Source organism: Scomber scombrus, chromosome 3 (genome assembly GCF_963691925.1).
Source record: "Scomber scombrus chromosome 3, fScoSco1.1, whole genome shotgun sequence".
NCBI lineage: Eukaryota > Metazoa > Chordata > Actinopteri > Scombriformes > Scombridae > Scomber > Scomber scombrus.
The window spans coordinates 17,805,830-18,039,006 of NC_084972.1; the positions used below are offsets into that span (position 1 = coordinate 17,805,830).

At 38.8% G+C, this 233,177-nt stretch overlaps 23 protein-coding genes and 1 long non-coding RNA gene across 39 annotated transcripts; 12 read left to right on the forward strand and 12 right to left on the reverse strand.

The window, feature by feature from the left end:
- Positions 1-404: 404 nt before the first annotated feature.
- On the reverse strand, positions 405-5,737 carry LOC133978056 (SUZ domain-containing protein 1-like). Its single transcript, XM_062416398.1, has 4 exons — positions 5,488-5,737; positions 4,289-4,338; positions 3,913-4,182; positions 405-3,771 (listed from the first exon to the last, which is right to left on the reverse strand). Exons 1-4 carry the CDS (start codon positions 5,536-5,538, stop codon positions 3,660-3,662), a joined length of 483 nt encoding a protein of 160 aa, XP_062272382.1. The 5' UTR covers positions 5,539-5,737; the 3' UTR covers positions 405-3,659.
- Positions 5,738-7,252: 1,515 nt separating this feature from the next.
- Positions 7,253-8,777, reverse strand: LOC133978044 (uncharacterized). Its single transcript, XR_009924987.1, has 2 exons — positions 8,521-8,777; positions 7,253-7,420 (listed from the first exon to the last, which is right to left on the reverse strand). It is a non-coding gene; the product is annotated as an uncharacterized LOC133978044 (long non-coding RNA).
- A 6,566-nt stretch (positions 8,778-15,343) lies between these two features.
- fbxo42 (F-box protein 42) lies at positions 15,344-22,241 on the forward strand. The gene is made up of 10 exons (XM_062416601.1): positions 15,344-15,465; positions 16,369-16,648; positions 16,860-16,976; positions 17,193-17,327; positions 19,067-19,220; positions 19,357-19,467; positions 19,839-19,935; positions 20,181-20,237; positions 20,363-20,479; positions 20,587-22,241. Exons 2-10 carry the CDS (start codon positions 16,375-16,377, stop codon positions 21,628-21,630), a joined length of 2,106 nt encoding a protein of 701 aa, XP_062272585.1. The 5' UTR covers positions 15,344-15,465; positions 16,369-16,374; the 3' UTR covers positions 21,631-22,241.
- Positions 22,242-23,865: 1,624 nt separating this feature from the next.
- On the forward strand, positions 23,866-29,949 carry slc25a34 (solute carrier family 25 member 34). 3 transcript variants are annotated; one of them, XM_062416323.1, is made up of 6 exons: positions 23,866-23,932; positions 24,202-24,949; positions 27,933-27,998; positions 28,363-28,515; positions 28,629-28,763; positions 28,906-29,949. In XM_062416323.1, the coding sequence occupies exons 2-6, from the start codon at positions 24,470-24,472 to the stop codon at positions 29,092-29,094; spliced, it is 1,023 nt and encodes a 340-aa protein (XP_062272307.1). In that variant the 5' UTR covers positions 23,866-23,932; positions 24,202-24,469; the 3' UTR covers positions 29,095-29,949. The 3 variants fall into 3 exon arrangements, with proteins under 3 accessions (XP_062272307.1, XP_062272310.1, XP_062272308.1); XM_062416326.1 differs by having other exon boundaries at positions 23,884-24,370; positions 24,456-24,949; XM_062416324.1 differs by having other exon boundaries at positions 23,900-23,932; positions 24,158-24,949.
- Positions 29,305-34,094, forward strand: LOC134005975 (transmembrane protein 82-like). Its single transcript, XM_062445025.1, has 7 exons — positions 29,305-29,312; positions 31,058-31,161; positions 32,592-32,664; positions 32,743-32,935; positions 33,113-33,530; positions 33,634-33,818; positions 34,002-34,094. Exons 1-7 carry the CDS (start codon positions 29,305-29,307, stop codon positions 34,092-34,094), a joined length of 1,074 nt encoding a protein of 357 aa, XP_062301009.1.
- Positions 34,095-36,270: 2,176 nt separating this feature from the next.
- fblim1 (filamin binding LIM protein 1) lies at positions 36,271-42,182 on the forward strand. Of its 2 annotated transcripts, none has more exons than XM_062415610.1 (9): positions 36,271-36,456; positions 36,681-36,920; positions 37,315-37,681; positions 38,583-38,740; positions 39,844-39,937; positions 40,049-40,218; positions 40,886-41,064; positions 41,412-41,532; positions 41,640-42,182. In XM_062415610.1, the coding sequence occupies exons 3-9, from the start codon at positions 37,339-37,341 to the stop codon at positions 41,748-41,750; spliced, it is 1,176 nt and encodes a 391-aa protein (XP_062271594.1). In that variant the 5' UTR covers positions 36,271-36,456; positions 36,681-36,920; positions 37,315-37,338; the 3' UTR covers positions 41,751-42,182. The 2 variants fall into 2 exon arrangements, with proteins under 2 accessions (XP_062271594.1, XP_062271595.1); XM_062415611.1 differs by having other exon boundaries at positions 36,685-36,920.
- Positions 42,183-47,325: 5,143 nt separating this feature from the next.
- si:ch1073-335m2.2 (msx2-interacting protein) lies at positions 47,326-64,568 on the forward strand. Of its 2 annotated transcripts, XM_062416595.1 has the most exons (15): positions 47,326-47,500; positions 49,000-49,314; positions 52,265-52,738; positions 52,874-53,028; positions 53,907-54,107; positions 54,286-54,437; positions 54,530-54,655; positions 54,760-54,873; positions 54,973-55,086; positions 55,181-55,281; positions 55,500-62,820; positions 63,214-63,282; positions 63,397-63,591; positions 63,720-63,878; positions 64,426-64,568. In XM_062416595.1, exons 1-15 carry the CDS (start codon positions 47,418-47,420, stop codon positions 64,555-64,557), a joined length of 9,711 nt encoding a protein of 3,236 aa, XP_062272579.1. In that variant the 5' UTR covers positions 47,326-47,417; the 3' UTR covers positions 64,558-64,568. The 2 variants fall into 2 exon arrangements, with proteins under 2 accessions (XP_062272579.1, XP_062272580.1); XM_062416596.1 differs by lacking the exons at positions 47,326-47,500; positions 49,000-49,314 and adding an exon at positions 50,885-51,037.
- A 1,089-nt stretch (positions 64,569-65,657) lies between these two features.
- prkar2ab (protein kinase, cAMP-dependent, regulatory, type II, alpha, B) lies at positions 65,658-71,655 on the reverse strand. Of its 4 annotated transcripts, none has more exons than XM_062416611.1 (10): positions 71,149-71,655; positions 71,022-71,055; positions 70,880-70,938; positions 70,348-70,451; positions 70,072-70,225; positions 69,819-69,920; positions 69,627-69,701; positions 68,595-68,660; positions 68,363-68,501; positions 65,658-66,860 (listed from the first exon to the last, which is right to left on the reverse strand). In XM_062416611.1, exons 1-10 carry the CDS (start codon positions 71,404-71,406, stop codon positions 66,736-66,738), a joined length of 1,116 nt encoding a protein of 371 aa, XP_062272595.1. In that variant the 5' UTR covers positions 71,407-71,655; the 3' UTR covers positions 65,658-66,735. The 4 variants fall into 4 exon arrangements, with proteins under 4 accessions (XP_062272595.1, XP_062272593.1, XP_062272592.1 ...); XM_062416609.1 differs by having other exon boundaries at positions 70,348-70,454; positions 70,799-70,938; XM_062416608.1 differs by having other exon boundaries at positions 70,348-70,454; positions 70,799-70,938; positions 71,022-71,057; positions 71,145-71,655.
- A 111-nt stretch (positions 71,656-71,766) lies between these two features.
- slc25a20 (solute carrier family 25 member 20) lies at positions 71,767-77,241 on the reverse strand. Of its 4 annotated transcripts, none has more exons than XM_062416614.1 (10): positions 77,177-77,241; positions 76,953-77,072; positions 75,774-75,866; positions 75,562-75,689; positions 75,357-75,447; positions 75,116-75,233; positions 74,154-74,226; positions 73,948-74,057; positions 73,303-73,427; positions 71,767-72,547 (listed from the first exon to the last, which is right to left on the reverse strand). In XM_062416614.1, the coding sequence occupies exons 2-10, from the start codon at positions 77,055-77,057 to the stop codon at positions 72,485-72,487; spliced, it is 906 nt and encodes a 301-aa protein (XP_062272598.1). In that variant the 5' UTR covers positions 77,058-77,072; positions 77,177-77,241; the 3' UTR covers positions 71,767-72,484. The 4 variants fall into 4 exon arrangements, with proteins under 4 accessions (XP_062272598.1, XP_062272599.1, XP_062272597.1 ...); XM_062416615.1 differs by having other exon boundaries at positions 76,953-77,067; positions 77,177-77,240; XM_062416613.1 differs by having other exon boundaries at positions 76,953-77,100; positions 77,177-77,240.
- Positions 77,242-79,041: 1,800 nt separating this feature from the next.
- Positions 79,042-89,501, reverse strand: LOC133978211 (NCK-interacting protein with SH3 domain-like). The gene is made up of 13 exons (XM_062416600.1): positions 89,222-89,501; positions 88,240-88,352; positions 87,934-88,144; positions 86,355-86,430; positions 85,592-86,136; positions 84,177-84,347; positions 83,411-83,497; positions 82,981-83,119; positions 82,774-82,854; positions 81,972-82,100; positions 81,462-81,551; positions 81,195-81,367; positions 79,042-80,744 (listed from the first exon to the last, which is right to left on the reverse strand). The coding sequence occupies exons 1-13, from the start codon at positions 89,390-89,392 to the stop codon at positions 80,520-80,522; spliced, it is 2,211 nt and encodes a 736-aa protein (XP_062272584.1). The 5' UTR covers positions 89,393-89,501; the 3' UTR covers positions 79,042-80,519.
- A 1,105-nt stretch (positions 89,502-90,606) lies between these two features.
- On the forward strand, positions 90,607-93,499 carry ndufaf3 (NADH:ubiquinone oxidoreductase complex assembly factor). Its single transcript, XM_062416179.1, has 5 exons — positions 90,607-90,707; positions 92,326-92,521; positions 92,624-92,690; positions 92,781-92,881; positions 92,981-93,499. Exons 1-5 carry the CDS (start codon positions 90,619-90,621, stop codon positions 93,086-93,088), a joined length of 561 nt encoding a protein of 186 aa, XP_062272163.1. The 5' UTR covers positions 90,607-90,618; the 3' UTR covers positions 93,089-93,499.
- A 981-nt stretch (positions 93,500-94,480) lies between these two features.
- On the reverse strand, positions 94,481-97,921 carry zgc:112334 (uncharacterized protein LOC619199 homolog). Its single transcript, XM_062415425.1, has 11 exons — positions 97,880-97,921; positions 97,119-97,226; positions 96,932-97,028; positions 96,691-96,825; positions 96,399-96,597; positions 95,787-95,918; positions 95,529-95,628; positions 95,260-95,431; positions 94,890-95,034; positions 94,729-94,783; positions 94,481-94,627 (listed from the first exon to the last, which is right to left on the reverse strand). The coding sequence occupies exons 1-11, from the start codon at positions 97,919-97,921 to the stop codon at positions 94,481-94,483; spliced, it is 1,332 nt and encodes a 443-aa protein (XP_062271409.1).
- A 2,503-nt stretch (positions 97,922-100,424) lies between these two features.
- LOC133977520 (transmembrane protein 43) lies at positions 100,425-105,989 on the forward strand. The gene is made up of 12 exons (XM_062415703.1): positions 100,425-100,531; positions 101,397-101,543; positions 101,664-101,798; positions 102,718-102,812; positions 102,900-102,949; positions 103,043-103,112; positions 103,194-103,264; positions 103,355-103,482; positions 103,605-103,679; positions 104,603-104,704; positions 104,823-104,940; positions 105,023-105,989. The coding sequence occupies exons 1-12, from the start codon at positions 100,514-100,516 to the stop codon at positions 105,223-105,225; spliced, it is 1,212 nt and encodes a 403-aa protein (XP_062271687.1). The 5' UTR covers positions 100,425-100,513; the 3' UTR covers positions 105,226-105,989.
- Positions 105,990-106,622: 633 nt separating this feature from the next.
- LOC134004557 (transforming protein RhoA) lies at positions 106,623-110,632 on the reverse strand. 2 transcript variants are annotated; one of them, XM_062443885.1, is made up of 5 exons: positions 110,534-110,632; positions 109,455-109,612; positions 108,023-108,143; positions 107,547-107,677; positions 106,623-107,356 (listed from the first exon to the last, which is right to left on the reverse strand). In XM_062443885.1, exons 2-5 carry the CDS (start codon positions 109,608-109,610, stop codon positions 107,183-107,185), a joined length of 582 nt encoding a protein of 193 aa, XP_062299869.1. In that variant the 5' UTR covers positions 109,611-109,612; positions 110,534-110,632; the 3' UTR covers positions 106,623-107,182. The 2 variants fall into 2 exon arrangements, with proteins under 2 accessions (XP_062299869.1, XP_062299877.1); XM_062443893.1 differs by having other exon boundaries at positions 110,508-110,629.
- Positions 110,633-113,206: 2,574 nt separating this feature from the next.
- On the reverse strand, positions 113,207-115,482 carry LOC133977548 (cytokine-inducible SH2-containing protein-like). Of its 2 annotated transcripts, none has more exons than XM_062415739.1 (3): positions 115,210-115,482; positions 114,577-114,717; positions 113,207-114,314 (listed from the first exon to the last, which is right to left on the reverse strand). In XM_062415739.1, exons 2-3 carry the CDS (start codon positions 114,713-114,715, stop codon positions 113,803-113,805), a joined length of 651 nt encoding a protein of 216 aa, XP_062271723.1. In that variant the 5' UTR covers positions 114,716-114,717; positions 115,210-115,482; the 3' UTR covers positions 113,207-113,802. The 2 variants fall into 2 exon arrangements, with proteins under 2 accessions (XP_062271723.1, XP_062271722.1); XM_062415738.1 differs by having other exon boundaries at positions 114,577-114,733.
- Positions 115,483-117,858: 2,376 nt separating this feature from the next.
- On the reverse strand, positions 117,859-122,812 carry LOC134005908 (twinfilin-2-like). Of its 2 annotated transcripts, none has more exons than XM_062444950.1 (9): positions 122,788-122,812; positions 121,947-122,024; positions 121,669-121,847; positions 120,875-120,970; positions 120,677-120,781; positions 120,176-120,301; positions 119,833-119,983; positions 118,191-118,312; positions 117,859-118,026 (listed from the first exon to the last, which is right to left on the reverse strand). In XM_062444950.1, exons 1-9 carry the CDS (start codon positions 122,810-122,812, stop codon positions 117,859-117,861), a joined length of 1,050 nt encoding a protein of 349 aa, XP_062300934.1. The 2 variants fall into 2 exon arrangements, with proteins under 2 accessions (XP_062300934.1, XP_062300925.1); XM_062444941.1 differs by having other exon boundaries at positions 120,176-120,308; positions 120,669-120,781.
- A 1,520-nt stretch (positions 122,813-124,332) lies between these two features.
- LOC134005898 (WD repeat-containing protein 82-like) lies at positions 124,333-128,362 on the reverse strand. Its single transcript, XM_062444929.1, has 9 exons — positions 127,995-128,362; positions 127,671-127,771; positions 127,034-127,100; positions 125,980-126,079; positions 125,425-125,541; positions 125,145-125,300; positions 124,973-125,042; positions 124,746-124,888; positions 124,333-124,649 (listed from the first exon to the last, which is right to left on the reverse strand). Exons 1-9 carry the CDS (start codon positions 128,153-128,155, stop codon positions 124,617-124,619), a joined length of 948 nt encoding a protein of 315 aa, XP_062300913.1. The 5' UTR covers positions 128,156-128,362; the 3' UTR covers positions 124,333-124,616.
- A 1,113-nt stretch (positions 128,363-129,475) lies between these two features.
- rpusd4 (RNA pseudouridine synthase D4) lies at positions 129,476-132,744 on the forward strand. Its single transcript, XM_062415736.1, has 6 exons — positions 129,476-129,912; positions 130,594-130,801; positions 130,936-131,029; positions 131,412-131,562; positions 131,652-131,749; positions 132,527-132,744. Exons 1-6 carry the CDS (start codon positions 129,492-129,494, stop codon positions 132,728-132,730), a joined length of 1,176 nt encoding a protein of 391 aa, XP_062271720.1. The 5' UTR covers positions 129,476-129,491; the 3' UTR covers positions 132,731-132,744.
- A 1,118-nt stretch (positions 132,745-133,862) lies between these two features.
- Positions 133,863-140,539, reverse strand: LOC133977545 (transcriptional regulator QRICH1-like). 3 transcript variants are annotated; one of them, XM_062415734.1, is made up of 12 exons: positions 140,158-140,539; positions 139,211-139,470; positions 139,037-139,111; positions 137,506-137,595; positions 136,374-137,402; positions 135,791-135,950; positions 135,363-135,517; positions 135,163-135,277; positions 134,978-135,086; positions 134,713-134,864; positions 134,526-134,616; positions 133,863-134,068 (listed from the first exon to the last, which is right to left on the reverse strand). In XM_062415734.1, the coding sequence occupies exons 2-12, from the start codon at positions 139,457-139,459 to the stop codon at positions 133,879-133,881; spliced, it is 2,415 nt and encodes an 804-aa protein (XP_062271718.1). In that variant the 5' UTR covers positions 139,460-139,470; positions 140,158-140,539; the 3' UTR covers positions 133,863-133,878. The 3 variants fall into 3 exon arrangements, with proteins under 3 accessions (XP_062271718.1, XP_062271717.1, XP_062271719.1); XM_062415733.1 differs by having other exon boundaries at positions 139,211-140,539; XM_062415735.1 differs by having other exon boundaries at positions 139,037-139,078; positions 139,211-140,538.
- A 10,634-nt stretch (positions 140,540-151,173) lies between these two features.
- On the forward strand, positions 151,174-165,683 carry tmcc1b (transmembrane and coiled-coil domain family 1b). The gene is made up of 8 exons (XM_062416603.1): positions 151,174-151,223; positions 155,899-156,075; positions 158,083-158,126; positions 158,842-159,629; positions 161,611-162,030; positions 163,526-164,010; positions 164,102-164,237; positions 164,319-165,683. The coding sequence occupies exons 4-8, from the start codon at positions 159,027-159,029 to the stop codon at positions 164,631-164,633; spliced, it is 1,959 nt and encodes a 652-aa protein (XP_062272587.1). The 5' UTR covers positions 151,174-151,223; positions 155,899-156,075; positions 158,083-158,126; positions 158,842-159,026; the 3' UTR covers positions 164,634-165,683.
- A 2,379-nt stretch (positions 165,684-168,062) lies between these two features.
- LOC134005986 (transmembrane and coiled-coil domains protein 1-like) lies at positions 168,063-169,168 on the forward strand. Its single transcript, XM_062445036.1, has 3 exons — positions 168,063-168,562; positions 168,640-168,772; positions 168,860-169,168. The coding sequence occupies exons 1-3, from the start codon at positions 168,063-168,065 to the stop codon at positions 169,166-169,168; spliced, it is 942 nt and encodes a 313-aa protein (XP_062301020.1).
- A 288-nt stretch (positions 169,169-169,456) lies between these two features.
- Positions 169,457-170,983, reverse strand: LOC133978062 (protein B4). The gene is made up of 5 exons (XM_062416403.1): positions 170,860-170,983; positions 170,505-170,761; positions 170,291-170,417; positions 170,154-170,200; positions 169,457-169,711 (listed from the first exon to the last, which is right to left on the reverse strand). The coding sequence occupies exons 1-5, from the start codon at positions 170,972-170,974 to the stop codon at positions 169,457-169,459; spliced, it is 801 nt and encodes a 266-aa protein (XP_062272387.1). The 5' UTR covers positions 170,975-170,983.
- Positions 170,984-172,797: 1,814 nt separating this feature from the next.
- On the forward strand, positions 172,798-180,467 carry LOC134005996 (mucin-2-like). The gene is made up of 15 exons (XM_062445046.1): positions 172,798-172,863; positions 172,948-172,974; positions 173,220-173,516; positions 174,577-174,867; positions 174,980-175,063; positions 175,374-175,427; positions 175,528-175,602; positions 175,694-175,789; positions 176,287-176,397; positions 177,963-177,981; positions 178,364-178,383; positions 179,562-179,605; positions 179,728-179,794; positions 180,242-180,282; positions 180,381-180,467. The coding sequence occupies exons 1-15, from the start codon at positions 172,830-172,832 to the stop codon at positions 180,465-180,467; spliced, it is 1,347 nt and encodes a 448-aa protein (XP_062301030.1). The 5' UTR covers positions 172,798-172,829.
- Positions 180,468-205,051: 24,584 nt separating this feature from the next.
- On the forward strand, positions 205,052-225,427 carry LOC134006004 (mucin-2-like). The gene is made up of 17 exons (XM_062445057.1): positions 205,052-205,178; positions 208,963-208,989; positions 209,137-209,433; positions 210,788-211,084; positions 211,195-211,278; positions 211,618-211,671; positions 211,776-211,850; positions 211,946-212,041; positions 221,664-221,690; positions 221,838-222,134; positions 223,490-223,786; positions 223,897-223,980; positions 224,320-224,373; positions 224,478-224,552; positions 224,648-224,743; positions 224,861-224,871; positions 225,401-225,427. The coding sequence occupies exons 1-17, from the start codon at positions 205,052-205,054 to the stop codon at positions 225,425-225,427; spliced, it is 2,025 nt and encodes a 674-aa protein (XP_062301041.1).
- The last annotated feature ends 7,750 nt before the right edge of the window (positions 225,428-233,177 follow it).

Here is a 233,177-nt window from a genome sequence, read left to right on the forward strand (position 1 = left end):
GCTGCTGCTCATTTTTGTCTGACCAGCTTCCATCTTGAGTCAGACTTCCCTTTTGACAGGAGACATTTGTCACAGGGGTAAAAGGCATAATAAAATGAATAATAGCTGAATTCTATTTAGCTGTCAGTTGTCCCAGTATTGACCCTTTTCACAGCAGACATTTTTATCATGTCAGGGAAAACCCAAATGTGATCAATAAAATCTACCATGACTAAATTCCTTTTATCTGTTCCAGTTTCAGGCTTTGTGAAATCATATTACATGGTGACAGAAGCATGTCTGTAATGTGCAAAGCTCATGTATCAGTTTCGTAAAATCAAGGATTTATTTCTCACTTTCTGGATAAGATCATTTATATTTATCAGTGGGTTGTAGTCAGCAAAAAATGCATGCTGTGTAAATGTCTTTACATAACCTTTAAAAAAACAAACAGTTTCAGATTTCCTCCTCAATACATTTATTACAATGTGCTAAATTGGGGAATATTTCCCTCAAGCAGAGTTTGCAGCATTGCAGATTAAAGTTTTATTACCTTTATATGGGTCACAAAGGGAATTCTGGGATACAATACTTCCAAGATTACATGTAAAGAAAGAAGGCAGAATGAGAACCAGTCCCAAATACATTTGTTAAAACATTGTGTTGCATTTATTGATGACATCTAGACTGATATTTTGACTGAATTTACATTTAGTTTGCATCACTGAAAAAATACATGTGGCCAATACAGAGGTTTTGATCTATAAGAAAATATATGCCTCATATTCAAGGAAGGTTGAATTGAGGGCAATTGAACTCAAGGGTAACTGAACTTGTTGCCCTCAATTCAACCCTCCTTGAATAACCATGACCTGGATGACTGAGAATCCTCACAGATATATGTTTCATACTCATTCAACCTTCTGCTGAAGGACTGAGCTGTTTCACAAAACAAACGTATATCAACTTCTCTTCATTTTAAGTGTCTTTATTAAAGGGTAATCAATTTTCATCTGTGTTTTCAAGTCTCAAAATGACAATGACATCAAGTCAGCCTCAAACTAGACAGATGGCCGTGAAGGACTGAAACAAAGCTTCATGGGTAGATCACACAGCTACAGGATGGTTATTTACCGTAGGTGGTGGTGATGTTTATTTACTGTTAATTATCAGTTTAAAATGATTACATATAAACTTCATCTCAGTAATTGCACCTGATCCTTGAGTACAGTGTATTATGGGCATGTATTCATGATGTTATTGGTCCACTCCTCTTAACAGTGAGTGTTTACATGTGCACAAGTATGCTGGTTATGATGGGTTTGTTTGTTTTTTGAGAATTCAGGTTATGTTTGCACATGTAAACATCATGTCCTGGTTTCAGAGACCTGGATAAGGCCGTATCCCAGTTTTGAGAAACCTGTATACTGTAAATATCTTTTATTCTTCAGATTTCTGAACATTCTCTGTTGGTACAAAATTGTTTTGGCATCAAGATACAACTGCACACAGATGCTCAGAAACCTGATTACTGTTGTCATCATTTATACATTTAAACATCATATCCCAAATAAGATCAAAACCAGAATAGGACTCAAAACTAGGATATTTATGTGCATGTAAAAGTACTCAGTATATGCTACCATAAAATAAAAATACTGAGATATAGTAACTGCAATATACAACTGAACAGCAACAAAAGGGTAATTTCATTTCCCAGAAATCATCAGTGAACGATGTACTCCTCTGAACCTAAAGGTCTTAATTTTCAGCTGTTAGTGAGGTTAAAACAGGCGGTACAGATGAAACCGTAGTTGTAAGTTTTTAATAGAGCGTTTGCTCAAAGCTAGTCGTATAATTTAACGTTTCAATTTTACTGACACAAGAAACTATTTGGACAAACTATGCTGAAAGCAGTCACGGAGCATGTCTCTGAGAAAAACATTACCGCACCCTTATTTTGTCTGGTTTTATATTTGCTAAAACTCTCGCTTGGTGCAGTTATGTAGAGTTGATTCAATGCAATAATGAACCTATCACGAGCGCACAAAACAGCACTAGATAAACGAGCTCTACGCGTTGGAAAGTGAACATATATAACCACAGGGATCATTTATCATTAAGGCATACAAGTGTCAAAAAATGCTGCAGGTATCATTAATTTTGAACCTGTCAGTAACTGTCAGTGCTGCTAAGTCATCGGCATTTGATTAGATTGTTGGTTTTCAAGGTTTGCAAACCTTTATTTTCAATCGGTTGCAAACAAACAAACAATGGTGTAAAATCCTGCTGTGTGAAAAACACTGCTGGAAAGACCAGACAGTGGAATTTGGCTTCATTCTTAAGGACACAGATTAAAAGATGAACTTTTTCTGGTTTTTAGCACAATCTCTACTGACAGACTTTTGTCGTGTGGCTAAGTTATCCTCATTTACTAACCATCATTTTAATAGCTCACAATCAGTCAATATATACTAAAACTGATGCAAAAACCAACCACAGTCTTTGCTGGACAGATGCATTGTCGTTGGCTATGAGAGAAGTTCAACCTTAGCTACGCTAAGCAAGGCAACACAAGCAGGGACATTAATGCATCACTATGCACTTCAGATTTTTCAATTCATGAATAGGTCAGACCTTTCCTATTTTCATAAAATTTTAATGTGACACTATCAATTAAGGATCCTATGCAGGCTACAGCAACTAGTCGCTTTAAACTACTGATCTTCTGACTTAAACATGTCTCAGAAACTACAAAACCCCACAAACTTAAGAAAAAAGAAAACAATACAGATAATTACACAATATGTAAAAAAAACAAAAACAGGGAGTAATTTCATTATTATTGCTTGAATAAGCTTAGATTTAGTGACACTCTGTCCTCTCAATACATAATCTTTGGCCACAGGCTGTGTGCCCACCGGACATTTCTTTTAAAGCCACCAGTGCCAAACAGAGGCCTCTGGACTGTGGAAAGTGCTGGTCTGGGCTGCTCCCATTGCAATGCAACTACAGTATTAAAACACTTCTGAGCACAATGCACTTTTACTGAAAGCACTGTATCAGCATGACTTTCTATCACCTTAAACTCAAGCTGCTGAACCCATAGTTAACTCTCGGCACTGTCAAGCACTTTATTTCCACTGAACCCAGCTTCCCGGTGGACACACAGCCATGACTGACTCCACTTCCCACCGATTCCTTTAGTGGAAAGGCCAGCTCGCTCGTTTGCATGTCTCCGGGGGCATCCCACAGATTCACAAGCTCTCCTTACTCTCCCTGAAGGGACAGACACCTGATGCCCTGGCACTCGGCCGGCCAATGAGAGTAAGAATCATAGGGCACCTCATGGTACGTCAAAGTATCACAGTGTGTAGGGACGTGAGGCAAAAGCCTGTTCACAGTGTGGAACAGAAGGGGTTTTGGATCTTTGGCTGATCTCTGCCAGCCCCTTGCGTTGTTCCACAGGGGGAGAAGACAAGGCGAAAGTCAAAGATCATGCCAGTAAGCAGAGTAGAGAGAGGGTGGAGTAATTCGTCTGACGGTGCGTCTTCATATTTCTAATGTCTGTCAAATTTAGTATTGTCCCACCACTCTGCTCTTCACACCACACACAACCCCAGTAACTGCCACCCCTCATGCCCTCTGAGGAGCCTATTCCTTGCAGCAGCAGCCCCTGTTTATCTGCAGAGTCGGAAGCCTGAGGTGCCGTCTGGGCCGGTCGGCTGGCGGATCACATGATTGTTTGGACGTACTGGTTCTGATGTTTGTTGCACACTCACACGAACTGGCCTGATGATGCGAAGATAAATGAGAATAAATCATAAAAAGTGTTGATTTCTTCACATCTGATTTATCCAACAGTGTATTTTATTTTCAATTATAACAAGTGTGGAGATTTATTTTGTTGTTTTTGCTTTACGAACATCTTACCTGTCCTGGCATGGATTGTCCTGAGGCGTATCATCTGAAGAAGCACTACCCAAAATCCTTTTTCGGGCCTCTGCATACTCTGCCTCCCGCTGCGCCAAAGACTTCATCTGCTGAGAAGGACGGGATGAGGATGCAGGGTTTCCTGCGGTACCGTTATTCGTAGGACGCTTTAAAATTCTGATCTGTGGTGGTGGTGCTGCAGGAAGAGAGTCGTCCTGGATTACAATAGCCGTTCGCACAGGTGAACCACCTGAACTCAAGCTGGATTTCCTGCAAAGGTGCAGAGAACATGTGTGAGGAATGAAACTATTGGAAAAATACTTGTTATATTCTTACCATCTATGATACATTTCCAATGCATTTCTTGTTTACTTACTTGGCCTCTTGATTTATTTTCAGCTTAGCCTCAAATCTTCTCTCTATTTCCTGCAGAGAAATACATATTAATGAGTAGAGTAAAACACACTTTTATTACAGTCCAACAAGTCTCTGTACACATGTCTCACTGACTTGTATTGCACATGTTCTCAAGGTTTGGATCTCTAAATTGCTAATTTGTTGCTAGCATCTAAGACAAGATACATTTGACAGATATGAAAGAATTCAATCATACCAAACCAATAATCTCTTGCTACGGTGAGAGAGATGTTACATTTTAATCTCTGGTCAATATTCAGTAACCATTACACATAGCCTGGCAGGTAAACACGCTGATTGTAGTGCTATCACATAAAACGTGCTGTGTGACACATACTTCAATACATTTGGTCTTTAAGTGTAGATACACTGAACAATAGGCCTATAGACTTGCTTCACTCAGTAGAGCACAGTCTTACAAAGACCAGATTACATGTGTTGAGAAACTGATTTGTCTGTCAAAGCCAGTGCCCTGAAAACATGAAGATTATGAATTATGAATTCACTACATATGTAATGTACTTCTATACACAAAAGTTTAAATCCCATACTGTTTTTAAACCAAATCAACTGTAGACATATCTCAGTATGATGTTTTTTATAGTCAGGATAAGAGGATACCAACAATAATCCATAATTAAGAAATAACCCATACATAATATGTACTCAGACTAACATAACTGTTGAGACACTTTCTCCAATACCACATACAGGCACAACACAGTGCCTCTGTAATATTAAACTGGATCAATAATACGCAGTAGCCATGAACATACTTCACTGTTGTAGTATTATTACTTCAATGCAGCCTGTCGTTTCCGCAATGGGCGGGCCTACACATTGGGGATATTATAGGGCACTCTCGACTTTGTTTAAATAATTCTTGTGATGATGTTACATGGTTTTCCCTTCACATGTAAGACGCTCATATTCGTTCAACAAGTACAATAACATGACGGCAGGCTCAGTCCCACGTCGTGTGGGGACAGCAGGGCCTGCAGAGTCTGTGGCCGCACTTCAACAACAGAAACATGGATTCAAGCACTAGACACATCCGACGCACTACGGATCTTTGCTGGGTGGTTAGATGGCAGTCAAACTCATATCCTGTTAGCTACAGCCTCGATAATCACAGCATGTGAGGTTGGTGTTTCTCACCCCGCTGTCCGCCGCCTCTTCCCAGCTCTCTGCAACCTCTTCATCCTCCATGTTGGACAGCACCGCTAGCTGCTTTCCTCTTCGGCTCCCCCGGCTAACTGTGTCCCGTCCCCGCACACAGAGGCATGGGGCGGTGGGCAGCGTTCACACAGGCCTGTCGGGAGATATTGTTTTCTTTTCAGGCGAATAAAGAGTGAACAGATTAGCAAAGCGTTCCTTGGCCGCGTGTTAGCCTGCTAGCTTAAACCGCCACTGAAGGCAACCTGCCTGTTACTTTAAATATGACGTCACCACGTTCACCTCGGCCTCTGTTGACGTCATCACGCCGCCCAGAAAGAAAATGACTGTGAAATAAGTTTTTACTGAATGTTTAAACACTAACACACTTAGAGTGATTCATGAAGCTCTGTCTTTAAAACCACTAACACTTGTAATGCATTTAACACATGTGCCAAACTGAGTGCACGTTCACTGCTTAACACTCAGTTTGTAATATTATAACACACCTCTAGCAAAACTGTCATTGGTCTCTACATTGCTACACTACTTTGCCAATTGCCTTTCCACATTGTGGCAGTGAAAATCAGTTCACTTACAAATCAGAGCTTTAGCACTATGCTGTGATGTGAATGAAGTCTTATGGCCAGACCCACAAAGAAGACAAGATAAAGCATTTAGTATTGTGTATTTAGTGTATTTGTGTTTAAATGTATGTCAAACTGCTGCCCTGCACACGGAAAAAAGCAAAACCCACAAGTGTTCTTCATTTATACTATCAGTGTGTAGTTGTTGCTTTGTGTGCATATTTAAATGATGGTTTGTGTGTACATCATTTTAAAATCTTTTCTTGCAATTATGTTATGATCTAAGGCCTCTGATTTTTCTTTTCATTTTGTTTTTGTTCTGTTTTGTTTTTGTTTTGTTTTTGGTGCCATGCCTTCATTGATGTTTGCTGTCCTATTTCAATTGTTCAACTGTTTATTTTTTTGTGATGGTTTTCATATATGTGAGTATTATTTGTGTGTATTGTGTATTGTGGACAGTACTCAAGTACAATTTTGAGGTGTTCGTACCTTAATTGAGTATTTCGTTTTCATGCTACTTTATACTTACACTCCACTAGAGGGAAATATTGTACTTTTTACTCTTACATTACTACTTCAGAGCTATGGTTAATAGTTAACTTCATATCAAATTTTTCTTTTTGTCTTAGAACTTTTTTTTATTTATTTATTTATTTTTTCTCATTTATTAATCGGTATCTACAACAGTAACATACTGCTTACACATTGATGCTTCAATATTAATAATCTAATGTCATTTATAGTAAAATATCCGTCTCAGTGATGAAATTAGTATTTTTTGTTTGATATTTTACATTTTGCTGCTAATGCCTTTGTACTTTTACTAGGGTGTTTCATTACTGTAACTTAAGTAAAACATTTGAATACTTGTTCTGCCACTGAGTATTTAAAGAAAATGAAGACAATTTTTTAGGTGACAAAGCTTCACACACACAACAGAGCTCAATGTTTTGTATGTGTCTGTTATCCTTTAAAAAGTATGTTTTATATAATCTTTGTTTCCACTTATAACACTGTAGGTGTAGCATGTGTACACACATGGCCTACCTAAAGAACACAAATAAACTTTGACGATTTAACCAAAGGCAGCCAATACACTGGTCTTTTTAGTATCACAAGATACTCAATATATTATTTCCATGTTAAGTGGATGAAATTAAGCTAATGCTGAGGTAACAAAGCCAAGTCAAATCCATTTTATTTATCACAAAATCAAAATCGTTTATACAATAAACGCTTTCCTGTGACCGTCAGTTCCATCAAGGAAAAACTGGATCTGTGAAGATGATGAGTAGCTTCCATGTTCTACCAAGAGCTGGAAGAATGTCGGCCACCAGACTTACACGTACCTGGAAAAAGGATAGACCATACTCACATACAAGATGCAAAACACAGGTATACCATTTACACATAAGAGAAGAGACAAGACATGTGAAGAGTGGATGCTATAGTTAATTGCATATAACACATGATTCAAGAACATTAATGAACAAGCAAAGAGCAAACACTATGTTTCTCTTATCTTTTGTAAGTGTCTTACAGTCAAATTAAATTTTAAGGAGACATATTATGCACATTTACAGGTCTGCATTTTTGTTTTAAAAGGGTTTTTCGAGCAGATTTAATTTGCTCACACAGTGTGTTTTTATCACGGTCTTTGACATGTGATAGTGTGTTGTAGATATCACTGCCTCTAAACAGCTTTCCCAAGTTGTTATGATCCAGTTTGAAAGGGATGCCCTTGCATTTTTCAATATATGAATGAAAATCACTGCAGGGACATGAGATGGTGGAATAGGTGAGATTTTTAAAATAATTTGGACCACTTAGTCCCCAAAACTTAGTGAATGCCACATCAGTTAAAACTTCATAATTTTCATACCATTCATAAGAATTTGTTGAAACATACAAGGATCAATTTTGTTTTCCCTTTTCAAACATGGGCTATTGTATGTGTATATGTAATTTTTTAAAAATGTGAATACGTTATGGTTCTTTGTGAGAATTTGATGATTTTTGATAGTGTGAAATGACATATTTGAAAGAAATGTAAGAAATATAAAATGAAAATGTTTTGTATGCAATACTAAACGATTGTAAAAATATGCTGAATTGATATAATATAATTGATATAATAATTGAAAATAATTTTAATAAAAATCCTAAATGTGCCAAAAGTAACATTTGTCTCATTGTTTCCTTCATGTTAGTTTTGACTTTAAAGTGATAAAGTTTTTTTAATTTAAAAATGTAAAGTTGATCTCTCACATTCTCACACATGCGCATATCTGATTTACAAACCGTGCATTTTAAAATTCAGCCAAACAGAGCCAAACCAAGAAATAACCTCATCCTACTTTCAAGCAGCTGACACCTTGAAGGTTTCCTGGGGGCAAAGATGTGTGCGCAAAAAGTCCAAAAACATTTGCAGGTAATTGGAATAACTTACCAGAGATGTGAATGGAAAATGTGTTATCCAGTATATTGTTAGTGACTATAACCTGTTTTTTTCTGATGGAGACTAAATGTGCAGAGATTAATTGCAATGAAGGGAAGTGTTGAAAGAAAAGCCTTAAAAAGAAGCAGGGTGGTGCCTGAATCTGTCTACATGAACTTGTGACATTTTCTATCAGATTTTGAGTATCTAACTACTCCCTTCAAAGGAGCATGAGTATGTTGATGCATTTCCTGGATTGTATTTCATTTCTCGTTTCTTCAACAACTCACAGCCCCCGCCCTGCTGCTGCAAAATTAAAAGTTGATCTCTCACATTCTCACACATGCGCATATCTGATTACCCTTACCCCAGCTCCCCGGTGTGCTAAAGAAAAAAAGAAAAAACTACTCTGCACTTTGCACTCTGCAAATTTACAAACCGTGCATTTAAAAATTAAAAGCTGATCTCTTAAAGTCTCTATATATAATTGAAGGAGCTCCATTCAGCCCTTAGATAGTCCTCAATCAATCAATCAATCAATCAATTTTTATTTGTATAGTCCTGGAAGTTTACAGACTACAAATACAATACTTGAAGAAAGAAAAAAAGACTTTCACATTGGTGAAAATCAAGATTCAGAGATTGTTGGACATTCAAAAACCACAAACTACTGTGCCAGTTTTTCAACAACTTTAGATTGTAGGCATATGGACCTGAAAATGATCCATATGTTAAAAGATAGATGGGAACAAACAACAAACTGTTATAACAAAGAAGAAGTGTATAATCGTATAATGGAAGAATGTTGTAATACAGGACATGAAGAGAACACAGTCTGCTTTGACACAGAATGGCAATCATACGTACCATTTTATAATATAGAAAACCTTAAAAGAGACAAGCAGTATGCATTCGCTATTGTTGTCATGAGGAACAAAAACAAAATAATATTTCCAGAAGTTTATCCAGATTTTCAAAGGTTAAACCAAAGTGGAGTGAGTATTAAAACAGCAATACACAGTGAAGAAAATGTAATCAAACAGCTGGACGAGTTTCTACGCCATGATGGAAAAATGGTGCAACATATTAGGATTTACACATACAATAGCCCATGTTTGAAAAGGGAAAACAAAATTGATCCTTGCATGTTTCAACTTTTAGGCAAATCTTATGAATGGTATGAAAATTATGAAGTTTTAACTGATGTGGCATTCACTAAGTTTTGGGGATTAAGTGGTCCAAATTATTTTAAAAATCTCACCTATTCCACCATCTCATGTCCCAGCAGTGATTTTCATTCATATATTGAAAAATGCAAGGGCATCCCTTTCAAACTGGATCAAAACAACTTGGGAAAGCTGTTTAGAGGCAGTGATATCTACAACACACTATCACATGTCAAAGACCGTGATAAAAACACACTGTGTGAGCAAATTAAATCTGCTCGAAAAACCCTTTTAAACCAGGCAGAAAGTTCATTTGGTCTGAAAAAGGAACATTTGGACTGTGGAAAACAGATCATTCATTCTTTCATATTTCTACCAGAAGTACACGATAAAGTCTGTGAACATTTACAGAAAGAGTGGCAGGAAATGGTTGATAACAGTTCAATGACACCCATCAGAAAAAATATCACAGAACAATTTAACAGCGCAGTCGTTCATCACTTCAGAAAATTGTTCAAGTCATTTCTGGGGAAAAGCAGCCCGCTACGACTTTACCATGTTCCTCAGATATCATGTGAGAACTGATGACTTGTGACAGTGTAGAATCAGAAAGAAACATCTGAAGAATTTCAGGAAATATAAAATGAAAATGTTTTGTATGCAATACTAAACGATTGTAAAAATATGCTGAATTGATATAATATAATTGATATAATAATTGAAAATAATTTTAATAAAAATCCTAAATGTGCCAAAAGTAACATTTGTCTCATTGTTTCCTTCATGTTAGTTTTGACTTTAAAGTGATAAAGTTTTTTTAATTTAAAAATGTAAAGTTGATCTCTCACATTCTCACACATGCGCATATCTGATTTACAAACCGTGCATTTTAAAATTCAGCCAAACAGAGCCAAACCAAGAAATAACCTCATCCTACTTTCAAGCAGCTGACACCTTGAAGGTTTCCTGGGGGCAAAGATGTGTGCGCAAAAAGTCCAAAAACATTTGCAGGTAATTGGAATAACTTACCAGAGATGTGAATGGAAAATGTGTTATCCAGTATATTGTTAGTGACTATAGCCTGTTTTTTTCTGATGGAGACTAAATGTGCAGAGATTAATTGCAATGAAGGGAAGTGTTGAAAGAAAAGCCTTAAAAAGAAGCAGGGTGGTGCCTGAATCTGTCTACATGAACTTGTGAAATTTTCTGTCAGATTTTGAGTATTTAACTACTCCCTTCAAAGGAGCATGAGTATGTTGATGCATTTCCTGGATTGTATTTCATTTCTCGTTTCTTCAACAACTCACAGGCCCCGCCCTGCTGCCCTTTTAAGGCTTTTCCGGTACACTGTTACATCACATTACAACAGGGAAGAAGATACTGGTAACTAAAAAATTCAGATGGCTTAAGTCCATTACACTTATGGAAGGAGCTCCATTCAGCACTTAGATAGTCCTGGAAGTTTACAGGCTACAAATACAATACTTGAAGAAAGAAAAAAAGACTTTCACATTGGTGAAAATCAAGATTCAGAGATTGTTGGACATTCAAAAACCACAAAATTAAAAGTTGATCTCTCACATTCTCACACATGCACATATTACATCATATTGTGGCTTTATTTCAGATTAATACAGCACACTTTTCTATTGAAGGTAATTAAAAAGGAGTTTAATATATATAGTAGTTTGTGGTTTTTGAATGTCCAACAATGTCTGAATCTTGATTTTCACCAATGTGAAAGTCTTTCTTTCTTCATGTATTGTATTTGTAGTCTGTAAATGTCCAGGACTATTGAAAGGCTGAATCAAGCTCCTTCTGTCAGTGTAACTGACTTGAGTAATCTGAATTCAGACCGGAAAAGTCTTAAAAGCAGAACAGCATGGGTGTGAGTTGTCGAAGACACGAGACAATGAATCACAATCCAGGAAATGCATCAATATGTTCATGCACCTTTGAAAGGAGAAGTTAAATACTCAGAATTTGACAAAAATGTTCACAAGTTCATATGATTAAATGCAAATAAGTATTTTGACAATTAATTTACAGCAGCTTGTCTTTCTGCCCTTTGACTCTGCTTTGCCAGTCTCAACACAGATGAGTGTTAGAGGACACTAAATAAATATCATATTTTTCTCTCTCTCTCTATCTCTCTCTCTCTCTCTCTCTCTCGCTCTCTCTCTCTCTCCCTCCTCTCTCTCTCTCTCTCTCTCTCTCTCATATCACCATTCAATATAATACACCCTACACCACCATCACCCACTATGAGCTCAATACTAATACTATAATATATTTTATTTGTAACGCACTTTACATTTGAAGCAAATCTCAATGTATTACAAGGTAGAAACATCAATATAAAACACGAATAAAACATAAAATAATAAACAAAGGTTCTGCTAAAAAGAAACGTTATAAATCCTTTAAAAAAAACTCTCAGTAATCTGTGGGGCCCTCAGCTGGTCAGTGAGGGTACTCCATAGACGAGGGGCAGTAGAACAGAAGGCCCATGATGCTGAGTGTAGTCCTGGGGAGGAGGAGGCGATTACAGTTTGTAGAGCAGAGGGATTGTGTTGAAATTAGTGGGTATAATTACAATTTGTCAAATCTTTTGATATTTACCCAAACATTATGGATATCTTAAAAATATATTTTTTTAATTGAATAGTAATTTCTTTTGCTGAAATATAATTAAAGAACAGATGTAGCTAAATTTACGACAAATTTAACTGTTGCATTTTTAGGCATTTATATTGGTATGCTTCATTGAAACAATCACTTTAGTGATATTCAGGGATTTTATTAAGTTAATGGAGCTTTTTATTATTGTTGTGTGAGTGATGCGGAGCCTCCACCACGAACACAGCACCTGAAAAAAACGTACACATATATCCATGCAAAAGAAAACTTATGCCTATATCTATACAATAAAACTAAAAAAGGGATAGCAACAAAGTAGTCCTACTAGCTGAGGTACAGACGTGGAAAGTGTGCGTCTGACCTGCACCAGGGATCCAGCAAGGCTCAACCTGGTAAGCAAGAAAGCAGAGTACTGGTATTGGTCCTATTTCAAACCTATTCACCTGGTCGTCGCTGATGACGTCAAGTAACCAGAAATTGAGATCTGACATCACTATCAGAGAAGACGTCATACAACTGTGGTATAATTGTGACGTCAGTTAACATAAATTAAAGTAAATTTTTTTTGGGGGGGGAATTGATTAATAGAATATTACTCACAACAGGTGGAGTTATGGAGAGCTTAAACCAGGTGGTTTAGTGCAAGTTGACATTTTTTCTAATGCAGGTGTCACTTTTCAGGCTCTATTCATCTGTCTGTCTAAACTGATATACACGTTTATTTGTCGACTGAATGAATGTCAGAGCACCATTATCATGCTGCTGGCAAATCCTAGTTAATACAGCTCACGAAACATTAGATAGCCTATTGTGTATGTGATGACATACACAATAAAACAATTCTAACACTTCTACTGAGAAGAAACATGATCTATTTTGATCACAAAGATACAACCAATTGTTCAAATTGTAGACAATTATACTGAGTCATTTGCCGAAATGTGGTAAAATATTTGCAAATGGTAACATAGAAATGCTCTTTCTGTTTTGCACAAAATGTGGGGAATTTCACATATCGTTTTGACAACTTTAACTATCATTTAAAAAAGCCAAAGCCTGTAAAACAAACTTTCAGATGTACTATGGTTTCAGCTTTGTAGTAGTGTTGCAAAAATGAGCTACATGCTGACTTTGATGATCTCTTGCTTCCTGTACTGTGCCCATGGATATGTTTGAAATCATGATGCTTTCTGATTTATTTAGTCAATCTTGCAATCACTCTCAGATACTCACCTTCTTACTTGGGGATGGACATAGAGGGGATTGCCTGTTCATATTGATGTCACCTATATATTTCAGTGGCTATGTAATTGAAGCAATTATATAACCCCTGTTATGATTGAATGCAAATAAAAATCTAACACATCTTTAATACTTGTTGTTTAACTTTTACATTAAAACATATGTGTGCATTTGGGAGGTAAATAATAAATTGTGTAGATAACATTACTCATGGTGCAATGTGCCTTCTTCCATTATGGTAAACTGTAAACTACTAGAAACATTGTATGGTTAGTGTAAAGAACAGATGTAAAAAACCTTTCTGTATAAAAAGATGGTCTAGGGTCTGTGCTGCCCTCAGATGCTCAAGAAAGCTTTTCCACAAGCGTGGTGCAGCAGTGCAGAAGGGTCAACCCCCTAGTGGTGTGGAGCTTAGTACTGGAGGCCCAGAGGAGCAAGCTGCTGGCAAATCTGAGGGTGCGGGTGGAGGTTTGTGGTGTGATCTATTCCTGTAGGGAGACACATGTCTGTTAATGAATTTGTATGTGAACTTCAGGACTTTGTAGTCAATCCTGAAGGAGACAGAGTCTTCTCCCGCATAAAAAATTAAAATAAAATTAAAATACAATCTATGACTATAGAACTATTTTTCATTTTCAAGCATTATACTACTGCATCATACACACTGAAGATGCAGAGTGAACCATGATTGTGACCCAAAGTAGTTGTGGCATCACAAAATCCTGATTATCCCTACAAATCTTCAATTCCCCCTAGATTCAGAAATAAGTTTTTCTTCTTGTTCCTACAGTTGGATATTTGAGCTTCACTGTGCGGAGTTTGACACTTGAAGACAGTTTTCTCATTCATCTGCTGAAGGAAGAAAGTGTCTCTGAGCTCACCTTAAATTTGGGTTTAAGGTGTGTACCTACGAGCAAGGTGACATCACATCACTAGTTTGGAGTCAGTCAGGGACCACTAGGCAATTTAGTGTGTTGTAAAACCTGCAGTGCACATACACTGAATATGGAGTTTAAAGTGAAGCAGGGGACATCTTGTTCCCAGTAGGTACATTTTTGAAATTAAACATATTGGCATATTCATAGATTTTTGATTTTTGATGAGCAATATTTCAAGCACAGTAGGTTTATATACAATGTTGGGGAGTAACTAGTTGCATGTAATAGCGTTATGTAATTTAATTACAAAATAAATGTAACTGTAATCCGTTACAGTTACTGAGAAAAAAATGTGTAATTAAATTACAGTTACTTGTGAAAATGTTGATTACAAAGGGGGTTACATCTGAAGTCCGACCTTTAAGATTTTTTATTTTTTGTTAATGAATCATGACATGGACCTTATTTTGAACACACATGGGCTAAAATATCTTTATTTATTATATATTTCAAAATCTACATGAACTAATTAACACATTTTCAAATGAGAGATCAATCCTGCCCTATAAGAATTGATCTCCCTTATAATTCATATCAGCATCCATGAAAAACACCTAAACTTAGATTTTAGTGTGCTTAATGGGTTGAAAACATTAGTTAGAAAATGTCCAAAGTAACCTTCTCAACCCTGTTTATATGTATTAAAACATGTCTGGAGGGGATCTTTAAGCTCAGAATTGATGTGAGCCCATATAAACTTTCCCTACTTGAGCTGATAAATGTGTCAGCCTCTGCACATGCCCCACTGTACAGCAGGGGGCGCAGTGTCGGAGGCAGAGGACCCACCCTGCTGCTGCTACAGACTGGCAGCGGCCGCCGGAGCGTCGCTGTGCTGCGGAGGATACGCCGTCCACTCAGCGGAAGATGGCGACTGTTTGGCGGCTGCAGGGAAAGCTCCGGAGCTGATACTGGGGAAGAGGAGAGGAAAGACCCACACTCAGAGCCCACTGCACACCAAGTCTAAAACAACGGTATTAATAACGCTGCCACGGCGAAAGGATTAAATTGTCACCATTTCACGGACAGAGTATCTTGACATTAAAGGAGCTAATTAGTGCTAACGCTAGCAAAGATTATCAGCAACAGACAAGGAAGAGGACACCAGCTCACTAGTTTGTTAGCTGGTAGGGTGTAACTGGGGATGTGGTGCAGGAGGAGTGTCGTGTCAGTAAGCTAGTGGAGGTGGAGGTGTTTTCCCGTGTGTATTTATGTAGATGTGTGTGATATAAAAGGCGTAATCTGCAGCTACACCGTTAGCTAAAATGCTCCTGATAAGTTAGCTAGCTTTAGCCGGTGCTAGCATAATATTCTCTCAGGATCAAACGTGAAATTCATCAACGTGTTAACGCCAATTAGTCCCTCGCATATCGATCTGTATCAAAAAAGGGGGCGTCACATGTTTTAGGGATTTGACTATGTGTTTAGCTGTAGATGATAAAGAGCATCAGCAGCCCAATATTTCATTTTCTATGTGATTGCTAACGACAGCTAGTTAACGATGTGAGTGGGACGTGCTGTGTGGCGGAGCCAGCTGCTCACACTAAAGAAAGGGCACCACCCGGTTCAGACAATGGATGTAACAATAAAGCACTAAATGCCACAGAGGAAGCCGTGCCAGAATTTAAGCTGGTTACGGCTTTTTTTGTGTTGGGGTCATTGGGTTTTTTGGGTAGGACCTGTTTAAAAAGCTTCATCCTTATTAAAATCTGAGTTGTAGTGATCCAGTAAAGAATATGAAGGGTTAGATGTGAAATGTGTGAGTCCAGTGTGATGACTGACCTGTAGTGTTTAGTGTAGCTGGTGGTAAACCTACAGCTGAACATCATGAACTATTAGAGCATACATCACTACCATGTCTCCCCATGTCTCAGCAGAAAATAATGTCCCGATCCCCTGACCATGACGATGGATGCTTTGTTGCCATGGATACAGAGGACGATGGTGCAGAGACTGGTGGAATAACAGAAGAAGTGGAGGCAAAGATGGGTTCCTGCCGGCAAGAGGGGAACATGGACAGCAGTGCCAAAGGAGGGGGGAGAACAATGGTGGAGTTGCCAGAGGAAGTCCTCGAATATATTCTTTCCTTTCTCTCACCTTACCAGGAGCACAAGACCGCTGCACTCGTATGTAAGCAGTGGTACCGCCTCATTAAAGGTATGACTCTCATGTCTGCATAATCGTATGTAAAACTGAATCAGAAGGTAAACTGGGGGTGTGAGTGGGATACCATGAGCAAAGCAGTGAAGGATTGTTTTAAAATACCTGAGATTTAAAGTTTAAAAAAGTAGACATTCATTCAATGTGCTTGTGGTTAACTTTGAAGTTTTTGTGCTCCGGTTGCTTACAAATATTTTCTCTGAACTAGGTGTTGCTTATCAGTGCTACCATGGTTTCTTGAGAGCTGTACAGGAGGGAAATATCCAGTGGGAAAGTCGAACATACCCATATCCAGGAACACCTATCACTCAGCGCTTTTCACACAGTCAGTATCTGCTGCTTTACCATACGTCATGTCAAAATGAGTTACACAAGATATAGTGTTTAATAAAAACACCTTTTCTCCAATAAGTTCATGAAGTTGATTATTTTCTTCAAATAAAGGATGAAATTAATTAATTTTCATTCTGCTGTTCCTGTGTTTCTACTACTGTGTCTTTGCCTCCTATTGATTGTTAAATTGTATTATTTTGGGTTGCAGGTGCATGTTATTATGACTCAAACCAGTCCATGTATGTGTTTGGGGGTTGCACTCAAAGTAGCTGCAATGCTGCCTTCAATGATCTATGGAGACTTGACCTCAACAGCAAGGAGTGGATCCGCCCTTTAGCCTCAGGTATGAGTATATTACAAGCCTTAAAAGCCAGCAGTAAAGAGAAATCATTGTTCTTCTGACAGTCTGTGACTCGGCTAAAAAAGTAACTACGTATTGGCCTTATATAATGGGAACAGTGGGAGAGCCCTTCACACTAGTGAATACTAATGCTGGGTGGTATACTGATTCATTCGACATACCAATTTTAATTTTACTATACAATATGAATTTTTATATACTGCCATACCGGTGCATATCTGAAATAAATAGGTAAACAGGCACCAAAATATGTAATCAGTGCAAATAGCGCTACAGTAGAGACACGTTGTGTAGATTATAGTGAAAGGGGACCCCTATTAACTGCATAACCTTTTTACTCATGCTTATAATTGTATAAGATGACAATTAATAACCTATAGCTAACTCTCTTTAATAGGGTAGAACAGCATGTCACCCAAATTGTTTATTTGTCATAATTTGTGACACATTGTGACATGCTAGGTACAGCTCGGTAGCTAGCCAGGTAGTTATTGAGATTCCAGAGATTCAAATTGAGCTTCGGGTGAACAACGCCTCATGTATATAGTGATGGTTATTGGAGCAGCTTCCTATTGCTTTAGAAATAAACATTTTTTTTGTAATTGCTCTTTTCTTACAGTGTGGAGCTGAACTTTTGGCCCAGCCAGCCTCACTCTTATATGCATACTAGTTACTCAGCTGGAATTGCTCTCATATGTAGTCACTTGTAGATTTTCCGAGTCAGGCAGCAACAAGTTGGATTGCGGAAATAGTTTTCCTCTTCAGTAGACAGTAGAGCAGTGACTGCAGGGACACCAGCAGATTCTCTAAGGCACCATTATTGTACGTCTTAGCTCCTCTCAGTGTACTTCAGCTCAAATGAATATGCTTGGTCATTCAAAGTGAAATGACAAATGATTGTCCTCGTAATAGTACTTGGGACAATCCATCATTGCACTTAGTTTTTTTTAGTTTGCTTACAGTGTAACCGCAGTGAAAGTCAGACTCATTCATGTAAACAAGCCAACGTGCCTGGATCAATAACAGTGTGGTCCTCTTAGCTGACCCGGATATAGATCTCGAAGGAGTTAGCCAAGCAATTAATGTAAACTATGTATTATTGACAGTAGAATGAAACACTGTAAACCTATATAAAGGCCCATTCATGTAAAAAATAAAAGTGATGTACTGTGAAAAGACCCAGATAGAAATTTTAGGTCATACCACCCAGCACTGATGAGTACTGGTCAGATGCTTAACGGCAGTACACGTGAGGAGATGGCAGTAAAAAAATTAAAAACAAAGAAGCACTGATGAAGTGAGATTTTAGTGAAATGATTTGACTGGTGCATTGTATCACTCTAAACTTAAGAGCTTGTTGTCCCTTTTTATGAAATTGCACACTAAGGATTAAGTGGCAGAGAGCTCTGTGTGTCACCTCTATAAAGTGCATTTACTGGGAAAGGATTGGTTTTAGGGCATCATAAATCTAATGTTCCTGTCATGTTTTTGAAGATATTCTTGTCACTTCTCTGTGATCTGAAGTGGAAAAAGCATTGCCTAGTGTTGCTGTTTCATGTTTTCCATTTCCTTTGAGCCATTTCACTTTATAAATGAAATACGAGTCGGCTAAAAAAGTCTTGATTGATCTAATATAGTTTCCTCCATTAAACTTGAGCTATATTTATCAGGTTATAGATGCATATTGGAAATAGTTACAGCTTTGCTCTCTTCTCTCGCAGGCTCTTATCCATCTCCCAAAGCTGGAGCAACTCTAGTAATGCACAAAGATCTGTTAGTGCTGTTTGGGGGATGGACTCGCCCCAGCCCTTATCCACTGCACCAACCAGAAAGATTTTTTGATGAAATCCACACCTACTCTCCTTCAAAGAACTGGTGAGAGAGACTTCAGGAGTTAAAGGATTTAGTTTTGACAAGTGATGAACAAGTTGAAACTCAGTACAGTCTAACTTTTAATTATTATTTACTTTTTCTTTCTTAGCATGATTCATATCTTCTTCTGTTGTCTCAGGTGGAACTGCATAGTAACAACCCAAGGACCTCCACCTATGGCCGGCCACTCTTCGTCTGTTATTGGAAACACCATGGTGGTGTTTGGGGGGTCTTTAGGAGCACGTCAAATGTATGCATGTCTTACTTGTATTTGAATACACGTTATACAACAACCGAATAGAAAATATTAAAGTAAAGCTGACAAGGCATGTAGCGCAGTGTTTCACCTTGTCAGTATGCAGTAAAGTTGTCATTAAATCAGGTGTCAGGTGATTGCGGTTATATCATTTACTAAGGAGATGTAGTTAAAACACAACTGTCCCCTGGAAACATGCAACCTGGCAAAAAATCTATCAAAATGTCTTAATAATGCGCAATCCAGAGACTCTGGGCCACCTGTAGTATTTCACCACAATCCAACAAATAGATGTAATTATATTTAAATTGATCGTATTCGTGAGTTCGGCTCCTCATGTTGTTCTCTCTGTTGCATCTGATCAGGAGTAATGAGGTCTGGGTTCTGGATCTGGAGCAGTGGTCCTGGTCTAAACCACCCATATCTGGACCATCCCCACACCCGCGAGGAGGCCAGTCACAGGTAAGACTGCTTCAACATTTATGTTACACTAAATAATCCACTCTTTTGTGACAATAGATCATTTTATTGCTCATTGAAATGATTTTTTACACAGTCCCATACAGATCTGACAGTAAATGTGTTCTTGTTGAAATTTTAACCCTTTGAGACTTCTTTCCTTTTTCCATGCACCTTCAAATTGAGTAACCTCCACTGAAGTCGAATATTAAATTAAATGGTACCTTTTTTAAATGTTTTCCCATTAGATTGTGATTGACGATCAGACGTTGCTCATCTTGGGAGGCTGTGGAGGCCCCAATGCTGTAAGTTTATCGTTTTATATCATGTCAGTGTCAAAATATATCTGTATCTCTTCCTGTAGCAAAGGTTTCATGTCACCATCATTGATTGCAGTTTTGATTTATCCTGTTTGTCTTGTACTTTAAAGCTCCTCAAGGATGCCTGGCTGCTTCACATGGATGCGCCACCATGGAGGTGGCAGCAGCTGCAGGTGGAAAACGAGGACCATGGAGCTCCGGAGCTTTGGTGTCACCCAGCTTGTAGAGTAAGTTTGTGTCTCATCTGTCGGTCTTATTCTACATCTGTGTGCGTAATTATTAAATTAATGACTAATGTGTCTGTTTTTATCATCTTGTTCAACCCTCCCCCAAGGTGGGCCAATGTGTGGTGGTTTTCTCACAGGCTCCGTCTGGTCGTGCACCACTCAGCCCGAGTCTTAACTCTCGGCCCTCCCCCATAAGTGCCACACCTGCCCCTCTGGGCCCTGAACCGCCTTCCCTGCGCTCTCAGTCTCCTGTTCGGAGCGGGGCCGCCGGTGTTGTCCTAGGAGCTGTTGAAGAGGCTCCGTGTGTGAACGGTCGGTGGGGCACATTGAGACCCCGGCCTTCAGCCAGAGGAAGTGCCAGAGATGGGAGCCCATCGTCATCCCAACAGCCCTCTCCTTCACAAGGCCCTGACAGCCCTCCTCTTCCTCCACTGCCCCCGTTATTAAATGGATCTTCCCCCTCACCCCGGACCAGCCCAGCCCAGGCTGCATCTCCTCCCTCTCGCCCTCACCCGCCTGCCTCCTCAGACTATGGCTGGGAGTCTCCCTCTTCGGCTGCTCACCATCCCGAGGTGCCCAGCACTAATGGCCTCCATACACCTCCTGCAGGCTCCCCGTGCACTCCCCCAGGAGCAGTGTCCCCCGCTGCCTTACGACGAGGTCTGGAGGCAGTGAAAAACAAATCTTCCTCATCTTTACCGTCTCCATCATCATCGTCTTCCCTTCAGACACAGGGAGCCTCTCCTGGAGGAGGAGCAGGTCCTCCTGGTACCCCTCCGTCATCGTCCTCCAGCCCTCCACAGGCTGCTGGAGCTGATGGACATGCTATCCCACCTATTGCACGGCGTCTCGGCCATCACCCCCCTCAGAGCCTGAACGTAGGGAAACCTCTGTACCAGTCTCTCAACTGCAAGCCCATGCAGATGTACGTGTTGGATGTGTCACGGGCCAAATCTGCCGGTGTGGTGTCCTGGAGAGTTTACGGGAACGGGACTCCCGCCGCAGTCACAGGGCCGCCGGAGACCAGCCTTCACACTGTGGTGCAGGGCAGGGGTGAGCTCATCATTTTTGGGGGCCTCATGGACAAAAAACAGAATGTGAAGTACTACCCTAAAACCAACGCCTTGTACTTTGTTCGCGCGAAAAGGTAATGCAGCTCTAGGTGGGATTGGGAAGACAGACGTTGCACCCTGTGACCACACAAGGGAATCGACACACAAGGCCTTTTTCCTATAGGAAGGATTATTGGGAAAGAACATAATCATTGTTAGATGTTCCACTTCAGAACTTCACTTTTCTCCCTTCTGCCTACTGCAAGCATTCAAAATGAAACACTTTAACTACACTTTGATAAAAATATTTGGTCGAATGAGAGTCTTGATTGTGTGTGTGTGTGCGTGTGTTTTATTTTGTTTTGTTTTGGGGTTTTTTGACTTAAGTGATTCAAGAAAACAGGACATTGTTTTGTTGTTCCCAAAAAGTCAATCAATGACAGTAACATTTCAGTTTTTCTGTCATCCTCTTCTGAACTCTTGACAACGGACGCTGTCGACAGAAACGGTTGACGCCTCACTTGCTTTTGGTATCACTCTTTAAGCCTGCAGTGTTTACAGTGGGAGTGAGTGTGTGCGTGTATGTGTGTGTGTGCACGGTGGTGGTTAAAAGTTGTTGACTAATGTGTGTCGGGGGCCATGGTGGGTGAGAGATGTGGCACTGTACTATAAACATAGTTAAACAATAAAGGCCTCCATGTCTCCTCTGTTACAGTCTTAAAATTTCTGTTTTGTTTTCAGTCAAATATTTCTGCTTCTGTTGACAAAACAATCTCACTTCAAGGTCCATTGGTAGCTGTTCTGGGGCTTTCAGTGGACTCACATGAACTTCATCAGCAGATGGAAGTTTAATAAGTTGCTGTGGTAAATTTCCCATCTTGTAAACTTATGTAGATAAGAAGTAAAGAAGAGCTGTAACAATTAAAATTATATAAACCACTGAAAAGATTAAATTTAATCACTACTCAATCCCTAATGTTGATATTTAGATACTGCTGAATTTATAGCCTTAAACAGAGCCATCTATCTGAATTTGTTTGCTTCAAATTCAATTTGAAGCTGTGCAATTTAAAACAAAAAAACATTCCTATTTTTGTTTTCAGAGATTTAAAAAAATTCAACTGTCCAAAAGTCAAAAAATAATGTGCAGATTCTGGACTTTTTGCATCTAAAAATGTAAGTTGGATTGTAAGTTCAGTAAAATTCAGACACCAAAATTCAAGATGAAAAAGTTTTTAGTCACACAACTGAACTCTTTCTTTGATAATGTGACTGACAAGATACAGTGAAAAAAATATTGATAATTATCATTAGTAGATATTAAAATGTTTGTGTCCAAATTTAACCACATTATTATTATTAGTAGTAGTAGTAATTGTAGTCTTGTTTTTTTTTTAAATGGACCCCTTTTAAACAGACAACTTAAAATATGAAATTCTACTATATGAAATGGCCTGGTCACTGTGATCAGTGCTATAAATACTGTGGTAATGACATATTAAATCTTAATTCATGGTTCAGTTTTCACAGTTAGGTGGTCAGTTGCTTATAAGACTCAAACTACCGCAGCCTGTTTGCTTCCATCCAAAACATAGACACGAACGTCAAGATCATGGGATATGATCGAAAGCTCCAGAACAGCTGCTAATACTGTTTTCCAAGTGTAACCCCTCTTTCCAAGTCCTGCCATGAACTTTAAGCCTCAGTCGTTGCATTTGATGTTTACATGGTGAAGCATTTGAAGTAGATGGTATCTGGAGTGGTTGAAGAGCTGTGGAAGAGCACCGTCTAGTGGCTCTCGTGCACATGGCTCAAGAAGAAATGAGCACGTCATCATTGGTGAATCATTTCAACTGCAAGTTCCAAATTTAATTTATAATTTACACATATCAGAACAAATGCTTCCGGTCATTTAAGAATTTAGATAAACCATTTGAATTTGTCTCTGTAAACCAAGTTCACTTTTATGCTCACAAGGCTGAAAATGTTCCTTTCAGATTTTTTCTTTTCAGTATGTGGTGGTAAAGTTAATATATAGCATAGGTTTGTTTGTTTGTTTTGGTTCTAAGATTATCCACACTAATTTTGGATTAGCCTTTTTTCAAAACCTATACCAGTCAGATCCTTGCTCCCTTTTCCCTGAGACACTCCACCCCCCTCTGACCAACAATAACCTTTTACCCAGAGAGATCCTATAGGACCCAAGCTAGGGCAGTTTACAGCAGAGCCATGTGATTGGTGCACAATCAGGGATATGGGGAGGTGGCAGAATGGACTGGATCTGTATTGGCTCTGGCCCGAGGCAGTGGGTGGAGACACTGACAATGAATGTGCTGAGGAAACATGTTTACAATGATGGGGGAGAGAGGAAGAATGGAGCTGAGCAGGGACCCAAAACACTGTGAGTTTCTGAATGAAGTCGACAACTGTGTGAAAGACACATGAGGGAAGTTTTACAGTGTGTTTGTCTGTGGTAGCTGCAATGTGTTGTTGTTGAGTTGGTTTGAACTAATTTGACTGGAGAGGTGTGTGAGACTGCTCACTGAAAAAGCAGGAAATGTTTCCTGACAGTTTTTTAAAATAATGTGTCATGTTAGATAAAATCTGAATGTATCCATTTCAACAGGACTGCACACAGTCTTTCTTCCTGATACTTGAATTGTCCTACAGATGGTGCCTCTTCTGATCAGACTGGCAGTCAATGAAGCTAACGAAAGTGACTACAGAAGGACATCAGAGTGGCGCAGTGACCTGTAGTGACATGTCAGACTGATACAAAGCAGATATTCAATGATTTATCACAGAAGTTGATAGAACTTGTCTCTGACTCCACTGTTCTGTAAGTACAACACACTCCTGTTCCCTAACAAACTTAAACAAGAGGCCCAAAGTTATCTCAAGGACTAACAGGACAAACTGTGAAGATCACTTCTCAGAGATGAACAGCACACAACTGCTGGAAACTTCACCCAAAGAGTCTGTGTTTGGTGCCCAGGCTTCCCACAGGATGCCATCCACTGTGTCCACTGTACATGGCAGTGTTTATGGCCCCTCGCCTCCTCTTGACTTCGCCCTGGGAGCCCTGGCCTGCTGTGCGGCCTGTGTGTTTACCAATCCTTTGGAGGTTGTGAAGACTCGTCTGCAGCTTCAGGGTGAGCTGCAAGCACGAGGTTCCTACCAGAGACACTACCGCGGAGTCCTCCAGGGCTTATGGGTGGTGGGCCGCACAGATGGACTCCGGGGCCTGCAGAAGGGGCTTTCAGTCGGGCTGATGTACCAGGGTGTGATGAACGGTGTAAGGCTGGGCTCTTACTCCTACTGTGAAGCTCTGGGTATCACCTCGTTCCACGGAGGGAGTCTTCTGTCAGGGGCAGGGGCCGGAGCGCTCGGTGCCTTCATTGCTTCTCCTGCTTACCTGGTAAGTGGCTGTTGCACCCAACCTATATATGTTTTGTGCATGACCCCTTAAAACAAAGCAGTCTCTACATGGGATCACAGGTTGCACATCTACGAGTTGAGTAGTTAATTGAAGAAGTGATTTTTACCTTCTCAGACCTTCATTTTAATAGCTTGTTGAGATTTTTTTTTCTTATTTCCTACACTGGTAATTTTTCATCATAGATTCATCTATTGAGGGGTTCCCAGCCCCCAAGTTGGGAACTACTGCTCCAAAGGTCTTTCTGATTTAATCAGTAGGTGTTGGAAGCCTTATATAGGTACATTTATGTATATCATGTTAAAAGATTATAGTCACAAGTATGAGATTTGCGTGTTTTGTGTCATAACTTAATGCTAGATGTCAATGTTTGGGCAGTATGTCAAAAGAAGTATGCTCCTCTAATTCTGCACAAGATGTTGGCCATTATGTCGTGTGTGTGTGTGTGTGTGTGTGTGTGTGTGTGTGTGTGTGTGTGTGTGTGTGTGTGTGTGTGTGTGTGTGTGTGTGTGTGTGTGTGTGTGTGTGTGTGTGTGTGTGTGTGTGTGTGTGTGTGTGTGTGTGTGTGTGTGTGTGTGTGTGTGTGTGTGTGTGTGTGTGTGTGTGTGTGTGTGTGGTAACTGGAACCCTATCATTGAGAGTGAATCACTGTATTGGGTTACATATTCCTTACAGTTACAAAGCCACTTTAATTAATTAACAACCACACAATCAACATCAAAAAGGACAATATCAGCAAAAAGCTATGGTGGAAAGATGATATGGGTAATTGTCTTCTGTGGTAAGCAAACGATATATTATGCAAAAGGTTTCAGCGTGATTTTCTTTTGAGTGGCTGTCAATACAAATACAGTATGAACTGCTGCTTAATCTGTATCCTGGACTGACCAGTTAGGTCACCCTTCCTGAAGTACTAATCTATAGCTACATAATGCAGAAGTCCACTTTGTTGACAGATTAATGACAGGCAGGTTTTAATGTTACATGACATTGTTCATTTAAACAGCAGAGAGTTTGTACAGTAATGAAAAGCACAAAGAGTTCATTCAGATTAATCACTATCAGACTTCCATGTGGTGTTGTTGGACATATCTACAAGAACAATAACATTTTGAACTACTAAAGGAAATAAATAGGTGTCACACTTCAATTAAACTCTGATTCAAACTTAACATTGCATAGGTGTATCTCCTAAAGCTAACAAAACATTAAGCTGCCACCACCGTCATCATTAGGCCTGAGCAGCTGTATTGTAAGTCGGCACAAACAGAGACATGAAGGCACATTAGCTGCGTTTCAAATGTCCTAAATCTATTTTTATCCAGTAGGAGGGCTTTCGAGGTAGCGTAACATTACACGGGTGCGTATGACAGATCAGAAGTGATGATCTTAAACTGGGTCAGTAAAATAGTTGGCAAACATACACCAAAGTCTTTGTAAAGTGCTGGCACTAATAGCAGAATTCAGACAGTGTAAGTAGGAAAAAGTAACGCACACTTGGCTCCATCTTGAATTCTTTTAATCACCAACATTTCAACAAAGTCTTCATCAGGTTGTTTAAAATACCCTGATGAAAAAAATTCCCTCTAATTATTTCCCTGTTGAATTACAGTGGAGGAACAGTCACAACAGTTAAAAACACCCTGATGAAATCTCAGATTAAGAGAACTAAAAATGGAGCCCAGTATGCGGTACATTTTCCTACTTATTCTGTCTTAAACTGGGTCAATCCATGTCTTGTCATTTCCCACTTGAACCCTAGGTGCTCCACATCCAGGTCCCACTCAGCTTTGCTTTTCCAAAATAGATACAGATTTAATGTGCACCCATGAAACCATGCCAGACTTAAATAGTAGGTCCACAATTTTTCAAGTCTGTCTTTTAACAACAGCCAGGTGCCTGTATGAAAGAGGATTTTCTTGCTTGTAATCATTCAGCATGTTCATACTGGACGTTTAATGACCCCTTCCTGATCCGGACAGGATGCAGATGCAAAGTTAATCATTAAGTGCAAAGTTCCCTCTTGTTGTTTCTGTTGAGCTACAGTGCAGCAACAGTAACAAACAGAAAGATGGCATTTTGCACTAAAAAGATAATAACTTTGATATTGATTTGACTTGACTAATTTATACTGCTGAAATCTCATACTGACTTCAGATAAACTGTTCATTTTTTACACAAAATAAGCACAGTGAATTAGTCCCCTCTCACTCACATTGAAAGCACCTTGGGAAAGGATCTTTAAAAGGCCAGTATAGACAGGAGGAATGATTACAAAAAGCAAAAGCTGTTTCAATATTGATTTGGGCACTTGACTGTAGTTTTAAATTTTGTACTGTATATTTTGACATTCACATTAGCCTTAAGGGATGTTGATTTATTGTACATTTTATGAACGTCCTCTGCATGTCCCCTTGTGTATGACCGGAGTAGTGTTGTTATTTTTCGGCCTAAGCTGCCAGTCAATACTTTTAAGCCATCCAACCTTTTGCACCGTGGAAAGATAATATTCTCTGATTACATGTTTGTCACTAAATATACCCTGCATGTTTCTTCAACCTACCCACTGCTACTAAAAAAAGAAAGAATCTTGCAGCTCCTGTCTGTGTGCTGTCGTCAGTGAATGAAGGAAGAGGGGGGTTAAGGTTGTTTTGTTGCTATAGAGAGGTGTGCTAAAATGCTTACAGCACAGATTGATAGTCAAGAAGTGCTGCAAATGAATTGCCAAGGAACTTTTTCAGACCAGTTCCTGGCAGAGCACGTGTTGAGTAACTCATACCTGTTGAACATAAGCAGAGTTACCTGTAATTGTTACATAACACATTTTGGCATCTGACTCAGACATTATCCGATTTAGTATGGTTTTCTCGGTAATGGGATTCATTTGCAGCACAGTGTATCTGGTACAGTCTGGTGTATAAAACTGAATGCACAATTAACATGGTGCGCTGCATTTCCTTCATAGGTGAAGACTCATCTGCAGGCTCAAACTGTGGAAGCCATAGCAGTAGGCCACCAGCACAACCATGTGGTAAGACCATTCATCATCCATGGAGGGTGTCACTTTTACCTAATAAAACAGTGCGTAAATATAAAGGCAGAAAGTGCAGATTATGTGGCCTGATCAATACACATTTATACACTCTAATTAATTTATGAGGACCAAAAATATGTTGTAAGCAGACTACTTTGCACTGGTATTACTTGTGGTTCTATGAATGAAAAAGGCTTTTAATTAATCAGAAGATTACTAACAAATAAGATAAAGATAAATAAATAATACATTTCTATTGCTTTATTCTGTCAATGCCACATAATAGGGAAACATATACAGTATTAAATGCTATTATATGCTGCTTCCAACACACCAATGTCATTGTTTTCTTTCCTTTCAGGGAGTGTTTGATGCCTTTGTTACCATCTATAGAAAGGAGGGTTTAATTGGCCTTTGGAGGGGAGTGAACGGGGCAGTGCCTCGAGTCATGGTAGGATCAGCTGCTCAACTGTCAACCTTCACCTCGGCCAAGGAATGGGTGTCACATTCCCAGGTAGATGTGATAAACAGTCTACATTTTTGTAGCACGTGACTGAACAGCTGCCATCACTCCATCAGCCAAAAGTCAAACTTGAGTTTATCATCAGTGTCTTTCTGCTCTTACAGTGGTTTAGTCCAGGCAGCTGGCTCACGGCTTTGATAGCTGCCATGATCAGCGGAGTCGCTGTGGCAATTGCCATGACACCATTTGACGTCATCAGTACACGGCTCTACAACCAGCCGGTGGATGAGTTACGCAGGGTGAGATAAAGTGGTCAAATTGGTCTTTGCCCTCAATAATGGCACAATAATTGTGTTGTGGGATTAAGTTTTCCCAATAAATGCATACAAAGCTAAGATGAAAACTGTGGAGCCTTACTGTTTTTCTTTATCTGCCCTTTAGGGACGCCTGTACCATGGATTTTTAGATTGCATGCTAAAGGTGTGCCAATCTGAAGGCCCGGTGGGGTTGTATAAAGGCATGGGCCCTGTGTTTTTGCGCTTGGCACCTCACACAATGCTCAGCATGCTGTTCTGGGATGTGATGAGGCAACAGACTGTGAAGGACAGACAGAGCCAGGGAAGGAACTAAAACACTCCAGATACCTGCACATGATTGACTGGACTCTGTTATAGCTGTCTCAGTGATCCATCAATTGATGAAACACTGAATTTAATGCTACGGTTTGACATTTTGGGAAATGCTCATTTTCTTTCTCGCCAAGAGTTAGATGAGAAGATTGAGACCACTCCTCAATAAGAAAGTGACATAGATCTTCTCATCTTACTCTCCACCAGAAAAATGTTGAAGTGAGTCCCAGGGAAAAGTCATGCTCAAAGGACAGACACTTGAGCAGTATACAGACTATTTTTGTTGCAGTGCAGAAGATGGATGAACGTTAAAGTACTTGACAAAAGATGAACATGTGTTGCACAGACTCAAAGAAACATTTTGAGAAGTTTCTATCAAATATATGAAGAAGTATCAGGGTTTACCTTAATACCTCAAATGATGAATTTAAAAGTAATCCGTTGGGCTTTTAAATGTCTTCTTGAAGCTTAGCTGAAATGACAGAAGGGGAACTTTCATGACTTGCAAGCATATCAGTGGAATACTAATGACCTGAAGAACAAGTCTGGATTATTAAAACATAAGCTCTTTATTCCAGGTGTTTAGTCCAGTGTGGCTGCTGTTATGTTTCACAGTGTAATTCATAATTCTAGTTGCCTTGTCTGTTATATGTAAAGAAAGATACCTGATGGGAATGTTTTTACTGACATTTGAACTACTGGTAACTAATGCCAAGCACAGCATTTGATGTGAGGTTTTTATCACAGAAATCCTACGGGTACGTCATGCCTTTGAACAGCAGTCAATAATAATAATATTAATAATAATAAAGACATTTTTGTATTAAATGCAATAAATAAATGTGGGTTTTTTGTATCCTTTGTAGTGAGTTCTTTCCACCTGAGAAATTTTGTCAAAGTACACCCATTTTTAACTCAACAGGATGCTGTGAAATTAATTCATGGTTTTATTACTAGCAGGCTAGACTACTACAATGCACTTTTTTACTGGTCTCCGAAAAACTCTATAAAGAAATTAGAAATCATATAGAATTCTGCAGCAAGACTTTTAACTAAGATCAAAAAGAGAGAGCACATCACTCTTGTTGTAGTGGAATTTCACTGGCTTCCAGTTTCTTTTAGAATTGATTTTAAGGTCCCCTTTTTTTAATTACCTACAAAGCTCTAAATGGCATAGCACTTTCAAACATCTCTGTTTTTTAAAATATCTTGTCAACCACAAAAAGCCCTGAGATCCTCCACAGCTGGTTGTTTGATCGTGTCTGAAGCACTCCACAAAGAAAGTGTGGACACTGCTTTTCATAATCCACGCACCAAAATATGGAACACCTGGTCCATGTATATCAAACAGACAACCTCTTTGAGCATGCCTTTACCACAAATAGTTTAGTTAACCTATTTTTTATCTTGTGCTTTATCCCTTAAACTTGTTTTCATTTTGGGTTTTTTGTTTTTTTTTACATTTGTCTCCTCTAATTTGTTACAATGTATTTTCATCTCTGCTGAATTTACTCACTATTTGTTTGCTCTTGTTTTCATTGTTTCAAACATAAAGCACTTTGAGCTGCATTTTGTGAAAGGTGTGATAGAAATAAAGTTGCTGTTATTATTATTATTATTGAAATATGTAATATCTCCATAATGTGCTAAGCATAGTTATTTTTTTACCCTGGTAAAGGGTATCTGATTGTTGAGTAAGGCTAATCATCGTCTTTGAGAGGACTGTAAGCCTCTTTGATCAAGAAATGATTAGACTGACAACTATCACATTTGACCTTTGGACCTTTAGCATGCAGCATACTTAGTGCTAATCAGTAGGAAGAAACAAAGGAAGGTTCAAATCTTTACTTACGTTTTGGCTCACAGGAATTCTGTATAAACAGACTTGTAGTTAGTAAGTCTCAGATTGATGTAGAGTGAGTGAGAGATCATAGCACTCTTTTTTTGTGAGTATCCTTGTTGAGATATTACAAGGAAAACATAAAAATGTTTCTCCCCTACTCCTGGATCCTGGGAACTTCTGAGTGGATACCTTTTGATTCAAATCCAGTTGACTGCTTTTTTCAAGGTGAGTTTCACATTTTTTCAAGTCTGTCTTAAAACAATTGTCAGGCACCCATGAACACTGACAGAGGTTCTGCTCACTGTAATCATAAAGGCCCATTAGAAGATCCCCTCCACATGCACTTACAATGTAAGGGGTGGGGACAGTCCTCGTTTTGTGCAAAAATTTAATTTAAAAGTCGATCTGAAAATGATTTGAGGCTTCAGTTGTCAAATAAAGTAAACATCTTCCACATATACACTCCTTTTAGTAAGAATTCCCTCTTTGTGTCTTGACGGACAGTGCTTTCCTATTCAGCTGCAGGAAGCATAGTAACAAAAAGGGGATTTTGGCATAAAAAGACATATCTATTTGATTTGACTAATTGGATGGCTGAAGCTTCATATTAGCTTCAGATAAATTTTTAAAGACATTTTTGCACAGAAGGAGGACTGTGCATCTGTGTAACCAAGAACTATTTAAATTCTCTTAAATATAATTTATCCCAATTGCTTGCCCAACTGGCTCAAGACTTCCACTATCAGTCAAAAAAGAAAAACAAAACAATTCATATAGTCCACTGGTCTAAAACCAAACTGATTCACATTTATCCTAGCACTTACCCAAATTGTGATAAATGTCACCTACAGTAGGACCAGCTAATCTCGCCCATATGTTTTGGACCTGCCCTGCCATTTTTTAAAAACATATTTAACTTTTATTCTGGAAATCTGTCTTTGACTCATTCTCAGCCATCACATCTGCTAACATCTACCCCTCACCCTTAGTTGGCCTGTTTGGGGCTTTACCTACTAACCATCCGCTGCCGTCATTCTTCACTGAACATTTTTTTCACATTACTAGCGAGGTGTATTATTCTCATGCACTGGAAGAATCCTGACTCGCTCCCCCTTTCACACACACACACACACACACACACACACACACACAGACACACACACACACACACACACACACACACACACACACACACACACACACACACACACACACACACACACACACACACACACACCTATTGGATAAAGGATGCCCCAATCCTCTGTGAAATTAGAGAAAGTTAAACACTTCCTTCTTGGCTTTAATATAAAATTCCCAGCAATCTTTCTTAGAGCATGTCAAGTCCCTCCAGCTGGATGCTGTCCCTATTGACTGAGCGACCTCCTGTACTGCACCAACTTCCTGCACCTTCTGGCCGAGTTCTAGTTTCTAAACACTAGAAGCATGCGTTACAGTATGTGTAGTATGTTATCATCTCCAAATTGTCTTGTAGTTTGGATTTTTTTAGTCATTTGTGTTTTTTTTCAGTATCTGAATATTGCTTTAAGACAGACTAGATAAATTGCGAACCTTTCCTTTAAACATGTTTTTCTTCACTCAAGTTGTTTCTTTACAATCTTATTTTTGGTTGTGTTGTCATCTGTGTTTTAAAGGTCTTGTAGGTGCATGTGGAGTATCAGTGCTGTGCAATCTGATGAGAGTTTACTTCTTCAGTCAAACATGCAGGTAAGTTTTTTCTCGGAAAATTAAATGTCAGATATGTTCAAGATCAGGACAGAGATTTTTTAAATTCTCTCCAAACAGTGACTCTGAAATTGAAATTGAAAGGAAACAGAGGTCATCGTCACCAAGCAGCCTGCTGAGAGGGAACTGGGGAACCACAGTCCAGTTCTGGTCCCTGGCAGTCCTCCTGTCTCTGGTTGGCTCACGGGTTTCTTCTCTGATAGTGCTGGAGTTTTCCCTCAGAGCTGTTTCTGCCTGGGCGTCAGCAGGACTGGTGAGCTCCTCAAAGATATGAAAAGAGCAGAGGAGAACAAGAAGCATTGATTTTTTGCTTGTTTTACATCTTTATCTGAGAGTACTTTCAGTTTGTTCTTGTGTTCATTGTATATAGATCTTTCTAACACTGAACTGACCCACTTTTATCCACCCTTCTCAATCTATCTTAATTCAGGATCCTAATGGCAGAGGCCTGGATCGGCTCCTGTTTCAGTGCCAGTTTTCCCTGGGTTGTGGCCTCACTTGTACTCTGGTCTTCCTCCATCAGGGGGCTCCACACAGCTCCCTCAGCTTGTTTCTGGCTGCTGCACTCAGCTGGGCACTGGCAAGCTCCTGCAGTAGTCTGTGGAGCCATGTGGCCAGACTCTACCCGCTGCATAGTACAGAGCGTTACTGTGGGAAGTGCATCACCCTCCTGACCTCTGGACACACCATACTGGCTTCACTGCAAAGAGGGGTTGTCTTGGCTTTCACTGTAGCAACTGTGGCCTCCACCACTACGGTTTATGACCACTTCCTCTCCCAGAAGGATGCTATCAAGTTTTGGACTCCACTGACACTCTGCTACACTATGCTGGTAGTCTATGTTCAAGGTGATGATCAGGGCAACTATTTGGGAGAATGAATGCACCTTTAGGATGAAATGTAAAAGCTCTCACTGGTGTCTCCGGTGTAACTTTTTCATATTTTACACAGAGGATCAGAATCGACACACTGGTGCAGAGGCCCTTGTGCATGCTGTAGTGCTGCGGCTGGGATCCTTGCTGGTGCTCATGCTGACAGTGGGTCAGTGGTCTGATGTCCTCCAAGTCCTCATCACTTTCCTAGGAGAAGCTGTCTGCCTGCTGCCCTCTAGGGACCTGCTGCAGGCCGTGTTAAAGGTCTGTTTGAAAATCAAACTTACCAGCATATCTCTACCTGTTTTCCTTTTTTTTTTACGCAAGCAGTTACCATTTCTACAACTCAGCTATTTCTGTATTTATTAACTCACTTCATGTTCACAGTCATGTTGCCAAATGTATAAATGACATGACTGGACTTGAATTGTCATGCTTCATTTTTAGGAAGAAGAAGACACCACCTTAAGCAAACGCGAAGAAAACTGCAGTCACGGAACAAGGAATCACACCCACAAAACATCATCTAACGGCAGCTGATGATAAACCTCAAGTCTATCTTTGACTACCTTGAATGTCAAGATACACTCATATACAATATTACACTTGATGGCATGAATTTTTTACTCATGATTTCTGATGTCTCACAGCTGTTTTAAATGTAATTGCATTTGTGACTTTTCATATCTAATATATAAGCTGCTGTTTTCTTTCAGCAAATTCAAGAGGTCATTTTGCTATAATGGTGCACTGATACGCTTCATTTAATGGAAGACAAATATATGAAAAAAGAAAAAGAAATGGCTTACTATATATTCAATGTTTCATATTATTGATTGTTTCAGTGATACAACATAAATATACCAAGCTGTAGTAGTGGTAATAGAATACAGATGAGACAAAAGTGTAAATAAATCAGGACTCCACCAGCAGAGGCTAAGAGCTTATTAAAATACCATTCTTCAATATGGTCAAGTCGAAAACATGAATTGCAAACACTAACTGGAGTATTAAAGAACATTTTTGATGTACTTTTTGTACATTAATTCTACTTTGGCTTGAACAGATTTTTATTTATTTTACTCAAATATTTTTTGTAAAGGCAAGAATCACTGAGACCTACAATTATTATTACAATTAATTACTACACCTGTCAAATTCACTTGTTTTAACTCATTGGTTATTCATTAGGAAAACCCTCTTCAACAGTCACCGCTTTGACAAACTTTGATGTACTGTGGAAGGATTTTAAAAATGATTATCATCACATTGGTCAACTTATGGAGACCATACCCTATATCACTAATTAAAGGTGCACTCCACCAATTTTACACTCTGTCCTCTGTGGCTGTGCAGGGGGCTGTCCAAAAAAAAGAAAGAAATAGAAAGCCCTGATGACATCAGAGTGATGTCATCAGTTTAGACTTGCGACCTCAAATATTTAACAGAAAGCCTGCGTTACAAACAGGAAGTGTGGGGTTTTAAAGAAGAGGGCATGTTGATGCAGATGGGAGGTCTAATGAAAGACACTATTTGGTTGCATCATTGGAAATCTGGATCCAGTGTTTTTTGGAGTGTAACCCTTAGCAGGGACAACACGTCAGGATAGTTTTCATTTTCTTTTTAGTCTGTCTGCCACAACTTTATTACTCCTGGAGCATTTAACTGTTATTCAAAGCAGTCACTTCACTTCTACATTTACTAGTGTAATTTTCATTTTTTCGTGGGGGAAATTTGGGTAAAGTAACAGTGGTTTCTACTTAAGTGGGACATTCCAGTAGTTGTTCCAGCCCTGAAGATGTTTACAACTAGGAAGTCAGCATCAAAATTGTCATTGTTTTTCCTCTTCCTGTTTCTTTCCCTTAATTTCCCTTCATTCATTTAATTCTCTTTTCATTGTCATCTTGTAGATCCACCAAATACCTTAACACTGTCAGTCAATATTATACTGAATAGTAACATGGTAACTGAGAAGTCATGAAGCAGTGCATGAGGTTCAGAGGGTTTAATGAGGATTTTGGTTTTTTTGGGGGGGCGGAGCGTAGAGGTCTGGGGATTGTGTCATCACTAGGCATGCTCCCTCCTGCAGCCGTGACATCACTGCAGCATTCCTTTCCACAGAGCTGGAACAACAGAGACCCCCATCACTTTTCTCATCTCCGTCTCCTGTTAACCCTCTCTCACACATTCCTGCCTCACTCTTCTTTCACGTTGACCCACATTCATCCTTGCGCAGGAAAGTTTTATCCAACATTTGGTTTCTCGCTCCATCCTCCTCCCCTTTGACTCTTTGGAGGGGGAGTAGACCTCACAAGGTTTGGCTCCAGAAACTAACCACAATATTTGCTGATCAGCAGACCTGATATTGCTCAGGCTCTCTCTGGTGGAGAACAGAAAACACAACAAAGCAGCTTTTTCATAGTTCTCATAGACATCACTCACTGTTCCCCCCTCTCCTCATATACCAACATCTCCTCTTTCACAATGCTCTGATTCATTGCACTGTAATCCTTCTGCTCCTTTACTTTGAACACAAAAAGGTTCATCAGGAGGGTCTGATGAAGTCCACCACAAATAAATGGTGCTCTGGATGTCGGTGAGGCACAAACGGAGGCAATGCCATGTGACACTGATAGTGAGTCAAGGCTAAAGTGATATAATGTAGTGGGGGAAGGGAAGACGGAAAGAGGGAGAAGAAAAAAGGAGGCAGACTCAATGAGGGAGGTAGGGAAAATAAAGCTGATAGAACAATAAGCCAGAGCTGCACAGGAGAGAAAAAGAGGACAGACAGAGCTAGAGAGTTGCTTGGAAAGGCAGGTAGAGTCACATCCAGCTGGTATGCAAAAAGATAAGGAGTTGGGAGGTGGCTGTGTGTCTTACTTAAGGACGAAAACCTTATCAGGTACTTTAAGACTGTATATTGAATTCATAAGAAGTCTGACTGTGCTTTTGGTCTGATTGCACAACTGTTGCATGACTTTTCTTTGTGAGTATGTGACTGTGTGCATGCATGCCAGTGTGTGTGTGTGTGTGTGTGTGTCTGCCAAGTTTTCATAGTGGATGGATGTGTCATGTTTTTTACTGCACTTTGCCCGAGATTAACTGTTCACCTTTTACGGTCGGGAGGGAGGTGGTATTGTCATTCAGCCAGAGCAGGAGGAGGGGTCGACGGAGAGAGTTGGGGAGGGAGGTACAGAAGGAAAAGGAGTGGCCTTCTGTAGATAGTCGCCCTCTCTGCCGGAGTTTAAGTCCTCTCTTCTCAGTGGCAGCTTGCAGGAGGGAAAACAGTGAAACAAACCAGAAGTGTTGAGATACAAAGCAGGGAAGGAGAAAGGAGAGAAGACTTCAGACCACATTTTCTCCCAGGTATGTAGTGTAATGGCAGCTCACAGCCAGTCTGAGTGGGTTTTAAAGGAAACAGATGATTCAGATTTGTGCTTTCTGCCTCCTAAACCTTTCATTATGGGTAATGAGGGCTGTGAGTGTGTGAATTTACTTCTCTAAAGTGAGAGTGAGCGCTCCCACAAAGTTGACTTAGAGGGCGTTTACACTTAAATCAAACATTATTGAGATGGTAGAGATAAAATGTTATGTTCAATGTTTGTATTCTTATATTTCATTGTTGCTTAAAAGGATAAAGTGAAATCTGTGATGTGTGTCCATATTTTTATGATTACCCCTTTAAACAGGATTATAAAACATTAAATGTAAGCAGTCTTGGTAACATAATGCTGACATAATTGTTCTATACTTCTGTTAGACTGTATGTGGGTTTTACACAATCATGGCATCAGCAGCTTCACCAAAAAGGATGGTGTCCTCTGTCTTCATCACTCTGGCGTCTCCTTACCGAGCCACTGTGACACAGCAGCAACCCGCCCTCCAAGCTCACAGTGTCCCAGCTAGAGACGAGCAGCATACTGCTGTACGAGTCAACCCAAGTGACAGCGTCCCTGCCCTCAGACAGAAGAAAGAGGACCACTCGCCTTCTGACATCTACGCCAGAGTAGACAAGAAAGGCCGGACCCCTGCAGGGGCCCCAGCTCGAGCCTCCGAACCTCAGAGCCCCAAAACTGTCCAACCTGGACCCAGCAGAGGAAAGCTGCAAGAGGACAGGGGTGCTGCAGGTATTCATAAAAAACCTCTTTTCTTGTTGGATTCAATGCAAAGTAGTACTTAAGGTGCACTAAACTAAACATTTAAAATTCATAAGAATATATTTAGAATTTCACTCGAAATGTATCATCAGGGCCTAGCTGATGTCATATGTTTGAACATGGTGTTTTGAATCACTTGTTGAGGGGGTTACTGCCCTTTCAGGATCCTCCCTGAGGGAGCAGGTCTACACAGATACTAATGAGATTTTATTGCCTTCCTGACCTTTGTTTTGCAAGAGGTTTGATATTATTTAATTACTTAATGGTTTTTTAAGCTGTTTCATTGTAATTACTGGCAATTGCACATAGGTTCTTTTTTAAGTTCACAGCCTTTCATTTGTTTTTTAACTTTGTGATTAACATTATTTTGTCTTTCCTACCAACTGTGTGTGTATTTGTTCGTCTGGGTGATGAGCTGTTGCATACAATTGCCCTTACAGGGATAAATAAAGTTATATTGAATTGAATAATTGGGAAAATTTGTATCCACCTCATGCTAACTGGATTCAGGATGTATCCAGGATGATGTCTGTTCTAAGGCTGGAAAAGATAACGTTTGTTTTTATTACTTCCTATATCTGAACACATTCGTCATCCTTTTCTGGAACAAGTAGAACAGTTGTCACTTTACTTTTATCATACATGGGCATATGTGTGCCAGGATGAGATAACCCTATCTTCAATTTCTTCCCTTTTTTAAATTACGTGTTAATTCATTATTTTAATTGTATGTTTTTCCCCATAATAATTTCTCTGCCTGTGGAGGAGGGTCACTATATAGTGTATGCATGTGCATGCGCATCATGCATATGTACTGAACATGTTTATTCAGTTTTATACTAATTTTGCAAGTGTTTTTTTTGTTCCACAGACATCTTCCCTCCTCCTCCTCCTCCTCCTCCTGCTGTACTGCCTTCATCTGTGGGACCATCGTTGTCTGAAGATTCAGCACTTCCACCACCTCCATCTGCCCAGATGCCTCCCTCCCATCCTCTAACCCCAGGCCAGCGGCCAGTTTACAACAGAGAAGTATGCAGACTTTTCTTGCAATGCTGCTAAAGAAACATTTGCATCACTCATATCTTCACCTTTACGAACGCTATTTACTGTTTTACTGTTGATTCCCATTTTCAGCATAAATCCCCCTTGAAGTAGACATATCATTTTTTCCCACAGTGAAGGATTACAACGTTCCACTGCTTTTACAAATACTGTATAGTGTTGTGCAGTGGTTACAAAGAATCATCTGCAAAACGCATTATTGAGGGGAAAGCAGCTGTCTTTTAGATACTGGTAAATGATCAAAAACACTTTATAAACTGTGCAGATTTTCCTGTCACAAACAGAGTATTTTCCAAGCTGTTGATATCTTAATAAGAATGTTTTTCTTCCCGTCAATACGACACAGATCAAATGGATTTGGTTGCAGCAGTTGGTCTGAATATGTGTAGACCTTCTTTTTTATTCATCTATTACAAGGTGCCCCATGTTTTAAAGAATTATTGTTATGTTCTCCATTATCTTATATCAAGGAATTTAAAAAAGATGACCTGCATACTTCAAATCTTATATTTAATTTATTAAGAGGCATTTTTTGTGTTTATCTGCAAAGTTTATTTTGCAACTTCTTTCCAGAGCAGATTTAGGTCACCATTTCGTATATATTTTTAATTTAAATGTTGAACACAGAGACTTTGAAGACTGATTTGATGTCAGAGTGTAAGAACAGCTTCAAATTATGATCTCACTCAAAAATTATTCAAACGTGACTTTGCAAAGTTGAAGTGTTTTGAAAAAAAAGCATGACTTTTTAAACCGGTTCTGAATCTGTATCTGCTAGAAAAGGTCTCTTTTAATTAAAAGCAGTAGAAGGATGTTGGTATGTATCGTGGAATGCTTGGAGTAACAATAGCTGCTCTGTCAGTCAGCAACATTTTTAAAATTTTAATGTCGACATACTGGGAGATCCACATACTAGGAGGTCCGCAAATTAGTAACGCCAGTCCAGCATGTAACCTTCACAGCCACCCCTCATCTTTTACCCTAGCATCCTTTAGGGGCCCAACTCAAATGTCCATTTTTAGTTGTTTCAGTTTAAAGTTCCCTTTTAAACAATGTGCTTTACATTCAAGGTGGAAACAAGCACACCATCTAGTGGGTTAAAACAAAATGAACAATCCCGAGGGATCCACAAAAATGACCAAGACACGAGTGAGAAGAATACAGGTAACATGATCTCTTATTGACACATTTACTACTAAGGCTTGTAACTATTCTGCTTTAACAATGCATGTATTATTAACCTACTCTGACATGTGATCTTTTTGTACAATACAGAGGTGTGCGGCTTCTGTCGGAAGCCCGTGGCTCCTTCTGAACCAGTGATAGAGGCCTTAAACAGGAATTACCATGATGGTTGCTTCCAGTGTAGATCTTGTCACATCCCTCTGGCTGGTAAACAGTATTACAACAAGGCGGGAATCCCACTCTGTGAAGACTGCTACCAGGTAGAGCAACATCAACACAGCCTCCACTATAGAGTGTTAACACAGCTTAAAATACATTAGACATCTGCAGCTTTACCACTAAAGTAATGCACATTTTCTGTGACAATGAACATGAAAACCTGTAATAGAAAACAAGTAGAACTTATGTATATTATAAAAGCTGAAAATACAAATGCTAATCTTTTTAAAGGGACACCAATGTTTTTGCATGTTTTAACTAATTTTCTTCAAATCATGCATACTTGACATTACTGCTACCTGTTTTCAAAACTTCAGTAGAGCATGAAAATCACATTGCACAGATTTGAAACTTGCTTGAAATCCACCCTTAATAGTTAATGTCATCTCAGCTGTTTGAGTAAAATGTTATTGTTCATGGTATTGTTGTATGTTAATGCAGTTACAACTGTAGATTGAATACAAGCTTGACTGTAATGTGTAAAGTGTAAAATTGTGAAGTTTCAGGTATCTGCAAGTTCATTTTCCACATTATTCTTTAATTAATGGAAGTCAATGGCTGTTTGGAAAGTGGGAAAATTACAATTAAAAATGCAAACACACATAAGAGGTGTAAGTGCTTTGTAAATGGGTTAAAAAGTAACAAATGTGTGTTGATATGTTAATACAGAAATGCAATGCACTGACCACGTCTTTCTGTGTCCCTCAGGCCAGTCTTGAGCTTTGCTGGGCATGCGGTGAGGTTATCAAAGATCAAGTGATCCGCGCTCTTGAGCGAGTGTACCACCTTTCTTGTTTCACTTGTACAACGTGTAAACAGCAAATTGGAGAGCAAAGCTTTGCTCAGGGAGAAGTTGGAGAAGTTTACTGCCTCCAGGACTATTACAGGTATGAGAATTTAAAATGATGGTAAGAAAAATACAAGAAAAAAACTTTACATACCAAAGACGTTTGAGCTTCAGATAACACAAATAAAAATAAGAAGAGAATACATTGTTAATGGTTGTGCTGGTTTGTAAAACAAATTGATTGATTGGTTTCTCTACTATATGTTTTTTGCTTCATTGATTTTGTGACATTTCATTACTTCACTCTCTTTTAGTGTAGTGCTTTTAAGTGTTGTTCTAATGCATTTCTTCTTGTTTAAAGCACTTTGAATGACCTCTGTGTTTGAAAGGTGCTATTCAAATAAAGTTACATTGCCTAATATTTCCTCTAAAACTGTGTCCATGAAGGAAGTACGCTCCAAAGTGTAACGCCTGCAACCAGCTAATCATTCCCAAAGAAGACGGTACTGACAGCTACACTGTTGAATGCCTGGGAAGTACCTACCATGAGAACTGCTACAGATGTGAGGTAGGCGTTCAGTGTACAGACAGTGTATGAGCACACTCATAAGTAAGCAAACATACAAGATACACATTAATCATCTCCAGTCAACAAGTCTTTCATATTGTCTGCAGGTCTGCGTCATCCAGCTCTCCCCTGAACCAAATGACCATGGCTGCTATCCTTTGGATGGGAGGATGCTTTGCAAATCTTGCCACCTGACCCTGGTTTCTGGCCAGCACTAACGCTGGATTTTTAAACTGCAGCCAAAATGTCACATGTCTTTCCCCAATAGAACAATAACTAAATATGGTTATTCCTACATTATATCATGCTTTCTGAAGAGCCTCTCGTTCTTCTTTTGTACTTGATATTTTTGCACTCAATAAACAAAAAAAATGCACCGAATATATTTATGCAAGACACATTTGGCAAGAATTATTTGAACTTGTGTAAATCTCCATCAGTATACTGTCTCTAAATCATGTTAACCTTTCGCATAAAAATAAACCTTTATATGAAAAACCTTTATATAAAAATAAAATAATATATTTTATCTCCAGCTATATATAACATTTGTTAAATTACACACAAACTATCAGAAATGATCAATATGTGGAAAAATACAATTTCATTCACAAGTATGACTGTGTAACATGTAAAATGCTAACTTTTAGTAAAAATTTAAAATGCACTGTTCAGCACATTTAAGCCCATCATCATCATCATCATCATCATCATCATCATCATCATCATCATCATCATCATCATCATCATCATCATCATCATCATCATCATCATCATCATCATTTTGCTAACCAGCTTGGATAAGGCAGGTAAAGAAAATAACCTCCAGGTCACTCAATACATGTTTTGCTCTCTCACAAAACCACATACCTGAGGTAACTAAACATCTGTGGTGAGGATATGTAAACACCAGATTTTAATACTGTTTGACATCAGACCTTTGATAAAATCAAGTGTAACAGAGCAAAGTAACACAAAGCAAAGCACTCATAATGGACCAAAACTTTAAACAGCTTCTGAATGTGATGCTTACATCTTGATTTATATTACACACAGATCTTCACTTGACTACCAGGCCAAAATTGTAATTAAATTACAATATAAAGTTTCATTCTGACCATATGAATTATGTTGATATTTATGTTGTGTATCTCAAAATTGTTTCTAGAATTTATGTTTATCAAAAACATGTATTAAAACTTTTTTCTGGAAAAATGTTATCATTTATGTTCCTACTCCTTATGCTTCAGATTTCGTTTCTAATGAGATAATGTTGAAATGGTTTGCTTCCCTGCCCTCTTTTTTGTCTGGTCTTTAAGTGATCCAAGATGTAGATGTTTGATTTAAAGAAGAAATCAGTTCAAGCCAAGCTTTAAAAAAGTCTGATTCAGGCAGTTAAAAATCAAATTCACAAGCACTGTTTGCACAAATTGCACACAACAACACCTTGCTGCAAGATGTGCATTTCATTTTAATCAAAGACAGGTTTGCCCAATTTACATTTCCTTCTAATCGATATGAACACTGCGGCTGCCCTGGACATGAATCTTACAGTGTGGTGGCTCCAGGATTATTGAAATATTGAGGCCAACAAAGGTTCAGTATGAGGGTGGGTGTGGCTCCTCTGGTGTAAATGCATGAGGAACATGTTTTGTTTGTTTTGTTTTTTAAAACATCTTTATTTTGCTACCTATACTTTTATAATGAGCTTTGTAAGAACAACTTGCCAGACCACTTGCCAACACCCACCCAGACGTTTTCGGGAGGCCTCTGGGGTAGCCAGTCAAGTTCCAGGTGTGTGTCATGTTTTGTGTTTTAAATGTCTTGTGAATGTGTGTTTGTGTGTGTTGGCCAGTCCTCCAGTGGGTGGGGTGGTTGGGATACTGACTTAGAAATTGTAAATGTTTGCAAACTGAAGGCAAGGCAAGTTCATTTGTATTGCACGTTTCATACACAAAGGCAATTCAAAGTGATTTACATAAAATAGCTAAAAAGAAAACTGCATAGAAAAATAAAACAAACTTAAGATATACTGTATATAAAGGACATAAAAAGGAATAACAGTCACAGTGCATTTTAGAGTCAGAGTGCTGAATACAGCTTCATTAAGTTTTGTTCTAAACCTATAACAGTTATCAGCCTGGTCCCTGATGACCTAAGAGGTCCACTGGGTACATACTGGAGGATGGATGCAAGTCAGAGATGTATTTTACAAATTGTAGGGCTGGTGGGGTCCTGTGGTGGTGTAAGGGTTGAGGGGCTGAAATGTAACGGACTGCTTTAAAGTCTGGATAGAGATTAGTTGCATGTTATTCCCTAATCCTTCTCTTATGTATTTTCTATCATCTCATTAATGTCAGCTGAAGGCAAAGAGGTTTTTTTTTCATTTTTCATTAGTGCAAGAATGATTAGTCAATTAATCAGCTTTGATAATCGATTAACTGTTGTCAACCGTGAAGTCATTATTAAGCAAAACACAGCCACTAGTTTTAACCTCTTAAATGTGATCATTTGCTGCTTTTCTGTCTATATCATGATACATTGAATACATGTGGGTGTTGTCCTGTTAGTTGGACAAAACATGTTTGAAGACTTTGTGACATTTTATAAAAATTAAATGATGGGTTCACTATTTTTCAAGTCTGTCTTAAAACAATGGTCAAGTACCCAAAAGAATACTGACACGTTTTGCTTGCTGTAATCATTCCTTGTGTTTATACCGACCATTCAAAGATCGCCTCCAAATGTGCTTACAATTAAAATCATGGGGACAAAATCCATCATCCTTGTTTCGAGAAAAAATGCATTTGAAAACTTATCTGAGGATTATATGAGGCTTCAACCATCTGTTAGTCAAATGGCATTAGTCTTTTCTATTTAAAAAATTCCTCTTTGTGTCTCGATAGACAATTGTTTTCCTGTTCAGCTGCAGTGGAAAGACTGTAACAAAAACAGAGACTTTGTCATTAAAAACACTGAAATGTTGAAAGATATCTACTGGATTTAACTAATTTGGACTGCTGAAACTTCATATTAGCTTCAGATAAACCTTAAAATACATTTTGCATAGAGGAAGGCTTGTGGACTTCAAACCCCCCCACTTAGCCTATAGTCATTATGAAGGGATTTTCTGCTGGCCAGAAAGAACAGGAGGAAAAATTGCAGCTATTTGTGCACCTGAATATTGATTTAAAACAGTATTAAAATTGTCATCTTATGCTTTAATGCATATTTAATTAATTGAAAAAATGGTGAACAGATTACCTATTAAGTGACACTGTCCCATTCGTAGGACACTTAAGCCATAATGGTATTATTTTCAGAACAGCTATACTGTACTTTTTCTGACTTTTTGGTTGTAAAATTGAAAGATTTTCCTTATAAATGAGACTAGGGTTATTTTACATACATTTGAAACATATCTGGAGGGGATCTTTAATCAGTGTTGGGGTGTAACTAGCAACATGTAAGAGCATTACATAATTTAATTACAAAATAAATATAACTGTAATCTGTTACAGTTACTGAGAAAGAAATGTGCAATTAAAATACAGTTACTTAAAATGTAAATATAAAAATGTTGATTTGCATGTTTTTGATGTGCACAATGCCTTCTTTTGCCATTTCCAGTCAATGCCAATTAGTAAAGTCATTTGATGTTATTCTGATGCTCTTGTTTGAATTTTTTATTTGGAGCTCAATCATGTCAATATCATTCATTAGAAAATTTGAAAAGTAATCAAAAAGTAATCAAATGTAATAGGTTACATTACTTTGATTAGGTAAATGAAATAGTTACAGTAGGCCTACTTATTAGATTTTAAATAGGTAACTAGTTATCTGTAACCTTTTACATTTTCAAAGTAACCTTCCCAGCCCTGTCTTTAATGTATGTATCTTGCAGGCTGCAGTTTATTCTGTCCTTTCTAAAACCCCTAAAAGTAGCTGCCATTAAGCCACTCTTAAAAAAGAGAACGCTGGATGCTTCCATGTTAACCAACTACAGACCTATCTCAAATCTTCCTTTTATAGCCAAGATCATTGAAAAAAGTGTTTTTAATCTACTCAGCAATTTCTTTAACTCCAGTGGCCTTTTTGACAAATTTCAATCAGGCTTCCGACCTCATCACAGTACAGAAACAGCTCTTATTAGAGTGTTAAATGACATAAGGTTAAACACTGACTCAGGCAAGGTGTCAGTTCTGGTTCTGTTGGATCTCAGTGCTGCGTTTGACACTGTGGATCACAGTATACTGTTGAACAGGTTGGAAACTCGGGCAGGATTCAGCGGAACAATCCTAGAATGGTTCAGGTCCTACTTGGAAGAGCGGAGTTATTTTGTGACCATTGGAAGTTATGAATCCGATCGAGTGGCTATGACATGTGGAGTTCCTCAGGGGTCAGTTCTTGGACCCCTTCTGTTCTGTCTATATATGGTGCCTTTGGGTCAAATTCTGCAGAACTCTAATGTAGACTATCACAGTTATGCAGATGACACGCAGATATACCTAGCACTGTTCCCAGATGACTACAGTCCAATACAGTCATTGTGTCACTGTTTAGAGCAAGTAACAAATTGGATGAACCAAAATTTCCTTCAATTAAATCAGGACAAAACTGAGGTAATTGTTTTTGGCAATAAAGAGAAGAGGATTGCTGTCAGTAAACATCTCAAGTCACTCTCTCTAAAAACTAGCGACCAAGTCCGAAACCTTGGCGTGCTGATAGACTCAGATCTGACCTTCAGCAGTCATATCAAATCAATCACCAAAACAGCCTTCTATCAGCTTAAGAACATATCCAGAGTGAAGGATTTTATGTCTCAAACAGACCAGGAGAAGTTGATTCATGCTTTCATCTCCAGTAGACTCGACTACTGTAACGGTCTTCTGACTGGACTCCCACAAAAAAGCGTTAAACAACTGCAGCTCATTCAGAACGCTGCAGCTCAAGTTTTGACCAGAACAAAGAGATCAGAGCACATAACTCCAGTTCTAAAGTCTTTACACTGGCTCCCAGTCAGCTATAGAATAGATTTTAAAGTTATGCTACTGGTCTACAAATCACTGAATGGTTTAGGTCCAGAATACATGAATGACATGTTAGTAGAATATAAACCCAGTAGAGCTCTGAGATCTACTGACTCAGGTCAGATAGTGGAGCCCAGAGTTCAGACTAAACATGGTGAAGCAGCTTTTAGCTGTTATGCTGCACACAACTGGAACAAACTACCGGCAGAACTGAAATCAGCCCCAACTGTGAATATTTTTAAATCTAGGTTAAAAACACTTATTTTCTACTGTGCTTATGATTGAGCTCTTTCAAAGCACTTTAAATTTTAATCTTTCATTTGCACTCTATGTCCTTTTACTGATTTTAAAGCAAATCATTATTTTATGCTGCAATCTTATTTTTAATGCTCTATTATAGTATTTTATTTCTCTCTCTTTCTATGTTTCTGTACTTTGTTTTTATTATTAGTGTATGTGTTTACTATGATTGGGTTGTATTTTTATTTCTCAAATTCCATGTTTTTTTCAATTTTTTCTGTTAAATGTTTCTTTTATGTAAAGCACATTGAGTTGCCACTGAGTATGAAATGCGCTATATAAATAAAACTGCCTTGCCTTGCCTTTCTGCTGTACATGTGCTTTACTGTCGAGCACGCGCAGCTCGCACCCGCTAACAGTCTGGAGCGAGGCTGGCGCGCGCCCCCGTGCCTTGCTAGAGGACGCAGCAGCTAAGCTAAGCGGGCAGCAGGCTACCAGGCCCATAGCGTCACCGACTCCACCGTCGCTCATTTTGTTCAGACGGACCTCCGAGCGACGGGGATTAGAAAAACGTGCCGGATCATATGTGTGTGGAGGGGGGAAGAAAAGTGCAAGATGGTTCGGGAAACCAGACACCTTTGGGTGGGAAATTTACCCGAACATGTCCGAGAGGAGAAGATCGTTGAGCATTTTAAGCGGTAGGTTACGCAAGAAGGAAGCAGCGCGGGTTAGGTGCAGCTCTCGGTAGCTAGTTGCTATGTGCAGCCTGCGACTAGATGCTAACTCGGCTAACGCTAGCATTTTTAAAGTTTTAACACTACAATTCAGCGCGTTTCATATGTGCTGCCTGTGCTACACATCTGTGTTAATACGGGCCTATCGCTCGGAAAAAGACGACACAAGTGCAAATGTTCACAATTTTGTTTAGCCAACTTTTGCTAATGCCAAGAGGCGAGTAGCTAGTTTAGCTAGCCACCGAGCTACCACCCAACCAACCATTTTGTGGGAAGTCGAGACGTTTTTATGCTCAGAAGAAGTCAAACGGGTAGCTCACATAGCTGGGCACCACTTCAAATAATAGCAGATAGATTGTGTTATTATATCCACTGGAAATATCCGATGTAATGTTATTTTTGTAATAATTTGTGTGGTTAGTGCAACATTAATGTGCGTGAGAAACACTAAAGCTAAAATCTGCGCCCGATCGGCGAGCCTCCCGGGCTGATCATCAAATGTTAGCAAGTTGAGCTGCCTGTCGTTGGTAGCCATGGCTGTACTTCATTAAAGTTACTTAAATTCAAAGCAGTTTTTTGCTCCCGTTGGTAATCAAGTAATTGCCTTTAAAGGGAGCTAACAGCAGAGCTAAACTCGTGTGCCGCTCCGTGTTCATATTAGTCAAAGCCAGTGTAACTTTATATGTCGGTGCCGTTTGCTACGTAATTCAAAGGCCAGCCGATAAAGTCATCAACAAACTCATGTGCCACACAACAAACATTACACCCAGTCGCAGTTAAACTGCAGCTCCCACAGTGTCTCATTAATAGTGGTCTGTTTACAACTCTGTGTTTGAGGAGGGGCTTTTTTAAATATATAAATATAGTTTTAAAACACTAACATTTGACATTTATTTTTTCCGGTGGAGGTTTGAATAACATTCCTACTTTGAAACTCACAATGCTTATAAGAGCAAGCACAATTCACCAGCATAATAACTGCAGTATTATATAAATGTGGTTTCACTGTCGAAGATACATTTAGATAATTCATTTCCTCTTTTGTGGCGTGAACGGAAACATCAGTGGGAAGCTGCAATGCTTCATGTTTCTTTTTTCATTTTCAATTGGTTTCGATTAATTAGATGAGATTCAATCTTTATTGCCATTGAGCAAGAGTACAGGTACTTAACAGTGAAATGCAGTTGGCATCTAACCAGAGTGCAATTTAGGCATAAATTGCTGATGTGCATGATATAAATTATTATGAGCAGTTTACAAGAAGTAGATACACGCTTGTGCAGTGATGCCCTGTGTTATATAAAGTGACATGGCAAGTACATAGTTCATGATATCTTGCTGTGTTATTAGTGTATCTTTAAGCTGTTTACCATGCAAAATTAATGGCAAACAGCTGCTCTCGTCATTTCCTCAGCTCGTGTATGTGTAATTTTCTCTTTGTTTTCATTGTAATTCCCTCTCAGGTATGGGCGTGTGGAGAGTGTTAAAGTTCTGCGGAAGCGGGGGTCAGAGGGTGGTGTGGCAGCCTTTGTGGATTTTGTGGATATCAAAAGTGCTCAGAAGGCTCACAATGCTGTCAACAAGATGGGGGACAGGGACCTTAGGACTGACTACAATGAACCTGGGTCAGTCCCGAGTGCTGTTCGGGGCCTTGAAGACAGCTCCCCCTCGAGCAGTCGAGACGTTACAGGATTCTCTAGGGGAACAGTTGGTCCAGTGTTTGGCCCACCTGTGTCCCTTCACACCAGAGAGGGACGTTATGAACGGAGACTAGATGGGTAAGTGGACATGATCTCCCCTTAAAATCCAGGGGAATCTAAGTATCAGATAGGTGTAAAACCTAATCACATAGTTGGGGTTATTCGTGAGAGATAAATGCCTCAAGGGGGTCACACAAAGGTAATCTAGGGATCGTTCCACTTTTCATCATAATCGACTTGCCTTGCCCACGGGATCTAAGTAAATTAACTACACATTATCATTTCGTAAGGTAACTATAATTCAAGGTTTGACATCTGGTTTGGATAATACATCTGTGAGGAATATCCTGGTGAGTTCTGGATTTATTACATTTTGTGGGAAACTACCTCGGGGAGCTTTTGGATATTTTTTAAACATTTTTCTCCTTACATGGGATCTAACTTTGATTTTTACTTGGAATCGCTTGAAGCTGGAAGTAAATCCCTACTATGAAGGATGCACTTTTCTGTGAAGAATCTATTTAGGTAATTTATCATTACTCAGGACCACCCATTTTGGGTTGTCAGGTTTTTTCTCCTCTTGGCATCAAGCTGTCGATTGGACTACTTTTTTTTACCATTTTTGAATCAATGGATACGGCCTGTTCTGGATTTAAGTTTTAAACCAATGGATGGAAAGACTTTTATGCTCGTTACACATTTCAGGAAAGACAGATTCAGTGCATATGTCCCAGGCTATCTAGTAATTTCAGGATGAGATTAACTATATGTAAAAAAACATGTTTTATCCAAACTGTGGAGGCTATACCAAGAAGACTTTGCAAGAACACTGAGGATCCAAACGACAAACCGACCAACCAGAACAGTTTGTGGAGCTATTCTTGTTTTGGAGCGATGGCCATGAAGACACAAGAAGACCGCATAGTTGGGATGTACCCTCCTGGATGTATGCAATATGATATCCCATGTTGGATGTACTGATGTGGACCCTAGTGTGGATAGGTGTAGCTACCATTCATTTGGATTACTCAAATGTGGATGTAGCTGTGTGAGGCCTCAGTATCTGCTGTGAGGAGAAGAGCACTCCAAGTTTCTATACAGAGCTGAAGACTACTTTTTCAAAGTACTTTGACCCGTTAAAGATGAAGCCCGCCAGTGTGTACACCGGATAGGATCCATGAATTGTGGAATTATATCATACCCATGGTGTGGGAATTTACGCGCTGTAATGATAGTATCTCAGTCTACGAGCATGTTTGCTGTTAAACTACTTGACATTAACTGGTGGAATACATTTTTCCCATAAAGCTTACCGTCTGGAACGTACTACTTCCTCATACTACAAGACAAGACTGATCCAGTTGGATGTATTTTCCATTCGGGCACCAACTTACTGTTTAGTCAACCTGGAATAGGCTGAATTAGCCTCAAGTTCATCATTTTTTCTTTTTTTAATTCTTTTTTCTTTTTAGATTTAAAATTATTTGTTGAGGTATTATGTTCCTATGTTTTTTTTCCCCCCACATGTCCTGAAATCCATAAAGAGGTTCATATCTGTGGTTTTATTTTTCCTTTTTCCATCCAGAGAAGAGAATTAAGTAGCCTAATTGTGGATTATACATCAACAATCTACTGGCCTGGTGCTCCGCAGTATTTGAAGATAACGTGCAGTAACATTCAAGAGAACCGTTTTTGCCTAATTAGATCAGTTGATTTTTCCCCTTGGTTTTCCATTCGGGCTCTCACATTCTGACCACCTAGATTTTATTTGGATTAGTTTCGGTAACTTCTTTTCAAAAAGGTTGGTATTGCTCTGCCCTGTGCATATTTTCTTCTAACCTTCCTTAGTGCTTTGTCTAATATTAGGTTTTGCACTGCTTTTAGGGAAATTATATATGATGCAAGTGAGAGGAAAATATATATTTTATGAATTCAAATATGAAATATATATGTATATTTGTCATTACTTTATGTAAATGCCTCTTTATCCAGCATCACATAAGTACTACACAGTATTGTTTTCACATTAAATACATTGATCTCTGCATGGCATTTTAAATTTCAATATCACAGAGCTTCTTGAAAGGAGGACCTGTCCAGTTGAATAGTTTGGACAAATATTTCATTTTGATGTTTTCTTTTTCTTACCAGCAGTAAGTAGTTCATGAACAGTCAGCCTATGAAGTCAGCTCCCCTGGACACCCTGGCGAGAAAAGTGCTCAATGTCTTTAGTTTTGCAAGTGACAGTAATGTAAAGATACTTATAACATTATTTCAACATTGCTGAAGTACACATTTGAGTTGATCTTAAAGAATAAACAAAGAAGCTTCTAGCTATCAAAGCATGGGGTGGCTCTGTTTCATGTGACTGTTGATGAATTTACAGTATAGAAAAGTGTGCTTGTTAGTTAGTGTTTTTGCTCTCAGAAAATGACATGTCATTTTAGGATGCTGACAGTTTAGATATGGGAGCAGTGCCAGAGAAATCGGCCATATCGGTAAAGAGTCAAATAATGCAGCTTTTTTGTCTAGTTGTACAGGATTTAGTTTCGTTTTTTGTAATCATCGGTACATGCTTCTCTTCTGAAACCCTTGAGAACACCAAACACCACATTTGTGGTAAATATGAGACTTTTGTCACGAAAGTTATTGCTGAAAAAGCTTTAAGTTAAAAGCAGTTCTTTAACATGTTAGAGTAATGATTTGTTTTCTTTTTGGTTGAAAAAATTGATAGACTAATGGATTTTGCCAAGGAAAGAGCGACAGGATCGATACTGGCACTGCTCTTCATACCAGTATTAAGCTACTTTAAGAAAACCTTATCTGGCCTGCTGTCAGCAGTGTCTTTGCATTATTTTGTGAAGAGGAGATTGGCCATTGAAATTTTTACAAATGTGCATTTAGATGCCAAAAAAGCTTTAAATAAGTAAGTTAAATTGTGTTTTTTTGTTGTTTTTCTTTTTTTGCCCTTTCTTTTCTGTTTGAAATCATTTTAACTCTTTTTCCCTCTCCTGTTCTTATTTCACAGTAGCTCAGAAAGCCGTGAACGTGCATATGATCACAGCCCATATGGACACCATGAGCGGAGTGGTACTTTCGACAGACAGCGTCACTACAATGCTGATTATTACCGTGATCGTTCTATGTTTGCTGCTGCTGGCCCAGGGAGCAGTGCCGTTGGGGGGAGCTTTGAGGCATCAGACCCACATTTTGACTCTAGAATTCGAGACCCTTTTTCTCTTACTAATGCTACACGACGTGACCTCTACCGAGATGACAGAGGACGACGTGTTGATAGAACTTACCATCACCGTCGGAGCCGATCGTCTCATTCCTCCCAGTCAAGACACCCTTCCCCACAAAGGACAGGACAGACCCCCAAGACTCCTCACTCCCCTAAAAGAGCTCCTTTATCCCCTGGGAGAGGCCCACGATCTCAATCCCGCAGCAGATCTTCAAGCTCTGATTCTGTCAGCAGCACAAGCAGTACGGGCAGTGGCAGGTGAGACATTTTTTGTTCAGTGGGTTTGATGACTGGAAAATACATTTTGTCAGCATCAACTTGTATGAGCAAATACTTGATTGACTCAGACGTACAAGTGTCTGATAATTTCTCTACCTTTTCTTTTGACAACAGTGATTCAAACAGCAGCTCAAGTGATGGATCTCGGGCACGTTCTGTTCAGTCGTCGGCAACACACGCACCAGCTCAGACTTCTATGGTTCTTGATTCAGATGAGCCACGTAGAAGTTTTGGAATCAAAGTGCAAAACCTACCTGTGCGCTCGACAGGTGAGCTTTCATATGTCTGACTGGTTTAAAGTCCACCTCTCAGAGTCCAATAACCATTTCCACTTTTCAGACTTGCTCAGAATTGTCAGTAAATTGTAACTGAAGTAATTGATATAGACATTAAAACCATATTGTCTGACTCCCTTTCAACATTTTCAATTGATTGTGATGTTTGGAATATATAATTGTGTAATATATTCAAGAATAGGCCCATTGTGATATAAAAAATCAAGTAAAAAAGTCATTCATTGATTTGCCCAAGTATATTAGGACATTTTACTTTTTAATTTTTTGATGCCTGGCATTCATTTTGATCTCACCAGTGTACAGGTCACTCTTCTTCTAATATTTGTACAGTTGTATTGTTCTCAGTTTACTGCTGTAATTATGGCAAAACCTCCCACACAAGTCAGGATGTTGTGAACATTTCACTTTGAAAACTGATAACATAATGAGTACTTTGTCTTGTGATTATGGTTCCATCTGTGTCTAAAGCTTCATGATTTATATAACTGTTAAAGTCAAGGTAATTAGTAAGAAAAAAGAAATCAGTGTGCACAAGTTTCAACATCAGTTGGCCAGTTGAAAGTTTGCTCAGGAAACTCCAAATCTTGTTGCAATAAGACACTATTTACTGATATATTACTGCTTCAAGCCTTGACACTTAACCCTAACTCCCCTCCCCCAAAACAAACAACTTTGGAATAAGCACACACATGTTAACCAATCTGTTTAGTAGCCACATTGGTTTCACCATAACAAGCATTAACATTACAGAAAAGTGTGATCAGTGACAGTGTTCACTGGATAATCTGTTTTCAGTACTTTTTTTTTAGGTTTGACCATTGGAATAACAGTAATCAATTTTCTCTCTGCAGACACAAGTTTAAAAGATGGGCTCTTCCATGAATTCAAGAAACATGGTAAAGTGACCTCAGTGCAGATCCATGGAGCATCTGAGGACCGCTATGGTTTAGTGTTCTTCAGACAGCAAGAGGATCAAGAGAAAGCCCTCACTGTCTCCAAAGGAAAGCTGTTCTTTGGAATGCTAATTGAAGTCACTGCCTGGAATGGTCCTGGTAAGTGATAACCAATATAATATTACAGAACAGCAATGTGATAAATACTTGATGTAGACACATTAATTACCCATAAAGTAATTTCACAAATTCAGTTTTGTGCCTGTAGTGGAGAATATTAGCTTGAACTGTAGTAGCATGTCAGTAATATTAATAATAAACCTCTTCCTTCCCTCAGAAACGGAGAGTGAAAATGAGTTCAGGCCCTTGGATGGGAGGATAGATGAGTTCCATCCAAAGGCCACAAGGACATTGTTTATAGGCAACCTTGAGAAGACGACCAGTTATCAACAACTCCTTGATATTTTTCAACGCTTTGGAGAAATTGTGGTAAGCTACCATCTTACTGTGCACTGAAAAATGGGGGCATTTTACATTTAATATTTGTTTATAATTGTTCTATTCTGTCTTTTCTCCTCAAGGATATTGACATCAAGAAGGTAAATGGAGTTCCCCAGTATGCCTTTGTGCAGTATTCTGATATTGCCAGTGTTTGCAAGGCCATAAAGAAAATGGATGGCGAGTATTTGGGGAGCAACCGACTAAAGGTAGTGTATTACAGTAAACAATAGTTACATTTCTGGTCTGTGTATGTTTTATCAAATGTGTTCTGTGTATATAATAATTCATTATGTTCTCCTTCTCCTTGAAGCTTGGTTTTGGGAAGAGTATGCCCACAACGTGCGTTTGGCTAGATGGTTTGGCAACCAATATTACAGAGCAATACCTCACACGGCATTTCTGCCGCTATGGACATGTAGTCAAGGTATGGTGTTATATTTTCAACATTGATTTGCTACTTTAGATTTTAGCACTGTTAATTTTTCAGAATTATAGTTGTAATTCTGATTTCTCCTTTTCTTAGGTTGTGTTTGATAGGATGAAAGGGATGGCCCTCATCCTGTACAACAACACCGATTTTGCTCAGGCAGCTGTAAGGGAGACCAAAGGCTGGAAAATTGGTGGCAATAAAATAAAGGTAAAAAAAAAAATTAAATTATGGATGATTAGTAAAATGTAATTTTCGTGTGCTTATATGTTTATTTAATTATTGGCCTGTTCATTGGTGATAGGTGGATTTTGCAAGTCAGGAGAGTCAGATGGCATTCTACAGATCCATGCAGGCATCTGGTCAAGACATTAGAGACTTCTATGAAATTCCTCCCGAACGAAGGTAAATTATTCATATTGCTAAATGTGTGCAATAAATGATGTACTTAAGTGTTTGTTTGTTTTTTTAACAATTTTTTGTCAATTTCATTTATGTGATTGCTATTTTGTACACTTCTTTGAAATAAAACTAACCCAAATGTATCTGATGTAAGGTTGTAATGTTTACAATAACGGTTTTTGTACATTACTCTTCTCCTTTCTCTCTCCTTTACTCTACAGAGAGGATCGCAGACCCCCTTACCATGAATTTACAGCAGAAAGGGCTTACTATGAGAACATACGAACACCTGGCCTCTATCCAGAGGAGGCTCGAAGAGACTATGCTGCTCGCAGCAGGGAGCGTTTTCCTGAACTGGAACATTATCAGGGGGAGCATTTTGAGCCACGTTACCATGAAGACCCTAGAGACTACAGGGACTATAGAGACCCCTTTGAGCAAGACATTCGAAAATACACATATATTCAAAGGGAGCGAGAAAGAGAGCGAGAACGCTTTGAGGCTGACCGCAGCAGGTGGAGCCCTTCCCATCCACGGCGACCTGTTACTCCTGCAGTTTCGCCATCACCATCTGACCGCGCTCCAAGAGATTCAGAAAGACGGGTTTATAGCCAGTCCTCTGAGAGAAGTGGTAGTGTGAGCTCACTCTCACCATCACACTTTGACAAATCTGAAAAGACATTATTAGAACATGCCTCAAAGAGTGACAAGAGTGAGAAGAGCAGTCAACCTGACCGTGTGGCAGGTGCTGAGAAAACCAAACGTGCAAAACGAAAAGAGAAAGGTGAAAAAGAAAAAGGCGAGAAAATTAAATCAAGAAAAGTGAAGGGGCAGTCCCCATCCAACATACTACCTGATGCAGAGCTTGAGGCTGGTTTTGAAGGAGGGTCAGGAAGAGCAAAGGGATCAGATCAAGATGCTCATGAAAGGCAGAAATATAAGGGGGATGGTGACTCTGTTGCTGGAAATCAGTTGGCAACTGCTCACCCTGACTCTGTAAAAAGTGAAAGATCTGAAATGGGTAAAAGTGATAATTTAGACATGGATGGAAAAAATCGACTCAAGAAACATCTTAAATCTGATTCTGGAAATGATGGTAAAGATTCATCAGTGGATTCAGATCGCCTTGCTGCCAGAAAGAGACGCTTTGCTGATTCCAGTGGAAGGACTATTCGTCAGAAGAGAAGTAGGCTTGAGGAAGAGGATGGTAATCAGTCCACAGACTTAGGTGCAAGTGCAACATATTTAAAAGAGACGGACTCTGACAAACAAAAAGATGCACAACGCAGAGATTCAAGACTTAAAACTGATAAAATTGCCACTCAGAAGGATGGTCAAGAGGACCTTAGAGGACAAAGAGAGAAATCAGAGGGATCTTTGGACCCACTGGAGCCAAAACGACATCCAGGGCACACTTCGTCCAGAAGGCTCTCACATGAAGGGAATACAGACCAAGGCAGTACAAGAGAACAAGAACACCATGCTGCTTTCAAGTTTGGTGGGCAGACTGCTGACACTGATAAAAGTACTAGGAACAAGGAAGACCATGTTGATATTGACCTCTCTCAGAGTTATCGCAAACAGATGGAGCAAAATAGACGGTTGCACCAGCAACAACAGCAGCGGGAGTCTGATAAAGCTGACAAACTAGGAAGTCCCCATGGAAGTGAAGCAGAGGACATGGAACATCGCAGTCTTGTCCATGAAGTTGGCAAACCGCCTGAGGATGTCACTGATAATTTTCCATCTCACAAACTAAAGAAACTAGACCAATTTGACACTGACACAGGAATCAAGAGGGAGCGTGTCTACAGGAGTTTTAGACAAAAAAGTGAAGATCCTGACTGGAACAATACCTCCTCTCCGGGACATCAGCATTTTCCTCACCATGCAGAGGAGGATTTTGCAGATCATTCTCAGAAAGAGCTAAGTAGAAATGATGATAAAATTCACCCGGATTTGGAGCTGTTAGTCAAAAGGACTCATAATACACAAGTAAACAAGCCAAACACTCCTTTACTTAGTGTGGAAGAAGAGCAACAAAAAAGATGGGAGAGCAGAGTTAAGCAAGACATGTTACCTGACCTGAACTTTTCTAGAAGTCTGAGTAAAAACATTCATAATCGCAAGCGTTTGGAATATGGTGTTTGGCATGACTTGGAGCCTGGGGAAGTGCGATCAGACTCTGAAGAGGACAGAGAGCCCAAACCCCACTCTCCTGTGCCGTCAACATCTATGCCTTTTTCTGAGAGGCCAAGGGTTGACAGATTTTCAGACCCCAAACTAGCACACCTTGAAAGGAACAAATTTTACTCTTTTGCACTTGACCAGACCATTACACCTGATACAAAGGCTCTGCTTGAGCGTGCAAAATCACTCTCATCTTCTAGAGAAGATAACTGGTCATTCTTGGATTATGATTCCCATTTTGCAAGTTTCCGCAATAGAAAGGATACTGAGAAAGTAGAATCAGCACCACGACCTACACCATCTTGGTACATGAAAAAGAAAAAGATACGAAGTGGATCTGAAGATAAAGTCGATGACAGGAAGGAGGAGCCAAAGCCAGAAGAACATGAACGCAGAGAGCTTTTTGCCTCCCGCTTCCTTCACAGCCCTGTCTTTGAGCTGGACTCTAGACGACTTCAGCACCTAGAACGCAAGCATGAAGAACCTGAGCATACACAAAACCAACAAACTGGTCAGCAAGGGACAGTAGATGGTGAACTTGACTCTGGGCCTGTTGTCCTTTTCCATAGTCGTTTTTTGGAACTCACACGACTACAACAACAGAAGAATAAAACCCAACAGTTGCAAGAGGCAAAAGGAGATGCCGTGCCAACAGATGATAATAAAATTGAAGAAGTACCTGTTCAAGACCAACAAGCATTGCAGTCACCTGAAACAACAGAATCTGTCACAGAGCCAGAAATTAAACCCATCAGTCCTGCTGAAGAGGTGATTTCTGAACCCAGACTCACACCTACTTCTGTTACTCAACCTGTGCTTAAGGACTTTCCTCCACCAGAAGAAAAAAGTGTTGTGCTAAATCCAACCACTTCGCCAGTGTATTCCACAGTGTCTATAAAGGAAGAGGTAAAGGAAGAGGAAAGAGAAAATGAAAATGTTGTACCTATGCACAACCCAACAACTGTGACATCTGATTCTGAACCTGCACCTGTAGCAGTACAAGAATCTAGTTATTCAGTGGATGGATGTAAACTGTCTCCATCTGAAGGGAAATCGGATATTATTGAGGATGTAAAACCTCTGCGTACAGAACAGCCATACCGCCGTGATTCCCATGATGAGTTCATTAGCAGTTCAGAACCAGAGCTTGATCCTGAGACAACACAACCAGAAGTGCCTGAAGCCACAAGTCCCATTCCACTTAGTATTGAAGAAGAGGTGGATATAGTCAAGAAAGAGACCCATTCCACTTTGAAAGAAATAACAGAGCCTGAAGGAGAGAAGACACTTCAAGTAAGTAAAGTGCAGATGCCTATTGATGACACAAATGATGAGCCAATCTCACCTCCGAAAGAGCACAAAACAAAAGAAATGAAAAATAAGAAGGGCAAACAATCCCCTGCTGAAGTTGCTCCAGTTCCGGTCATATCTACCTCTGGGTCTGAAAAACAAGCAACACGCAAAAGTGAGCGCATTGACAAAGAGAAACTGAAACGTGGATCATCCCCAAGAGCTGAATATAAGTCCACAGGCAAATCTCCTATTCATGGATCAGATCCAGATATCTTGGAGCAGAGCATATCATTTAGCAGAGCACGACGAAGAAATGTTAAATCTGTGTATGCCACCCCAGTTGAAGATGATATACCAGTTCGTTCTGGAAAGGACATTACAGAGTCTCCACGTTCTGCGCGAAAGCGTGGTACAGACAAAGATGCAACACAACAACAGAATATTGAACAGGATCCACCTGCTCCAACTAAACGGGGCCGTCCTCCCAAGAATCGCAGACAAGGTGACGAGAGTACAACAGTTAAAGTAGAGAAGTCTAAAGTGGACAACAAAGACACTGATTCAAATGAATCTGAGAGTGGTGAACGAATTCCAAGAGTGTCAAAAGGAAAAACATCCCCTCATGTCACAAAGGGTTCATCGGGTCAGATGTCCACAGCCTTAGGATGTGGTTCATTAAGAAAGGGAGAAAAAGAGTTTGCTGAGGCTGACGATCAAGAAATGGATTTTACAGATGATGATACCTTGGCTTTGCAAGATTCATCAAGTTCATGTAAAGAAGATCAATCACTGAAACTTGAGGAAAAGAAAGAGGAGAAAGACAAACAAGGCAGAGAAATGGGAATAGATAAAGATGTTCTCAATGAAAAGGCCTGTGAGGGTAAATCAAATGGGAAAGATGCAGATTCTCCTGCATCAGAAGAAAAAAACACCCCAGAAAAAGACAGGACTGTTAGAGGAAAAACCAAATTGACAAGGACCCCTAAGTCTCCTGTCCTTAAGAATCTCAAAATCAGACTAAATGTCACAGAGGTGAAAGATCATGTTTCAAAGTGCACTAATGCCAACAAAGGGGGCTCCACCAATGAAGAGAATGAAAATGCTGCTTTGGAAATAAAGGAACTTCAGGAAACATCAAAGAGTTTAATTTCACAGGAGATGGAATTGGAGCAAGCTGTGGATACAATCGCCAAACTTACAGATCCAGGTTTTCCAACAGATTCACAGACGTCACCTGCCTCACAAACAGAAGTAAAAAATGACCCAGAGGAAGAAAAACCATCAAATCCTGCTAGTGAGACAGAACTCATGGCTGCTATTGACTCCATTACTGCTGAGGAGGCAATTGCATCCTTAACTCAAGCACCTCCAGTAAGTGCAGATGTAGGTTCAGAACCTGAAACGCAAGATTTTGTTCAACCTGCGAAAGAAGATGAACCTGAAATAAATACATCTGCTATACAGGAGGGGACTCTCATCCCAACCACACCCAAAAAGGGCCCTAAGGGGGGAAGACCTAAGACACCCAAACGTAAAGCCCAAAAGCAAGTAAGAAAAGATTCAAAGGAAGGACTTTCAATAAGTGAGGAATCGAGCACTCTTTTATCAGATAGCACAACTTCCAGTGCAAACATTGCTCCTGAGACAACCCCATCGGCAGCAACAGCTACTGTTATTACACCCACTACTTGGAAGCAAGAACCTGAGCCTACAGCTGCCAAGGCTGCAGATGTAAATGCAGAGTCTGAGTCATCCTCTGAAGAGCAGATTCAACATCTTAAATCGGTTTATCCCCAGTCGAAGAGTCCATTATGCCCAAAGACTCAACAGGTACCCCCTGAGTGTGTCTCACCTTCCCTGTCTCCACCAGCCAACAGACCAAATATAAGACCCATTCAAACCAGTAAAACACCTGTTTCTCCACCAGATTGGCTCCACCAGTCTAAAGATACAGGAGTTTCCTCTTCACCTGTCATGCAGTTGGCATCCAAGGAAAACCATCCTTTACCCTCCGATTCTGAAAACATGGATATTGATCATGGTACAAGTGACCTGAGAACAATTCTTATGAAACACAAGAATATTTCCATGCCAGGGAGTAGTTCTATTCCTAGTAATCTGCCCACTCTCCGAGATCAGAACCCATCTGAAAGTAATGCGCCATCAGCTGTTGTGCCAAATATATCACCACTACCTGATAGTAGAATGCCAGCTCATCCGGCCACTCCCATTGTTCGACCTCAAGCTTCACTATCATCTCCTGAGACAAAGTCTGTGATCTCTGTTATTGCATCTACTGCTACCTCTGTTATCAGTCGTGTTTGTAACCCTCCTGAGCCCGAAGACAAGGTAAACATGACCATTGGAAATCCCTGTGTAGACATGGTTCTACCCAAACCAACCTATAGGCCCAGCAAAGATGATACTGGTTCATACCACGGGCCATCTGTTGTTGATGAAGGAGGAAGTGCTGCACGGTTTATTGTTGAGAGTCCCAATCTTGGTACAGGATCTTGCCCAGGTCTGAGGGTAAATACATCTGAAGGAGTGGTAGTATTGAGCCACTCAGGACAGAAAACTGAGGGGCCGCAGCGGATTAGTGCGAAAATAAGTCAGATCCCACAAGCCTCGGCAGGTGACATGGAATCTCAGCAGTTGGTATCTATGCCTCAAATAAAACAGGAAATGTATGGCCATTCTCAGTCAGGTATTCAAAAGGGGCCTTCACAGACAGATCATGGGCACCCTGGTAAGGCGCAGTCAACTTTGTCTTCTATAAAACAAGAAGGCACTGGTTTGGAAAAATTGGAGTCTTCTTACCAATCTGGATCTCAAGGAGTAGTGAAACGTCTCACACAGGGAGTTGGCAATCAGCAAGTAATGAGTACCATGTACCATCAAGAGTACATGCCAATGAAACATCAGAAGAAAATGGACAGTGCCGATCCTCACAGCACAGATGGAGCCAAACCACCTTGGACCTCTGCTATAAGTCCTGCAATAAGCCCCCATTTGCCCTCTCCGCCTGGAAACCATGTAGGTTTTGTCACAGCCACTGGTGACAGAACTCCTTCACATCTCAGTGGGGTGAAACAGGAACCACGGTCCCCACGCAAGTCAGGTCATCCACACTCTCCGTTTACTAAAGTGTCCTCACCCATAGGTTCCTCATCACCCAAGGGCATACCAGTGATGTTGCCCACTGGCCTTCCTGCCATGCAACAGTTTATTACTGGTGTACATCATCAAGAGCAGTCGGTTATCATGCCACCTCACAGTGTGCCTGGCGGCATAGGACGGATGTCTCCTCACCGTGTTACCCAGTCAATTCCTGTGGGCCATCTTGTGCAAGGAGAAGTTCGGGTCAATACTCCACCTCTCTCTGTGATGAGCTATGGAATGCATAGTGAGCCTCTTGCCTCTCCCTGGTCAGGTCCTATTCAGCCACGCCCCACTTCACCCCAGACTGTTGGCAGAGACAAGGTGCTCAAGGTAAACCCCAGTTCTTTGCGGAGTCATGAGGGGGAACAGGATGAAGCCAGACGCTTCCACCAGTCAGGACGACAATCTGCCACACAACTTAAACCAGAGACTATGCAGTCCGATCCTCGTGGGACTTTGCGAACTGGTGTCCAGTTGGAAACATACATGGCACAAAGAGATATGCGTGTGCTCTTGCACCAACAGGGAGAGCGTTCGGCCACAGACCCTCATTCTGGACACATTCAAGATACTCTTACCCCCTCTTCAACATCTTCCAGCATACCCTTATCCTTGTCTCCAAGAGCACATGTTCTGCCTAAAGGTGTGTCTGAGAAGGATATAACCAAGCCATTGGAGGCCAAGAGGCCCCACTCCCCTCTTTCTAAAGATGGAATGATGGGAATCCGGCCTGCAATGGCGTCTCCCCAGAGAGTTCAGTTAATGCCACCAGGAGCTGGTGGCTCCTTCCCAGAGTACTCAGGGATGTACTCAAACCCAAGGAGCATCCATTCTCAAATGCCAGAGACATCGCCTGTTGGACTTAACCAGCCACCACTGAATGTTACACCAGCCATGGTGAGTTTACTGCACTGACACAAAGCCTGCATTTTTCCAAAATGATAGTTTTTTCATATATCTGCTTTGACTTCTGTTCTATACTAAGATTAATTGTGCAGCCCTACTTACACTCCAGTTTAATAGGTACACCTTGCTAAAACTAAAGCAGTGTAACACAACAGCCCTGCAATATATCCTACCTTCAAGAAGGTTTAAATATTTAGTTTCTGTTTAAACACCCTCTAAAATGTGGGTGGTGATGAATTGTTTGGCCTCATTGACATATGTTTGTAAAAAGTCTAACTCTAACGCTCATTAATATAAATGATTTTGACAGTAATAATGTGTGTGGGTATCCTCATGTTACAGAAACTGTTCATGACTTCTGAGTATATTTTCTCTTATCCTTAGGGTGCAGACCTCCAGGCAAAACCAGATGGCAAAATGACGCAGCCTGTTAATATGGTGCAGTTGCTCACGGTAAGACAATGCTCATTTCGTCACAACAGTTTAAATTGTGTTCATGGATGTTAGTGTAAACAATAGCATTCTTTGTCTGACAAACTTGTCTGTGTTTTTTCCTCATTTATACAGAAATACCCTATTGTGTGGCAAGGCCTGCTGGCATTGAAGAATGACACAGCTGCAGTCCAGTTGCATTTTGTCTGTGGCAACAAAGCTTTGGCTCATCGATCGCTGCCCCTACAAGAAGGAGGCGCATTGCTTAGGATAGTCCAGAGAATGAGGCTAGAGGCTTCTCAACTGGAGAGTGTAGCTAGAAGAATGACGGTACGTGTTGATGGAGTTCACTGTCCTTTAACTGTTTCTAGAGGGCTGCTTCTCTTTATTCATGTATTTTTTTCCCATTTCATTAAAGAGTCTTGCTAACAAAATATGCCGCCCTTCTCTCTCTATAGGGGGAGTGTGAGTTCTGTCTTCTCCTTGCTCTGCCATGTGGACGAGACCAAGATGATGTCGTAAACCAGACTGCAGCTCTTAAGGCTGCTTTCATCAACTACTTGCAGACAAAGTTGGCTGCTGGTATCATCAATATCCCGAATCCAGGTTCCAATCAGGTGAGACCTTATTATGTCTAATGTGTAATTGTTTCTCTATAACTTTTTCCTAGAGCTGCTACTTTCAGTCGACTGAAAGAAAATGAATCGCTAACTATTTTGGTAATAAATGATTTTGAGTATTTTTTCCTAAAAAAGTGCTGAAACTTTCTCAGTCCAGCATATTAAATGTGAATGATTTCTGGTTTCTTTAGTCTTTTATGATGGTAAAGTTAATGTCTTTGGGTTGAGGACTGGGACAGAAGGGACAGTTTAAGTGATAACTTGAGCTTTGGCAAACCATGATCAACATTTTTAAGACCTACAACTAATTGATTAATCAAGAAAATAAGAAACAGATTAAAACAAATTAATTGATAATCAAAAAAGTCTGAAGTTGCATTCCTACAGTTTTCATGTGTTTCCCCTCCAGCCATTTACAACATTAAAATATCCTGCTTTGACTACTGTATTGTCTGATGCGGTTAGGCTCCTTTTCTGTTTAATGACACACATTTTTCTTTGTATCTTCATTTGTGTAATTACGTTTTTTCTTTGTTTTTTCCAGCCTGCCTATGTGCTACAGATTTTCCCACCGTGCGAGTTTTCAGAGAGCCACTTATCCCAGCTCGCCCCCGACCTTCTCAACAGGATCTCCAGCATCTCACCACACCTCATGATTGTCATCACCTCTGTGTAACCTTCACTGCTGGGAACTGTCTCATGGACAGACGTTCTCACCGATGAGCCTCAGGAAACCAGAGGAATATGAGAATTTTTTCCCCCCTGAACACAATGGGAATGTGTAGGATACACCCTATCAACTGTTTTTGCTTTTAATTTTTTCTTCCTCCCGTCAGTTTTTTTTTCTTTTGTCACTCCTGTCTGGTATTTTTGTCCTTCTCGAAAGAACTCAGGGATGGACCAAACCAGAATCAGTCTTATTTGACCATTTCTCTGCTGTATTTCTATTTATTGGAGTTTTATTTTAATGTTCGGAGATGCTCTGAAGAAAAAAAAAAATCAGGATGTTTGATGAACGAGTGACTATCTGGGTGGCCTTTTTACTTCATCTGTCTTTTTATTCATTGTCATATTCATTTCTTCATGAGAGAGGATCATAGAAGCTGTTGCACTGCGACGGCTCAAAAGACATTTCAACATTGTAATTTTTGAATAATTATGTACAGACTTCCTCCCCATGGCTTTCTTTAGATGAGGAAGAATTAACTTGTAAAACTATGGAGACCCTGTAGAGGACCACATTGTTTAACAGTTCCTTTTAATTCCACCAGCTCGGCTCATTTTCTCACACTACTGAAGCAGTTATACCTTTGGCACCTGCCTTTGCATTGAACAAGCTACAGTATGATTTGGGAGTTTTTGAATACAGGACTTTGTAAATATTTTAAATATTTAAACTTTGACAATGGAACTTAACAGAGACTTGAACTCTGGGACACACCAGAGTGCTGTGTGGAAATTTAGATGGATATCCTTGATTTTGGGGTGTAAATACTTGTAACACAAGAAGGTTGGCAGGCTCTTCTGTGGAGTCTGCTGATGGCACTTCATATTTTGTAACTCAAATAAAACAAACTCCAGAAAACTTGAATATTTAAGATATAATCCTTTATTTTTTTATGTCATGTTTTTTAAATTTTTATGTATGATTTTAATAATTTAAATAATCAAGACATCCCATTTATTAAAAAGCATAAACATTTACATTTCATGCCATACAACAATGGTTTAAGTAAGCAACAGATGGGGTTATCAATGGCCTCCTTTGTTGAGTGCAAATGGAAAGTAGTAAAATACTGTATCAAAATAATTAAGTCAGTGACTGAAGCAAATTAACATGATGGATGTTGTGTGTGGTACTCTACAACATTTTCCATAATTCGGCGGTGATGGAGCTGTGCCTCAGATGCATAACAATTGTAGCTGGCAGTTTCAATTAACACTGAAATCTGACACTTAATTTACAGTATCTGATTTATATCGTGTTTATAAGAGAGCTTGATTTTAAGATGTAATTTTAACATAGCAAACTTTAAATAACTGCTTCAGCCAAACAAAATGATTGACAGTTGTGTCAGACAAGAAGTCATTGAGACATGTCTGAAGAGGTCAATAAAACAGTGTAAATAATTATGGATGAATTCCATTGAACTGATTCAGTTTCAGGGTCCTGGCATTGTGCATGCTGTCTTACTGGAACACTTGAAGAGGAGGGAGCCGTCATTAATGTTTTAAGTAACACTCGAGGTTTTCCCCATGGCTCCGTTTTTATTACTGCCCAGTAAGCTAGCATACACAATATCAGGACTCTGAAACTGAAGCAGCTAAATGGAATTCAGCCATCATTCATTTTATTATTTACAACTGTTTTTTCTAGGGCAACGTCCATGTTAAGAAAAAAAGACATCACACCTAAATAAAAATAAACAACACAGGCTATGTTAAATCTGGATTATCAAAGGATTCAAAGACTTGTAGAGTTCAACTAAATAAAAAATTAAAGTAATGTTTTCCGTTTAAATAACCAGTGAAGTATTTTAAGGTTAAAGATACTGTATGATGGGTTGTGCGTCCTCAGGGAACTAGACTGTTCATCTGTTCGTTAAACTGACTTGTGTATGAGGTATATTCATGTACGACCCCTAACTGTTGCTCAAGCGTCTTTGTGATAATCGCAGTCATCACACAAGAAACAATTTTACCTCGCTGCATAGTCATACTGGAATGGTACATTTAACTGAATATAGAACAGTAGGTTTCATGTTACTTTTACCTCAAGAGGACGATAACTGTGTGTTACATGTACTGTCACTATGTTTGGCTTAAATTCTAGTTTATTTTATAACTTTGTGTCCTAATGTTTCAAATCAACACTGGAGCCAAACAGTGCCACCAGCTGGTCTTCATACTGGGAGATGTTTCTCTTCATGATGTCCATACAGGGACCCAGCAAACGCTCAAATGCCTGAATGTCGATTACTGAAAGGAAGAGAAAGTCAGTTACAGATTATTTCGTCATTATTATTTCATGTGACGGACAGAGCTTCTGAGTGCTGTCACACATCTGTCAGAGACTATCTTTGGTCCTGCCATCAGTCAATATATGAACTTGTTTATCTGTGAAATGTTGTAGAGGATCAGTACAATGTTAAACAAGGGTCATGATGTCCAAACACTACATTTGAAATATATTCAAATTATGATCAATGAATCTGGTTTTAGACTGACTAATTCCCTTCGTCAGCTTCATGCCACACTGGGTTTCATGGATATTGGACTTCTGTGCCTTTTCTTGAAGGAGTGGAAACATTTGGGGATTTTGTTTCATTCTGGGTTTTCAGCATCATGCGGTTCCTTTTTTTCAGCCAAGCGTTCATGCTGTCAAAGTCCTGTAACACCTCATCCCATATCTGCTCAGTGATGCCTGTGCAAACCACTAGGAGGGAGCTCAGGTCCCTGTCTACTTCCTCTAACTGTCTTTAGATGTTGATGCTTTGTGACATGACCAAACGCTGTGGCCAGGCTGAGTATCAATACTTTTATGGAAAGTGTTGTGCCATTCAGAATTGAAAACTCATGTATGAAAACTTCAAATGAAAGTCTGGTCAGATTTTTGTTACTTCGAGGCCTTTTCAGATCATTATTTAAATCATATTTTGTGAGCTTTACGTAATTGTACAACTTACTTTTTGTTTGGACAACATTTAACATTTGAGAACTTTGTTAAATTAGGAAAGTGTATTTCTCAAAGCAAGGTATAAAAAGAGAAGAAGATTGTATCAGTGCCATAACTCAGGTATCGTATTATCATTTGTGTGCAAAAGTTTTAAACCAATTTGTGTCATTCGTTACTCAGTTTGTGCAGACATAACACTTCCAAAATCATTACATTACTATTGAGAGTCCTTTGATGATTCAGTTGTAGCAAGTTGTTGTAACTGAATCAACCTTCTTATCAGCATGTTGTGGCAGAAACAGATTTGTGCTGGAGAGGCCGCCATGTAAACTGTAGACACTGCAGTTTGAGAAATTCCTTGTAACACAACCCATCATACCGCCTGTTTGGTGAGTAACAGCACCTCCTCTTGACCCAGTCTGAATGCTTTATAGTGCACCCAAAGGAGCTGACTGTTGTTAACAAGCAGGAGCTCCTGAGAGGCCCTGGTGGCCTTGTGGATTTGTATGCCAACCATGAACCTCAAAGTCTGTGGTTCCTGTCTGGCCAGGGACCTTTGTTGCATGTAGATCCCCATCTCTACACTGCCAAATAAAGGCATAAAATGCCCCCAAAATAGTAAAAAACACCACAAGCAAGAGCACCTAATTAAAGGCGACTCTGTATGCGGACTGGATGTTACTGTTTGTTCTCGTTTCTGTGGACCCACTGCACCAACCCTGCTACACTCACTGAAGACAGACTAAAATGGGCGGGCTGTGACTCCTGGAACAAAGAGAGACAAACACTCGAGTCTTAAACTTACCTAAACATTTGGTTTCTCCCACAGCATAAACGGATGCTGCACGAGGTTTGTTGTTGACCAGTGCCAGCTCTCCAAAGTACTGTCCTCTAGAGCAACAAGCCACCTCGACCTCTGTGTTGTCTTGCTGGTCGGCCTTTGTCTGTAACAGACACAAGGGAACCTGTGAGTCCCGCAGTCTTTTAGCACAGCGGCACCACACATCACCAGACACAATATTGGATGTTGCACTTACTTTGCTTTTTATCATAATCTTCACTTTTCCTGATTCCACAATGTAGAAACAGTCAGCGATCTCTCCCTGGAAGTACAGAAAGTACAGAACACACATACACACACACACACACACACACACACACACACACACACACACACACACACACACACACACACACACACACACACACACACACACACACACACACACACACACCATTGTATGAACAGATCTTTCTACCAACCAACAACATACTGATGTGCTCAACACAAAACACCACTATAAAATATTATCAGTAGGTTTATGACTTAGCATTTTAGTGTTATAATGCAGCTGGTTGTAAAAGATTGTCACACTAATGTTTGTCCACTCAAGTATTATAAATGCAATACAGTAACTACTTTACAGTAACTAAAATGCAGTTTTTAGGAACACTTGTCTTTTGTATGTCACATTTTACAAATCTAACAGTAGAAAACCACAAAAAAAGACTAAAACCAATGCAAAACGTAAGAAAAAATAAATGAGGCTGCATCCTGCCTGCTATTGTGGTCTAGTCACAGCTCCTCATCTTCATCACTAGCCATGGGCTCAAGTCCCTGTCAGCCTCCCTCACACTCAATGTTTATTTGAACACATGGTCAACCAGTGAGGCCCTGATCTCATCTGAGACAACAGTCTATCCACGTCCCTGTCCTCCTCTTCCTCTCACTCACTGACCTCCATTTCCTCCCAGAACAGGAGATGTCATATGTGGCCTGTTTACAGCATTAAAAGCTCTGATCTCTAAATGAAAAATTAAGCAGCTAGTGTGTACACCTGTGACGAGTGGGGGTAGCAATTGTTAAATAAAGTTTGGCATTTTGATTGGCAAAGGAACACAAAACAATGTAGTTTTGTCTGTTGCGTCTAATGTTGAGAACTGTGTGTAGTGTTTTGCAAAAAGTGTGATTTAGAGCATAAAACTGAGTGACAAGCAGAAATTGTGATCACAATTTTACAGACTTGGTTTAGGGATTTGGTAAATTAGTTTCAGGTTTAACTTCATACCTGTGTTATTATGCGATCTCCATCTTTGTACCCTCGTGCTCCCAAAACATCAACGATCTTCATTCTCTCAGAAAGCTAATGGAAAGAAAACCAAATCATGTTCTACATGTTAAACAAGTCGTGATTTACAGAGGTGTACAACATATCCTGTTGGTATTTTGTTCTTATAGAGCTTGTGTTTCTGATACAAACCTCGAGAGACTTCAGAAGGGGAACACACTCAATAAAGGCCTCGTACATCCTCCTTTTCTTGGCATTATTTTTAACAATCAGTCTGTGAAATGTGGCTCGATCCTGAAAGAGCACAAACTAATACGTTTAGTTTTGTGTTTTCTCTTGTTTCTCTTGTTTGTGATTTCAGTCATCAGTGTACTTAGTTGTAGATGTACAACAGTTAAGATTACATTTTAGTTTTAATCTTGTCATCAGTCTTTGTCTGACTCACCAGGGCCCACAGGGAGCCTTCCAGCGTCGCAATGATTGTGGCAGCTCGTGGCGTGTTGTACATAAGAGCCAGTTCACCAAAACTGCCCTTGTTGTCATACTTTCCAACACACACACTCACTCCGTCCTTCTGCACTACAATATCATACACACCACTGGATACGATAGGAGACACAGAGAGGGAGAATCCTCAAGCAGAGGAGGAGAAGTTGTTATTAGGCTCACGCAACACAATCTAGTTGAAATATGATTAACAAAGTCATTTGAAGAATCTCACTTCTCAATGACGTAGAAATTGTCTCCATCTTCTCCTTGGTCTATGATGTGCTCCTGAGGTTTGACCAGCACCTCGAACATGGCGTCCAAAACTTCAGAGAACTGCTCCTGCAGGACATCACACTCACATGAAGTGCCTGTATGTGCTGAGTTGGACACTAAAAGGTTGTTTTCACATTCATCTGCTCAAATTGGAAAGTTTCTCTGTGCTAATACACTGAGACAAACTTTTAAAATGAAATTATACTGTATATGCAGTATATAAGTTATATAAATATTTGCATGCATCAATTATGTATTTTTTTAATGAAAGAGAAGGTGTGGATGCCATTTTAAGGATTCAAATCCAAACCGATTATTTTTGCATGTTTTACTACCCGACAAGAAGGGATCTTTAAAGTTTAGGACACCCTTTCCACCCGTCTTATGGTTTCTCATTTGAGCTGCAGTACCTGTTCAAGTGTTTTAAACAGTAAAATGTCTCTGCATGCATCCTGAAGCCTGCGACGCTGCACGTCTGTTTTGGGATACACAATCCGAGGCTCTGTGTCATCATCCTCATCATCATCAGGGTTGTAGGCCTCTGCACAAACTGCAGCAGGACAAACCAATTGAATATTGTATTGTGGTCAACATTCATTGACATTCATTAGTCACAGTGCTCTAGTTACTGACCTGAAACTCTGCGATTGAATTTACCAGTGGTGCACTCTGCAAAGAGACAGTCATGAATATAATGGATTAATAAATATTTCTCACTGTGACATTTTTAGCTGTCTGCATGGTAATAATACTCACTAACAATCTCCTCCTCCTCCTCCTCCTCCTCTTCATCATCCTTGGTAGGATTATCTGATTTAGTATCAAAAGTGACTCCTTTCCGTGCACGTTTGCCACTGTGTTTCTTGGCTGCTTGGTCCTTCCTTTGGCTCTCCAGAATACGAGTAAAATGCTGAACCGCAAATTCAACCAAATCTGGCGGCCTGCGGCGAAGCACCTCCACCGTGTATGCTTGTAGCAGCTCCTTCAAACCAGCGGGTATCTCAATGTTACTCATCATTCAGATGCAAAGGTCAAACTTGTTGAAAAGATCCAGCTGTTGGGTTTCGATGGTTGACGATTAGCAATAATTAGCTTTGAGAAAAAAAAAACCCCTCTAGATGACACAAATTTCCAGTTTAATAACAGAAATGTAAAATCTCAGCACTGATTTGATAAACTTCTGTCCGGACCTTCATCACAGGAACAAACTGACTCCTCCTCTTCACACCCCCACTCTCTCACACATTCAACAGCTTATTGATTTATTTATCTGGCACAGCCTCTCGGAAACTATTGATCAGGACTCAGATGTAATTAAAGGCTGTCCGATGGATTATACCTCGCAACTTGATGATTTGGCAAAGAAACAACTCACAGATGAGTTTTAACTGTTTATCCTGGGAGTCAGACAGCTGCACAAACACACATAAGTAGACAGTAGATTCATTTCTAAATATGGACTCTGTATTTTATTTGTATACATGCTGTTATTCACATACTGATCAATCAACCTCACCATGACTGCCCTCATATAATTTCAAATAAAACAAACAGGAAGTGAAGTATCAGTGGCCACCGAGTGGACCATGACCGTACAGGAAGCAGAGAGTTTGCAAGGTGTGTATTGCTGAGAGACTGGACACACACATTACAACGAAATGCACCTTTTCCCTGATATGTAGACCTGCTCGCAGATAACAAAAAGGTAAGGCACGACATGTTCAGTTCACCCCTTTTCATATTAAAAAAAAACAAAAAACAAAAAAACAAGTAAAACAAAAGGAGTGAGAACATTCGACTGTCAGCGTGTGCGTGTGTGTGTGTGTGTGTGTGTGTGTTTACTGGCACTGGTACACACTCATCACTACATCTTTGTTCTGAACCGTCAGCAGGCCTGAATGATCCACATGATCCGTAGTACCAAAGGTAATCAAGTACATTATCGGAAAATTATTGAAATTTCTTCAAATTGTGTGACTGTGTGTGTGTGTGTGTGTGTGTGTGCATGTGTGCCTGCGTGTTGCACTGCTAATGGCTCCGCTGTTGTGTTAAAGAGATCTGATCCTGATCACAGACGAGGTGGTGCTGAGTCTTCATCACAGGCTCGGTGCTGCCCAGTTCAGAAACTTCATCGCCAACTCAAATCCTAAGAAGCAAGCCTGAAAAAACACACAGACAAAACTCTTTAGTTTGTGTATAATAGTGACACAATTATTTAAACATAACTTTTGATAATAATAAAAAAAAAAAAGAAGAAGTGTATTATCATATTAAACAACTAATAATAATGATGTCTTTTAAGAGACTTTTCCTCTGACCAGCATCCTCTAGTAGTCCATCTTTATGTGTACATTGTTGGCTGTTATTTTTTTCACTTTATAAAATATTTACTGTCTAAAATTGGATCAGTATATCAGCAGTCTATCACTATTAACTTATATCAGCTTTAGGGATGTCTTGTTGTTTTTATGGGTTTAAAGACACTGACAGTGTAATGTCAACATGCCCAGTTTGAGTTGATGCATGACGTCACTCTTTGCACTTGGATGAAACAGTCTGGGACTGGGATCAGCCTGATATTACTTTTATCAGTGATAGTTGGACATAAAATGGAAGTTTTGTCTGAAAAAAAGTTATTTAACAAACATAATTTGTAATAACCTTCTTGGAAAACAGTCCATCAGTATAGACTGATATGAATGCAACATTACTGGATATTGAAACATCAAAAAACTAACTGGTGCATCTCTACAGCAGCTGTAAAACACTGATGAGGCTCCAGAGGTGAACATTTACTGGTTTGGAAGGACTGACAGATCTGTGGCACAACAAATGTACGACCAAATCTTCTTCACTTTCTTTGAACTTCTCTCACTGATGTTACCACACTGATGAATATGTGAAATACACTCACTGCATTTGCAGGGAAAGCTCTAAGCATGACGGCAGTGAAGCCCTTATACAAAGAGCCAATGCCCTCTTCTCTGATCAGCTCACGCAGAACGTCCCGAAATCCGTTGGGATATTTTCCTTCAGGAGCTGAGTGAGAGAGAGATTATAAAAACTCTGTCACAGACACATTTTAACAGACAAACACAGAAAACATTACCACAAAGAAAAAAGTGTCTTAGTAAGTCAAAGGAAACATGAAGTTTCAGCACTATTAAATCCAGTTTCCATTGACTTTGTATTTCTAGATATCCCATCATCTGGATTAAGGAGAATCTTAATAAACACTAAACTAAGGCACTAAACACTAAGGCTAATTCAATATCCTGTGTTTAAGTAATATTTCTTTATTATTACAATGAATCATAATTTAATTTATGACCAATTCTAAAAACCAAACTACAGAAAAAACAGTTGTCAAAAGCAGGAGACATTAAGAACTCACTGAAACTATGAACAACAATCTACAAACTGGATACAAGTTTTCACTTGGGACCATACATTTCAATTAAAATAATGAAATTAATTATTTTCACGACTTGGTAATACACTCACACTCAAACTGATATTTTAATTTTAACAAATTGAACTGGGGAATCTAAAAGCGAACCTGTCTGGAAACGAGACTTGAGTACGTCGGGTGGAATTGCGACCGCCCAGTTAAAGATCCCAGCCATCCCTCCAGCAAACAGCACACTGGGAACACTGAGTTCGTTATGGCTGCAGGGAAAGAGAACAGGTTCAGATGCTCAGGGCTTTTTTAATGCAAACAGTTGTAAACACTGTGGGGGAAAATAAACAAAAACAAATATTGACCTCTTTCCTGCTGGTGTGAGGAGGTTCTTCAACCACTCGTAGGACATGAAGTACATCCCACTTGCTGGCACATCTAAGTCACAAAACAAAAAAAAGAATCGCAAACTTCAAAAAAGGAATACATTTATAAACACTAAATTAACAATTACACATATTAGATACATAATGAAACCGACTTTACATGATATGAGTGGTTTAATATGAATCATCAATTTTCGGGTTTTGTGTAGCAGATTTCTTTGATATGTTTTCAAACCAACAGGAGAAAAGTAACAACGCTCCAAAAGTCAAAATTGTATGTGAAACAGACATCTCAGTAACTTAAGTGTTTAAAAATCATAACATCCCTAAAACAGACAAACTGCAGCCATAAAGCAAAGCTAAACAACAATGTTCGACCTACAATTATTACATTACAGAGGTTAAGTATGTTTTTTATGAAACATTAAACCTTAAAGGGGATGTATCATGCAGATTTCCAGGTCTACACTTACAACCGAGGGGTTAAACTGGAGTATCTGTGTATCTGTGTTTACGGTTTAAAAAACTCAGCCTCTATGTTCAGCCTCTGTGTGAAAAAGGTTGCTCCTGTCTCTTTAAGGCCCCTCTCCCAATGAGCCCACTCTGTTCTGATTGGTTAGCTCCCAGAAGCTGCGTCTCGTGAGATTTCTTAGCAACAACGTCAGCAACAAAAGCTACAGAACGGACGGATGTTTCTGGGCATACAAGAACAATCTGACACCAGTTGGATGGAGAAGTAGAGATAACTTTGCAAATGGAGCGTCCAGAACAGACTGAAGACCAGCTTTTGAGGGAGCATTTCTACACATGTTCACCTCAAATTTTGGAACTTTGAACATGTTTAACATATACATCCAACATCATAACAGTCTATAAATTACATGAAATCACAAAAAGCATGACATGTCCTCTTTAACAACAGGTTTAGAGTAAAGAAGCACCTCTCATGAGAGTCAGAGCGGTGCCTTTGTAGATTCCTCTGATCCCAGACTCTTTGTACAGCTGTTTGACACAGTCCATTGGCCCGTCATATTTCACCTTCCCAGATGATGCCTGGATCTGCAGACACACACACACACACACATTACTTCCCTTTTATTTTACTCACTACACAGTCTCATTTCTCTGTCCAGAATGTGTGATTTAATAAAAGAAGAGCAGAGGGGACAGTGATCCTCTGACCTGTAGGAGGCATTTGATACGCTCTCCAGGAGTCATGATGGCGGTGGTGAACACACCGGACAACGTGCCGGCAGCAAACAGCTGTGGATACCTGGAGGAGGTGAGAGGGAAAGAACAGGCTGATGCACGTACAAATAATCACCCAGAGAGTGTTTGGAGCAACTGAATGAACACTGCAGCCGCCTGCGACAGAGCAATCACCTACGTAAGGATATCATCGGGGGTTTTCTGTTGTAGCTTCTTGCCCAGCCCGAATCCAAAGAAACAAACCGCAAACATGGGCGTGACCCCAATGATCGGGGCCGCCATGCCTCTATAGAGTCCTTTTAAACCCTGCAGGGGAAGGAGACGGTGATAAATCATCAGCGTGAGAGAATAAACATCTCCAAACATATTTTAGCCAGCAGGCATCCTCACCTCTTTGGCTAAAGTCTTTTTGAAACAATCAATGGTTCCGACATATTGGGGGACCTCTCCAGGTTTGGGTAGGGGCTGAGTCTGTAAACGCACCTGAGAGAAAAAAAAGGAAGGAGTTTGTATTTAAATAACACACAAAGTAAATTCTCAGAGCACAAGTAACAACTGTGTCCTTACTGTATTGTAGGTACATTTTTGTTCCTATAGCTGTCGAGTATTTACCTGATAAAGACAAGGTTGGCAATAGGACTGGGAAATATATCGATATTATATCAATATCGTGATATGAGTCTTAGAGTTTGGATATCGTAATATCATGATATGGCATCAGTGTGTTTTTTCTTGATTTTAAAGGTAGAATTAGAGTATAGTGATATAGTTTTCTGAACTTCTGTTACATTATTAATAATGAAATATCTTTCTAAACGTTTCAGCCTCATGCATCAACCCCATTATCTGATACCTGATCTAGCTATTTAGTCAATATCGGGGCCGATATCTGATATTAATATCAGATCAGTGCATCCCTATCTACAATATTGTCACAATATCATTATCGAGGTATTTGGTAAAAAAAACAACATGCTATTTAATTTTGTTCATATCGTTCAGCTTTAGTTGACAAGTTGCTGTTTGCAGTCCAGTTAATTTTTGGGATCTACAGTTTTATCGACTGTGCACTTTTTCCTTCACATATTGTAGATTTTAAGGTGAGTAATTACATGCTCATCATGTAGGTACACAGCTATTAAAAAGCAGCATCTATGAAAAAAGCAGCAACACCTGCACACTTACTCCAAAATCACAAAATGTAATCAGGTAAGACATTTTGATCTCACTCAGATCTTTGTCAGGTCAAATAAACAAGTTAGTGAATTAAAGGGGTATTACACCAGTTACTGACAGTGAAGATATGTTATCTCATTGCTCTCACAGGTGAGGTCTCTACTGTGCAGGAAGCCATATCTGCAGAGTCATACGACAGCGTGAATGTGGGTCAAAGGGCTGCAGCAGCTCTCTGTGAAAACATGAACATTTACTCTAAATCTAGGACTTAGTCTCTAACTCAGACCAGGAGCAGATAGTCTGACCTGTGACCGGATGCACCCTGTTGTTGTTGTTCCCTAATGTGATGCGTACTAATGGAGTAAAACTAACACCACAGAGAGCAGTCATTACTTTAATGGTGTCCAGTGGATGTCCGGCGAAGACGAGACAGACTCCTCCAAATCCTCCAGCCACGAAGTTCTTGAGCGGACTGATGGGCTGCGGTTGTTTAGACATTTTGACTTTTCTGCTCTGGAAGAAGAAAAACAACAACAAGCAGCTAAATAAATGAAAGTGAAGCCGCAAAACGCAGACACACGTCTGAAACCCAGGAAATAGAAGAAATAACATGTCACCTGTTCGCCTGCAGATCAGAGAGGTGTTTGGGAGCAGCGGACCTTTCACCCACTTAACAACCCGGACCGCTCTGACTGTGACACAGCTTTACTCCGGTACGTCGCTGTTTGACGTCCGGCTCGAAACGCTAGTTTTTCAACTTTTTCAACTTGAATAAATATTTACAAAACAAAACATTTTATTGTGTTTTTAGCTTAATCACAGCACCTGTGTGTGTAGTGTACATGTTTTCTTATTTTTGTCTCTTTTTTCTTCTTCTGTGGATTCCAAAAAATAAATGATACAGTATTTACATCAGTTGTGTTTAAGTTGTTTTTGTTGTTTTATTTATTGGTGTATATTTATATTTAGAAGCATGGGAAACATGGGTGTAACAGTGTCATATATAATGCAAAATATATATAATGTTAATATGACATACATGTACAATTAGAGCTGTAACTAACGATTATTTTCATTATCAATAATCCATTGATTATTTTCTTGATTTATCAAATAGTCTAAAAATTGGTCTATCAGTCAGTCAGTCATCTTCTTGCCGCTTTATCCGGGGTCGGGTCGCGGGGGCAGCAGCCTAAGCAGGGAAACCCAGACTTCCCTCTCCCCAGACACTTCGTCCAGCTCTTCCCGGGGGATCCCGAGGCGTTCCCAGGCCAGCCGAGAGACATATGGCGCTTTTCCACTACACAGTTTCAGCACGACTCGCCTCGCCTCGACTCGGCACGGTTCCTTTTCCATTACAAAAAAGTACCTACTCAACGTGGGCGGGGTCGTCATAGCACGGCTCCGCGAAACTGCCGTGACTTCGTTTTATACGCGACACAAAACACATAAACAATGGAGGACATTGAGGCAGTGGTATACATGCTGCTGTATTTGGCTTTTTGTCACACACAAAGCAAGAAAATTGAGCCGTATGGTTGTAACGCTGCTGCCGGTATTTAAAAATGCCGGGTTTGATTATTATGTGTGAACTACCAATCAGCGGCCAGCAGTGTGTCGACGTCACATTTTAGTACCGGCCTGGCTCGCTTGGAACCTCACCAGAGCAGGTACTAAAAAAGGACCAGGTACCAGGTACTTTCCATAGTGGAAACGCAAAAAGAACCGAGGCGAGTCGAGGCGAGGCGAGTCGTGCTGGAACGGTGTAGTGGAAAAGCGCCAATAGTCTCTCCAGCGTGTCCTGGGTCTTCCCCGGGGTCTCTTACCGGTGGGACGTGCCCTGAACACCTCACCAGGGATGCGTCCGGGAGGCATCCTTACAAAAATATTCATATTTTTTAAGCTGGAATCAGAAAATATGGAAATATTATTCTTTTTTAAAATGACACACCAAAAAAGACTTTGAAATCAATACATTGATTGTTGCAGCTCTATATAAATCAGAAGAAAAAGAGAAAAGTATCACATTTAAATCAAAATTTCTCAAATAATCTTCAATTTACCTTTCAGCTGTGTCCTAATTCATAATTGTTTTCCCCCACACAAACGAAAAATCTAATTAAAAAACAATCATGTAAATCGGAAAAAAGCAAAAAGTCCATTAATAAAAAGTCAAAATAAGAGGGGAAACAGAGCATATAAAGTTCAGGCTTATGACTAAAATTGTTTGTTTTTTATATTAAACTTTGGACATGCTGAACACACATCTTCTGACAGTCAAACTTTCCATTTAGTTGCCTTTTTAGACACAAATGACTGTTTTCCTGGTAAAATCCGACTCCTGTTTGTTGTTTTGTGCTCTGAATGAATAAACCGTAAACTATATGTTTTCCCACAGTTTTGAATTAACGTTTTTATCACACTTTATCTAAAATATCTTAATAACCAACCCAACCACTTCCACTGTTAAAATATAGCTTTATTAGTTTCATTTTAACACAGTCGTAGCACTTTTGCAGACAATGTTAATCATGGAAAGGAGGGATGTGAACCTCTCTCTCACACACGTTGTAAACAGAAACACAAATTAATGACTGAACGGATGTTTGGACACCAAATGAAAACGGATATCTCTTCCGGATTGTTTCTACCTTCTCAGAAAACATGTTTCCATGCCGCAGAGAACAAAAACAGGTCAGTAAAAGTGTAAGATGGGAGAACAACATCAATCACTACACGATGAGTAAAAGTCAAGGAAAGGTATATTTTGCTGTTAAAGGATTAGACCACGAGGAGATTAAATAAATGCCCCATCCTTCCTCTCACGTCATGATTTTTCAGTAGGACCATTAGATCATAACTGGAAATCAATAACACTGACTGTTTTATCTCAGATATTAAACTGCAGAACGTCTCACTCCTCGAGGCCACAGCTCACATCAGCTAAGACTCAGCATATTACAGCAATATCACGAGTTGTTATAAGCCTCATTGCAGCACAGTTAGTTTGAATGCAGCATACAGACAGAAACTCTTCACTTGTGATGCTTGAGGAGATTTGCATATTTAAGTACAGAGAATTTGAAAAGCAGTAAAGACTTAAGTACCAGACTGAGAAAACTGCAGACGGGGCCACAGGAGAGACTCTATATGTAGCAGCGAGTTACTCAGCTAAAAGCTTAGTAATGATAACACATGAGTCAGAGTGTTTTTGTCACTAATAGTAATTAAGTTTAACTCGTCCTACTCGAGAATTTTTAATTATGATGCATGACAGGATAAATGAAAGAGGAAGTCAGTTTTATAAAGAAAATAATGCTCTCAGTAACACACAGTAGTTTGGTCCCACTGAAAGGGAAGCATATAAAGTATTCTCACAACACTTCAAATAATGGCATCTGTAGTGTAACTACAAATTTGCATTTTTGTCACAAACTTTAAATTTTCTCTAAAATTAAGTTGGTTAAAGTAATTTTGGTTAAAATAAGGTTCAGTTGTGGTTGCTGTCGCTTCAATTTCACCATACTTTGAGCACATACACGTAGTTGAATGGTTTATTTAAGGAAATGATTGCTAATAATTCACTGTGAGAACAGCACCACCTCTTGGCCTCTATTTTGGCTGTTTCCTCCTGGTATGACTAAACCTTTATACATTTGTCATATTTTTTCCCTTCTTAAAACACACACCAAAGAACTTTCCACTCCTTTTTCAGATGAAAATATAATTTGAGAAGGGAAAAGCTGGGATCTCTTTAAAAAAAAAATCAACATCACATGCATGCTGCAGCCACAGAGTCCAAGAAAATACTGGCAAAACTGATTTGCTTCTTTCAGCGTAGGCTGGCACAGAATACAGGGCACCCTGTAAAATGTCAGTTCCTCCTCTTTTCGAGCTTTACTGTACCTCCCTGCAGTCGAAGGGAGCAGACTACAGTGTGTGAGCATGATACTGATATGGTTATTCTTGTTTCTCGCAGATCTGTGGGAACTCCTTGTAGATCTGCTGTACAATTAGCTTATCCATCTGTTTTGCTGTGGCGCTCCCTTCATCCTCTCCTGCATCATCCTCCTCCCTGAGAATCCTCTGCAGGGCCCCCTGCAGGTCAGAGAGCCGGTGCTGGTGCTCCAGGTAGTCCGTCGAACGCATTATGGAGTGCATAAGGGAGAGATACTCCATCCGCAGCTTAACATGGGGGAGAGGGAAGAGAGGGAGAGGAGGTTAAAGTCAGGCAAGATAACAAACTGTCGATATAGCAGACGTCATTGACATTTGGGGAAATACAGTTATTGGTTTTCTTGGCGAGAGTTAGATGAGAAGATTAGTATGTCTCTATTATCTGTCCAGTAGGCACTGGTCCTGGCCAAAAGATGCAGAGTCACAACTTGTCGATTTTACACTTTAATTAGTGATCTTTAGAGGTGTTGGTAAGCAGATGTTTTCAAAATCAGTCCAACTGTTTCCCGGTATTTGTACTAAGCTAACTAGCTGCTCACTCCAGCTTCATATTTAATGGAGAGACATGAGTGGTATTGAACCTTTTATCTTAACTGGCAACACAAAAGCAATAAAGGTGTGTTTCCAAAACATGTCAAACTGTTCCTTTAAAGGCTGAGCAACGTGTCCAGGTCTCACCTTGTCGCCAGGTGAAAGGTCAGATATTTGCCGAACAGCAATGTCAATCATCACCATCATGTCAGTGCGGTAGAAGAGATCAGCGGTGTCTTGGCCGGCGAAAACATCCTGCAGAAACTTGAGCACTGAGTGCGGTGCAGGCGGGGTGTGTTTGAACATACACACAGGGTCGTCTGGAGAGGAGAGGAGAAAAAGTGAATAATGATGTAAAAGTGAGAGTACTCTGAGGATGGATGTGAAAAATGTGAAATTAATAAAGTATTTTACCGCCTCTGTTCAGAAGCAACAGAACTTTCTCTGACAGATTTTTGACATTTTTCTTCTTCAGCTCCTCCATGATGACGTTGTTACTGGGTGCTGGGTGACACATACATGCAGCACAAAAATGTATTTTTTATAAAAAGATGAAAACTCTTTAAAAACTTTGCTCATAGACAATTTTAGGCAAACATCTTGACTTGTAATAGTAAAAAGCACAGGGCCGCAGAATTGCTCAACCTCAATGAAATAGAGCCATCATTCATGTTGTCGAATTAGTTCAGTGTTTGTCTTCAGATTTCTGAAAGCAGGGCTTAAAGCTGAAGTTTTTACTCTTTGGGAATGCTTTGTGAATGAAAGTCGCCCATAAACAAAGCGGAACATGGAATCTTATATGGCAACAAGTTCAGGCAGTAAAGAAAGTTTGTTGAATCCCCATAGCATTGCTTTGTGCAAGAACAAATATGAGAGAAAATGAAGTAAACATTCATGCACGAGGCCTATTCAGGCTGCTCTCACCTGTGTGGTGCAGGTTAAAGGCCAGCAGGAGGTTCAGGAAGATGTCAGGCAGCTGCTCAGTGGTATCAGAGGGAAGTCCGTCCTCCACCACACCCAGCAGGAACTGAACAAAGTCAGCATTCAAGTGTTCTGAAAGCAGAGGGGATTATGTCTTATTATGTCTTATTCACAGCACGCATGATCCTTTTAATGCATGCATGTCAGACATCTTTTATAATAAGATGAGAAGGAAAACGTATTATCATGAAGTTAAACACAAACTTGTTTTTCACTATTTTAGAAGAATCAACATTTCTCACCCTCCTTTTTATGTGTGCCTAACCCTATAAAACGATACAGTATACATGCGCGTATGCAACACACATGTTTTTATATGATGGAAGAATCATACAATGTAATAGCATGAATATAAGCCTGCAGGAGTTTCTGAAGGCTCGAGTGAACACGACATCTTCACTGTTGAAACACAGCGAGGACTGAATCAGCCAAGACTTACTGCTGTCACAGATGATCAAGCTCAAACAGAAACAAAAAGGGAGGCTGAAATATGGTAACTACAGGCGACAAAAAGATGTCAACACTTCCAAAAGCCTGACAGGAGAGGGTGTGAGTATGTGACTGATAAAGATACACAAATGTGGGATTTATATTCTGCTTAAAGGAAGTATTTCACTTTTGCAAAAGAAAAGACTTAAAAAGGATGAGGACTATCTTTTCCTGGGATTAATATATATTTCCAAAAACAGCTGTTGGAAAAGGTCTTACAGTCAGACCAATGCAGTATTATCAGCATATCTCTTACCATAGTGATGGTATGGCACCTGTTCGCCCATTGAGAATATCATAGTAAGTACCAAAGCTGTGTAACACATCTTCTGGTGCTCTGAGGAAAGAAAAACACAAGTAAAACTGGAGTTATGTATTAATTATACATACATTTGACTTAGGAATCATTCATGAATAATGAGGGGGGGGGGCAAAGGAGGCAGTGAAAAGAAGATGTTTTCACCTTGTGTGTCATTCTGTAAATCTCTGGCCAGCTCCATGGTGAGGATGGAGTTGAGGAGGGTGGAGATGAGAGCAGCGTCCAGGCTGCACATCGCCCCGAACACCTTGAGCAGCGGCAGCCGCAATGACACACGATGCTCCTGTAGGGTCACATGACATCAACAATTAGCCATAACATCCACAAACTATCAGTGTAATGACAAAGAAAAGTTCAACATCATCTAGACTAAAAACTGCAGGAAGCTTTGGCTAGAAGAGTACGTCACCAACAATATAAATAAGTGAATATCACTGTTAATTAAACTTAATTATATGAACAGAAACAAATCTACTCACACAAACTCGGTTGAGTTATTATTTATCTTAAAGCACAAATTAATTTTTAGCTAAGTATCTTAAAAATGACATACTTAGTTGTTATGATGTCTTACCATCTGATAATATGAAACCAGAGAAAGCACATTGTCACAGTCGTTGGCCTTGCACATCTTCTTGCACACCTCTGGATCTGCATCAGTCTGACAAAACAAACAGCAAAGATACACAGTATTAACTTCATAACTACGTAACTGCATATTCAGCTGTGGTCTCTGGACCCACAAGAGGATTACGGAGCCCATTAACAGCTCATCTGGACATCCCAGCCATGATCTGAGGTTTGGTCGGGAGGAACTGCCAACAAAGAATATTTGGCAGGCTGAGGAGTTTACTGATTCAGTCTTTAAGCACACTGTTGGATTTGTAAACTTGCCTGAGCCAGTCTGATCCTATCAAACATGTTTGGTATTTAGAGGAGGATCTGGGTGGGTCCTGTGGACAGATCCCAGATTCATCCAGAGAGGAAACTTCTGATAATATCATAAACGATAATTCAGCGATGTCACCATGGAAACAACCCAAATCCTCCAGTTTTTCCTCTTTTTTTCAGAGACTTTTAATACATAATGACTCATGTTGGATCACAAGAGCTGTTGTGACAATCAGTGACCTAATACTGACCTATGAATTATCTGAAGCATAATCTCAGTTACTCAGTTGTGTGTTGATGTCATTAAGTCCTCTTGGCTTATCACCCAGTGCAAGCATATTTATGAAATCCGTCTTTCTGTGTGATACAGGATGATACAAGCCTTCTAACACACTGAATACATCAGAGGACAGACACCTCGCAGTGAGTTAAAGCTAGCTGCATCGTACCAATATCTTAAGCAGTTCCTCCAGATAGCAGGAAATGAGAGCCTGGTCCTCGTGAAGCGCCCAGCTCCGTTGCTGGGAGTCGTCACGGTGACGGACGAGGTCGCTGAAGATCACCTCCAGACGCTGTTCATCATGACACACCTGCCCCTGCGGCAACGCTCCTCCCAAATCCTACAGAGACAAGAGACACCAGGACCAGACATAGCTCTTTAGCAACATGAAATACTAATTAGTACAATCACAGTTACAGCTCATCAAGTGCAAATATATTTTATAAGTGTGCAAAAATTGTTATACATTACTTCCATTCCCAACCACAAGCATTTTAAATTTAATTTAGACTTTCAAGGGAGGTGTGAGCTTATAGTTTTTGCTCAAATTTAACATTTCTCTCATTAATACATTTTTAAATCTGCATTAGTAGATTGCTTGGCTACAACTAGCTGGTGAGAGAAAACTGAAACTGTAAAGCTGCAAACTGAAAGACAAAATTGATGTGAAAGATGCTAAAAATAGATGAAAGGGGACCGCAGACACTCTCTGTGTTAATATACTGTACGCATACTGTAGGTTCAGATTCTTCCAAATCTATCTTAAAACACTTAATACTGACATGCCCTTATGTACATGGACATACACAGCTTTTGGTCACTGTACTCGGTGCTGCCGTCCATACTGGTGGCATAGGGATCTGCTCTTTACAAAAATGCTAGTTAGACATATTAGGTGAGAAATGCGTGCTAAAAACTTGAAAAAGGATAAAGAGATAGGTTCACATTTTTAAGCCTATTCTTAAATTGTATCCACTGTTAACATGAAAAAATTTCAATTTAAGCAGATTTAAAAAGGATAATACTGGTGTTTTTAAGGTTTGTGTCTACCATCTTGGATGCTCTGCTATTCTTTGTCATTCATTTTAAAAGCATTAAAATACTGTATGCAGGCTTGCAAATTAGCCGAGCCACACCCCTCTTTTTTTTTGTTTAAAACTTTGTTGTATGATCATTTTGATAAGAGTGTTTCATGTCTACAAGTAAACTGAAGAAGCGTCTAACTAAACCAAGCAGAGCATTTAAGGATTATAAAACACAGGATGCAGATGAAACTGTTCACCCACACTCGTTTTCATGACTCACTGCCCACTACCTTACACTCATCAGAAGAAGAAGAAGAACAGAAATGTCTTGCAGGAAACACTGATAAGTTCATTTCAAGCTTGGTTTGACACTGCAGATGTGGCATTTAGAAACAGGAAATGAGTGAATTAAGTGTACTGACCCCCTTGTTTCAAAATGACTGTGAGAAATGTCAGCTAAATGCAGACTGAGCTGTAACTCTAGACAACGGTATTCTCCTTTTAGCTGGCATGGGTCCAGGATGCTGAATCCACATGAAGTGATGAAAACAAATCTGACCTTGCTCTCCACCAGCGAGAGGAGAACTTGCTCCAACGCAGAGGAGGCTTGAGGTAAGGCGGTCTGCAGATGGCCGACCACCACACCCACGGCGACCCGCGACAGCCCATAACTCAAGCCTGTGTTCTTCCGTACCAGCTCAATCAATTCGGCCCCAATAGTCATGGGAACTGGCTCGGAGGTAGTGGGGCTGCCAGGAGGGCTTTCAGCAACAGAAGGGGGGGCAATGGGCCATTCACTCTCTGGCTGCTCCTCTAAAGCGAGCTGTAAAGTGGGGGTGTGGAGCTGTGGAGGCGGTGGAGCCGGGCCCTTTTTCACAGGAGCTGTTTGAGGAGGGGATTCAGAGGGCACCCCGTCTTGGGGCAGTGCAGTGGGCTTCACACGGGATGGCACGGGGGGAGGGGGGGTGCTGGAAACACTTGGCAGACTGACGTCAGAGGAGACTGGTGAGTGGGAGGAACCTGATTCTAAGGAGGTGGTGCTGATAGAGAGGGAGGGGCCGGGGGACGGAGGAAGAGAGGACACTCTGGAGGGGACCCCCGGCTCTGCTGAGACAGACAGAGAGAGAGAGAGAGGGGGAGAGAGAGATAGCTCCAGTTACAGAGAGAAGAGAGAAGAGGAATGGCCTGACTAAGAATAGAGTATGTTTGTGAAGTGTAGAGCTGCAGCAGGTAGCATCAGCAAAACAACGTCTACAGTAACGCTGTAACATGGTCGTAATGAATGAGCGGGGGAATAACAGTCCATGCTGCTGCTCGCTCACCTGGACGCCGGCTGTTTCGCTGTTTCTCAGGTGGAGGAGGTGTGATCGGAGCCGCACGTCGAGGCTGAGGAGGCACCTGCAGGAGGAGACACAGGCAAGACTGGAATACCAACTGGGCAAAGTCGACAAATAACCCCTAGGTCCCAGACTCACAGAGGCCCCGAAAAGCCTGAGGTCCACTATTGTGTCAATGATTCTTACTGATTTGATTAATAGCACATTTCTTACAGAGCAGCAGAAGATCAACAAAAGCAAGTCTGGCATTGTTGCCTTTAAAAAAAAAAAATCTAGTTTTAAGAGTTTCACATTTGAGTTTATATTGGACTCATGTGATGCAAATTCCCACATAAGTTTGTTTAATCAAAGTTCCCACAGAGTAATTGGCACACAGAAAACCTTGGGGAAAGGAGTGTCATAACAGCACAGGAGAACAGGTTGGCCTCTGTGCAAATAATGAAGTTATCATGTACAGCAGAGGTACCTGAAAGCTTGTTTTAATTCATAGAAATTTGAGTTTGTATATCAACATATTTGTGTTTATAAGAAAAAATAAATGGTATTACAATTTGGTACAAGGCAAATTATGAGTATATTCATTATTCTCACAGTAATAAACTACCTGCTGAGGACACACCTCCCACCAACCTGAGTCATTCGTAACACCTGAACACAACACGCTGGGACTGACACAATTCAAATTAGATAGATAGCTAAAAGAAAAGCAAAGTTACAGAGAAGCCACATACGTGGATCGTTTGATGTTAATCACTCACATATTTTCTGGAAATGTCAGTAAATAACTGTCTTGGGAAATGTATGTAGAACCTTACAACATATACTTGCATATAAAGTCCCTGTAAGTGGTATGGTAACTTGGTTAAGATATTGTTAATAATAAGTAAAAACACTTATTACAATAAAAAAAGAGGGAAGATAAAGACTACTGGCTGGCAACTGTTGAAGAAATCTTCCTAATGGAAAAACTGACACGTATGTTGAGACGGTAAACTGGAATAAAAATAGGGAAAAATGTGCATTATGTAAGACCCAAAATAGCAACATGGAAATAGAGCTGAAAAAAAACTCAAGAAGGCTGCATGACTGGTTGAGAAAAGTAAATGAATTTCCCACACTGGGTTTTTAAGAAAAAAGTAAAGGATTATTGGTTTGTCCAGCTTCAAGTGATAATAGTACAAATGCAGACAGACTGAAAGGAGAACCTAAACTGAAAAACAGAGACCAAGTCTGATCATGATCGAATCAGATCATGACGTCTCGTATGGAAAAAAACCTGCAGATTTGATTAGTAGTGGACAATAACATTTAAAGTAAAATCGATTTCAATTAACACATTTGGAGTATGACCAGTAGTGTGAATGAAGAGGTGCTTAGTATTACTGTGTGCTCTGTACTTAATGGGACCAGTAGGAGACAGCAGACACACACTAACATCAGGTATGGGGGGGGTGTTAATCCGGTCATGAAGGTATGAGTCACAAAAATTAAAATTAGCAGTTTGGTTTCATATTGCGTGTGTGTGTGTGTGTGTGTGTGTGTGTGCACTGTGTGACTGTGTTACCTGATAAAACCCCGGTTCTGATTGCATATTGTCCATGCTTCCTGATATTGGCACGCTTCCCTGTCGTCCATAGTCTCGGTTAAGGCCATTGGGTGGAGGGGGGGTCTGACTGAGAGATATGTCACTGCTGGATGATGGGAGGCCTTGTTTATGACCGGAGGAAGAGGAACTCCGTCGGGCAAGTGTCTCCTTTCTGTGATGGATCAGCTTCCTGTAACAGTCAGGGATCAAGGATTCATATGCAGTACAATATCGAGTCACTATCTGACTATTTCACAAATGGTTATGTGGTTTCTTTCCACTCACTGTAGAACATCTCGCTGCTCCAGATTGTATTTGCCTCCATTTTTTAAGGCCACATTGTGGATGCCTTCAATTGCTCTGTCGATAGACTGCAACACCTCATCCTGCTCTGGAGCCTGGCGGACAGAGAGGGGGGAAAAAACTAAATGAGGAGATGAACAAATTAAATATTCATCCACATGGCAGCATGCATAATTATTAAACTTTAAACTAAAGTGTGGCTTGGGGACATGTTTGACTTGAGGCAGAAAAAAAAAAAAAAAAGACAAAACTAGGCCAGTTATCTAACAAAAACAGGCTTTTAACCAGAGTCGCACGTGCCGAGTGAGGCCTCAGACTCAGCCTCATTAAACCTTCACAGTCAATGTCATTAACAAGAGAGAGAGAGCATTCCTATCCTGTCAGCCTGCGATTTAGGGAAAATGCATGCTCCAACTAGTTCACTGAGAGCCTAGTTCTTAGAAGAAGTCAGCTCAGTGTGGAGAACATGTGGGTTTGACTGGGAGGAAATCAAAAGCTGTGTAAAAAGGAGCAGCTCCTATGAAACAAGGAAAGGCTGGTTGGTAATGACTCTTAATAACAGAATAAAGAAATAGACACAGGAGCAGATGGTTCTCATTTGAGCAGAAATAATGGTTTACTGTCTTTCTGTCCCATCCTGTCCTGTCATCTCTGTCGCAGTGAGCAGCTGCAGTGCAGAAGGCCATGTCCCTACATAATGCAACCCTTCCAATAATTCATGGGTTCCTCTGCAAGCATGCATTTTTCTTCCATCCCTGACAATATTCAGCAGCCAGCTTCAAAACGGCCTGCAATGCAGCACATATGTACAGTTACAGGGGGAACTGTCTCTGTCTATCCCATCAATTCAACCCTTACTACGCACTCACTGTCTCAGTTTACTTCATGATGCGACACATTCATCGTTTATGTTCATTGAGAGAAAAAAAACAGACAACCAGCTGAGTCAGAAAGTGGTGTTTACCTGGATTTTTTCGATGTATGAAGCGGGGATGTAGCCGGTTTCCCCCGAGCTGCAGCGGGACCCCAGCCACCAGTGTTTGTTGCTCCTCTCCAGGATTAAGAAGCTTTCTCCGGCCGCGAAGTGCAGCGAGTTAGGCTCCGCGGATCTGAAGGCGTACAGAGAGCGGTACATGCTGTAATGACACTTAAAATGACCCGAAACAGACGGACAGCCGCTGTCTGAAGATAGAGAGTCTCCGAGGGGAAAGACGTGCTCTGTTGGAGGTGGTTTAAAGAGGCTAAGAAGGCATGGCCCCGGCGGCTCGCTGCTGTCTATTTACAATGTAACCCGGATCACCTGACCTGGGTGCTGCCCGTGAACGCCGCAGAGGGGCGCTGCTGCTCCCTGAACGCAACACGCCCCCAGACACTTTAATCAAAGGCAGAGTCCATAATGACCCTTGATCCCTTAAATTAGAGAGATATGAAAAAAATACATATAAAATTCTCTGTTTAATTTCAATATTGAAAACTTTATAACCAATTCAGTGGATATATGTATTTATGTTTATTGTATAAAGTAAAAATGCCATTAAATTCTCAGTGGTATCCAGATAACTGAATATAAGCTTATGATGACATAAGTGTGTGAATAATAGTTATATAATTGCATTCCTGTGAAGACCCTTTTAGTCCATTTTTTTTCATAACTCAGAATCTGTTTACTGTAAACTCCATTAAAAATGTAAAAGGATAATTATTGCTCACTGAACAACTGCACTTAAGTCCTTTATGATGACATGAACAACTCTACAAAGGCCCATTTAGTCTCATTTTAGTACAGCACATGTGAGCAAACAACATTGTATGACTACAGTATTGCACTTTGACCAACTGTAGGTTTATTATATTATATGTTATATATTATAATTAATAATTAAGATTACCATTGTATTTATAACACAACTTCTGTTTACAGTGCGAACTCCAGTCAAATTTAAAATGGTGACTGACTGTGAACAAGCTTGTTATAGCACATACAGTTAATGAGTATACTGTGATTAATTAAAGGTAAATGCAGAAATGTTTTAAAGCCTCCATCCACTCCAACTGCATCTAAACAAATGATTTGAAAGCCATATGCACACTTTTCCCCCCTAAATATAGCTTAAATAAAAATAGCTTAAAAAACAAAATAAGACAATATATACAATAAGGTAAATATACAACTATTAAAACATGTGCAGTAGTGACAGCTATTCTGTGAGATAGTATATGCTATATTGATGTAAAATATTCATATTATAACATAAACATAAATATCTTCAGCTTAAAGCTTTTTACCGCTCGATTTTGCTTCATACAACACCGGAAACGGCAGTCTGGTGTTACACAGATTTCCTTCCCCCTGCTGTCAACATGGCCGGTGTTATGTGTGCCAGAGTCCTCCTTCAGAGATCCACACAGGGCCTCATTTTCTCTTCCAGGGCAGCACCTGCTTTCTCAAGGTAACGTAGTTTTTTTATTTTAAGGCTTTATGATTAACTTTGGCTGAAAAATTAAACTCAGGCCGATTAAATAACTGTCCGATATTTCCCCCCTCTGTGTAAAGCCTGAAAGTCATGTTGTTATGAAACATTTTATCATATGTTTTTGTCACGTTTTATTGCAGACTAAAACTATAAATGCTTTTAATACCATTATTACAAGAAAAAAATGACAAACTCACAGTAATTTTCTGTTGATTATTGTGAGTCATAACTGCCTCATCATTAAACCTGCAACTAACAGTTATTTGTATTCTTCATTCATCACACTATTATTATCCTTTAAGTTTAGAAAATAATTAAAGAACGCCACACATCTTGTCACTGCTTGTGTTGTCTATATCAAACCAGTATTTAATTTAAAGTCATATATTTAAAAAAAAAAAAAAAAAAATGAATATAAGTGAATACTCTCATTTGAGAAGCATGATTTAATGATCACACCTTTTAATTTAAATGTTGGTTTAAATGTTAATAAATAAATTAAAGTTAAAGAACACACTTGAAATATAATTTATAATACATTTAGAGACCACACTTAAATGGCAAAACACTTACTTCTTTAAGAGATCAAGCACAAAGTTACCTGACCTCTCCACCTGACTTTAAAATGTGTTAGGATCTCTGTGATGTCATTTTCATTATTTTCAGAGAGTGGGTGATATTCTACTCAGTGTGAAAATCTTTCATTTCAGTTTTTCCTCTTCACTTGTTTGTTGAAATTCATCATAATTTGTGTAGAGACAGTAGCAGTTAAAACATTAAAATAAGTCATCCTTTCTGTCTGTTAATTACATGGATTTATATGTTATGCTGCATTATTTTTTATAGATTATTTTTACATGAGGGTATCTGATATTTAATCCAGCAGCATCCAGTTCACATGTGTTTAAAACTAAACTTGAGACTTATATTGTAATGTGAGCGTGTCTTTACTCTGTTGATTTACGTTCATGGTTGAGCTTAATTCATGGTTTTAAAACAAATCAAAGCCTCTCTCTTGGACCAAACCTTGCTCAGGCTGTTTCCATCAGCGTCTCTTGCTCCATCTGGTGGACTTGTTTGTTACATTCACGTTGTCTTCAGGCCAGTTCGCTGCAGTCCTCCTCTGACTGTGATGCACTAAAAAAAAGGGCTGATGAGACAACAGCTGATTAGAAGGTGCAATTCACTGAAAAAGAGGATTGCTGATCCTGCTCAAGGTCTTTGTAAAAGTCACAAAGATAAACTATGAGAATGTGCTAAAATTTGTCCTGACTCTGGGCAAGCAGAAATGTTTGTTCCTTGGCTGCCTCCGTTCTGCAGAAGCAGGCCTTAAGCCTCTGGCTGTCGGCCCTGTCAGTAGCTTGGCTTTTCGATTTTTGGCTTTTAAACAGGGCCATATGGCAACAGCTCTGCAGTGCAGCCTGATTATTGTGAACTGTAAAGTGAGGGTCCAGTCAATGCACAGTTAAGGGTTTTCAAGTCCCGAGAAATTTTCACAATAACAATTATGACAATAACTATAAAAACAAATCATCAGTCATGTATGCTTTATGAGGTATTGGCTGTAACTAGGTTTCCTTGTGTTTTGTTCCAGCCCATTTCTGTCTCGTGGTCATCGATTGGGTCCCAGCGATGATGAGATGTACCAGCGTACCTCAGTGTCCGTCATGCAGAAGGAGCCCGACAGTGGGGTCATGATAAACAGCTACAGTTCCCGAGGATTCAACATCGATGGCAACAGAGTGTTTGGGCCATGCGCTGTGCTGCCTCCTGCTATCTTGCAGTGGAATGTAAGATAAATATCCAAAGTACCTTCACAAGTTTTTGGTGTGCTGCTTTTTTTGTAGTTTAGAAACTACATGTGTTTCTTATTGTTATAATTTTCTCTGCAGGTTGGCAGTTATAAAGATATCACAGAAGAAAGCGTGTCACTTTTCCATATGCTTGAACCAAGAATAGGTAAAAATGAAAACAATTTGTGGCATTTCTTATTAAAGGTAAGATTGTATCCTGGTGCCTTTAATTTGTCTTATTTTCTGACTTATGCAGAGATTCTTGTGCTGGGCACAGGTGCACGAGTTGAAAGAATTAACCCTTCAGTGTTGGCTCTGCTTAAGAAAAAAGGCATCGCTGTAGAGGTGCAAGACACGGTAAAGTATTCCCTCTAAAGAGAGTGCATCTACTCATTGGATGACTGTAAAAAATAATTGACATCTGTGTATTTATTTTCCATCCCTACTGTTTTCCAGCCAAATGCATGTGCAACCTTCAACTTCCTGAGTAGTGAGCGAAGAGTAACAGCTGCTGGTCTGATCCCTCCACCAGTCAGCACCGCCCTGGAGGTGACAGAGGAATAGCTGTTCTGATGTGAACAGAAACTAAGACTCTTTCCTTCAGATAGAGGTTACAGGTTCAGGAATGATTGATGTTTGAATGATTTTTCTTCTGCACAAAGCTCCCAAAGAAACAAACATAGAGATATCCAGCTCCAATATTTGGCTACAACTGTCATTTTTATTGATTTGCTGCCAGTTTTAGATCTTGTTCAAATGTTTGATAATAGTCTCATATACTAATGATGTTGGCTCTCCTGCCACCATTTCAATAACTCAATATGTGGTTGTACATATCCATAAGAGCAGTGTTAAAATGTGTGTTTGGACATTCAGGTGAATGTAGTCAAGTGAGGATACCAATGATGCAGAATTCAACTGTAATAAAGTGTAACTGTGTTTTTGTATATAAATACAAGTGTATAGAATATGTATTTAAATACTTTACATGCAACAAACATGCGTATGTTTTTCTTTCATAGTATTCATATATATATGTGTATATATAAAACCTAAATACATATCTATTATTTTAAATAGACACAAATAATATTGGCTGCTGTCTTGCAACAGATGAAACATTACAGATCTGTAAGTAAAAAAGTAAACATCAATACATGTGAATATATTCCAGCCATCTAGCCGAGGTGGTGGCAGTGACTGTCCTTCATTTGGATAAGCCTCTTAAATCTGTGCGTCTGTCAGTCATCTGCCTCCAGCAGTGCTGCCAGCAGAGAGCTGTGTGTGCAACATAAGACATAATTCAGTGGCTTTGTCCCTCTCACACGTAAGCTCCATAGATAAGAGAATCCACAAATCCTCTACACTGTGATTCATCTTTAATCATCTGCCTCCCTGCCACAGGCCCAGTGGCAGTGTGGATGTTTAAATCCCTGTCGCAAACATGCAAGATGCTGCGGGAAAGTAGTTGCATTTTATTGGAGCTTAAAGGGAAAAAATAAGCAACATTTCCAATCAAACTGGTGCTGGTGTCCATATTAATATTTCAGTTTCAAAAGTGGGCTGTAAATTCCAGAGAAATGTAAGAGGACTGGACTGGATTACACTAATAAATGTCACAACAGCCAATGTACTTATGTTGGTGGTATAAGAAATAAAAACAGAATAATTAGAGATATGAGATTCTTATAATGTGGAACTTAAAGAATTGACAAAACACAAAGATGTTTTCACAAGTTTTACTCAACATGTTTTACAGAGTTTTACAAAGGGAAGTAAGTATAGCAAACAAACTGGAGGTAAAAACGGATGTTCAACATTTAAATAGCACAGTCAAAATTCACTCTACACACTACATAACACCATCTGTTTTACAGCTGTGCAGTATAATCATCCATTATGTCATTATGGCCTTCCAGCTGTTGAATCATTCAGTCCTGGTGTTGAATGTCACTCTCAGTCCTCGTCAGAGTTGTATGACTGGTGTCTCTCTGAAGCCGCGAGGCAGAGCTCTGCTCCTGTGATCCGGTGGTACATGTCCTTGATGTCCTCGCATTCAGTCTCAAAGTGGTCGGTGGCATCATAAGAACGAGACACAAAAATCTAGTGAAGACAGAGGAGAGAGGACAAATCCGTCACCAAGACTGAACCCACGACACTCCGGCCCTTTTATCTTACTATTTGTACAGGAAATCTTTCATTACCTGACTCTTTTTTCCATCTTCATAGGGAACAAACTGATTGCTGACTGAAACAAACCTATTCGACATCATGACAAGACATACCATGAGTTAAATCACCTTATTTGTACTGATCTAATCATGAAATAATAAACAGTACAATTAAAGCCTCGAGCACAACCTACTTTTGCATGATGGGCTCGAGAAGCTCTAGGGCGTGCTGCACCTCTTTTTCTGGGTTGTTAGTTTCTACAGTTGTGCTCACCGTGGCGATGTACATCCCATCTGAGGCCACATTGTAAGCATAGGACACTACAGATATGAAAATGTCTGTATGGACAAAAAAAGGGGTGTTGTCTGTTGTCTCTAAAATTCAACCAAAATCATTTCCTTCCAAAGAATATGTGAACTGCATTACATGCATACATGTCTTATAATATGATGTGCATGTCAATCATGTAGAAGAAAATCATCAGCTATGTAATTAAATGGTCATCTTAATCAGTTAATAACAATGTGATGTAATATAAACACTAGAAATAAAAGTCAAAATACCTGACTTCCTGTTGAGTTGTGCTTGCGGGATGATGATTTGACACGATTTGGCCTCATGGGTGTTTTTTACTGGATGATTTAGCAAACAGATGACCCGTATGACACGACCCACTTTCTTCACTCGATTGGGAACGTAGATGGGATCACATATCAGCTGTTTACACTGGAACAGCTGTTAAAAGAGAGAGAAAAGAGGAGTCACAGTGTGCACTACAACGCCACCGGACAGTTTCTCCAATTCCTTCTAACTTCTACCTAAATGCACTTGCCTTCCCCTCAGATTTCACAGCTGTCACTTTGCCGTTTTCCATCACAATCTCGTCCACTGTTCTGTTCAACAGGAAAGTTCCTCCATACTCTGCACTCAGTCTGAAACACACAGAGGCAGGTTGGATAAAAATGCACTGATGAAAAATATCAAACTGTTTTCAGATGGTATTCAGAGAGGAATCTGAGTCATTTCTTTCTTTCTGTTACTCTACATGTATATCATCTACATTTAAGTACTGGTATGTTGTCATTGTAACCTGGCAAATCCCTGCGGTAGTTCTCCCAGCCCGTACACAGGGTAGATGTACGGGCTGGTGCTGTGACGACCCAGAGACTCAGAGTACAGCCTGATCCGTCTGATGGTCTCCACACAGGGCTGGTCCAGATAACTACAGGGACACCAGGAGAGAGTTTGGATCATCTGTGATTGTTAAAGACCTCTTCCACTCAAAAATGTGCTTTCTTCTTCTTGTTGTTCTTCCAGTTGAATGTTTAAGCTTCACTGTGCATAATGATGTATGTGCAGAGTTTGATACGTTAATCATTTCAAGTGGAACGTTTCTCTGAGCTCACTGAAAATGTGATTTTAAGGTGCAGGCCAATGATCATGATTTGTGACATTACAACTATTTTTGTAGTAAAAGTCAAACTTTTAAAATAAAAAATATTTGCATATTCATAGTTTCTGGAATTTTCTGGAATTAAGGGAAGAAGGAGTAATTTCAAGTAATTTTAAATATTAAAAGGAGAATTTTTTTTTAAAGTTAGCCTATTATTAAAGTGGAGTACTTTATATACATTTTAAAACAGATCTCATGGGGATCTTTAATTTTTAGTCATATCTGTTTGCATCGGTTCTTGTGACTGACCTCTCAGTGCTGTGTAGGGCTATGGCGTGAGCTGTGAACTCCATAACATCTTGTCCAAGATCGAAGCGAGTGAAGAGCTCCCTTGTGGTTGTTTTGTCAGGATTCACGTCCTGGTACGTCCGAGGATGTTTCACGTCAAAGTTGAGGGCAAAGAGCAGCAACTTCTTGAACCTTCTCTTATCAAACATACCCAATAGATCTGAAATATATGTTAATACTTTTTTTAAAAGAGGATACAAACATGCAAGGAAAATAATCTTTAAAAAACAACAACAACTCAGCTTTACTTTACCTGAAGCTTGGGCTTCTTCCTCTGTGGCAGGGACTTTGTGAACTTTGCCTGCTTTGTATATGTAGCTGCCATCAACCACTCTGAAGTCCAGATATCGAGTGACCTCAGTATGCAACAAGATTTTAACCAGCTGACCTAAACATACACAACAGAAATTTCCATTAAAAAAAACCCTAAAACAAAAGCCTTCTGTATAAATCGCACAGATCATAACTTCAGATGAACAACATTAGGCTCTTACCATTGGCAAGAAAAAATTTGGGGATAAGGTCAACGTTCCACTCTTTTCCACGGCCCATCGAATTAGAAGGACAGCGAACTTTGAATTTCTTGTACAGCTGCAAAACGAATCAAACAAATCAGCAATCACAATGTAAAATCACCCTTTATTGTGAAAGAGGAAATAAGCATATATGCTCACGTGTTACCTCCTCAAGGGGAGAAATAGATGCACTCTCTCCTCCATAGTAAGGATTCTTGTCAATGTGAAGAACCTTTTTCCCACTTTGGGACATTAAACCAGTAAGGATGCATTCCTGAGAAGGATAGGGAGCAGTTAGTGAGTCGAATAGTGTCAGCAGTTGTTATTCAGATCAGGACAAGCACAATGATGTCATTAAATTCCTTTAAATCCCTTTAATAGCCAGCAGGAGCTCAATAGGTCCACATGGAGGTGTGTAAAGTGGGTTATTATCTCTTGTATAGTAAGACTGACACCAGTTGAGGCAGCGAGTGATAGAACTTGTCATTCAGTATATTTGTCTCTGCATCTGAGATTGATGAATAATTAGATTGATGTGATGATGATTGTCCTGAAGGATAATTAATTTCTTTGCATCTACAAATAAAACTCGAGTATCAGTCATGGGACTTTTAATCATGGTTAAAAGCTTCAGCATTTGTACAATTGAAGATGCTGTGAAGTCAATTTGCATCTCTGTTGAGAAGTTTGGCTCTGGTGTGACTAACATCAGTTGTGATAATAGCACAAAAATGATCTCTTTGTATCAAACTCAACATTAATCTGCATGCAGACTCCACATCAAAATACCTTTTTTAGCTCCTGGGGCCACAGCTCTAAACTATTGAAGGTATAGATTTCAGTTACTGAAATGAATGGTCCTTGGCGTGAACTGACATTTTCCTCATGTGCCTCAAACTTTCTTATAAAAAACACAAGTTCTCTTACCTTAAGTCCAGTTCCCAGCACTATGATATCATACTCCTGCATCTTGACAGTTTCTCCACTCATTTCTCACTGAGTCCTGATGCTTTTCCTGCTGCAGTGTTACGTGTGTGTGTGTGTGGGCAAGTGCATGTATATTACAGAGAGAGAAACAGGTATGATGATGATAAGTGACAGTAATTGCTTTGTGTTCCCTTTCGCAGTAATCCTCTTAAGGCTGGCACTCTTCTGTGTGTGTGCATCAGGTATTCCTCATGGTGTGGGGATGCAAATCAGTTTACACATTCACATGCAGGGTTTGTGTGTGTGTGTGTGTGTGTGTGTGTGTGTGTGTGTGTGTGTGTGTGTGTGTGTGTGTGTGTATGTGTGTGTGTGTGTGTGTGTGTGTGTGTGTGTGTGTGTGTGAGAGAGAGAGAGAGAGAGAGAGAGAGAGAGAGAGAGAGAGAGAGAGAGAGAGAGAGAGAGAGAGAGAGAGAGAGAGAGAGAGAGAGAGAGATAGAGGTAGGGTTTCCCAATAACTACTGATTAAGCAAGAAAATGAAGATGCCAAATGCAACATAAGCTGAGAAAACTGCTTATATATATATATATATATATATATATATATATATATATATATATATATATATATATATATATATATATATATATATATATATATATGTATATGTATATGTACCATACAGCAATAGGCAGGATGACACTATGACAAAGTCACGACTGGACGTTGGATGATCAGCATTGAAAGTCATGTCATCTGTGAAGGCATCCAACCAAGCTTTATCACAGGGCTTGCTGTACTTTTGATCACCTGCTATGTGTTCAACTTGCAATATCAAGAGGAAGCTGCAAAGTTAAAATGTAAATCCTCTCCTGGTCTTTAAAATTGTTCAGATGTTTTGCCCCTCTTTCAGCTCTGTCCAGTAATGCTGAATTGTCATGTACTATAAGCTGTGACTTTCTCTTTTGTCTCTATATTGACTTTATGTTTACAGCTGTATCTTTTTATAGCGAGTTTAATTTTTAGCTGGCATGTGCATTTAAGTGTAATGTTTAATTCAGATAAAATGTATTATAACACTACATTTTTTTCAATCACAATTCTTCCTCTATAAAGAGAGGTAAAGAGATAAAAAGAGAGACTCTCTCTCTCTCTCTCTCTCTCTCTGATTACTAAATTAAAATTTAAAAGGACTTCATTGGCATGACAGTAGTTTTTGTGTTGCCAAAGCACTGTAGGGCAAAATATATACACATATACCAACGTTTGCCAATAAAATGTATTTCATTTTGAATTTGATATTAACATATATATATAGAGAGAGAGTGAGAGAGAAAACATAGAAATACAGTGAGGGGAATAGAGGAGGGCTTCACTATGCTTGCACATGCAGTTTGAACCCAGAATAATGCAGGCCTTTAATTTAGCTACTAACAGGATATTTTGAGGGTAAGACCATTATAACACTGGTTTGATTTGCTTTTATTTCCTCCTTGGTGTGAGTAATTGGGATGCATTGGCATCCTTGAGTAACGTATATGGTATTATCATTAGGTGACATTAGGTTAAAACGATGACGTGTTACTCCCCGCCTGTGTTCACGCCCTGTCAGTGTGTGTGAAATAATGTTAATTCGTCTGAGGTACTAATTTAGAGGGTTCAGGATCTGGGCAGTATGTTTACTTTGTTATTTTCATAAATTAAATATTTCAGCACCATGTGGTAATGAGTATGTTTTATTTCAACAGGTAAGATTAGTACATCCAGGAAGGTTTTATTTTGTTTATCTCAGCTGTTTTTTCAGCTGTAGTGAGTCAGTGGGGATCTGTTGGGTTGGAGTTTTGTTTTGTGTGTTCATGATTTGGCGCCACCTGCAGCCTCTATTCTTTGATAGATACATATGATGGAAAAAATAATGTTTCGGTTACAGTGATTTTTAAATTTTTAATTTTAAATATGAAAAGAAAATCAAACCATTTTTTAATTTCTGCTCATCCCCTTTTGACCAGGAAGAAGAAAAACAGCTCGTATTTCAATATAATGTTTTTATTATTTTAAAACAAAATCATATAACCACTCGTTTTTTGTTTTTCAATACATGTTCCTGAAATGACGAAAACACACACACACACACACACACACACACACACACACACACACACACACACACACACACACACACACACACACACACACACACACACACACACACACACACACTTGCTGTACATTTTAGATTCCAGAAACGTTCAAAAAGCATACATAAAGGGGTTCGTAAACTTGGTTAAGTTGACTTATCCTGCTAAGTTATGTAATTCCTAAACAATTATTTAACTTTTTGCTAATTTTCAAATATCTACAGTCCTCTACAAGACCCGCTCTTCTCTGCCTTTGATTGGCTTGTCTTGATATTCTTACACTAATCCTGACCAATCACACTCCTCATACCTAAACCTAACCAATCCAATCAAGGAAAGTTAGTAGCACCAACCAATCAGAGGCAGAGGAGGGCGGGTCATGACATCCTAGGAAAAACATTTGGCTACAGTCGGTGACTAGGCTCCCAGGCAGTCTCACCTTTGCTAACTTTTCAACTTTCCCTGTGTGACTGTGTTGTTGAACTTGGAGACGTTGAAATGTCTTCGGCACCGACAGTAAGTTGTTCAGATACAAGGCTACGGTTTTACCTGTTTACAGAGACTTTACCATGATCACTGTAACGTCAGCAGTTTAACTTTAGCTTCAGTTTAATCTTCATTAAAGCTGCAACTTTAATATATGGTAGCTGTAATTAATGGAAACGTTACCCCGTATTCTTGAATGAATGACTTTAAGTTACTGATTACTTTGGTGCTTCATTAGCTTAATCATGACAATGAGGTTAGGAAGTAAAATTAGCACATATCAAATGAGGCGTGTCAGCTTTGCGACACAGGACACAGTTGGCTGATCTTTGACTAAGTACTTTCATTTTACTAAGTAGCTGTAATGAACCTGATTCCTGTGTCAAATATATATATAAGAAGAAATCCACAGCGGATCTGCTGTGTGGGAATAAAGCTCAATAGCACTAATAGAAAAGTAGGATTAAGGCTCCAAGAGTATACAAGTTAAAGCTACCCTCTTTTAAATCTTTCAAAAGACAAACAGCCACCACCATTCACACTGACTGATTGATTGTCTCAGGTGAGAGACACTATTATAGTTAATAAACTGTATCGGAGTGACCGCTTGGCAATTCTTGTATATTGTTATAATTATTTGTCTTTTCATATATCATGATGTACACTGGTGTAGCTTAAAGTTGCTGTCAGAGCCTCAACTGTCACCTGTTTCTTTAGTGGAGACAAATGTACACCCACAATCCAGAAAAAACAGAAATGAACAATAATGAAAGAAGTGTCATTCATTGGGTGTTCACTCCAAATCAGGAGTGTCATCCATCGTTCCTCTGGATGTTCATCTGTGGTTACTGTTGATATTTATTTAACTTGAGTTATTTTTGCACATTTGTATCAGTTTTCAGGAAATGACCCCAACCAACACAAGCGTGTGTCTACTCAGTCCAAACCTGGATTCCTAGAGAGATTAGGTGAAACTGCAGGAGGAACAGTCCTTGGAGTTGGACTGTTTTTCCTCTCAATATACATTCTTTTCACCAATGAGGTAAGAAATACTCAGTGTATGGTGGTTGAATACATGTAATGCATGCTCTTAGAGTCACATTGTTGTGTTATGTTGCATGTTAATAAGACAGCAGAGTAACACAGTTGTTTCTCTCTTTAGGGACGGGCTCTGCAGACAACGTATTCCCTGAATGAAGGTCTCTCTCAGGTCGTGTCACTGGGACCTTACATCAGCCTTGACCTGCAGAACAACAACCGCTTAGTTCACCTGTCTGCTCAGCTGCACACTTCACAGGTAGACCATACTCCATCACTGGATGCACTTTTAACACTTTGTTGTGTCAAACTGCTTTCTCCAATCACACATTAATAGAGACCTCACTGTAAATTATAAATTATTAAGTGAACAAGTGATCATTTTTTGTATAAGTTTATAGTTCATTTCATATCATCTCATCTGTGTACAATTTCAAACCTTACCCTATATAAACCTCTTTCCTAATACTTAAAAGCTAACAACTGTATCTGTTCTGAATCTGTTGAAATGTAGTAAAGTTTTGTCATGTGCATGTTGAAATGTTGTGATTCGTTAAATGACATACATACATGAGATCCCACCTAAAGTATATGCTCTTATGTGGATTAAATAAATCTTTGTATAGATCCAGTTTTCTGTGGAAACTGTGGAAAAGGAAAATATAGGGAACAGGAAAAGAAACTAATTTATGAGTGAACACAAAGTAGTATCTCATTTAATATCATTACTGTCATATTGATATTTAAAGCTTTTATATGTTTAAAGATATAATTTAGATTATGAGTAACAGCAAATGCATATTTGTCATATTTTAGGTCATTTATAAACAATGTTACATATTTTCCAGTTAATTTTTCAACTGTAAAATGTCCTTATCAGTACATACTTTGGGCACAAATTTCAGTGACCCATAATATTTAAAAACAAGTTTGTTCATTTAAAATGAAAAATTGATCAACATAGTGTTAGTGGCTGTGTTTTTGTTGTAAACATAGCAGAGATTGAAGTGTAAACTGGAGGTATCCTTTTCAGACACATTTGTGACATTTTTTTTTATTCTGTTGCTAATGTGACAGTTGTGTCACGTGACCATAACAGCTCCAAAATGAGCTGAATCCAGGAAGTTATTTCTTTCACTGTTTTAATAAATTAATCCCCTGTGTCTGTGTCTGTGTAGCCCCTGCACGACCCCAACTACAGAGTGATGGTGCAGGCCGTGAAGCTGAAGAGGGAGGTGGAGATGTATCAGTGGGTGGAGTACAGGGACAGCAAGTGAGTCTGTTGTCTTGCTTGTCAACACTTTGGACAGGGTGAGATCTAAAAATGTTGACCGGTTTACAGATTGTGATATAATTTCAGGGACTACGAAGAGGACGGTGAAACCAAGACTGAGACGACATACACCTACAGTGAGTGGTGTTTATCTTCTGTAATGATATGACCTGTATGAATTGGTTGGATGTGTGATGTAAAGTGACGCAGTGTGATTTACTCTCTTTTAGATACCGAATGGAAATCAGAGTTGATCAACAGTCGCAATTTCGATAAGGAAATTGGTCACCAGAATCCAAGGTACTCAAATACTCATAAGACTATTCTGTTATATTAGAAATAACTTATTTGTGGTTGAATAATTGAATGTTTGTATCTCAGTGCCATGGCGGTTGAGAGTGTGACAGTCGTGGCTCCTGACGTCATAGTTGGACCTTTTCATCTGTCTAAAGGTAAATGTCAAAACAACAGCTGCTTTACCGTCTGTCACATTATTTTCATTCAACTCATCCTTCATCAGTTGATTGTTTGGTCGTCCTCAGGCCTGGTGGAGCAGATTAACAACTTCCAGACTCTGAGCTTGAGGCATATTGCTGCCCTGAACTTTGACCCTTTTCTCACCATTGATGATGATTATTTCTATCACACTCAAAACCCGCGCAGGCCCGAGGTGAGCATCATGATGGGAACTTCTCCCAAATACATGAAGTGTTGACCTCTGTTGTGTTACATAGTCGACACTGTTGCACTTTCTGACTCTTCAGTTATTATTTGTTTGGTTTCATTTGTAAGGTCGGGGATGTTCGTGTGAGATTCTCCTTCGCTGGAGTAAGCGGTGAGATGCCTCACATCGGCCCTGTCCAAACTGTGAGTTCTGCTGTTCCAGTTGTTTTAATAATGATGATAACATGTCAGTGGTTTATTGGCATCAAACACTTTCTACATGCATTTCCATTGTGCCCTTATCAGTAAAATACCAATATGTTGGCATTTATAACACACACACAAGATATTTGATTACTTTGGTCTGTGATAAATGAGTAATGTCATTTTAGTGCTGAAACATGAACATTATCGTTCATTCATTCAGGATTATAGTCATGGTCAAACTCACTATGGACAGTTCTTAAAAACAGGATCAAAATCAAAGAAGGAGAAACCAAAGATACTCGCTTTTCAATTCCATGCATTCTTTGTCTTTGTCAGAACTTGACCACAACTTAAACGCCGATAATTCAGTCAGTGATTTGAGTATCTTATGCTGCTAGCGACTAATGTAACCTCGAGCTGTGAGACTCAAGGAGAGCTTAGGAACAGGTTGCAAAGGTCTGGTAACTTCACTTCTTTCTGACTCGATACACCAAGTTATATGTTTTAAAATATTTTTCAAAACTACAGTAAAGTGATATAACATGAGGCAATTTACCAGACTTTGCACAGCTCCTTCTTGAGCCACAAAAAGTTTTGTACAGCTTTTTCTTCACACAGGCAATAAGTCCTGTGACCAGTAAACCAACTTTGTTTGTAAAGTTCACTACAATTTTGCAACTTAACAAGCAAAGATGCTCAGATAAGTGATGGTCATTTTCTGATATTTAATAAACCTTATAGCGTATATTAGTTTTAATAGTGAAAATAAATGAATAGATTAATTGACAATGAAGATAGCTATTGCCTGCTGCCTCATTTTAATGGTAGAAGTTTCTGTGAATATTTGAATTTCCTGTTAAACTGGGGCCTTCCTCTTCAGTCGCTGGTGAAATGAAATGATGTGGTAAACTGGTTTTCAGGTCAGTATTGTGGCAATGCAGAGAGGAGAGCAGCTAATGCCCTTTAGGACCAAGTCAGGTGACACTCTGGAGATCCTGTACCTGGAGGAGCTCTCTGCAGAGGTTGGTGTGGATTTTAGTTCATGTGCTGCTGTGTCATCTACTCATCTGTGTCTAGATAATACATATTTTCCATGTAGTCTTTAATTCTAATACTTGATGGGATGTATTATATTTACAGGAGGTTTTTACAAGGGAACACCAGTACAACAGTGTGAAGACATGGGGTCTCAGGGCTGCTGGCTGGGCGCTCATGTTCCTCAGTATTCAGCTGACTATGCGCATAATTTACACATTAGGTAAACATACAGCACAGCCACAACATACATGGATTTCTGCCCCTGCATCTGTCCTTCATCTTCTTTTGTTCTGTGTCTGCAGTGGACTGGGTTCCTGTTCTCAGAGAGCTGGTGTCTGTGGGGCTGAAGATCTTCGCTCTGTGCGTCTCCTGCTCTCTGTCTCTTCTCACCATAGGAGTAGGTTGGCTTTTTTATCGACCATTAGTGGCAGCGACTCTGGCAGCACTCGCTCTGCTTCCTGTGTTTCTCGCCCGCTCAGGACTTCCAGCCAAAAAGAACCAGTGACTATTCAACTGATGATTATCACAAGTTTCTGACGTGTGGTCGTATCCGTCCATCAGAGGAGAGAGAGAGTGTTGTGCAGCTGGTTTTTCCACAGTGGATTGTGAACTGTACAGGATAAAACTGAACCTATATGGTAATAAATGTTTTGCTATTATAGATACAATAATAGGTTTGAACCAACATCCATCAGTGTTTAAATGCATTTGAACATATATGCAGTTTCATCAGCCTGTAAATAAACTTATATATAAAAGGAAACCACACTGTAACCACTCTGCTGATGTTAGCCACAGGTGGAAGTCTTTGGTTGTTGCCTTAAACCAAATGTTATCAGTTGTGGCCTTTCAGAAGTTTATCCACACACGCAAAACCTCACTGTGCTCGTACTTGATATTTTGTTGCTCACAATGAGCAATAAAAGATTGATACAGTCTTCTTTTTTTTAAACTGTAAATAGACTTGTTGCTCCTGCCACTAAACTTATGGTTCTTATATGAAACATAAGTTGTTTACGTATCCTGGATTTCCTCCCTGTCAGCAACATGACATTGTTTACCCATTTTAAAAAACATTAAGCTTTTTGTCTCATCAGGTGTCTATTCATGAATCAATGACCTGTTGTGATGTATAAACGTCTTTGAGGTTAATTCACACAGTTCTCATTTGAAAAGTGATATTTGTTCAAACCTCATTGACAAAGACCTGGGTACATGCTATTTGTATTTGCATGCATTTTATGTTGAATAAAGCACTTTTTGTCTGTATCATGTTCAGACGTCTGCCTCGTGTTTCTAATCGGTGCAAAATGGCCTTGAAGTGAAGAGGCTGACCAGTGCCCAGCCTGGCTTATCTGTCCTGGAGCTACAACTACTGAGCCACCACCCAGACCCCGAGTCTTACAGAGACTCAGGCTGTGTCTGAAATCACTCCCTGCTAATTATACAGCACATAATATTTACTTTACACTATTTTATTTGAGTGTGAAAATTGCCTATAAGAAATGTGAAAAAATTGTGTCTGTGGCATGCACACAACTTTCTACTAACAATCTCACATGGAACGAGTTGGATTTTTCAGAAAATAACGTTCTATATCATACCTTACACCTGTTAATGCAAAATTATGATTTATAGGTGCCCAAAATGTCTAATTCACTGCTCTCTACTGAGTGCATTATACAGGGAACGGTAAATGAGTGAAGGAGGTGATTTCAGACAAAGCTCTGTGTTTGTAATTCAAGGATATGCAAAAGATAAATTGCCTGTGTGTGCAAAGTTTTATCTTCCAAGTAGCTTTATCCTATCTACAATCTTTAATTTAGTATCAAAGCAGGACTGTAATTCAGCAGCTTAAGTGCCAGTCAGTGTTTATCAAGCAAGTGATGCAAATGATCAAGCTTCTTACAAAGTAATTTATTACACAAAACACTAAGTTTCCATTTGCGTTTTAACAAAATGAGTTTCCAGTCTCATACTGTGCATGTGATCATAATGCACGTAGGATTTGTATCTGAAGCACACAAACAAATTTTTGACTTCACGTGTGCATCTGTTTGCTGAAATAATTAAAGGACTATGGGTCACAGTGTATAGGTACTTCACCCTAGTTGGCTGTGGAAACATTCCTCAGATCAGCAGGCAGGGCTTAAGCACTTAACTGTAATTGGCAGGTACGACACAACAGGTCCCCTGGCTGACTTCTCTGATTACATAGTACATGTTGATAAAGGAGATTTCATTATGGCAGATTTACTCATGTTAAAGTACAAAAAAGTATTTTCCATAACCTCAAAATTGAATACTGACAGAACCTGACTACTTTTGCTTAAGACAAAAAAGTAAAAGCATTACACCTTTAGTAAAAACTGGAGAGAACAGTCTTTTGTGTGGGTGTGTTTGGGGGGGTTTGACCTAATGCTCCTTCTTTCCCCCTGTAGGAAGCAGTCCTGATGCCCCCTTTACAGTAGGACACATTTACTGCTCTTCTTTCCCCGCCGGGCTTGTAGTGCAGCCCTGGTGGCCATCTCGAAGACTTCCCTCACACCATCCTTTGTTTTTGCAGAGCACTCCATGTATCCGAAGGCACCAATCCTGTTAGCCATGTCCCGTCCATCCTCTGGTTTCACAGGTTCCTGGAGAAAAGGTCCAGAGAAGTGTTAGGAATCATGCAGTCATTACTAGGAGACTGTCTCTGTGTGTGTGTGTGTGTGTGTGTGTGTGTGTGTGTGTGTGTGTGTGTGTGTGTGTGTGTGTGTGTGTGTGTGTGTGTGTGTGTGTGTGTGTGTGTGTGTGTGTGTGTGTGTGTTGTTTTAACATATTTACCTGCTTCATTTTGGCAAGCTCCCTTCTGGTGTGCTCATCGTTGCGCAGGTCCTTTTTATTTCCCACCAGTATAATGGGAACATTAGGGCAGAAGTGTTTCACCTCAGGAGTCCACTTCTCAGGGATGTTCTCTAAATAAAGAGACAAAAGGCACCATCAGTCAGCTGAATTAAGCATATTGCACAGAGTTGTCACAAATTTCATCATACAATAAATGCCTCAGTGAGTGTCTGCAGTTATGATGTATAGCGGAGAGCAAACAGAAACACGGTGAGCAAACATTAACCCGACGAGGAGCATGCAAATATACTTCTCCATGTCGAATAGATGCTCAGCTTCTCTGTGTGCCGGCTCGTTCTTTACTTTACATTAAAGCTATTTTTAACACATAACACCTGCCTGAATTCAGATGGTGTTAACTTGTATGAGAGGAAAATGTAACACAAACACCGTCAGAGATCTCTGGTTTCACTTACCGAGACTGTCGGGGCTGTCGATGGAGAAGCACATGAGAATGACATCAGTGTCTGGATAAGAGAGCGGGCGCAGTCTGTCATAGTCTTCTTGACCTGCTGTATCCCAGAGTGCTAACTCGACCTGCCACAAGACATTTTACATATTATCACCCACATTAAGCACTGTAAACACTGTACAATATCCCATTTGCAATGAATGACATGAATTATTTTAAACAAAGCAGTACATTCACTTGAAAGACAGAAAATATAAATCCCACACATTATTCTTCTTCATCAAAACCAATGTTAGTGACATCACTTGAGGTAATTTTATTTTTCACATATTTAGTTGTACACAAGACATGTAAACAGACTTTAATGTGTAAAGTTGGTGGAGTTCTCTTTTAATTTCTTTAGCTAAGGCTCCATACTGTCTAAAATCATTCACTCTTGCAATAACTGTCTATGCAACCTTTGGTTATCGAAAACCAGAACATCAATTATCAAGATATGATGATAAACGATCTCCACTGTGATTACAGCTTCACTATGATATGATGTTTAGACCTCAAATTCTGGCAAAAACATAGAAACACTGACAGGATAGATTGATTGTGTGTTATTTTCTAATTAAACACTGAAGGCCATGTATTAATTTTCAAAACTGTTTATGAAAACAACCTTATTTTGCGATTCTTCAAGATTTGCATTTCGTATTTGTCATTTGCACAGACACAAGGGATTATGACATGCACACTCGAATTATTGTGTGGTTCACTGAGTCAAGATTAAAAAACACATATTTACGATACAATAAATTAAAAGGTTTGATAAAAAATTGAGATCACATCAAACACACTTGTTTTTTAGGACTTGTTAGGTTTGTTTAACAGTTTACCAAAAGTAAGGCCTACCTGGGTTCAGAGATATTTTTAAGACTGATACATATACTGCAGAATCAGGATCATCCTAATTGGCCGAGTACGTTTATGCATACAAGGAATTTGATTCCAATCTAGTGGCTTTCAGTGCACTTTCACAGAATAACAATACAACAATCGTCAGAAAGATATGCAAGGAATACCAGTGAAACCTTTTCTGTGAACAGGATACAAATCGTGCAAAGGTGTGAGGTTTGCAGGGAGTGCTGAAATAAATACTGAACAGTAAAAAAAAGAAAAAGAAAAAAAGAAGTGACATGTTTTTTATACATATAGTAAGTGAAAATGTCTGTATGTTCCACAAGCCTTTAATCAACTGAAATCCTCAAAGCTTTTTTCCTATTAATCACATCAGTGGATCGTACGTACATAACCTCTATGTGCCACTGTTAATGAAAGGGAGTGGAAAAGAAAATACAACCAGCAATCAGTTGTTGTTGTAATCAGATATTAAGTTATACCACACTGATTCCTGGTGTGAAATGTGAGAAGAGCACCATTATTCATACCTGTTTGCTGTCAACTTCAATGTCAGCAACGTAGTTCTCAAACACTGTGGGCACGTAGACCTCTGGAAACTGGTCCTTACTGAACACGATGAGCAGGCAGGTCTTCCCACAGGCACCATCTCCCACTATGACCAGCTTTTTCCTGATTGCTGCCATAGCTGCAGAAAAAAGACACAGAAAACAGCAGAGGTTACGACATAGGAACACTTTATCTAAAACAACTGCAGAGCCACTTTATTGCATTCAATGATTATGCAACTACCACCAGCACCAGCACTACTACCCCTGTGAGGAGCGATCAGAGGCCAGTAACCTTCAGCTGTGTTGACACAACGCCAAAACCCTCTGAAACCAACACCCGAGGCTAACTTTTTAGCTTTCTGTAGCAGCATCAGCATCACCACAGCTGTTAATGGTCGGTCAGTCAACTACACATCAGATTTTATACACGGCCGAGGCTCTTTAGATGACTTTGTCTTGTATTTTAAAACAGACTAGGAACCTTCTTCCATGATGATACATTTCCGCTCCAGTGTTTCTGACCCACCCCGGCATCAAGATTGACTAAATCTTCCGTTTATGTTGTCCCACATCGTCCCAACACACTATTTAAATGAACATGTTAATAGCTGGTGTCAACAGTGTGATCAAGAATAACTGCAGCGATGTCTGACCTAGATTTTAATGAGCTAGGAGACTGCTCTGTTTACCAAAGACTACATGCTAGCTACCGCAGCTAATCAGCTAGCCGGATACGTAGCTAATGCGCTAACTTTACATTTTTATGGTATTATTTAAAGGTAGTGTAGGATATATGTGCACCTGTATGTGTAAATACAGTGGTGTTTGTGTGTGTGGCTCCCTTTCCACAGCTAATGCCCCCTCACAAACCGGGGTTTGCTACCCAGGTTTAGCTTAGCATAACGGAAGTCAATCGGTATGTTAGCTAGCTGGCTAGCGTAAGCAGAACATCGGAAGAAAATAGAGGTAAACAAACTATATGTAGCGATATTATGGCCAATAAAACAAACTGATGCGATGCTGCAATCCCACCTTTGTTGTTAATACCATATGCTCACCAAGTGATTGGTTTAAAATCTGTCCAAACGACTTCCAAGTAGTGCTTTGTTGGCCTCCGTCGGTGCTGGCTGACTGCGCTGCTACTGCTGGAGGATTAACAGAAGGGAAGTGAGGGGGTGGGGAGACATAACAATACACTACTATACAATACACTACTATTCAATACTACATGGACTTTATAATATAATCATAATCATTATTATGATTATTATTATTATTATTATTTGTAATAGTAATAGTAGTCAGGGATGGGAAGGTTACTTTGGAAATGTAATAGGTTACAGACTACTAGTTACCTTATTTAAAATGTAATAAGTAATGTAACTATTTCAATTACTTAATCAAAGTAATGTAACTTATTATATTTGATTACTTTCTGATTACTCTTCAAATGATCTAATTAATGTTTTCAACTGTTAGGGTAAATGTACCCATTAAGAAAATCTAAGTTACTGTGTTTTTCATGGATACTGCATGATTTATAAGGGAGATCATTTCTTATAAAGCAAGATTTATCTCTCATTTCAGAATGTATTCATTAGTTCATGTAGATTTTGGAATATAAAATAAAGACATTTTCTGAAAAAAGTCAAAAGTCTAGCATGGGCTTAATTGGCACTGTGACATAATTTAAGCCCATGTGTGCTCCAAATAAGTCTATGCCATGATTTATTTAAAAAAAAAAAAAAAATAAAGTATCTAAAAGAGGTAACTGTAATTTAATTACACATTACACTTTTTTTTTCTCAGTAACTGTTACGGATTTGTTACATTTATTTTGTAATTAAATAAGGCAACACCAATACATGTTACTAGTTATTCCTCAACACTGGTAGTATTAGTAGTAGTAGTAGTAGTAGAAGTAGTAGTAGTACTAGTAGTAGTAGTAGTAGTAGTAGTAGTAGTAGTAGTAGTAGTAGTAGAAGTAGTAGTAGTAGTAGTAGTAGTAGAAGTAGTGGCTGTAGTTCAATGTATTGTTTAACATGCAATATTTTTCTATTTTGTCTTACATTATTCTTTCTATAGATGAATTACAGCACACTTCCTGGCTTTTGATGCGGCAACAGTGTTGCTTTTGGCCTGGATGATGTGTTTGAATTCTTCATATTTTTGAAGAATAATTGTCTGCTCCTCCATGGTAAATTAGGCTGCTCTGCAGGGTTTCTCCATGTTTGCGATTGGTCAGACGCTGAAAACACCACCCCTTTTATGTGAGTGCGCAGTGATCAAGATTGGAAAACCCTGGGTTCAATTACCGAGTTGATAACCAGCTTCGTAGTAGGCTACCGCTTATCAGGATTGCGAATGACGGAGAGATATCCCGGGTATGTTAATCCAGCTTCGTAGTACAGGCCTCAGGACCCTGAAACTGAAGCAGCTAAAAGGAATTCAGCCATGTTTAATTGTATTAGTAACAGCTGTGTGTTTCCCAGTTGTGTCAAAATATTTTCTGTGAAAAAAGGCTTTTATCAACCTAAATAATGAGGTTTGTAAAAGTTGATTTTGACACATGGGTAATAAAGCAGGACCTACCTTTATACCTCTCTAGCTAAATAACAATAACAATAATAACAATAATATTTTACAACACTTTTCATTCATAGTGAAACTCAGTGCTATTGTGTTGATAACATAGGGGGGGAGAAGATAATGATGAGAGTTAAGATGAAAAGGCCTTCTTGAATAGAAAGGTTTTTAGGCCTGTTTTGCAGACTTTAGGGTCTGTGCTGGCCTCAGATGGCTGTGATGCTGTCCCACAAGCGTGGTGCAGCAGAGCAAGAGGCTCGATCCCCTCATGGTGTGGACCTTAGTACTGGAAGCCCAGAGGAGCAAGCTGCTGGCAGATTTTTCTTGTCAATCCTGAAGGAGACAGGGAGCCAGTGCAATGAAAACAGAGTTGGTGTTATATGTTTGTGTTTTTTGCACTCTCATCAGGATCTTGGCAGTGATGTTCTGATACTAGAGCTGCTGGACGCTCCTGCCAGGGATCCGGGTGAAAAGCGCATTACAGTAGTGTAGTCCCTTGATGGGATAACATTGACAAGTTTCTCTGCATCTGACAAGCTTAGACAGCCAGGGACAGTGTTTATAGATGTTTTTGAAATGGTAGAAAGATTTCTTATATGGTCATCAAAAGTCAGCTGAGGGTCAAACTTAACACCCAGAACCTTAGTACCAAATGTACATTAGTGGTGCAAATTCTATAACAAATTATTGCAATAAATCAAATGATCACAAAAGAGCTGACAGGCCATGTGCTTGGATCTTGAAGGGATCTGAGTCCATTTTACTGTTTTCCTCTTTGCCCGGCTGGAACTCCAGCCACGTAAGGTAGATGTACATTAGTTGAGTTTTTCAACTTCATGCTACTTCAGCCTTTGTCTCCTCGATGTTTCTACTACATTAAGATCAGCAAATACAATATGATGCATTGTTATAAAATGGAATACCCAGCTGTATATAAATACAGATAATATACATATGATGCATCTATAATTAGTCCAATAATAAATATATCATCATATAAAACTCTGAAGGCAGTCATTCTGCATTATGAGCACTTTTTAATTTGACACTTTACTTTTAAATGTCCAACTTCAAACAAGATATGTTTCTATTATAGTATTGCTGTTTTTACTTCAGTAAACCATCTGTGTATCAATTGTGTGACTCCATGATGTGGACATATACAGTCAGTATGATATTGTTTTAAATCTGCATTAAAGAATACCATGTTTAAGTTAAAAAAAAGACATATACTTCGCACATCAATATCAGCTACAGCTACTTCTGTTAGCTGCTCTGCCAGACATAGTGCACTTCTATGATTTTACCATGTTGATACAGGTTGTAATGAGGAAAGTGTCTCAGTGATGCTGCTGATCATTTAATTACAGACTGAGAAATTATTTTAATATTTCAGACTGACAGACAGGTTTAACAGAGAGAGACAGAGATATGTGATCTGTTCTCAGTTGGTGCAGCAGTGTATTAATAACTTCAGCTCGTACTCTAAATCCTGATAAGAGGCTTTCTCAGCAACACTCAGCTCCACGTCTTAGATACCAAAGCTGAGCTCATTTATGAGAAGGGAGGTCACACCTAAGTGTATTAAATAATTACAGTGGTGTCCCTTTGGCCCGCTGTCTGTTGCCTGGGGTCTCATATTGTCCCAGTATTCACAGTGTGTGGTAATGGAGAGTGACCCTGACCCATGTTCCTGTCAGGGTTAGGGTTAGGGTGTCTTGCACCACAGAGGCGGTGACCCTCATATATGGAAAGGGTAGTCCTGCAGGTAGTGCAGGAGCAGGTTTGGGAGTGGCAGCCGGTCGGGGCAGTTCGTGTGTCTGTTGATGGTAAGGCGTGACAGGTGCTGCAGAGAAGGGAAGGCCTCAGGTCTCTGTAGGGGGCGCATGAGCTTAAGAGGCACACCGCTGTCCTTAGCTGTGCACTGGACAGGGCTGGGCTTTGTTTTGGGGTGGATGTTATCCTCATGACATGCCTGGCCCTGTGGTGTGTTGCCTGAGCCAGTGTAGTGCTGTATCAGGCTGAGAACATTGGGGAAGGACTTCAAATGAGGCAGCCCAGGGAAGAGAGAGTCCAGCCTGAAAGAGCCCCCGCTGTACTCTATTCGTACACTGGTGGGTCCACAGCGGGTCTTCACTGACAGTGCCAGCATGTACTGAGGGTGGCTGCTGTCCCGCACCAGGAACGTGCCCTCAGACTTCGTCATGAGGGTGTCCCGTGCCTCACTCGCTGTGATGGAACCCCAATACCAGCCTGCAATAAGACAGATGGTTTCATTATCAGTTTTTAATTTATTTTTACACTAATTTATTTCTGGAGCTACTTGTTGTTCAGCTGATTCCTATGTTTACTCCAGTTCCTTTCCACAATATCAACCCACAGAGCATATAGTGCAGTATCACCTCCCAAAATGTCTTTAAAGTGTCAACTTAATTAAATAAATACTTAGTATAATCAGCTAGACATGATATTTAAATAAAATGTGATGCCAACATGAGAGAGGCTGATGGTGTACCTGAGGTCTGTAGATAACGGAAGGTGGTGGTGATGCAGCAGAGGTCCTGTGCTGGGTCCCAGGGTGGAGGGGAGGGATGTGGGCTGTATGAACCTCTTTGCTCCTCATGATGGAAAATGGTCACTGCCCGTGCAACCATCTCTGAGTGTCAGAATCTCTGTCAGGACAACATTGATGTTGGAGCATCCATGTTATCCAATGTTAAGAGTTTTATGCAAGCTTATACTGAATTTTGTTACAAAACATCTGTGAAATAAAGTAAATAGTAAATGTTTTGATATCAGTTATTGAATGTCTGTTTTGGTTGCACAATTTTATTTGAGGAATCATAATTATTATTGCAAAAACAATGAGAGACAAGAGTGTAATTGTCTAAAATGAGCAAACTATAAAAAACCAAATGATACAAACAACAACAACAACAACTAGTCAAAAGAAGCAACAACTATTCAGACAATAAGAAACAATTATTTAATACTGAAGTATAAAGCTACAAGCTCGCTGTCTTCAAACTATTCAGGCATTAGACAGCATTAGACAGCATTAGACAGCATTAGACTGTATTTTTGCATTAATAATACAAAAAAAGCTCAAGTATATCTAATGTATAGGATTGGTTTGAAATATTCTCACCTTAGATTAAAGATAAACATAAGGGTCAGTTTTGAGAAGCAGTTGAAAAAAACAGTCCAGAGAAAAATCCAGCAATTTCCGACAGTAAATATTTAATTGTCACGGGCGAATAGTCTCGGATGAAGGCGCAACAAAAAAATAAAACATTCCCAGTCACTATCTGTTGTAGTCAAAAAAAGAAAAAGAAAGTCACCGGAGGTCTGCTAAAGTAAAAATGCGAGAGTGAAGCGGAGCGGCTGCTTTTTATTCTGCTCAGAAAACAGATCAGTTGAGTTTGACGGACGGAGGTTCCAGGAATCTGTTTCCAAGAAAGGTTTTGTGTTTCAGCGCCCGCAGTGACAGACAGGCTGCAGTCAGCAGCTCTACTGCGTCAATTCACACACTGTCCACACACTGCACTTCCTGCACGCGTTTCACACTGACACACACTGATGTTACAACTCTGTGAAGGAGTCGATCCATGCACATGCAATGCACATGCAATGCAAAACAAGATGAATACAAACTGCATTGCATAACAGGAATACAGTTGTGTAGACAAGCTTGTCCTTTGAGAAACGATGTATGCGATGTGTGCAGACTGTGTACAGGATTTTAGAAATGCAGATATCATTACAACCAAACCCACTTCAACATTTTGAGTCTGTGGACTGACAGGCCAGGACTGAAAAACATTGCTTGAAAGAAAGAAAAATAAGCATAAACTCAGACATGTGGATCTTTAAAATTAATTTATAATATTTATCTACAATAGAATTTAAATTCTGATTTATAACTTTAACAGATTTCAGTGTTTTAATACTTCTTTTAGCCTCTTATGTTGAAGGCACATAGCACTGCTTCCGGTAATGTTTGGGTTTTTTCTGCTTGTGTTGATGCAGCTGCCGGCAGTAATGTGTTTAATGTTGCATTCATGTACAATGGAAATACAGACTTTTACTCATAAACCTGTAAATATTATATTTAATTCTATGATATAAGACTTGTACATTTTCAACGTGATGTATTTTCACTTATTTAGACTTTTGCTCTGTAGTCAACACTCATGCATTTAATCTGTAGCATTAGGTTAATGTTGTACAGCAATCAAAATATTAATATATTCACATCCAATCACTCATTTTATGCCAATTCTCTGCAGTCCTACCCAACAGGCTTTGAGTGAAACCTTTTAACCAGTAACTAACTATTATTATCAAGAAAATTGTGGTACAAATGGTTAATTTGTTTTCCTGATAATCATCTAATCTGTATCACATCGGAAGTCTGCAAGTTGTCAGAAGTCAAGGTTCATCACCGCCCACCCACAGTTCCCATGTGCAAAGATAATGACCTTTTGAAAGCTGCTATTCAGCTCTGAACTGAGTTTCTGAGAAAAAAATGTCCAAATCAACCATCTTTCCCGTGAGATATGAAGGCAGCATAACGAGAAGCTGAAGGATTCTCAGTACCGACGCTTCCTGGAAAACACACAACAAATTGACCTCTACTACTGAGCCGTGATCCCTGCGGCAGGCCAGCATGACTATAGGATGTCACACTCTCTCTCTCTCTCTCTCTCTCTCTCTCTCTCTCTCTCTCTCTCTCTCTCTCTCTCTCTCTCTCTCTCTCACACACACACACACACACACACACACACACACACACACACACACACACACACACACACACACACACACACACACACACACACAAACACACACACACACGAGAAAATAAAGAAAATATTTTATTGTAGGACCGTGTAAAACAACAGCCTTCAGCTGAATGTAGTCAAACCTTGATCAGGTGACTGGAGTCAACTGTATGATGTAGATGAATTTACACGTGGTAAAGAGTGAACCTTGTGCACAGAATTGGCCTATTCCTAGGCAATATAAAGGATAATCCACCTTAAAATAGAAAATTCATAGACATTTTCCAGTGATTGTTAATAGATCAATCAATATTAGTGAATCTAAAACAGTGGAGCAACTAATTCTCAGTGGAAAGCAGAGGCAGGAGAAGGCAACATAGATGGGTAACAGTGCCTTCAACTTGGGCAATAATTGGCAAATGTAAATGAATCAAGAAAATAACAATTTTAACCTTTTAACATCCAGATTTCACATTTAATTTCTCTTTGACTAGCTTTAAGGTTGTTAATAAAATCTTGTTCCACACTGTGTGACAGTGTCACACACATTTATCATCAGCCAGTTCAAACTATTTATTGAAGCTAAATGAAGTTTACACTGAGACTTCATGGCTGCATTATCACATCAAATATAAAAATTGTCTTGTACCACATTTTACAACTTAACCCATTTCCCTAAAATCCAGCCTGACATATTTGGTGTTTTTAGAGACGTTTGGATCTCAAATAGATTCACTGCAGATTTTTTCCCCTGTCACCAGCCTGTCACCCTGGTTAGACTCAAAACATCAATATATTTTTCATTGTTGACTTTTATGAACATTTTCTTCCACAACAGGAAAATATATATGACTTATGCTTTATAGTGGATTTATTTATTGTTTCCCTTTTTGTTTCAGTGTGAAATGTATTTTGTCAAGTAGCCTAAAAATAAAGAAGGAATGGCTAGAAGCTAAACAGTCAAATAACAAGTCAATTCATAGATAATTTGTGGGTTTGCTTGTATACAATGTCTAATTTTCTTCCCCGTTCTCCCCAGCACCCTTGATGAGGCGTTTGTTGCCCCTCTTCCCTCCTGGTCCGCGGGGCTTGGCAAAGACCTGCTTTAAGGTGTGCTCCATTGGGTGGACCTCCTCATACAAGAAGTCTTCTGTCAGGCCGTCACCACTATCTATCTCCATCTACACCCACACAGGAAATACATATACAAATGAAATTCTGTACAGATTAATCACTTCTCTTTTCAACATCACAATTCATAATCATCGTACTGTAATTTTCAAGCTTGTAGATAAATTGGGGTGATCTTGGTGACATCATCATTATATTTGTGCGTGATTTCTACCTTTTTGGTGACCTCCAGCTGGTAGTCTCTCTCCACCTCCTCCAGTAGCCTGTTCTTACAGCTGGAATACAACATCCGCTCCTTGATACTACAGGTGTAACCCGGCATCGAATATATGAAAACTGTAAAAGACATGACGTCATCACTTCACCTGCTGATATTTTCTGCATTGCTCGAAAAAATGTAACTACTGCTTAACTATGGCACTTCATTATTTGTGCTGTTAAATCTCTTTATGCAGCAACATAGAAACCTCATTCAAATGGCCTGCCCTCTCTACACTTTACATTATACTCGGGGTAGACAGACTCCTGAAACATAAAGCACAGGTACTATCACTTGGCTTTAATCAAATGCTAGTAAGAGTACTGAGAAATGTTTAGTTAACTACATTTATTCATTAGTTAAATTCATTCACAGCCAATGATTATAGTTTCTGAAAAGCACAATTTTGTCACACTACATCACACATTATATTATCACCTTACAAACTTGCTATGGTGAATGTCTCAATATAAAATTTCCTATTTACACACTCAGCTGACACATGATCACCATCCTGTTAGCTCCCGTTAAGTCTCCATCAGCTCCTAAGGGAAATATCTAGTTCATCAGCTGCTAAATGCTTTTTGCTGCTATGTTCAGCAGCTAGAGACAGCTTGGGCTATTTGCCATTTAGCACTGAGCTGGTAGTGTGCAATAGATTTATAAAACCTTTTGTTGTTAAAAAACAAAAAAAATCCCAGCTGCTCCTGCTGGTAATGAGGTTGCTGAGAATGATGAGAGTGAAACAAAAAAAAAGAGCTGTAGGACATTAAAACATCTCATCCAGGTTACAGGAATTGTAGAGTCTAGAAAAAATGCTCCGTGGGTTCGTCACTAATGGGTAATTATTTCTCATTAAACATAGACATTTCATCTGTTGTTGAAATAAAATAGTAATTGGGTCACTTAATATAGAGGTGAGCTTGTAACAAATATACTGAATCTTTTTTTGGGAAATATAGATATTTTAAAGATGGTCCTGAAATGCAAAACACAACAACAAAACTATACACCACTATACTTTCATGACCAGTTAATGCATCGGTTGGAGATTCCTTCCGTACAGCATCACTAATCGAACTGAACTGACGCAGGTTTGGTCCATGTTATGTTTATGTTTTCTGTTTTGTTCATTTTGTTTGTGAAATATATATATATATTAGTTAATGCATCGGTTGGAGATTCCTTCCGTACAGCATCACTAATCGAACTGAACTGACGCAGGTTTGGTCCATGTTATGTTTATGTTTTCTGTTTTGTTCATTTTGTTTGTGAAATATATATATATATTTATATCATTTCTAATTTATTGTTTTATTTTCACTGTGCTTGGTAGTTTTTATGCAAGGATACCAAATGGAGTTCAGAAAAGGAGCAGGGAACCTATTTCATATTCTAAAATTGTTAAAAATGGTTTGATTAAAAACAAATTAAGCAGACAATTCCTTTATAATTTATGTGACTCTCACGCCAGTTTCTTTAGAATAACAAAATTATACAGCAGGTTATTTTTAGTGGAGACCTCGGAGTTACTCCTATCCCCACATTAGTCCATCACTGCTCTCACACGGCACCTACAGTGAGCCTCTGTACTGACCGAGCGCTTCCTGCAGCTGGCCCTGGTGGGAATGTTTGAAGATGAAGAAGTGGTATCTGGGTGAGTCTGTGGGAATCCTGTAGGGAAGCTCATGGGTTTCTGTAGGTTTGGTGTGAACCAGCTCAATGGTCTCTTTCTCTACATCCAGCCTCTGCGACACATAACCACACACAAACAGGCTTTGTTCAAGTGTCAAGTCACGCACAGCCAATTTTACTGCTATTCCCTGACAAACATCGAAGCACAGTTTGTTTTGAATATAGATCCTTACAGCTGGCTGTGTCTTTATAAGAAGTTTGTTACATTTTACACACTGTGTAATTAACCTTAAAGGTTTTCTCACCAGCTGTATGTAGTTTATACGTTTGTGCTTGAGTTGCTGCAGAGCTCGTTTGGCCTCTTCTTGTATAGGGAATGCAAGACCCTGAAGAGTCTGTGCCCTTTTGTCTAAGCCAAACTCAATTGTAACCTGCAGAGTTAAAAGAAAAATCATAGAAAACTTTGTGCTGATATGTCCCAACACATACAATAAAATGACTACACGAGCAGTGAAAGCTGGTCACTGAAACAGATGTCCATGCATAGATTGTGACATACCCTCGCTCGTGCTGTTGGAGTCCCAATTCGTCTACGTTCATCCTGTGGACATAAGAGACAGTTTGTAAATCTGACTCTTCCTCACACAAACAGACACACTTTCAAAACGATTATCAAGAAGAAAATCAACGTACCCATACAACTTTATCCTGCAGGAACAAAGTAGAAGTATATAGGATAAGTGTGGAGTATATAGTAAGAAAGGTGTTTAGTTCATATCATGTTCAGACAGCCTGTATTGTTTTACCTCTGAGACTTTAATTCTTTGTAGTTCTTGCTCCGCTGCTGTGAGTGGAGCCGGAGAGGAGCAGGAGGACATGTGTCTCAGGTATCCCTGGAAGCACAGGTCGTCCTGCAAACACAGATACGACCAACAGGACAGTGCTTAAATCACAGTAGATGAAGATTCACTGATCAGACATCATGCAGGAGAGATTTTACAGACCTCCACCGTGCCAAATAGTTCATCTTTGATGTGACCTCCTCCAAACTCTTTCTTCAGCGTGGCACGAGTCGCTGCGTACACCATCTTCTGCCTCACCTGCAGGATGCCAAAACACACATGAGAGGATGTAATGAGTTTTAACCTTTGTTAGTATGGATTGTATTTACTTTAAATAGTGTTCATTTTTATTTTGTGATAAATTAGTTTGGTAGCTTAGTTGAGTATAGATTAGTAGTTTAAATGATTGACTGATGACTTTTCTATTGTTGCTTGGTTTGAGGTTAGCTTTATTTAGTTTCTGGTCTAGTTTCAGCATTTGTAATATATAAATGTGGACAGATGTAACTACAAGACAGACATGATGGATGTCTCAGATCATGCTTAACTGTGGTGATTAATGTCCTCTTTATGTTGTGTTTGTGTTTTGTCCTCTACTGCAGATTTCCCCTCAAGGGACAATAGAGATCTAAACTATAAACTATAAATCCTAAAGCCTTCATAAAATGTAAATATTTTTTCAATTCATGTTTATTAATAATATCTACAATCTCCCAAAGTTCAAACCTGTGTTTACATTTTTTCCTGATTATAAAAAAATATAAACCAGATTAATTTAGTGCAGTTGAAGATTTTTTCTGAGGGTCCTGCTAACACTTTTTATTCTTGTTTATAACTATGTGGTTTGTAGTTTTAATCTTATTTTTAGTTTACAGTAACTCTGTCTGCTTTGAGTGACTGAAGTTAAGACTGTGGCTGTTCAGGTAGATAATAAGAATCAGCATCTGCAGACATACTGGTGACTGGTCAGGTGACCAGGCAATGAAGATCCACTCATATCCCTGTGCATTCTGGGAGTCCAGGCGGTAGAGGATGTAGCACGGCTCCTGAGGTGTGAGCAGAGGAAGCAGGAACTGGTCATAGTCCCTGTCCCAGCTCTGTGCTGGCTCCCTGTATGAATCTAGCACCAGCTCCTCTGCAGACAAACACGTGTATCAGCATCTCAATATTTACAACAAGTCAGCCGAAAGCTTCTTTTTGAAGTGTCTGAATATAAGAAACCTCTTGTGTTTACCATTTATGATGACAATCTTCATTATTCGGATGGCACCTCCCCTTGCTCGGGCCAGAAACTCTTTGAGCTCAGATGTTGCTGAAGTAACCAGATATAAGGCAGACAAGTCAAAACTGAGGATGGGGGGTTGAAAGCAAGTGAGACAGAGTTGGGTAAGTAAGAACCTGAGACTCCACTTCAGGGAGAAAATTTGATCCAATGCCAGATAGTCACACTAACACCTAAAGTCACTCAGACAGGGGACATATGTACCAAATAATCACTGAGAAGTACAACTTTAAGGGAAAAACAACCTCATCGATCCCAGATTTTCCAACTCATGAGTTTGGTACTGGAAACTAGATTGAGGTTTTTAATGCTCTCCCTCCTTCTCTCTCACCATGGTTACCAAACACAGCGGTTTCATAAATAATGTAAGATCAGGTGAGAAAGGTGAGAGAGGTATGCTTCCGCCAATCCGTCCCCCTACTCTCCAATTACCAAATGCCATAACACACATGCTGTATATATATGTAACTATTTAAACTAACCATAAATGTCTGCAGGTGCTAAATATCATCATCGCTGGACCTTTTTGATTTGAATCAGTCTAACAATTTTACAGATGTGTTGCTCTTATAGTCTGTAATCATTGACATCCACAGCAAGTAGAAAGACAGTGAAGTCAAGATGATCTTTTTAAGGATAATATAAAGCATCAGTGAATATCATCCAGGAGATTGTGACGATATGTTATTTACAGTGGCACAGCTTAAAATGTATAATGGAATAAATAAGAAATAAGTACTTTGGAAACAACTAATACCAACTTCCAGAGCATCCTCTTCAAAAATGTGCTTACCGTTAATTCCAGTTTGGTGTGACATCTTTTGGCAGTCAGTTTTTAGCTCTTCACACTCCTCTCATGGAAGAAGGTCCAGGTCCAGATCTCTGTGTCCTCGCTCTTCTTGCTCAGCAGGTAGGCTGCCTCTCCACTGATGGCAGACAGATGGACCCACGCGCACCAGTGTGACATGAACGCCTCGAGGGTGACTTGGGAGATTCACTTGAAATACAATCTGCGGAACTGTGGCTGATGAGTAATAACGTGCCTGTCAGTGGATATGCCACCCTAACCACTGATCTAAAACTCTTCGCGTATCGATGACCACAACTTTAAAGGTCTTGGTGTGGGAGCCTCTCTTGTGTCAAATAGTGCATTGTGTTGTGTGTGAGGGGCTAACCAGGTTGTTCAGAAATCCACCTGTCATGACATCAGTGCTACAGTTTTTTCAGATGCTGTCAGCACATCACATGTTATGACATTTTATCACTCATTCACATAAAAGTGTCTGATCAGCTCAGGCAGACGCAACTGCATGATCTCAAATTCCAGCCGCCTGGTCAAAGTAATGCGACACCAGGTGAAAATCTGATGGCTACATTTCAACATTGTTCCCTGGGTGAAGAATGGGGGTGGTTTCAGGTATTTGTGATCAGTACATTTTGTGTATTTTTATCGGCAAGATTACCTTTAAAAATTAATGACTAGACAAGAAGGCTTCACAATCTTAAAATATGAGGATGTGAAGTCTCTTACAGAAACATACAACCAAAGGCAAAGAGCTCCAAACATCTAGTGTGTGCACTCAGAGAGTTGGTTTGTAAATGATCTGTATGAAGTGGTCAGGGACAAAAGTAAAAACACTAACAAAGTCAGTACACGCTGAGTGATAGTGAGAAGAGGGAAAAAGGTGTTATGTGAGTGACGAATACATCACACCATCACACCTTATTCCTCCGTCTCTCCTCCCACTCATCTTTCTTGCACACATTCAGAGGTGGGTGAGAGAAAGATAAGTGTGCACCTGTGAGGTTACCTGCGATGGGATCATCCATTATTCACTCAGTGGTGAGTACACAACCCAAGTATCCATACATTATTCAAAAGAGTCCACCCCCATCTCTTCTACTTCAGGAAGACACACATTATGTGCACAAAAAAAGGAAAAACACCTATTCATCAGTTTGATTAAAGCTGCCTGTGTTTCTCGCTCTCTTGCATGGGTTTTTCCCAGATTGATTTACTGACTGAGTGAACTAGTTTAGTGTCAATTTTCTGAGAACCATCAATCCTCTCATCCGGTAATGATCTATCCATACACAAAGTGCAACTTGTGTAATCTCTTCAATATCATTTTTTGGATTGGAGAACTTGTGAAACATTTCAGTTCATTATAAAATGTAAATGTGCCTTATTCATGTTGCTGTATATATATATATATATATATATACATATATCTATATGTAGATTTATCTCGGTGATAAAAGCAAGTATCTTAGTTTAGAAGTATGGCACAAAGGAAAAAGAGTAACTGATTTTTCATCTATAACTGTTTATTCTCAAATATTTACACAAATAACAACACTGATAATCAGTTGTATTATACATGATACATCAAGATACAGTGTAATAAGATTCGTTTAGCATAAATGTACAAAAGTTATTTTTAAAAAGACAACTCTTAAAAGGAGGTATTTGTCATGTGGCATCAACAATTTTTAAGATGAAAAAATACTGTTGGTAAAAATATAAAAACCTTTTCTTCCCCAAAAATACCTAAAGACTCTGATGCTGCCAAAAGAGGCAGTCCAACACATTAAGGTACCCCACATCACTGAACCGTCCCTCTATAAGTCATCAACACACGGGAGCCAAAATGTCTGTTAGAGAAAGAGAATAAGAAGAAGGTATTAGTGAACGCTCCGTTCATAGCAGTTTGTCCAGCTGCAAGTGCGTTGTGATGTGTTTGAGCTCACCATGTTAGTGCAGGCACTAGCAAAAGTCAGGTATCTGGGGTTAAACTGCAAGGTGTTTATGGGTCCTGAATGTTTCCCATCCAGCACAGCCACCTTCATCCCACTCTCAGTGCTCCAAACATGGACTCTCCCATCCTCTGAGCCTACACAGCGAGACACAGTTTGTCAGTCGTAAGAGAGATCTCACAGTGAGGAGACACACAAATATAAAAGGTACACAAACTTACCAATCATGACGAACTGTGAGTCGGGAGTGAAGCATGCTTCCAGAGATATACCTTTACTGTTGTTGTAGCCCTTCAAATGAGCAAAGTTAGAAAACTCTAAATGAATTGCACTGATATAAAGTTGTAAAATAATTGGGTAGGTTTGTGGCAATGGGACTTAATTATGTCTTACAGAAAAAGTGTGCAGCACAGATCCATTGAAAGCGTTAAGGACACAAATCATCCCTCCATTGGTAGAGATGAGAATCTGTTTCCCATCGTTGCTGAATTTGAGTCCAGTCCACTCACAGACCCGATTCAGCCTCATGTCAAAGGAGGCAAACGGACCCTGTGCATAGAAACAAGTCATAGATCAGATAAAATCATTAACAGTAACTTTACGATGGTCAACTAACACATTCATGCAAATGAGTACAGACACTAACAGCTAACAGGTTGAATTTGCATTTTACCTTGTCAAAAGCACGAAGGTCATACAATTTTATGGCCTGCGATTCAACTCCTGCAGCAAAAATCAGTCCATCAGGGTCAAAGGAACAAACAGGTTTCCCCAGTGGATTTGTCAGACCCTGAAACACAAACACAGAAAAAATGGGATGTTTTAACAGAAAGTTTCAATTTTGAAAATAAATTCACCTAATTTCAGCCTCCTTGATTATGACTACTGTTTGTGTAATTCTTCATTCATATTAATGTATCTTTTCGTACTCCATTGAATTTTGATAAAGTATTTTCTTCAAGTATCTTTCATTTAGTCTTTTTTACATGTTGTGTTTTAATAAAGGTGCTGTGTTTGGGTACAGTTTTTCAGATCCAGTCGCAGTGGTTGGCAAAGCAGGTCTGGGGGGGTTTGTTGACTACTAATATATAGCAGTGCCTCAATGTGCAGCAATTTGTGACGTGCTGATCTAAAGCACTAAGAGTTGTAGCTGCAGCTGTAATTATACATTAGAGTAACTGACTACAGACAGTTGTGTCATTTCCTGTTCTGTTTGCAGACGACTCACCTGACAGTTTGGAGAGCGCAGATCCCAGATCCGGATCGTCTTATCCAACGAGCCTGAGATAAACATATCATCCACTGGTGACATGGAGAGAGCAATAACCCTGAAAATAAAAATCACAGGAGAATCAAATTAACTTCAAAGATAAAACAATAATTTAGACAAGCTGATAATACAAAAAAGGACAAGCTTTGACCAAAGACTGTATGAAAATAATGGGAGTAGCCATGTGATGTCACACATTGGTTTGTTTGTGGAGTCACGTTTAGACGCCTTTGGCATTTAAATCATCACCATATTGGCAAGTGATGAGAAGTGACTGTGTTTACATGCGAGCGTGGAGCTGTGCAGGAGCCAACTACAGCACCTCACACACATCAGGTGACCACACCCTAAAGCATACCCTGCTTCACTGTATATTTTACTTTAAATGGGGAATCATTTACAAAATGAAAATGATGCTGTATTGAATAAGACTTGAAACTATTGATTGAGACCATCAACTCACTATGAAACTGTTTATTGAGGTAATAAATCAAGTGAGAAGTAGGGTCATTTTCTGATAGACTTCTACAAAAATGGACTTCTTTTTGGAGTACGTGGAGTCGCCCCCTGCTGGCCATTAGAGAGGCGTACATTTTCAGACCTGGAACTACCCGATTGGGTGTAACTATACTGATGTCTTTGGGGAACTAAGAACAGCAGCACTATCTGAGATACTAATGAGAACAAGCTGAAGACGGAACAGAACGCAGACAATGGTCCCTGTCACAGATGCAAACATGGAAAATTTCTGTATTTATGGTGTTGGGAAATACATTTTAAAAGTGCAAATTTACTTTGTGGATTTGTATTTATGCAAAAACTTGAAAACTACTTGCAAATTCGATCAGATTAGAGGCAGGTGACTAGGCTTGCTCTGCTCTCCAGGAAACATGAGTGGGAGAACAAAATTGTGTATAGTGTGTACGAAAGAGGCTCATTTGTGGCCTGGTGTTACACCACACTGTACCCTTCCTTTGGGCTCAGGGTGGTGCTTGTTGCTGCCTTTTCTCACCTTGCAGTGTGACCGGGGAAATATCTGATGTACTTGTTGTCACTCAGTGACAGGTAACGGATTGTATCTGCAAGAAACAAAACAAACATTTTATTTCTCAAAACAGATCAGATGGAATCAGATGACCACAAGTCCACACAATGCAAGAAGATATAACAATAATTTCATGTTTGTGACCATTACAGCCAAAACATGAGTAGGTTTAAGGTCCAAGTGAAGTTTACTGTTTCACTGCACTGATGTCATTTTAAACATAACGTTTATTGTTAAACTATAAAATATCACGTCTTCATTACATATCTTTGTTACAAGGGTTTGATAACCACATTTGAGAGATCATTAAAAAAAAGAAGAAGTGTTTATGTATATATCCGGTATATACAAGATTATCAGTCAGTACCTGTATCAGAATTTTATGTACTCCCTAACATCAGTATCAGCATTGGCCCCAAATATCCAATATGAGACCGCACACACATCCTCCACACTTTTTTACAACATCACACAAATTGTCCCTCTTGTCACAGACAAGATGAGCTTTCAAACCCATTTGTAGACCACATGCATGGGAATTGTCTTTCCAATCATGTTGTTTGGTGTTTGTGCCCACAGCTGGCTGTCAGTGCAGAGTCATTACCATCCAGCTTGTTGGAGCTGTAGACCACCGTCTGTGCATCTCCATGTGTGAAGCGGATCAGGTCTGCTCCATACTTTTTACTGAATAAGGTCCGTGAGGGCCTGAGAAAGGACACAACGTTTAAATCTGGCAATCATTTGATGACCTCAGAGCACAGACAGGTAACAGACAGTTTATTCTCTAAATCATAATAGTTTTGGGTATTGATTATTATTATTCAATTGATTAGTATTCCTATATAGTTTGATCATAATGCATTATACCTTAAGTTTAGATAAGAAAGATAATTACACAGTTATTACTTGTCATTACATTCACACTTACTTTCCTTCTCGGATGTCATATAACACAATGCAGTCGTCGTCGCTGCTTGATATTGCATTTTCACCATTTGGGCTGTAATCCACACAATTGACTTTCTGTGAATTTTCTCGATATGTCCTCGCAACCCTGAAACTCCGCAGCACGCTGTCTGTGATCTTCATGTCTGCAGCACAAAGCTTCCCATAAAACAATATACAGTATAAAACCAAAAGATCGCCTTCCTCATCAGCTTCTTTCTTTCTTTCTTTCTTTCTGGTTTACTGGAGCCAGAGAATCATTTATTTTCTGAACGAGAAATGTTGTTTTGAATCCTTGGGCTGGACTATAGCTCACATTTCCTCTGAAAGAAATACAAACAAATAAATGTAGCGTTATTCATAACAAGCAGCGATACAGCAGCGTGAGGAAACTGCAATATGTTTAGCTTATTTTTTGTCATATCTTCCACGCCAGCAGGGCGGGGTCTTTCATTCAAAGCGAGCTTTCAGATGCCTCAATACAGGCGGGCGGTGCCTGGAAGAGAAACGAGCATACCTGCTGTCAGGAATAAGGAAATTACGACAGAGCACAGGAAATTACTGCTGGCATCACACATTAAGAGTTTTTCTTAAAATTAAAAAAAGGAATTAATAAAGAGACTAATAAAGGAAAATCTCTTATGTCATAAAATAACAATTACATGAATAAATCATAAATAAAAAGATCTTTGGCACATTTGGATTTCATTGATTTTTATTATATTAGCTCATGAAGATGAGTGGTGTCTTTATAAATTTAACCTTATAAATAAAGAATTAATTAAGTCCATTTTTTGTCTTCTAATACGACCATAGTCTAACAACAGGACAACAGTACAACAACAGGACTTATAATTTCTCATAATTTCTCTGCCAATGTTTGAATTTTATATTTTCTTAATTTCTAATATTTTCTAGGAGCAGTGTGAAAAGAATTGCAAATGGTGAAGAAAATGACGTTTTTATAATGTTTAATACAGTTTTTAATGACTATAGTGTCCAGTAATTGTATTTATTTAAACACAGAGTGGTGCTTTAATGGAAACTATAGAAATATTCTTGTTTTTGTATTTTATCACTTGTTTTCTGTTGTGAGCAAAATAAGGCTTGTACTTTAAAACCATATGGAAAGCCTTGCATGATTGACTGACCTCCAAAGCCATAAATACAAATTTCTTCTCTTTCAAAAATTCAGTTTAGAGCAATCTTGGAGAACAAGCATATTGAATTTCTAGTTAATAACATAATAACAAAATACTACATATATTTTGCTTTGCCAAACCCTAATTCCTAAAACTAATTCCCTAATCCCCTAAATTAATTTATATTACTTTTAGATGAGTGCTATGTACATTTAACTCAATGATAATAATAATAATAATAATAATATTTGTAGGTTTTATTGTGAAAGGAACGTCCCGGAAGTCATTCAGTGGCTCACATGTGACCTCTGAAGTCAGTAATGTGAGTTTAACTGTGTATGTTTTACAGTTCAGACACGATGAACAGCTGTAGGATGATACTCTGCACCGGTGATCGGAGCTCCGGGATGAACGTCCTTCTCTCTGCGGTCCAAACACACCGCTGTGCGGGGACAGCAGCGTCCCTCAGCCAGAGCCAGACCACCGCCAACAAACACGCTTCAGGCCCGGACACAGGAGACAAACCCCGGCTAAGAGCAATAGACCTGGCGCGGAAGGTCCAGCAGGAGAAGACGAAGCCACCGGCGGCCGAGCCTCCGGTGTCCGGTCAGCAGAGGAGGGTGACGGAGCTGAAGCAGTTCAGTCAGCAGCTACAAAATGTGCATCCAAACGTGCTGGCCAAACATCTCCACAGAAGCGTGCTTTACCGGGACAAAGATGTGGTTATCATCAACAAACCCTACGGTGTTCCTGTCAGAGGTAAACCCACAAGCTGCTGCAATCATCAGTCCATCAATCCATTTATTTGATTCGTTTTAATCAACAACAATGCAAACAGCTTCGTAAATGTAACGATTTGAAGCTTTTATGAGACTTGCATGAGAGTAAACTGAATATATTTGGGTTTTTAAGTATTGATCAGACAAAACAAGACATCTGAAGATGGCACCATGAGCTCTAATCAATTCTAACTCATTTTACATTATTCATGACACGTCATTGACAATGATTAGTCGAGAAAACAATTAACAGATTAAATGATAATAAAAATAATCATTGCTTGTAGCCATAGTCTGGATGAATGGAGCAAAACATTTGAAAATTCAGCAAAGCTAACATCTGAAAGTTGGTTACTCAAATAACTGATTATTAGAAAATCAATCAACTATTTGATAATTGAATCATGTTGCTCCAGAAAATGAAAACACTTTGGTTCCAGTTTCTTACATATCATTAGTTCTTGCTACTGTATAAGCCCACACGGATATATGAGCCAATATGATAATATCGACCTTCTTGCTGTGTTGGTAGGGCTGTATTTCACTGGAGGAAACTAGGTCTTGTAGCATTGCAAAATCAGCATTGGAATCAGCTGCAATGGAAGGTGTTTTGAGTGGTGAAAGTGTTAATTATCATACTGCATTCATTATTGTGTCTCAGATGACTCTAGGGTCACATCCATCTCCTCGGTGCTTCCTGTCCTCTCCAAACTGATGGATGGCATGAAGATAAAGTCCAGCTCACAGCTGTTCCCCTGTCTGGGACTGGAAAAGGAGACAACAGGAGCTCTCCTGCTGGCGAGGAGTGAAGAAGCAGCGGAGCACATCATCAACCTCAACAGAAACAACCAAGTGCAGAGAAAGTACTGGTAAGATACAGGAAGTGGATTTAGAATATAGGTGTATTTTCTTTCTCATGACTCAGATTTCATGTTGTTGTCCCATCACATGCCAGATTCACATCTAGATGTTAGTCATTCACAAATTCGCTGTTCCTCTTCAGGGTCATCACAGTCGGCGTACCAGTGCCATCTGAAGGAGTGATCGACATTCCCATCATAGAGAAAGAGGTCACGGGCGCTCAGCCACACTACAAGGTGTCTCTTCTTCTGTGGTTCTGTCACGTAATAATTAGTTCTTTGTCATTACATCAACAGAAAGTCAATTCCAATTTGCAAATCAATTAATTGTTGTAGTCATTACTAAAATAGAAAATACTTGCTCATTTCAGCTTCAGTGATTCAAAAGGTTGCTTGCTGTGTTTCACACTATAAATGGAGAATGTTGGAGTTTTTAGTGTTGATCTCATTGATTTGGCAACCTGTGATGGCTGTTTAACATTGTTTCAAGTAAATTTCTACACTAGTCAATTAAAACAATGAGTAGTTTCAATGATAAAATATTGATAGAGCAATGATGTTATTTTGTAACTATTTTTATTAGTTTGCTTAATTTTCTTATCTTTTTTCTAAATTTCAGATGGCTTTAAGTCCCCTCTTCAAAATGAACAATGCGGGTGATGGTTTAACTAAAGTCCGAGCCCATCGGCAGGCCCAGCCTGCGATGACCAGGTACAGGGTCCTGGACAGCAGCAGTGGCTGCAGCCTTGTGGAGCTCCAGCCATTCACGGGTAAGGAGATTGTGCTTTTTGAGCACTTGTCACAGGAAAAAGCTGCTCAGTCAAGTTGTTAAATTTCTTCTGCTTTCCCGTGAATACAGGAGCTAAGCACCAGATGAGGGTCCATATGGCATTTGCTCTGGCATGCCCCATCCTCGGTGACCACAAATATTCACACTGGAGCAAACTGGCACCTCAGGTAAAATATTTACAGTGCACGACAGAGAACTAAGTGGTGCCACCTATGAATCCAGATGTATTAAATAAGTGATATATCCACTGGCATGTGGCATTAGATGGCATGTCTCTCTAGCTTAGTTACCGGTATAACAGTATAGTGTTCATCTGCTGCAGCTGCCATCAAGTAGCGCCATCTTCCAGGATCACATTATGACATAAGCTGCTAATTTTAAATAACACCCGAGTAGCCAGCAGTGGCATACACCTGAAAAATCTGTCTATGCAGGAATGATATCTGCCAATATAAAAGTGGTATATAAACTGCCTTTTGACCTCAGCATTAGACAACAAAAACGGCAAAACATGCAGACCTGGTGTTTGTGTTTATCCCTACAGTACTACAGACAACAGTCTGACGTGTTGTTTTAAACATAGGGTTTTGTACTCTGTAACTGTTTTTTAAGGTTAATTCTCATAGTCGGTGTTGGCTTCAGATTACTTGCAACTGCCTGAGACATCCAGCATCTTTTGCTTTCACCCACCCAAGGTCTCCTACCACGTAGCAAACATTTTGATGAGGTCTTGCTATACACCTTCAAGGTTGTGGCCTTTTAAAAACCAGCAAGCTGTCAATCTTAGTGATTCTCACATCTACCCAACTGGCATCCAAAACAAGTGTTTTAGTTTCACATACATGTCTATTACACATATGCAAGTAGAAGAGGACAACACATTTCTGCAGGGGAAACAGTTTTTGTTATTTCTTTATAACTAAACAGTACATTTTGATCCACAGAAATTACCGGAACGTGTGTTGGGAAAGCTTGGACTGGAACAGACCAAGATCCGATATCTTCCTCTTCATTTGCACTCTCGACAGCTGACGCTTCCAGGACTCAGTCACGCAGACATAAGTGTGTCCTGTCCGATGCCGAAATTCTTCACACAAACACTGAGCAAACTGCATTTATCTCTTCCTGATACAACAGACCAAAAATAAACGTGTCCAAAAGTAGTGTGCATCAGTTGTGGAGGATTTCAGACTGCAACGCAACAGTGTTTAACCATTTAAATTAAATGGTATGTTAAATTATAATAAGATGGGTCATTGCAAAGAATGCTGTGTGGAAAATGACCGATGTGAAATGTGTAACATGTTATTGTACAGTGCTATACAACTCATTCTTGTAATAAACAAATTAATCCAAACTATTTAAAATGCTTTGTCGATGTGTTTGATCCAAATCTGCACATTTTTCGTGGGAGGCAAAACTACAATATGAATGCTTTTTGTGTGACAAGTTCAGGGTTTAAGAGGCCCACAACATGTACTTCAAATGAGACAACACAGTGCTTAATACTTTTCATTCTTGAATTGCTTGACATGAATCCTGATACAAGGACTCTGTTAGCTGAACAAAGTTTTTTTCCACCAGTATATGCTGTTTAGTAACCTACTATACATACACACAAGAATAAGTTGGCAAAAATCCTTTATGGGGTTTTTCAATTACTGGCTTTGACCTGAGAAAAATGTTTCCAATCTCCTGAATGACTACAATATAGCACTTGACCTTGTGAATATTTGAGGTTAAACACACTCAGTGATCCACAAGCATAAATAATGACGTCATTTTTGAAAACAGGCACAAGTTCTTCAGCTTTGTACATATCAATACATGACTCGAAATGCAGTATACAAAAAAAGGAAAGAGCAGTGGTCCCTGTAACATTAAGATGTAATGTATCAGGTTTGGGACCGCAATGAGAAGTAAGACATGGTTAATGGTCTGTGAGGTTAAAGAGTGAATGGTTAAATATCCTCATATCATATTTATAAGACTGACTTAAGCCTCGCTTACTTTTCAGTTCAAAGGTTACAGAGGCAAGGGCTTAAAAAAAGGTAGTCAAGAAAGTTTCAACAGTTTATCCCATCAGCTGAAAACAGAAATTACAAGAGGAGAAAACTGCTTTGAATCTGGCTCGTGCACTCATGATGCACTCCTCAAAACAGAAATAATTGTGAGAAGTTCAATTCTTTTTTTTTTTTTTGAGATGTCCAGTGAGGTTTATAGAGTCAGGATGGGTACTGCATAGTCAGCAATCAGTGACTGGACAACTATCTCCCATGAGTCAGACCTCTCAAGCTTAGCTCATGTTCTCTGGACCGGCACCGATGATCTCCTGGATTTCTCGTACCACGATGATGCGTGCCAGCATCTGCTCCACTTGCTGACTCGTGAGGGGCTGAGAGGAGTACCACATCGGGCTGTTTGGTGCCACAACTGGCTCTGGAGTCATGTAGTATGCATCGTTACGTCCTTTAACGCTTTGAGGACTGGAAAAGGAAAAGTGAGTTAAGGTTTAGGGTACAGAGCTGCAATGATTAGCTAATTAATCAAAGAACAGAACATTAATCGCCATCTGTTTTGATAACTGATTAATAATTTTCAGTCATTTTAAAAAATAAGCAAATACACAAAAATCTCTGGCTCCAGCTTCTTACATGTGAATATTTTCTGGTTTCTTTAGTCTTTTATGACAGGAAACTGAATATCATTGAGTTATGGATGGTTGTAAAGACAAAACAAGACATTTGCAGACATCAGCATGGGCTTTGGAACACATTTCTCACCATTTTCTAACATTTTACTGACCAAAGGACTAACCCATTACTTGAGAACATGATTTAGATTAAATCAACAATGAAAATAATTGTTAGTTGTAGCTCTACAGTGTTACATCCTGAAAAATAACCCAGTTACAAAGAATTTGTTTGTGTAAGTGCCACTCACCATTTGAAGAGATAAAAATCATAAAGTTTAATGGGACATCGAAGAGGATTCTCTGGATCCTCAATCTGCTCTTCATACATGTCATCAGTTCCTGAAACAGAAGTCACACAACACGTTAGCCACAGTGATTTCAGCTGTCAAAGATTGCAATATAAAACTTCAACATAAACCTAACTATGTTGAGCACCTTTTTGTCCAGCATTGTGTGGACTTTGTCCTTTCAGAAGGCGGATGCTGGTTGCTTTGTCCTTGGCATTAGTTGGATTCTTCCTTGTGTGTCTTAAGACCTTAGAGAAAGCTACTTTCATGTGCTGTTCAGGTGTTATGAGACGGAAATACCTGCAATAAAGTTTTTGGTCTTTTTACCACAATTAAGATTTACATCTCAAATACATTTGTGTTGTTAAAGAGAATAAACTGAGCTAAGTTTGTGTTGAGAGGTGGGAACTCACTTAGTGTTGAAGTACATTAGAGTTGTGAGTAAGGTGCCTGGTGAATGGGCACCAAGCTGTTTACACTCCCACAGCATCTCCTCTGTCACATGACTTGGAATGATGTAACCTTAGGAGGGGAAACAGTAATTAAGTCCTACTAATAACAAGGAATAATACAACTTTAAATAGTGATTCTCTCTTACCTAAAGGATGGATACTGGGTTTCCAACCATCCAGGATTTTGTGTAAAGACTCACAGAAACGAGTGTAATACGGATCAGAGAAAATATCATCCACACGTCCATTTTCAGACAGATACTATATACAAAACAAGACAAAAAATCATTAGTAACTTCAGATAACATGGTACACCATCTTCATGTTTGAGCATAGGTGTACTAACCTTTTGTATACACAAGAAAACATAATACAGAACATCTGGAGAGAACTGTTCTTCCTCTGATCCTCGTGCCTCTTGGGTCATCAGGGAAAGACCCAAGTTTAGCTCAGCTACTGCACTGGACACCAAGTCTTCTTGAAAACGCAGAGGCTGACGACCTGGAGGCATCCACAGAGAGATGAGAAGGAGAGGCAGAGTTTTTTATTCTTGTTTAACAGGGTAGAGCGGCCTACATTACTCATGTCCTTGATCTTTATTTAGATGGAGGAAAAGCAGAGAAAGTTTTGATGCAAGTTTGCAAATCAAAAACCATCTCAGTTGGTTGTCAACGCTGCTTTAGACTAAATCTGGATACAATATTTTGATGACCATTTTGTTGTTTCATCTATTTGGAAACACAAATGTGTTCAAATGACTATAGGTTGACCTACGTCCTATGGGTGCAAGCTTGGTCTTTTCCTGCTTGCTTAGCTCTGTGTTTTTTCGCTTCACCCAGAGGCGCCAGACCTCCAAGCCCTCCTCTGGCTTCAGACAGACAGGAACCAGAATTTCCGAAGGTGGTTCTGCATGGGCCTCTGTCTCGTCATGACCCTGCACAAGACCAAGATGTAAACATTAAAGTTCATGCTTTCTAAGAAATAGGGTAGAAAGTAAAGTTTCAAGACCAGCCTGTGTGAAAAGGACCAGAAAAAAGGAAATTCGGAAATTTGAATGATAGAAGTTCATCATATTTCTTAAGTTTGAAACCCTATAAGCAAGTTTAAATTGGCAGATTTTGGGTACTGTTTCCCGCTGACCACCCACTAACTTTTAATGTCTTCAAAAAACCACACTGTTTGCGATACAAAACCATATTGTTCAAATCCACAATAATCAGAGTAGTACAAGACTATTTAACATAGATCTGCATTTTTATGCACTGAACTGCGGAAAAAAGGTACAGCACACAGGGCTAACCCAAGGTCTACAGTATGGCAGTAAAAACAGTATGAACAAAAGAGAGACTGATCTAACCTGCAGATGGAGCTGCTGCTGTCCATCTTCTCCTTGGCTCTGATGTTGATTTGGGTCCCATATGTGTACCGACTGTGTAGTGTTGTAGGTCCCATCTACAGTCTGCACTGCCACAGGGATGTGAATGTTCCCGTTCATGAACTGCGCTGGGAACAGTGTCTGTACTATTTCTTCCTGTGTCCCAGTCGAGACTGACTGCACATCTGCAGACCTTATTGAGGAACTGGGGGACTCTTTGTCCTTACCATTGGCGGTAGTAACTTGAACTGTGTTGTACGACTCCTGTGGTATGGCAATGTGAGTTACACCCTGCTGTTGTGGAGTTGAGTACACAGGAATGGTCCAGGTCTCTCCTGTGGGACCTGTGATTGTTCCTGTAGTGCTGTACAGTTGAGCACTGTCAACAGTGAGCAAATCTGGTCGTAGGGACACATAACTTTGCTGCTGCCCTTGAGGGATGGCTAGAACTGTGGCCACTTGCTGGCCCTGTGGAACGGCATAGGACACTGCTAGGGGAACATCCACCTTACGCTTCTTGGCCGGCTGGAGAACAGTTGAGACAGTACCGGACCTCCTGTCTACCTCCCTGGGAGAGTCCTGCTGGTGTGAGGGAGACATGGCCTCTATTGTCTGGATCTGTATCTGTTGGCCCCCTTGCAGCTGGATCTGCTGACCCCCTTGGAGCTGGATCTGCTGACCCCCTTGGAGCTGGATCTGCTGACCACTTTGTAGCTGAATCTGTTGGCCCCCTTGCAGCTGGATCTGCTGACCGCCTTGTAGCTGAATCTGTTGGCCCCCTTGTAGCTGAATATGCTGGCCACCTGGTAGCTGAATCTGTTGGCCACCTTGTAGCTGAATATGCTGACCACCTTGTAGCTGAATGTGTTGAATCTGTTGACCAGCCTCCAGTTGAATATGTTGGCCATCGGGCAGCTGGATCTGCTGCGTTCCTTGTAGTTGGATTTGTTGTCCACCTGACAACTGAATATGTTGTCCTCCAGCTACAGCTGCAACCAGCTGTGCCTGAATCTGTGAAATACAGACAACATGGTAACAAACAACAGTGATGCATCATACCAGTGCATGAATAGATGAACACAGTTCGGTATGGGTGACTGTTTAAATACTGTACCTGCTGTTGCTGCTCCTCGGTGAGCTCTCCCTGTGGGACAAGGTGAGCTGTGTGTATTCCCTGCAGGTCCTGCTGTTCCTGGATCTGAACCTGGAACAGAGGAGAGGCATTAAAAATAAACAGGCCTGTCAGCAATCATACCAAGAACTAATGTGACTTATTACCCATTTACAGATTGTGAATTACACTTATTATGAAATAAGTAATTAAACTCGGATTAAGATCAAAGTTATTTCAATTAATTAAATAATGACATTCTGATGAAGAGCTTTGCCAAAGAGTAATTTATTTTTAAATTCACAAACATTTTAAAAGTGCTCAATACAGATTAGCAGTGTAACAGAGAGACGGTGAATGATTGATCCCAGTTGAATATGTAGCCACTGCCAAGACTACTAACAACCTACAGAGCAAAAATGCTAACTGAGTGAATTAATGTTACTTATTGGACCCATAAAGCACACCACTTTAAAAGTAAAATTTGTAATATTCTAATTAATTTGTTATAAAAGATGATTTGTAACACCTTAAAATATTAATATTTAAATATTTCACTTGCACTATGATCATATTACAGCAGAATGGCAGCTATTCTATCAAACGCAACAATTAAATACTGATTAGAAGAATCTGCCTTTTTGGTTTTGAACTAAAATTATCATCAGTAAAATTATTTTTTTCAACAGCAAATTGATGAAACTGCTAGACCAAAACAATCTAACTCCAAATACAATTAACTTAAACTACTCGCCACACCACACTGCCTTTCCATTTGTTCATCTGTTTTCCTCTTGACAGTGAGTAATGACAGCATTTCTGGACCCTGACAGCTTCATCTGTCTTGTGCAGTTTAAACATAGTATGTCTTTGATAAAACTGATTAATGTGATCACATAAACACCAACCTTACTGACACCCAATTTTCTCTCTCTCACACACACAGACGCGCTCACACAGATATATTTATATAGTCTGTAATTGGACAATTCTTAAAAAGGTAAGTCTGGTGATGTTCTATAATTTTCTTTTCAACAACTCACCAAGAACAAACCAAAGTAAACAATAAATTGACTTAAAAAAGTAATTAAAATTAAAACACTGTTTATTTTGAGTTGTGGCTACATACACCACCCTACTGCATTAAATACTGCCAAGTGCACTAAGTGCATATTAATCTGCCACTGAAAATAGTCACCAGCAAATGTACTATTTACTGATGTCTGAGTGAGGGTTGTTTTTGGAAGCTACAGTGCCCAGCTGTTTTATTTGGCCTTTAAGAGAGAGAGAAAATTGTATATTTATAATTTTAAAGATAAACATCTTCATAGTAACATTTTTTTGGGAACTGAGTGCCACAGACAGGGTAGGTAAGTCAAAAAGTATTGAGAGACAAAACAGTTATTTTTTGTCTTTTCATGGGATTTATTGACAACAGGAAAAATGTATAATTTCCCCAGACTTGCTCTTCAAAAATACTTTTTGCATGGTGTGCTATTTGTGGTTAGGAATTAACACTGGCTTAAAAACCCACCTGCACTTGAAGCTGCTGGTCAGTGCCTTGATGGACAGAAAGCTGAGGAGAAATTTCAGCAGAGGTCACCTGTACCTGTCATAAAGCATGTGTATACATATATAAATGTGCGATATACTGCAAACTATTAATAATGTCTTTCAACCACCATAATAAAAAAGGATATGCTCTTACCGGGCAAGCTAACTCTAAGAGGGAGCCAGCCACCTCTGTGCTGTCCGTGTAGACACAGTTGGTGCCCTGCTGCTGGTACACCATGGCTGTGGTGGTGGTCGCCCCTCCCTGCTGGCTGAACTCCTGCAGCACCTCTGGGCCCTTGGCGAGGGACTCCAGGAACTCCTTCATCCTGTGCTGAGGCACAGTGCGGGCCTTCTGCCGCACATACTCATCAAACGACACCACACCACTATCCTGCTCATTCATTGTCACTTGACCTGGAAAGATTAAAACACAATTCCAAACACCTGAGAATCAAAACACTCCAAAACAGCGTAGATTGAAAACATTTCTGAAGAAGATGGGGCTCTGGCTAATATTTCCAGCTGCAGTTATAAGAGCACAATAATTAAATAATATGATTATAACATCTGATAGTAAAAAAAAAAAAAGACATTTGTGTGACATAACTTAGTAAGCACATAGGACAAAGTGCATTACTCGATTTTGGCTTCTAAGCTGCGTTTTAATCAACTTTTACTACTAAAGTTGCAGTCAAACACAGCTAACAGCTAGGCCTCGACTCAAACTTAAAAGTCACAGTTTAGTTTAAATGTAGGTTAAATAGAGACACAGTTCAAGGCACCAACAGTATGTTAACATGGCAATAAGAGCTGACTGTGGTAATAGTGTGTATGCTAGCTAGGCTAGTTGTTAGCATGTTAGCGAGGCTCCACTGTTTTGTTACAGCCTATGTGGCTAACTGCCGCCAACGTTTACTGTGTTTAATATCTTCGAGCAGAAATACGGTGTCTGCTGTAAATGATGTAAGTGAGAACCACGGTCTGCTTTAAGGGTAACAAACATTAAAGCAACAGTCCATTCATTGCGATAACACGGCGCTAGCTAATCGCTATGCTAACGTTAGCCAGCTAGCTCGTCGGCTCTGGATCCTGTCATGCTACCTTAAATAAAACGAAATCCTCTCCTTTCCGCCAAGGCACGGTGTTTAAAACAAAAAAAAAAAAGCCAATAAACGTTTAACAGCTACCACCGGCGTGCCATCCACCTCGCCACATAGTGCATGTGGCAGCAGAGTAATCCCGCAAACAATGCTGTGATTAGTTTGCAATAAAATGTAACAGCGGCAGCAGCGGCAACGAGCAGGCGAGGTCTCTGACGTCTGCTTATTTCAGGGGGAGATCCAGGCTGCCTCCGGAGTGAAACAAGTCCCCCAGCTGCAGCAAAGCACGGATTTATTCAACCAGCAGGATCCTAGGGGGTGATACTACAACAGGCACAGCGCGGCTACACATGCAACACCGTCCCTTGTGTTTATAAAGTGAAATATAAAATGACGGAAGTATAGGCCTCAGAAAACAACACTTCTCTGCCAGGCAATTGGCCTGCCGCGTCGTCATGTTATTAACAAGGTCCCCAATCCTAACAATCTGACCAAGACTGGTATTATACGTTGCCCTCCAAAACTGAAATCATTCAGACCGTGCAGCCCTGCAGGTGCACACAGTTCAATGTTTGGTATATTGTCAAAGCTGCCACCTTCACCAGGTTTCACAGTTTGTCTGTGCAGATGGGACACAGCAACATCACCCACATCTCTTAGGTGAATATAGGGTAATATGGAGATATACAGTATTATTTTTTAGCTCTTGTTTTCTTCATTTTATGGCACTGAAAAGTAGAGAAAGAGAATAATAGTGCTGAAAATGCTGTTTACAGTTCACACACACACACACACACACACACACACACACACACACACACACACACACACACACACACACACACACTTGCACTCCTTGCTTAGCTTATACATTTCTAAAGATTGTTGTGTTGATATTTTAAGTACATTGAGAAGTACATTACATTAAACTGGATTCAAATTCCTGCTATGCGTAAACATACTTGACTAATAAAGATGATTTTTACTCTAAAAATATGTAAATTAAAAATGTGCACCTATATCTACAAATATATGCAAAGCAGCTATTAGATAGACAGATGGATAGATAGTTAAATATTAAATATATGTAGATCTCAGAAAAGGGGTTTTCCCAAGAAGAATAAACTTAAATTTACCCTTCACTGTAAATTGTTTTTTGATTAATTTTGGCCTTATGATGATCTCTATAGGTTACAGGCTTTCTGTTGATATAAATGTTTGAAATGTGTTTAAAACTCTACAAAAAGCTTAAAAGTGACCGAAAAAAGATTAGACAATATAGCCAAATGTTTCTCTCTTACGTTTACCACGTCAATATACTTTTGACTCTTTGATTGTAGAAACCAAGTTCCAGGTTGAATCATTTTAAACTGATACATATACTTAATATAATTTGGAGCCATAAATGCTTAAAATGCTTTCCAAGACAGCTCTGGTGATGCCTAGTAAACATATGAATGCATGTGCCTTTAACAAAATGTAACTTCCCCAGTCTCCCTTAAAGAGCCAGGCATGTGCTGCTGAGTGCCTCCCCCTGTTCTCCCCACAACAAACTGCCTCTCACCCGTCTTAAGGTGGACCGAGACAGATGTACTGCGTGCATAGGCTATATCCTCTACACACTGGACAGGGAAGAGTTAATTCCCACACTCACTGCAGACTTGTGTTTCTGCAGGGGCTCTCTGGTTGAAATGGTTGTGGTGGTTATACAGCACATGTATGTTAATGTATATTTTTATGATGATGTTTTTAACTACATTCTATTGTGTCTTCTGTGGAAATAATGATAAAAAAGTGTCTCTACACATCAGCATATGCATAATATCTACTGTCCCTAGTGCCATGTCATGTTTGGTTCCTTGCACACAAGCCAGTAAATTGGCACAAAAGTCTTAGTCTATCTATACTTCTGTGCTCGTGTCTAGTTGGCGTTCAATATTGCTTCATGTGACTTTGTGCCACTGTAAGAATCTTAATGTAATCCTTTAGAGAGGGATTGACCTCAGCACAACTGTTGTAGACACTGGCTGCCGAGGCTTGTAGCCTTTTATTTAGAGTCAATTATTTATAAAAATGTTTATTTTTTACATCTTTACATCTACATCTGTCAAGATAATCCGTTGGAATGTATTCATGCAAACATATTTTCCACAATGTCCCCTGATATCTAGATCCTGCTTTTGATTTTGCAGGTGACATCATGATGGGAGGCTGCCAAGTAACCAGCCGGTGCAGTAATAGGAATAAGACGCCAGCTTGAAGGCTTGATGGCTGTGAGCATGTCTGTAAATACATTGTGGTCAGCCCTCACTGTGATGTTCTCTCGGGACCTCACCAGAGATCAGATGCAGCAAGAGATGCTATGCACAACGCACTAAAAGGAAGCACAAGGAATCACAGGTACATGTGAGTTATTTTGTTGTGTTGAGCATTTTTAAATCTTTCATTTATTCTTGGGGGAGATTGCTATGGTAATGGGACAATGTGGTTAGTGAACGTTTTAAAATCCACCACTGTGCCTTTTTACAAGTGACTTTTCTAAATATAACGTTAAACTAGTTGCATGTAGAGTTTTTTAAGACCAGTTTGTTTCACCCTGGTTTGTGACAAATAGCAAAATCTGAATTTATTTAACATTATATTTAGAAAAGTGACAGCAAATAGTTTGCTAGGGGAAAAAAAGTGTGATTAGCACATAATTGAACTGACATTTGTGACACTTTCTCATGGCTCTGAGCTACAATGTTTTTTCCAATCTGCGTTGTGTTTTTGCTAAGACAAAAACATCCACAGATGTTGTCAAAGTGTGTAAATCCATTGAATTACAGAGGGGAACTTCACTGGGCTTAATAGCATTGAAACGCAAGATTGATTATTTGGAAATCCATGTTCACCTCTAAATCTTTTACTGTCTTTTACAGCTATTGTATTTAAATTAGTGAACTTACAAATTCCACATCTCATTAAAACAGGACAACAGTCTCATTTGAAGGTGACTGGTGCGTTAATGCTTAACAGTAATCTGATAAGCCACTGTCAGATCAGTGAATGTGTTAGTGTTAATCAAAATGTTTTCAGTTAAATAAACACTCACTGAGCACTTTATTAAGAACACCTGTGCAGTCTAATGCAATCCAATACCATAAATTCTACATTTATGAATCATATGCATTTTCAGTTTTTGTTGACAATGTCAGAAAGGTGATCATTCTACTTTCTGTTTATTATTGAGGTTGTAGTGGGTGGTGGTGGTATACTGGAGGTTATTATATTTAAAAGTGCTCTTGGCCCACTCATATATGTTAATGGAGTGGAACAAAATATGTATGTCAACCCGCATGTAACATAAGTTGTTCCCCATGTCATACAGGCATTGAACACAGAATGACTGCATCAGAGAAAGTTTGTTATTTTATAAGATTTGCTCTCTGGTCTTATTTATTTATACAAATCAATATATCTGCTATTATTTTCTGTTCCCTGCTCATCTACACTATTGTAAGTGTGTTTTTTCATGCATAGTGCATGTACATTTACTGTACTTTGGGAGAAGTCAAAGACAAATTTCCAATAAAATCAATCAATTAATTAATCGATCAATCAATCAATCAATTAAACAATTTCTTCCTTTCTGCTTTGTTCTACAGGTTTGGGAATTCAACTTAGGTGTCAAAAAATGGGGCGTTCATCATTGCTCTTCATTACACTAACTGTGTGTCTCTCTTCACTATGGAGCCTTACTCAAACATCACAATCCCTGGACAGCTCTGATTCAATCCACATGACTCATAGCACAGGCAGCAGCAACAATACCATTGACAGCTTGTCCAGTGAAGCAATCCTTCGTTCAGAGAGCAGTGACTCTGTGGAGGGCAGTGGACGTAGTGTTGACCGTATGATATCACAGACAATCATCAATCGGACAGTTCTTACAAAAGAGTCTGAGCAAGCTGGCAACGAAAACCCTTCTGGGTTTGGACTCTCTTTTGCTACAGTGTTGGAACTTACTCTAGCACACTTAGGGGCTCATGACCAAGATACTGACAACGCTAATACTTCAAGCACAGGACAACACATAATAACTGAGGAACAGTTAAAAGAGAGTTATACAACCACAGTAAATGACGACATTGTGACTGGTGAGTGAACATGTGATTGTAGATTCAAGTCATACAGTATGTTATTGATCAGGTTCCTGATGAATTTTCTTGAAGCGGGACTGAAGATATGATCTTACTTGATTCCGGAGTTGGCAAAATCTAATGTAATATGAAAATGCTCTCCATTTGCTATGTATTGAAATAATGTTCACCAGTGAATTCGATTACATTCACAAAAATACTTTTCCTCTCTCTCTCGTAGGTGGGACCAGCCCTGACATCCCTGTCCATACCAAGGTGTTTACTTCCGTGACAAATCCATCGGGACCTGGAGGTCCCTGTGTGCTTGGTTTTACTCCTTGTGTTGTTCTTACAAACTTTAATGGCACCAACCTGCTCTGGGATGACATGAAGCGCACACTCGCATTTGCCTGGGAACTACACGTGTTTGGATCAGCTGGCCTGTTTATACTGATGGCAGTCCTAGCAGTTTTGGGAATGGCTGGTGCATCCACTCTACCTCATCCCATCTGTATTGCTCTGACACTTCTAAATGGTTTCTTAACCCTGAGTGCTACGCTGCGTGCTGGCCTCCTGCTACTGGATCCATACGGTACTCGTCAGATTCTGTCTCATGCTGCTCTGACAGCACTGCATAATGCTCCTTTGCTGCTCCTGCTATGGGCACAGGTAGCCCTCGTTCTGGTCACACTTAGAGGGTTGACATTATTACTTTTCCCACTGAAGCTGCAGCACCCATTGGTGGTTGCAGGGCTGGCTATATCACATTGCACTATTTTACTGATAGCAGACCTATTTTCTCCAATTTTGTCCCCTGCTGTCCCTTTGTTGCTACAGATGCTCTCACTCTCCTGGGGTCTCCCATTCTGCATGGGAGTCCTCTCCAAGTCTCTATCCCATCTACATCTGTCTCTGAGTTCATCTGTACCACATTGGGCTCCTTCACATAGGATAGAAAAGCGTGCAATGCGGGTAACGGCAGTGTGCGCCTTCTTTGGGGTTCTCTGCTGCAGCCTTCAAATGTATAGTGTCCTCTGGCTTCATGGGCTGCTGGGGAACTGGAGGCGCTTTGGCTGGGGCTGGTGGCTCAGTCAGTTTTGGGCGAGAATCCTTGAGTTAACTTGGGGTTTCTCTCTGGTTGTCCTGGGATCCTGGATTTTCTGGACATCCTCTAGGGGTCATTCAAGGGGTGATCATGGACAGGGCAGAGTTGAGGTGTCTAAAGGAGTGGAGGAGACAAGCTTGTGGGGTAGGGTACTAGTCAGCCTGCGGAGAGGGCCACTAAGAAAATCTGAAAAAAATTGGGGAGACCTGATGCCAAATAACTGGACAAAGTATAACCTGTCCAGATCAGGTATCAGCAAAAACATAATGTCTCCCTATGATGATCAACCCTCCATCATTACACCAGAGTGCAAGCCCGACCCTGTTAGCAGCTCTGACTCTCAGACTGCACTCATGTGGCAAAAAGTTGGTGAACGTGAATGTGTTCTTTCACTTATAGAATTTGACATGCGGCCCCTATCTCCTATCAACCTCAGGCGCAGCATTGACAATGCCCTCCATCATGGACAACTTTTAGCAGGAGGTCTGTTTACACCACCTCCTCCATCTTGGACTCACACTGTGGACCAAGACGTCACTAATGGAGAAACGTTCCCTCCACCTCATGTTGGCTATGGGTGGATGCTGGATACAGAATCTATCAATGCATCTCTGGACCATTTCCAAGCCAAGGAGCCAATCCAGTCACCCAATGTTACCACTGATCATAGTGACAATGCCGAATCTCCAACTAGTCAACATCAGGGGGAAGAATTTAATTCAACTTTGTCAACAGCGATGCCTCAGCATGACTGGTCTGATGATGACATCACAGACCTGTAAACTGTCCCTTATGTAGGAAGGCAGGCCACAAGTGATTTAGTCTACATGAACTTGCACAATCATGTTGTATAGTTCAACACTAGATCCTCTTGAGTCGTAGCCTGATAATCAGACTGAGCTGCCATTTCATTTAATTTCTTTTAAATTCCTAAACAAATCCTTGATGTGTCTAGGATATATTGTCTTCCTTGTGATTTGACTTTCACTGGATGTTCTGTAATGCATGTATTTTCATCTGTATGACTTCTAGCCCAACTTTATCCACAAGTAAAGTGTGTAGAAATGACGATTTTATGAAAGATGCAAACAACAAGAGTTTATTTCCAGTGAGCATTCACAATTAAAGTGTTTTACAGTGTTTTCTTCTATATTTTTGTTATTTGGGTAAGCAGGATAGAGCAATGGGTCCCCCCCGAGTCCAAACCTCTCACCTGTTTGCATCAGGTTAGTATCGAACACTGAAGTCATGTGTGCATGTGTTTTAATTATCGTTGGTTATGTGTAGATGCTCTATTTGCCGCTGTAATCCAACCGGATGTTTTCACTGAATGTATTATTTGTTAATAAAATGTATTTATATGAATGGTTTATAATCTTGATGATGGCCATGTGCAGACATTTTTCATTTGGGCATTTAAATTACTAGTTGAAGTTTTGTATTGCTATTTTATTTTAAAGAACTTGAGTTTTCAAAAGTTAGGAAGAAGTTAGGAAAAAAATATTCTAATTTCTGGGATTCAAAAGAGTGTTGGCATTAGTAAAAACAGAAAATCAGAAAGAGGAGGCGTAGTGGAGCTGAATGACCTCACGTTGCATAGAGTCTGGACTCATCAGCATTTGACCTCCACAACCAGGTGCTGTGATTGGCTGGTCAATTAAGTAGTATTCAACACTATATATGAGGAATACACACGGCAAAGTCTTGGCGACTGACCTTACACTACTGTAACAGAAACACCGGCTTAATTATCAGCGTTGTGATGCCTTGGAAAACGCATGTGTTGTATTTCGTACTGACAGTGACTCTAAAACTCTGTAATGGGCGGACTACAGATACCGAGGCCTTCCTGCAAAGACGCAAAGAAACTGTCTCGGCTCATTCTCCTCGTTTTGGGACAGTACAGGGCAATCTTTACACCAGAAGCGTGAAACATGAATCTACGACCCCAACTCCAAACGGATTACTCACTTTAAAGTTAGATAATCAAAAACCGTCTACAGGTGAGTAACATATCCACTCAGGTGGATCAATAATGTATAGCGCTGGTTTGATACTATGTGCACGACGTGTGTTAGTGCTTATGATTTATTTTGAATGTTAACAGGCTACCACATTTGTATGAACGACGGTAGTAGTTTTCTGTTTAAGTAAAAAAGCCATGCCAGACTAATTCCGTTTTAACAGATCCACGCAAGACAAGAAAAAAACCCAAAAAACTGCTCCCCCGTCTAATGCTAATGCAACATCTGCTTAATTTAATTTCATCATTACAGGCTCACCAAATTTATGTTAGCAGTATTTAAAAGAGTATTTATTTTTTTTTTTTTTTGCCAACTGGTATATTAAAATCGGAAAAAAGTTGACAATGTCAGAAAGGTGATGATCCCACTTTTTAATGGGTGGTGGTGTAGCTACTGGAGTGTATTATATTAATGAGTGTTCCTAGTATTTTGTCCATGTCATTAACATATTGTGGACTAACTACTTGACCACCCCTCCAAATACCTGTGCCCAAAAACTACAGAACTGTCAGGATAATTTTCTTGTTGCCTCTTAGCAATTAAAGCTAATGTAGGCCAGTTAATCAGGACTGCAGGCAACTACAAATCCATGTTTTTTTCATTAAACAGAGGCTTGGGTTATTTGACTTCTCATAACGGTTTAATTTAAAAAAAGGTCTGTGCAGTTTGTGACAGCTAACGGACAAACAGCAACGTTTACATGCCTTTCTCTCTCTGTCTGTGTGTAACAAAGTGCTCTGCCTTGGAGAGAAATGTATATTATGTCACTAACAAAGTACAATGTTAATAGTTTTTAATGTCATGGTGAATTGACTAATTTGTTGTGTTTTCAGTGTTGCACAGTTCATTGGATGCAAAACTCAAGCGAATGGATCCATCCGTACACTGTGGCCACAACATGATGACCCTGAAGGTCAAACAGCCCAGAGCTCTTAATTTTCTTGTGGATAGCGGTAGGTTCCATAAGAAGTGGGGAGTCTTGGCCAATGTACGCACAATACCTGGCTAAAACAATACTTTTCTATTATGTTAAACAGATGAAAGACCTCTTATTCCTCTGTCTCAAATGCCGTCTCACTGTGGCTTTTCTGTGAAGAGGTCCCGCAGAGATGTGTTCTATTCTGCACCTTACCAGGGCTGCGATGTTACCCAAAAGGTTAGGTTCATTTTGCATGACAATATCTCATCGATGTCAAAACGGTTGCTTAGTTTGCATGTATTGCTTTGAACAGTGAAATCTACATGTGTCAACATACTTCCCAAGGCTGAATTTCCATCATGTTTCTTAACAGTGTTTTTAAAACGGTTCCCTTTTACCCCAGTAAAGTGTAGCTGTGCAGCCTTCAACAGATGTAGAATTCTTAGATTTATGCACTTAACATTTTTTCTCACCATCCTTTTGTACTTCAGGGTGGCAATTATGTACTACCTCTGCGTTTATTGGGGGCACCAATGACCATGTCTTGCCCAGTTGTGTCGCCTATACCCTCCATTACCTGCTTTCCATTTGGAATGGTGCTCAAGATTGGTGGTATTACAGCAAATGAGCTCAAAGTTAAAGGTAGCGATTTTATATTGGCAATTCATTGCGTTTAGAAAACTTTTTTAGGGGGTCTATTTTCTCATTTGAAAAATTGTTGCAGTGTCTGGCACTTGGAAGCCCATTTCATTGGTCTGTGGCAGTTGTGGAATTGCTGTTGAAGTGCTCTCTGAAGGACTGACACTCTCTGCACCCTACCATGAAGGCTTGTGCATAGAAATGAAGGTATGGTGGGCCCTCTTGTGGTTATAACTGGAAGCTGAAATACACATGCTTTTGACTTACTCAAGTTTGTTTACTTGCAGGGTGAGGAGTATTTACTCTCTCTTCTGTTGAAGGATGTTGAGCTCTTAGTCACATGCCCTTTATTACCAAGTGTTAAGCCTACCACAGCAACAACTACACCAACAAAAGCAACAACTACGCCATTTAGTAACAGTGGTCAGTTCCTGCAGTATCCATACCCCCAGTTCCCACTCTTCGAACAATACCCAATGTTTCCTGGGCCTTCTCCTCAAACCCAGAATCCCACTGCTCCCACAGATGCACCATCACCACAACAGCCAAAGCTTCCTTCAGGTGGTGCTGCAGGCTCTGACACTAAAAACCAAGAAGTGCCTGCAGCTCAGCACCCTCCATTCCAGTTCATGCCACAGTATTCACAGTTCCTTCAGCGCCACTTGTTTCCCAAACCTGTGCCACCAACACAGTCTACTGCTACTATACCCACTGCTGCTCCCCCGGCCCAATTACCTCAGATGCCACAGTCTCCGCAGTATCCCTTTTATTTCCCCCCACAATTCCCTATGGTACCTGGAATTTTCCATGCAACAACCCCTCCTCCTCCTGATGCTAGCACTGAGCATGATGGGAAGCCTAATTCTCCTAATCAGCCACAGTTTGCAGTAGTCCCTCCATATTCTTTCTTGTCATTCCCAAAACGCCCCGTGCCTAAAGATGATCAATCCCAGACTGTTCAGGAGCCCAAACCACACATGTATCCCCAGCCCTATCAGATCCCCATGATATACCCCCTTCCTAAGTATCCACCTCAAAAACAAAATACTCAATCTCAAACTGTGGCTCCTTCTATCACATCAGAAGGCACTGCAACTACAAATCTAAAGCCTGCTCTTAGAAAGCCATTTTACTACCCATATCCTTATATGTAAGCTCCTCAAGAGACTCCCGTGACTGTATCTCCAAATCCTCCAACCACGACTCCAACTCCTGCTTCAGCTGATCAGAATCAACGACGCACCATGCTCCCCTATTATCCTTTAGGAATTATTGGTGGTTCCCAGGAACATCAAAAACTTCCCTTCATGTCTTTTAATGAACACAGACATGGCTAAATGGATGCCTTTATAGCATTTAGAGAGAGAGAGAGATTTGAAATGTGCATTTTCTTGAGAGAAAAATAAATGGCAACAAAATATGAAAGGTAACTTTCTGGATTTGTTTTTTTTTAACGAAGGGTAAAGACATTCAGAGCTGTAGGTTGGATTCTAGGAACACTGAGGTCCACCTCATGATTTGTATTACAGTCCAAAACCCCAAAAAGTTTAGTTACTTAGTTTATTAGGATCCCAAAAAGTAAATATTTATTCAAAAGGTTGGAAGCAGCTTTCAATATCTGCTTTAGCAAAAATACTTGATTGATAAAATAGCTGCTGATTTAATGTTCAGTCAATAATTAACTAATTGGGCGGACCTGAAGATGTGGTGGGTTTTGGAAAAGAGCTTTACAACCTCTATTCAGGAGGGTTTTTCATATTTTCTTGTGGGGGAGAGGGGAGAGGGGGGAGGGGGGAAAAGAGGGGGGGGGGGAAAGAGAGGGGGAGGGGGGAAAAGAGAGGGGGAGGGGGGAAAAGAGAGGGGGAGGGGGGAAAAGAGAGGGGGAGGGGGGAAAAGAGAGGGAGGGAGAGGGAGAGGGAGAGGGAGAGAGATATTTTTTTTGTTGTTTAAAAAAAAAAACACATTGGCGGAAATGGACTTCGATACAAACCACGAATTTGTCGAGAGAAAAAAAAAAACCTGAGGACATGACCCCAGCCTTCTCGATAGTCACCACAGCCACTTTGAGTCTAAAACTGCCGTCCTAAATGCATAACCTTGCCATAAAGCTGTGTCTGGCTCACCTGCCTGCCTCACTGGGATTCTTATCGCTCCGTTGCTCAGCTGTTCTGACGTCGAGCACGCTATTGACGTCACCGTGGGAGTGTTCCACCATCGGGAGAAATGAACGGTCATCAACACAATCCTCTCAGCGCCCATGTAAGTTCAAGCGAGCAAAAACACACATTTTGTGAGCTACTCTGTGAATGAAATGTGTTTCCATGTTGTGTTATCCGAGCCTGCACAGCGGGTTGGGGTTGATTAACGGTGTGTGTGCTGTCGCCGCTGCCAGTCGGCGACGTGCCCTGTTTGCCTGCAGCTAGCCTAGCCAGTCTGCTAACTGACAGGCTGGGCGGCGAGTAAAGTAAGCGCCTGATTTACCACACAGGATAGTTTGGATGGGCGATGTTAAGTTTATTTACATCAGAGTTAATAGGAAAATTTAATCATTGCTCATTTCGTATAGGCACAATCAGAAAAGGTTTAACTTTGGAGGCAACACCCAGGCCTGATTCAATTATATTCTCCACAGCGGTCAGGCCAGGAAATGCAAAATGAATCGTACCACTTGACGTTACGTTGAGCTGAACAGCTTTGACTTTGTCCCCAATTAAGCGCTGGCTGTTATTACCATAAAGAGAGGACTCTTAGCTGATGCAAACTTACACCGTGGGAACTAATACGCCACCTTTTTAATCAAGACTCAAAGGTGTGATTAAAGAGAGCCTGGTGGGAGGATGTGACAGATGGTCACCCAATACCTCCACTCCGACTTCACCTGGTGTGTTTGAGCTTTTTACATCTGAGGACCGTTTTATGATGGGTGCTGTAATATACTGCTGCCTCTCTGGAAAATGGAGTTGAATGGAATTGACCATTTAAAATTGAAGTTGTTAATGACAAAAACGGATGCAACAATATGTAGATCAGTAATGAGACCTGTGGTACTTTATTACTCGATTGAAGATGCAAGTACGTTAAGAGAGATTGAGGGAAAATAATTTGCCTGTGAGGTTGATGGCTAAACATGTAACATTTAACTGTAATACAACATACATTTAAGAAGTACATAATGGCTAGCCTATGTGTTAATACGACAACAACTATGTCCTGAAACATTACCCTCATGCCTCATGCCAAGTATGTCATATCCAGTATCTTGAATGTGTTAAAACAGGTGGAGAGAAGACTCCTACAAAAAAATAATTTCACAGTAATCTACTGGATTGTATTCAAGAATTTGTCCCTCGTGTGTCACATTACAGGCCAGCATCTGATCAGTAATGTTTGGTTTGGCCAGTGAGCTTGGATGTTAAAAACAGAGATGCACCGACACCAATATTGATGCAGGATATCGGTCCGATGCTGACTCAAATAACTGGATTGGGTATCAGTGACAATGGGTCAGTCTGGTTTTGTATACCATCATTCAGTAAATGTATTTATTTGTTACAATTTGTAGTACACAACTAGGAAAGCAACGTTTAAGTCAAGTCTGATGTTGCCTTACTTGTAAAAAAAAAAATCCCAGTCTCTTGCACACAGTGAGGCATACCGTTCATTAATTAAACACTGATATCAGATCGATACTCGATATAGGCTGATACCCAAAGCCCAGGTATTGGCACTTAAAAAGTCAGATCAGTGCATCTCTAGTTAAAAGCTCAAGAGCTGAGTCTGTTTTATTAGCAGCTGTAGCACTGATTATTTTTTTCCCCTTGTTCCATAACTTATTTGCAAAACATGGCCTGACATTTAGCACTGCACTGGAGGCCAGATTGTTTAACCATCAACACAAATAAAGATATTTAAAACAATATAAACTGGCCAGACAACAATTGTTAAATAGTTGTAGCCCTTTGAAAGCCACAGGGCCCATAATTTGTGAATAGACTCTTAACCTTTGAATATCAAGGGTACCACACACACTTTTGTCTGCCCTGATGTGTATTAAACCCTGAACACAGAGGCGTCAGTGTTTATTGTAAAATAAATGAATTGTGCATTGTAGTAAACAGTTTGTTACCAGCTCGGCACACTTAACAGTTTGAGTCTGGGGTTAGGGGAGCTGGTATGAATACAACATGGAGAATGACCCTAATGTGTCTACACTAATACAACTTATAAACTCGCCCCGCACAGCAGCACCGGTGTGCACCGTAAAGTAAAATGAACAGCCTCCGGTGCACCACGATAGCTTTGACTGCTAGCTGCTGGTGGAGGAGCAGACAAGCCATCAAAACGGGGGGCACGGATGCATTCAGAGTGCATCTTCCACCACGGTTAGCGACACCCTGGAATAAAACTATAAACTACATTGACGTTTTCAGCAAATAGAGCTCAAAGTGGAGTGTTTGTAAAGGTCAGGCCTACGCTCGTTAGCTAGCGAGCTGCTAATTTCATCCTCTTCTTAACTCCAGCTAACCTAAAACCGTTGGGCTCAGGCTATGTGCAGTAACTTAGCAACGGTACTAAGGAACCGTGCTCATCCGTTTATTTGTGTATTAAATAATGTTTACTGCAGCGACACGCCTTTTAGTTTAGTGTAGCCGCCACTACAATTAACGCTAATGACACTCAGTGCACCTGTAACTTATTGTTTACTAATGTAGTCGGCTGGGTTTAGGGTGGAGAGCTCTCTTACGTCGGTGTGTTGTAATGAAAGTTTTGCACAAGAACAGACAGGAACCTTCATGGGTACATTAGGTGTCGTAACTCAAGTGGTGGTGATGAGATCATCCCGGTGCACGTATGACTGTCTGTGTCGGTGCTTACACGGAGGGCGTTGTTCATATGTAGACATCCGTCGTTTAAATGTCACGTTGATTGATTTTAGCTTAACTGCGGCTCTCTTAGAAAGCAGACTAACGGCTCATGCCCTGCAGATGTTCCCTAAGGGGTTATTCAGCTAATAATTAACATAATGCAAGTAATTAAGCTGAAAGGCCTCAGAGGCCTGTGCTGTACAAATTTGAAACACTTGTTCCTATTTAAAGTCTTAACAAAAAAGTGTGTTCCTTCAGTTGAATGTTTGAGCTTCACTGTGCAGAATGATGTATGTGCAGAGTTTAAAGGCTGTTTTCACATTCAACTGCTTAAAAATGGAAAGTGCTCATTGAAAATCAAAGTTAAAGAAATGTACCCTACCAGCATGACTTATTTTGGAAGCTGATCATGGTCCAATATTTAACTTACACAAGTGTGATGTGAAAACTTGAAGCCTCGAGTGAACACACACACACACTAGAAATGTAGTAAGAGACCTCTTGTATCCAGCAGTCAAACCTTTTTAAATGAAAAATAATTACATATTCATAGATTGTGGATTTTGTTTTAGTGAGGGAGAAGCAGGAAATGTTGTAAGAATTTGTAACTAGGTAATTGCACTTTTTTTGTGGCTATTAGACACATTATTATTCAGAGTATTTTAAAACATGTCTGGACGGTATCTAAGTTTTAAAGCCACTGACTTTCACAAGCTTTTTGTATTGACAAGACTGGACTCCGGTTTCAGAGAGTATGTGTCTTGTAACTTGTCTGACATTCAAGGTGCCCTGTGGAGTTTTAACTGTTAACCTGCATGCTAGGGCTGGGCAATATATTGAAATGATATCAGTATCGTGATATGAGACTAGATATCATCTTAGATTTTGGATATTGTAATATCGCGATATGTCATCAGTTGTCTTTTCCTGGTTTTAAATGCTCCATTACTGTAAAAGATCTAATTTTCTGAACTTACCAGACTGTTCTAGCTGTTTTATTATGTACCTTTTACCCACTTTGTAGAGGGTCGGGCCTGCAGGGCTGGATAGAGCTGCGAGCCCTTTTGAAATAATGTTGGGACAGGAGGTGTAGTTCTTGGAGTGGCTGAAACAGTACATGTCCTTCTCATCAAAACATTGCCACTAGTAGTTAAAAACTCCACAGGGGACCTTTTTTTTTTTTTTTAAAGGTACACTACTAAGGATTTGTCTGTTGGTGTTTGTAAACACACAGCATTCAAAGTTGTCCTCCCTGGATTAGAGAGAGCGAGAGAGCAAGCTGGTGGTCAAACGAGCTAATGAATGAAGAGTGCAAAAGCAGTGCTGGTGACGAGAAAGCTGTGAACCGGATAAATAAATCGTCATTTTCTGATTTATTTCACAGCGGTTTCAATCTAAAGCACAAATAAAGACAAACGACCCTGCAGGAAGGCACTGATTTGCCGAATTTTGTGTGACTGCAGAGTTTCATCCTGTCCACTGTGGCCTCTCTGCTGTGTGTGTGTGGGGCTCAGTCCTCGTTCAGGCAGACACACAGACCTGCTGCTCTTCATACATCCAAGACACAAAGACGGAGAGCAGAGCGGACCAGAGGAGAGAAACGGAGACAGCGATGTAGTGTGGCCGCTACGCTACGAGTCCTGACATCGCACCCTGTGTGCTGTTACTGGATGGGGGGACTTCACACCCGCTGCTCAAAGATTGATGCCCAGAAATGTCCCAAAAAGAGCAAAATAATAGGAAAATACAGTCAGAGGACGTAGTCTCTGTAGATAAATACACCACCACACACTTATAGTGGGTCATAAGTGATGATAAAGAGGGAGTCCTTTTATGAGTCTATACAGTGTGTTTTTTTTGTTGTTTTTTTTTTGGAAAATCCTTTTAGCATTTGGCTACAGTAGACTTATGTTCATATGGCACCACTTTAACTTACGTGTATGAAAACTATCATAAAAGCACCAACATTTCTAAGAAAGACACCTGTGTTATTGAGAGTTTTAAAGTGGCAGCGTCCCCTTGTAACAAACGGTTTCTAATTCCTATTTCTTTCTTTTTTTTCTCTGCAGCACGTGATTTTTCTAAATGTCCACGGAAACAGCTGACTAAAGTTTAACAGCTATCCCACCAGATTTCCTCTTGGAAGAATTAGCGAGAGGAAGTGTTGCAGGAAATTCACTCAGACTATTATTCCTTTTTCTGTGTTAACGGATCCACACATCGTTTGCTGATGACCACATCTGAAGGTATGTTTATCTGCTGATTCGAGTGTCGCTCTAAGCTAAATATAACATACCCTCATGATTTATTGCGGTTAGTATATGATTTTAACAGTTTAAACTCATTTTCACCTGTATTTCCCTATGCAATAAAACGTTCCCTTCTGCAAGAAAACAATTCACCCCAGTTCTTAATATATAATTGTAGCCGATATGGGAAGATGGCAAACTGTAACAGTGTTTGTAGGTCTGTGACGTAGCAGTAACACAAGAATACAAATTGCCTCCAGATTGAATTTGGACCCATTTCCTCAACACATTTATAAGCTTAAATGCATCTAGACGTGCACTCTGTAGATGTCTGAGTGACCTCGATGCTCTGCATGTTCAGAGAGTGACAGGCGAATGTTGTTTGACCCACTTCAGAGAGAACACTTAGATCTGAGCCTGGAGGAGTCGGATGCCTTTGTATTTACACTGCTGATGGAAGATATAGCTCCACATCTAGTCTTAAATTTACAGTGTTCAATGCTTAATGCACTGTGGCTGTGACTCAAATAGCTGCTGTTTGATATTAAAGATCAGAGACATCTGTAGGTGGATCTTAGTTTTTAGTTGTCTATGTAATTGTGTTATGTTTAAGTCTACAGAGACTTCATCGTGGTTTGTTGTAAGATCCCAAAAAATATGAATTTATTTTTGAGAAAATCCAGTTTAGAGTTACCGGTAGACAGTTTTCAGTATTACAGTATTATTGCAGGGCAAACGATGCTTCATGCAAATAATTAATGTTTTTGAGTACTGAGCGAAATGAGCGAGTGAACATTCAACAACTTAAAATTTGAATGGTCTTTTTGTTGAAGGATGCTAATCAGCAAACCTTGGTAGTGGAACTGTTATTTTATTATCAAACTGTTATTCTCTGCCACCCATCCTTTAACAAAGTGCTTTCTTATCCAACACTGCAGCTCTAACAGCAGGACCAGCACATAATGAGTCAGTGTGTATCACTAATGGAGCATGTCATAGTGCTGTTGATGCTCGATTGTGCTGCTGGCGTGTTAAGTGATACTTTGTAGCTTTGCTGACTCATGGAGTCATTTTAGTATAGAGTCAGACCCATCACTTGTAGGCTTTGGATACTTTCTTGAGTGCTTAGGGAAACAACACTCTGTCTGGTTGCTCAACGACAGAAAAGTGCTATTGAGAAATATATTGTACTTTAGCCTTTTGTGAAAAGCAGCAAGTGTACATTTGATAATGTACTGAAAAAGTCAGTAGAGGTTTTGGTTTACATCCTTGGTATAATGCAGGTGTTTTGAACACGTGCAAATCAAACAAATCAAAACTTCAGATTTATGTCTGGCTGCTGTTCATGAGTGCTCAGGTTGTGGGTTTGAGTCCACGTGATTAAAAACATGTCTAACCAGCCGAGTGTATCGCTGATGGCGTCAAATGAGTACATGTACTGTAAAAAACCTCTTAAAGCTAATATCCATGTAGTCATGTAAGAAATCATCAAATGTGAATAAAAAGATGTTTGTTGTGTAGGCCCGTTGGTTGGCCTTGAATAAAATGAGGACAGATCCTTGACAGGCTAACAGCCCCCCCCGTAGGAGCTACAGATGAGCTGCGCAGTGACAGCTCCTTAGACCGTTCATGTCACGTTTTGTTTCTGAGTGTTATCACTCCAACAGTGAGTCTAGAGCTGATGCCAAATAAATGTTGGGTCATGTAAACACCACATTAGTTGCTATGGACGATCGTTTCCTTAAACATAAAAAAGCGCATCGTGCATTGTCTTACTGTTGGCCCTCGATTTAAAACAATGGTCCATTAGCTCTTCGACAGTTTCTTATAGTCAGCATGTTCGTAATGGTCATCCATCCATTACCAGTTACCACTGGGTTGAATTATTTGACTCACTGTGCCTTTTTTAAAAACCTTGCATACCCAAAGATTGCTTTTTTCCCCCCTGACAGGACAAAACATGTTCTAATTTTATATTTTTCTGTATATTTCTGCTTCATGTAGCCAGCCCTGAGTTGTGAGTCAGAAGAGGAGAGGCGGGGCTGATGGTAAGTGCTCTATCACACTGTCTCACCTCTCGTACTTTCTTTATCGCTGTCTTGTGACATTTTGATAAACCAGAAGGCTTGAATGTATGCTTGGTATGAACCTTTACATTACAGGATTTAGCCTTGTTATAATATGAGATGCAAAGAGGAGACCACCAGGGATCACTGAACCCTCAATAGGTTAATATATCTTTCACGTCCATTTAGTATTTCATTTACATTTTTTTTCACACTCTGTAGTCTTTGTTAGTATCATCCAAGTGCTCTCAATTATGTTGATTTATAAATTTCCATAATGAATACTTTCTGAAATGCCAACAATAATGAGGGGTTTTATACAGCTGGGCTTGAAGGCTCAGAAATATACAATGAAAAATGTCAATACGGCACCAACCAGTAACATGAACTCTAAATGAATCTTGGAGCATTTCAGAAACTGTTTTCAAAAGCTTGTTTACTTTGTAGACTGTTTTTTGTATTAGTGGGTTGGCGCTCTAAGACATGCCACATGAAAATATCAAACCTTCCTCAGTGATGGATTGTTTGCCAAAAGTTGATTGGTCAAAATGTAAAAAAAATTATATTGAACAGCAAAAACATGGTCATGTCTGTGTCAACCCAGTTTACTTTGCTTTCTGTTGTTTTGTATTCTGCTTATTTTGTTCATCACTCGCTGCTGCATGTCATAATTCATTTTATTTTCCTTTTGTGGTAGATAAGCATGACTTTGAGCAAAGCCACAGATGCATGTCCACTCAAAAGGCCCAACTGAATGCCATCCCCTCTGCTTCCCGGCTTTCAACCAGCCTCTCAGAGGGGGGGGGGGGGGGGGTGTTGAAGGGGCGTAGCTAGTCCCCTGCACCCCCAAGTAGAACCTCACTGTGAAACTGGAGGTCTCTGATGGATCAGGGTAGTAGTGAGCAGAGTCCAGAGGAGCCGGACGCAGGAGGCCGAGCGGAGACGGAGGTTGGTAGGAGGGCATCGGAGTCAGAGCACGGCTTGTCCAAAATCACCCATAATGCCCTGGAGAACATGGGAGCGTTGGGCCATGGCCTAAAGCAGTTCTTCCAGCCACAGCGCCGACGCTCCTCAGTTTCCCCACATGACTCCGCCTTGTCCTGCACAGGCGCCCCTCCCTCCGAACCCACAGATGTAGGGTCAGAAGTAGGGGACGCTCCTGCCTCCTCGGCTCTCTCTTTGGATTCTGACAACCCTGCTGCTTCCGCCCCTCCCGCAGCTCTGAGCCGCGTTCTGCAACAGATCCGAGGTGCTCCACCGATGATGAAGCGAGGCACCAGCCTGCAGAGCCGCCGCAGCAAGGCGGGGGTAACTGGGGATCCTCCCCAGAAAGGTAGCCCCCAGATCCACCGGCGCAGCACCCATGAGGCACTGCTGCAGGCTGGACGCCCGCGCTCCTCCTCAACCACAGACACACCAACCAGCCCTGCTCTGGCAGACATGCTCCTAACCTCTGGTTACCACTCCACTGAGGAGCATGACAGGGTAAGTCCAATTAGGTGGTCTTCCACTCAGTGAGCTTTGTTCTGTGAGCAACAAGGTCTTCCATGAACACAAGTTCTGCCAAAGTTTCTACAGTTTCGGTTATTTGACATGACAGATTTTTGTATTTGCCTCACTTTGTCCACTGATTTGAAGCGGGGCTCGGAAAAAGCTGATGTCACTTATTTTCGTGCATCAATCAGAATTTTAATCAAAATGTTATTTTCTTACACTGTCAGTCAAATCTGATCACACTACACCCACACAGCCAGGGTGAGTTTTAGAGTCTCTATAAATAATAATTATGGATATGCTCTATTTTCCCAACTATGGTTGTTGCTTAATTAGTAATGAACAAGCTAAATATTTGAGATTTGAAACCAAGTTTTCTGGAGCTTTAAAGTTGTTCTTAAAGAGTCTGATTTATGCTTTTTCTGAAAATCTCTAATCCGGCATTCTTAGAAAGGTTTGCTTTAGGACAACATTCAGATTCAAACAGTAGTACATAGGCAGCGTGCACTCATGAAGAAACAAATGCTTTGTTTGTCAGCATCCCCGTGGCTTTTTAGCTGTAAAAACAAAAGATAAAACAGACTCATGCTTTAATATCTGTGCAAGAATGTCAAAACTAAGTTAACAGAGCTATTGTGATAAAAGGCTGTTAATGGTTTATGTGGATGAACGGGTGAAAGGGTAGAAGAGCTGTCAGCTGCGCAAGGTCAGAGATTGCCTTTGAGTGGTTGGTCACTATGTGCCTTTAAGCCTTTCTAAATTTAGCTTTTGCTGTCTCTGAGTGTACTTAAGGTCAGAGAAGACTTGCAGGGCTAAATAAATTGAAACTTGTGGGATGACTTTGTTGTTTTTTCTTACACAGATTGTTCATGATGATCTGAAACTAAAATCTTCAGTGTTATTACCAAAGAAATTCTAAAATAGGGAAGGGCTTACATGCCTTTGTCATCAGTGATCACAAAAATGATGATAAAGACTCTTGGGCTTTGTTAAAGGGAAGTTACAGTATTATGTTTCTTGTTATTTACAATACCAGTCCAAAGCTTGGATGCACCGCTTCATTCTCTTGAATGAAAAAGAGTGTCCAGATTTTTGACTAGTACCGTATACTCTTATGATGATGACATGGTCAAAGCTTCAAAACACGACGTGAACATAATGGAGAGACTCCCTGAAAGTCAAAATTCCAGCCTTCAACCTGTCTTGAATGCTCTTGCAATTCAGTGTAGGCTGAAATGAAGTTTATCAACAGATGTCACATATAAAATATTGCCGCTTCCTGTTCCAGCTCCTCTTAGAAAACCTTTTATGACCTGTTATTTGTATTCAACAATGCTCAGCTGATGTCCATGCTGATGACTCCTCAGAAGCAGATACCGGGATGTACATCCTTTATTCAGTGAAGAATATCATCCATAAAACACTACTTGTCCCTTTTTAAACAAATAAAGATTAAAAAAAACATTATCCAAGAACCTGTTTGTTAAGGATTTTTGGTTTGTGTTTGTATTTGGTGAGAATGCAACACTGGTGTGGGATGTCTAACACTGTTAAGTCTTCTGAAGGCTAAGCAGTCCTATTTGTTTGGGCCCTGATAGACCCAGAGGGTTGACTTTATAGTTTTTACATACTTCACCGGGTAGGTCTCCTCACACATGTACGTGTCTAAACTTTTGACTGGTCCTGTACGTATCCTGGAACAAGAGCTGTGACATGAAAGCCAAAAGGGAACCTTGCAGGTGCTGTTTGAAATGAGTAGTGACATAAATGTTAAATACGGTATATAATAATTCAGCTTTTTTATTTATATACACACTAGAGGGGGAGAGAACATGAGATTACAGATGTAATATCACTATTACTTCACCCAGTGCTTTCATTACAGTGTATAACTGAAAAATCTGTGACAGTGAGATTTAAACAGTATTTCTCTCACATTTTATAGTTGACTTCTATTGACTTCTTTCAACAGCTGGATCGTTATGATGGATCAGGACCTGCAGTGTCACCCAATGCCGTTTCCTACAGTGCAGATGGATATGATGTAGTCGACAGTACCCCAGACCCCCAGCGAACTAAGCAGGCCATTGCTCAACTACAACAGAAGATCCTCAAGCTCACAGAACAAATCAAAATTGAACAAACGGCGCGTGATGACAATGTAGCCGAATACCTGAAACTGGCTAATAATGCAGACAAACAGCAGAGTACACGCATCAAACAAGTGTTTGAGAAGAAAAACCAAAAGTCGGCTCAGACTATCCAGCAACTGCAGAGGAAGCTGGAGCACTACCACCGGAAGCTCCGTGAGGTGGAGCACAATGGCATCCCTCGCCAGCCCAAAGATGTTTTCCGAGACATGCACCAGGGGCTGAAAGACGTTGGAGCCAAGGTGTGTGCTTCACTAGTGCTTTAAGTGTTCTTTTGTTGCCAAAATGCTCTTTCTCTGAATTATTTCAAAGGATTTATTTCATTTTATTGACTAAAGATTACATGTTATATATCTCTTTAAACAAAAATGTTTAAACTAGGTCATCTACATTAGTAGACTGATAAATGGACAACTTAGAAGTTAATAGACCAATCTCATGAAAGACATTTGACTTGCCAAACACAGCTGTTAAAACATGTTAATAGCTGCATTTCATTTAGGTTTGCCAGTACGGTGCGTGCTGACTCACTGGCATGGTTTGCTGTCTCATGTAATTGGAGCAGAGTCAAAATGTCTGCTGTGAGAAACGTCTTTGATAATTGTTTGTAGCAGTATTATACCAGAGGTAGCTGTCTAACCTAAAAGCAGAAGTCTGAATTAGTTCCTCAGTTGTTCCAGTCAAAGGGTCAATTCACCAAGATTGAACAAAATGTTTTTTTTCCCACTTTTCCCCAGTGGTATGTAGCTGTGCAAATTGTTTGTTTTATTTGATTTATTTATTTTTATATTAGATGTTCACTTCTATCACTTATACAATGGAAATTAATAATAGTCATTGGATAATGCTGCTCAAAGCATCCAATAATCACAGAAAAGTCTGTCTCATTTATGGAATAACATTGATTCTGGAGGAAAAGTTTCTCATCTCTGCTATGGTGACAAAAGTCTGGTTTTACTGTGTTTCCACCACTGTACAGTGGAGGCAGCAGAAGTCAAGTATGGCCGTACAGAACTTCCAGGTGATTGGATATTTATTTTTTATTTAATAATTAAGTGAAGTGACACTAATCTTTTGAAATGTAGTTTTTATATTTTTTTTAAAATTTTGCATCTGTGCTTGGCTTTGTGGTGGGCATGCTTAAAACCATAGACATAATAGTTGTTGGTTGGTAGTGCTAAATGTTATTGGCAGCACAATGGTCACACTGGTGTTTTGGTAAAAGCTTACAGAGATAGACCTCATTAAAAATGAGTTTTCCATGTACCAGCCATACATCATGAACCTTTGCGTAACACACAAAATCATATTTTATTGAGTGCTCAAATAACAACACAAACAAATGGCTTCCAACAATAGTTTTAGTTGTTTATCCTTCTGGCAGTGACAACATTTTATTTTACAATGCAGCGTGTGTGCATTCTGTGCTCTCCATTTTCAAACCTTCATATTGAAAGCTGAATATTGAATGCACACACACACACACACACACACACACACACACACACACACACACACACACACACACACACACACACACACACACACACACACACACACACACACACACACACACACACACACACACACACACACACACACACACACACACACACTATACTAGACTAGACATTTCTGCCCACAGAGAAATCCTCTATTGTGCACCTATTGCACTATTTATTGTGATTAAACCAGATGTCACATAGCAACTTGACACAGGCTATATTGTCATTACAGGTGACAGGTGGCCTGTCCAGCTTCTCTCAAGCTACTCATTCTGCAGCTGGAGCTGTGGTGTCCAAGCCGAGAGAAATAGCTTCCCTCATCCGTAACAAGTTTGGCAGCGCTGATAACATTGCAGGCCTGAAAGACTCTCTGGAGGAAACCCAGGGAGACGAAGGCGTTGGCCCTGGGGGAACGAGGACCCTTGGGACTGGACAGTTGCAGTCCAGCCCAAAGTTTGCCAGTGATGATGACTGTTCCAGTGCTACTTCTGGCTCTGCAGGAGCCAACAGTACCACTGGAGCCCCTGGAGGCCCCCCTAGCTCTAGGGGCAATACCCTTGATAATGTCCAGGTCTCAGGCTTTGATACTATACTCCATGAGATACAAGAACTGCGGGATAACCAAGGTCGACTTGAGGAGTCATTTGAAAACTTGAAAGCCCATTATCAGCGGGACTATACAATGATCATTGAGGCCCTACAAGAGGAACGATACAGGTAACGTAGGTCTTTATAGTTTAGTACAGAAGGTATGCATGATAGAAAGAAAAATGCTCGGTTTGTGATGTACTTTTGTCACTATTTGCAGGTGTGAACGTTTAGAAGAACAGCTGAATGACTTGACGGAGCTGCATCAGAATGAAATTCTGAACTTGAAACAGGAACTAGCCAGCATGGAGGAGAAGATTGCTTATCAGTCTTATGAAAGAGCGAGGGATATTCAAGTAAGCTTCACCAGCATTTCTACAATGTTTCAGCTTTTTTATCAGAGCCATTTCACTGACAGTTTTCACTCTGACCTGCAGGAGGCGCTGGAGGCATGCCAGACACGTATCTCCAAGATGGAGCTGCAGCAGCAGCAGCAGCAGGTGGTGCAGCTCGAAGGTTTGGAGAATGCCACAGCGCGGACACTTCTTGGAAAACTTATCAATGTGCTGCTAGCTGTCATGGCGGTCCTTTTGGTGTTTGTGTCCACAGTGGCTAACTGTGTAGTCCCCTTAATGAAAACACGCAGCCGCACGTTTTCTACGCTACTCCTAGTAATCCTCCTCGCCTTCCTCTGGAGGCACTGGGATGCTATTTCAGAGTATCTGCATCGCTTTCTCCTGCACCCCAGATGACCGGCTTGGACAGGCTTATTTAAATGATGAAGGAGCAGAGGGTTTGGGGCGGATGTGTAAGCTGAAGACATTGACCCATACAGGGAGTTGAATCTCAATAATCCTACATTTTCTTCCCGTTGGGAAGCTTTTCAAAACACTCAGGGGGATTGCATCAGAGGTTTATCACCTCATCCCTTTCTGGAGTGTGTTTTGAAAAGAATAAAATGGAGAATAAGGTGAGAAAAGGTGGGATGTTTGGTATTGACTTGCTATCATTGGTGAAATTGTGGCACATGCACACACTGTAAGGGTGAATGGGGGTATAGTTGAAGGAGGGGCTGAGAGAACTGCACACTTGATTTCTCTCTTCTGAGTGAATTTGTTTACATGTGGAAAATTTTACATTGTTTCTCCACTGAAGAAATAGTAATTCAGAGTTTTATTAATTTTGAGCTGATTCAAGTGGTATTGTTTTGAAGTTCTATTTTTAATACAGCTAAATGATGGCTTCTTATTTCTTTTAATTGTAATGAGCTGACAGTTATCTGCTGATTCAATTTTCCACATTCTGCTCTGTTTTTCTAAGTTCTTTCTCTGGCTTTTATCAGTCTGCTACAGTATTTCTTTCTCCTTTACCTGCTCCTCTCAGCTTTAAGCTTGTGTGATCAACTCTTCCTCTTCCTGCTCACTGATCTCTGAAGAATGGGGTGCTTGCACATCAGCTACATTGCTGTGGAATCAGACTTGTCACTGGATCAAATAATGGTGGGTTCTTGACTTGTTCCCTTTGGATGTGTGAAGTCAATAACACCCGTTCTGCCACAACCATGATATTGATATCAAGAACCTTTTGTTTGGAGCTGTGACCCTGCCCTCTTGGCCAACTGGATCCTACTATCCTAGTGGATTCTTCACTGCAGAAGAATAATCCGTGAACTGAATTAACATACTTGAAGAGCGTTTAAAGTGCTCAAAGACTCAGTGCTTCCGTACTGTTCTATTAGTGACAATGAAATAGTAATACTTTTTAGTTGATTTTTTTTATTTTTTAAAGACAAATAAATTTGCTGTTTTAAAAGGTGAAATTGAAAGTGTAACTTGTATTTGTCACAAATGTCATTAAGTCACATAAATTGTATGTTGAAATTGAGTAGAAACAGAACTGCATGGTAAAATGTCACCAGTGTTTTCAGAGGCTCCGTGATGAAACAAAGTGGGAAAGGGTTCTTTGATGTGGAAAAAAAAAAGCTTTGACTACCAGCATGATTGCTAAACCAAGATAAATCACATTACCAAAAACATCCCCTAATGAATCGAAGTGAAGGCAGAGTCCCCTGACTTGATGACAGTAGTTTTGATGCAACCATTTCACCAGTCTTGTGTATTGTGGGTAACAAATTAGTGGTTTTAAATTCTGTTACAGAATAATCAGCAGAAAAAATAGTGAGAGTTCTGCAGACCAGATTAACATCACCTCAAACAGCATATGCCTGGTCACAAAGACAGGTCAGTTTCACCCACCATTAATTCCCAGATTGGAGACTGTCCCATCTGCTGTTTGTCCCAAAATAAAAACCCCATTAACATCTGCCAGCATGTCATCTGTTAACATAGTGCAGTGTTCAAAACAACCAAAGCATGAAAACAAAATTTGCACTACATTATAACACAATTTTCTAATCTTCTGTAACACAGATTCGGTGTTCCAATAAGAAAAGTGTCATTTGTGCTATTCTAACTAAATTATTGTGCCCGAAGAGATCTAATTAGGTACAATAATTAAAATCACCCGTGTGCTTTTACTGTAAAGATTCCTTCTTCACCTTAGAAGTTGATGAAGTTGTTCCAGTTTCTATTCAAAACTTTGGCTTGGCCCTGCTCAAGGATGAACTGAGGAATTCGGTGGTCACGAAACACATTTTTGTTCCGAACTCAAAAATTAACTTGCTAATTATAGGATAGAATGGGGTAAAACAATGAAGTGATGACATTTTCTATCCAAAATGTCAAAGGTCAACTTCACTGTGATATGACATAATGCAAAAACACTTTTATGGCCATTATTCAACACCATAACCTGGACACAAGGGGAGACACTGACCATATTTCACATGCCCACCTTGCAGCCGTGGTACACCTGTGCTGCCGGGTTGAAGATGTGTGTGAACCATCCACGCCACGTTTTTATTAAATTCCTTCAAAGTCTTCACTGCAGATATTATCAGTCTGGACATACATGGGTGTAAACTACAACTTGACTGGTTGGTGGATGTATATAATCGCGAGGCAGTATTTCTAGTTAGCCATAGACTGCATTTGACATGAATTTATTAAATTCTGAATGGTAGGCATCGATCTCAGATCTCATTAAACGTTAGTTATGTCAGAAAAAAGTGTAATTGTCTTACATGGTTAGGGAATAAAGCGTTAACCCTCTTATTAAACGTTTCGCCGTTGCTAAGCAACACCAGAACTTTTTACCGGTGGGTCGTTAGCTTTAGCAAACTGATAACGTTTTCTGTTTCTGAAATAGTTTAGCTAGCAAATTACGTATAAGCTGAATCCTGAGCCTTTAAAAAAAACCGAAACAACCCTGGTATGATTAGTTAAAGAGTGAAACCATTGACGTTGCTTTTAATTAAGGTAACGTCAAGTCAAAATATTAGCTCAAACCAAAGAGAAATGTACATCTGTCGCCATGGTGGACGCCTAGCAACCAGTAACCTGGGAATCACTGACTACTAACTTTCATAGCAAGGTAAGTATCTAATTATAGAGGTCAGTTCACTCAAACTGCAACAAAAAACGTATTACTCTTCTGGCAATGCAGACAGTTGTATTTATTTGCAAGTTGTCTCTCTTCCTCTACTGTTAAATGGAGGGTGATGCTCATAATAATAAAGTATAGAAAAACGTGGTAAAACTTAAACAGCATGCTGCTCTGCATAATGTACAAACATCTGCAGTCAACAGTTCACATCAACATAAAAGCATTTAAGATATCTGTAGCTCAAGAGTTGAACTGCAGGGTTTGTGGTTCGCTCCCTGGGTGCTCAGTGTGTTAAACTGTAACACATAAAAGCCCATGGTCATTTATGCCTGTTCCTTGCACAGTAACTTATGTAAAGTAATAAATGCAGTCCATTTACCAGAAGCATTTCCTCCCTAAAACAAAGATGCTTTTTTGCATCAGAATATTGAAATATTGGGTCTAAGCTCTGTGCTTTCCCTGTACTTTCAGCTTTATTTGAAGGTTTCGTTTGTGATAGTTTAAGGACAAAATGGCCTCACTGATGTCCTTCTCAATACAACCAACTAATTTATATATTATCATAGAGTGATATGCAGAGGTAAAGATATTAACCTCATATCAGAGTAGATGTGATTTTCTAACCTTCAACCATGTTTATATAATCATGGAACACGGTAAAGTGACCAATACTGCAGATGGCACAGTGGTCCAGCCTGAGTAGCCTACTAACTCCTCTCTTACAGGTGACGGGTGGCCGCTCCAGCTTCTCTGAATTCACTCTTTCTGCAGCTGTAGCTGTTGCGTCCACACTGAGAGAAATGGCCGTCACCATTCACAACAAGTTTGGCAGCGCTGATAACATTGCAACCTTTAAAGAGATTCTGGATGAAACCCAAGGAAACGAAGGCGTTGGCCTCGGGGGAATGAGGACCCATGGGACAGGACAGTTGCAGTCCAGCCCAAAGTTTGGCAGTGATGATGACTGTTCCAACAGCACTACCGGGTCCCCTGGTGGCCTCCCTTGCTGCAGGGGCCCCCTTGATCATGGCCAGGCCTCAGGTGTTGCTTTACTCAATGAAATCCAAGAACTCAAGGATAACCAAGGTCATCTCGAAGACTGCTTTGAAAACTTAAAAGCCTACTACCAGCAAAATTATACTGTGATCACAGAGGCCCTGCTGGAGCAACGATACAGGTAGCGTAGGCTTATCACTGTATAGTACTCTGCAGAATATATCCTGTTAGTGATGTACTGCTGTCACTGTTGTGCAGGTGTGATCTTTTAGAAGAACAGCTCAGTGACTTGACGGAGCTGCACTACAGTGAAATTGTTAACTTGAAAGAGGAGCTAAGCAGCATGGAGGAGGTTACTTATCAGTTCTATGATGGAGCTACAGACATTCATGTAAGTTTCACTAGTCATGGCATTTTTTTTTTTTCAAAATGTGTCAAAGCAAGGAGCCTTTGTGACAATGTTGTCTTTGACCTGTAGGAGGTGCTGCAGGCTTGCCAGACTCGTCTCTTCAAGTTGGAGCAGCAGCAGGTGGTGCAGCTTGAGAGGTTGGAGAACGCCACAGTGCACACTCTCCTTGGAAAACTTATCAATGTGCTGCTAACCATCATGGCGGTCCTTTTGCTGATTGTATCCACTGTGGCTAACTGTATTGTCCCCTTGATGAAAACATACAGCCGTATGTTTTGTATGCTGCTTTTTGTAGTCCTCTTCTCCTTCCTCTGGAGGCACCGGGATTCCACGTCCGAGTATCTGCATCATTTATTTTGTGTTACACATCCTGATTAGAAAAGCTATTGATTAAATTGAGTTAACTCCGGCATCACTGGAATCGTTATGAATCTAGTTGAAGTGTTTAGTATAGGACACCCTCAATCCTTAGACCTGCTCAGCTCCAGTTGGTGGGTTTGTACATGCTAGATTTGAAGTCAAACCTCATGTACTAACATTGCATAAAGGCAGAATTAAGGTATAACACATTACATGTCAAGATGTTTATACAAACCAAACACAGGAGTTCCAAAAAAGGTAATTTTATTTCCAAACAAGTGTAAAATTAATTTAAGAACTATAAGTTTACTCTGCAGTCTTCTTCCCACGTTTCCCAGTTGCTTTGGAAACAGGGGCTTCACCGGCCGCTTTAGCACTCTTGCCCTGCGATGCCTTCCCGGCTTTTGCCTCCTTGGTGGTTTTCCCTTTGGTTTTGGCTGACTCAGAGGCTCCCTTGCCATCCTCAGTCGCAGCTTTTTTAGCTTTTGGCTTCTTTGCTGGGGCAACCTTTGAAGTCGCTGCCTTCTCATCTCTCTTTGAGTTTTTGGGAGACTTGGAGTCCTAAAAACAAAAGAAAAGCCAGTGTGAGAAAGGGCCGTAGCCAGAATTTTATAAACAGATTAGTCTTAGCAGCCCCAGATAATTGTGAAGAACCTTGAAAGTTATGCAAAGCTTTACATTGTTTGGATTTTTCTATGGTTGATTAATTCATCTAGTTATATTTCTATTCTACTGAACAGGGCACTACTGTAAAGACCATGTATGCCCAGTCACACAATGTTAAGAGGGTTAAATAAGGAAAAAACAGCTATTCATTTATTAAAGCAGTTGCATGTGGCAGAGTTTTATTCATGATAGTCTGAAAATCAAGAATAACCAGGAATAAATTCAGATGGGGAAAAAAAAAATTAAAGTTGAATCAGTGTATTTATCTTGCTGCCAAAGTTGCAAGATTGTCTAATTTAATGACACTGCATCAGTCTCAGCACAAACACTGTCTCACCTCTGATGACATGGGTTCATTTTCAGCTTCTTTCTTCTTTGTAGCACCTTTAAGAAGTCACAATGTTAATACATCACTTAAACTGGCCTTTTATATCTAGAGATCGAGATATATCAAAGTTCATATAATCGTTTTACCTTTACCTGTCTTTTTGGTCTTCTTGGCTCCGTCCTTTGCTGCATCTTTTTCTGCTTTTGTGACTTTTTGTACATTAGGATTCACGTTCTCAGTTTTTGGCTTTGTCTGCTTGACTTCTGGTGCAAGCTTAAAACAGATTTAAAAAAAAATAAAAAATTACGATTAATGAAGTTATTTGGCTTGTGTGATGAGACTGCAGACTTGTCATCTTACCCTGAATCTTCCCACTGCGCCTGTGGTCACACTGGAGTTGGCTGGCCTCACCAGAGTGCCAGTCTCGATTCCTTTCTTTAGGGCTCTGCGGGCCAAGTGCTTCAACTTCAGCACATCCACCGAGGGGTATTTCTGTTTAATGTAGTTCTGTATCGCCTGGGATGAGACGCCCTTTCTCGAGTCCAACTCTTTAAGCGCTTCTTTCACCATAATAGCTGTGGAGGGATGAGCTGCAATTTTGCGCAGCGTCGCAGAATCTAAAAATAAACGTGTATTAAAGCTTTTGTGGGGAAAAGAAAGTTTAAATAATGAGCTCAATCACATCGATCCCTATTTAAATCATGTGAACACAAACCTGATTTTTTCTCAACTTTCTTCTCGACCGGGGCATCGTCGGAGGACGGCTCCGGCAGATCAACAGAGTCCGCCGCTGGCTTTTTCGGAGGCATCGCTGAGGACCCAATATACATATAAAAACCAGACCAAATGAAGGCTATCTTATGCCTAAACGTAGTGACACTAAACTATCGCTACATGGCAAGTGTTTCCGTCTTTATGCAGTTGCTTCCGGTAAAATGCGACCAGGTGAATCTCATCAGATCAGGTGTAATTCATTAGTCTTAAATTAAAGTCATGAGGGAACGCAGCGAGTGCCTTCGTCCCACTTTCTGCAAGGCACTGTTGGATATTGACTTTGAATCTGGGCTGATTCCTCCCTAAAGGCCACTAGAGATTTGCAATATTTGAGAAAAATGTTTATCTTGTTAGGAAAAAATAATTTGATCTAATTGTGAGCTAACTCTTAATTCAACAGTGCAATAAAACATTACAGTGGTGCGTTAAAAATAACGAGGTATACAGTGAACAAACCACGTAGTCAGAGGGTTTGCTGTTTTTATCAGATGGCAAAACCAGATGCGTGTGTCGTCTCTATTTGCAGCCTACATTCGCATTGGTGTTCTTGTGCGGTTAGCCCTATACAGTATGAATTGCGTCAAAATGGGCTACATACACGTACAGCCTTGCATGAACTGAAACTATGATATGATAGCAGGCTCTGTGTATAGGCTGACAAGGAAGGACTGGACCTACCCTGTATTTTAATCTCATAAATAGTTTGTAGGATGCTTCAAGAAATAGCTCACAGAATGATTTAAATTATAAATAATAGACATAATAAAAGAGACACATTTGTATTTAATCAAAGGCTCACCATGAAAACATTTTGTTTTACTGGAGATAATAAATAGCTTACAGGCAGGTGGATAGGTTATCCTATATATTATCAATCCGTATTGTATTGGCAAAAAAGCTGCTCCAGGACAAGGACCTTCTTCACTGGTTAGCTTACACTGTGCTGCATCAAATCTAAACAGTCTATAACATGCACTGAGGCTTTATGGTTTGGCTAGTAATTAACAGTAGCAGCTCTGTTGGTGGTACAAGTACAGCAAAAGTTCATTGCAATATCACTCTTGATATATGAAGTGAAAAGCAGATTTCTGGGTTGAATGGTTAGGAAAAAGGGAAGTAATTGCATGTTTAGAACAGACTGCGGACATGTTAAGTGTATGTTTACAGGTGTGAGCTGTTCATAACTCCTTAACCCCCCCCTTTAAATTCATTTAAGTGTTTTATAAGTATAATAGTTGATATTTTAATAATCAAAATGAACTGAATAACAATGTGTAATGTGAGAAGTGGGTGAACACTTCAAATGAATGATAATGGTGCTTTGTAACTGCTGGATGTATAAACATGCAACAGTTTGGTACCTTGTTCACCTAAAAAACTTAAAAGGTGTTAGGTCAGTGTCCTATTCACAATTTATTTCTGCTGGCTTCAAGTGGCCAGATTATTCTTTAGTGCTTGTTTGAGACAGACTGAAGTTGTTTGGCTCCAATTTTATCACAACGTTACTTCAAAAATGCTAAAAACAAGAATACTAAATGTCATGTCAGGGGTTTGGATTTATGTAATGTATTACCTGTATCATCAGTCCTGCCCAATTTAGCAAAACACAAGGGAAACAAACATCAACAACATTATTAAAATGAGACAGGTAGCAGAAGCAGAACAAGAACAAGCAGAAGCAGTGAAACAACACTGTAGATTGGATTTATATATACAGCGCCACACACGCTGAAGGCTGTATAAATGACAAATGAGAGTTTTTCTGTGGTCTGCCTGCAATTCACTTCTTATGCTTTCTGTGGTTTTCCTGAGTGCACGAAGTGACACTCCTGTATGTCAAAGTCCATGTAGTCAGACACACAGATGTAGTCTCTAAAGAGTTGCTGGACATTTACATTATTGTGTTTCATCATGGCTGGACACCTGCTGCTAGTCATCCTCATGTGTAAGTTAAACCTCTTTAATCTCAAGGTATTGATTAGTTATTATTACGTCTGTTTCCCTTGTTAACACAATGTTTCTCTAACAGATTCCTTTCATGAACTCAAAGCACAAGGTCAGTCTTAAGTTTAATATTCGTTAATAGTCAGCTGTACTGTCATCACAGTGTGGACAGGTTATTATAATCTGCAGTCTGTGAACTATTATCTTTTATGTGCAGCTGTCCTGTTTTCACTGTGTAGAAAGTTTATAATAGTACCTTATTATTATGAGTGTATTTACTCATTTTACAGAGTATATTTGCTTAATTCAACAATTTTGTAGTTAATATAACATACATGTTTACCTTTATATTTTCAGTCCTTCTTCCACCTAAACTGACAGTGAATCCAGCAGTGATCACAGAGACAGACTCAGTCACACTGAACTGTCAGACTCCACCATCAGTGTCTGTGACTCAGTGTTATTTCTACACTTTAAATGGAGGAACTACCAGAGTCCTCTCTTGTCTGCAGACACTGACAGGGACTGAACTGCTGAAGATGGCACATCAGAGATTACCTGCTACGGTTGGATTGCAATGTTATTACAAAGCAATTCTTGGGGAAACAAATGCTCCATCTAAATTCAGTGACACAACCTTCGTTACCATTCAAAGTGAGTACCTACTGCCATGCTCTTTAATTGATACAGTATCAGCACAAACACTGCAGCATTCAACATTGCAGTCAAGTGGCGTTAGTTTAAAAAAAACAACATGTTTTTTTTATGTTTACAGGGATTTCCTATTAAATATATGTAATGAAAGTATTTATTAATTACAAATGTCATAGTTTATGTCGTACACTAACATTGTCTTCAGGTCCAGGAGATTTAATCACTACTGAACCTCATGGCTTTATCAGCTGCTATCATGCAGGCCTTACCTGAATCCCAGTGAGCTCGACACATTTTGAGTGTGCTCCACTTGTCTCTGGCAGTGTTGGTACCGGTGTCCTCTTCTCGTTCCACCAACTATAAACTGAGCTTGGTGTTAATTTCAGTTTATTTATTTAAACAAATATGACCATCCTTCCTAGAAAAACAACAAAATCCGTCTTTTAATCAAGTGCACAACAACATATGTTTACATTCAACTGACAAAGCATCTAAGGGCCATAATAATTATAACAGAAGCAGAGGAAGAAATATGGTATTGTTATTATCAAATGACAAAATCTGTATAGGGAGAAGGAGGTAAGGGTGGATGGATGGATGGTCAACAAAACATCAGACTTTATCAACTCCATCCCATCCCACCTGATTGTTATTGAAACTGTGATTATAAAGGTATCCTAATTTTAATTAAGTAGAAACTTTACACCAAACCATGTCTCCCGAAACGGATGTTTGCTTAAACATCGAAGGTGTCAGATCAGAAAACAGTTTGATTTCATTCATGAGTACGAACGTATGTTATTATTTCATTTGAAGGACTTGTTGAAAAAAACAGATGAATACAGACACTAAACCAAAGTACCTAAGAGTTGAGCATTATCATTTATTGTACATCATGATCTCAGCTAAAAGTTACTCTTTGCTATTCTCTGCAGCACATCATTGTCAATCGTCCATCTTCTTTGACAAACATTTAAAACATAAATGACAATCTGTGACTGTGACACTTGAAAAATGAAGTTATATATTTAAACTGAGATGTTTGCTTTCAAATTTTCAGTCCTTCTTCCACCTAAACTGACAGTGAATCCACCAGTGATCACAGAGACAGACTCAGTCACACTGAACTGTCAGACTCCACCATCAGTGTCTGTGACTCAGTGTTATTTCTACACTGAAGGAACTATCAGAGTCCTCTCTTGTCTGCAGACACTGACAGGGACTGAACTGCTGCAGATGGCTCATCAGAGATCACCTGCTGAGATTAAAATAAAATGTTATTACACTGTAAAACGTGGAGAGACAAATTCTCCATCTCCACACAGTGACACAACCTCCATCATGATACAAAGTGAGTGAATATTATTACCATCACCTGATATTATTATATCTGATAAAGTGATAAAGTATCAGCAAGATAACAAAGGTGTGATGTAAAGTTTCAGTTGTGATTTTTTTTGTAGTTGCTGCAGAAAACAATGAGAGAAAAACTGATTTAACAACTTCCATTTCTACTACAACGTCACCTGTGGGTGGAGGTGATGAAGGTATTCTCTTTGTTTCATAAAATGTTTTTTGATCACTGAGTACTTGTTGCTATGGATCTAATTACACTTTGTATTATATATCACACACATTGAACTCAGAGAGAACATTTTAGCAAATTAAATGCTAAATGTACAGATAATTGAAATAGCATAAGTATGGATTCATTTGACAGGCGCAAATCTATTTTCCTTTTCAAAATCACCAGGAGAATGCTTTAAATCTGAAATGCAATCAAGAACATGATCATGACTCACCTTTATATGTATTATTTTTAAATATTCTTAAAGTCTTTGTATCATTATTCATCAGGTCAGACTGCTAACAGAGCTACCACGCCTGTAACTCCTGTAAAACCAGCATCAGGTAATGAAATCACATTCATATTTCTTAGTGGATGAGTTAAACTCCAAATGTATATATTTCTTATTTAAAATACTGTAATTAAATTATTTGTATTCATCAGGTCAGACTGCTTTTAGACCAGATACTACTGTTGGATTGATCTCTACTTCCTTATCATCAGTGAAAACAACATCAGGTGAAATCAATTTACTTAGACTTTTTACATTTTTTCTGAAAATGTTGAAATATGTGTCATTTTTAATATCACTGTGTTTTGTGTCTTCAAGAAACAGTTACTGCTGATATTAATCTAAGTGCAAAAGGTAGCATGACGACTGCTGTTGAAACTCCTCTGAATGTGACATCAGGAGACAATAATACAGGTGGGATTTTTATGATCTGTCCCAAAAATGCTGAGATGTACTGCTGTGAATGTTTCTGACTATTTATTCATACAACACATTAGACCCTTAACACAACTGTAATTCCATTGATTTCAGGTGAGCAAGAAGTAAGTGATTCCTTACACATATTGGATTTTATAAATATTTACATTTACATGTTGTTCAGTTTAGAACAGTATGTTTTCTTCCCAGGCAATTGGACAGATGTTGCAGCAAGTTAGTTTTATCTACACCAACATGCAACAAATACTTAACATTTTAATATAAGTTAAAAAATAGTTACCATTTCATCTACAGTGGACACTACTGTACCTTTCTGTTTCCTGCTGGATTTAAACATTACGGAGGCTATTGCTCTGCAGTATGACAGTGAATCAGCCTGTATCGCATAAATTAATTCTAATTAAGATATCCTTAATGATTTATATACTTTATTCACATTAAACTCATTTGTTGCCTCTGTTGTTCCAAAACAGAAACATGGACGTGGGAGTTGCTTGTTGTTGTTATTGGAGTAGCTGGTTTTGGAGTAACTGTAGGTGTCATCTCTCTGGGATTGGCACTTCTCTGTTCCCAAAGAAGAAATGGTGAGAACTATATCAAATGTGTTCAATGAAACCTGAATGTATTTTTAAAGCAGTTATAATTGACATTTCTAAAATATAATATCAAATGTGAGAGGCGATTAATATTCAGATAATTATCCCCTGACTCAGCAGATCCCCTTGGATTTACCATGCTATGTACTTATATATACTATATATACTTTGCTATATATACCGTCGTATATACTTTAAGATGAATAACCCGTAGTTTTACTGTTTTAGTTCACTGTCTCACTCTCAGAGGCAGCTGGTTTCACTGAAAACACTAAAAATACACTGGACACTACCTGCTCAGCACCAAATGACAGACAGATACTGTTGGAGGACAATTGAAAACTTCAATGTAGTTGAATTTTCATGAACACTGAGAATGGCTTCATTCCATGATTCCTGGTACAGCCCAGGACTTGAGTAGGGTAAATGTAGTTTTGTATGTAAAAATATGTACTACAATACAGAAATTACATAAAGGATTTCATGAACATATTTTTTCATCTGAAGGTCTGACTCCAGCTCTGTATGGTCGTAACAGAGCTGAAGAATTAGCCTGATATATCCAGCAAGCTAAGGCTGGCTAAGCGATAGCATAGTGAAAACATAATAAAAAGGAAAATTGATGCAAACTTGACAAGCTGGCTTCACATTCAGAACTATATGGGGAGATGTTTATTCACAGAGCATCCCACAGGTTATACCATCCATCGTTAATCATTTCCACAATGTCAAAACTAATCTGGTGCCCTCACAATGTTAACAGTGTCAGACAGCGTATGCGTCTTCCTGATATCCGTGTTTTTTTGTTGTTGTCCCTGGGCAAGATGGAGTGGCTCTGCTCTGGGCCCCTCCCATCTCTGATTGTGTCACACAGAGGCACATCAATCAAAAAGTAATACAACTGTTTATATTATTAGGTTATATTCATTTGGTCTAAATTAATACATTTTGAAAAACTTTTTTTCCCCCTCTGTAGGGGCAGCTCAGCCAAAGAAGGCAAATGGGCTGTTGCCCGGGCAACAAGAGCCTGTACCTGTGCATGTCCTTGCCAGATATGTCTAGTTGGTAGAGACCAAAAACAGAGTTCAAAGAGAGTGAATTAATTTCTTTTAGGTGTAAATATTTTTTGCTGAAATTTAGAATCCACTCCCATCTAGACTGATATTTACACTGTCGCCCATAAAGTTGGAATAAAATATTTTTTACCTATTTCCATGAAATGATTGTGACAATGTGATTTATTCTTGACAGATAAAGTGTATATCTTCTCAAAACTTTATTAATCAATCTCCAAACATATCACAATGAAAATTTAAATAGGAATAAACAGAGGATTGTGTCTGAAAACAAAATTATTCCAACTTTATGGGCGAGAGTGTATTTAGTTAATTAGTTAATTCTTGATTGGAATTCAGTAATCAGGAAATATTATTTCTATCAACCACAATTAATAGAAATTACAGCTACTTAAAAGGAAGTCAAAATGACAAGCGTTTACTGACCATTAAAACTTCCAGATCTTAATGATTGCCGATTTTTTTGTTTTTTAACAGACAATGTTTCATGCACCAGGTAAGAAATCTTTTTTCAATTCCTTTTCAGAAATGGTATTTTCTTTACCACTTTCACACAAACATTCAGTTTCATGTACTGTAGCTTCATAGTGCAGCTTGTCCTCTCATTCAGCCACTGAGCAGAACCACTAGAACAAAGCCTTGCTCAAAGGCACCAGGACATTAGTTGTTGAATCAGTAGAGAGTTCATTCACCTTCTCAAATCCCATCAAACCCTGGGCCTTAAAGTAGTGACCACATAATTCACAGAGGTATTTTGGGAAATAAATATATATTACTCTGTATATTCTGTTCATTGTACCACAACGTAGGGTTTTCTACTTTCTTGTATGATGAAGACACATTCTTAATAAAAACTTGCTTCTTTTATTTCTGTACAGGACACAAGGCAAAGTCACTGGTAATGTACACATTAAGTATTCAGTAACATTATTCATTTCTACAGAAAACATTTATATTTATTTAGCTTTGTTTTACCTTCTCTTGTAGATTATATTCTTCCCATGAGAAATATTAACCATGATGAGAGAAAGGTAATTTAAAAACAGTTGTCAGATGTAACATTTACATAATTACAAGGCTCCTCATGTTGAATGAATGTGTGTAAAACTGATCATGAGTTTCTCTCACTTCCTCTCTCTTCTCACTGAACAAGTTACCTGCAGGTAACGCTGAAGCCAACATTATGATGAGCTCTCAACCTGGTGATGACTGTCCTACTGGTGAGCTGCTTTTCTCTTTACACCAACCTGAATGTAGTATAATGATCTTTTACAGGATGGAGAACAAGTTGATGCTGTATATTACTTACAGTTAATACATTTCCCAATGTATGTTCTGTATTGGTTGTTTTAAAGATGTCTTTTTAAAAATAAACCAGACGGTGACTGTATACTACCATTAATAATCTAAAGTATCAAGGTCTTTATTATTATTGTATATCTTTTGTAGCAATTCTTCACTACTCACTGCTTTAATGATGATATATACAGCACCTACTAGTCATTTCTTTTTACTCCTTTAATTTAAAATGTCTGTTATTTCTGTTGAGGCTCTATTTCTGAGGTCAAGTGTTTCTATTATCTGTTTAGCAGTTGCAGATACTTAAAGAATTCAGTGTCTTTTAATTTATATTTGTCCTTTATTTTTTGAAATGAAAGTACTGATTTATAGTTTATGATATCTGATAATTTCCGAATTCCACAGTTTATCCAAGTCTCCCAGTGTAATTGGGAAATGTTGGATAGTTATTGATGGGTTGTTCCAAATTTGTATGTATTGCAGGAGTTCCTTTTTTGGCATAATATTTTTTTTCTCTTTTATTTCCAAGTGTATAGTGTACTTTTAATCAAAACAAATTAGCAGTTTAAATTTTTTTCTTGGAAAAAATAGCTAGAAATAAACTACTTGTTTTGTCACTGGTTGTGACTGATGGTTTTCAATATCAATCCACAGCTTCTCATTTATATTGTTAATTATACGATATAAAACATTTGTACATATCAAGTATTCTGAAACATTATTCATTGATACAGTAAGCATTTATATTTTTGACCTTTGTTTTTCCTTTTCTTGTAGATGAATATGTACCCATGAGAAATATTGACCATGTTGAGAGAAAGGTAATTTAAAAACAGTTGTCAGATGTAACATTTACATAATTACAAGGCTCCTCGTGTTGAATGAATGTGTGTAAAACTGATCATGAGTTTCTCTCACTTCCTCTCTCTTCTCACTGAACAAGTTACCTGCAGGTAACGCTGAAGCCAACATTATGATCAGCTCTCAACCTGGTGATGACTGTCCTACTGGTGAGCTGCTTTTCTCTTTACACCAACCTGAATGTAGTATAATGATCTTTTACAGGACGGAGAACAAGTTTCTGCTGTATATTACTTACAACCAATACAGAACATACATTTCCCAATGTATGTTCTGTATTGGTTGTTTTAAAGATGCCTTTTTTTAAAAATATACCAGAAGGTGATGTAGTACTGTAGACTACCATTATTTTACATATTTTTACTTTTCTTTTAATACAAGCAGATACAGTATTTAATCACTGAAGACTCATTAACAATGTATAGATTTAGGGGAGTGCAATGACTGTGAAATTCTTTACATAGATCAGATGGACTACAGGTTTTTTTTATTTACAGAGGACCAACACATCTCATCTCCTTTATTTGTTACAGATTGTGGAATAAAATGTATAACTTAATGGGAAACAATATTATGTGGTGCTCTTTTATTCACAGGTTCTGAAATACCAAGTTGGTCGGAGCTTGAAAATGAGGATGTAAGTCAGATATGAAACACAGTAATGAATATAATTACTGTATAGGTTTATGCTATATAGTTAAAGAGCCCTTACAGTTGGTTTCTTTTTCTCCCCAGGACACATACCATACGTACGCCACCATCTCTGGGGAGCAAGCTGCATTAGATGTGATGAATATGTTGTACAGCACTGTAAAGAAATAGAAAAAGAGAAAGCAGACAGCCAAAAGAACTGTTTTTAAAGAATTTGTAACAATGTTTTTTACACTGTATCTATGATCTAACAGGGAGGGAAATTGATGTAGGTAGCTTGTGGTAAGATATTAGCATGTCCTATAAGTCTTGGAGGCTTTGCCCATCACATGTGGATTGCTCCCACGTCTGCTGTTGCTTTTTATTAATGATGTAAAATGTCCTGTTAAAAAAAAACACCAAAAAAACACGAGATTCCTTTAATTTGATAGACTAATGCAGTGCCTGTGTTTTTGTGTGTGCTTTTTCTTTAAATGTGGGACCTTGCAGTCGGAATTGTTTGTTTATTCAAAGTCTAAGGACAGTCCAAAGTAGCCTGGGCTATTCGAAGTGTTTTCAGTTTCATCCATTTTTGTGAGTGTCTGATGTGTATTTCACATTTTAGCTGCCAAGTTTCCGCTGCCTTAAACTCTCTCTAACTCTGGTCCTGCGCTGTGCTCAGTGTGCTGTGTGAGAGGGGGCGTGGCCAGCGACTAGAGCGGCAACAGCAAATGTGTGCTTCTTTTACCGATATATTTATCTGTATCTTTTACATTTCTTATCCAAACAACATAAAACTTGGCACTGCACTTACTCGTGCCCATAGCAAGACACCTGTCACGTTTGAAATCAATCGGATGAACGGTACGAGAGATATGCAAATAACAGACGAACAGACAACCGGACAAACAGACAGATAGACTTTCCTGTCATTTATAGATAGATTATAGGTATTTTTTCATAGATGTTGATTTGTGACTCATGATTCTGTGACTCTAAAAAGACTCATATTGTCCTTTCAATATTCAAATAATATTTCATGAATGTTTTCAATTTTTGAATTGTCTGTCAAAGTTTCCTATTATCCAGTTTCGCAGTTGCAGATACTTAAAGGATTCGGTGTCTATTAATTTATATTTGTCCTTTATTTCTTGAAATGAAAGTAATTATAGTTTATAAAATCTGTTCATTTCTGAATTCCACAGTTTATCCATGTCTCCCAGTATAATTGTCAAATTTTGAATAGTTATTGATGGGTTGTTCCAAATTTGTATGTGTTGCAGGAGTTCTGTTTTTTGGCATAATAAAAAAAATATATATATATATATATATATATATATATATATATATATATATAATTTAGTGTAAGCTACTTTTAGTCAAAAAATGAACTGCTTTAATTTTTCTTGGAATAAATAGCTAGAAGTAAATGGTTTACAATGTCACTCCACAGTTTCTCATTTATTTTGTTAATTATACAATAATATAACACATTTGAGCAGCATTATGATAAAGCTCCATGTCATATAAGTTTAGACCACCCTCATTTTGTGGATATTGCAATAATTTTCTCTTTAATCAGGGAGCTTTTCTAGACCAAAGAAGTGAGTTTACCTCTTTAAAAATGATTTTGGTGGAGTAATAGAAACGATTTCAAATATTATTTATACAGCTATAGCTTATTTTCACTAATAAAGAAACTTAAGTATTCAATATTCGTTGTTTGTATTTTAAATTTAGATTTTCCAAATGAATTTTACTTTTGTCTATAGGCGTTAATTCTGTTTTACTTTAATTCATTTTATAACCTGATGATTTTGAAAATTCTGTCATAAATTTAACAACAAATGAGATGGAGATATTTGCATTGCTCAGATAAAGTAATAAACCATTGCAAATAAACAATGTTTGTATTCTTTCTTCCTCATTTTAATGCCAGTTATTTCTTGTGTCTGTCTGACTTTTTGAGCTAATGGTTCAATTGCTAATGCGAACAGGAATTGTGATAGAGGGCGCCTTTGGGCTGTGCCTCTGTTCAGGGTGAAGGGCTCAGAAAGGATTTCACTGGTATACTTGTGCCTTTGGTGATTTATAGATTGTCTTTATCGTATTAGTAAAATTAACTTGGAAATCATAAACTTCTAATACTTTAAACAGATAGGACCATTCACGCCAGTCAAAGGCTTTTAGTGCATTGACTGCCATTAGTGTTAAATCATTAAATCTTTCTTATATCTTTCTTCTACTGCATACAAGATAAACATGTTCTAGTATTGGTTTTCCATCTCTGTTTTGTATAAATCCAGTTTGATTGTGATGAATACTATTTGGTAAGATTTGTGCTAATCTGTAATTTATGACTTTAGTAATGTTTTTTTGTCACAGTTGATTAAACTAATAGGTCTAAAATGAGAAGGCCAGTCACAGTCTCTTTCTGGCTTTAGTAAAACAGAAATAATTGCTAAGTACATTGTTGAATAAACCTCTATTAGTTATTATATTATTACCATCTATTCCTGGTGCTTTTTGTTTCTGTGTGTGTGTGTGTGTGTGTGTGTGTGTGTGTGTGTGTGTGTGCGTGTGTGCGTGTGTGTGTGTGTGTGTGTGTGTGTGTGTGTGTGTGTGTGTGTGTGTGTGTGTGTGTGTGTGTGTGTTGGAATGTCTGTTTTATCTGCATAAGTAATTGTGGGGTATATATAAAGTGTGTGTATATAATTGGGTGGGTGAGGATAATATAATAACTTTAATGACAACTGAATTTGATTGTATGGTATGGAAGTTAGAGGTCAAGCAATTTAAGCATGCAGATCAAATGTATGTAATTTAATTTAGGAATGAGAAATAAAGAGACAAAACACAGTAGCACAAAATAGCTTCACTCACTTTCAGTGGAGGACTGAGCATGTCATAGTCATTAAAAGATAGTTTATATTTTACTTGAAAGTGCACCTAGCTGTGTATAATGTCATTTTTGACATTGCGATTTTGAGAAGAATCACTCGACATCTCCCATGAGCTCAAGAAAGTCAAGTACCAGGACTTTATTGATTAAGCCCATTCAAAAAGGCTGTCAAGCAACATTCTTTTCGATTGACATTAGACATAAAAGCTTTCGAGCAGCATCAGTGCATTACTTTCTCTAGAAAAACAGGGCTGTCACTGAAACAGCTCAGCTGAAGTAAGCCATGAAGGACATGTGAGCAGCAGCTGAGATCTGCTCCAGGTGGCTTTGAACGAGTAAACAATTGGAACTCTTTTAAATGTGAAGGATAGTTTGACCTTTGCTTCCTCACTCAGCCAAGATGTACAGGTTTAGGGGCAAAACACTGGTCCCTATGATCAAACATCATCTCTGTCCCCATTAAAGGAAGTCCACCAGTACTTTACCACCTGTAGTTCAAGCAGTTCCTGTTTATGGCAAAGCATCTCGGATGTTTAACTCACCTAAAAGGTGTCAGTGTCACATTCACAACTGGTTTCTGCTGTCCCCAAGTGGCCAGACTATGAATTGATGCTAGTGTAAAGGACCAGTATGTAGGATTTAATGGCATCTAGTGGTGAGGTTGCAGATTACAACCAATTGAATACCCCTTCCCATCTACTTCTAAGTGTGTAGGAGAACCTACAGTAGCTGTGAAACACATGTAAAACATGAACAGCCTTCTCTAGAGCCAGTGTTTTCTTTAACCATTCAGGTCACCTTTAGAAACAGCATAACAGGTTCTGTTATATCTGCTCCCTATGTAGATAAAGGGCTCCTTCTAAGGTAGTGAAAACACAGCAATTAGTGATTATACAATAATCAAAACATACTTATGTGATCTATCACCAGTCCTGCTCAATTCAGCAAAATAAGTATGAGTAGAACAAATAATGACGACAATTAAAAAAGCAACAGAAACAATGAACAACCTTTTATTTCTCAGAAGCAGTTAACAACAATGTGGTAGATTTAATCTAAATATACAGCACCAGACATACTGAGGGCTGTACTGTATATATGAAGTCAGCAGTGTTTCTGTGGCCCGTCTGTTAGCGTGAGTCAATTCTGATGCTTTCTGTGGTTTTCCTGAGAGCAATTTTTGCAAAGTGACACTCCTGTATGTCAAAGTCCATGTAGTTAGACACACAAGTGTAGTCTCAAAGAGTTGCTGGACGTTCACATTTTTCTGTTTCATCATGGCTGGACACCTGCTGCTAGTCATCCTCACATGTGAGTTAAACCTCTAGTCAACTGTTATGTCGTTAGGTTAAGTTAATGTTGGCAACTACACATCCACACATGTACATTTTATTCACAAGTATCAGATTATTATGTATTTCTTGTGTTGTTATCAGCATGATTTTATTCTAATGTTTCATCAGTCTGCCAGAAGTTAGATATTTTGATCAAGTAGTTATAATTATGTCTGTTTTCTTTGTTAATGTATTGTTTCTCCACCAGATTCCTTTCATGAGATCAAAGCACAAGGTCAGTCCTGAGTCTAATATTAGTTTTCACAGTCAGCTGTAATGTCATCACAGTAAAATCAGTTTTATTATAGTCTGCAAATAATTTGACAATTTGTGCACATAGTTTGAATGTACAGTGCATTTCCTCTGCTTCCTTTACAATACAATAAATCAGTTAAATTCAGTATTTGATATGATAACATATTTCTACCTCTAAATTTTCAGCTCTTCTTCCACCTAAACTGACAGTAAATCCAGCAGTGATCACAGAGACAGACTCAGTCACACTGAACTGTCAGACTCCACCATCAGTGTCTGTGACTGACTGTTATTTCCGCATAAGAGAAAAACCTGCCAAAATCTTCTCTTGTTTGAAGAATCTTTCAGGGACTGAGCTGCTGAAGATAACAAATCAAAGTCCACCTGCTGAGGTTAAAGTGAAATGTTTTTACCTTGACACTTCTTCATCTCCAGACAGTGATGAGTCCTCTATCATCATTCGAAGTGAGTGAATATTACTGTTATGGACTAATATTAGGAGTTACTGCTTCAGTATCTAACAACAAACTGGCTTTCAGTAAGAGGGTCAAGTGGGAGAAGATTTTCAATGTGCATCAGATTTAATAAATAGAACAATAACATACCTAATACAAGCAGCCCCAGGTTTTCCTTTGCAGTTATAAATTTATTCAATCAATCTCAATCAATCTTTATTTATATAGCGCCAAATCACAACAAAGTTATCTCAAGGCACTTTACACATAGAGCAGGTTCTAAACCGAACTCTTCAGGTTTTAATTTTAAAGAGACCCAACATTCCCACATGAGCAAGCACTTGGCGACAATGGCAAGAAAAAACTCCCTTTTAACAGGAAGAAACCTCAGGCAGAACCAGGCTCAAAGTGGGCGGCCATCTGCCTCGACCGGTTGGGGTAGAGGGGAGAGAGAGCAAGAATAGGAGAGAGAGAGAAGCACATAGAAAATAAACATTGAAGCTAGAAGGTCCGGGACTGGAATCTGTCATCCGGACGTCTACAGGCCCAGATTGCCTGTGAGACGAGAAAGCACAGACAACTCCGGGGATGATGTGTAGGTTACTGAATGCATTAATAGTACATGAATGTTATTGGATATAGATGGATGGATAGAGAGAGAGAGAGAGGAGGAGAGAGGAGCTCAGTGCATCATGGAGGTAGGAGTCCCCCGGGCAGTCTAAGCCTATAGCAGCATAAACTAGGAGCTGGCTAACTATAAGCTTTATCAAAAAGGAAAGTTTTAAGCCTACTCTTAAAAGTAGAGAGGGTGTCTGCCCTCCGGACCGAATCTGGGAGATGGTTCCACAGGAGAGGAGCCTGATAACTGAAGGCTCTGCCTCCCATTCTACTTTTAGAGATACTAGGTACCACAAGTAGGCCTGCGTTCTGGGAGCGCAGTGTTCTGGTAGGTACATAAGGTACTATAAGCTCTTTAAGGTATGATGGAGCCTGACCATTAAGAGCTTTAAAAGTGAGGAGAAGGATTTTAAATTCTAATTCTATTCATGAATTTAGAAGCAATATGTGTTGTAAAATGTAAATGTAACCATATGCTTAATATTACAGCTTCTCTTCCACCTAAACTGACAGTGAATCCAGCAGTGATCACAGAGACAGACTCAGTCACACTGAACTGTCAGACTCCACCATCAGTGTCTGTGACTCAGTGTTATTTCTACACTTTAAGTGGAGGAACTATCAGAGTCCTCTCTTGTCTGCAGACACTGACAGGGACTGAACTGCTGCAGATGGCACATCAGAGTTCACCTGCTGAGATTAAAATGAAATGTTATTACACTGTAAAACGTGGAGAGACAAATTCTCCATCTCCACACAGTGACACATCCTTCATCACCATACAAAGTGATTGAATATTATTACCATCACCTGATATTAAACCTGATGAAGTGATACACTTTGGGGTCAAGTGGCATTAGTGTCTTTATCATGTGTTACCATGAATTTAATAATAAGTATATGCAATGGAAGTATTTCTTTATAACAAGTGTCACAGTGTATGTCGTGGGTTGTAAGGTGCGGATATAGGAGGAGTCGAAGTTGCAGGTACAAAATTCGTTACTTTATTTACTATACTTTAACAACTATAAAATCAGGGGAAAGGGTAGGGGGAAAAGTTCTGTGTGGCGAGAGTGGCTTTCTCTCAGTGGCGTCTCTCAGGTGAAGCACATCAGGTCCTAATAAGCTCTGAGCGCAGACTCACTCAGCGTGCGGCCTCTCCACGGCACTGTCCAAGGTACTGAAGGTGACAGGTTAATGTGACACTCAAACCGCAACAAACTCCGGGCCGATGGACGTTTAACACGTTCATCACTCCACTTCCAGATGATAAAGTAGTTGAATAGGTCTTCTTAGAATAATGTTTAAAGGTAAACGAATAGAACATGATCTTACTTTTCCATCACGGCCTTGAAACACTTCCTCCACTCGACCCATCCTCCACATGTGACGTGGCAGCCTTTCATCATGAACAAGAACAAAATCTCCAACCTTGAATAAAGTTGATTTCACACTTCTGGTACAGTGAGCGGAACGCAACTCCATCAGATATTCTGTTTTCCATCTGTTCCAAAACTCACCCACCAGTTTGCGGCGGTAACTCCAGCGCTTCGTCAGCTGTTCTCCATCCACCTTCCTGTTGTCTGTGACCTGGACAGGCTGAGAGGGTAAAGTGGTTATTCTTTGTCCAATCAAAAAATGAGCTGGGGTGAGGGGTGATGGATCCTGAGAATCAGTATGCAAATAGGTAAGCGGCCTTGAATTAATAACTGCTTCCACTTCTGTTAACAAAGTTTGCATCTCCTCATACGTCAGATAGGCCCTCCCAAGGACTTTCCTGATGCAGGTTTTAACGGAGCGGACAAGACGTTCCCACATCCCGCCCCACCATGCAGCTCTTTCTACAATGTATTTCCATGTGATTTTCCTTCCAGAAAAAAAGCTTTTCATATTTTCTCCTTTCATCACATTCCACAATTCCTTTAAATCCTGTTCTGCTCGCTTAAAAGTTTTAGCATTGTCAGAATAGATAGTAGAGCAGATTCCTCTTCGTGCAATAAATCTTCGAAAAGACAGCAAAAACGCATCAGTGGATAAGTCAGAGACTAGCTCCAGATGGACTGCTCGCGTAACTGCACATGTGAACAGAGCGACATAAGTTTTCTGTCTGTCTGGTTTAACAAGTAAGGGACCGGCAAAATCTACACCCACCACTTCAAATGGCTGAGCCTCTGTAATACGATCACGTGGTAATGGTGCAAAGGGTTGTTGGCCAGCTTTAACCTTACTCTTACGACATATCAAACATTTTTCCAAAATTTTCTTCGTGATCTGTCTGCCTCTTACCAGCCAATACCTTTCTCTGACTTGGGTCAAGGTGTCCTGTAGACCAGAGTGCATGACGTCATCGTGGGACCTTTTTATTAACAACTCGGAAAATGTATCCTCTGACGGCAAAATCCATGGATGTTTTTGGCCATAAGCCCAATTTGCCTTTTGCAGTCGTCCTCCAACTCGCATCAGATTTTCCTCATCCAAAAAGGGTTTCAAGGGGAGAACCTTTGATGTTCTGTCCAATTCCCTCTTTGTTTCCAGTTGTCTCATTTCCTTAGAGAAACATTTCATTTGTGTCAGCCTGATCCAGTATTTTTCTGCTGCCTCAATCTCCTGAGCGCAGAGCTCTCCTCGCTGTTTCTCTGTGTTGCGCAAATTGTGCACAAATCTCCTTGCCCACGCAGTTACTCTAAGCAATTTATTTAAACTGCTGTGCTTTTCCAGTTTTAGAATGGGCTCAGTTACAGAACAAACATCCTCTTCATCTTCTATTATCTGATTTTGAGCGATACACTCACCAGTCAGTAGAGGCGTGTTTGTTTCGTCCGCAGATGTCACGTCGGCTGTGCGTAACCAACTCGGCCCGTTCCACCACAGCGTGTCAACTGCGAGTACCTCTGATTTGAGTCCCCGAGTTCCGTGATCAGCAGGATTTTCTTTTCCCTTGCAGTGTCTCCAGTTTTCTGGCAGCGTAAGACTCTGGATTTCTGCTACTCTGTTAGCCACGAACGGCTTCCATTGTCTTGCTGTGCTTTTAATCCAATGAACGGTAATCATCGAGTCAGTCCAGAAATGACATCTAACATTGTTCAGACTTAAGATGTTACTCAAATAATTACCAAGTCTAGCGCCGATGAGGGCTCCCAGCAGTTCCAGTCGGGGCAGAGTCACTCGTTTCAGTGGAGACACTTTAGTTTTGGCAGAGATTAAACTCACAGTGTTCGTTCCATCCGATTCAGTCGTGCGTAGATACGCAGCGGCACAGTAGGCTCGTTCACTAGCGTCACAAAACACATGAATTTCTTGCATTTCTTGAGAGTTTTTGTTCTGATTTAATTGTTTATCATAACGTCTGTTAATTGACACTTTACTCACATCTTGCAGTTCCTCACACCATTCCTTCCAGCATGTGGCCAAATCCGTCGGCAGCTCTTCATCCCAATCCAAGCCTCTTTCCCACATTTCTTGAAACATGATTTTTGCTCTAATAATAAATGGAGACAAGAAGCCAATGGGATCGAATATTCTTGATGCTGTTTGGAGTACTGCTCTTTTTGTGAGTTTTTTATCCTTGACATAATTCATCACCTCCGCCATTTCAAAGACGAATTCATCCGTTTCACTTTTCCAGACAAGGCCCAGGACCTTTAATGGAGTGGAATCCTTCCCTTGTTCCTGTTGTTCCTGTGACCATTTTTGTTGAAGTTCAGGACTGTTTGTTTTCCACTTACAAAGATCCATCCCCGCACTTGCCATGATTTCTCTGGCCTTTACACACAGCTCTTCCGCTGCGTCACTGCTGTCGGCTCCACTTATGAAATCATCCACATAAAGACATTCTTTTATTGTCCGTGCCACTTCAGGATTTTCTTCTTCATGTTGTTTTAGATGGTGTCGTACAGTAGCTGCCAACAGAAAAGGACTCGATGACACTCCAAACGGGACTCTGGTCATCCTGAGTGTTTTCACCTTTATCTCCCTTTGCGACATCAGCTTGTCATCTGTCCAGAGAAATCGCAGTGCATCTCTGTCTCTTTTGTCGAGGGAGATTTGCAGAAAGGCTGACTTAATATCTGCCATTACAGCTACTGGATATTGTCTGAATTTGATCAGAATGTTCAAAAGGTCAGGATTTAAATTTGGACCTATAAGCAGACATTCGTTTAATGAGCAGCTAAATTTCTCATGAGAGGAGGCATCGAATACAACTCTTAATTTTGTCGTAGCTCTGTCTTCTTTTATGACTGGATGATGTGGTAAATAGTACACTGGGTCATTTGTCACATTATCATTGACTATTTCCACTATATCTTCTTTTAAATAGTTTTGAATAACAGCGTCATATCTTTCAAAAAGAGTTGGATTAATTTTAAGCCTTCTCATTAGATTATCAAATCTGCTTTTAGCTGTAACATAATTTGAGGACATAGTTACATGCTCATTTTTCCAGGGCAGTCGGACTTCATATCTGCCGTCAACAAACTTCACAGTTTCTTCAAATCTTTTCAGAACTGTTTCATCTGTCTCGGAATGTAACTCTTCCTTACCTATTCCGAGTGACTCCAGTTCCCAAAAACTGCGCAACTGGTTGGAGAGCGCTTGGTCTTGCTCCACACAGACATGCAGCAGTTCAACGTCAACAGCTTCGGTGACAATATTCAGTGTGGTGACTTCTCCTTGCACAAGCCATCCAAACACACTCTCCAGCGCAACAAGTCCGTCTTCCAGCTTTTCCATTTTGCCAGTGACAATTCTCCAGTACTGGTCTCCTCCAATTAGGACTCCCAGTTCTTCTGATTCCATTCCTCTCACGGGAACATCCGCCATAGGCATTCCTTTTGACTCCAAATCATTTCTTATCGTTTCATTTGCCATTTTAATAATTGAAGAGCTCACCTTGGGCGTCTCCAGGAGCTGAACTTCGATATTCTGATTATTTCTGATGTTCCTTAAACGCACCTTCACCTTCTTGCACATCAGTCTTTGAGGTGTTTTGGAGCCAAATACAAAAACATTCAGTGTTTCTTTACCTATTACTGGCAGGTTAAGTGCTCTGGATATGTCTTCTCGAATAAAACTACGTGAGCTACCTCCATCCAAAAGACATCTAGCCACCTGACTTTGAGTGGGTGCGTCTATCCAAACGGTAGCTGTTTGGAGTAAAACTGTACTACTCATGGAACTACTGGGAGCTGCACTTGCTAGCACTGCATCTGTTGTAAGATTTCGGACAAGTTGCTGTGTGTTTTCTTGTCTCTCTTCTGTGTGTTTTTCCTGTTGATTGGATAATTGAGGGCAGACTACTTTGTGGTGTCTTCGTCCACATTCTTCACAGGTAATTCCCTGCGTCTTACAATTACGCGCTATATGTCTGCTACCTAAACACACAAAACACTTTCCTTCTTTTCTCAATTTTTCTCTCCTCAGTTCAAGAGTCAGTTCTGTACAGTTCTTAGATCTATGATTGTTTCCTCCACAGAATACGCACCTTGGCTCATCTCTGAAACTGACAGCGTGGAACGAGGCTGTAGAGGCTGTGTAAGATCTCCTTTTTTCCGGTATTCTCTTCTCCGCATAGGGCCTTTCCCATTGTTTCTCTTTATCTGGTTGTTGCACATTCTGGGTGAGATTAGCTGTTCTTTCACGACTTTCAACCTCTTTTTGGAAGAAGGTCATCAGGCTTTGGACACTGAACGTGTTGTCATTATTTGCATCATCTCTTTCACTACCGTTTTGACGGGTGAACTGCAAAGCCATTTCTTCTGGTATCATCTTCATGAGAATAGGGCAGAGCAAGTTGCCATAACTGTCAGAGACTACTCCCATTGAGCCTAAACTGCGCACTTGTATCTCGATGTCATCATATAGCCTGCGTAAAGCTGCGACATCCCAGGCCTTTTTTACTGGTGCCAGATTTAATAGCTTATTCATATGCGCATTTATGATGAGATCTTTACGCCCAAATCGGCTGATAAGCATTTTCTTTGCATTGTCATAATTTTCGTCTGATAAAGAAAGTCCCATAACTACATTAGCTGCTGTGCCATATAAAAACGATTTCAAATAGGTAAATTTATCAGACTTGGTTAGACTTGCATTATTGTCAACTGCTGTCTCAAACTGGCTCCAAAAACTCTGCCACTTACTGACATCTCCGGAAAACTTCTCCATGACCAATTTTGGCAACTTGACTGCTGGAAATCTTCTCACCTCATTGTTTGAATATTGGGAAGCCACTGAAGCTGCGCTCTGATTGTCGTCCGTATTTCTCAGGATGCGTTTTATCCTGGTCTTTCTTGATATGATTCGATCCATGTATTCAAAGGTTGAATTAACCTCATCTTCCAAATCATCCACTGCTGTCTCCGCTTCTATGTCATGGTCACTATCCAACAAAGCCCTTTCTCTCGCCGTCAGATGTTCCAAGTATTCATCCAGCAAATCTATGCTGGGATCTTCTTTTCCAACCTCCCGATCAATCTTGTCCAAGAGTCGTGTCGTAGCGGCCCGTACTGCTCCCCTTAGTTTCTTTTGTCTTTGCAGGTTCGACATTGTTGCTTTGTCCTATTGTCCGCGTCTTCAGCTGTCATGCGTTCTTTTTGTTTCTTCTCCCGGGTTTCGGCACCAAAATGTAAGGTGCGGATATAGGAGGAGTCGAAGTTGCAGGTACAAAATTCGTTACTTTATTTACTATACTTTAACAACTATAAAATCAGGGGAAAGGGTAGGGGGAAAAGTTCTGTGTGGCGAGAGTGGCTTTCTCTCAGTGGCGTCTCTCAGGTGAAGCACATCAGGTCCTAATAAGCTCTGAGCGCAGACTCACTCAGCGTGCGGCCTCTCCACGGCACTGTCCAAGGTACTGAAGGTGACAGGTTAATGTGACACTCAAACCGCAACATGGGTTATTGGTAAAATGATATGTCACTATACAAAGTGAGTAACTATACTGTCATGCTCTTTACTTGATACACCATTAGCACAAACACTGCAGCATTCAACATTGCAGTCAAGTGGCATTAGTTTGTTTTGGTTTATTAATCTTTATTTTTTTATGTATATATGGATTTTCTATTAAATATATGCAATTGTAGTATTTATTTTCTACAAGTGTCACTTTGTATGTTGTAGATTATTGTATAATTATTTGTTGTTGAGGAGATTTAATTACCACTGAACCTCATAGCTGTATCAGCTGCTAGCATGCAGGCCTTACCTGAACCCCAGTGAGTTCCACACACTCTGAACATGAGCTCCACTTGTCTCTGGCAGCGTTATGGTAATCTTATTACTGAGTGATAAAATCCACAAATGGAGGAGGAGGTCTGGATGGATGGTCAACAACAACGACTTTAACAAAGGGACTACTGTTTAGTTCTTGTTTCCAACTCTGAGTCAACATTGGTATTTTTAAACCATGACCACCATCCCACTTGGTTATTATTGTAACTGTGATGATGAACATTAACTGAAATGATGTAATGATTTTAATTCAAACCACAATGTCGCCCTAAACCAATGTTTGGACCTCGGAGGCATCAGATCAGAAAACAGTTCGATGTCGTTCTGTAGTACATGAAGCAACAACATATTTCATAGTTTAATTCAAAGGATTTGTTTAAAAAATAGATGAATACAGAAATTAAACCAAATGTACTTAAAGGTTGGTTGTTATCATTCATTGTACATCATGTTCTCAGCTAAAAGTTGCTCTTTGCTTTCCTCTGCTGCCCATCACTGCCAGGAGTCCATTCACACTGTGTGAGACCAGCCTTCTTGAGGTTCACAAACATTTGAAACACAAAGACAACCTGTGACTGTGACACTTGAAAAATGCAGTTATTTAATTAAATTGAAATGTGTTTCTTTTCAGTCCTTCTTCCACCTAAACTGACAGTGAATCCACCAGTGATCACAGAGACAGACTCAGTCACACTGAACTGTCAGACTCCACCATCAGTGTCTGTGACTCAGTGTTATTTCTACACTGAAGGAACTATCAGAGTCCTCTCTTGTCTGCAGACACTGACAGGGACTGAACTGCTGCAGATGGCTCATCAGAGATCACCTGCTGAGATTAAAATAAAATGTTATTACACTGTAAAACATGGAGAGACAAATTCTCCATCTCCACACAGTGACACAACCTCCATCATGATACAAAGTGAGTGAATATTATTACCATCACCTGATATTATTATATCTGATAAAGTGATAAAGTATCAGCAAGATAACAAAGGTGTGATGTAAAGTTTCAGTTGTGATTTTTTTTTGTAGGTGCTGCAGAAAACAATGAGAGAAAAACTGATTTAACAACTTCTATTTCTACTACAACGTCACCTGTGGGTGGAGGTGATGAAGGTATTATATTTGTTTCATAAAATGTTTTTTGATCACTGAGTACTTGTTGTTATGGATCTAATTTAAATCTGAAATGCAATCAAGAACATGATCATGACTCACCTTTATATGTATCATTTTTAAATATTCTTAAGGTCTTTGTATCATTATTCATTAAGTCAGACTGTTAACAGAGCTACCATGCCTGTAACTCCTGTAAAACCAGCATCAGGTAATAAAATCACATTCATATTTCTTAGTGGATGAGTTAAACTCCAAATGTATATATTTCTTATTTAAAATACTGTAATTAAATTATTTGTATTCACCCTAACCTTAACCCTTATACATATTGGATTTTATAAATATTAAAATGTACATGTTGTTCAGTTTAGAACAGTATGTTTTCTTCCCAGGCAATTTGATAGATGTTGCAGCAAGTTAGTTTTATCTACACCAACATGCAACAAATACTTAAAATTTTAATATTTCAAAGTTAAAAAATAGTTACCATTTCATCAACAGTGGACACTACTGTACCTTTCTGTTTCCTGCTAGATTTAAACATTATGGAGGCTATTGCTCTGCAGTATGACAGTGAATCAGCCTGTATCACATAAATTATAATAATTAAGATATCCTTGATGATTTATAGACTTTATTCACATTAAACTCATTTGTTGCCTCTGTTGTTCCAAAACAGAAACATGGACGTGGGAGTTGCTTGTTGTTGTTATTGGAGTAGCTGGTTTTGGAGTAACTGTAGGTGTCATCTCTCTGGGATTGGCACTTCTCTGTTCCCAAAGAAGAAATGGTGAGAACTATATCAAATGTGTTCAAAGAAACCTGAATGTATTTGTAAAGCAGTTATTATTGAAATTTCTAAAATATAATATCAAATGTGAGAGGCGATGAATATTCAGATAATTATCCCCTGACTCAGCAGATCCCCTTGGATTTACCATGCTATGTACTTATATATACTATATATACTTTGCTATATATACCGTATATACTTTAAGATGAATCACCTGTAGTTTTACTCTAGTTTTAGTTCACTGTCTCACTCTCAGAGGCAGCTGGTTTCACTGAAAACACTAAAAATACACAAATCAATTTTAAATTTGTTAATAGTTTTATATTCTAAAGATTTATGAAATAATAAACAGCATACTGTTTGTGCAAGCTGGCATATTATTGCTCATACAGTTTATTTTAACAAATTTAAGAAGCAATATGATTTTGCTGCTTGAGCAACGCTGCCGAGGTCCTAACGTTCTTCATTTCACTACTTACTGACAACAGAAGCCTGTGTCAAGCATTCAAACTTTGAGGAAACACTTTCAAAAAAGTGAAAACCAAAATATTCAAACTTCAAACATAAAGTATTTGAAATCAGATGATTATGAGTTGATATTGTATTCATCATGTAAACAATTTAAAATTAAAAGTAGATTTAGCAAATTTGAATAATTGGAAATTTGATTTGATTGTACTTTTATGTGCATAAATACTTTGCCAGTTCAACAGTTCTAATCATTTCAATTCTTAACATCTGATTGAATCGTCAACTTTTATCCTTCAATGCAAAGAATGCACTAAGACAATTGAAAACTTCAATGTTCACGGTCGCCCATAAAGTTGGAATAATTTAGTTTTTCCTCCTTTTATTTTCTATTTATACACATCAGTAATCACCTTTGACCAGGTGCAATGAGATTGATCAATACAATTTTGGGAATATATACAATTATATAGAATATATTATATTATATAGAATAAATCACGTTTTCACAATCATTTCATGGAAAGAGGTAAAAAAATATTTTATTCCAACTTTATGGGCGACCGTGTAGTTGAATTTTCATGAACACTGAGAATGGCTTCACTCAATGATTTCTGGTACAGCCCGGGAATTAGACTATAGTAGGGTAAATGTAGTTTTGTATGTAAAAATACAGAAATTACATAAAGGATTTCATGAACATATTTTTTCATCTGAAGGTCTGACTCCAGCTCTGTATGGTCGTAACAGAGCTTAAGAGTAATCCTGATATATCCAGCAAGCTAAGGCTGGCTAAGCGATGGCATAGTGAAAACACGATATATAGGAAAATGGAATCAAACGTGACAAGCTGGCTTCACATTCATATCTATATGGGGAGATGTTTATTCACAGAGCATCCCACAGGTTATACAATCCATCGTTAATCATTTCCACAATGTCAAAACTAACCTGATTAATACATTTTGAAAAACTTTTCTTTCCCCTTTGTAGGGGCAGCTCAGCCAAAGAGGGCAAATGGGCTGTTGCCTGGGCAACAAGAGCCTGTTCCTGTGCATGCCAGATATGTCTAGTTGGTAGTGTTTCGACTTGAGCTAATTCTACTTGCTAAATCTTACGCTATGTGTTAGCTCAGTCCGTGTGTTCGTTAAATGAAAGGATAGGAGAAGATGAGAGGTCTCACAGGCTATTTTATTTAGCAGTAAATGAATAAAACATACAGAGCTCTGGGTCGAGATCTTCCGGTCCCTGATGAACAACAGTGTGTGTCAGTTCATGAAGTCTGACTCCTATCCTTTCCCTGACCCATTTATACACAAATACAGAATGTTGATGCAATGTGTGAGGTGTTGTCGTCTCCTGATTGGCTGTTGATCTGACTCCATCCTCCATCTTCTCACAGTCCAGGATATGTGACTTTCCTGTGACCTCCTTAAAACAGGCGCAATAGTGACTTCCATGTGACCCCCTTCTTCTGAAACTACACAATCACAGACATCCTGTGGGGGTTTTTAAGGGTTAGTTCTGCATCGTTTAACACAGGATGGTCAGGGCTCTGACTGAATGTTTGACCCCGATCTCCTGTTAATAATAAACCTTTAACCTATACAAGTGGGACGTGTCAACGCTGGTTTCCTTCTTCATCCACACATCAAGAATCTACCTATTTAATTACACTTCAGGGTAAACTGTCTTCCAGCTGGGATGCATTCTTATTACACAACAAGCTTACTGCTTTCAAATTGTTACACATAGGACCACATATTTATATGAAACAAACAACAAAGTAATTAATCCCCTTATCTGATATTTTAGCAGTGGCCAATTCATAGCATATATCTACAGTAGAGACCAAAAACAGAGTTCAAAGAGAGTGAATTAATTTCTTTTAGGTGTAAATATTTTCTGCTGAAATTTAGAATTTCAATAGCTTTCAAAAAAGTTTGAATAAAATATTTGTTACCTCTTTCCATGAAATGATTGTGACAATGTGATTTATTCTTGACAGATAAAGTGTATAATTCTCAAAAAAGTATCTTCTCCAAACTTTATTAATCAATCTCCAAACATATCACAATGAAAATGTAAATAGGAATAAACAGAGGATTGTGTCTGAAAACAAAATTATTACAACTTTATGGGCGAGAGTGTATTTAGTTATTCTTGATTGGAATTCAGTAATCAGGAAATACTATTTATATTAACCACAATTAATAGAAATTACAGCTAGGAAGTCAAAATGACAAGCGTTTAGTGACCATTAAAACTTCCAGATCTTAATGATTGCTGATTTGTTTTTATTTTTTAACAGACAATGTTTCATACAACAGGTAAGAAATCTTTTTTCAATTCCTTTTTAGGGACTGAGCCGAAAGGCAAGAGGGCGAGGACTCCAGAAGGGAGTCCTGCCCTTGCCTGGAGGCAAGGACCCTATTGAATTTGTATCGTTTTTTATTATTATTCTATCGACACTTTGCGCCTCAATTTGACCCCCTAAACCTGCTCCAAAACTCACCAAATTCTGAACGCACATCAGGTCTGGCGAAAAATTCGATAAAATGGAAAAACAAACAACGTCGAACTCTCTAGCGCCACCTAGAAACACTAAAACGGCCACTACGCCTGATAGGAATATCGTAGAAAGATCAAACCAAAACTTTGTGTTATCAAGACCTACAAATCACGCGCTGACACCCCTGACCTAAATCCAACAGGAAGTGCACAATTTGCTGTTACATGTGGAATTTTTGACGATTCTTGGCCTGCTACAAACGTTATCTTGTCCGAGGGCGTTCGTCGTAGCGGTTTCAAACTTAAATAGCTGACTTAGCACACCCTGCTGCACAAAAGCTCTGAACAACTTTTTCATTACTCATCTGGTTTGGATTTTAGATGCCCTCAAAGGTCAAGTGCCCAAAAACCCTCCCCAAAACGCTCCCATAGACAATGAATGGGAAGATAGTCTAATGCCACTTTGACCCTAAATTTGACCACCTAAATATGCTCCAGGACAGACCAAATTCACCACGCACATCAGGTCTGGCCATAAATTTGATAAAATGGAAAAATTAACCCCAAAATTGCCAAAATGGGCTCTCTAGCGCCACCTACAAACAGTAAAACGGCCACTACGCCTGATAGGACTACGTAGAAAGATCAAACCAAAACTCAATTGTTTGTCTTATCAAGACCTACAAATCACGTGCCAACACCACTGACCTAAATCCAACAGGTAGTGCACAGTTTGCCTTTAAATGTATGATTTTGGACGATTTTTCAGGCTTTTTCAAAATATATATATTATTCCTGCATACTTTCAGCTATAGACTTCATTCAAATGTCAAAATGTAGCCACAAGTCTCATCTATAGATGTGTGTAATTTGGTCTGGCTATGTTTTATACTTTTTGATCTGCGGCCCCACATGTGCACCCTGTTCCTCTCCCATTCAATTCCGAATCTCCATTCTGTCTGTGCATGCTCTGTTGTCATGCTCTGCAGTCGTTAACTACCATGGCAACGACTGTGTGTGTGTGTATGCAGCTGGCTGAGTTCATTTGTGGTCTTAGTGTGCCACCCAGTGGAGAAAACTTGTCATGATACCTGATAAGGAAGTTTTCTGATTCTAGTTCAAGTTTATTGACTGTATTATTATGATTTTAGATATCTGTGCAGTTTGTCTATTTCACTGACATTGCTGTCAAAGTCTAGATCAAACACGAATTACATGAACAAGAACTACAAACATATCTACAGGTTTCACTGGAAATAAGCTCCTCTCCTGTTTGACTCATCAAAGTGGCAGTTCATTTCAGTTGCTCAGTCTAAATGTCTACACTCTAACAAATGATGTGCTGGCTCAACGCAAAAAAATTGAGGTAAGAATTTCCATGGATATTTTTAAGTTATTTCAACTTAGCTAGTATTAAGTACATGCCACAAGACTTTTCTAGTTAGGCCAACTCAGTTACTTTAGTTCAATGAACATGATTTGCCTATTCCTCTACAAGTTTATTTAAGTTAAACCAACTTAATTTTAATTGTTTTAAAATTACTCCTTTTAGTTAATCTAACTTATTTATTTTCCTTTCATTCTACTCAGAAATGTCCATGGAAATTCTTACCTCATTTTTTTTATGTTGAGCCAGCACAATTTTTTTTGTACAAGAACTTATTTATCTAAGTCAGAAAATATCACACATTGAAATTCCACTTTTATGATCTGTTTATTCAAACAGCCAGCATCTCACTTAGATGTGAACATTTTCGCGGTGTGACATTTTAAGTTATAGCCTACATTGCTTTGAACTAGGTGTAAACTCAACAGTACACCTACATGCACAAGGCCTATACACATTGCAAATAATGTAACATGTCCTCTTGCAGAAATTTGAGGATGGCATACATGTCTAAACTTTCAACACTACACATACTGTAAACAACACACTGCAAATAATGCAATACTTCCTCTTAATTTGAGACTCTGAACTATTGTATAGTTTAGAGTTTAGACTCTAAAACAGTCTCTGAACAGTACAGATACTATACAGTATTTAAACAACACATTGCAAATAACGCATTATTTCCTCTTACTTTGAGGACAACCCAAATGTCTAAACTCTCAACATTAAATACACAATACAATATTAAACAGCACACAGTAATCAACACATTCCAAACAACATGGCAACATTTCTTTTTTTAATAAGAGGACATCTTAGATGCCTCTTTCCTTTTCAGCACAACAGCTTATTTTTAAGCATCATTACCTTGGGGCTTGCTTTGAGGTCATCCAGCTCAAGAAAGATCTTTTGAAAGACTTCGAAAGTGCTTTTCAGTTCTTTTGGGTAGCTGAGGTTGAGTGCATATATTAGCCCCATTAGCAAGGCACAGGCTCTGGGAATATCCATGTCATCCATTAGGACCTCGGTTCCCTCCAGGACAATCTTTGCATGGGTTGCAGGTATGCCACCTGTTGGAACGATCTTCATCACTTCGCCTGTGATATCCCCATCACCATCCTGGTTGGTCAGAATCAACATAAAAAAATAGAAATAGAAATACACATGCGCTGTTAACAACAGCAACTCAATATTCTCGTCGTCAATGTGGATTTTGGTGCTGCAATGGCTGACTAAACCAACCTAAAAAACAAAACTTAGCAATACGGTAAGACCAAATTACTAGGAGTTACTGCTAGCTTACACAGTAGCACTGCTGACCAAGAAAAATCACCTAGTGTTGTGTAAAACTATTTCTTATACTGACTACTGATTAGCTGCTGTGACTAATATGAGTCAATTTTTACTCACCAAACCGCAGAATTAGCAGATGTGTGCTGTGCTCACTCGTGTCCTCCACTTCCATCTGGCAATGCCGCATGGTCTGTTCGCGCTCAGCCTTGTACTCAGCTAATTAAGTAACATGGACATGGATTTTTAAGTTGTGCAAACTGAATACACCTACATGTTGAGTTGAGGCAGAAATATCCGTTGAAAATCCATGCATTATTGAGTTAAAACTTTTTTATTTATTTTCAGTTAGACAAACTTATTAAATTAAGTTATCAACTCATTATAATGTATAAACATAACAAACTTATTTTTTTATACAGAAAAAGCTGTTGATTTTGAGCTGTACCTACTAACTCCATGAATCATTTCTTAGAGTGTACACAGACAGAGAGAGAGAGTGTGTGTAACGTATATCTACTTATTGCAGTGTCCAATAAATGTCCGGGTCTGAATGCGTCTAAATGCACCTGACGGAAACCTTTCCGCTTCGCCGCGGCCCGACGTGCGCAAGAGGGCGAGGTCCCGCCCAACGCTGCTCGCAGCTTTAATTAGAAATGGTATTTTCTTTACCACTTTCAGTCTTTCACACAAACATTTAGTTTCATGTACTGTAGCTTCGTAGTGCAGCTTGTCCTCTCATTCAGCCACTGAGCAGAACCACTAGAACAAAGCCTTGCTCAAAGGCACCAGGACATTAGTTGTTGAATCAGTTCGTTCACCTTCTCAAATCCCATCAAACCCTGGGCCTTAAAGGCAAGGCAAGGCAAGGCAGCTTTATTTATAATGCACATTTCATACACAATGGCAACTCAATGTGCTTTATATAAAACAAACATTTAACAGTAAGAATTGGAAATAAAAAAAACATAAAAACATGCAATTTGAGAAATAAAAATAATAGTAAACACATGGAAACGTAAAACATACAATTACCCAAACTTTACAACTGGAGTAATGTGCTCTGATCTCGTTGTTCTGGTTAAAACTCGAGCTGCAGCATTCTGAATGAGCTGCAGCTGTTTAATGCTTTTTTGTGGAAAGGAGTTCTGGAGCTATCTGTTTAGGGGGGTTTGTAAGCTTATCAACCATAGCAAACAGAGTACGAGTGTTGTTGATGTTCTTATTATTAATTTCAGGAAAGTGTCGCTGTCTAGCCTTGAGTAACTCATAGTTAAAATTACAAAGACTTTGTTTGTATAAGGTCATGGTGAATTTGAAGTTTAGTTTTTCTCCAGTTACACTCTGCTTTCCTGCATTCTGTTTTCAAGGCTTTTACCATCATAGTGTTCCTCCATGGTGTTTTCTGTCTGCTCATGGTCATCCTAGTTTTATTAGGTGCAACAGCATCCATGACATTTGAGATTTTCCAGTTAAATTTATCCAGGAGTTCATCAGCTGACTCTGCACTCACAGTTGGTGACATAGCTATAGCCTCCATAAACTTGGCACCGGTATTCTCATTTATGTACCTTTTCCTACCAGGCCAAAAGTGTCAAGTAGAGCAGAGAGTTCTTTGGCATTACTGTCCATGTTATTGTCTACGTGAATATTAAAATATCAATGTTATGATAAAAAAAAGTTGTAGTCAGTGCAGATAACTGACTGCAGTTCAGCAAACTCATCAATGAATTTTCCTGAGTATCTTGGAGGTCTATAAATGTTTTTAAAAATAACTTTTGATCACCTTTTAATAAAAAACAGAGATATTCAAAACAGCTAAAATCACCTAATGTAATTTCCTTGCACTGATGTAGACATTTTAAACATTGTATCCTGTTCTTTATACACTTTTCAACAACAACAAAAAAAAGAAGAAGAAAGATACTGGTGCTGCTGTTGCTGATTGTTCATAGGATCATTATTGTTGTTGCTAGAGGATCACATTTAATCAATATTTGGGTCTGTCTTGATATGTGTCATTCAGTGTAACAAAATATTGTCATGCAGTATAACAAAATATTGTCATGCAGTATAACACTGATATTTCATATTAAAATTAGGACTGTCAATCGATTAAAATATTGAATCGTAGTTAGTTTAATAATTAGTATAATGATTGTCATGAGTTAACTTGAGATTAATCGCACATTTATAATTTTTAATTCCTTTAAAAGAGATATTTTTCAAGTTTTTAATACTCTTATGAGTGGATACATATGTTTGCTTCAGGCAAATGTGTGTTTATTATTATTGAAACAATCCAGAACAATGAAATACTGAATGCTCAGGAATATTAGGAATGTAAGGAATATTGTTAAAGATTTTGCATGTTTTTTTCTGTGCATGGCAAATGTTTATATAAATAAAACTTCAACACATTTAGAGTTGTACGAATGATGCATCAAATACGTTATTCAAAATAAAATAATGTAATTTTTCTGGGAACTTATATTTCTGCTATTCCTACAGTTTTTGCGTATTTTATACTGCATATGATTGATATGATGATTAGTTAAAACATTTCAAAATGCACTTGCATTGTTTTGCATTTTGTGTCTCTCTCATGAGCTGAGTGTATCGTCACACCACTAATTATTACAGTTTCCCAATGTCAAGTTATGTCAAGTTCATTTCACTTAATATAGCTCAATATCACAAATGACAATTAGCCTCAGGGTTGTTTTTGTTTGTTTGTTTGTTTTTATACAACTTCCACAGCAAGCAATATCTTCTTTCCTCAGACCCTTTTATCTTCAGATAAAGAAAAATACAAACCTCCAAAAGACCCTTTAAAAGAAAGAACTTAAGAATTATCATTAAGAGCAACAGAGGGGGGATTTCTTCTCCAGGATCAATAGACATGAAAAAGATGTTTTGTGTGCAGAATTGACTAAGATAGAAAAATTACAGTGTAGAAAAACATGATGACAGAATTATAGATAAACTGATAACATATATTTCAATAATCAGGGTTTGATGATAATTCTTTTCTTTTTTTCTAGAAAAACGTGCTTTCGAGAGAGAGTTTTTAAACATTCCCAGGTTAAACTTAATTGTGTATGTGTCATCTTCATAATTTTAAATTCAGTTCGGACATTCATTGTGAGGATCATGTACAGCTTATAACAAAACAGTCCACTGGAGCAGGTGCAGATTATGTGCCATGCTCAAGTGCAATGAGACTTTTAAAAAATGTTTTATTAGTGGAGAGAGATGTGGAGAGAACACCAGCCACTCAGAGACACATGAAGGCATTGACCATTTTATCCAAATTGTTGTTGTGAAATTGTGACATCTTATACTGTAAGCAAGATATGATAATCACTTAATGAACACATAACACCTCCACACGGGTACCCTCATCTCCAACTTCTTCTGCCGGCTTGCTCTGCGTTGTCATCCTGGGTGTTAGCAGGTCTGTGCTGACAACAGGATATGAAGGCATTGATTATTTTATCTAGATTGTTCGATATGGTGATAAAGGTTCTTTGATGGTTATGCTGGAAAAACTAACATCTCCACCACATTGAAAACATACATTATACCACATAAAAGTCAAAGCTGTTGTTATGAAGATTTCCTTAATTAAGGGTGAGAGAGAAAATCATGAGTCCAGTAAACGCATGTAAATCACAAACTAGTATTTTAATATATCTTGTACAAGATGAGTTCAGCACACAGTACACATAAGGTATTGTACAGAGAACTGCCTATATAAAGAAACAGAACCAAAGTTATAATCTCTTTCGGCTCATCCCATACTTCTCTGAGAATCAGCCCATTCTTCTAAGACATAACAAGGCCTCACAGGTGGTGTCTTATCAGTGCCTTAGTGGGAGCCCAGTCCACAGCACTTTCACACACCCTATGAGAGAGATACACAAGGACATGCAAACAACGCCTCATAGGTTAACAGAATCAGAAAATGCATATGTATATAATGAATATTGTTTCTCCACTACACATCCCCCCTTGTTCATTTAATGAACAAAAACAATCAAAATACAATCAAAATACAATAGTCAAACATTAAAGACATCAAACGCATCAATCTGTTTTGCAGTTTAAGATACATCATCATTAAAATGTCTTAGAAAGCTGTTGCGTTGTTTTTGTATCGTGTAAGCACAACAAAGAAGAGCAAGCAAGTTTTCCTAGAGAAATAAACTAAAAAACTAGGGAAATAAACTTTTCAATGTTTTACACAGCTGTGTCATTGTCTGGCTGGTCGGAATCAGAATCAGAATCGGAGCTGTCAGGGTCTGAAAGTCTCCTGCTGTTGAGGTAGTCTCACTGATACAATTGAGTGTATTGTACAAATTGAGTTGATATCATGGAAGTGATACATTGCTTTAGAACGGGAATGGCGCAACACGAGCAAAATGCTAAAATCAGAAACAGAGAAAGAAGGGGCATTCCTAATTTTATAAGCCATGATTTCCAGCTCCAGCTAGAAAGCCACGACCAGAGGTTGAAGTCATCAGAAGATTGTGAGTCTTTAGACTTTTGTCTCATGAGGAGATTATGTGGCAACATTTCTAAGGGCCTTCATTTCAATGGTCATATCTGCGAAGCTGTCCTCTTAGAGGGCTGTTAAGCTTTCCAGGTCCAAAGCTAAGTCATCTAATTGGTGAGCATTATGTACGGTAGCCCACCATGGGAGGAGACCACTTAAAAACGTACTTTCTGGAGTGATGCGCACTGTTTTAGTATTTCTGCGTTCTCTGTTGAGATTGGGATCATAATAATGGTCATAGTGGGTGTGATAGTACGAAAGAGAATTGTGTATGCTGATATAAGGAACCAATTTAGCCAAATAACATTTTCCACACCATCCTGGCCTAAGCATTTGATAAACATGTTTTCCACAGACCCACACATGTTGAGTGAGGCTGCCATATCCATCATCATTTGGAATAAACATCAGAGGGTTGTCATTACAGGTTTTTACGCTACAATTGGTATAGGTTAAGCCTTCTGTTAAATTTAATTTTGCCATGTACGGTGAGTCCATCAGGCAAGCAGTTTGAGGGGTTGTGTGGCTGAATCCACATGTTCCTCGAACTTTCTCCACTACACTGTCAGGTTTTAAAGGATGTCCTGTACACTTGTATGAATGTGACTGGATATTACTAGTCAGCTAATATCCAATCAGATGATGTATAATTAAGCCAGGATGTGTATGAATGAAATACTGATAGCTGTTCAGGAGATGTTTGTGAAAACCAACACAATATATTGATTTGGATGTTACATTCTTTGTCTAAATGTAACAGTTTTCCTCTGTAATGAAGACACTAAAAAAAACCTGTTTCTATTTGTTTCATTTAGACCAAAACCCATCATCACTGGTAAATAAAAGTGTTTCTTCCTCTTTTGCATTCACTGTAATGATATTGCAATTGCAATTGCAATGCAATTGATCAGTGTTATATGTTTATTTTATGCACATGTCTCTGTTAAAGTGTACTAAGGTGTGCTTTGGTTTCTGTTTCAGATTACATGAAATATTTGGTAAGTCTCAACAGTGGATGAGGATTTCTGTTTCTGTTAAGAGATGTACCTTCACAATCATGCTGTCTTACACAAAGTTACGCTCTCTCTCTCTCTCTCTCTCTCTCTCTCTCTCTCTCTCTCGCTCTCTCTCTCTCTCTCTCTCTCTCTCTCTCTCTCTCTCTCTCTCTCTCTCTCTCTCTCTCTCTCTCTCTCTCTCTCTCTCTGTTCTATCATTTCATTTAAGAACTTGCCAGCTGTTTATGATGAAACCTACAGTATCGTCACCTATGAATGCAATATTGGTGAGCTGATTTTCTTTTTCTTTTAATTTGAATGCAGTATAAGGTTCTTAAAATAGTTTGGGGAATATATGTAATGGATTACTTACTCATGACCACTATGGTGACACTAAATTAATAAATACACAGTGCATGTACTGGTAAACCTAAGATTAAATAATTATTATGACTTTTACCAATTGGGGTTTCACTAAGCAGAATAACCTAGAAGATTATAAATGGATTTACAATGTTAATTGAGTTAACAGATGCAATCAAAAATTTAACATTTCATATTAAACACCTAAAAGTAACTGTGTCAATGAGTGTAGGTTTTATTAAAATACAAATGAATGTAAGAGTTTCAACTTTAAGTTACAAAGCAAATGATATGAAGGCCGTTGAACAGGGATACATGATTGTAAAGAATATTAAACAAAATATAATATTAGTCACTTGGGGGCCCCAACGCTCTATAAATTGTTATTGTGGCATGACAGATATTCAATGTTGTAACTTGTAAATCTCAATAAATGAGTAATGTTTACTAAGAAGTGTAAAGTCATGTATGTTTCTTTCTTTTTGCAGAATAAGAAAACCTAAAAACTTCAGCTTGGAGGAGCGAGCTGCATCTCACCAGGGAGACAGTGTACAGATCTCTGAAGTCATTTTGAATTTCAACTGTTGTTCTTCTTGCATCTTTTCATTTTGCTTTATTACGATGTTTACATTGTCTTTATTTTTTAGAATAGTGTAATGCCTTTGTTGAATTTTTTAATGAGTTGATAGAAACAGAAGTTAGGTCAGAAGATAACATGTATCATGTGTTACAATGTTTCAAATAATAAAAACATAATAATCAACTATTAAAAAGAAGTCCCATTCATTTCAAAAGTTAAAGTTCAGTTTCATGTTTATTAATATCACAGTAAACACAAAACTAGTTTCTACAAAGTGCTTCAAACAAGAGGAATGATAAACAAATGTATTTTATATGTAAACAAATACAACACATACACATAAAACAGTAAAAACCAAAACATTTGATCTACAATAACCCATGATTTCCTTGTATACAGTATAGCTCGTATAATAAGAATATTCACCTACATACACAAAGGTGAAACTGAGACGATGTATATCAGTAGTTCTGCCCATATTTGGCTAAAAACTACTCTGGAAAAAAACCAATGAGAAAATAAAGGAAATGAACAAACAAACCCTGTCCTCTTTCTTCAGAGGTTAGCCCCTAGTGTGGTTTATTAATCTAAATGCAACATGTACTTAGTTCTTTAAAAAGGATGTCAGATGTGTGAATGTTTCTGTGGCTTGTTTCATAGTGTATTTGTGGGGCCAGTCAAATATGTGCGTTTTTCCATGGTCTGATGATTAACGTCTGACGCTCGCTGTGTCGCAATGCTTCAAATAATAAAAACATAAAACAATGACAACTGCATATTGAGATGATTTCCTAGTATACAGTATTGTCTGTATAACAATAAAACACACCTACAAACACACACATGCACCAAACACTGAAAGGTGAAACTGAGACACTGCATATCAGTAGTTCTGCACATATCTGGTTAAAAGCTACTCTGGGAAAAACAAGAACAAAAGAAAAGAAATGATGAACAAACTGTCTCTTTCTTCAGAAGTTAGCCCCCATTGTGGTAGATCAATCTAAATACAACACGTAGTTAGCTCTTTAAAAAGGATACATGTATATCCGTGGCCTGATGTGTGATTAACCTCTGATGCTCGCTGTGGTTTTTCTGAGCGCGAGTTCTGCTCAATGACACTTAAGTATGTGAAAGTCACTGCAGTCCCACAATAGACACAAGTGTAGTCTTAGAGGAGTCCTGGTCAGTCTTAGTCTTCAGCTTCATCATGGCAGGACTCCTGTTGTTTGTCATCCTCATGTGTAAGTTAAACTTTCTATTGATTCTTTCAGCATTAATGTACAAACTGATGCAGGTTCACACTTACAAACTGCTGGTTAACTCTTTAGATTACAGCCCACAGTGTACAGTGTTATTATTCCCAATTTACAGTGTAATATTTTGTACTAAGTGAAAACAAATGAAGAAGATCATACATATCTTGTAACTTTAGATATCTGTCAGGTAAAAAACTACCTGCAAAATATATATATATATATTTTTTAAGTTCCCAAACTGTTCTCCTTTAATTATTAACTACACATCTTGTTCTCTTGTACATCAGTCCAACTGTACTGATACATCATCAGCACAAACAATTACAACGTAATATAGGAGTAATTGGGCTGTACTACAGAGGCCGTAATGTAAAGAGTTACCCAAACATGAAAATAATACATACTGTATTTTTATTAATATGTATTAACATGTTAATATACAGTATTTCTACTTCTGACATAATTACACATTAAGTGGTTTTAATCCATCTATATCTTGAAGTTCCTAATGAGTTATTATTGCATTTATTAACCTTTTTAACATTGTTTTTTCTCCAACAGATAGTTTTCATGACATCCAAGCACAAGGTCAGTCTGTTTAGTTTCAGTTTATAATAGTACCTTATTAATATGTGAATATTAACACATTTTACAAAGTATATGTGCTCTATATGTCAAATGAATTTAACAATTATGTACTTTATGTAACATCTATGTCTACCTTGATATTTTCAGTCCATCTTCGACCTAAACTGACAGTGAATCCAGCAGTGATCACAGAGACAGACTCAGTCACACTGAACTGTCAGACTCCACCATCAGTGTCTGTGACTCAGTGTTATTTCTACACTTTAAGTGGAGGAACTATCAGAGTCCTCTCTTGTCTGCAGACACTGACAGGGACTGAACTGCTGAAGATGGCTCATCAGAGTTCACCTGCTACGGTTGGATTGCAATGTTATTACAAAGCAATGAATGGAGAGAAAACTTCTTGGTCTCTGCACAGTAATACATCCTCCATCACCATACAAAGTGAGTGAATATTATTACCATCACCTGATATTAAACCCTAATGAAGTGATACACTTTGGGGTCTTTATCATGTGTTAACATGGATTTACTATTAAGTATATGCAATGGAAGTATTTCTTTATAACAAATGTCACAGTGTATGTCGAGGGTTATTGGTAAAATGATATGTCACTGTACAAAGTGGGTAACTATACTGTCATGCTCTTTACTTGATACACCATCAGCACAAACACTGCAGCATTCAACATTGCAGTCAAGTGGCATTAGTTTGTTTTGTTTTTTTAATCTTTATTTTTTTATGTATATATGGATTTTCTATTAAATATATGCAATTGTAGTATTTATTTTCTACAAGTGTCACTTTGTATGTCGTAGGTTATTGTATAATTATTTGTTATTGAGGAGATTTAATTACCACTGAACCTCATAGCTGTATCAGCTGCTAGCATGCAGGCCTTACCTGAACCCCAGTGAGTTCCACACACTCTGAACATGAGCTCCACTTGTCTCTGGCAGCGTTATGGTAATCTTATTACTGAGTGATAAAATCCACATATGGAGGAGGAGGTCTGGATGGATGGTCAACAACAACAACTTTAACAAAGGGACTACTGTTCAGTTCCTGTTTCCAACTCTGAGTCAACATTGATATTTTTAAACTATGACCATCATCCCACTCGGTTATTATTGTAACTGTGATGATGAACATTAACTGAAATGATGTAATGGTTTTAATTCAAACCACAATGTCGCCATAAACTGATGTTTGGACATCAGAGGCGTCAGATCAAAAAAACATCTGACACCTCGTTCTGGAGTACATGAAGCAACAACTTATGTTATTGTATATTTTGAGTGACTTGTTTCAACATATAGATGCATGCAGAAACTAAACCAAATGTACTTAAGGGATGAGTGTCATCATTCATTGTACATCATGGTCACAGCAAAAAGTTACTCTTTACTATCCTCTGCAGCACATCACTCTCAGGCATTCATTCCTCTATTTGCTCTCTGAAGTTTGCCCTCAGCTCGGTGTTTTCTCTTACCTTTACCTGCACTCAGCCTTATCCATAACCCCAACCAGTTACTTCTTCTACGCCTAACCATAATCTGAGCCTTAACCCCAACCATGGAGGTCGTAATACAGGAAACATAATTCTAACAGCAGGGAAACACTATTCAAGGGGGGGGGGGGGGGGGCAGACTTCAACACAAAACCTGCTTATATTTCTCACTGTGTGAGACCAGCTTTCTAGAGGTTGACAAACATTTGAAACACAAATGACAACCTGTGACTGTGACACTTGAAAAATGCAGTTATTTAATTAGATTGAAATGTGTTTTGTTCCAGCTATTCCTCCACCTAAACTGACAGTGGATCCACCAGTGATCACAGAGACAGACTCAGTCACACTGAACTGTCAGACTCCACCATCAGTGTCTGTGACTCAGTGTTATTTCTACACTTTAAGTGGAGGAACTATCAGAGTCCTCTCTTGTCTGCAGACACTGACAGGGACTGAACTGCTGCAGATGGCTCATCAGAGATCACCTGCTGAGATTAAAGTGAAATGTTATTACACTGTAAAACGTGAAGAGACAAATTCTCCATCTCCACACAGTGACACAACCTCCATCATGATACAAAGTGAGTGAATATTATTACCATCACCTGATATTATTATATCTGATAAAGTGATAAAGTATCAGCAAGATAACAAAGGTGTGATGTAAAGTTTCAGTTGTGATTTTTTTTAGGTGCTGCAGAAAACAATGAGAGAAAAACTGATTTAACAACTTCCATTTCTACTACAACGTCACCTGTGGGTGGAGGTGATGAAGGTACAGTATTCTCTTTGTTTCATAAAATGTTTTTTGATCACCGAGTACTTGTTATTCCAAGTAATGATGGAACCAATTACACTTTGTATTACATATCACACACACTGAACTCAGATGATACATGAGTATTAATTGCATTCATTTGAATGTTAAATGCAGAAATAATTTAAATAGGACATATATGGGTCTATGTGACAGATTTTATTTTATTCATTTTCTGTTTTTAAATCACCAGGGGAATGCTGTAAATCTGAAATGCAATCAAGAACATTATCCTGATTCACCTTTATATGTATTATTTTAAAATGTTTTAAAGGTCTTTGTATCATTATTCATCAGGTCAGACTGCTAACAGAGCTACCACTCCTGTAACTCTTGTAAAACTAGCATCAGGTAATGAAATCACATTTAGTTGTCTAAGTGGATGAGTTAAATATAAAATGTGTATATTTCTTAATGAAAATACTGCATTTAAATTATTTATTTTTATTCATTAGATCAGAGTTCTGTTCAACCAGATAATATTGTTGGCTTGACCTCTACTTCCTTAACATCAGTAAAAGCAACATCAGGTGAAATTTATCTTCACTGCCTTTTTCTCTGACATTTTTTGAAGATGTTGAAATATGTGTCATTTTTAAAATCTATGTGTTTTTGTATCTTCAAGAAACAGTTACTGCTGATATTAATCTAAGTGCAAAAGGTAGCATGACGACTGCTGTTGAAACTCCTCTGAATGTGACATCAGGAGACAATAATACAGGTGGGATTTTTATGATCTGTCCCAAAAATGCTGAAATGTACTGCTGTTAATGTTTCTGACTATTTATTCATACAACACATTAGACACTTAACACAACTGTAATTCCATTGATTTCAGGTGAGCAAGAAGTACGTGATTCCTTACACATATTGGATTTCATAATTATCAAAAATAACATGCTGTTCAGTTATTATGAGTAATGATGTATCCAATTGCAATTAGTATTACATATCACACATACTGAACTCAGATGATACATAAATATTAATTTTAGCCACTTGAATGTTAAATGTAGAAATAATTTAAAATAGGACATATTTGGGTCTTACTGATCAGGTCAGACTGTTAACAGAGCTTCAACACCTGTAACTCCTGTAAAATCAGCATCAGGTAATGAAATCACATTCATATTTCATAGTGGATGAGTTAAACACCAAATGTATATATTTCTTATTTAAAATACTGTAATTAAATTATTTGTATTCATCAGGTCAGACTGCTTTTAGACCAGATACTACTGTTGGATTGATGTCTACTTCCTTATCATCAGTGAAAACAACATCAGGTGAAATCAATTTTCTTAGACTTTTTACATTTTTTCTGAAAATGTTGAAATATGTGTCGTTTTTAATATCTCTGTGTTTTTGTATCTTCAAGAAACAGTTACTGCTGATATTAATCTAAGTGCAAAAGGTAGCATGACGACTGCTGTTGAAACTCCTCTGAATGTGACATCAGGAGACAATAATACAGGAGGGATTTTTATGATATGTCACAAAAATGCTGAGATGTACTGCTGTGAATGTATCTGATTATTTATTCATACAACACATTAGACACTTAACACAACTGTAATTCCATTGAATTCAGGTGAGCAAGAAGTATGTGATTCAATACACAAATTGAATTTTATAAATATTAAATCCACATGTTGTTCAGTTTAGAACAGTATGTTTTCTTCCCAGGCAATTTGACAGATGTTGCAGCAAGTTAGTTTTATCTACACCAACATGCAACAAATACTTAAAATTTTAATATAAGTTAAAAAATAGTTACCATTTCATCTACAGTGGACACTACTGTACCTTTCTGTTTCCTGCTGGATTTAAACATTATGGAGGCTATTGCTCTGCAGTATGACAGTGAATCAGCCTGTATCACATAAATTATAATAATTAAGATATCCTTGATGATTTATAGACTTTATTCACATTAAACTCATTTGTTGCCTCTGTTGTTCCAAAACAGAAACATGGACGTGGGAGTTGCTTGTTGTTGTTATTGGAGTAGCTGGTTTTGGAGTAAATGTAGGTGTCATCTCTCTGGGATTGGCACTTCTCTGTTCCCAAAGAAGAAATGGTGAGAACTATATCAAATGTGTTCAAAGAAACCTGAATGTATTTGTAAAGCAGTTATTATTGAAATTTCTAAAATATAATATCAAATGTGAGAGGCGATGAATATTCAGATAATTATCCTATGTACTTATATATACTATATATACTTTGCTATATATACCGTATATACTTTAAGATGAATCACCTGTAGTTTTACTCTAGTTTTAGTTCACTGTCTCACTCTCAGAGGCAGCTGGTTTCACTGAAAACACTAAAAATACACTGGACACTACCTGCCCAGCACAAAATGACAGACAGATACTGTTGGTGACCAGAGGTTTTAGGTATCAACTGTCAGCTATCTGAATGGTGTATGATATGGTCATTTAACTAACCACAAATCAATTTTAAATTTGTTAATAGTTTTATATTCTAAAGATTTATGAAATAATAAACAGCATACTGTTTGTGCAAGCTGACATATTATTGCTCATACAGTTTATTTTAACTAATTTAAGAAGCAATATGATTTTGCTGCTTGAGCAACGCTGCCGAGGTCCTAACGTTCTTCATTTCACTACTTACTGACAACAGAAGCCTGTGTCAAGCATTCAAACTTTGAGGAAACACTTTCCAAAAAGTGAAAACCAAAATATTCAAACTTCAAACATAAAGTATTTGAAATCAGATGATTATGAGTTGATATTGTATTCATCATGTAAACAATTTAAAATTAAAAGTAGATTTAGCAAATTTGAATAATTGGAAATTTGATTTGATTGTACTTTTATGTGCATAAATACTTTGCCAGTTCAACAGTTCTAATCATTTCAATTCTTAACATCTGATTGAATCGTCAACTTTTATCCTTCAATGCAAAGAATGCACTAAGACAATTGAAAACTTCAATGTTCACGGTCGCCCATAAAGTTGGAATAATTTTGTTTTTCCTCCTTTTATTTTTTATTTATACACATCAGTAATCACCTTTGACCAGGTGCAATGAGATTGATCAATACAATTTTGGGAATATATACAATTATATAGAATATATTATATTATATAGAATAAATCACGTTTTCACAATCATTTCATGGAAAGAGGTAAAAAATATTTTATTCCAACTTTATGGGCGACCGTGTAGTTGAATTTTCATGAACACTGAGAATGGCTTCACTCAATGATTTCTGGTACAGCCCGGGAATTAGACTATAGTAGGGTAAATGTAGTTTTGTATGTAAAAATACAGAAATTACATAAAGGATTTCATGACAATATTTTTTCATCTGAAGGTCTGACTCCAGCTCTGTATGGTCATAACAGAGCTGAAGAATTAGCCTGATATATCCAGCAAGCTAAGGCTGCCAAGCGATAGCATGGTGAAAACATAATATATAGGAAAATTGATGCAAACGTGACAAGCTGGCTTCACATTCATAACTATGTGGGGAGATGTTTATTCACAGAGCATCCCACAGGTTATAACATCCATCATTAATCATTTCCACAATGTCAAAACTATCCTGGTGCCCTCACAATGATAACAGTGTCAGACAGCGTATGCGTCTTCCTGATATCGGTTTTTTGTTGTTGTCCCTGGGCAAGATGGAGTGGTTCTGCTCTGGGCCCCTCCCATCTCTGACTGTGTCACACAGAGGCACATCAATCAAAAAGTAATACAATATTATATTATTAGGTTATATTCATTTGGTCTAAATTAATACATTTTGAAAATCTTTTTTTTTCCCTCTGTAGGGGCAGCTCAGCCAAAGAAGGCAAATGGGCTGTTGCCTGGGCAACAAGAGCCTGTACCTGTGCATGTCCTTGCAAGATATGTCTAGTTGGTAGAGACCAAAAACAGAGTTCAAAGAGAGTGAATTAATATTTTTTAGGTGTAAATATTTTCTGCTGAAATTTATAATTTCAATAGCTTTCAAAAAAGTTGGAATAAAATATTTTTTACCTATTTCCATGAAATGATTGTGACAATGTGATTCATTCTTGACAGATAAAGTGTATATCTTCTCAAAACTTTATTAATCAATCTCCAAACATATCACAATGAAAATTTAAATAGGAATAAACAGAGGATTGTGTCTGAAAACAAAATTATACCAACTTTATGGGCGAGAGTGTATTTAGTTAATTAGTTAATTCTTGATTGGAATTCAGTAATCAGGAAATATTATTTCTATCAACCACAATTAATAGAAATTACAGCTATTTAAAAGGAAGTCAAAATGACAAGCGTTTAGTGACCATTAAAATTTCCAGATCTTAATGATTTTTTTCTTTTTCTTTAACAGACAATGTTTCATACAACAGGTAAGACATATTTTTTCAATTCCTTTTTAGAAATGGTATTTTCTTTACCACTTTCACACAAACATTTAGTTTCATGTACTGTAGCTTCGTAGTGCAGCTCGTCCTCTCATTCAGCCACTGAGCAGAACCACTAGAACAAAGCCTTGCTCAAAGGCACCAGGACATTAATTGTTGAATCAACTTCAAATAATAAAAACAAAGTACAGAAAAATAGAAAAATAGAGAAATAAATAAAATACTAGAATATAGCATTAAATATAAGGTTGCAGCATAAAATAATGATTTGCTTTAAAATCATTAAAAGGACATACAAATGAAAGATTAAAATTTAAAGTGCTTTGAAAGAGCTCAATCATAAGCACAGGAGAAGAGAAGTGATTTTTACCTGGATTTAAAAATGTTCACAGTTGGGGCTGATTTCAGTTCTGCTGGCAGTTTGTTCCAGTTGTGTGCAGCATGACAGCTAAAAGCTGCTTCACCATGTATGGTTTGAACTCTGGGCTCCAGTATCTGACCTGAGTCAGTAGATCTCAGAGCCCTACTGGGTTTATATTCTACTAACATGTCATTCATGTATTATGGACCTAAACCATTTAGTGATTTGTAGACCTGTAGCAGAACTTTAAAATCTACTCTGTAGCTGACTGGAAGCCAGTGTAAAGACTTTAGAACTGGAGTTATGTGCTCTGATCTCTTTGTTCTGGTTAAAACTCGAGCTGCAGCATTCTGAATGAGCTGCAGCTGTTTAATGCTTTTTTGTGGGAGTCCAGTCAGAAGACCGTTACAGTAGTCGAGTCTATTGGAGATAAAAGCATGAATCAACTTCTCCTGGTCTGTTTGAGACATAAAACCCTTCACTCTGGATATGTTCTTAAGCTGATAGAAGGCTGTTTTGGTGTTTGATTTGATATGAATGCTGAAGGTCAGATCTGAGTCTATCAGCACACCAAGGTTTCGGACTTGGTCCTAGTTTTTAGAGAGAGTGACTTGAAATGTTTACTGACGGCAATTCCTCTTCTCTTTATTGCCAAAAACAATTACCTCAGTTTTGTCCTGATTTAATTGAAGGAAATTTTGGTTCATCCAATTTGTTACTTGCTCTAAACAGTGACAGAATGACTGTATTGGACTGTAGTCATCCGGGGACAGTGCTAGGTATATCTGCGTGTCATCTGCATAACTGTGACAGTCTACATTAAAGTTCTGCAGAATTTGACCCAAAGGCAGCATATATAGACTGAACAGGAGGGGTCTTAGAACTGACCCTTGAGGAACTCCACATGTCATAGCCACTCGATCGGATTCATAACTTCCAATGGTCACAAAATAACTCTGCTCTTCCAAGTAGGACCTGAACCATTCTAGGACTGTTCCGCTGAGTCCTGCCCAAGTTTCCAAACCTGTTCAACAGTATACTGTGATCCCACAGTGTCAAACGCAGCACTGAGATCCAACAGGACCAGAACTGACACCTTGCCTGAGTCAGCGTTCAACCTTATGTCATTTAACACTCTAATAAGAGCTGTTTCTGTACTGTGGTGAGGTCGGAAGCCTGATTGAAATTTGTCAAAAAGTCCGCTGAAGTTCAAGAAATTGCTGAGTTGATTAAAACCACTTTCTCAACAATCTGGCTATAAAAGGAAGATTTGAGATAGGTCTGTAGTTGGTTAACATGGAAGCATCCAGCGTTCTCTTTTTTAAAAGTGGCTTAATAGCAGCTACTTTTAGGGGTTTAGGAAACGTGCCTGATTGAAGTGAGCTATTTATTATTTGTCGCAAATCTGTTTGGACAGAGTTCACAATAGTTTAAAAAAAGTCAGATGGCATTGTGTCAAGACAGCATGTTGATGGTTTTAGATGCTGAACTGTTTCCTCTATGGTTTTTTGGTCAACTGTATTAAATTCTGACATCGCAGTTGAGTTATTCCTGGGAGGTCTTAGGGATTGCATCATTTTATTGTTTTTGTTGATTTGTGTTGATATTTAACCTTATGGACTGATTTTTTCACTGAAAAGCATGCAAATTCATAGCATTTTACGGTGGAAAGGACTTCTGGAGCTATCTGTTTAGGGGGGGTTGTAAACGTATCAACCATAGCAAACAGAGTGCGAGTGTTGTTGATGTTCTTATTATTAATTTCAGAAAAGTGTTGCTGTCTAGCTTTGAGTAACTCATGGTTAAAATGACAAAGACTTTGTTTGTAGAGGGTCATGGTGAATTTGAAGTTTAGTTTTTCTCCAGTTACACTCTGCTTTCCTGCATTCTTTTTTCAGAGCCTTTACCATCATAGTGTTCCTCCATGGTCATCCTAGTTTTATTAGGTGCAACAGCATCCATGACATTTGAGATTTTCCAGTTAAATTTATCCAGGAGTTCATCAACTGACTCTGCACTCACAGTTGGTGACATAGCTATAGCCTCCATAAACTTTGCACTAGTATTCTCATTTATGTACCTTTACCTAACAGACACAGAGGTTAACTGAACATTTGGAATGATCTGTAAGACAAAGAACACACAGAAATTATTAAGTCCTTAACATCAACAAAAGAAATGTCAACACCTTTAGAGATAACCAGATCAAGAGTGTGGCCTCGAGTGTGTGTGGGCCCTTTCACATGTTGCAAGAGGCCAAACGTGTCAAGTAGAGCAGAGAGTTCTTTGGCATTACTGTCCATGTTATTGTCAACGTGAATGTTAAAATCAGTTGTTATGATAAAAAAGTTGTAGTCAGTGCAGATAACTGACAGCAGTTCAGCAAACTCATCAATGAATTTTCCTGAGTATCTTGGAGTCTATAAATGATTAAAAAAAGAACTTTTGGATCACCTTTTAATAAAAAACAGAGATATTCAAAAGAGCTAAAATCACCTAATGTAATTTCCTTGCACTGATGTAGACATTTTAAACATTGTATCATACATACATACATACATACACACACAATATGTTGATTTGGACTTTACATTCTCTAAATGTAACTGTTTTCCTCTGTAATGACGACACTAATAAAAACCTCTTTCTATTTGTTTCATTTAGACCAAAACCCATCATCACTGGTAAATCAAAGTGTTTCTTCCTCTTTTGCATCTGCTGTAATCATCTTGCTAATGCAATTGATCAGTGTTATACATGTTCATTTTATACACATGTCTTTGTTAAAGTGTACTAAGGTGTGCTTTGGTTTCTGTTTCAGATTACAGGAAATATTTGTAAGTCTCAACAGTGGATGAGGATTTATTTTTCTGTTAAGAGATGTACCTTCACAATCATGCTGTCTTACACAAAGTTACGCTCTCTCCCTCTGTCTCTCTCTCTCTCTCTCTCTCTCTCTCTCTCTCTCTCTCTCTCTCTCTCTCTCTCTCTCTCTCTCTCTCTCTCTCTCTCTCTCTCTCTCTCTCTGTTCTATCATTTCATTTAAGAACTTGCCAGCTGTTTATGATGAAACCTACAGTATCGTCACCTATGAAATGCAATATTGGTGAGCTGATTTTCTTTTTCTTTTAATTTGAATGCAGTATAAGGTTCTTAAAATAGTTTGGGGAATATATGTAATGGATTACTTACTCATGACCACTATGGTGACACTAAATTAATAAATACACAGTGCATGTACTGGTAAACCTAAGATTAAATAATTATTATGACTTTTACCAATTGGGGTTTCACTAAGCAGAATAACCTAGAAGATTATAAATGGATTTACAATGTTAATTGAGTTAACAGATGCAATCAAAAATTTAACATTTCATATTAAACACCTAAAAGTAACTGTGTCAATGAGTGTAGGTTTTATTAAAATACAAATGAATGTAAGAGTTTCAACTTTAAGTTACAAAGCAAATGATATGAAGGCCGTTGAACAGGGATACATGATTGTAAAGAATATTAAACAAAATATAATATTAGTCACTTGGGGGCCCCAACGCTCTATAAATTGTTATTGTGGCATGACAGATATTCAATGTTGTAACTTGTAAATCTCAATAAATGAGTAATGTTTACTAAGAAGTGTAAAGTCATGTATGTTTCTTTCTTTTTGCAGAATAAGAAAACCTAAAAACTTCAGCTTGGAGGAGCGAGCTGCATCTCACCAGGGAGACAGTGTACAGATCTCTGAAGTCATTTTGAATTTCAACTGTTGTTCTTCTTGCATCTTTTCATTTTGCTTTATTACGATGTTTACATTGTCTTTATTTTTTAGAATAGTGTAATGCCTTTGTTGAATTTTTTAATGAGTTGATAGAAACAGAAGTTAGGTCAGAAGATAACATGTATCATGTGTTACAATGTTTCAAATAATAAAAACATAATAATCAACTATTAAAAAGAAGTCCCATTCATTTCAAAAGTTAAAGTTCAGTTTCATGTTTATTAATATCACAGTAAACACAAAACTAGTTTCTACAAAGTGCTTCAAACAAGAGGAATGATAAACAAATGTATTTTATATGTAAACAAATACAACACATACACATAAAACAGTAAAAACCAAAACATTTGATCTACAATAACCCATGATTTCCTTGTATACAGTATAGCTCGTATAATAAGAATATTCACCTACATACACAAAGGTGAAACTGAGACGATGTATATCAGTAGTTCTGCCCATATTTGGCTAAAAACTACTCTGGAAAAAAACCAATGAGAAAATAAAGGAAATGAACAAACAAACCCTGTCCTCTTTCTTCAGAGGTTAGCCCCTAGTGTGGTTTATTAATCTAAATGCAACATGTACTTAGTTCTTTAAAAAGGATGTCAGATGTGTGAATGTTTCTGTGGCTTGTTTCATAGTGTATTTGTGGGGCCAGTCAAATATGTGCGTTTTTCCATGGTCTGATGATTAACGTCTGACGCTCGCTGTGTCGCAATGCTTCAAATAATAAAAACATAAAACAATGACAACTGCATATTGAGATGATTTCCTAGTATACAGTATTGTCTGTATAACAATAAAACACACCTACAAACACACACATGCACCAAACACTGAAAGGTGAAACTGAGACACTGCATATCAGTAGTTCTGCACATATCTGGTTAAAAGCTACTCTGGGAAAAACAAGAACAAAAGAAAAGAAATGATGAACAAACTGTCTCTTTCTTCAGAAGTTAGCCCCCATTGTGGTAGATCAATCTAAATACAACACGTAGTTAGCTCTTTAAAAAGGATACATGTATATCCGTGGCCTGATGTGTGATTAACCTCTGATGCTCGCTGTGGTTTTTCTGAGCGCGAGTTCTGCTCAATGACACTTAAGTATGTGAAAGTCACTGCAGTCCCACAATAGACACAAGTGTAGTCTTAGAGGAGTCCTGGTCAGTCTTAGTCTTCAGCTTCATCATGGCAGGACTCCTGTTGTTTGTCATCCTCATGTGTAAGTTAAACTTTCTATTGATTCTTTCAGCATTAATGTACAAACTGATGCAGGTTCACACTTACAAACTGCTGGTTAACTCTTTAGATTACAGCCCACAGTGTACAGTGTTATTATTCCCAATTTACAGTGTAATATTTTGTACTAAGTGAAAACAAATGAAGAAGATCATACATATCTTGTAACTTTAGATATCTGTCAGGTAAAAAACTACCTGCAAAATATATATATATATATATTTTTTAAGTTCCCAAACTGTTCTCCTTTAATTATTAACTACACATCTTGTTCTCTTGTACATCAGTCCAACTGTACTGATACATCATCAGCACAAACAATTACAACGTAATATAGGAGTAATTGGGCTGTACTACAGAGGCCGTAATGTAAAGAGTTACCCAAACATGAAAATAATACATACTGTATTTTTATTAATATGTATTAACATGTTAATATACAGTATTTCTACTTCTGACATAATTACACATTAAGTGGTTTTAATCCATCTATATCTTGAAGTTCCTAATGAGTTATTATTGCATTTATTAACCTTTTTAACATTGTTTTTTCTCCAACAGATAGTTTTCATGACATCCAAGCACAAGGTCAGTCTGTTTAGTTTCAGTTTATAATAGTACCTTATTAATATGTGAATATTAACACATTTTACAAAGTATATGTGCTCTATATGTCAAATGAATTTAACAATTATGTACTTTATGTAACATCTATGTCTACCTTGATATTTTCAGTCCATCTTCGACCTAAACTGACAGTGAATCCACCAGTGATCACAGAGACAGACTCAGTCACACTGAACTGTCAGACTCCACCATCAGTGTCTGTGACTCAGTGTTATTTCTACACTTTAAGTGGAGGAACTATCAGAGTCCTCTCTTGTCTGCAGACACTGACAGGGACTGAACTGCTGAAGATGGCTCATCAGAGTTCACCTGCTACGGTTGGATTGCAATGTTATTACAAAGCAATGAATGGAGAGAAAACTTCTTGGTCTCTGCACAGTAATACATCCTCCATCACCATACAAAGTGAGTGAATATTATTACCATCACCTGATATTAAACCCTAATGAAGTGATACACTTTGGGGTCTTTATCATGTGTTAACATGGATTTACTATTAAGTATATGCAATGGAAGTATTTCTTTATAACAAATGTCACAGTGTATGTCGAGGGTTATTGGTAAAATGATATGTCACTGTACAAAGTGGGTAACTATACTGTCATGCTCTTTACTTGATACACCATCAGCACAAACACTGCAGCATTCAACATTGCAGTCAAGTGGCATTAGTTTGTTTTGTTTTTTTAATCTTTATTTTTTTATGTATATATGGATTTTCTATTAAATATATGCAATTGTAGTATTTATTTTCTACAAGTGTCACTTTGTATGTCGTAGGTTATTGTATAATTATTTGTTATTGAGGAGATTTAATTACCACTGAACCTCATAGCTGTATCAGCTGCTAGCATGCAGGCCTTACCTGAACCCCAGTGAGTTCCACACACTCTGAACATGAGCTCCACTTGTCTCTGGCAGCGTTATGGTAATCTTATTACTGAGTGATAAAATCCACATATGGAGGAGGAGGTCTGGATGGATGGTCAACAACAACAACTTTAACAAAGGGACTACTGTTCAGTTCCTGTTTCCAACTCTGAGTCAACATTGATATTTTTAAACTATGACCATCATCCCACTCGGTTATTATTGTAACTGTGATGATGAACATTAACTGAAATGATGTAATGGTTTTAATTCAAACCACAATGTCGCCATAAACTGATGTTTGGACATCAGAGGCGTCAGATCAAAAAAACATCTGACACCTCGTTCTGGAGTACATGAAGCAACAACTTATGTTATTGTATATTTTGAGTGACTTGTTTCAACATATAGATGCATGCAGAAACTAAACCAAATGTACTTAAGGGATGAGTGTCATCATTCATTGTACATCATGGTCACAGCAAAAAGTTACTCTTTACTATCCTCTGCAGCACATCACTCTCAGGCATTCATTCCTCTATTTGCTCTCTGAAGTTTGCCCTCAGCTCGGTGTTTTCTCTTACCTTTACCTGCACTCAGCCTTATCCATAACCCCAACCAGTTACTTCTTCTACGCCTAACCATAATCTGAGCCTTAACCCCAACCATGGAGGTCGTAATACAGGAAACATAATTCTAACAGCAGGGAAACACTATTCAAGGGGGGGGGGGGGGGGGGCAGACTTCAACACAAAACCTGCTTATATTTCTCACTGTGTGAGACCAGCTTTCTAGAGGTTGACAAACATTTGAAACACAAATGACAACCTGTGACTGTGACACTTGAAAAATGCAGTTATTTAATTAGATTGAAATGTGTTTTGTTCCAGCTATTCCTCCACCTAAACTGACAGTGGATCCACCAGTGATCACAGAGACAGACTCAGTCACACTGAACTGTCAGACTCCACCATCAGTGTCTGTGACTCAGTGTTATTTCTACACTTTAAGTGGAGGAACTATCAGAGTCCTCTCTTGTCTGCAGACACTGACAGGGACTGAACTGCTGCAGATGGCTCATCAGAGATCACCTGCTGAGATTAAAGTGAAATGTTATTACACTGTAAAACGTGAAGAGACAAATTCTCCATCTCCACACAGTGACACAACCTCCATCATGATACAAAGTGAGTGAATATTATTACCATCACCTGATATTATTATATCTGATAAAGTGATAAAGTATCAGCAAGATAACAAAGGTGTGATGTAAAGTTTCAGTTGTGATTTTTTTTAGGTGCTGCAGAAAACAATGAGAGAAAAACTGATTTAACAACTTCCATTTCTACTACAACGTCACCTGTGGGTGGAGGTGATGAAGGTACAGTATTCTCTTTGTTTCATAAAATGTTTTTTGATCACCGAGTACTTGTTATTCCAAGTAATGATGGAACCAATTACACTTTGTATTACATATCACACACACTGAACTCAGATGATACATGAGTATTAATTGCATTCATTTGAATGTTAAATGCAGAAATAATTTAAATAGGACATATATGGGTCTATGTGACAGATTTTATTTTATTCATTTTCTGTTTTTAAATCACCAGGGGAATGCTGTAAATCTGAAATGCAATCAAGAACATTATCCTGATTCACCTTTATATGTATTATTTTAAAATGTTTTAAAGGTCTTTGTATCATTATTCATCAGGTCAGACTGCTAACAGAGCTACCACTCCTGTAACTCTTGTAAAACTAGCATCAGGTAATGAAATCACATTTAGTTGTCTAAGTGGATGAGTTAAATATAAAATGTGTATATTTCTTAATGAAAATACTGCATTTAAATTATTTATTTTTATTCATTAGATCAGAGTTCTGTTCAACCAGATAATATTGTTGGCTTGACCTCTACTTCCTTAACATCAGTAAAAGCAACATCAGGTGAAATTTATCTTCACTGCCTTTTTCTCTGACATTTTTTGAAGATGTTGAAATATGTGTCATTTTTAAAATCTATGTGTTTTTGTATCTTCAAGAAACAGTTACTGCTGATATTAATCTAAGTGCAAAAGGTAGCATGACGACTGCTGTTGAAACTCCTCTGAATGTGACATCAGGAGACAATAATACAGGTGGGATTTTTATGATCTGTCCCAAAAATGCTGAAATGTACTGCTGTTAATGTTTCTGACTATTTATTCATACAACACATTAGACACTTAACACAACTGTAATTCCATTGATTTCAGGTGAGCAAGAAGTACGTGATTCCTTACACATATTGGATTTCATAATTATCAAAAATAACATGCTGTTCAGTTATTATGAGTAATGATGTATCCAATTGCAATTAGTATTACATATCACACATACTGAACTCAGATGATACATAAATATTAATTTTAGCCACTTGAATGTTAAATGTAGAAATAATTTAAAATAGGACATATTTGGGTCTTACTGATCAGGTCAGACTGTTAACAGAGCTTCAACACCTGTAACTCCTGTAAAATCAGCATCAGGTAATGAAATCACATTCATATTTCATAGTGGATGAGTTAAACACCAAATGTATATATTTCTTATTTAAAATACTGTAATTAAATTATTTGTATTCATCAGGTCAGACTGCTTTTAGACCAGATACTACTGTTGGATTGATGTCTACTTCCTTATCATCAGTGAAAACAACATCAGGTGAAATCAATTTTCTTAGACTTTTTACATTTTTTCTGAAAATGTTGAAATATGTGTCGTTTTTAATATCTCTGTGTTTTTGTATCTTCAAGAAACAGTTACTGCTGATATTAATCTAAGTGCAAAAGGTAGCATGACGACTGCTGTTGAAACTCCTCTGAATGTGACATCAGGAGACAATAATACAGGAGGGATTTTTATGATATGTCACAAAAATGCTGAGATGTACTGCTGTGAATGTATCTGATTATTTATTCATACAACACATTAGACACTTAACACAACTGTAATTCCATTGAATTCAGGTGAGCAAGAAGTATGTGATTCAATACACAAATTGAATTTTATAAATATTAAATCCACATGTTGTTCAGTTTAGAACAGTATGTTTTCTTCCCAGGCAATTTGACAGATGTTGCAGCAAGTAGAATATGTTGTTTTAGCGACACCAATGTGTCATTTTTGCAAAATATGAACAAATACTTAAGATTTAATAATTCAAAGTTAAAAATAGTTACCATGTCTGTTTTCTACTGAGTTTAAACATTATGGAGGCTGTTGCTCTGCACTGTCACAGTGAATCAACGTGTATCACATAATTATGATGGTTAAGATATCCTTAACCTGAATTGATATGATTTATAAACTTTATTCACATTAAACTCATTTGTTGCCTCTGTTGCTCCAAAACAGAGACATGGACGTGGAAGTTGCTTGTTGTTGTTATTGGAGTAACTGGTTTTGGAGTAACTGTAGGCGTCATCTCTTTGGGATTGGCACTTCTCTGTTCCCAAAGAAGAAATGGTGAGAACTATATCAAATGTGTTCAATGAAACTTGAATGTATTTTTAAAGCAGTTACACGGTCGCCCATAAAGATGGAATAAAATATTTTTTACCTATTTCCATGAAATGATTGTGAAAATGTGATTTATTCTTGATAGATAAAGTATATTCTCCAAATTGTATTGATCAATCTCATTGCACCTGGTCAAAGGTGATTACTGATGTGTATAAAGAGAAAATAAAAAGAGGAATGTGTCTGAAAACTAAATTATTCCAACTTTATGGGCGACCTTGTACAGTATATACATAATCTTTTGTAGGTTAAAATCTTTACTACTGAAAAGCTTATAAAAAATCTAAAAGCACCCCATCTGGTTGCTAAATTTCCTCTAATTATTAATAACAATAATATTAAAAAGTTTCATAATCTCAACCACTGCATTAAGATATTTATTTTCAGTTATTCTTGATTGGATTTCAGTAATCAGACAATATTATTTCCACTGACCACAATTCATAGAAATTACAGCTACTTAAAACAAAGTCAAACTGACAAGCATTCAGTGACCATTCACATTTCCTGATCCGAATGATGACTGATTATTTAAAAAAAAAATATATATATATTTGTTTTTGTTTTTCCAGAAAACATTTCCTACAACAGGTAAGAAATCTTTTTTCAATTCCTTTTCAGAAATGGTATTTTCTTTACCACTTTCACACAAACATTCAGTTTCATGTACTGTAGCTTCGTAGTGCAGCTTGTCCTCTCATTCAGCCACTGAGCAGAACCACTAGAACAAAGCCTTGCTCAAAGGCACCAGGACATTAGTTGTTGAATCAGTAGAGAGTTCATTCACCTTCTCAAATCCCATCAAACCCTGGGCCTTAAAGTAGTGACCACATAATTCACAGAGGTATTTTGGGAAATAAATATATATTACTCTGTATATTCTGTTCATTGTACCACAACGTAGGGTTTTCTACTTTCTTGTATGATGAAGACACATTCTTAATAAAAACTTATTAAACTTAAACTTAATAAAAACTTTTATTTCTGTACAGGACACAAGGCAAAGTCACTGGTAATGTACACATTAAGTATTCAGTAACATTATTCATTTCTACAGAAAACATTTATATTTATTTAGCTTTGTTTTACCTTCTCTTGTAGATTATATTCTTCCCATGAGAAATATTAACCATGATGAGAGAAAGGTAATTTAAAAACAGTTGTCAGATGTAACATTTACATAATTACAAGGCTCCTCATGTTGAATGAATGTGTGTAAAACTGATCATGAGTTTCTCTCACTTCCTCTCTCTTCTCACTGAACAAGTTACCTGCAGGTAACGCTGAAGCCAACATTATGATGAGCTCTCAACCTGGTGATGACTGTCCTACTGGTGAGCTGCTTTTCTCTTTACACCAACCTGAATGTAGTGTAATGATCTTTTACAGGACGGAGAACAAGTTTCTGCTGTATATTACTTACAACCAATACAGAACATACATTTCCCAATGTATGTTCTGTATTGGTTGTTTTTAAAAATATACCAGAAGATGACTGTATACTACCATTAATAATCTAAAGTATCAAGGTCTTTGTTCCAATTATTGTATATCTTTTGTAGCAATTCTTCACTACTCACTGCTTTAATGATGATATTATATACAGCACCTACTAGTCATTTCTTTTTACCCTTTTTATTTAAAATGTCCGTTATTTCTGTTGAGGCTCTATTTCTGAGGTCAAGTGTTTCTATTATCTGTTTAGCAGTTGCAGATACTTAAAGAATTCAGTGTCTTTTAATTTATATTTGTCCTTTATTTCTTGAAATGAAAGTACTGATTTATAGTTTATAATATCTGATAATTTCTGATTTCCACAGTTTATCCATGTCTCCCAGTATAATTATAAAATTTTGGATAGCTATTGATGGGTTGTTCCAAATCTGTTTGTATTGCAGGAGTTCTATTTTTTGGCATAATATATATTTTTTCTTTTATTTCCAAGTGTATAGTGCACTTTTTGTCAAAAAATTAACAGTTTTAATTTTTTTCTTGGAAAAAAGCTAGAAATAAACTAATTGGTTGTGACTGATGGTTTTCAATATCAATCTACAGCTTCTCATTTAATTATACGACATTTGTACATATTAATTAGTCAGAAACATTATTCATTGATACAGTAAGCATTTATATTTTTGACCTTTGTTTTGCCTTCTTTTGTAGATGAATATGTGCCCATGAGAAATATTAACCATGATGAGAGAAAGGTAATTTAAAAACAGTTGTCAGATGTAACATTTACATAATTACAAGGCTCCTCGTGTTGAATGAATGTGTGTAAAACTGATCATGAGTTTCTCTCACTTCCTCTCTCTTCTCACTGAACAAGTTACCTGCAGGTAACGCTGAAGCCAACATTATGATGAGCTCTCAACCTGGTGATGACTGTCCTACTGGTGAGCTGCTTTTCTCTTTACACCAACCTGAATGTAGTATAATGATCTTTTACAGGATGGAGAACAAGTTTCTGCTGTTTATTACTTACAGTAAATAACTTTCCCAGTGTATGTCTCTACACTGTAACAGTGTTGCTTTTTATTTTGATACCGGCAGATACAGTATTTTAATGTTAATGGTAAGCAGGGTTATTGTAGTTAACTAAAACTAAGAATCGAACTAAAAGTAGCAGATAAAATCAGCATAGTTTTAGATTTCTTTTTAATTTTTCTCTCTTTATTTTTTACTGTATACAATACAAAACAAAGACATACAACACAGAGAGCAGTAACAAGGCCAACATTAACAATATGACAGTAGAAGACAATGAAATACAGTAAGGAGATGATGAAAATTAAAATAAATAAATAAAGTAATATAAAATTAAATAAATAGAAGTAACAATAAGCAAACGACATCACATGAAAGCAACTCTGGAGAATTTAGTTTTAAGAAGTGATTAAAAAGCAGTTACAGATTCTGCAAGCCTTATTTCCTCAGGCATTTCCTCAGGTCGTTTCAAAGCAGAGGAGCCTTGATGGTGAAAGCGCAGTGACTTTTAGATGTCAGCCTCAACTTTGGAACAGCCAGAATGGCCCCACATGAGGATGACTGCAGGCTGGCTTATACAGAGGCAACATTTCTGCTGTGTAGTTTGGAGCTAGACCCAGACATGCTTTAAAAGTGATCAGTAAAATCTTAAAATCAATTCTAAAACAAAAAGTGGAGAGAAGCCAGGATTGGGGGGATGTAATTTCAACTTTTAAACCACCAAGAAGCCTAGCTGCATTCTGAACTAGTTGAAGGCAAGAGAAAGATTTTTGTGTTATGCTTGATAGGAGGAAGTTACATTAATCTAGACGGGAGAAAATAAGAGCTTTTCAAGGTCACAGAGGGAGAGCACTGCCTTGAGTTTAGAGATTATTCTTAATTGCAAATAACAGGACCCAACTTTTTTGATGTGTGGATCAAAACTTAAAATCTGTGTCAATTTGTTGCCATGACAGAGTCTAAAATTTCAAATAAAATTCTGTTGTTAGAATGATTTGCTAAAATTAAATTAAAAAAAAAAAATGTTTAAGCCTCTTTAACTGCTTTTTGATATCCCTCAATAATTGTAAAACTGTCTTTTTCCAATTACATTCCTTTCTCCTACAATCCCTTTTTAGGTCTGGGTGGATTCATTTAGCCAGGGTTGCAGGGGGTGACAGACAGTGTGATTAAAAAAAGAGAACAGCTGCTCTGTATTAAAATGAGGATTAAAAGCAGCTAAAAAGGCAGAAGTAAAAAGCTCAGAGAAGTTGCCAGCAGACATATTTTTAAAAACATGGCGATGGACAGGTGTACTTTGATTAAAAGTTAATTGGTTTAAAACCACATTGAATAAAACTGCTTTGTGATCTCAAAGTTATCAGGGCTGAGACCACAGTACGAAACCAAATCTATCTGACCCTTGGAATGTGTTGGTTCTTGTATTGCCTGAGTGAGGTTAGAATAATCTAAAATGTCCATAAAATCAGTGACAGATGTCTAAGAGGGGCAACAGACATGGATGTTAAATTCACCTAAATTGAGAATTTTGTCATACTTTGCCATGAAATGAGATATTCTTGGATAAAATCACAGTTTTTCTTGCAAAGTCTGTGAATTAATTATTAAAATCATTACTGGATCTTTAGATTGTACAATAAAACCAAGGTGTTCAAATGAAGTAAAATTGCTATATAAAATGGGAATGCATTTAAAATCTTTTCTGTAAATGAAAAGATTAACCCCCGCACCCCTGCATACCAGCAGTCGGGGTTGATGTAAGTGTGTAAAATCAGGGGGGGGGGTTGATTCAATAAGTGAAGTGCAGTCTCCCTCAGATAACCATGTTTCAGTTATAATTCTAAAAAATCCAGGTGATTAAAAGTAATAAAATTATGACATACAAAAGACTTATTGTTAAGGGATATGATATTTAAAAGACCAACATGTACTGGTTTAGATTTAAGAGCAGGGGATAAAAGAGTTTGCAGAGAAACATGAATTCAATTGTTATAATTTACAGCTGTGCAGTGTGATAATGGGCGTACTGCAGGGAGTCTTTGATGAGAAATAATAGTTTGTATGGGGAAAGTATTTAATTTAAGTATTTAGCTGAAGACTTGCGATTTATAAATTTAGGGGATTGCAATGACTGTGAAATTCTTTACATAGATCAGACCTACGCATATTCTTTTTTTACAGACTGTGGAATAAAATGTATAATTTAATGGGAAACAATATTGTGTGGTGCTCTTTTATTCACAGGTTCTGAGAAGCCAAAAGGGTCTGAGCTTCAAAATCACGATGTAAGTCAAACATGAAGAACAGTAATGAATATAATTACTGTATAGGTTTTTCGCTATAGAGTTAAAGAGCCCTTACAGTTGGTTTCTTTTTCTCCCCAGGACACATACCATATGTACGCCACCATCTCTGAAGAGCCAGCTGCATCAGCTGTGAATAGTATGGTGTACAGCACTGTACAGCCACACTGAAACACAAACTTTTCATATTGTATAGAAAAAGAGAAAGCAGAAAACAAAATAACTTTTTTATAGAATTTCTTTTATACTGTAACAATGATCTAACAGGGAAGGAAATTGGTGTTGGTAATATGTGTGGTAAGATATTAGCATGTCCTATACCTCTTAGAGGCTTTGCCCATCACTTGTGGATTGCCACAAGGTAGTGTCCTGTGCTCAGCTCTGCTATTTGCTTCATATTAATGACGTGTAGATATCCTGTTCAAGTTCTGTGTTTTCATATGCAGATGATGAAGCTAATATATTCAGGTCTATCTTGTTGGGATCGTCTGGGCTCCAATTAGGAAGATGTTGTTTGATGATTTAGTTCAAAAATCAACTTTTTCCCCACTAAAGGAAATCCACCAGTACCATAACTCCTGTAGTTCAAGCAGTTCCTGTTTATGGCAAATAATCTCTGATGTTTAACTCACCTAAAAGATATATCAGTCAGTTGCATTCACAACTTGTTTCTGCTGTCCCCAAGTGGCCAGATTATTTACTGCTGCTCGTTTAAAGGACCAGTGTGTAGGATTCAATGGCATCTAGTGGTGAGGCTGCAGATTACAACCAATTGAATACCCCTCCCCATCCACTTCAAAGTCGAAAACCTTCAGTGGCTGTGAAACTCATAAAAACCACAAAAGGCCTTCTCTAGAGCCGGTGTTTGGTGCAACTTGGTGAATTCATTCCAAGGTAATGAAAACACAACAATTGGTGATTATACACAAGTTAAAACATACTTTATGAATATAAATATTATATTCCACTTCTGCCAAGTCTGTTCTGCGTGCCACTAAATTCTACACACTACACCTTTTAAACTGACTTAAATTGTTTGGTTGTTGTTCTTGTTCATAAATTCAAAAATACTACAAAAATGACCATTAAGTTTTTAAAAGTCTGGTTTTGATTTATGTGATCTATCACTTGTCCTGCTCAATTTAGCTAAATCAGTATGAGTGAAACAAAGAATAAGGACGACAACTAGAAAAACTAAATAAATGATGAACAGCCTTTTGTTTCTCAGAAGCAGTTAACAACCCTGTGGTAGATTTAATCTAAATATACAGCACCAGACATACTGAGGGCTGTATACATGAAGTCAGGTGTGTTTCTGTGGCCTGTCTGTTAGCGTGAGTCAATTCTGATGCTTTCTGTGGTTTTCCTGACAGCAAGTTCTACAAAGTAACACTCCTGTATGTCAAAGTTCATGTAGTCAGACACACAAAGTGTAGTCTTTAAAGAGTTGCTGGATGTTCATATTTTTCTGTTTCATCATGGCTGGACACCTGCTGATAGTCATTTTCATATGTAAGTTAAACCTCTTGTCAGCTGTTAGTTATGATGTTGGCAATTACACACCTACACATTTTATTCACAAGCACAATATGTAATATTAAATAAGATATAGTTATGATGAAACCGAATGTAATATTGGTGAGTTGATTTTCTCTTTCTCTTAATTTGAATGCAGTATAAGGTTCTTAGAATAGTTTGGGGAATAGATGTAATGGATTACTTATTCATGACCAGTATGGTGACACTAAATTAATAAATACACGAAAAAACCATGAGCATGAACACACAAGACAAGGAGCACACAAGTCTACTCACTTCTATCTAGTCTACATACTTTTTTACTTTTTTATGGCATGGCAGCAATGTGTTTCCTTATAAAAGTGACAGTGGCAATGGTTGTAGATTGTATTAAAATGCAAATGAATGAATACATGTAGGAGCTTCAAATTTAAGTTACATAGCAAATGACCTGAATGTTGTTGTATAGGGATATGATTGTAAATAACACTGAATAAATAAATATAATAGCCACATACTTATGATTGTAAATAACACTGAATAAATAAATATAATAGCCACATGCTTAAGGCTCTGTAACTCGTTATTGTGAACATGTTTGTTTGTTTCTTTTTACAGCATAACAAAGACTACAAAACAAAACTTTACCTTAGAGGAGCGAGCTGTATCACACCAGGGGGACAGTGTTTTGAATTTCAAGTTT

Bases quoted from the DNA above. Each gene is read 5' to 3' on its own strand.
- LOC133978056 (XM_062416398.1), bottom strand. From the start codon at position 5,538: ATGGAGGATGAAGAGGTTGCAGAGAGCTGGGAAGAGGCGGCGGACAGC. The intron at 4,339-5,487 runs GTGAGAAACACC...ATTTCTCTGCAG, and splicing joins AAGAGGCGGCGGACAGCGGG to GAAATAGAGAGAAGATTTGA. The intron at 3,772-3,912 runs GTAAGATGTTCG...TCGCATCATCAG, and splicing joins GACAATCCATGCCAGGACAG to GCCAGTTCGTGTGAGTGTGC.
- LOC133978211 (XM_062416600.1), bottom strand. From the start codon at position 89,392: ATGTACCGCTCTCTGTACGCCTTCAGATCCGCGGAGCCTAACTCGCTG. The intron at 83,498-84,176 runs GTACGATGCAGC...TTGTTTTGTCAG, and splicing joins AGGAACTGCTTAAGATATTG to ACTGATGCAGATCCAGAGGT. The intron at 82,101-82,773 runs GTAAGAGATATG...CTCTGCTTTCAG, and splicing joins GGTGCCATACCATCACTATG to AACACTTGAATGCTGACTTT.
- LOC134005908 (XM_062444941.1), bottom strand. From the start codon at position 122,812: ATGTCACACCAAACTGGAATTAACG. The intron at 120,782-120,874 runs GTCTGTAAAATC...CTGTGTTTGCAG, and splicing joins AACTATTTGGCACGGTGGAG to GACGACCTGTGCTTCCAGGG. The intron at 120,309-120,668 runs ATACAGGCTGTC...TTTTCTTTTAAC, and splicing joins AAAGTCTCAGAGGTAAAACA to TCTGCAGGTTACAATTGAGT.
- slc25a20 (XM_062416614.1), bottom strand. From the start codon at position 77,057: ATGTCTAAACAACCGCAGCCCATCAGTCCGCTCAAGAACTTCGTGGCT. The intron at 75,690-75,773 runs GTGAGGATGCCT...CTTCCCCTGCAG, and splicing joins AAAAGACTTTAGCCAAAGAG to GGTTTAAAAGGACTCTATAG. The intron at 72,548-73,302 runs GTGAGTGTATTT...GTGTTTTTTCAG, and splicing joins GAGCTTTCCCTGCAAATGCA to GCTTGCTTCTTAGGATTTGA.
- si:ch1073-335m2.2 (XM_062416595.1), top strand. From the start codon at position 47,418: ATGGTTCGGGAAACCAGACACCTTTGGGTGGGAAATTTACCCGAACAT. The intron at 55,282-55,499 runs GTAAATTATTCA...TTTACTCTACAG, and splicing joins GAAATTCCTCCCGAACGAAG to AGAGGATCGCAGACCCCCTT. The intron at 63,879-64,425 runs GTGAGACCTTAT...TGTTTTTTCCAG, and splicing joins CGAATCCAGGTTCCAATCAG to CCTGCCTATGTGCTACAGAT.
- LOC133978062 (XM_062416403.1), bottom strand. From the start codon at position 170,974: ATGTATATTGGGTCCTCAGCGATGCCTCCGAAAAAGCCAGCGGCGGAC. The intron at 170,762-170,859 runs GTTTGTGTTCAC...GTTTATTTTTAG, and splicing joins GAAAGTTGAGAAAAAATCAG to ATTCTGCGACGCTGCGCAAA. The intron at 170,201-170,290 runs GTAAAACGATTA...GACTTCTTAAAG, and splicing joins GACCAAAAAGACAGGTAAAG to GTGCTACAAAGAAGAAAGAA.
- fbxo42 (XM_062416601.1), top strand. From the start codon at position 16,375: ATGTCCCGATCCCCTGACCATGACGATGGATGCTTTGTTGCCATGGAT. The intron at 19,221-19,356 runs GTGAGAGAGACT...CTGTTGTCTCAG, and splicing joins TACTCTCCTTCAAAGAACTG to GTGGAACTGCATAGTAACAA. The intron at 19,936-20,180 runs GTAAGACTGCTT...TTTTCCCATTAG, and splicing joins CGCGAGGAGGCCAGTCACAG to ATTGTGATTGACGATCAGAC.
- ndufaf3 (XM_062416179.1), top strand. From the start codon at position 90,619: ATGGCCGGTGTTATGTGTGCCAGAGTCCTCCTTCAGAGATCCACACAG. The intron at 92,691-92,780 runs GTAAAAATGAAA...TGACTTATGCAG, and splicing joins TATGCTTGAACCAAGAATAG to AGATTCTTGTGCTGGGCACA. The intron at 92,882-92,980 runs GTAAAGTATTCC...ACTGTTTTCCAG, and splicing joins CTGTAGAGGTGCAAGACACG to CCAAATGCATGTGCAACCTT.
- prkar2ab (XM_062416608.1), bottom strand. From the start codon at position 71,406: ATGATGAGTAACATTGAGATACCCGCTGGTTTGAAGGAGCTGCTACAA. The intron at 70,939-71,021 runs GTCAGTAACTAG...GTCCTGCTGCAG, and splicing joins ATTCAATCGCAGAGTTTCAG to TTTGTGCAGAGGCCTACAAC. The intron at 68,502-68,594 runs GTAAGTGCAACA...TGTCTGTTACAG, and splicing joins AGATTATGATAAAAAGCAAA to ACAAAGGCCGACCAGCAAGA.
- LOC134005986 (XM_062445036.1), top strand. From the start codon at position 168,063: ATGGCACAGTGGTCCAGCCTGAGTAGCCTACTAACTCCTCTCTTACAG. The intron at 168,563-168,639 runs GTAGCGTAGGCT...ACTGTTGTGCAG, and splicing joins CTGCTGGAGCAACGATACAG to GTGTGATCTTTTAGAAGAAC. The intron at 168,773-168,859 runs GTAAGTTTCACT...TTTGACCTGTAG, and splicing joins ATGGAGCTACAGACATTCAT to GAGGTGCTGCAGGCTTGCCA.
- LOC134006004 (XM_062445057.1), top strand. From the start codon at position 205,052: ATGGCGCAACACGAGCAAAATGCTAAAATCAGAAACAGAGAAAGAAGG. The intron at 209,434-210,787 runs GTGAGTGAATAT...GTTTTGTTCCAG, and splicing joins ATCCTCCATCACCATACAAA to CTATTCCTCCACCTAAACTG. The intron at 211,672-211,775 runs GTAATGAAATCA...TTTATTCATTAG, and splicing joins TCTTGTAAAACTAGCATCAG to ATCAGAGTTCTGTTCAACCA.
- LOC134005996 (XM_062445046.1), top strand. From the start codon at position 172,830: ATGGCTGGACACCTGCTGCTAGTCATCCTCATGT. The intron at 172,975-173,219 runs GTCAGTCTTAAG...TTATATTTTCAG, and splicing joins TCATGAACTCAAAGCACAAG to TCCTTCTTCCACCTAAACTG. The intron at 174,868-174,979 runs GTGAGTGAATAT...TTTTTTTTGTAG, and splicing joins AACCTCCATCATGATACAAA to TTGCTGCAGAAAACAATGAG.
- LOC134004557 (XM_062443885.1), bottom strand. From the start codon at position 109,610: ATGGCAGCAATCAGGAAAAAGCTGGTCATAGTGGGAGATGGTGCCTGT. The intron at 108,144-109,454 runs GTATGAATAATG...GTCTTGTGGCAG, and splicing joins TTGAAGTTGACAGCAAACAG to GTCGAGTTAGCACTCTGGGA. The intron at 107,678-108,022 runs GTAAGTGAAACC...CTCTTTATTTAG, and splicing joins CGACAGCCCCGACAGTCTCG to AGAACATCCCTGAGAAGTGG.
- rpusd4 (XM_062415736.1), top strand. From the start codon at position 129,492: ATGTTTTACAGTTCAGACACGATGAACAGCTGTAGGATGATACTCTGC. The intron at 130,802-130,935 runs GTAAGATACAGG...GTTCCTCTTCAG, and splicing joins CAAGTGCAGAGAAAGTACTG to GGTCATCACAGTCGGCGTAC. The intron at 131,563-131,651 runs GTAAGGAGATTG...CCGTGAATACAG, and splicing joins GGAGCTCCAGCCATTCACGG to GAGCTAAGCACCAGATGAGG.
- LOC133977520 (XM_062415703.1), top strand. The intron at 102,950-103,042 runs GTGAGTGGTGTT...ACTCTCTTTTAG, and splicing joins TGAGACGACATACACCTACA to ATACCGAATGGAAATCAGAG. The intron at 104,941-105,022 runs GTAAACATACAG...CTGTGTCTGCAG, and splicing joins GCGCATAATTTACACATTAG to TGGACTGGGTTCCTGTTCTC.
- LOC133977545 (XM_062415734.1), bottom strand. From the start codon at position 139,459: ATGAATGAGCAGGATAGTGGTGTGGTGTCGTTTGATGAGTATGTGCGG. The intron at 134,865-134,977 runs GTGAGTTCCCAC...ACTTTATTGCAG, and splicing joins CTAATGTACTTCAACACTAA to GTATTTCCGTCTCATAACAC. The intron at 134,617-134,712 runs GTGCTCAACATA...CTTCTGTTTCAG, and splicing joins ACACAATGCTGGACAAAAAG to GAACTGATGACATGTATGAA.
- fblim1 (XM_062415610.1), top strand. From the start codon at position 37,339: ATGGCATCAGCAGCTTCACCAAAAAGGATGGTGTCCTCTGTCTTCATC. The intron at 39,938-40,048 runs GTAACATGATCT...TGTACAATACAG, and splicing joins CACGAGTGAGAAGAATACAG to AGGTGTGCGGCTTCTGTCGG. The intron at 41,533-41,639 runs GTAGGCGTTCAG...TATTGTCTGCAG, and splicing joins AGAACTGCTACAGATGTGAG to GTCTGCGTCATCCAGCTCTC.
- LOC134005975 (XM_062445025.1), top strand. The intron at 32,665-32,742 runs GTAAGTTTTTTC...CTCTCCAAACAG, and splicing joins TTCTTCAGTCAAACATGCAG to TGACTCTGAAATTGAAATTG. The intron at 32,936-33,112 runs GTGAGCTCCTCA...ATCTTAATTCAG, and splicing joins CCTGGGCGTCAGCAGGACTG to GATCCTAATGGCAGAGGCCT.
- LOC134005898 (XM_062444929.1), bottom strand. From the start codon at position 128,155: ATGAAGATCACAGACAGCGTGCTGCGGAGTTTCAGGGTTGCGAGGACA. The intron at 125,542-125,979 runs GTGAGTCGTCTG...TTTGTGTTTCAG, and splicing joins TGCGCTCTCCAAACTGTCAG to GGTCTGACAAATCCACTGGG. The intron at 125,043-125,144 runs GTAAGACATAAT...GCTCATTTGAAG, and splicing joins CTGTGCTGCACACTTTTTCT to GGCTACAACAACAGTAAAGG.
- slc25a34 (XM_062416323.1), top strand. From the start codon at position 24,470: ATGAACAGCACACAACTGCTGGAAACTTCACCCAAAGAGTCTGTGTTT. The intron at 27,999-28,362 runs GTAAGACCATTC...CTTTCCTTTCAG, and splicing joins GCCACCAGCACAACCATGTG to GGAGTGTTTGATGCCTTTGT. The intron at 28,516-28,628 runs GTAGATGTGATA...CTGCTCTTACAG, and splicing joins AATGGGTGTCACATTCCCAG to TGGTTTAGTCCAGGCAGCTG.
- tmcc1b (XM_062416603.1), top strand. From the start codon at position 159,027: ATGGATCAGGGTAGTAGTGAGCAGAGTCCAGAGGAGCCGGACGCAGGA. The intron at 162,031-163,525 runs GTGTGTGCTTCA...TTGTCATTACAG, and splicing joins TGAAAGACGTTGGAGCCAAG to GTGACAGGTGGCCTGTCCAG. The intron at 164,011-164,101 runs GTAACGTAGGTC...CACTATTTGCAG, and splicing joins CTACAAGAGGAACGATACAG to GTGTGAACGTTTAGAAGAAC.
- LOC133977548 (XM_062415739.1), bottom strand. From the start codon at position 114,715: ATGGTTGCACGGGCAGTGACCATTTTCCATCATGAGGAGCAAAGAGGT. The intron at 114,315-114,576 runs GTACACCATCAG...GTCTTATTGCAG, and splicing joins CCGTTATCTACAGACCTCAG to GCTGGTATTGGGGTTCCATC.
- zgc:112334 (XM_062415425.1), bottom strand. From the start codon at position 97,921: ATGCAGGAGTATGATATCATAGTGCTGGGAACTGGACTTAAG. The intron at 96,826-96,931 runs GTAAGAGCCTAA...GTGTATGTTTAG, and splicing joins CAAATTTTTTCTTGCCAATG to GTCAGCTGGTTAAAATCTTG. The intron at 95,629-95,786 runs GTTACAATGACA...TGTGTGTTTCAG, and splicing joins CTACCGCAGGGATTTGCCAG to ACTGAGTGCAGAGTATGGAG.